Source organism: Furipterus horrens, unplaced genomic scaffold, assembly GCF_987537825.1.
Source record: "Furipterus horrens unplaced genomic scaffold, mFurHor1.1.pri manual_scaffold_2, whole genome shotgun sequence".
Lineage (NCBI taxonomy): Eukaryota > Metazoa > Chordata > Mammalia > Chiroptera > Furipteridae > Furipterus > Furipterus horrens.
This window is the reverse complement of record NW_028327172.1, coordinates 497,714-769,967: the sequence shown is the minus strand read 5'-3', so window position 1 is coordinate 769,967 and position 272,254 is coordinate 497,714. Positions and strand designations below refer to the sequence as shown.

Here is a 272,254-nt window from a genome sequence, read left to right as displayed (position 1 = left end):
GGAGATTGGCAAGCTGATTCCAAAATATAAAAGAAGCGTCGAGGACAAAGGACATCCCCACCAAAGAGGAAGGAGGACGGAGCTGGACGAGGCACGGGACCCGGTGCTGTCTTACTCGGAAGCCGCAGCCGTGGGGACAGGATGCTGGTGGCTTGAGGAGAGAAACACCAGCCAAGGATGACCTTGGAGTCCAGAGATCCGCCCTGATGCTGGTGGCCATGGGCTCTCAATGAAGGAGCAAAGGTCAGAGGTTATCGATGGAGAAGAGGGATCATTTGAACAAAAGGTGCTGAAATAATTAGACGCGTCCACAAAGAACCTCAGACCTGACCTCACACCATCTGCTAAGTGAGAGAGCTGGAACTATAGAAGTTCTAGAAAAAAATCGCAGGGGAAAGTCCTTGTGTCCTTGGGCTAAGCGAAACTATTTTAGGGAAGAGGCTAAAAAGCACAAACCATAAAATAAAATAAGCAGAACACCATCAGAACGGAAGACTTTTGTACTTCGAATCACCACTGTAAAGAAAACGGAAAGCCACAGATAGTGTTTGCAAAACGGATTTCGGATGAAAAGATTTGTATCTGAAACAAGTAAGGAGCTCTTAACAACTCCGTAAGGAAACATTTAAAAGTTGGGTTGCGCTGGTTTTGGTGGTTTGTGTCTGTCCAGGAATCCGTGCGCCTCCCCTGAATTCTCTAACTTGTCAGAGCCCCTGCAGATCTGTGCTGACTGTCCCTCGGCCCCTCACGGGGTCACTGCACACACAAGGGGCCCTCTCAGGAGGGCCAGCCCCACCCACCCTCAGCTCACCCCATCCCGGTCCCGTTGCTCTCAGGGAAAGAGTCTGAGTGGCTCCCTTCGCCCCATCCCCACCCTCATCTCTGCCGGCTGCGGTACCTGGCCCCTCCTCAGGGTCCCGCTGCGCCAGTCACCCGCCTGCCCATGGCCCTGCACTGCTGTCTCCCCAGGCTGGGGGGGCCTTCCTCAAATACACAGCGGGCTCCCCCTCAGGGCTGGTGGGCCCCCATCAAATGTCAGGGGGTCCATGGGCCAGGGCGGCCATACTGAAGTCCCACAGGCTAGCAGCTTAGAGCCCGGGCACTCGCGGTCCCCGTCCTGGAGGCTGGAGTCCAAGACCCAGGTGTCCCAGGGCTGGTCCCCCCGAGACCTCACTCCTGGGCGTGCAGACGGCCGTCCTCTCCCTGGGTCCCCACACGGCCATCTCCTCTTCCTCTAAGGACACCAGTCGCACTGGATGAGGACTGACCCCAGTGACCTCCTTTTACCTTCATCACCTGTTTGAAGACCTGTCTCCACGTGCGGTCCCATGCCGAGGGGCTGAGAAGATTGAACAGGTAAATTGGTGGGGGCACAACTCAGCCCATGGCAGTCATCTTCTCTAGGAGGCCACCACGGCCCCCCTTCCCGAGAGTGGCCGCCTGCCCCGCCCCGCTCACCTGGCTCTGCCTTTCCTTTCATCTGCAGCAGGCACCTCCTGATGTGTGTTTGATGTCCGCCCGGAAGTCAGCCCCCGGGGCGGGCGCTGTGCTGGGGGTGGGGGGCACCCCCAGGGCCGGGCCGCCTGCCACCCAGCAGGTGCCCCAGCGACCGTCTCTGCTGGCCCTCGGTGCGCTCACGGTACCGTCTTCCAGGCCGGGGCGGGGGCAGGCTTCCGGGACCATGCACGTAACCAGGCTTCTCCGGAGAAACAACCCTTCCGATACACAGAAAGAGAAGAAAGAGAGAGGCACTTACTAGAAGGAACTGGATCACGCGACTGTGGGGCTGGCAGCCCCAGGGTGTGCGGTCAGCAGGCTGGGACCCGGAGCGGCCGGGGCGGAACCCGCCTGACGGCAGGACAGGACCACGTCCCAGCTCAGCGGCCAGGCCCGGGCGCTCCCTGGGGCTCAGGAGACACCTGCCTGCGCGTCCACCCAGGCCCTTGGCTGATCAGACGAGGCCCATCCGCACGCTGGCTTCGCTCAGCCCTACCCCCTCCCCCCCACTCACCCAGAACCGCACTGCACACCCAGGGTGACGTCTGACCAAGGGTCTGGGCCCCCGTGGCCACTCAGGCCGACCCCTACACTGACCCTCACACTGTGTAAGGCAGCGTAATGCCCCGCCCCCCACGAGCAGGGCGCTTGCTTCTGTCTGTCTGGACTCGCACATTCTCGCGCCTCTGTGATCACTGTCCTGCGGTCAAGTTCCCCACGCAGGGCCCTGGAGGGCATGGGGCACCTGGCTTCACGGGCCCTCTGTCCCGCGCCGCCACGCGCTCTCTGACAGTCCTGTGACCTGACAGCTCGTCTGGTCCTGCTCCACCATCACTCCTGTGACCGGACCGCCATGAGCGCCCCCGCGGCGCTGGCTCATGGTCGGCACGTGGCGACTCTCATACACAGGACGCTGCTTTCGGGCGCCGCCCGCGGATGGTGCGGCTGAGCGCCTGTGTGTCACGGGTGTGCCCACCGTCTCATTTCTCTTTCTCGAGTCACTCCCCCGAGTCCTCCGCCTGCTTCTCTTTGGCGGCAGCGGGTTTCCCGTGGTTCGCAGCAGCACTGTCGCTGGCCTGGCTGGCATGTGGCAGAGTGCCCTGCTGAGCCCGGAGCACAGAACCCCCGGCGCGGGGCCGCCCCATCTGAGGACGACGGGCAGCAGCAGGAAGGACGCCAGGCCCGTGCGCTGGGGCTGCACTGGCCCCGTGGCTCCGTGCGCTGCCTTTGTGCTGACTCGTCTGTGACATATGGCCCCTGAGACCCTGAGAGCCGGCGCAGGCACGGCCGCCCTGCCACCCCTCCCGCCTCGTAATGAGACCGTTTATTTATGTTTTCAATTTGGTTTTTATTATCACTGCTATTTGTGTTTGGGAGCTAGGAGAAGCACATCAAACATCCCCACGTGCCCAGAACCGGGACACATGTCCCCGCGGAGCAGGATGCGAGCTGTGCTCACGTGAGCGGGAGAAACAGTCTAATCATGGCGCTGAGCGTTAATAATTAAAGGTAATGTGGCTCAGCGGCTTGAGCCCGTAGCTCCGGAATTTGCCACACGTGGGTAGCTGGTAGGCTGGCGCTTCTGCAGTGTTAGTGTTCCCCCTGATATTTGAGTTTACTAAGGGGTTTGAGGGGATCCCTTCCACATTGTGACCGACCGCTTGGCCTGGAAATGACGGGTTTCCCGAGCCCCGTGTGAGTGTGGGAGGCTGTGCGTGGTGATCCCTGCTACCTGGTGCGCCTCGTGTGGGCTCCACCTATCATGTCCTCACACGTGCACATGCCTGATCACACATGCTCATAGCATGTTCACGTGCTTACCTGTGCTCACACACGCTCACAGCGCTTACAGCACTCCCACGTGTTCACACACACATGCACCCACACACGCTCACTTGCACTCTCACGTACTCACTGCACTCACACACCGCTATGCGTACACACGCTCACACATGTACACACACACTCACATGCTCACACGTGCTCACATGCACTCGCACATGTTTGTGCACATTACCACGTGGTCACATGCACCCACCTGCTTGCAGTACTCTCATGCACGCTCACACGTGCACACAAGGCACCACACACACATGCTCACACATGCACTCACATGCACATGCTCACACACATGCACTCACATGCTCGCGTGTGCTGGCATGCATGCTCACGTGCTCACACGCATGCTCACTGGAAGTACTTCAGTGCTGTGCCGCCTGAGGGTCCTGTGCCCCCTGGGTCCCCAGCCCCTCTGGGAAGGAGCCACACCGCGGGGCCCTGCTCACTCCCCGAGCCCCAGCAGAGGCCTGAGCACCAGGCCCGGCACTTTCTGGAAGCAGCTCAGCAGCGAGAGCCCCTGGCGGAGTCAGGCCGGGGTTGGGCCGGGGCCTTCTCGCCACTCACCTGACAGTGAGGCCGGAGTGGCTGGCTGCCACCGTGGGAGACTGTGTGAAAGCCGAACACCGCTTTCTCGGGTGCACGCATCTCTGCAGACAGAGGCCTCGGGGCGTGGCTGTAGGGGTGGGGGCCCTGGTCCAGGGGGCTGGGCTGCCAGCGGCTGATCCCAGGACAGAGGGCAACCCGGGACAGCAGTCGCAGGCACACCGGGGCAGCGGAGGTGGCCTCGCTGGGCCCCAGGGGGGCTCCGGGGGCTACCTGTCCTCCCTCCCGCGACGGCTGCTCCTCAGCTCTCCGTGCCCCATTCAGGAGTGGTGGCCACGGGATGGTAGCTGAAGACCCCTCAGCCCTGTGGTCTTCCTCCCGCCCTGTGCCCCGCTGGGCAGCGTGGACACCACGCAGCAGTCATCATGCTCTGCGCCCCTGGCTCTGTGGCCCCGTGGCTCCCGCCGCTGGGAGGGCACAGGGGCCCTGAGCGGGGCTGTGGGCAGCGTGGGAACCAGCCTGCTCCATCTCTGCTTCCCAACCTCATTTCATGTTTCAGTTTCCTGCTGTGGCCTGTAACCGAACTCACTGTCCCTGGTGGATGACAGTGTTCCTTCAAGTGTCGCCGTAACTATTTTTGTTACAACAGCCAGAATGGCACCACCATGCAGGAAACTATCAAAGTGGTGGCAGCATCGATGGCTGGCAACCACCTGCCACAAGACCACCAGGCGAAGAGTCACAGCGACAACCAGAGGGTGTCGTTAGTCAGGCAGGACTGCATGAGGGTCTTGGCAGTGCCCCCTTCCTGGGCCTGCTCTGTGGACGGACCCGGTGATCAGGCACACCTGAGAGGCAGGGGCGCCCCAATTGCAGAGAGTGAGGCCAGCACAGCTTGTATGGGGTTCCTTGGGCTACACCCCACCTCACCCCTCCATGGCAGAGCTGCCCAGCTGGGCACTGGGCAGACCCGATCCCCTGGTGGGCACAGGGCCTGCTGGGCAGGAATGGCTGCCCATCACAGCTTGAGGAGAGACCCATGGAGGCGAGGCTGTGAGGCTCACCTGTGACACTCACCTGCAAGGCTCATGTGGGAACACCTGAGGCTGGGCTGGCGGGAGGGGGCGGTCACTGGGTGGCTGGGTGGCTGGGTGGCAGGGAGACACAGAATGCAGGCCTGCCATGGAGGGGTGCGGGATGGGGGTTCCCGCAGGCTGTTGAGCAAGGACCCCACGCAGTCCGAAGGTAAGGCAGGTGGGTATGGGCCGACCCCATCTCAGGCCCCAGGACCACATGCATTTCCTGAGTTCCCAACCCCTGGGGGCTGCCAGGCTACTTTCTAAAAGACACACCTGTGTGATGCCCACCCTTTTTAATGTGCGTTGCTGCTCGGACCCAACCCGGTGTTTCTCGGAACGTCGTATGGACATGGGGAAAGGGGGGGTGCTCCGGTGGCATCGTATCGGGGAACTAGTCTATGTATCACGGGATTTGAATCTCTATAGCTATTCATTTGTTCTTGTTTTACTGGTTAAGACTCCCAATGACAAGTAGCAGTTAGTCTGCATCTCCATTTAGATCATCTCCCTTCCTTAGACGGCGAAAATATTCCCAAACCGTGGTGCGCAAAGATTTTTCAGGGAAGGTGCTTTTGTGAATGTGGTGACCTCACGCCCCTCACCGCGGTGGAGGGGGGCCCCGTGCCCACCTACTCCTGAGCCGCACGTGAAGGAGCTCCAACGGCGTGGCTGATCCCTTTACAAGCAACAAGGCCCTCAGCGTTTTCATCGGTTTTACCTCCCGGAGGTCTGGCTGAAACACCATCGGCGGGCACAGAATCACGGCCACGGCGAGCGTTCGGTCCCGGTGAATGTACCTTAAACCTCGCGGCAAACTGTACACAGCATGGAGTTGACCGCCTCTGGTATTTTGGGCGCACAGCTCAGTGGCACTGAGGGGTCCCCACCTGTGTGACCTCCGGTCTGCGGGTTCCGAACCGCTCAGTTTCCGGCGTGATTCCGCACTTCTGTGAGCGTGACGAGGCTCAGCTGTGCGGCCGCCCCCTCCTCGCATGCCCGGGAGGGCGGGAACGTCCTTTGCGTCACGCTCAGCGTGGCGGGCACCCCAGCGCTTGGCTGGCATCCCCGCCTTCCTTGTTTTCCTTCAGCCGAACCCAGACCAGCGTGAGCACCAGAGGGAGGAAAGGGGGACCCTGGCGGCGGGAGAGTGTAAGCGAGGGCGGGCAGCCAGGACAGGGGTGTGACGGGTGTGGCCGGGGGACATTTGCACCAACCAGCGGGGCAAGGCCTCAGTCAGGCTCCGCTCGGGGAGGGAAGCAAATCTGTGCATCAGGCATCCCAGGACGGCCGTGGGTGGAGGGCCCGGGGGTTGGGGCAGGCGAGGGACAGCCAAGAGGACCCTGGGCGAAGGGCCGAGGTGGTGGTGGTGGGGGCAGCGCCACCAGAAGGCTCTAGAAGGCCAGTGGGACACAGGCAGACTCGCCCCAGGGGCAGTGGTCCCAAAGCCCCACCCCCAGACGGCAGCCACGGGGCTCCACCTGAGAGGCCACCCAGCCGGCGTCCAGTCAGTTCCCACGGTCACTGCCAGGCCCCAGCCGCCCCACAGGCCTGCGTGTGTGTGCACGTGTGCGCGTGTGCGTGTGTTTGGGGGGAGCCCATAGCCCTGGCCTCAGAGGCACAGAAGCCGGGGCACTCAGCCTGTCCCCATGGTGGCCGCTGGTCAGTCTCCGCGAGCGTCAGGCCTGATGGAGCAGGTGGGGCCTCAAGGACTCGGGGCCTTTGTGTGCTGCCTGGGGACAGTCACAGATCACCCATCAAACGGAAGGTCCTGCATCTGAGTTCCAATAGGAAGGGGGAGGAGGCTGGGTGGCCCTGGGGCGGCCCAGGGACTGGGAGCTGTCCCCACCAGGAAGGGCTCTGCCCAGACCCTCAGGGCCTGTGCTTTGGGGGGCCGCCTGTCACAGGAAGACCGGCAAACGGCCCGACCCGCGCCTTTCATCCCTGCAGGCGTGGCAAGGACGCAGACTTGTTCCAGAGGCTCACCCACCTCACCGACAGCCAGGAGCCCCTAACTCAGACCAGGTGGCCCTTCTGCTGGGCCCGTCACCGATTCAAACCAGGGCTGAAGGGGACAGAAAAGTCATGGCCCAGTCCTAGCTTTCTTTCTGCCTATTCAGAGTGGGGTGGCTGTGCCCCGGGGGGCGGCGGGGCCAGGACCGCCGCTTGGATGTCGATGGCACGCAGTCCCAACTGTGACGACCTTGGTAGCAGCTCACACCTGAGGGGAGCAACGTGGAGGCCCTCCCCTCACATCAACACGTGCCTGTGACAAGTCCCGGCGGGAGCCTCTGCCAAAGCCGCTCCCGTCCGCACTGCAGAGACGACAGGAAGCTGGTTCCAAACGGCCCACAGGGGCTGGTGGACGTCGGCTCATCTGACTCGTGAAACGGTGTCCCCAGGTCTTGATGGTGGTTACATTGCACTTATGAGCTAATTCCGGAAGACGTGACCTCTGTGCAGGGTGGGCCCCTGGGTCCCAGGCTGGGACATCGTCCCCCCTCTCACGTCCCTTCCTGACACGGGTTTCCACACGGCATTGCTCAGGACGGGGGCCCATGTCACCTTCGAAGCTGCTGGTCAGCTCTGCACATGCTGATGCCGCTCGTAGGAAAATCTCCCAGGAAAGTGACAAGCAGGGGCTCGGACCCCCGCCAGGACTCGCGTTCCTTCTCCGGACGGTCCGTCCTGGCTCTGTGCGGGACAGGTGCGGAGGGGCCGCGGCTGTCCAGCACACCCACGGAGGAACCGCCAGGACTTCTGTGTGCGGGCAGGAACCACGTGTCCCCGGGACGCGGTGGCCGCCTTGGGGATGGGCTATGCGGCAGCCCTCGCTGTAACGGGGACCCTGACTTTCGAAATGGTAACAGGTGGGAAACGGAGTTTACAAAACATAGCACGTCCTCGCTGCCTCACAGGTGCGGCGACTTTGCAGGCTCAACAAGGACCTCCTGGGGTCAGCTCAGCAGACACGTGGAAGCTTTTCCAAAACCCGACACACACTCAGGACAAAGGGAACGGGCAAGCCAGGACCGGGAGGGACTCCCTGACCCCAACCTGCAAGCACGGCACCGAAAGCGACCCTCACAGGCCTGTGCTCCACACTGCGGATCAAGGGAGAGCGAAGTAAAGAAAAAAACCCAAAATGGCGTCATGGCGTGATGTAAGCGGCCGCACAGAGAACCCCGGAAAGCCAGGGTGGTGGCTGAGCGGTGTCCCCAAAGTTCACAGGTTGGAGTCTGACCCCTGTACCTCAGAATGTGACTCTATGTGGAAACAGGTCTTTAAAGAGGTGAGGAAGGTAAACTGAGGCCACCAGGGTGGGTCCTCACCCAGCGTGACTGATGTCCTTGTAAGAAGAAGAGGTCAGGACACAGATACACACAGAGGGACGGCCGTGTGGGGACACAGGGAGAGGACAGCCATCTGCACGCCCAGGAGCAAAGCCTCGGGGGACCAGCCCTGTGACATCTGGGTCTCCCCGACCTCTAGCCTCCAGGATGGGGACCATGAGTGTCTGCGGTTTAAGCTGCCCCATCTGTGGTGCTTTGTCACAGCAGCTCTGGAGGCGAATTCCACGTTGATTGATGGATAATCAATATGCAGGGGGCAGAGTGTCCATTTGGGGAGACGAGAAAGTCCCGAGGAGGACGGTGGGGATGGCCCCGCCACAGCGCGAATGTGCCGGAAGGCATGGAGCTGGGCCCCTCCGTCTTATGTACATTTCACCCCCGTAAAGGAAATTATTCACAGAAGTCAACTGTTCGCACGTCCGCGGACTAACTGCTGGAAGTAGAATTTGGAAACTGAGGTATAAAGGCATCAGAGCCGTCGCTGCAGGCTCCTGCTTCCTGGGACAGAGGACGTCCTCTGCGCCCGACTCCCGTCGGCTCCACCTGCCAGGCCTCACGCGCTGCGTGGCCCTCGCAGACCTGCTCGCCCGCCGGGACCTGCCTGGCTGCCGACCACGAGGGGCTGCTATTTCCACCCCGCGCCGCGGCCTGTTTGACCGTGTTTCACCTTTGCAAATGCAGGACCTTCACCCTCTGCTTCCACAGGTAGGTGGGTGACAGAATTCCAGCCGCGGACACGTGCGCAGCTCGGGGCGGGAAACACGGCAGCCCCGTTGTCGGCCGTGCAGGGGGCTGCCTGTGCGACTCAAGTAAGCCCCGTCTGCGTTCTGCGCGATGCTGTCCTGTGCCCGTCTCCTCCCGTTTGCCGGATGCCTCTGTGCGTGTCTGTCTCTCTGTGCGTCTGTGTGTCCGGCTGTGCGTCTGCGTTTGTGAGTTCTGGCTGTGTGTCTGTCTGTGAGCATGTGTGACCGTGTGTGGCTCCATGGGCTGCAGTGGGCTGGCGCGCACCCGGCCCTGCTCCCAGGCCGTGGACGGCTGTCTATCTGTCTTGGGACGCAGAGAGCAAGCATGCAGGGAGGCACCGCGTGTCGCTTGGTGACCCACAGAGTCTGCTCTGTGGGCCTCCACTGTGACCTTGGCAGGTGGACAGCTGCCCCTCATGTTTTCCTGGTCATCGTTCTGGTTTCTGCCACTCATGAGTCCTGTTAGAAAATCAGTAACCCCGGGGCAGGGTCCCTGTGTCTCTGTCTGTCTGTCTGCCCCAGCTGTAACACCAGCACCTACATCAGAGCCTGGCTCGTAGGAAGTGCCCCCAGAATATCTGGGGAAGAGTCAGTCCATTGGTCCCATATTGCCTTGGAAACGTAATTTCATTTTGGTCAGAGAACACAGTGTGTGTGGTCTGTACACTGAAGACTGTCCTCTGGCCTAGAATATGGTCCCCTCGGTAAGTGTTCAGTGCACACTCAAACAGTGCGCGCTGCTGCGTTGGGACGGAGGTTTCTGTGAGCGTCGGGCAGGTGCCGTTATTCCCAGTCTTGTTCCAGCGTCGCCTGCCCGCATGTCGGGAGAAGGGCGCCAAAGCCTCCGACGGCACCTGCGGTCCTCTCGGCTGAGGGTCTGTATCTGCTGCACAGGCTTTTAGGACCTTCGTGTCCCCTGGGCCATTTTCAAATGCCTCACTTCATCCCTAGCAACGGGAAGCCAGTCCCTTTTGAGTACCGGTGTCCTGCTGGTGATGTGACGTTTTCCTCCAACACTGGGAGCAGGGACGGCTCCTGGCCTCGTGTGTGGAAACGGGCTTGTTTCCAGAACCCTTCCGAGCCCAGGCCGCTTTGTCCCAGGGCTCACTGGCGGCGCTCACCTGAGACCCCAGGGGAGCCTCTGCAGAGGCCGGTGCTGCCTGTGTGGCTCTGTCCTGTCCTGCAGCCCGCCTGCCGCACGAGCCCAGAGGCCTCCGGCGCTCCCCACCGGGTCTCCTCACGCAGGCAGACCCTGCCCCTGGCCCCGCGACGCACCCTGCACGCGGCCTGGATGCCACTGGTCAGTGAGCTGATCGCTTGGCCTCCCTTCGGGGCCGGCCGGCCTCTGTCCTCACCGGCTGATCACCTTTCTGTCCCGTTTGGCGCACGAGTGGCTCCCGTCCTCAGACCGGTTCTCATCTCCTGCTCAGACCTTCCCGAGGGGTCGGAGGAGGGGGGTCAGCGCTGGCTGATTCTGTCCGTTCCCCAGATGACCCAGATACTGGATTCATCAACGATTACTGGGTCAGTTCCATCGGGGATTGCTTTCTGCTTGGCAGAAGGCAGGGGTCCAATTTAAGTTCTCCTATAAGGCTAGCCGATTGAGTCAGCCCATCAGCTGAGAAACCGGTCCCCTTCCCGCGGCTCAGCAGCGCCCGCCCGCTCCCGTCACTACAGGGGCCTCACTCAGCAGCTCCCGTCCCCTCCCACCTCCTCCCACTTCGGCCATGTTCGAGCTGTCACTCAGCATTGCTCTTTTGTGTTCCTTTTAGAATCAGCTTGTTGAGCTTCTTAAAAGAAAAAACAACAACAAACCTTTGGCATTTTAATGAAAATTTCTTTTGTAGGACAATTTCCGTAGGACTGGTTTCTGCTACCGAGCCTTCCTATCCATGAATATGGTATCTACTCCTCAATTTATGCAGCCTTTTTTTTAAAGGTTTTATTTATTTATGTATTTTTAGAGAGAGGGGAAGGGAGGAAGAAAGAGAGGGAGAGAGACATCCGTGTGTGGTTGGCTGTCACACGCCCCAACCAGGGACCTGGCCCGCAACCCGGGCCTGTGCTGATCACCTTTGTGCCCGGACTGGGAATCGAACTGGTGGCCTTTCTTGGTTCACAGGCCGGCGCTCAGTCCCCTGAGCCGCACCAGCCAGGGCTACTCGGGTCTTCTTGCACATCTTCCAGTGACATTTAAAACGCTTCCTTAACACTTTGGCTCACTTCTGGAAAAGTGTGATTTGTCCCTCGTACCCTTTGCTGCTCTTTTGCATGGCACTGTACAACACTGTGTCCCCTGCTCGTGGCTGGCATTTAGCTGCACAGGGGGTGGGGGCACAGTCCCCGTTTGCCCTCCCATACCCACCCTCCACCTTCCTCTGTGGTCCACAGACTGTGTCACCTGGCTGGGCCGAGGGTGACCCTGTGGAGTCCGGGGTGGGGCCCTCTGTGCATGCCTGTGCTTGGCAGGGGCCCCTCAGCGCTCTGCAGGGGCCATTCTTTCTTGGCCACCGATGTCACTCCTTGTCCTTTCAAGGAGAGGGAGCAGCTTCCCGGAGCTGCGGTTCCCCCGTGTCACCTGCTTGTTCGTTCGTCCCTTAACTCTTCCCTTCGTCCAATTATCTTCCGGAGCGCGCCATCTGCTTCTGGCTGGGACCCTGACTGGTACAGTAATTGCCACCAGAAGTGTCCCCAGAAAACAGGCCCTCCGTGCAGATGGGCTTCTCGGCTCTGGCTGCTCATACAGTTGATGAGCAGGTGAATGAAGTCCTTGCCGGAGGGAGCCGAGCCCTGGGGGTCTGTGTCACGCAGCGCACGGGGAGGGCAGTGGCTGAGCCATGGAGCGGCTGTGGCAGACGGTGATTGCACAGAGCATGCTGTGGACGGCTCTGGAAACTGTGCGCAAAGGAGGACAGTTCAAGCCTGGGTGTGTCCGTGCCCCGCCATCAGCCCACCAGGAACACACCTGCACCTCACCGGTGGGGTTATTACTGTGGCAGCTCAGGAGAGCACACCGTGGGGACACAGGTGGCTCTGTCAGAGGGGACTGGAAAAGGCTCACAGTAGGGTGTGGGCTGCCGGTGACTGTGGGGACGGGAGAAGGCGGCGGCTTCTCCTCTGGGTCGGACGTCAGAAGCAGGAAGCAGGGTAGTGCTCCGATTAGGCATCTTAATAATTCTGACCCAGAAGGAGGGGAGACCAGGGGCAGGCTCGGGCTGTGACCGGCAAGCGGCGGCAGTCATGCAGCCAGGAAGCGAGGTGCTGGCCACTCGGCACGGACGGGGTCGCATTTTGTCTGTGTCCACACGCGACGTAGAGCGGTCACGGCGTTACACAGGTGTGTTGTGTGTGGTCAGAGGCCTTGTCTGACCCCGGTGTTCGGTGAAACGCTTACGTGCCACAGGAGGGCAGCGGGTCCAGCTGATGGGAGGCCGCGTCCCTCCTTCTGTGATGGAGACTTTGAAGGGTCCCCTCCTGCCCAGCAGCTCTGCGGTGTGGCAGAGAATAAGGGGGCGTGAGACGTGGCGGAAGGGGAAGTGCGGACGTTGCCTCGGGCCTCGGCGCAGACACAGGGGCGGAGAAGCCTCAGCCGCACGTTGCGCTGATGCTGATCCCCCAGGTGCCCTCAGCAGACACGCTTCAGCCGCGGCTGCAGGTGGCAGTCGGCTTAGGCGACATCAGCCGTGGAGGGGAGGGGGCGACGGGCTGTCCCTCCTGCACTGGAACCCCACCTTCCTGGGGCCTGCTCAAGTGCTCAGCCCATGCACACGTCTCCTTTAGCTTGATTCCTAGTTTAAAAAATTTAAATATAAGTGCTCCTCTTCCCAGATGACAAGGGGGGTAAATGAAGGGCCAAATGGGGCCTTCTGTTTCGTTCTCCAGCCCGTCAACCACCCCCCTTCCCGCAGGCTCGTACCGCTGCAGTACACTGTCCCCCGGTGGCTGAGAGCAGGACCCTCTACGCGGCTTGTGCGTGACTCCAAGGGGAAGAGTTCCCTCCTCGAGACACTGAGGACCGTGGTTGCCTAACAGGGCTCCCTGCCTGGAGCGCACAGATGATGCCACGACACCGGCTTTTTTGGAAAGACAGGAGGCACAGCTTAGATCCGCGCCCTGACCCGGGTTCAAGGCAGGCTCACAGGTTGGGGAAGCGGGTGTGTGGAGGCTTGGCGGGCGTGTTTTACCTAGAGGGCCTCGGCTCTTGGCCATTTACAGCCAGGGGCTTCAGTACAGGGTCCTCCAGGACAGCAGATCCCTTCTGAAGGGGTTTGGGGTTCAAGGTGTAGGAAACAAGGTCATAGTGACTCCCAAACCAGTAGCAAAGTCATTGGTAACAAAGGACAAATGTAATTAAAGGGTCTCTGAGAAGGAAGTTGACAGCATTAGCATATTCACTAATCACAATAGGGGCATTTAGATAAACGCGTTAGATTGTAACTCTGGAGTATCCAGTCATGGAGAAACGGGGAAGGAGGAGAGGGGAGGGGGAGCTAATTGCTCTCACTTTAGGGTGGCAATTTTAGGGTGGAAAAGATAATCGCTTTAGGGTGGCAATTTTAGGGTGGAGAAGATAATCACTTTAGGGCGGCAATTTCAGGGTGGGGAAGCTAAGACTATAAAACCAGGTTCCTTTGTCTACTTGGGGCGCACATGCTCCTGGCTGTGAGGGTGCGCCCGGCTCTGCAGACTCGTGAATAAAGGCCTCGCTTTACTGCTCAAGTCCTGTGTCCCGGTTTTTATTGTGAGCGTTTCTCACAAAGGTCCCCTCATGTCAGGTATTGTGGTTCTGTGGGAGGGACGGGGGCCACTTTGGTCCTGGGCACAGCTAGAGGTCAAAGTTCTCTCCCGGGTGCTGCTTCCAGTGCATGGCGTGAGGTTTCGGTTCTTGTCTCTGAAAAGCAACTCAGCGTCTTCTCACAAACAGCACAGGGCCCTTGTGAGCTGGTTCTGGAGCCGGAAAGGTCAGCCTCGCACTGCCTGGCACCAGCAGAACCAATAAGTAGAGACAAGGGTTGAGTCCTTATGGGCACTCTATTCCCATGCCGGCGATCCGAGATTGTCACAGAGCGAAAGGGGGTCCTTTCCCGTGGCGCCCTGGTGTAAAACCCAACAACGGGTGTTGAGGAAAACAGGTCTCTATTTACACCCTTCCCACCTGCGGAGGGCAGTGAGCACTTCAGCTCAGAGCCCTGTTCTCCCACGGGACCCAGCGCTTCCCTTGCTCCCCAAAAGGCTAGAAGCCAAAAACATGCCCAGAAGTTCCCCAGCCCTTATCTGTCAGCTCTCCGTCAGGACCTGGGGTACGATGTCATCAGCCTCCGTGTAACGGTCCAGGAAAACACGTGCCATGTTGCACTGGATCACGCACGGCACGCCCTTCCAAAGCAGCATGGAGTTCTCTCCTTGCAAACCGCATGGATCTCCTCTCTTCTCAAAACCACATGGGGATCCTCGCTAAAATGTCTGCCGCCTCTTTTTAAACCCCTGCCTGCGTCCTCTGACCATTCACAGACCCTCACACAGGCTGTGAGTGCTCTCTCCGCTCCATTCCATGGTCAAAACCCCTCCCACCTTCTTGGGGCCTTGGAAGAACCGAAGCCATTTGCATGATCAAGACACTAAGCTCCCAGCCACAGGCATGCAAAGGCGTCTTAAAAGCTGTTCCCTTTTCTCCACCCCCCAACCCGCAGGCTCTGGGGGTTTCTGGAGACCCCCCCCCCCCACTCCGTAAAAAGAGACAGCGGGTCATGGACCCCAGAAACTGTCCCAACATCTCATCTCAGGCCGACCTCGAAGAGCGCAGGAAACCGGCTCGGGAAAAGGCCCATCAGGTAGGAGCTGCGGTCAGGCGGCGGCTCTCCTAGGGTTTATCTGTCGATCAACAACCCCTTCTCTGCCGCAGCCGTGCTGTGCCGGGGACACGGGGCTCAGACACCATCTCGCGGGCTTGCGGACCTCCCGGGCCGCGGCTGAGCCGCACCTCCCGGGGTCGCGCAGGGCTGCACGCCAGCGCCCGGAACAACAGCGTCCGCGGGCACGACCGGCCCTGAGAGATCAACCGGAACTACAGCTGAGCTCGCGAGCTCGTGAGTGCCCTGTCCGTTCCGCAGAGGCCGCGGGGCGCGGAGGGGCGCCGGGCGTCCGCGCCCCCGCAGCAGCAGCTCCGCGCTCCCGCGGCCAGGTGACCCGCTCCGGGCGAGCCCACGCTGGGGAGCACGGCGGCGGGGCGCGGCCGGGGCCACTGCGCAGGCGCCCGCGGGAGCGCGCGTCAGTGCGTGCGCAGCGCCGGAAGGGGCGGGGCCGCGCGCGCCTGCGCAGTGGAGGGCGCCGGGGCGGAGCGGCCGTCAGCTGACTGGCGGCGGCGGCCTCGCTGGGAGAGACGTTGGTCGTCGGTCGTGTCGCAGGCTCCGGAGGGAGGGTTGCGGGCTCGTCCGTTCTCGGTGCGGGACCGTCCGGCGGAGCTCCATGGCGACCACCGTCAGCACGCAGCGCGGCCCGGTGAGGCTCCGGCGGGGCGGGGGTCGGCGGGGGTCGCGGGCGGGCTCTTGGCTCCGGGCGGGCGGGCGGGCGAGCGGGCCGCGGGCGGGGGCGGCCCCCAGATGCCGAGGGTCCCGGATGGAGGAAGCGCGTCTCGCGGTCGGTCCCCGGGAGGAGGAAGCTCCTGCGCCCCGGCGGGTCCCCGGGTCCACGAGTATCCGGAACTCCGCGCCCGTCCTCCGGGTGGGAGAGGCCTCCGAGCCCCGCGGGTGCCCGGACGAGGAAGACCCCGCGCGGGCCGCCGCCGTCCGTCCCTCCCCGGGCAGAGGGAGGCTCGCGGGCGCGGCCGTGTTCCCGAGGGGGCGCGAGGGAGGGGGCCGGGGCCCGGGCACCGCGCCCTCGAAATGCAGGGGCGTCTCGTGCCCGGAGAGGGAGCCTGTGCTCGGCGTTCGCTCTCTGCGCTGGACATGAGCCCCCCGGGCGCAGGCGCCTCCCGGGACCGCGCGGCCGGCGGTTCGGGCTCCCGGACGCTGCCTTTCCACGCTCCCGCTGCCTCCTGTCCGTCGCGGCGAGGCACGTCCCGCAGACTCGTCTGCGCCCGGGGAGGAGGGCGGCCGCCGGGCAGCGCTCCGGGGCCTGTGTCCGGGAGCGGAGGCCGCGCGCGGGTCGGGCGGCGCATCCCCGGCGGCCCCGGTCCCAGCGCCCCTGCGGCGGCGGGAAGCCCCTGGCCCCGCGCAGGGCACGGGGCGTCGGCTTTCCGACGGCGGGAGCGGCTCTGTCCGAGCTGCCGGGGTTCCCGGCGGGGTCTCGTGGCCGCTCCGCCCCGGGAGCGAGCAGGACGCGGCCGCACAGACCGTGGGTCGGAGCCCCGGGGCGGGGGTGCGGCCTGGCCGCCAGCCTCTGCGGTTCCCCCCGCCCCTGGCGGTCCCGCGTCCTCCGGAGGAGCGAGCGCTGGCAGGGCCCGTGGAGGAGCCCGCCCTTGGCCGGGGCGCGCGAGGCCGCGGCTGGCCCGTCCCCAGAAGGAAGCTGCGCGCCTGCTCCCTGCGCGGCGTCCTGGCCCTTCCCGGCCCCGGCAGGGGGTTCCGCGGGGCCAGGCTCCCGCTCACGGGGGACCGACTCTGAAGCCGGACAGGCAGGGCCCGCGCCGTGGGCGGCTCCGGGGGGCCTCCTCGGTGGCCGCGGGCCTGTCGAGAGTCAGTGTGGCGCCGTCCTGGGCTTCCGCCGCGGCCCCTGGCCCCGTCTCGGGAGACGCGTGTTTACGTCTCCAGGCCTGTCTGCCCCGCGGGAGCCCCGGCCGTGCTGGTTGCCCCAGCGCTAAGGAAGCACAACCCCCGATGGGGCCCCTGCCGTCCACGCGGGGACTCGCGGGAGGTGCGCACGCCCCGCTGCTGCCAGCGCGGCGCGGCCGGGCTCCCGCGGGCACTCGGGCCAGGCCGCCGGCCAGGTTCAGCCGTTACATACACACACGTTCCTTTTTTTCTTAGAAAAGTCAGTGCAGCTGAACGAAGGCTTTTTTAAAAGACTTTATTCACTTGTAGAGCGGAAGGGAGAGGAGGGGCGAATTAACTGGCTGCCTCTCGCGCACCCCACTGGGGACCTGACCCTAAACGCAGGCCTGTGCCCGGCCTGGGAATCGGCCCGTGACCCGCTGGTTCCCCGGCGGGCGCTCAGCCGGGGCTACGCACACGTTTCTAAAAAACATTTTGTATTTTTATTTTTCCAACTTTTTTGTTTCTTTTCCTCTCCTTTTCAGTTGATCAAATGCAGTTTTTTTTAAAAAGTCCATCTTTTATTCTTTGCCGGTTTGGAAAATACGCAGTGTCATATCTCTGTTCTGTCACGGTTGTCCAGAAATGTCGACACTCAGCCTAGGACCCAGGGTGAGCCGTGCCGCCCCCCCCCCCCCCCCCCCCCCGTGCGGGCCTGTTGTGGGTGGCCGCCCCCTGCGGGCCGGACCGGGTCAGCCGGCGCGTGGCGCCACCCCCTGCTTCCCGCCCCCACGGCGGACCGCTGGCCCGACTCCAGCTCGTCCTTCGAAACGCCCTGCGGGGCAGCCTCTCGGTTCTCCTGCGTGGTCAGCGCGGGCTCCCGAGAGGCTCCCGCCGTGTTCCGCCGCCTTCTTGCCGCGCCCTCTCTGCTGGGCCCCCTCCGGTCGCCGCCGCATCTGACTCCCGCTTCTGGGCGCCACCGCCCCGCTCGGTGTCTGCCTGCGTGACTGCAGCTCCGGCTGTGCGCGGGTGCCCTGCGGTGCAGCCCTTCCTCACGCCTGTGGGCGGGCCCTGCGGGGGGGCGGGGGACAGCCTGGGCGCGTGTCACTCCTCGGGAGGCTGGGCTGCCTGGCCGTGCTCCGCCCCCCACCATTTGGTGGCAGCTGTATCCTGTCCAGCGCTCAGGCCCAAACTTGGGATGACCGTGTCCCCTCTGGACCCCTCAGGTCCTGCAGGCTCTGCCCCACCGGTCTGGCGCCTGCTGTCACGCCCTGCCGTCAGGCCGGCTCCTCGCCTGTCTCAGGGCCACCATTCCTGCTGTCCCGAGCTGCCAGACAGGCTCCAGGAGCTGCCGCCTCGGATGGGAGGGCACGTCCCGCACCAGCGCTGTGCCCGGCCTGGGTGACAACTCAGCCCGCCGGTTGGCTGCTTTTCTTTCTTGTGGCTTAAAACAAAATTCTCGCCCCAATTATGTTTAAAATGCGGTCCGTTGTTTGTCAGTTGTCAAGATTGATTGCCCTTTTCTTCCCCAGGCCTTTGGGCCCGGAAAGCACGTATTTTGATGGGACCGTTCAAACATTCCCTTCATCATAACGCGGCAAAAGTGGGTTTTCGGGTGAGCGCTGAAATGTTAACGCGCGGAAAGAACACGCGTTTATCGGTGACCGTTTCCAGCCTGGTCGCTAGGGTGACAGGATTCCCGCTGGCACCTGGGCGTGTCTGTGGCGTGCGACACGCTGGCTGGTTTTCTGAGGCATCGGCACCGGCTCCCACGCGCCCCTCCGCCTGGACCGAGGCCCCCGGGGCGGGCGGGCCTGGCTCCCCGGCCCCATGCCCGCTGGTCTGCTAGTCCTCAGGCTGAAGCGCTGTTGCCTTTTCCTTCCCTTTTAAGGTAAGATGAAGGTTTTTCCAATGGACTTCGTGTTCTGGAGTAATTTCAGGCTCGTGGCACAGTGAGTTGTACGAAGAGCCTCCATGCCCTCAGCTGGGTCCCCGCCATCCGCGTCCCATCCCCGGGTGCGTCCGTCACGGGGATGCCCCGGTGTGCTGGTGGCTGCTGACTCTGGCGCTTGTCCAGACGGCCCTGTTTCTCCGCTGCCGCCTGCACTGGCCGCTGTTCCCCCCCAGGCCCCGCGTGGCGTCATCTCTGTCGTCGCCGGCTCAGCCTGCCCTGGAGTTCGGGGACCCCGGCAGCTGGAGGGCCGGGGGCCAGGGCTTTGTGGACCATCCCCTAGTTGGGAAGGTGACCTGTCAGTGCTGCTGTGGGCCCGGAGTCTCCGCCTTCCCCCCCCTCCCGCGTCTGTTTGCACTTCAACTGATGTCGAAACCCTCATTCCGTGTGCGGGACCCTGCAGTTAAACCCTTGTTGAAACACGGTCTGGGTGTGAGCGCCCCGGGAGGCGGGCGGGCAGAGCAGCTGCTGCCTTACTGCCGGTGTCCTGCTCCCTTCAGGGCTGGCGATGGACACCTATCCCGAGCTGGGACGCCCTGGGCACACAACCCTCCTGGAGGGCGTGGGGGTCCTCGTTTCAGGGCAGGCCCTGGGACCTGCTGGTAACTGCGCTATGTCCCTGGGGAAGTGTGGCTGCCAGGCCAGTCTTCTGACAACCCCGGTCCCCAGGTGCTTGCTGCCCAGTGGGGCCTCTGAGTGCTGTGACCCCGCCACCCAGGGCAGGAGGCTCTGGGCCAAGTGGTGAGGTGGTCTCGGTGCGGCATCTCTGACAGCGCGTCCCTGGCTGAGAGGGTCTGTGCGGGGCGGCCAGCTCAGTGTGCCCCTGCTCTCCGGGGGACATGATTGGAGCACCAGGCTGGCTGGCTGGGTGCAGAGCGTCAGGACAGCCACTGGGCCAGGCCTGTTCTCAACACCCGGCCCCCAGTCTGATCCAGAGCCAGTGAGCCTCCTTGGGCCGCGTCCCTGGGAAGCGCAGAACCCAGCAGGCGTCTGGCCATCTGAGGCTGCCACTCCGGGGTTTTCCACCAGGCATTTCCTGAACAGACAGTCCTTCCAGCCCTCGGCTGGGAGTCCCTCGGTGATACCCCCTCCGGGCATCCGAGGGGCACCAGGACACGGCAGGCAGCGCCTGGGCCCTGCTGTCTGGCTCCAGCGTGTCCACCAGCAGCCAGGCCTCTGGTCTCAGTCCTGCGGCTCCTCCCTTTCCGGGGCGATTATCAGCCTGGCGGGCTTCCCCAGCCGCTCCTTCCCCGTACATCTCTTACCCTGCGACCCCCAGCCCTGCATGCCCTGCCCGGGAGAGAGCAGAGTCGCGGGCATCTGTGCGTCCTCGGGCCCCCGTTGGCCAGTCTGCTGTGTTGCACAGTTCCTGGCTCTGGCTCAGGGACGCGGCTGTCCGTCCCTTGCTCCCCTCTGTCCCTGGGCCTTTGCCACTGGCTCTGGTGCTCGTCGTCCCCCCTGGTGCAGGGAGCACTGCTCTCTGGGAGCCTCTGGGCTCGTCCCCCTGGCATGTCCCTGGAACGTGCCGTTCAGCCCAGGAGCCTGGCCCTCCCGGGCTCCTTCCTTCTCCCCAGCCAGGAGTCTGGTGGCGAGCGTGCAGTGACGGGCAAGGGCTCCACAGGGTCTTGTTCGCCTGCTGTCTCCTGTCTGCTGGGCGTCTCTGATCTTGAGCTGTGGGCGCAGCATGTGGGGAGGGTTCCCCCAGTCACCCGAGGTCCGGGCTCAGGTCCTGCCTCGTCGCCCATGTGACCCAGGCCTGCCTGTAGCTGAGCGGCCCTGTGAGAATGGGTCACGGTTATGCAGACAGTGTGTGTGACACCCGGCAGTGACCCGGGACACCCCCAGAAGCCTATCTGAGTGTGTCCCTCTTTTGGGGCAGCAGCATTACCTTCTTAGAGCTAGTGAGTGTCCCCGCGCCTGCTGAGGGGCAGGGCTCCCTCTCCAGAGCCTCAGGCTGGGCGGTGGTCAGGGGCCCCCGCTGGACGCCAGGCCCAGGGCAGCCCGGGCGTCTGGATCCTGGGAAGGCCGGGGCACCAGTCCTGTGCTGCCTGGCCCGGCTTCGCTGACACGTGTCCTCTGGCCGCAGGTGTACATCGGCGAGCTCCCGCAGGACTTCCTGCGCATCGCGCCCACGCAGCAGCAGCGGCAGGTCCAGCTGGATGCGCAGGCGGCCCAGCAGCTGCAGTACGGAGGGGCGCTGGGCACGGTGGAGCGCCTCAACATCACCGTGGTGCAGGTGGGCTCTTCCTGTTTCCAGTTCTTCCTACAACACGTGCCTGGTGAGAAAGGACAGAGTGAGGAACGCTGATGTACGCCCGGGCTCTGCCCTGAGGACTTCAGCAGCGGGCGGAGGGCCTGCAGGGCTTGGGCTTCCCCCGGAGTGCTGGGAAGCGCCCATCCTGAGCCGAGTTCCCGAGTTGTCCTCTGCCCTTGGTACCCCTCGGGAGCGCCAGTGGACCTGCGCTGCCAGCCCCTGGAGGGCAGAGGAGGGAGGGACCCCAGCAGGGAGCACAGGAGTGGCTGGTGGGGAGCGATGCCCCCGTTCAGTGTCAGCCCTGGTGGGGACAATCCCGGAGGGCGAGGGCCGCGTCCTCAGCTGGCGCTCTGGTGCAGTGGGGTCCCGTGTGGAAGGACGTGGGGGCAGGGGAGGCTTCTGCGGGGTCGCCTCAGAAGGGGACAGGAAACGGGCAGGGCGGACAGCAGGCATTTTGTGTTTCGGCTGCTTTTTAAAAAAGCGACCCTATAAGTGTGACTCGTGTCTGTTAACAGGCTTGCAGTGGATTGTGAGCCCGTGTCACCGAGTCATTTGATGAGTTTATCCTGTCACAAGACAGTCTCCCAGCACCTCAAAGAGCCCCTCTGTCCTCTCTGCCCTGCTCTGTCGGCCCCTCCCGCAGGCTGCTGTGGGTGGGCCGCCCTCTCCTGGGGTGGAGTCACCGCGGGCCCCGCGGCTCTGCCCCCCACGCCCGGTGCTCTGACGGCACGCAGGACAACCTGCGATCACCCATTGTTTTTGACCTTGGCCGAGCACCTGGGAGTGGGTCCCCATCTCACAGTAGTTGTGGACTAGCTGTCCTTGGCTGTTCTGGGTGCCCCGGTGGCCTGGGCTGGCTGATAGCACCCGCTCTGCTCATGAGGGTGGGGTGCATCCGGCCATACCAGCGGGTTCTGGCTGGTCTCCACGGGGGTGTGAGTGGCCCTCTCTGGGGACTGATGGTGGGGAGTGTCTCCATGTGATGTCTGCGGGTCCTTTCTCCCGAGGGGCTGGTCTCCTCTGTCCTTCCGAGAGCAGGCCCCTTAGCAGCGCCGAGGCCCACGGCAGCATGCGTTCTCTCGGGAACTGTGGTTTTGCCTCGACCTGGACCCCAGTGGAAGCGCATGGTGTTCGGGGGTTTTTTGTTTGTTTTTCTTTAAAGATTTTTTTTTTTTTTTTTTAGAGAAAGGAGGAGGGAGAGAAACATCCATGTGTGTTTGCCTCTCATGTGCCCCCAACCGTGGACCAGGCCCACAACCCAGGCCTGTGCCCTGACTGGGAATTGAACTGGTGACCCTTTGGTTAGCAGGCCAGCGCTCAGTCCACTGAGGCACGCCAGCCAGGGCGCCAAGTGTTCGGTTTTTTACTTTTGTCCCAATAACCCACCTGGAATGCATACTTGTGCACAGTGGCCTGATCTACCAAAGCCTCCGACTGACTCTTCAAGACTCATGACGAGTGCGCCCCTCTCCCCAGTCCCAAGCAGCAGGCTGGCTGCAGGCTGGGCTCGTGGGAACTCCCCTCGGGCAGCAAGGAAGGGGCTGGGAGGCGCTGGGTCCAGGGTGCCCGGCCCCACCCTGGGCACAGGGAAGGGCCCCGTAGACGCCACGTGTCCAGGCCCCAGGCCCCTGTGGCTCCCGGCTCTGTCCCTGGCAGCCTGCCTTTCCCCCTCCACCATGGCCTCTCCCGAGGGGAGGCTGGAGCACTGCTCCGCCCAGCAGTGTCATTGCCACACCTGCAGGGCATGGTACTGTGTGCTTTGTCACAGACGTGCAGACTCAGGTAGGGCCCCCGGGGGCACACGTGTAAACCATCTTGCACAGACGTGAACACGCCAGGACCACTGCTGAGGGGCGGAAGCTCAGGGGAGCCTGCGCTCTCACTGGGGATGGCTGCCCTGTTCTCCTGACATCCGCTGTGTTTCAGGCCAAGTTGGCAAAGAACTACGGCATGACCCGCATGGACCCGTACTGCCGGCTGCGTGTGGGCTACGCGGTGTATGAGACGCCCACGGCCCACAATGGTGCCAAGAACCCGCGCTGGAACAAAGTCATCCACTGCACGGTGCCGCCTGGCGTGGACTCCTTCTACCTGGAGATCTTCGACGAGGTGAGCGGTGGTCCCTGCCCGGAGCCCCAGCGCTCCGGCCGTGCGCAGCCATCGGGGCAGGAGACACCATTGCCCTGGCCTCTGAGCAGCTCCAGGGCCTTGGAGCTGCCTGGCGACCAGGGGTTTGGTGCTTTGTGATGAGGCCCTGGGTGTCCCCAACAGTTACATGAGGTGTGTGTGCTGTGTAGGCTCTCTCACCGCTGCATTCAGAATGTCACAGCCACCAGTGACCGCAGGCAGCGCTCCCGTGTCACTCACATGCCAGGCACACGTGTCATTGCAGTGACAGCACACGTGGAGTGCAGCATGTGCCCCTCCTGGGACCAGGCACCCGGAGGCCACTGGCTGTGTGAACAGGACGGGTGTAAGGGGTCCCCCTGTGCTGAGTGGGACGGGGGCTGTTGGTGGCACGAGTTGCATGCAGGTGCCCCCTGAGCATCCCTGGGGTTGACGGGTGGGGGCAGTGGGGCTGTTCCTTAGCCCGGTTCTCTGGACACCTGGCTGGGAGCCTCTGTACTTCCCAAGGCCCAGCCAGGTACCCCAGCAGGTAAGAGCCCCAGGGGTGAGGGTGGCAGCAAGGCAGGGAGGTGGCTCCTGGGTCCCATGCCCGCTGCCCCTCCGCTCCCTCTGGAAGGACGTGCTTAGCCCGGAGAGTACCTCATGTCCTCCCGTAGTCACCCCCCAGCCCCGGGCTTGTGCGGGGCCCTCAAAGCCAGGGAGCAGTGGCCTTGAGTCTCCAGGCAGCGGAACCCATTGACGCACTGCCGAGGGGTTGAGGACGGGTCCATGCAGACAGGCCTGATCCCAGGGAGGGGGTCTTGGGAGGGGGCGGGGCTTCAGGAGGTGCTTGTGGGCAGGGGCAGCCCTTGGGGAGGGTCCTCAGTGCTTGTTCTCCTGTCCCTCAGAGAGCCTTCTCCATGGACGACCGCATCGCCTGGACACACATCACGATCTCCGAGGCCCTGCGGCAGGGCGAGGTGGAGGACAAGTGGCACTGCCTGAGCGGGCGGCAGGGCGACGACAAGGAGGGCATGATCAACCTGGTCATGTCCTGCTCGGTGAGCACGCCGGCGGCCACGTGGCGGGGTCCTCATGCCTGGGGACCTGGGGTCGGTGCGAAGCCCGCGGGTCACGGGCAGGAGCCGTGTCATGTGGCCGAGGTGCGTGGCCACGGCCCATCTCTTGAGGGGCGGCTTCCCTTGCAGCCTGACAACCCTCCTGTGCAGGCGTGAGGTGTCTTGGGGCCCTGCTGTCCCTCCTGGGACGCTCGGGTGGGACTGGGCATGAGGAGGTTCCGTGTGTGCCCTGTTCCCGTGACCCCCTGATGGTCTTGGTTGTGTTTCAGTCGGTGCCGGCCACCATGGTGATGCCGCCCCAGCCCGTGGTCCTGATGCCCACCGTGTACCAGCAGGGCGTCGGCTACGTGCCCCTCACAGGTGAGCGCTCACTGCCTTCCTGGGCATTTCTGGGGTGGCGAACGTGAGGGTGTTACAGGGATTGGGTGTGTGGCCTAAAGGCTTCGTCTGGTCCTCACAGGACGCGTGAGGACCCTTCTAGAAGCAGGGGTCACATGTTACATTTGAATTTTTATGCATGTGTGGGAAGTAGAATTTGCTTTTTCCCAAAAAATTGACGCAAATTAGGTGAGTTGGAGTTTGTGGAGGTACAGAAACGTGATGTTTAAACCGTTTAGTTTACGAGTTACCGTAACAGATGGCCATGTTCCTATTGGGCAAAGTGAACCACGTGTCCTAACGAGACTGTTTCATCACGTTTACTTGTCTTTGTAAATCGTTTATCTTTATAAATGAGCAATTTGGGGCAGGACAGCAAAATCAAGTTCCATTGTAGCTTTTATGTCTGGGTTTTTGAATCTTAGTTTTAGCCTGTTAGCGTTCACTCTGGCTGTGATAGTGCCGACACTCAGCGGGCCTCCTGCCACCAGCAGCCGTAAAACTGGGCAAAGTGGGCAAGGCAGCTGCTGTTCCCTGGCATCGGCGCAGGCAGTGGGAGACCCTGACCCCCGAAGGAAGGGCAGGGAGGGGGCCCAGGGCCTCCGCCCTGGTGCAGAAGCTGGGGGCCAAGCAGCGCGTGGCCACGGCCAGAGCCCAGGCGGCGGCAGTGGTCAGCGGCATGTGGGCAGGCGTTGGAGAGGAGGAGGTGTGCTGCCTCAGGTGGGGGCAGCGTGGGTGGTGGGCCTGTTAGGACCACCCTCACCCTAACTGGCCTGAGCCAGCCCTGGCAAGGGAGAGAGGCAGGGAGACAGAGCTGGGGCACAGAACCCCAAGTTAGAGGTCCCCACATGGGTCAGGGCATTCTGCGTGGGATCAGACGGCCCTAGGACAAGGACCAGCCATTTTCTGAGGGCACCATCTGCCAAAGAGACTGGATAGTGCGGCCAGAGTCAGACACGGTTGGTCCATAGGCAGTGACCAAGGCGACTGGAACCTTGGGAGCAGCTGTGACGTGTTTTGGGAATTAAAGGGGAACGTCCTAAGTGGCCAGGGAGGGGCCTCAGCAGGGAAACGGAGACTCCTCAGAGAGCCAAGCAGAACCCACGGTGGCCACCGCGGAGCTCCGTCCCACCTCAGCAACACCTGCGCCATTCAGTGTCGGTGAGAGGCAGCGTCTCGCCGTGCTGAGCTGGGGGTCTGGGGGAGCCTGTGGCTGTGGCGGAGCCCCATAGGCCAGGCTTGCTGTCCATTCTGGAGGCCAGAGGCCACAGTCATGGTAGGGAGGGTCCTTCCTGCCCCATCCAGCTTCGGGGGCGCCCGGGGCTGCCGGGCTGGTGGCTGCGTCTCTGCTCCGTCCTCATGTGGCCCCTCCGTGTGGGTCTGTGTCTGCCAGTTTGTTGGGGCACCAGTTGTTAGTGAGAGCCCCCCACCCCGTGGGACCTCATCTTCCTGGTCACACCTGCAAAGACCCCATTCCCACAAGCCTGGGGCAGGGCGGGCGCAGTCCCCCCCACACGGGCGCCAGCACCAGCGGGCGTGGTTACGAGAAGCCAGCTTCCCGAGGAAGGGAGAGAACGTGTGCCGTGCCTGTGGCCTCTGTCCTCAGCTTTCTGTAAGCGCCTCTCGTCTTGGGAAAGAGGAGGTTTCTGTGTAAACGGAGGCTCTCTGACACGCTTTGTGAGTGTTGGGACAGTCACACGCGAACAGAAAAGGCACAGAAGGGAGGAGAGAGTTTTGCCTGGACCTTGGTGACCGGTCGCCCACGCAGTGCCCAGTGCCCCACCCCCACTTCAGCGGCAGCCGTCACGGGCGGGAGCCATGTTGAGCACGGTGCCCTCTGATGTCCTTAGCTGCCCCTCGCTGTCCCTCTGAGCAGCAGCGTCCGACCCGAGTCCCGCGGTTCCCTCCAGGGCTGGGCGTCCCTCAGCCTGCAGCTGACGTGGGCCACCCCGGGCGCTCAGACGGCGCGGGCCGTGGTCCTGCGGACTGGCCGCCGCTCTGGGCACGGCTCTGTGGCCGGAGTCCAGGTGTCTGCAGAAGTGGCGATGCTGATGCTCTGGACAGAGCCGAGCTGCCACGTGTCCGCCCGCCCGGGTGCTGGGCCCGGCTCGGGTCTGACGGGGTCTGGAGAGTGGCCGTCGGGCTCCATGGCGTGACCTGCCAGCATCGGGACCACGCTTGAAGGCGAGGTCAAGTCCAGCCAGTGCCACCCGTCACCGTTCCCTCAAGAGGAATTCACAGCAGACGGGTCATTGGAGCTACAGGCCGCTCCGTGTACAGTGGTCCCGAGGGTGTCTCCGTGAGGGTGAGGTTTTCACTCCCCGGGCTCGCTTAGAGCGCCTTCTGTCGCTTCTCCTTTGTCCCGGGCCCTTCTGGAGGGACTCGGGTGCCCCTCCCCCGCCCCGCCCCGCCTCCCTGCAAGGCGGCAGGCTGCGCTGGGCCAGCCGAGGGGGCTGGCGCCCGTGTAGTCAGTGCCGTCTGGCCCAGGCTGTTCCAGCGTTGGGGCGGCGTCTCTGCTCACGAGCTGAGGAGTCCCTCTGCTGGAGTCTTGCGCCGCGGGCACAGCATGCGTGGTCTTGCGGGGGTCCCGCTGTGGAAGCGCACCTGCTCCAGCGGGCCGGTCCATGTCTCCCGTGGGAGCGCAGGCACTCCACGGGCCTGGTCCCATCCGTGGGCAGGCAGTTGGCCACGGCCACCCCCTGCGAGTCTCCCTGCCCGGCCGGCGGAGGCCGTCTTCTCGGTCTCAGTGCAGCTGTCCTTGCCACTGACTGAGTGACCGTCCCCGCCCTCCCCTCCCCTCTCGCTGGCCCACAGGGGAGAGAGCAGGTCTGGGGGGCTTCCGGGAGGTAGCTGGAGCCATAGTGCTGCTGGGTGCCTGCCTGGTGGCCTCGGAACCCTGGCAGAGGTCACTCCCATTGAGGGCACACGCCTCAGTGACGGGACAGAGCCCCCCTATCCTGAGTCCTCTGTCCAACGAGCAAGGAGGGATCACGGTGCACCTGCAGTGCCCTGAACGTGGCCGTCCCTCCCCACCTGCCAAGGCCGGGTCCCTGCTGCTCATGGTACCGGCTGGCTGGCCCTGCTCCTGCCAAACGCCCCAGTGAGGAAGCGTGAGGACTCACCTCCCTGGACAGCCAGCCCTGAAGGTGGGGGGGTCAGCTGTGGAGGCAGGAGCCCCATGAGGTCTGGCCCAGCTGCGCTGGGGGCCGGCCCCTCCGGCCCAGGACCCGGCTCGAGGGCTGAGTGTGTTGGCCACAGTCCGCTCTGCAGCTGACTCCCCGCCCACTTCCCCGCACGGGGTCCTGGCCCACGGTGACGGGGGCTGCTGTTAGTTCCCTCTGAACTCCGAAGGGGACCAGAAGAGTCCTCGCTCAGCCCGATGACCCCGGGCCTGGCTGGAGTGCGGGGCTGACGCTGCGGGACCAGCGATTTCACTCCCAGGGACGTTGCAGGGAGGCCCTAGGGTGGGGGCCCTGCGCTGCTGGCTGTTCGTGAGACCCGCGCTGCCCCGTGTGCGTGCGCGCGCCTCTTCTGAGACACGCCTGGGACTGGGGTTGTCACCGCACTCCTAACAGAGGGGGCGAGGGCCCCCTGCCCTCGTCCGCACGTCGGCCTGCACTCCGCATCGTCGTGGCCATGTGTGGGCTGCGTTCTGGACGTGAGCGTGTGCCCCCCAACACCTGGGGCTGCCTTGTTAGGGCCCAGCTGTGCTCCCTGTGAGCAGCGGGGGCCGTTCCTCCGGGGGTGAGAAAAGGGAGGGACTGCAGACCCCCAGGCGTTCGGGTGGACGAGCCGGAGGTTTCGCGACCGCACTTTCTCAAGAGGAGGGCTTGTGCGGCCTGCGGTGGTGACAGTGGAGCCCTGTGGTTTCAGTCCGGGAGTTCTTAGGGGCCAGGAAGTGTGAGCCCCCGTGTCCCCCACTGTGAAACAAGGCGGCGTTCTGCTGTGGGCGGGCTGCACAGGAGGCCCACGCCCGCGCTCCTCTCCGTGTGTCCTGGGGGCTCGGGGCCACGCTGCGTGGGCCCTTGTGGTCGGTGCCCAGGGACCTGAGACCTGCCCCTGCGGGTGCCCTCCCGGGGGCGGCGCACCGTGGCACGCCTGCCACCTCACCCGTCTTGTGCTTGCAGGCGTGCCCGCCGTGTGCAGTCCCGGCGTGGTGCCCGTGGCCCTGCCCCCAGCCGCCGTGACCGCCCAGCCCCGCTGCAGTGAGGAGGACCTGAGAGCCATCCAGGACATGTTCCCCAACATGGACCGGGAGGTGATCCGCTCCGTACTGGAAGCTCAGAGAGGGAACAAGGACGCAGCCGTCAACTCTCTGCTCCAGATGGGCGAAGAGTCCTAGACCACACCCCTCGCCGCCACACCGCCGCCGGCCCTCTGGCCTTGCCCTCCCAGGGTTCCCCACGAGATTCCTGTAAAGAGCCCCGTGTCGCCCCAGCCCACACCGTGTTGGAGACGCATGTTCGGGGGGTGGCTCCTGGTGGCTGCTCTGGACTGTCCGCCGGGGTGTGGCTATGGGTGGCTTCCCTCTCCTCTGCGGGGAGATGAGCAGACCTCTAGGCCGTGCCCTGTGTCCCCTCACTCGCCTTCCCGGCTGGGGACGTGCGTGTTCAAGTGCCACGAGCTTGCCACCCCTCCCCCCGCCCCCGCGGTCCCCGAGTGTATCTGTTGGAGCACCCTGCCTCAGCCAGGGCCTGAGCGGGGCACAGCGTCCTTCTGGTTTGGTTAACACCACATGGGCCTGTGACTCGGTTGGGACAGACCTGTCCGCTCGCCCCCCACCTGCAGGCTGAGGCTGGTGTCCCCCTCACTGTCTCTGAACCCCTGGCTGCTCGGCCACAGCTGCCCCCTGAGTGCAGACAGCCAGCTGCTGGCTCTGTCCTGGTCCTCGGCGGTGCCCGCCAGGGCTGTCCTGGGCTCAGAGGGCCCCCCTCCCGGCTTCCGCTCTGGGGCTCCGTGCGGCTGTGCGGAATGTTGTTCCGTGGGGTTGCGTCTCCTCCCCGTGTTTGCCTTGTGCCCAGCAGCTGAAATGGGGTAAAAAGCAGTAGGTGGAGGACTCCTGTCAATTAAAGGGTGGAGGGCTCCTGCCCGCTGAGGACTGACTCTGACTTCAGCAAGCTCCGCCCCCCGCGGGCTCGCCATGGGGCTGCCCGATGCCTGCCTGCCAGGCGGGCGGAGCGCGTGCGCATGGGGGGCTGCGCCCTGGCCCTGCCCCAGCCGTGTGCGTGGCGTGGGGACAGTTTGGGTGACACCTAGTGAAATTTGAGAAGTTTCTCAGAAGTCACGCCCTCTCAGTCACACCCGTGCATTGACCACGTGCGTCTGCGCGCGCATCTGTGGGTCCCTTTTGTGTAAAGCCATAGTCACCTCTCTCTCCCGGGAGCCGTAGTGCCAGCCTTCGGACGGGCGGCCTTCCCACGGGGGCTCCGGGACAGGCCCTGACCGCGTGGCCGTCTGCAGGGTTAGCAGGAGGCTGGTGGCGCTGGGCCCCAGTCTCCTCTCCCCGCACGGGCAGCTGGTCTCTGAGGAGGCCCCGGGTCGGGGCTGTGTCCTCGGACGCACGGAGGGTGACGCGTCTCCGTGAGCCCGGAGAGGGCGTGGAGTTGGGTGTGAGGGCGCCAGCGACGGGGTCTCAGCACAGGCCAGGGGTCCCGACCGCTGGCTTGAGCTCAGTGAGCGCTGCCTCCTCATGATGCCGCCGGCACAGGCCAGCAGCTCGGTGACCTGAGCAGGCTGGGCAGGGGACAAGACAGGTGCCGGTGGCCCCAGGGAGCCTGCGCTCACGCGGGACTGCAGCGCGCTCGTCCCCAGCCCCACGGTGGGCACGCGGTCGTTTAGGGGGATCTGCTTGCCACACTCTGCTTTTCTTCCTCATGGACACGCAGCTGACCCTAGACCCTGCGCCACAAGGCCTTTGTTAGGGGAAGCCACCCGCCCTCCACGTCACGCTGTTCCACGTCTGAGCCGCCCCTTACCCAGCGGCCTCGGGCGCAGCATCTCCTTGGGGCCTCGGCCCTGCCGGTGTGTAGGCGGTGGTGCTTCCCACCTTCCCTGCGGGTCTCCTGAAGCCCTTCCCGTCCCCTGCCCCCTGTCCCCCATCCCTGGCTCCCTCCGTGTCAGTGCAGGTGAGGCTCAGAGCCTCGTGGGTCTGGCCATTCTCGTGGGTCCAGTGTCCAGAGTTTTCTTTGATTGTAAACTATATTTTTACTTTCCAGCCTTTAATTTAATAAATGATCTATATAAAAATAGAGAATTAAAGTCCTTCAGGGAAGTTTACCATTTGTGCTTCTGAGTGTTTTTTCTTTCGACTCCGACCAGCAGGGCTGAGGAGGGAACCCAAACGGGCTCGCGGAAACGAGCCGGCAGCCAGCCTGGGCCTGGGCCCATCCCCTGCCATGGCCCAGAGCGGGCGCCGGCCCTGGGGGCGGGAGCATGCTGCTCCTGTCGTCCTGAAGTCGGGGTGCATGCAGACCCTGCACCCCTGGGCCGTGGTCCCAGCCTGCAGAAGACAGCCAGTTTGTCGTCTTGATCTCTGATTTTTATTTTCAAAACTAAGTGCAAAGTATCCTTTTGAACTTAAACTGCTGGAAAGCAGTCTTTGTGGAAGCAAAGGTCTGCAGCCAGGCTTTATTTGAAATTTGAAGTTTGTAAACTGGGAACCCAGAAAGGACTCCCTATCCCAGCGCAAGGCAAAGCCCCTGGTTTAATTAGAATTTTAAGGTGCCGGCTGCCAGCGGAGATGGGAAGAGCCAGCAGACGGACGAGGGTGTGGCTGTCCCGGCGGAGACCTGAGGGCCGGGCCTTCTGCAGGGAGGGTTCCGTCACAGGACCCGTCGGCACCATGCGGCAGCCGTCGTCGGAGCCTTGCTTGCCCTGCCGGCCGCAGGCGCCGTGGTGGGAAACGTGAAAACCCACGGAACCCAGAACGGCCGCTGAGACAATGGCCTTCACCGCCAGCATCGAAGCCATAACCCTCATTTCAAGAAAAGAGAAAACAGAGAGATTGTGAGAGTTGCGGTGTGGGCGTCCTCGACGCGGCAGGAAACCCAGCCGCGCCGCCCCTGCGGTCCCTGTGACGCCCGTCGGGTTCGCTGGTGCTGGCGGCGCGCGTGCGGACGCCTGCTGTGAGCCAGGCCAGCCGGCACACGGCCTCGGGGAGAGGGGCGACTGGCAGGACCACAGCCGGGAGGCCTGGTCCCCCCGGAGGGGCCGCCGCCCCCCAGGAGCACAGGGCCCTAGGTGTGCGAGGAACTTTGAGTTGAAAACGGCCCCAGGGCTGGACCACTTAGGTTTAAAAAATGTTCCTGGAAAAACTTTAAAGATGACGAGAGAAAGTGGGACACGGGGAGGGGCTTCCAGCAACCTTGTGCGCTCGGCCCGGCGGCGGCGTGGCGGGGCGTGGATGTGGCCCACGGGAGGGCACGCCGCGCGTTCATGGACTGCTGGGCCCGCTATGTGAGCGTGTCGTTCTCAGTAGATTTCGGTCAGTGTGGTGCCCGTCCCCACAAGCCCTGCTTTCTGCGCGGTGGTTCTGTGGTCGCCCGAAGGCGAGGATGGTCAGGACACCGCTATAAGGGAAGCGCCACATGTGAGGACTGACTCGGGCAGAAACCGGGACCTGAGGACACTTGTCTGTGTTAAGGTGATGGGCTGGGAGCCCAGTGAGTCTGAATGTAGCCCGGGCGCTGGTGCGTGGGGCACAGGCGGGCTGTCGTGCGCGGCGCAGGGACAGTCGAGGTACGTGTGGTCCGACCTGCTGGGCCACTGTCCCACATCCATTCTGGGTGGGCTGAAAGTGTAAGAGCAGGAGGCACGTGGGAGGGGGCAAGGGAGAGTCGGCCGAGGCCTCCCCGCCTGGGCAGGGTCGCTGGCAGCATCTCTGGTGGAGCGCGGGTCTGCTGGATGAAGACGCCGCTTCAGGGAGACTTGGATGGGAAAGGCAGGTCGCTGGCAGCTCTCAGCCCCGTGGCCGCCGCCTGTGCCCCACCCCGGCCCCTGTGCCCGGCGGGCCGCTGCAGCCTCAGTGCTGGGAGCCAGTGTGGGAAAAGGGCCCGTCCTCCAGACACTGTGCTCCTGATCACAGGGGTGCAGACAGAGGGGGTGTGCCGCTGCTTCCCCCGATACTGCAAGGTCCTCCCCATCACCTGAAGTCACTTCCAGCAGACCTGCAGGACCGGGCCCTTTCTCCTTAGTTTTCCTCATTTCCCCCTTCGGGAGACAGACATTACAGTCTAGGACATTCAGAGAACCCCAGGAATTAAGACGGTGAGATGCGGGGTGAGCTTACAGACGTCAACCCCAGGGTGACCCAGGGGGCAGCTGGCCATACCTGCAGCATACCTGTAACTCGTCAGTCTGCCAGACATCCCCCAGGTGGCCTGTGCCCACCAGATTTCCGTGGGAGGGTAAGGAGGGCCATTGCCGAGAGCCCAGGCCCCACCCCAGGGAGCTGTGGGAGTCACTGTCACTGCCACGTCTGCATGGGTCACGTGACGCGGGGAAGCTACAAGAGCCCCCACCCGCCAGCATTGCCTTTGCCTCTGCCTCCCTGGTGGCCGGCGGCCCGTAACTGTCTGGTCCACTTGGAGGCCATTTCTTTTCCTTCCTGTGAGGGTCAAACCCTCTGCATCCCAGGGGGGGCACATCTGGGCCTGGTGGGCACGGTCACGGCCTGCCACCCCACAACACGTGCAGGCAGCGGTCACCGCTCTGGACAGAATGGCAGGAAAGAAGCAGAAAACCGTGCCCTTGGAAGAAAGTTACAAATAGACATGGTGACATGTGACTAGTGCCCTGAAGAAGCTGCACCGCAGGAGGGAGGGCGGCAGCAGGGCAGCGGCTCCCTTGGGGTCTCAGCAGCTTTGCGCACCCCTGACTACCCGGCCCACGGGGCAGCTGCTTCCCACATGGCCTAGCCCAACCTCGCCGCTTCGGCAGCCGGTTTCCTAAGGACCCTCGCGCCCCCGTGTGCTCGAAATGATGGTGAGGATGTTTCTGAGCCCCTGGCTAACCCTGGCTCCTGCCAGGGACCCGCAGCCTGCTTGAGACTGACCTGGGCCTGCGTGTCCCCTGCCTTCCCGTCCCTCCCAGTGCGTCCAGCACAAGCCTCGGGGCTGCCCTACAGCTTGGGGGGCTCTGCGCAGCCCCGTCTGCAGGTGAGGGGAGAGCGCAGGGGGACACAGTCGGCGGGAAGAGATGCCAGGACCAGCATGTGTACAGGATGCTCAGTATTTATTGGCAAGGTGGGGGCTGGGTGAGTGGCGGTAGCGCCTCAGGGCACAGACTGCTGCCTGGCCACCCCTTGTCCATCAACTCCTCAGCCCTGGGTCCAGATGTGGGCAGGCAGCCGCTCCGCCTGACGCCGCTCCCGGGGGGCAGCAGGGCCCGGCTGGGCAGGTGTCAGTGCACAGCGGCTGTGGGAGGCGGCCGGCAGGAATCCACGCCCCGCGGGGCTCCAGGAGGCCCACGGGGAAGAGCAGCACAGCCGGGTCCCCGTGACCCCAGGAGGGGCGCATCTGGGCGGAGCAGGTGCTTGTTTAGACGAGGGCTGGCCTCTGATGGCAGGGCAGGTGGCCAGGACAGGCAGGAGGAGCTCAGGCAGACCCCCGCTGCACTGTCCTCCACCAGGGCGTGGACTTCACCCAGGGCAGGCGGGAGGCGAGCGGGGGCAGAAGGGCATCAGACAAGGGAGTCCCCCTCTGACAGCAGGACAGGGGTGTCCTGCTCGGACAGCAGGACAGAGGCACTGCCCTCGGGGACCGTGGGCGAGGGCAGGCAGGCTGGTGCACAGCTACACTGGTCCACGTGGGTGTAAGTGTGCTGGATGGTCGTCCCGTCGGGACAGCGCATGGCCACCACCTGCTCGTGGACCCTGCTCTCCTGGCAGCAGGTGCACCGCCGCCGCGTGGCGTGGGCCTCGGGGGAGTACCTGCAGACAGGCGGCCCTGAGGCGTGGCCTCACCTCTGCCCGCGCGGCCCAGTGCTCGTCTGAGCCCGCGGCTTTGCTGCCTTGGCCCAGGGTGCTCCCTTGGGTATTCAAGGCCACCTTGAACCCTTACCTCCCCTGGCGAGGCACCCTCTCCCCCCAAGGCAGCTCCTCAAACCTGCGGACCCCAGAGAGCCCTCCTCCAGGTGCCTGCCCTGGGCCCATCCACCCGCCTCTTCTGGCCGAGGGCTCACAGCGGGCCACGGCCCCATCGGGGAGCCCAGCCTGGGGCCGGCCCAAGTCTGCCCTGGAGCGGCCACGAGCCATCTCCGCCCTGGCATCGGGGCGGCCCTTGGGCCGTCTGCTGATGGACAGATGGACGGACAGACCCGGAGAGAGGCAGCACCTCTGTGGCCACCCCTCCCCTTCCTGGACCGTCCTGAGCCGGCACTCGGGTGGGGATCTGCATGGCCTGGGGGCCTTCCGCTGGCCCGTAGGAGGCCCCCAGCACGGGGTAGAGCGGGGGCGGGGGGGGGGGGGGCACTCACTCGGACACTCCTGGGCAGGAGCCCTCACAGAAGGTGATGTTGACGGGGGCCTCGCAGCCCCGGTGCTGCAGGACCGTCCTGCTGACGCGGACCCGGCAGGAGTCTGGACAGGGGAGAGGCGGTGGAGCTGGGGGTTCCCCAAGGACCCCGACCTCGGGGGCTGGCCGCTCAGGGCGGGGTTGTGAAGGCAGGGCCGGAGCCGGCGGGCGGGCGGGGGAATGCGGCAAGAGGGCCGGGGCGGGAAGGCGGCCGCGACTTACCCTCTTCCTCACAGGAGTAGCAGCAGCCGGTCTTCCTGAGGATGCCCTGCAGCGGGGGACAGAGGCGGGGCTGCGGCGGGGCTCGGCGCCAGGGGGCGGGGCCTTGTGGGCGGGGATCCCGGGGAGGGGCGTGGCCTCCAGGGCAGGACGGGCATGGGTGTTAATTCCAGGGCGGGACGGGGCGTGGCCTCTGGGGCGGGGCGTGGAGGACAGGGTGGGCGGGGCTTCCATGGCGTGGGCAGGGCCTCCTGGGCAAGGCCGCTTGGCGAAGCTGGTTAGGTGCACCTGGCACACACCCTGCAACTGGACAGGTCCGGGCAGGCCGCAGGCCTCGGGATCAGCACGTGGACCCCGTTCTGGACCTGGCAGTGGTACTCGGTGCAGGTGTCCACGACGCTGTTGACCCAGGTCTCGTTAGGCTGAAATGCACGGGGAGGGGGGGGCGTGGAGGCTGGGTGAGGATCACCCTGTGGTCTGAGATGGGCTGGAGGGGAGGGTCTCCTGGATGGAGGGCTGAGACCAGGCGCCACTTTACCTGGAGCAGCCGGCCGTCGGGCGTGAGGCAGGCTGTCTGCACGCACTCCCCACAGCACCGCCCGGCCACCGCAGAAAACTCGGAACCCTGGGGGTCAGACAGAAACTTGTCCAGGCCTGGCTTCAGGGAGAGGCGGATGCCCCATCGTCCTGCCCTAGCCTCACCCCTGCTTCCAGTTCCCTCTCCACTTACTTCTGCCTTCCTGGGACCTGATCCCGGTCCCCAGCCTGCAAGCCCTGCCCGCCCCCGCCTCCCCCAACACACACACACCGTCCTCCTGCGTCATGATCTCCTTTTGGGGGAACACAAGCCTCTAGCAAAGGTTGACCTAAAGAATCTGCCCTGAGGTCTGGGTACCAGTGACTTGAAGACGCAACCAGGTGGGCACGCCAGGGGTCTGTTCTGCCCGAGTGGACAGGCTCACCTGGGGACAGGTGGTGTTGCAGGGGTCCTCCTCGCACTGCACAGCCGGCTCCTGGCTGTCCACAGACAGGCAGGTGCACGTGTGGCAGGGAACAGCTGCTGGGAAGGTTGCACCGACCTGCAGGGTGGGTGGGGTGCGTGGGGGAGTGACCGCGGGGGCACTGTGCAGGGCCAGGGCCTCTGCGTGCGGCTGGGTGGGCTGGGAGAAGGTGAGGCCCACAGAGGGTGTCCTTTCTTCTTCAGATGGAATTACGGCTGTGTCCCCTGGCCGGGCACAGACCAGGGGAGAAGCAGGACCCCAGGCAGAGGCGGGACTCCAGTGGCAGGGATCCCGGGAAGACAGGAGGGGACCCAGAGGGTGTGGTCTCGCCCTGTGACCTTCCCAAGGGGAAGCTGCTGGGAGGCCATGAAGCTAAACTTCCCGGGGAAGCAGGTGTGGGACCACAGCCCCGCCGAGCTCTGGGCGGAGGCGCCGCTCCCACGTGCCCCTGTGTCCCCACCCAGCTCCAAGGGGCCCAGAGCCCCTCCACTTCTCTGCTCTCATGGCAGGAGGTGCCGAGGGGCTCAGGCACCCCAGGCCGTGAACCCCTTACCCCGTAGACGGTGCCGTTGTAGGTGCACAGCTTGGGCCCTGGAAGGAGAAGGAGGGCAGGGAGGAGGTGCTCAGACACCCCGTGCCCCAGACACCGCCCCTGAGACACCCAGCCCCCACCCCCATGCCCCAGACCCCCCCCCCCCACTGTGCCCCAGACACCGCCCCAAAGAAACTCAGCCCCAACCCCACTCACGGCAGCTGAAGGTGGGGCAGCAGCCGCCCTCCTGGGTGCGGGCCAGCTCCTCTCCAGGCCCACATTCTGGGGGGCTCTCGGGGCAGGTGGTCGTGTTGCAGACTGCGGGAGGAGCAGGGTGCTGTCGGGATGACCCTGCCCTGCCCACTGCACCCGTCCCCAGTGCAACAGGCTTTCCCCACGTTGGAGCCAAAGAAGTATTTTTCCTGGGTGGCCCTTCTGGGTTCCCTTCAGGTCCCCTCACTGGCACCTCCCTGGTCTGCCCAAGTCCCTGAGAACACCGGCCTCATTTTTAGGTGGGAAAATGACCCCACTGCAGGGGTCTGGCTGTGGCCAAACCAAGACTCGGTGGCCCTCCTCTGCCCTGCAGGCCCCGCCCACAGGGAGCGGCGCTCACCACACAGCGTCTCTGTGCAGCAGGGGCTGTCGGCCAGGGGCCTGGTCACAGCCACGAAGCCAGCCTGGCCGCACTCCGGGACGCGGCCCTGGGCTTCGCACCGCACCGGGGTGCAGCGCACTGACACGGCGCTCTCGTCACACACGCAGTCCTGGCAGTTGCTGACCCACCGCTCCCCAGGCTGGAACGGACCAGGCCGGGACGGTGCCCCAACCTCTCAGGCAGCAGGCCAGGTCCGCCCTGGGCCGCCCCCTCTAGCTGCCGTCCCTGGAGCAGCCCCCCACCGGCCCCACCCCAGCATGAGGGCTTCCCTCCCTCCGTCCCTCCTGCTTGAGCCAGGGGGGCCGGGGGCGGGGCAGAAGTACTCACAAATTTGGGAAACCCATCTGGTCCCACACAGGCTGGAAGGAAAGGAAAAGGGTCACTGGAGGTCCCGGGGGTGTGGCCCTGTGGCAGAGGCCACAGGCCACAGGGACATGTCCTGTCAGGCCTGGCCACTCCCCCAGCCAAGGCCCCTGGAACAGAAACCCCCAGAGAACCCAAAGGGGGGTCCCACTATCACTGGCACAACCAGTTGGAGCTGGGGCCGGGACTGTGGGCGGCCTGACCCCTTGGCCAGAGGGGCGCAGGAGGGATGACGTGCCCTCTGCCTCCCCCACCTACCATCACCTCCACCCGCTCTGCAGGGCTTGGTCAGAAGCCCGGGTCACAGGCGCCACTTACGGCACTTGGGCACGCAGATGTCCGTGTGTGAGTTGAAGAGCGTGTGGCCGTCGGGGCAGAAACAGCCCTCAGCCAGCCCCTTGTCCCCTGGGCTGTGGTTCCTGCAAGGCCAGGAGGGCAGTCCTAGGACCCTCTGTTCGTGTGCATGGGGTGTGGGGGGAAGGGCAGTGGGCACCAGTGGGGTGCTGGGTGCTAGAGGTGGGGTCGGCTGCCCTGGAGGTCCCGTGGGGTCAAGGTTGGAGGTCTGGGTGGGGGAAGAGCACCCCAGAGATCCCAGCCCCTCCTTCCATCCCCTCCTGGCTGCTCCCAGTCCTTGAGGCGCTGTCCCTACCATTCCCACTTCCGGCTGGTGCTCACCTGGAGTCACAGGATGCGGGCTGCATAGGGCCACATGGTTTATACACCTTTTCAGGTGGGCAGGTGAAGTCTGGGGACAGAAAAGGGTGTCAGGTGTGCCAAGGAGGCCGGAGCCCCCGGGGACAGCCCCCGACTCACCACACAGCCCGCCAGTGGCATTTCGCCAGTTGCTGCACACGCCCCGGGCACGGCAGAGCGCGGCGTAGGCCTCCAGGCTCTGGCAGGGCCCCGCGGGGCGGCCGGCCTGGCAGGCGTCGCTAACGCAGGTGCCGAAGAACAGGCCAGGCGGGATGAGGCCGTGGCACTCCGCGAAGATGCTGTGGGCAGGGGAGGGCAGAGGGTGGAGCAGAGCGCTGGGTCCTGGGCCCCGACACAGCTCCCTGCCCCAGGACGGCTGAGCCCCCAGGGATGGACTCACGGGCTCAGGATCAGCTCGCAGAGGGGCGCTGGGGGGCACGGGGAGGCAGAAGGTGTGGTGGGCACCGGGGATGGGGAGCTGGTGGTCATGGGGGGGACTGTTGGTGCCCGGCAGCCCTCTTTGCTGCTCTCGGGGACCAGCCATTCACTGGCCATGTCCTGACAGGTAGGGGCCAAGGTGCCATCTGGCCGGCGGCAGTCATCCATCTTGTTGTTGGTGCAAGTGCCTGGGGAGGGGGGCCAGGGTCACCCTGGGTGCCGGGCTGGACGCCCAGCCACCCTGTTCTGCAGCCTGGCTCCCCCCCCCACCTCACTGTGGTTCCTGAGGCCGAGAGGCGGCTCTGGCCTGGAGCCGGTGGCAGGGGGCGTGGGGCAAATCTGGGGGCTGGGAACGTGGGCGGCAGCTGATGGTGGGGCCACCCCATGGGCCATGGGCGGGGGAGGGGGCGGAGCAGGCGGGAGACGCGCCGCCACTCACCGCACTGGCCCTCGGTGTTGTTGCTGAAGTGGCTGTAGGACAGCCGGACCTGGAAGACGTGCCCGTCCAGGGCGACTCTGGCACGGACGGCAGGGATGTCGACATGCGCGGCGCCGCTCCCCGTCATGGACACGCTCACGCCGTTCTTGCTGAAGCCCTGGTTCACCCGCACGTGGTCGAACAGGACCTGGGGGCAGAGTCGGGGGGGCGCGTCACCAGGGGCGGTGGGCCCCTCCTCTGCAGCACACCCCACGGTGCGCCTGCTGTGCCTGGCACCTCCCTCTGCCCGCACCCACCAGGTTCTCCTCCCGCCTGTCGGCGGCGGGTGGCGGTGGTGAGGACGATCTCCATGGCCTTGTAGCGGACCGTGAGGGCGCGGGGACAGGTGGCCCCGGCCACGGCCGCCCCACAGTAGTAGTTGTCGAGGAGGACGGAGAGGTTCCCGTGGCGCGGGTGGACCTCCCTCATGAGCACGTACGTGCAGTTGTCCCGGAAGGAGTAGGACGTGCCGTCGAAGGTGACGTAGTTGGAGCCCCCCCAGCTGCTGCAGGAGCCTGCGGATGAAGACGGTCCCTCACCCAGGGCCACCCAGCACGGTCCCCCTGGGAGTCCCTCCAGCCCCCTGGGCCCAGCTGCCTCATTTATAAAAGTGATGTGTGTGTTGATTCTCGACCCCACGGCCATGTCCACTGAGACCCTATGGACAGGACCTCATTAGGAAGGGTCCTCACAGCTGTCATTACGTGAAGGATCGTGAGATGAGGTCACCCTGCATGACCAACCAGGTGGCCCTAAATTCAGTGACAAGTGTCCTTAGAGAGAGGAGGGGCCCCCTGAAGAGCGGGGCAGACAGGGCCGATGCAACCAACGGCCTGGCGCACCTGGACGAGGCAGGAAAGGCCGTTCCCTGGAGCTCCGGGGGAGGGCAGCCCGGTGACACCCTCATCTCGGGCTCCGGCCTCCAGGACGCAGCCCGTCCAGCACGCGGAGGCCCAGCACGCAAAGCCCGCCCCGTTTGTGGTGGCCAGTCAGCGGTCGGCTCCCAGAAGCCCGCCCGGTCCCCACCGCCTCTCACACTCGCACTCGTAGTGGTACTGGCAGGGGTCCTGCAGGCTCCGCACTGTGACTGGCTGGTGCCCGTTCACGCAGGTGACCTCGTCCACAGGACTCGGCTCCAGCAGGATGATGTGGTTGTGGCCCTCGCACCGGGCCACCGTGCAGTCCTCCAATGTCCAGGACTCGTTCACCTGGCCGACAGCGGGCCCAGCACTCAGCAGGTGAGCTCGGGAGGACTGACCCCGCCATCCGCCGCAGCCTAGGGTCCCCATGGCCTGGGGCGGGGCTGTCTGCGGGTCCCGCATGGCCCCGGGTGCTGACCTGACCCAGACCCCACGCCTCCCTCCCGCCAGAGCTCCCCAAAAAGGGCTCACCTGAGGGGCTGCCCGGACCCCATGCACACAAGGACAAGCTACGCAGGGAGGGAGGAGGGGCACGCACCTGTCGGGGCGGGTCGGTGAGGTTGCAGCCAGGAGCCGGGGAGGTCAAGGGTGCTGAGGTTGTGATCTTTTGGGGGGAGGAGGTGGGGCAGGCACCCTGGAAGCGGCTGAGCTCGCAGTACTGGTTGCAGATGGCATAGAAGTGGCAGCCAGCTTTGTCGGTCCTGTTGTAGACTGTGTCCCCTGTGGGAGAGAAAGTCACAAAGACAAGACACCCTGGTCAGCCAGGCAGAGGTCCGCAGAAGCCCCTGGCCCAGGGCAGGGCACCTAGACAAGGAATGGAGAATCCAGGGTGGACTGCCTGGAGGCGGGGACAGGCTGCTCACTCACCTGGTGAGAAGAGCTGTCCAAACGCCCGGCACAGGCAGGCTGTGGTGGAGACAGGCGGGCTGGGAGTGGCTGTGGGCCTGAGGCTGGTGGGGATAGAGGGGGACGAGGTGCTCTCCGGGGATGGGGTAGGGGCGCAGTGGTCACAGCATAGCAGACGCACGTGGAAGTTGTGGCAGTAGGGCACAGGCCCCTGCTGGTCGCGGTTGCGGCACAGCAGCCCCTCCGCCAGGCTGCACTGCACCGCCTGCCCCACCTCCTCCAGGCTCAGGCTCGGGGCCCTCTCTGAGCGGCACTCGATGTCCTGGGGCTGCTCGCAGAAGACGTGGCCAGCGGAGCGGAGGACCGAGAGGGTCTCAAAGTCCCCACCGTGGGGGCCTGGCTTGGGGTAGTCCTCGTCGAACCAGTCTGTCCACGTGCACCGTGGCCTGCAGACCCCAGAGGACGTGGAGGTCGGGGTGGACGAGAGGGAGGTGGGCGTCACAGGGCTGGGGAGCAGGGTGGTCCCAAAGGTGGGACCGCTGGAAGGGAGGCCGGAGGTGGTCAGGACGGGGGAGGTCACCAGGGGGGCTGTGTGGGGGCCACTGGGCGTGGCTGGCTGGGTGGCAGCCGTGGTTTCTGGAGTCGGCTCGCGGGTGCTGGTGCTGGTGCTGGTAGGGGGGGCCCTGGACGTGGCTGCGGTGCTGGGGCAGTGGCGGACGTCGTCGCAGCACAGCACGCGGATGTGGTAGTTGAGGCACATGGGGAACCGGCCGGCCTGGTCGCGGTTACGGCACAGCAGCCCCTCCTCCAGGCTGCACTGCACCACCTGCCCCAGCTGCTGCAGGGGAACGTGGGGCTGGGAGGCGGCCCGGCACTCCAGGCCGGCCGGCCGCTCGCACAGGGGCCTGCCGGCCGCCCGGATGTTGTCGTAGGTCTCGAAGTCGCCGCCGGAGGCGCCGGGCATGGGGTAGCTCTGGTCCAGCCAGTCAGTCCAGGCGCAGCGAGGCTGACAGGCAGAGGGCCCGGCCGCGGAGGTCGGCTTGGGCGAGGGCTGAGATGTACCCGGGGGCGGCGTCGCTGTGGGGGCGGCTGAGGAGGGGCCCGGGGTAGTCGGGGTGGTGCCCAGCAGGGGGCTGGTGGTCTCGGGAATGGGGGACGATGGGGAGGCCCAGGTGCTGGCCTCTGTGCTGGAGGTGGCCTCGGTTGAGCCGGCCGCGGTGCTGGAGCGTCCAGGCCCGGCGGTGGGCTTTGTGACCTCGGAGGTGCCCCTGGAGGCCGTGGAGCGCACGGTCAGGGTGGTGGCTGCAGTGGAGGACGCCCCGGGGGAGTGGGTGCTCTCTGAGGGCGAGGAAGGGGCGGGGGAGGAAGGGCAGTGGCGGACGTCGTCGCAGCACAGCACGCGGATGCGGTAGTTGAGGCACATGGGGAACCGGCCGGCCTGGTCGCGGTTGCGGCACAGCAGCCCCTCCGCCAGGCTGCACTGCACTGCCTGGCCCACCTCCTCCAGGCTCAGGCTCGGGGCCCTCTCTGAGCGGCACTCGATGTCCTGGGGCTGCTCGCAGAAGACGTGGCCAGCGGAGCGGAGGACCGAGAGGGTCTCAAAGTCCCCACCGTCGGGGCCTGGCGTGGGGTAGTCCTCGTCGAACCAGTCTGTCCACGTGCACCGTGGCCTGCAGACCCCAGAGGACGTGGAGGGCGGGGTGGACGAGAGGGAGGAGGGCGTCACAGGGCTGGGGAGCAGGGTGGTCCCAAAGGTGGGACCGCTGGAAGGGAGGCCGGAGGTGGTCAGGACGGGGGAGGTCACCAGGGGGGCTGTGTGGGGGCCACTGGGCGTGGCTGGCTGGGTGGCAGCCGTGGTTTCTGGAGTCGGCTCGCGGGTGCTGGTGCTGGTGCTGGTAGTGGGGGCCCTGGACGTGGCTGCGGTGCTGGGGCAGTGGCGGACGTCGTCGCAGCAGAGCACGCGGATGCGGTAGTTGAGGCACGGGGCGGGCCCCCGCTGCCGGCCGTTCCTGCAGATGAGCCCGAAGTCCACGCTGCATTGCACCACCTGGCCCAGCTCCGCGAGGGGCACGCCCGGGAAGAGCACGGCCTCGCACTCAATGTCCACCGGCTCCGCGCAGACCTGGCCACCGGCCTCCCTGATGTGGTAGTAGGTCTCAATGTCACCCCCATAGCGACCGGGCTGGGGCTGGTCACTGTCCAGCCAGTCAGTCCAGGCGCAGCGAGGCTGACAGGCAGAGGGCCCGGCCGCGGAGGTCGTGGCGTGGGAGGTCGGCATGGGCGAGGGCCGAGTTGTACCCGGGGGCGGCGTCGCTGTGGGGGCGGCTGAGGAGGGGCCCGGGGTGGTTGGGGTGGTGCCCAGCAGGGGGCTGGTGGTCTCGGGAATGGGGGACGATGGGGAGGCCCAGGTGCTGGCCTCTGTGCTGGAGGTGGCCTCGGTTGTGCCGGCCGCGGTGCTGGAGCGTCCAGGCCCGGCGGTGGGCTTTGTGACCTCGGAGGTGCCCCTGGAGGCCGTGGAGCGCACGGTCAGGGTGGTGGCTGCAGTGGAGGACGCCCCGGGGGAGTGGGTGCTCTCTGAGGGCGAGGAAGGGGCGGGGGAGGAGGGGCAGTGGCGGACGTCGTCGCAGCACAGCACGCGGATGCGGTAGTTGAGGCACGGGGCGGGCCCCCGCTGCCGGCCGTTCCTGCAGATGAGCCCGAAGTCCACGCTGCATTGCACCACCTGGCGCAGCTCCGCGAGGGGCACGCCCGGGAAGAGCACGGCCTCGCACTCAATGTCCACCGGCTCCGCGCAGACCTGGCCGCCGGCCTCCCTGATGTGGTAGTAGGTCTCAATGTCACCCCCATAGCGACCGGGCCGGGGCTGGTCACTGTCCAGCCAGTCAGTCCAGGCGCAGCGAGGCTGACAGGCAGAGGGCCCGGCCGCGGAGGTCGTGGCGCGGGAGGTCGGCCTAGGCGAGGGCTGAGATGTACCCGGGGGCGGCGTCGCTGTGGGGGCGGCTGAGGAGGGGCCCGGGGTGGTGGCCCTGGAGCGCCCGGTCAGGGTGGTGGCTGCAGTGGAGGGTGCCCCGGGGGAGTGGGTTTGTACGGTAGTGGTCACCAGAGGGGCGATGTGGGGTGCACTTGAGGAGGCAGGCCAGGTGGCGGTGGGCGGGGTCCGGAAGGAGGTGGTGGGCGGGGCCCGCGGGGTCGTGGAGGTGGGGCAGAGGCGGGCGTGGTCACAGCAGAGCACGCGCACGTTGTAGTTGAAGCACATGGTGAAGGGCCCCTTCTGGTCCTGGTTCCTGCAGACCAGCCCGGCTTGCAGGCTGCAGCTGACCGCCTGCCCGATCTGGTCCAGGCTCACCTCGGGGTAGTTCTCCGCCCGGCACTCGATCTGCTGCGGCTCCTGGCACATCCTGCCGCCAGCCGCTCTGATGTTGTCGTAGGTCTCCATGTCGCCCCCCGTGACCCCTGAGGTGGGGAAGTCCACATCAAACCACTCTGTCCACTCGCACTTGGGCTCACAGCCGGTCACCGCCCGGCTGGTGGTGGCGGCGGTGGTGGTCATCGGCCCCCGAGTGTCTCTTCCCTGTGTGCTTGTCCCTGTGTGTGATGGAGGCGGTGCGGAGACTGTGCCAGAACTGCCCACCGGTGTCCTCGTGCTTGGGTGGCCTGTGGAGGTTCGTGTCGTCTCTAACTCCGGGGTGGGTCCCTGTGGGGTGCCCCTTGTGGTTCTCAGCAGGGTTGTGGACTTTGTGGAGGGTGGAGGAGTTGTGGGGCTCCTTGTGGCAGATGTCACGAGTGTTTCTGTGTGGCTGAAGTGTGGGGATGTTGCTGGGAGCACTGGTCCCGTCGAGAGGAAAGGGACTACTGGGGTGCTGTGCAGGGGCCCCCGTGTCCTCCCTGGGCTACTCCGTGGCCAGGGCCATGTCTTTGTGGCTGGTGGTTTCATGGCGGTGGTGGTGGTAATGGAGGAGGTGGCAGCGGTGGTGGTGGCTGCAGTGGTGGTGGCTGCAGTGGTGGTGGCTGCAGTGGTGGTGGCTGCAGTGGTAGTGGCTGCAGTGGTGGTGGCTGCAGTGGTAGTGGCTGCAGTGGTGGTGGCTGCAGTGGTGGTGGCTGCAGTGGTAGTGGCTGCAGTGGTGGTGGCTGCAGTGGCAGTGGCTGCAGTGGTGGCAGTGGCGGTGGCTGCAGTGGTGGTAGCTACAGTGGTAGTGGCTGCAGTGGTGGTGGCTGCAGTGGTGGTAGCTACAGTGGTAGTGGCTGCAGTGGTGGTGGCTACAGTGGTGGTGGCTGCAGTGGCGGTGGCTGCAGTGGTGGCAAGGGCAGTGCTCTGCTCCCCGCAGTGGTGGTGGCTGCAGCACAGCAGGCGGATCCTGTAGTTGTAACACATCTTGAAGAGGCCCACCTGTTCGTCGTTCCTGCAGACCAGGCCGAAGCCGGGGTCACACAGCACACGCTGCCCCAGCTCCTCGGGCCTCCTGTCGGGGAAGTTCTCTGCCCGGCACTCGATGAACTGAGGCTGCTCACACACAGCGCCCCCCGCGCTCCTGATCCTGTCCAAGGACTCGATGTCTCCCCCCGCCTCCTCGGACTTGGGGTAGTCCTCGTCGAACCACTGCGTCCACTGACATGTGGGCTGGCAGGAGGTGCTGGGGGCCTCTGTCGACTGCAAGGTGAAGGTCGTTGCTGCCTGGGTGGTGGGGGTGGGCGGGGGGGTGGGGGTCGGCTTCTGGCTGGTGGTGGGGCCCGGGGGCGTGCTACAAGGCATGTAGTCACAGCAGAGGACCCGCAGCTCGTAGTTGTGGCAGAGCGGGGGGCTCTGCTCGCTGTTGAGGCAGGTGAGTCCCCGTGCCGGGTCGCACTCCACCTTCTGGCCCAGCTGCTCCAGGGGCGTGCTGGGAAGCAGCTGCGCCCTGCACTCGATGCGGGTTGGCGCTGCGCAGACCTGGTGGCCCCTCTGTCTCAGGTTTGTAAACGTCTCGAAGTCTCCACCTCCCATGCCGGGCTCTGGACGGCTGCTGTCCAACCAGGCTGACCAGCGGCACAGCTCGCGCACGCACACAGTGGAGAGGGCGGGGGCCGGGACTGTAGGGTGGGGGCAGGAGAGCCCGTTATCCTCTTTTGCATTCCTGTCAGCCGTGCCCAGGAGGTGGGGCGGTGCACGTCCCCTTGAGCCAAGGTCAGCTTACCTGTCGTGGAGGGCGGAGCCACGGTGGAGGTGAAGGTGAAGGGCGTGGTGGAGGGGATTCCGGGACACGCCGTGGCCTTCCGCGTGATAGTTCCGTTGTTTCCGCAGACGGCGATCAAGCAGGCGCCGAGCCCGTCGGTCGTGTTGTAGATGACGTCCCCGTTGCCGTAGGTCCTGCCCTCGTAGGTGCACTTGCAGGCTGGGAGACGCGGCAGGTACAGCGCTCAGAGGAGCCCCAGCCCACCAGCCTCCTAACCACCCAGGTCCCTCCTTACCCTCAAGACTGTGGGTGCACCGGAGGCCGCCGGGGGCGCAGGCACTGGGAGGAGAGAAAGGAGCTGAGGGCCAACCGGCTCCGCCCAACCCAACCCCATCCCTCCAGGCCCCGCCCTAGCTCTGGCCCTGCCCACCGCAGTCCACGCACCAGCTCTGGCCCCGCCCATCCCCTCGGCCCTGCCCAACCCAGTCTCCTCACCAGCTCCGGCCCCGCCCTTCCCAGGTCCCTTACCAGCTCTGGCCCCGCCCATCCCCTCAGCCCCGCCCATCCCTCGGCCCTGCCCAATCGGGCCCCGCCCTGCCCCTCGGCCCCGCCCTGCCCAGGCCCCTCACCAGCTCTGGCAGTTCTCCGCTGTGGGGACACTGGTACCAACTTCGTAGTAGTTCCCGTCGTCATCGTAGCAGCCACACTGGGCCACACACTCCATCTGGTCCTCATTGAAGAACGGCTTGTTGGGCGGACACTTTGGGTAGCAGCCTGGGGAGGACACACGGGCGGAAGACTCACCCTCTCCGGCCGGGCGGGGCGCTGGTGGCAGGAGCCCCCCCAGCCCGGACGCCCGCGCAGGTCCCGGGACGACGCGGTGCGGCTCCCCGGGCAGCCTGCCCCTCACCTTCCTGGCCTGGCAGGTCCACCAGGCAGCGTCCGCCGGGGTTGCGGCAGGTGCGCAGGCAGGGCGCCCCGCAGGGCTGGTAGTGCCACTCGCACTCGCCGCGGGGGTTGTAGTAGTCGCAGAACAGGGCTGCGCGCGGAGGGCAGAGGCTCAGGCCCGGAGCGGAGGCCTCCCGGTTTCCTGTCTCAGCGCTGGGCTCGGGGGCCGGTCCCCGCCCCCCAGCCCCTCCTTTTTGGGGCGAACTGTCTGCCTGGTTTTCATAGACACGCGTGTATGCAGGGCCGCCCGCCCCCCAGCCCCGCGGACAGAGCCCGACTCACGGCAGACGTCGGGGCTGCGCCAGGACACGCACACGCCCGCCTCGCGGCAGGCCTGGGCGTAGGCGGCCACGGCCGTGCAGAAGCACTCGCAGTCGCCCCCCGAGTCGCAGGCGCACGCGTCGCTCACGCAGGCCTCGTAGTACTTGGTGGAGTCGACCTGGGGGCCGAGGCCAGAGGGGCGGCCGCTTAGCAGGAGGAGCAACAGCCCACCTGCCACCTGAGACCTGCGACCGCTCCCGCCCACCTGGCGCCTCCCCTCCGGCCCCTGGTCCCCTCGGAGGTCACCCCGCCCACGTTTGTGGCATCTCACTCAAGTGCAGGCCGGCCCTCCTGTGACTCGGGGAGGAGGGGAGGCCCTCTGTCCTGACTAATGGGAGGCTGCTGTCTCTTTGGGGTGGGGGGTGTCCCACCCCACCACCCAAGGCGGGGGTCGCACGTCAGACTCAGAGGTCTTTCTGAACCGAGGGACGGGGTGGGTGATGCGCAGACGCAGACCAGCGTGGTGCCCTCCTCCTCACAGGGGTCCCCAGTCAAGAAACGGAGTGAGCAGGTACGGGAGTCCCTGCCACAGGCTCTGAGGCTGGTCCTGGCCCCCTGCACCATGTGGCCCAGCTGGGGGTTTGGGCGGAAATGTGGGGAGGACGAGGGCGGGCTAAGGGTCGCATCAGGGTCTGTAGGACTGGCAGCCCCGTTTCCGGGGAAGGAGGGAAGCCGTGAGGCCCCTCTGTGCTGGGACTGAGCTCACAAGCACCTGCCCGCTAGGTGGGAGGTCCGGACCATGCGCCCAGCGTGCTCCTGCTCCGTGGGCGGTGGGGGGGGGGCGGGGGGGGGGGAGAAGGCCTTCACCGAGGCCCCGCCCAGGCCCGACCCAGCTCCCACCAGGAGGGAAGGAGGTGGCTCCACCCTGCCAGCCCTCAGCCCCTGCTCCACGCCCCCAAGCCCCATACCACTGCCCGTCAGCCCACCTGAGAATGGCAGGCCGCGAAGGTGGCGCTGTTGATGAGGCTGCACTGCTTCTGCGCCCAGGACTTGCGGTAGGGGTTGGCGGTGCAGGGGTCCCTGGGGACCAGGGCGTCCGGGCAGGACGGGGAGAATTTCCAGCTGTTGCCGAACTCCAGAGCATCGCCCACCACGGCCTGGCTCCGCGTGGTGAAGTCGTTGGCGGCGTTGTCATCGAAGTTACCGCAGAGCCCGCAGACCCTCCCCTGCAGGTGCAGAGACAGACGGGCAGGTGGGGCTGGGCTGCAGCGAGCCGCCCGGCTTGGGAGGCATGCGTGCGGGGCACCCAGTCCCCGCAGGCAGCGCCCAGTGAATTTGTAAGAAGGATGGGGTGCAGTGGGTCCTGAGGCAGACAGGTGGATAGGAAGCCAGGCAGGTGAGCAGATATACAGAAAAGGCAGATGGGTAGGTGGACTTGTGAGCAGGTGGACAGGTGAGCAGGTGGACAGGTTAACAGGTAGACAGGTGAACAGATAGGTGAATAGTGGGCAGAACAGGCAGGACAGGTGGACAGGTGGGCAGGTGGACAGGTGGGCATGTAGGTGCCTCCTGTAGGACCTCAGCCCAGTGAGCATGCAATCACTGAGTGGAGAGACCAGGCAGCGGAGGGGCTGTCCAGCAGGACTGTGACACACACATTGGTCAGTTTGGTCTCCACGCACCCCTTTTCAGGACCCCAGCCTTCAGCAGACCGTCAGCTGCCAGAGGGTGCAGCGGGGCCAGGCCCGTGGGTGGGCCTCTGTCCCTGCCCGAGGGGTCCCGCAGCCCGCCTGTCCTCACCTTGTAATCCTGGTGCAGCCGGATGAACACACTGGTCTTCCGGTCCCAGGACACGACCAGGCCGCTGCGGGTCTCGATGGCCAGGTGGGTGCCCATGTACCGGATCCTGTAGGGCAGGTCTCCGCCCAGCCCCCTCTGCACCACCTTGTAGGTGCCCTCGTGGAGGACCACCTCATAGCTCTGCAGAGGGACACAGGGAGCTGAGGGGCCAGAGCCCGTGCTGTGGCCCATGGCGGGGTCCCACGGGTGTGCCAGGGCCCAAGGCACTGGGCTCCGGACGTGTCAGGGAACTCGCAGCAGAGGCTGGGCAGGGTGTGCTGGGGGCCAGGATGCCACGTGGGAAGTCGGGGCCTTGGGCAAGCAGAGGGGCTTCAGGCACAGTGGAGGCGTGGACGGCCAGGCAGCTCTTTGCCCCCCACCACTCCCACCCCACCCCAGCCTGCCGCCTTCCTGGTGCCCACTCCTGCCCTTTGGGGAGCAACCCCAGCCAGCAGCTCTGCTCCCTGCCCTGCAAGCTCTGCAGAGCGCTGACCTCCCTCTCCTGGAAGTGGGTGTCTGAGGTGTGACTGGGTGGAACAGAGGCCCCCAAAAGACAGGTCCCATCCTAACCCCAGAGACCTGTGCATGTGACCTTGTCTGGAGCAAGGGTCTTTGCAAATGTGATTAGGGAACGGGTCGCCAGATACCCTGGATTTGGGGGTGCTGAGCCCAATGGCGGGTGTCCCTACAAGAGAGGCGTGGGACACAGGAGCAGAGACCGGAGGGACGCGGCCCCGATCCAGGAGTGACGCCTGGTGCCCCGAGGAGCCAGGGGCAGCAGACAGGACCCTCCCCAGGAGCCCCAGCCCGGGCACAGCCCTGCCACAGCTGGGCGTCGGAGTCCCGGCCTCAGAACTACGGGAGAATGTTTCCCCAATTTTAAGTGGCCGTGGCCATTGTTACAGCCACCCCAGGTCATGATACAGCTGCAGGGCCAGGGCCCCGGGGCTGGGGACCCTGACAGCGTGAGCCAGTCGGCTGCTGAGGGAGGGAGCAGCTTCCTGGCCACCCCTCACCTCCAGGAAGAGCTTGATGGCCTTGGAGCAGGTGACGCCTGTGGTCCCACAGGGGATGTTCTCGGTGACAATGCGGAAGGTGCCATTGGTGGTGCCGTCACCTCCGCAGTGGTCCTGGGTGGGGAGAGGTGACATGCAGGTCAGGGCCACAGCCTGGCGACCGGTGGGGCGGGGCGGGGCTGGCGGCCGGAGGGGCTGGCGTACCTGGGCCAGGGTGTACTCGCAGCTGCCCTCGAAGCTGTACCGCTCGCCGTCGAAGGTGATGAAGTGGCCGTCCCCATAGGCCACGCAGGTGCCCAGGCAGGGCCGGTGGCTGCACTCCCACCTGCGGTTCCGGCAGGTGCTGCAAGGGGCAGAGAGGGACGTCCTGCTCAGTGGGACAAGGCAGGGACAACAATGGGGACCTGGCTGCTGCCCGGTCTGAGAGCTGAAGGAAGCAGCTTCTGCAGCTCTTGGCCCTGGCAGCCCTGCCGGGCAGAGGTGGCCGGGCCCCTGGGGCACCTTCCAGAGGAGGAATGGGACCAAATGGGGCTTTCTGGGGGCAGGGGCAGCACCGGGCCTCCGCTCCTCTCTGCCTCCCGCCAAGGACCGCCAGGCCCCTGTCCCTGGGTCCCCTCAGCCACCACTCACTGCCCACAGCCCACCTCTGAGAGACCTTGCACCCACCAAGTGTTGCAGTCAACCCTGATGGTGTCCCCAGGCCGGTAGGCAGCCTCGTTGTGCAGACAGGGGCAGTCCTCCTCGGCCACGCAGCCCCCGCTGCCGTCGGCCACCAGCCCTGGGGGGCAGACGCAGCCAGACACGCAGTGGGTGCTGAACTGTGGACAGGGGGTGCCCGTCAGCGGCGCGTCCCCTGCTGTGGGCCAGGGACAGCCGGGGTGGGGGGCGCGCCTGCCCTGCCCACTCACACAGTCCACGTCCAGCATGTGGCAGCTCCGGAGGCACTCGGCGCCGGGCGTGCCCGCCGGTGCGTTGCGGCAGTCCAGGTGCACCATGGGCGCGGGGCAGCCTGCGAAGGGACGGCTCACTGCGGGCGCGGCCGCGCGGCCAGGACCCACCCCAGGCTGGCAGAGCTCCCTCCGCCCCCGCCCGGGGGGGGGCCCTTGGCTGGCAGCTGGCGGGAGGGGGCTGTACCCGCGCTGGTCTTCTCCGAGGCGCCCAGGCAGCTGAGCTTCCCGCCGGCGCACGAGCTGCAGGAGAGACAGGCGGACGGCTGATCGGGCTGCGGGGAGGGCTCATGCACCTGAGGCCCGGCCCCGGCTGGAGAAGGCGCTGCCTCCTGCTAGGCCGGGTGTTGCATGCGGTGCAGGGGGTACCGCAAGCTGGCCCAGAGTGCGCATCACCCGCCCAGCACCCTCCGGGGCCAGAAGAGAGATCCCCCGTTACCAAAGGGCTGCGGGGTGGGCGGGGCCTTCCCTCCCGGGGAGTCCCTTCATGCTTCCCCTCCCCCTAAGTGCAGGGCAGGCGGGCGGCGCGGCAGGGAGGGGCTGCTGGGGGGGCCGGGCGGCGGCCCTTACCACACCACGCCGTGGTCATGCACCACCTCCCCGGGGGCCACCACCGAGCCACGGAAGTAGCAGGGACAGGCCTCGGCGGACACACAGCTGCCGGCGTCGTCCAGGAAGGTGCCCTGGGGGCAGGTGCAGCCGTCCACGGGCACAAAGGTGACACCGCAGGTGACATCAGTCTGGCTCAGGGCTCGGCAGGTGGGCTGGCAGCTGTCCACCGTGTAGGCGTAGCTCTGGGACTTGGGGCAGGTGCTCATGTACTTGGCTGGGGGTGGGGTTGAGGGGATACTCAGGTCAGTGGCTGGGCTGGGGTTTAAGTGGCCCGAGACTCAGTTTCCCCTCTGGAAGCGGGACCGGTAAGGGCAGTAGGTTCTTGGTCAGGCAGGGGGAGGGAGCGCCAAGCTCCAGCTGAGGATGCTGGGTGGGGGCAGCTGCCCTGGGGCGCCCAGCACCCTGCCCTGCCTGGGGAAGCTGGAGCGGCCCCGCACTCACTGCAGACGCCGGCCCTCCAGCCGCGGAGCAGCACACCCCGGGCAGCGCAGGCGTGGACGTAGGAGGACAGGGCCGCGCACAGGCAGTCCTCGCTCTTCTCGCAGTTGCACGTGTCGAACAGGCAGTTCTGGGGACGGGCGCCGGCGTCAGGGGCCCCAGCCCGCCAGAGCCCCTCTTCTCCGTGTCCAGCCTCCTGGGACCCCCGGCAGCCTGGGCCTCCGCCCCCAAGGAGGGCCCACCGCACAGACCGTGGGCGGCAGGGCCTGCTGTCACCAGGAGAGACGCTGCCCGCTCAGGGGTGGGACGGGCCAGCCGTTGGGGGTGACGCTGGGCTGCATGGGGGTCTGCGGGAGGGGCCTCTGCAGGACCAGGACAGGGTGCCGTGAGCGCTCTAGATGCAGCACTGGCTGTGCTGCCTGTGAGGGGCCAGACAGGGCGGGGGGGCCGGGGGGAGTCCACCACTCCCGAGAGGGGATGCGGGGAGCCCGTCTTCCTTGCAGGGGGAGTCCTGTGCATTCTGGAGCTCTGAGCTTCTGGAAGTGTGTCCTGGGAGCTCACAGTTGTGGTTGAATTGCGTGTCCCCCAAAGGGAACCCCTGGGGCCTGTAAAGATGACCTTGCCGCACGTAGGGTCTTTGCAGATGTGGCTCCGCAAAGACGAGGTCAGTTGGGTGGCCCCTTGTCCAACAGACACAGGGGACGGAGGCCAAGACTGGGGTGCCCACAAATGCCTGTGGCCTCAGAAGCAGGGGGGGGGCAGGAAGTACCCCCCTCACCGAGCCTTCTCTGGGAGCTCAGCCCTTGGCAGAGGAGCCCAGAAAGGGTGGCCGGGGACAGCACAGGTCCCGCCGCAGCCCCCGCCCAGCCTGAGTGCAGGGTCCCCGGGGGCCGGGTCTCACCGAGTGGAAGGGCGCGGGGCTGACGATGGAGTGGCAGGGCGCGAAGGGGCCGGTAGCGTCGGTCAGCAGGGAGCACCAGTGCTGGGCATAGTTCTCTGGGCGAGGGGAGGCGAGGGGACTGTCACCAGGCGCAGCTGGCCACACACCCTAGCCCTTGCACCCCAGCCTCTGCTCCACACACGCAGGCCCTGACTCGGCTTTGGGGCTCGCTCACCCACCACGTGGGCACTGCTGGCAGGGCAGCAAGAGACTCTTCCTGGAGATGGGGTCACAGCACCTCACCCTGCTCACCCCAGACCCCGTTGCCTGCACACACACCTAGACATCGGGGTCCCCCGGCACCCCCACCCCGGAGCCCGGGTGGGACGAGAGGCTTCCCGTGGAGATGGGCAGAAAGCTGAAGGCCCCCCAGGGGTGGGGCTACCGTTCTCCACGCTGAGGGAGCAGGGGTCCTCGAAGCTGTTCTTGACGTTGGGGCAGGCGGCCTGGGTCTTCCAGGTGTTGGCGAAGGCGGCGGCCGTGCCCTCCACCACGCCGCCGAGGGTCCGGAAGTCGTCGGCCTGGTTCTGGTTGAAGTTCCCGCAGAGGCCTGGGGCCAGGAAGGGCATCAGCAGGCGCCCTGGCCCGGCCCCTGCCCCCTGCCCTGCGGTTTCTCCCACCCCGAGATTCTGGTTCTAGCTCCAGTGGGGGTCAGCGCCTGGGCGAAGCCCCCTGAGTGAAGGCGGCCTGGCTCACGCTCCATTCTCCCAGGCACCCCGACACGGGTCAGACCTATCACCCGGTGCCCCGAGGGCTGCTGCCTCCCCGGCCCCGGCCCTGTCTCCCGCTCCCCTCCGCCCCACCCCTGCCCCGGGCCCACTCCCCCAACCCGCGCCCAGCCTCACCACACATCTGGCCTTGGTAGGCGGGGTCCAGCCGGAGGAACACCTGCATGAGGGGCACCAGCTGCACCTCCAGCTGTAGCCCGAGGCCCGTGTGCACCAGGATGAAGAAGGTGGAGGGCCTGAATATGGTGATGTTGGCTGTGGGGGAGAGGGCGCGGTCGGAGGCGGCACGAGGCTGGGCGGCCACACTGCCACCAGTGCCCGCGCGTCCCGGGGTGGCCGGCGGGTGGGGCGGGCTCTGACCCGCGTCTGCTGGACTCTGGGAGCTGGGCAGGAGCTCACACACCAGCATGGGTCGTGATCATGACCACCGACACTCACCCCTGCCATGACAAACCACCCCTGGGCTGTCCCAGAACTGCCCACGGCCACAGAGGGCCCGGGAGGGGCCCAGCAGGCTTCCTCCGACGGGGCCCCGCTGTCCCCGTGGCTCGCACCTGCCGACACGGGCAGCTGGGTGTAGATGGAGTTCACGAACACGCCGCCGTTGGCCTGGATCCGGATGGTCTAGGAGGGGAGGGGGGGCCACAGTCAGGGTGGGGTGCAGCCAGGGAGTCTGGGGGGGTTGGAGGCTGCTTCCTGCCCACGTGTCCTCATCCCGGTCGCAGGCGACGGAGGCGGGACCCTCACCGTGTCCCCGCTGGCCATGCTCAGGGTCACAGTTTTGAGGCAGTTCTCAGTGTCCGTCAGGCCGCATTTCCGCAGCTCGGCCAGCACCGTGAAGTCGCTGTCTGCACATTTCTACGGGCAAGCAAGGGAGGGGCCGAGTGTGCGCGTGTGCGTGCGTGTGTGTGCACAGGTGCACGTGTGTCTGCCCCTGCGCCCGGGCTACCCACGCAGGCTGGAGGGTCTCGGTGGCCTCTGGCATCTGTAGTCGCCCCCAGGCAGCTTAGGGGTGAGGCAAAAGGCCCGGAAGCCCCTCACTCCCCTGTGAGTGTGAACTGGGGGCTTCCCTCTTGGGATGGGGCCCAGGAGGGGCGGTGGGGCTTCACCCACTCCGACGGCATCACAGACGCTCCCGGGGCAGAGGGGGGCTGAGGGCCCCAGACCCGTGCCCCACCTTCGACAGGACGTAGCCGCAGTCCCCATGCATGTTGTAGAGCTTCTCGTCGTAGGTGGAGATGTGGGAGCCGCCCTGGACGGAGCAGGCGCCCGGGCACGGGAGGTCCTGGCACTGCCACCGTCCCCCGGAGCAGGTGCTGGGGACCACAAGCAGAGTGGCCGGGTGAGGGGGCGGTGGGTCTGCCCCACGCAGCACACCCAGGGCGGGACAGGGTGGGGGGCTCCTACCAGGAGCTGCAGCTGGTGGCGAAGGAGGCCCCCGGGGCGTAGGTGCGGCCACCGTGCGTGCAGTGGCAGCGGTCCAGAGGCAGGCAGCCCGTGTCCGTGACGTCATCCAGCACCGTGCCTGGGGGTGAGGGGGCAGCTCAGCCGACGCCAGGGTGGGGCGCCGGGAGCCCGGTGACCAGAGGCAGCCACGGGGGGGGGGGGGGCGGGGGGGGGGGCAAAGTGCCTGGGTGGGGGACAGTCCCCGAGGGCCAGGAGGACCTGCCTGGGGGGCAGAAGCAGCCGTCGACACAGTGGTCCTCGCAGAGCTGGGAGCGCCGGGGGTTGGAGCAGGTGTCGGTGCAGGGTGACCCGCACTCCTGGTGCTGCAGGTTGAGGGGGCACGTCCGGGCTGCAGGGAGGGGAAAGCATTTGGCCCCCAGGAAGCCACTCCCACCTTCCGTGTGCCACCAAAGTTCCCCCAAATCCACAGCGGGGCCCAGGAGCCCCTGAAGCCTTGGCCCTGCTTGTCCAGGCCCCCAGCCGTGTCCTGAGCCCGGGCCAGGCTCCCTCCGGGTGCCCAAGCCCCGAGGCCTGGCATGTTCTCCGCCCCCGAGTGAGTGGCTTCATCTGCCCTGTGTCCCCAGATGCCAGCTGTCCCCCCAGGGGTCTCCTCCATCCCCTGACCCAGGCCCTGGTGACAGGCACTCACGGCAGAGGTCAGGGCCCCTCCAGCGCTGCGGCCGGCCCCCCGCGTGGGCGCACTGTCGGGAGTACTCAGCGAAGGTGGCGCACGGGCAGCTGGGGCAGCGGCACAGGTCCTGGGTGCAGGCGGCCACGTACGCCTCGGGGTCCACCAGCCCATTGCACTGCGCGAAGCCCGGGCCCAGCAGGGTGCGGCGGCAGACGCCCTCCTGGGGAGCACAGAGGCTGCCTGAGCCCCCACCCCGCGGCGCTCCCCAAGCCAGCAGCCCCTTCTTCCCTCGTGGCTCCTTCTGTCCAGCCGGCTGCCTGTCTCCATTCCACCCCCCGCCCCCCGACCATCCTGCTCAGCTGCTGGACGTGCCAGCACTGGCTCTGCAGAGGGACCCACACCCTGTGCACCCCGCCATCCGGAGCTCCAGAACACAGCGGGGCTCCCAGGAGGGGGGCGGGCCCCGGCCCTGGAGGGGGCTCCTACAAGAGGAAGAGGAGGTGTTGCCCACCCCCACCCCCACAGCCTGTCTGGGACCACCCTCCTTCCCCGCCCTGACCAGCAAGGTCAGAGTGGGCCACGACTCCAAGTCCTGATTTCAGGTTCGGGGTTTCTGCTGGTTTGGGGGGCCCCAGAGCTTCCGGGCCACTTCCAACGGTGGGGTCACTCAGCTCATTGGAAGGTCTCCCTGAGAACCCACTCTTGGCAGGACCGGGGGGATGTATTTACACATGCACATGGGCCCGTGCCCTCACATGGGGTCGCCCACACACTTAGATGTGGGCAGTGGGGGGTGAGGCACGGAGGGCGCACCTCGAGAGTGGAGGCCAAGCCTTCGGCTGCCCCTCGGCCTAGGAGACCCTCCCTGACCTGGACACCCTGCATGCCCCCCACCAGGAGGCCCGAGTCTGCCCTCCGGCTGTGCCCACGCCCTGGGAAGCAGGGGTTGCAGGCAGGCGGGGTCCCCAGAGCAGCGCTCACCTCGTCTGTGCAGTTGTCAGCTGGGAGGATCTGGGGGTCCTGGCACTGCTCCGTGGGCCCGTCCAGCTTCTGCAGGTTCCCGAACTGCAGAGGGGTCAGCCTGGCATCTGCGGGAAGGGGCGCTCTGTGTGCAGGGCAGTGCCAAGGGGCCGTTGTGCCCAGGACCCTCACGGCCGGCCCCCTGCCCCCGCTCCCCCGGGTGGCCCAGGCCTCGGTCAGCCCCTGCCACTCCCCGGCCCCGGCGGCACTTACTGTGGCTGTAGAACTCGCCGACAGCGGGGATCCCGTTGAAGTCTCCGCAGAGGCCGCACGTCTGGTTGGCGTACTTGGGGTCCAGCTCCAGCTGCGGCCAAGGGGGGGGCAGCTGCAGCCTCCGTGGGCCCGACGGGGCCCCATGCCCACCCCCAGCCCCCGCAGCCCAGGCGGAGGGGTGCGGCCCGGCCTCTCACCAGAGCGCTGTCCTCTCCGTTCCACATGAAGGTCAGTACCAGCCTGACGCTGATCTGGATGTAGCTGCTGCTCTGCGCCACCAGGAGGCCGGCCCGGCTGTAGGGCAGCTCCGCCCTGGGGCAGAAAGTTCTGGTCCTCCCACAGCCCTGGCTGCGGGCACGGTCCAGTGCTCTACCCGTAGTTCTGCCCCCTGCCCCCAACCCTGCCCCCACTGGGCTCACCGCTGCCCGTCGATGAGGATGGAGCCATTGGACACCTCCAGCACCAGCCCCTGGGCCTTGAGGACGACATGGGTGATGGTAGGCCTGGCATCAGCCAGGCCGCGGCGGAGCTGAATGTTGAAGTCCTCGTAGGCGGCCCCGCAGTGTGCGGAGAAGACGTAGTTGCAGCGGCCGGGGAAGCGGAAGATGTCGCCGTCGAAGGTCTTGTAGTGGAAGTCGCCCCAGGTGCTGCACACCCGCCCGTTGTGCGGCGGGTTCAGGGCTGTGGGGAGAGCGCGGGGGGGCCCCCGCCGAATGGCACCGCCTGCACCCAGCCCCCACAGGAGGAGGCACGCGATTGCGGGGTGGGAAGCCAGGAGGGTGGCCGCCCTCCAGCCACTGCGCCTGCCTCACCCGCCTCAGCACCTCTGACCCCCCCGCCCTGCCTGGAGAGCTGGCCACAGGGAAGGCTCCCAGCTGGGCCAGGCCTGTCCAGCTGCCCCGCTGCCCCTCACTGTCCCAGCTTTACCCCGGGTCTGCGGCCCCCAGGGCTGGCCAACACCCCCCGCCCCGTCAGCAGCGGGTGGTGTCCACTTACGGCTCATGGGGGGTAAGACGGTGATGGGTGGGTGGAAGATCAGGCCTTGGGCTACAGAGTGAGCACAGATCACAGAGGGGACACGTCCAGCAGTCACACCCCTGCCTGGGGTCCTACCCTCCTCACGGCCCCCCTGGGGTAGTAGGAGCCTCAGGCCAACCTTGGGAGACCAGGACTAGTGTCTGTCCCCTGCTGGACCTTCCCTGTCCACCCAGTATATGCTCCTGCCCTGGGCTTTTCTGTGTGTGCATTGCCCTGAGTGTGTGTGAGTGCACGTATAATGTGTATATGAACATATGCATGAACCATGTATGTGAGCGCATGTGTGTGAGAACTGTGGGCATGCGTGCACTGTGCAAGTACGTGCATGTGTGGACATGTGTGTGAGCTCTGCACAAGTGCTGGGCGTGTGCACACTCAAACATGTGGACATGCATCAATCACGTGGGAGTACACACGTGCAGACATGTATGTGCATGCCTCGAGTGTGCATGTGAGTGCATGCATGCGAGAGCATATGGGCATGTGTGCGCCTGTGTGATGGTCTGTGACCACGCACACATTGAGCATGTGCATACTGTGTGAGAGTTTGCGATCACACACATGTGCCGCATGTGAGCGTCCGAGCACATGCATGCATGCACATGTAGGCATGCGTGGATACATACACATGTGTCTGGACATGTGTTTCAGTGCATGTGTGTGCGTGCACGCATGTGCGTGCATCTGGACATGTGTGTCCCTGTGTGAGTGTGTGAGTGCATGCATGTGCGCACACCTGGACATGTGTGTGCACGCTGTGTGTGTGAGCATTTGAGCATCGGCTTTGCATCTTCCTTTTCTTCTCATTCAGCCCCCTCTGCTGTCTCCTCCCCTGGGCAGATGGGTTCTGGGGAGGGTCTCTGCGGGTCGTGCAGTTGATGTGGGAAGGGGTCTGACCCCACCCCACCCGGCCCCCCCACCTGCTCAGGCCGCGTACCAGTGTCTATCCTCTGACGGCTCTTCACAGCCTCTGTGTTCACCCAGCTCGGCTCCCCGCTGCTTTGGGTCTCTGCAGAGCAGGGAGCGGGGGTCAGCGAGAAACCGGACGCATCAGCACCCCCCGGGCCTGTTCGGGGGCCCCAGTGGCAGGTCTCCGAGGGCTGCAGAGTGGCAGTCGCAGGAGCAGGCTCTGGCCTCCAGGTCCGTCAGTGGGACAGAGAGCAGGGTCTCCACCAGGGTGGCGTTTCTGGCAGGGCCTTGTGCTGACCCCCCTCCTGGCACCGCACCCCTCATCTCGCTGCGGCGGGCAGGAGAGTGGAACCAGGAAAAGGCGTAGGTCCCGCTGACCCTGGCCACCTCAGGGAGAGGGCTCAGCCCCAGCCCCCACCCCCCAGGGAAGGACAAAGATCGGCTTTGTTGGGGAGAAGGACACACACGGCTGGGGAGGCTTCCGGGCGTGACTTAGCAGAAACCCAAGACCAGAACAGCTCCAGGCTGGAGCCACCAGGGATGGTGGGTGGGAGCCCGGAGCCCAGTGCTGGGCCCCTGAGGTCACCTGTGTCCCCCACTGCCTCGAGGCAGGACCTGACCAGGGCCGAGCCCCACAACATCTTGCTGCCTCAGTGGGTAGGACTGAGGCCCCAGGCCCCTCAGTGGCAGGCTTGGGGGGGTGCACCCCTTTATGTGGCCCAGGACTCCTTCTTCACGTCTGCCAAGGGCCTTTCACTCAACCCCACCCTGTGCCCTGTGGGGAGGGCCAGGTGGGGCCCTGGTGTCCCGTGTCCCTGTGGCAGCCATCCCAGCGGGGGCCGCTTCCTGCTGGACGTTGGTGGCCAGATCCCGGACACCTGGAGCCTGCAGCCCCGGCCCTGCGTTCACCTGTCTTCATTGAGGGGCGCGGCCACTCCCTTTGGCAATCCCTCCGCCTGCCCCAGGCCTGCAGCCCCTCCCGCCTGCCTCTGGCTCCTGGCAGCAGCGGGCCCCGGCCCCATCGAGAGCGCCCTGGCCACGTGGCGCCCCCTCCTCTGGGATCCTGGCTAAGTTTCCAGGAGAATCAGCTTCATGCAGGGCTCCGCTTGGGTGGGGGACCAGCACAGTGAGCCTGGGCCACCATCACCCACAAGAGAAGTGACCCCCACTGACCCCATCCCGTGGCAGTCTGGGCGCACACCCCCCTGGCTGGAAGGCCCTGCACTCAGGGACCCCCGTGCCTAACAGAGGCTCCAGCCCACAGGGACCCCACCTGCCACAGTGCATTCCCCCTCCCGAGGGACTTGCCCCCTAGAAGAGGGAAGTGGGGGGTGCTCACCGCAGGCCCCACTCAGGTGCAGCGCCGGGCCCAGGGTCGGCAGCGCTCCGAGGAGCCTGGGGGAACCGCCCCTAGCAGGAGCCTGGCTGTGCAGACCGGCCCCCCAAGCCAGCAGCAGGCCAGGGTGTGTGGCAGCCGGGCTGGGTCCCGGGACCCCCACCAGGAACTGCTACAAGGAAGCCCCTCTCACCTCCAGCCCGCTCTCCCCAAGAAAGGGGGGCCAAGAGCAGGGGCTCGGGGACAGACACTCCCCTTCACCACCCCCCTTTGACCCGCCCAGGCCTTCAGCTCGGGAGGAGGCACTGTGGGGACCGCTCGCAGGAGCCGAGGACAGTTGGGGACAGTGGGACCAGCTGTCACCCAGACAGCCCTGAGGCTGCAAATTCTTTGTTGACTCTAAGTATCAGAGCTCTCACTGTGCTCCCAGACGCTGGGTCCCGTGGGCCGCAGGGCAGAGGGATGACAGACAGACAGACAGACAGACAGAGGTGACTGAGAAAGGCTGAGCAGCAGGTGTGTGTGTCGGGGTTCGGAGGTGGCTCCTGCTGCTGGGTCACCTGCTTACCCCGTGGCAGCCCTGTTCTGGGCGGTGTGTCGGAGCCTCTGTGGGGGCCGCCCTGGTGGCTGGCCATGGGGCAGAATGAAGGGGCACCCCATCTGGGCAGGGACCTGCGCCCACTCTGATTGGGCCTCATGGGGAGCAGAGAGACCCCCGGACTCAGACCCTTCTCCAGCGCTCACCCCACCCTCTTGGTGGTTTCCCCGGGGAGCCAGCACCTCCTGGCCGCCCAGGTGGGGTCCTGCCTGTCCCCTCTCAGCAGGAGAAGCCCCGGGCCAGTGGCCCGCGGGGGTTGCCCTGGCCGCGCAGACGGACGAGGGTCCCACCTTACCTGCCTGCGGCACCCAGAGCAGGGCCAGGACGGCCCACGCCAGCGCCCCGCACCAGCTGGGGGTGCCCATCCTGGGGACCGGAGGGCGGAGGAGTGGCGGAGAGAGTGGGGCAAGGTGTGCTCGCTGTCCTGGGGGCCCCGGGGCTTATGTAGCCGGAAGCCTTGGCCCCGGGCCCAGCTCCTGGCCATGGGGCCACCGTCCTGGCCACCGTGCCGGCCACGTGTGTTTGCTCTTGGGGAGGGCCCGGCAGGAAGGTGGCAGGAGGAAGAAGGGTTTTCGGCTCTGGGTCCCGAAGCCGCAGGACCCCCGCCCCCAGCAGGGACGGGGACACCTGTCCACCGACGTCACGCCAGGACAGTGGTGCTGGCGGCCCCTCCGGCCGGCAAAGCCCCTGCAGGCAGGTTGCCCAGGAGGGTCCTGCCTGCTGCAGCCCCTCCGCCCCGACTCAGAGGGGAAGGGTGGTCAGCACGCGGCCTCAGCCCCACGTCGGCCCCTCCCGGGAGTCTGGCGGAGGCTGAGGGGGGCCAAGGGGAGCAGGAGTGGGGACTGGTCACGGCTCACTCAGCCTGCAAGTGGCCTGGATTCTGCTGCTCAGCTGGGGGTGTGGCTGATCAGATTAGGGGTGGGATTCCTGCTCGGTGTGGCTTGTGGGGGTCCCTGGAGGCGGCTCATGCCTGGGCAGCCCCCGTGCTGACCTGTGCCCCTTGCAGGTCTCTGGGCTCCTGTTGGTCCCCAAGCTCAAGTTCAAGGGGAAACAAGGCCTTGAGAGCGAACATCCTGGTCACGCTTCTGAGAACCAGCCGGCACCTGTCCAGCACCCCCTGCTCCCAGCCGGGGGTCCTGAGGTCAACCCCCCTGGGGCCCTTGCCCACAGCAGGCCATGCAGGGACCACCGTGTGACAGTGGTGTGCCCCTTAAGGCCCGGGGGCCACACCTCAGGGGTGCAGGGGTCTCCCCACCAGTACCTGCCCCAAGTCAGAGCCACAACAGTCCAGCGCCCCAGCTGGCTGCTCAGGTTTCGTCACGTGGTGACCAGCACCCCAGCCTTCTCACTCCGGCTCTTGCAGCATCCTCACCCCAAACCCCACCACACGCCTCAGCCCTCGGAAGGGAAGGGTGGGCGATGCACCAGAGGGGGCCGCTCGCAGCCCCACCCCCAGCCTGGGGTCAGTCTCACGGGGGCGAGTCTGTCGCATGAGCGACTGGGCCCGAGGCCCTCACACCCGGGCCCCGGGCTGGGGCAGGAGCCCCGGACTCCAGCAAGATCCGCGCCCCGCAGCCCAGGGAGCCCGGCAGCGCTCCTGCCGCCTGCGGTCCTTGCCGAGGTGGAAGGTGCCAGGCTGGGTGTTTGGGGTCTCCAAAGCTCTGTCACACCCAGCCCAGCTGCCCCGCACGGACGGAAGGATGCAGCCGGAGGGCAGACCTCGCAGGACGGCCCCGAGGCTGTGCCCAGGCCCCGGCTCACCCTGCCCCACTCCCCGGGCAAGCATGTGGTGCTCAGTGATGGGTGGGCCCCGTCTCTGAGGGGGTGGGGGGTGCACCTTCACCGGAAGGGAGGGAGCTGGGATCTTTGAACCCGCAGCCACGCCTCCCGCCTGCTTTCCTGGGGGCCCCAGCCCTCCATTGTGACCCCAGGAACGGCCACCGCTGAGCGGCCAGCCCAGGGGCCCGCCAGTCCGACTCAGGGCCGCCCCTTGCCCCAGCCGAGTGGCGCCGTCTGGGCCCACGAGGGCACGTTGCCCCCCTCCCCCACCTAAGCGGGGCGCTGCCTGCGGACAGGACCTCGCTGTGTCCACCGCTGGCACCCAGCTCGCACTCCCATGAGCACCTCATGGCCGAGACGAGACGTGCGTGCCTCAGGGTCCCGGGTGTTGAGACATCCCGGATGCGCCCCGGCCCAGCCTGTTTGCTCAGCGCGTTTACCCCTTCACAGTTGAGGGAGCCCAGAACAGAGGCCAGAGCAGCCGGCTGCCGGGAAGGAGGGCGCGGGCCAGTGGCCTCCCGCAGCCCCGAGAGGCTCCGCCGGGGTGTGCCAGGAAGCGGCCCGCCTGGGCACGCCCTGCCCCAGGACGGGGAGCCCAGAGGTGACATGACCCCAGCTGTGAATGGAGACCTGCTCCGCACCACCAGCTCGGGGGCAGACTTCCCCAGCCCACCCTCAGCCCTGGCGGACACGGGCCTCTCAGCACCCTCCACCCCACCCAAACACACGCCCTCCCCGCCGCCCCCCTCAGCGCAGGTTCCAGGACAGGGGCCCGGGGTGCCTCTGGCTTTAGGCGTTTATCGAGCGCTGGCTGCCTGCCCACATGTCCCGTGGGCACCACGGAGGGCCCGGGAGGGGTGGGCACAGCCCTGGGAGGCACGGGAACCCACCTGGGCGGGTCTGGCCGTGGGTGTCACACACCTGCTGCCTCCTGCTCCCCAGACGGCTACATGGACGGGGCGGCGCTGGGGGCCCGGAAGCCCTGGTCTCCATGCCGTGGGGCCGCCCTCTCGGTGAGCTGAGGGACCCAGTGGCATGACCAGTGGGCTGGGAGCCAGGCAAGAGCAGGGCTGGGTGGTCCAGGCAGGGAGGGTGGTTCAGGATGGAGAAATACCTCCGGACCTGGGCCTTGGGGTGGCCCAGTGGATCGCTGCCCCAAACTCACTCAGGGTGTTTCTGGGGAGTCTCGGGGCACCAACCTGGTTCAGAAGAAACGGACAGAGGGCACGCTGGGCCCCCATGGCCCCCAGACCCTCTGACATTACTGAGCACCTCCACCCTGTGCTGGGCGGTCAGGCTGTGGGGGGCATGGGCAGGTCGCACTCCATGGGGGCTTCTGTCCTATTACCCTCCCCAATCCTGTTCTTCCTTCTAGCAAATCGGGATGTGCCCCGGATGGCCCTGCCGTGGGCCCTGGGGTCCTGTGGGCAAGGAGAGCAGAGGCCGCGCCTGGAGCTTACACTACGCACGACCCCCAGGGCGGCAGGAGTCCCAGGGGACCCGGGGAGCCCACAGCTGTGGGAGTGAGGTGCCAGATGACAGCTGCACTGAGGGAAGGGGAGCAACTCCCCGGAGCGGGGGGCAGCAGGTGCAGAGGCCCTGGGCCAGGACGCAGGTGGCCCGCTGGCAGGTCTGAAGGCACCTGGTGTGGCCGTGCCTGTGCCTGGGGGGAGCGGGAGCCCGAGACGCGGGTGGGTTCGGTCTGATGAGGGAGGACTGGGGCTCTGCTCAGAGTTGGGGGGGTGGGGGGGCGCTTAAAGCAGAGAAACCACAGGGGACGACTTTTGGTAGTAAAATGTACATAACAAAATCCAGCACTTCAACACCCTCCCGCGCACGGTGAGTGGTGCTGAGTCCTTTCACGGGGGTGTCCAGCCTTCGCCACCACCCACCCCAGGACATTTTTATCTTCCAAGCAGAGAGAATGCGTCCCACACGACCCAGCCCTGCACCCCCAGCCTGCTCTGTGTGCAGGATCTGTCCCTCTGTGCCTGGCTCGTCTGCTCAGCACCTTGTCCTTAAGGTCCCTCCGTGTGCAGATGGACTGTGTCCTGCGTGTCCCACCTCCGTCCCTGGGCACCGGGCTGCCCTGCCCTTTGCGTTTGTATCGTAACTAACGCTGCTGTGAGTGTGGGCGTGCGAGGGGCCTCTGCTTTCGTCTGTGCCCAGGCAGGGACTCGCTGGGCCGCATCCCAGCCCCACTGAACTTTCTGAGGACCAAGCGCCACAGCGGTGCCCAGGCCGGGCCTGTGGCCGCACAGACACCACCCGGCTCGCGTCCTGACGGGCAGGAGGCAGGAAGCAGCACCTCACTGCGGCCTTGGGTTGCAGTCTCTAAGGGCAGTTGACGAGAGTCCTTCCCCGTGCGTGTCAGCCACCGGCATCGCTTCTCAGGGGACACGTCTGCGCGGGTCCTCGGGCCCTTTGTGAGTTGGGTCATTTGGGGCTCTCTTGGTGTTGTTAAGTCTTAGGAGTTATTAATATTGTGAATATTCATATCGACGTTTGCAGATATTTTCTCCATTCTGGAGCCGCCTTTGAACTCTGATAGCAGCCTCTGCTGCATAAAAGATTTTCGTTCGGATGTCGTTCAATGTACCTATTTTGCCCATACTTTTGGGGTCGTAACTAAGAAATCGTTGCCAAATGAATACATCAGAGGTTTCCCTCTATTTTTTCTGAGAGTCTCATGATTTTAGCTCTTCCGTGAGGCCTCAGATCTTTGTTGAATTCCCTTTCACACGGGTCCCCATCACTCTTTCACACGTGCACGTCCAGTGCCCCACGCCATTGGCTGAAGGGACGGTCCTTGCCCCACTGAGTGGCCTTCACCCTGGCGGGAAACCCTGACCCCACGAGCCAGGGCTTGTTTCTGCGCTGCCTTGCCCACTCCGGTGGCCTGCACGTCTGGCCTGAGGCCCAGACTGGGGTGTCCCGAAGGATGCAGCCAGGGACTGGGTTTTGAAATCAGGAAGCACAAGTCCTCCAGCTTTGCTCTCCTTTTTGAGGAACACTTTGGCTGTTCAAGGTCCCTTGAGATTCCATATGAATTTCAGGATGGATTTTTTTACTCCTGCAAAGAAACAAACAAACCAACCAAACCCACCATTGGAATTTTGATAGGGATTATATTAGTTCTGTAGACCCTTTGAATAAGACTACCCTCTCATCAGCGTCAGGTCTTCCAACCCAGGAATATGGGACGTATTTGCACTTGTGTCTGTTCTTCGGGTTGCTTTTCGCCGCCATTTTTGTTTGTTTGTTGTCTCTTGGGTTAAATTTATTCCTAATGTTTTGTCATTTTTTATGCTGCTGTAAATGGAACTGTTTTCTTAATTTCCTCTTAGATTATTCATTGCTAGTACACAGCAGCTCGGTGAATCCACTCGCCAGCTCAGCCCGAGATGGTCCAGGCTGCCCCTCACAGAAGCCCGGCCTCGGGAGCTCATAAGGAACAGAAATGTGCTTCTCACGGCTCTGGAGCCTGTGCGTCCAAGGTCGGGGGCCAGCGTGGTCGGGGCTGCAGGGCCTGGGGGTCACTCTGGAGCCCCTGCTATGAGGCATCACCCCCCTCAAGACTTAAGCACCTCCCAGAGACCCCCCCCCCCTTATACCATCAGCTCTGGGGTTAGGGTTGTAACCTATGGATTTACGGCAAACACACTCAGACCATAACAAACTCGAGCAGGGTTTGTCTTTTTTGGTAGAACTTTTCAAGTTTTCTACATATACGATCATGTCCGCTGGGACCAGGGGCAGCTTTAGCTCTTCACTTCCAACCCAGGCACCATTCATTTCTCCTTCCTGCCCAGCTGTCCTGGCCGGACCGTCCGGGACGGGGCTGAGCAGGACGGGCCAGCGCGGGCTTGCCCGCCCCTGGTCTCGGAGGGAACACGTGCGCCGTCCACCACCGATGGGACACTTGAGGTGGGTTTTTGTTATATGGCTTTTATTTTGTTGAGATGGTTTCCTTGGATTCCTAGTTCATTGAGTGCTTTTTTTTTTTTAATCATGAAAGGGTGTTGGATTTTGGCACATGCTTTTTCTGTGTCAGTGTGAGGTTCCTCCCCTTCATTCTATTAATGTGGTGATTGGTTGATTTTTGTATGTTGAACCATCCTTGCATTCCAGGAATAAAACCCACTTGGTTTTGGTGTATAAATAATCTTTGTACTAAGCACCTGAATTGGTTTGCTAGTATTTTGTTGAGGATTTTTGTATCACTGTTCATAAGGGATACTGGCCCACAGTTTTCTTGAGTGTCTTTTCCTCCCTTTGGTTTTAGGGTAAAACGGTCTCACAGAATGAGTTAGTAAGTGCTCCTTCCTTTAGTTTTTTTGGAAAAGTTTGAAAAGTATCTGTATTAATTTTTCTTTAAATGTTTGATAGATTTTTTCCAAGGAAGCCCTCATCTAGGGGCTTTTATTTGTTGGGAGGGTTTTGGATCCTGATTCAGTCCCCTTACCAGTTTGTTGTAGGTCTATTCAATTTGTCTATTTCTTCATGAGTCGGTTTTGTTAGGGTGTGTGTGTTTTGACTTCTTCTGGGTTACCAAATCTGTTTAAACTATTCTTTTACAATAACAGTTTTTTCTGTAATCAATAGTAATGTCCCTTTCCTTTCCGATTTTAGAAACTTGAGTATTCTTTTCCTCTGGTCAGTCTAGTCAAAGGTTTGTCGATTCTGTGGACCTTTCCGAGAACCAGCTTTTGGTTCTTTGATCTTCTCTGCTCACCTCCACTCTAATCTAATCCTCCCCTTCCCTTTAGCTTTAGGTTTCCTTTTTGCCTCTTTCCTAGCTTCTTTCTTTCTTTCTTTTTAAAAAAATCTACCCATATTTATTGGGATGGCCATAATACAGGGTGAGGGCTTTAAGGAAAACTATATCTTTAAAAAATATGCTACATTGGGGGTGGGGGTCAGAGGACTACAGTGCTTCTCTGCGCCTTTCGAAGTGCGCAATGGTGGAGCCACCTTAGAACGGCCCCCCGGAGCTTTCGGGTTGGGAATACTTCAGCTTGTCATCGTTACCAAGGGGTGCCTGGGTAACAGAAAGTAGACTAAACAAGGGGAGCTTTGTACTGTGACCCGAAGAGGACAGACAGACACCAGCAACCTTAAGGAATCCCAGCTGCCCCGTATTCCAATGCTTCTCTCTATCAGACTTTTCTTTTTGAGAAGCTCTGAGTGTGGGATCCCCAAACGAGGACCAGCTGTGCTGTGAGGGGCTCCGGAGGGTGGCAGCAGGGACTTGTGGGAGGTGGGGTTCTGGAGAATAGTCCTGGGTGCAGTGATGTTGGGGTCTGTAGGAATTTGAGGGCACCCACCAGCTTACATCACAGGACAGCCACCGCCTGATAGGGTGGCTCAGGTGGGACACATAACGGATGTCACTGCCTTAAGTGCCCGAAACAGCTGGGGTCAGGACCTCACCACGATGGTGAAACAGATCCCGACCTACCTCTAAGTTTTCATGAGTCCTCCGACAGACACATAGCTGAAGAAACCCAGCCCTCACCCACACATGTTCTTGCACATTCTAACCCCACCCCAGAGCGTGCATCCACACATAAGAAGGGATGAACCAGACTTCCGGCCAAGAAGGAGGCCTAGACAGACACGCTGTGTCTCCCTCCACAACTAAGGAGGAACACAACTACCTCAAATTAGAGACAACCAGAAGTTCCAGAAAATCAAACTGCATGGAAGCCCACCAAACAAAGATATAAAGAAGAAATACTCGTCTAGACAGGTAGGAGGGGCGGAGAGGACGTGGTGTGGTGGTGGCAGCAGTGGCAGCGGCAGGCTGGTGGAAAATGCAGTCACACATTTTAAAAAGTCATGAGGGACACCTGGGGAGCACTCCCAGCTCCTCACCGGACCTTGCAGCTCACAGTCCCAGCTCCAGGGAAAATCAAGCCCCATTGCTTCTGACTGTGCAGACCAGTGGGGGTTGGGGCAGAGGCAGAAACTGCCGGTCTCTCAGCAGAGTCTGCTTGTTTAAAGGGCCCCCACGGTCCTAGAATGTCCGAAGACCCACCCACGCTGGGAATGACGGCCAGGGCAACAGCTAGAGGAGTGCCAGTCCGGTGCGGAGTGGGAGAGGTGCCTGGGAAAGGGGCGAGTGCTGGACAGGCGGCATTGTTCCCTCTCGGACCCCTCCCCCCCACACACACAGCGCCACTACGTGGTGAAACGGGTAGCCTGTTACTGAGGAATCCCTAAGGCTCCACCCCTTACAACATAAGAGGAGCAACAGCTCTACCTGGGATGCAGAGGCAAACACACACAGGAGCCTGTCAAGATGAGGAGACAGAGAAGTATGGCCCAAAAGAGGGAATGGATCAAGGTTCCAGTGGGAGAACTAAGTGATGAGGAGATAGCCAACCTAACAGACGCAGAATTCCAAACACTGGTAATAAAGATGCTCACAGGCTTGACAGATATGCTTGAGTATGGCAAATGCATAAGAGAAGTGAAGGCTATGCTAAGTGAAATGAAGGAAAATCCACACAAAACCAATGGTGAAGGGAAGGAAACCAAGGTTCAAATCAATGATTTGGAACATAAGGAAGAAAAAAAAAAAAACAGTCAACCAGTGCAGAATGAGGAAGCAAGAATTGAAAAATATGAGAAAAACTTACCAAATTTTGTGAAGGAGATGGACATACAGGTCTGGGAAGCACGGATGGTCCTGGGCAAGCCGGACCCAGAGGGGATCACACCAGGATGCATTATGATTGAGATGCCAAAGGTGAAAGATAAAGAGAGAATCTTAAAAGCAGCAAGAGAAAAGCAGAGAGGTACCTACAAAGGGGTATCTATAAGACTGTCAGCTGATTTCTCAGAGGACACTTTGCAGGCAGGAGGGGACTGGCAGGCAATATTCAAGGTGATGAAAGGCAAGGACCTACAACCAGGATTACTCTATCCAGCAAAGCTATCAGTTAGAACGGAAGGGCAGATGAAGTGCTTCCCAGACAAGATAAAGCTAAAGGAGCTCATCATCATCAAGCCATTATTATATGAAATGTCAAAGGGACTTACTTAAGAAAAAGAAGATCAAAATTACGAACACTAAGGTGACAACAAACTCACAACTATCAACAACTGAATCTAAAAAAATAAAAACAAAAACCACCTAAGCAAACCAGAACAGGAACAGAATCATAGGTATGGGGATCATTTGGAGGGTTATCAGCTGGGAGGAGGAGGGGGAGAAATGGGAAAATGGTGCAGGGACTAAGAAGCATAATCGGTTGGTACAAAATAGACAGGGGGAAGGTAAGAATAACATAGGAAAGGGTGAAGCCAAAGAACTTATATGCTCAACCCATGGACATGAACTAAGGGAGGTGGGATTGCTGGAGGGAGGGGGGTACTGGGCGGAGGGGAGTAAAGGGGAAAATAACTGAAACTATTGTAATAACATAATCAATAAAATATACTTTTAAAAAAAAGGGGATGAACCAAGAGCTGGAAATTACCCAAGCACAGACTCCCCAAATCAGGGTCCCCAGAGCCCAGCAGAGACAGGACGCACCGGGACAAAGGGACGTGGACAAAAGAGTTTTAAAATAGATTCCCTCCGAACAAACCTGGTTGCTCCAGCTCTAAATTTTAGCAGCCCAGGACTTTCCCTGTTTGCACCACTAAGCAGAGACTTCACACACTGTCCCCGCCCCCACCTCCCTACCTTGCCACAGCGTCAGGTGGGGAGGTCTCCGCGGCTGGGGAGGGAGCGACCTACGCCACCGCCCACAGAGGGGTCTTCTCTAGTTTCTTAGTGTGTACAGTTAGGTTATTAAGGACTTCCCTATTTTCTAATGTAGGTGTTTACAGTTATACGTTTTCCTCTTAGCACTTCCTTTGGTTAATCTCATAAGGTTTGGTATGCGGGTTTTTTTAATTCATCTCTAAGTATTTCCTAATTTCTTCTTTGAATTATTGTTTTTTAAGAGTGTGCTGTTTAATTTCTATACATCTGTACATTTTACATTTTTACTCCTATTACTGATTGGTAGCTTCATTCCTTTGTGGTTGGTAAATAATACTTTATTGTACTTGGTTTTAATCTTTTAAACTTTATTAAAACTTGTTTTGGAGCATAACATACCATTTACCATAAAGAACGTGTCGTGCACCCTTGAGGAAAATGTGTACTCTGCTGTAATTAGGTGGCGTGTTCTGTACATACGTGTTGGGTATAATTGGTCTCTACTGTTGATCACGTCCTCCGTTTCCTTATTGATCTTCCGTCTGGTTGTTCTGTCCATTATTGAAAGTGTGGTATTGAACTTCTCCTTCAGAACAATTTATCCCTCACTTTAGTTCTCTCCGTGTTTTCCCCAAATATTTTGGGGCTATATTGTTTGGTGCGTTTATGTTTAAAATCGCTATATTTTCCTGTTCAATTGACTCCGTCAATAAATAATCTTCTTTGCCTCTTGTAACCTTTTTAAATTTAAAGTTTACTTTGTCTGGTAGTAATGTAGCCATCCCAGCTCTCTTTTGGTTGCTGTTTTGTAGAAATGTCTTTTCCCAACGTTTCACCTGTGAGAGTCTTTAGTTCTAAAGTCCGTCTCCTGTAGACAGCACACCGTTAGAGTGTGTTTTCCAATTCAGCTTTGCCAGTCTCTGACTTTTGAATGGAGAGTCTAAATCCGTTTATATTCAAGAACCTGCTGATGGAGCTGGACTTGCCTCTGCCACGCTCCTGCTCGGCTCTGTATGTCCCCGGCTTCTCTGTCCCTGTTGACTCCGTCGCTGCCTTCTTCTGTGTTTGGTTGATTTCTCATAGTAACAGATTTTTATTTTCTTCTCATTTCTTCACGTGTTTACTTTACAGATATTTTCTTTGTGGTTATCATGAGATTTCATGCAACACCCTAAAGTCGTAACAGTGTAATTTGAATTGATACCAACTTAACTTCAGTTGCATAAAAAACTAATCGTGTATCGCTCCGTTCCCTCCTTATGTAACTGTAACAAATTACTATTTATACTTGTGTTCCCAATAACAGACTTATAATTATTTTATGCATTTGTTTCTAAATCATGTAGAAAATGAAAAGTAGAGTTACCACCCAATATTACGAGAATAGTGGCTTTTATATTTACTCACATACTTAGCTTTACTGGAAATTTATTTCTTCATACAGCGTTAATGCACTGCCTAAGGTATGTTTGTTTGTTTTCATTTCAACCTGAAGTACTTTTTCTTCTTTAGCAGTTCCTGTAGAGCAGATCTAGTAGTGATGACCTCCCTCGGCTTGGGTTTACCTGGAGGTCTTAATTTCTCTCATTTTTCTACGTTGTCCTCCAGCTCGCTGACCCGATCTTCTGTTTCCTCTAGCCTGCTTTTGATTCCTTCTACTGCGTTCTTCAATTCAGAAATTATACTTCATTTCCTCCTGGCTCTTACTGATAGCTTCTGTGTCCTTTTTCATGCTGGTGTGGTTCTCAGTAAGTTCCTGGTAGATTCCATGGAGTTCCTTGTAGTTTCCCTGGAGTTCTTTGTAGTTTCCTTTGAGCTCACTGAGCTCATTGGGCTTCCCTATAATCCCAGTTTTGAATTCCATGTCTGGTAGTTTGCTCCCCTCTATTTCATTTAGCACTCTTTCTGGGGATTCCTCTTTTCCTTTTCATGGGGGGTTGCTTCTCTGTCTCCCCATTTTTGTGACTCTTCTTGCTTGTTGCCGCTTCTTAGACTGATCTGGACTTCCTGGATCTGCCCCTGGTGGCGTCAGATCCTGTACCAGTCTGGGCCCAGGCAGCCTGTTGGAGACTTCCAGGGATCTACTGCCTTTGTCTGACTCCTTTAGTTGTTAATCTATTAAGCCTGTGATCAGCCATCAGGCTTAAGGACCGTGGGTGTGGCAGCTTAATTCCTGTAGGCGGGGCTTTGCTTGCCCTCATGCCGACGCCACTCAGAGGGGAGCGGTCTGCCTGCAGCACGGGGATGAGTCAGCGCTGGGACCCGGCCGGCTGCTCCGCCAGTTCTCCCCTCAAAGCCACCGCCCCAAATTCTCTCCGAGCGTCTCCAGTCCTCTCTGCCCTCCCTCTGCTGGAGCCCAGGTTAAGTGGGGGCCAAAATATGTTTGTACGTGGTCCCTTTAAGAGTCTTTGTCTCCAGCTGTTTCTTTTGGGCCAGCAAGAAACCCTGTGGCCTTTCGCTTTTCCCAGCTGGGTGCTATGTTACTTTCCGCTCTGTTGCTGTAGCCTGGGAAGCCCAGCTGGGGGATTAGACCCTGCCCTTCTCCGGGGAACCCCTGGCTGCTGAGCTATTCTTCCTTCAGCTGCCACCCGTGGGAGCCCCGCCAGCCCTCTCGCGTCTCCGCACTCCCTACCAGTCACATTGTGATGTAGAGGCCTCTCCTGTCTCTCCATGGTTATGAGGCTTCTCTCCAGCTAGTTAGTGTTCAGTGGGTTATTCCAGGTGATTTCCCCACAATTAAGTTGTAAGTCCAGACTGGTCCTGGGAGGGAGTTAGCGTAGCTTCCGCTGCTCCTCCGCCATCTTGATCTCCTCTCTCTCCGTTTTGAAGGAACGTTCTGCCAGACACAGGATCCCTTGTCACCTGTGTCTCCTTTCAGTGCACACTTCAGATCTGGCACCCACCTCCCCTCTGCAGCCCAAGGACGCTGATGATAAATCGGCTCATAGTCTTACCGAGAATGTCCTGTAAGTGACAAGTTGCTTCTCTCTTGGCGCTGTTAAGATTTTCTCTCTTTCTTTCAACAGTGTGGTGACAGTGTATGTCGGGGGGCATTGCTTTGTGGTTGTAGGGCTTCTTGGAAGTTTTCAGCATTATTTCCTCAAATAATATTTCTGTCTCTTCTCTGCTGGGACGTTGACCATGGTGACCTGCCTGGCGGTGTCCCTCCCACAAGTTCCTTCAGCTCTCCTCACTTTTATTTATTTTCTTCTGCTCCTCGAACTTAATAATTTTAATTGTTCTGTCTTCAAGTTCATTAAACCTTTCTTCTGCTTGCTCATGTCTGCGGTCGAACACCTCGAGCGACTTCCATCTCAGTTGTACTTTTCAGCTGTAGCTCTGCCTTTTTCATCTTGTTGCTGATGCCTCGTTTTGTACATACACGTGTTTCCTGGTTTCCTTCGGTTCCTTGCCTATGTCTCCCTCACCTCTTTGAACACAGGTAAGACAGCTGTTTTAAAGTCTTTTTCTAGTAAGACTGATATCTGGACTCCCTCGGGAATGGCTTTTGTAAATTTATTTTGCTCCTTTGAATGGGCCATATTTTTTGTTTCTTTGTAAATCTTGTGATTTTTTTTTGTTGGAAACTGGGAAGTTCACTATTATAATACGGTAACTCCGGAAATCAGAATTTTTCTTCCTCCTGTGTTGGCTGTCTTTTCTTTCTTTCTTTCTCTCTTTCTTCTTCTTCTTCTTCTTCTTTTTTTTTTTTTTTTTTTGTTGTTGTTGTTATTGAAGGCTATATTGGCCCATTTGTTTTGAGACTTTTCCAAACAATTTTTACAAAGATGGCTCCTTGTGTGTGGTCACCGAAGTCTCTGCTCCTTTAGTTCATGTTTCGCTAATGTTTTGACCATTTATGTGACTACCAGGGGCTTCCTCGGTCTTTACAGCCCGGCTCTGCTGAGGCAGCCCTTCCGCATGGAGGGAGGCCTGCTCCGAGCCTGAAGGCCAGCCCAGGGTGGTTCGGGATGGGCGTCGCTTTCTAACTTCCTGTGTATATATGGCTGCATTGGGGTGCTCCAGGTGTCCCCAGGCCGGACTGCAGCTTCTCCAGGTGTTAGATGGCCTATTGTATTCGCCCACCTGTTGTCTCCTGCCCCAGGAGTCCGTGGGTCCGTGGGTCTGTGGCCACTGAGTAGCTTTCCTGAGCAGTGCCTGCTGCTTTTGCCACCTAGATTTCAAGCAAAGCAAAGCAGAGGTGAGAACCTTGCATTAGGTCTTCAGATGTCCCCCGAGCAGTTTAGAACAGAGGTGCACAGTAATTTGCAAATACGGTATCCTCTGCTCCTGCATGTGTGTGTGGTGGGGGTGGGATGGGAACTGGCCTGGCGATTCAAGACCCCAACGGCCACTGCTTGCGGGGGGCGGGGGGGGTGGCGGTGCAAGGATGAGCACAGATGAAAACCCCTCCTACCATTTGGAATATGGCTTCTTCTAGACGGGACATGGGCTCAGCTGTGTCAACCTTTGACCGTCTCCTGGAGTTCTGGGAAAGTTGGTTCAGACAGTTCCTCTCTCTCCTTTTTCTAAATGTTTCTGGGGAAATGAGAGCTCGGAGTTTCCCAGTCCACCATGTTGCTCATTGGTTTATATTTTTAAGGACATTTATTCTGAAGAGTAGATGTTCATGAGACCATACTGATGTAAATGAATAAAGAAACGTAAAGAAATGGGAGAGAAGAGAAAGCTCTTCCTACAGCCGAATGACAACGAAGAGGGTGGAGCGGCTAGAAAAGGCTCGGGGGTCCTGACGAGCAGTGGGACACTCCACTCACGGGGTCCCCAGGCATCTCCCCCAAACCCATATTCATCTCAAGGAGGAAATGGTTACTCTCTCGGGGGGGAACCTGGCAGACAGGTGACGCAGGTGAGCATCCCTGAGAGGGGTCCCCCGGACATCACGGGCCTCGGGCACGGCGCCCCGAGAAGGACACAGGGTCACGGCGCGGTTCCTGCTCAGCGCCCACGCCACCCGGGGCCGGAGGAAACTGCCGACAGACCCAGACTGGAGGTGCTGCGCAGTGTGACCGCCGGCACCCCCGCAGGGGCCGCAGTCCAGACACAGAGAAAGGCTGAGGACCGATTCCAGGTCAGAGGAGACGAGCAGGGCACATGGGACATGCGGGCCCGGTCAGTCCTGGCCTGGGAGACGTGAACACCGTTAGGACAATGGAGGATGAGTGTGACCGTTGTCTTGCTCCTAGGAGACTCCCCCATTTCGGGGTGAAGGGTCATGCTTCTTAAACACAAGAGGTTCAGAAAAAGACAGGTAACTACAGAGAGGAGGGGCTGGGAGGGAAGTGTGTGCGCGTGCACCTGAGCAAACGGGAGGGCGGAGGAGCAGACGAACACGCGTGCCCGGCGCGGGGCGGAGGCAGCCCCTCTGCTAGATCCGCAGGTTCTCCCTGACCAGGAAACCCCGGGGAGTCCCATGCTGGCTGGGGTCTGAGTGGACGAGGGGAGTCTCGATGCAGCGGCCACAGCAGGACCTGGATGTGGACACTGTGGTGAGGAGCGGGCAAGGGGAAGGGAGGGACATGGGAAGGGGGAGATGGGAGGGGAAGCAAGGAGAGAAGACCTTTGGGGGGCAGGGAGGGGCGCCCCTGCCGCTTCTGGGCAGGCTCAGCCGATGAGTATGAGGGGCAGCTCCTGGGCAGCTGCCGTGGGCGCCTCCCCTCCCCTCCCCCGTCACCCAGCCCTGCTGAAGCCCTGGAGAAGCCGCCCTCCCCGGTAAGGCTGGGTTTGCCGAGTGTCCTCCCACGGGGAGCAGAGCCAGGTTGGCGGGGACAGGCCTGGCCCAGTGCGGCCCAGAATGACCGCAGCGGGGCAGGGCGGGTGTGGTCGGCGCAGGGGTCGGGCAGCCCCCGGGCGGCGTTTGCTCAGGATTAAGGCCGCACAGGGCAGAGCAAACAGCAGCAGGGCCCCTGCGCCCGGGGTCAGTGGCAGAGATTAACCAAGCGCCAGCGGGCAAACAGGCCCTCCCTTCGCTCCAGGAACCCCAGTGTGGACTCAGCACCCACAGAGTTGGCAGAGGGGACCAGACATGGCCCCTCACAGCCCCGGCCACCTCCCTCCCCATGGTGCTGAGGCCGGCGGCGGAGCATTCACACCCAGCCTGCCAACTGCCCTGGCCCATCCCACCGCCTCTGGGGGCCAGCAAGGACCAGGGACCCGAGAGGGGGCTGCGGGCGCCCCACCATCCTGGGCCACACCAGCCCGGTCCCGGCTTGGCCCCAGGGGGCGGTGCAGGGTGGAGCAGCAGCGCACCCCTGTAGGACCCGTCCCTTGGGAGGGGCCCAGGCCCAGGCGTGATCTCCAGCTCCCCCTACTTCACCCTGTTGCATTTTGGGGGGAAGGCTGACGGGTTTCCTCGCACCCAGATACCTAGTCTGTGTCTGCCAGGGCCCTGGCCGTGCCCCCACGTCAGGGATGTGGTCCGTGCTCCGTAATCTCTGGATGCTGAGCAAACGAGCAGAGAGGCCAGGAGGGGACTCCCCAGGGCCTGGGCCGTGGAACCCCAGGCCGGCTCGAAGGGGCCCCAGACCCCATGTACCAGCACGCGGGCATGGCACTCGCTTCTTCAGAAACAGAGCTGCAAGCCAGCCGAGCGGGTTCTGGGGAGACTTGGTTTCCCTGATGCCCGTTGGGAGGGGTGGGCAGTGGCAGCCATCTGCGCTGTCCCGCGGAGGAGAGGCAGGGTCCTGTGGGAGCTCAGTGGCCCGCGTGCCACTCCACCGTGGGCTCCAGTCCTTGTGCGGGTCCTGCCTCCACATGTGACCTGGGGACAGTCGGTGGGGTGGGGTGGAGTGGGGGGCAGCAGGGCTGCTCTCTCGGACCCACAGGTCTTGGTTTGCACGGAACGTTCACTGCCCTCTCGAGGAGCAGACGGAGCTCCCGACCCTCAGCCGAGGACGGAGCGCGGCTGCCGGACAGAAGGAAACCTGTCCCGGGCGGCCTGGGCGGGGCCTGCGGGGAATCCAGGCCCCCACTTCTGCTGAGACCCACTGGGCAGCAGTGGCCCCCCGGCTGGGGGTCGGTGCAGGAAGGGGCCTGAATCTGAGACTGGGCCGGAAGTCCCCCACCCTGGGGCTCAGTTGAGGTGGGGTGCAGGAACCTGAGTCTAGAGGACGTGAGGCCCACGCCACCGCTCTTGCCTGGGGACCGTCTCTGGATGTCCAGCTGCCCCACGCCGCCTGGCGCCATGCAGAGTCGTGGGGCTCCTGAGCCGGGTCCCTGGTGGGCAGGGTCCCCTTGCTTAGACAGGACTCTTCAAGGTGGGCTGCACCCACTGACTAGCTGGGACCCCCAGGATCCCCCGCTGCCCCTTCCCTGCATGGCAGGGGAGGGCTGTGCTGTTTAGGGGAGGACGGGGCTGCCCTGAACTTAGCGCAGGGGGCAGGGGCGGGTCGGCAGACCCCTTGGGGCCTGGTGACAGGAAGAGGGCCTGGCCACCCACCCTGTGCTCATGGTACCAAGTTCCCTGAGCGCCGCACTGGATGTGGGTGGGTTTGTGTCTGGCTGCTTCAGCGCTGGCCTGTCCTGAGGGCCCTCACTAACCCCCCTGCCAGCCCCACCCACCCAGGTGGCCCCTGGTCAGCCCCTGAGGTCCCAGGGGGGCCGTTCCAGGCAAGGTGGGATCCGGAATCCCCGGCTAATCCCCACAGCCTAATGGTCCTTTGGCCACGTGTCAGGTGGCATTGCTTTGCGGCTCCAGGCACGTCCGGTCACGTCCATGTTCTCTGCAACTTCAGCCGCAAACACATCTTCCTCTGGGACACAAGGACCCACGGGCTTTGTAACAGTAACACTGGACGTTTTATTTTTGTTTTTATTCCACTTTGTAAAGGATGGAGGTGCGAGGAGAGGGTGGCCGGGAGGGGCGGGCCAGGAGCAGGTCCCTCTGGGGCGGTCAGTGCCACGTGGTCCGGTGTCAGCCCGCTGGAAGGGCCTCTTCACCTCCTGGCCGGGGCAGCCTCCGTCCCCCACACGACATCCAGGTCTCCTGCCCGTGGTCCCAAGTTGTCCCGCATCCGGAGCCAGAGGAGGCCCACTCCCTGATCACCCTCCCCTGAGGGTGTCCCCAGCCGAGGGCTGCGGGAGCCACGTGGCTCCACCCGCCTGGCTGACACTGATGGCCGCGCTGACCCCTGCCAAGCCCCTCCCGCAGCCCTGGCTCCTCCCCCGGGGCGTGGCCTGTCCCTTCCCCACGCCTGCATGTGGGCCAGAGCTCCCTGTGGCCTGCACTCCGACCCCTGCTCACCCTCCTGCCCAGCACCCCCCGCCCCTTTGCTGCTCTCTCCCGGGGCAGGAACACGTCCGCTTGCGAGGTGAGCACCCAGCACCCAGAGCCCCGAGGGCAGCGAGCATGGGCTTTCCCTCGGCGCGGCCAACCTCTGGGGTCCCCCAGGCACCACGATGCACCCCGCCCCAGCCCCAAGGTCACCGTCCCCTCCCGCTGGCAGGCCACGCCCTCTCTGCCTCCCTCGTCACAGTTGACCAGATATTTGAGGACTCTGACGTCCGTGCAGCGAGTTTGCCAACTTCCACCCAGGACTGCGCCCGCCGCCCTGTCGGAACCTCGCCCACTCACAGAGCAGCACCCCCTCTGGGCGCCCTCCCGCTCCGTGGCCCCTCAGCGTGCGGCCATCCCGCTGGGTCCCCGGGTGGCGGGCGGCTCTGACGCTGCTGCAGACGTGGCTGCGTTCCGCTGACATCGCCCTCGGTGCCCAGGGCGTGGGGAACCTGCTGGTCCCTCTGTTCACCCCCCCGGGCTTCGTCTGCAGGTGGTTGCTTCTCACAGCGTCCCTTGTTTTCCTGCCCACGTGGAAGGCCGTCTGGCACTTGGGTGAGCAGCCGGCACCTGCCAGCTGCCCTCCTGCCCGTTCCCCAGGTCCAGGAGTCCTCACCTGTCCCCAGAATCATTCTTGGGTCCTGCCTCCCAGAGCTCTCTGCTGTCCCGAGGTCCCAGTGCCCGGCGCTCTTCCGTGGGGCCAGGCCTGTGCTGGGACCCCTGGTCTGTCTGAGAAGCCACCCCACTGCCCGGAACTCGGCAGCTGCTGGGACCCCAGCTCTGACCTCAGACTTGGGGCCAGGATGGGAGTCCCCAGTTTCAAGTGCCTTGGAGGGGTGGGGCATGCTGGGGGCAAAGGTCAGGAATTGGCTTTGACCTGACCTACACACCACAGTCACAGGCTTCTCTGGGAGCCCCTGCATGTGCCCCCAACCTGAACTCCCCAAGCCTGAGGGAGGGACCCCCTTCACTGTCAGACTGGAGCAGCACCCAGAACCATGAGTGGCTCACCCAGCCCCCCAAGGGACCCCCCAGGCCAGGCTCCAGGGCACCATGGAAAGTGGGCTCTTGCGGTGCTCAGGCCTGCGCTGGGGCCCTGGAGCCTTTTCTGGCCACATGCCGCGCCCCAGGGGTGACAGGTCAACCCTCGCCCCTCCTGGTGTCCGGGACAGCATGGGGGCCCCAGCCTCAGCCTGGAGGAGCTGCCCCTGTGGGCTGAGCAGTGGGGTGGCCTCCATGGGCTACTCCCCGCCTTGTAGCGCTTTCCGGAATGGGAGGGAGGCCTTGCATAACCTGGCCGGGGGCTGTGGGCGCGGCGGGCGGGCGGGCTCTCTGGTTACTTCCTGCCACCAGCCTGGGTTCCAGGCAGGGGCTGTGCGCTCTGCAGGGGGTGGGGATTAGTCACCCGTGGGTGGCGGCCCTCCACCCAGGAGGAAGGGGCGGTTCCCTCAGACGCCGATCCCCTCTCGGGGGCAGTGACACTGACGAGTGTGCCCCCGGGCTGCTGTGTCACAGGGCACTCGGGCAGCGGCCCCCCTGGAGCCTGAAGGCCCTGATCATCCTGCTCCTGGGAGGGGTGCCCTGCTCCCCTGGGCCCTGGAGGCTTCGTGGCCCCTCACAGCTGACCCGCCAGCTCCGGGTCTGCTCCTGCCTGGCCAGGGCCATGGAGACCTGAGCCCCCGATCCAGTCACTGACAGGAGGGTCATGCTTGCCTCAGGCGCTGCTGCGCGCGGCCAGGTCAGAGGGATTGTCGGGGGCTGGGCAGGGACGCCCACTTGGAGGGTGGGGTGGATGAGTGGGGGGCCCAGCCTCACGCAGGGGCCGCTCAGCCCTGAGACCTGGGGGTGGGCTGCCCTGGAGGGACGCCCAGGACTCCCAGGACCCCTGACTCAGCATCCCAAACTAGAGGGGCCTGGGCCTGGGTGCTGCCCCCTGAGGGGGCTGGGCCTGGTTTCTGCCACGGATTCAGCGCGAGTTTGGGCACAGAGCCTGGGCATCTAACTCCAGGCCTTGGGGCTGGGAAACCTTCCCCCCAGCACAGGGATGGGGACCAGCATCCTGCCCCAGGCTCCGCCCCCAGCCGGCCGGGCCTGCACCTCAGGTTCCCCCCTGCCGTTGGGGAGGACGTGGACTCAGACACCGCCCTCCACCCTGAGTCCACTCCTGGCTCCTCAGCCCCTTGCCCGGTGCCCACAGGACCCTGCGCCCCAGGACGGCCCCCTCAACCTGCCAGCCTCCAGCCCAGGTGGCAGCCCAGCAATGCTCGGGGTCAGCTGGCTGGGTCTGGACCTGTGGGCTGGCCTGCTCCGGGTGCCCCCACTCAGGACTGCACCCCTTGGCCGTCCGTGCGCAGGACCAGCATGTGTCGGGGGCTGACCTCGGGTTTCCCTGTCCCCGTCCCTCAGCACCCTGTGTCTGAGAAATGGGCTCCCTCCACACCCCACCTCCCAGTGCAGCCTTTGGAAAGCATGTGGATGGGGGTGTCTGGGGCTCCCCTGGGGCCTCCAAGACAGAGGGGACAGTCTCAGGGCGAGGCTGGGTGAGGGGAGCGACGGGACCCCTGGGGCCACAGACACCCCTCCGCGGGGCATGGTCTCAGAGTGCTGGCGTGTGCACACAGGTACGTGCACGCACACACACACGTTCATACGCGCACACACATGCACTCAGCGGGGCATCCGTGCTGCAGGGGAGTCTGGGAGGCTGGGTGGACTCCCTCCCTCCCACGTTCCCTCCCTGCGTCCTAGGGACCAACGCCTGCCCCTCCCACTCCTGGGTTTCAGGGATGAGTTTAGAAATCACACGGAGTCGGGGACTTGCAAAATGCTCCAAGTGTATTTCTGGAATGGCTGGTCTCTCCTGAGGCCCAGGCGGGGGCGGGGGAGGCTCTGTCTCCTGGCAGCCAGCTGAGCAGTCAATCGCATGACCAGGGGGCCATCACGGAGGGGACCCGCTGCAACGCCCAAGTCTCCCGCCCCCCTGCCCACCGGGCCGGGCCTCGGACAGGGAAGGGGTGGGGGACAGTGCGTTGGGGCTCAGCCCCCCAGCCCAGGGCTCAGGCTACTGCATCGGAAGCCGGATCGCAGGGAATAAAGGGGGTTCTGTGGGGAGCGACCGCCCATCAGGCTGCGGGTGGGGCCTGAGCCCTGCGGCTCCAGCGTCCGCCCCCAGCGTGCTGGCTCTGCAGGGGCTCTTCCCCGTGGCTGCGGCCGAGGGGGTCGCAGCGCAGGCCCACACAGCCGCACTCCTCCACCTGCGTGTAGCGGAAGGCCCGGCGGGAGCCGTCGGCGCAGCGCAGCGTCACGTTCCGGGGCGAGGCCCGCAGCTCCTGGCAGCAGTGGCACCTGTGCTCCAGCGCGCTGGCCGCCAGGGAGAACCTGCAGGCAGGGCCGCTCAGCATGGTGCGAGGGCGCCCTCCCTCCCAGCACCCTGCCCCCAGAGGCCCCAGGGCTGGGGGGACGCCCAGCGGGCCCAGCCGGTCACCAAGGGGCACAGCAGGTCCAGGTCCCAGTGAAGAGAGGCGGTGATTGCAAACAGGACAAGGGCCTCAGTTTCAGCTTGAGCCCAACCTCGCAGCCTGGAGACCCCTGTGGGCCCCTCCCCTTGGGGCACTTGGGGTCTTAGTTACTGCTCCCCACACCCCCTTGTCCTGTCCCGCCCCTTGTCTGCAAACAGGGCAGCCCGCGCTCAGCAGGAGCCTGTGGCAGGCGGGCGCGGGGGGGCTGTGGGGGCTCACGTACACGGAGGTGGTGTCCCCGCAGTTGCCCTGGCAGTAGGCCAGGCGCACGGGCCCCGCGGAGCTGCAGCCCTGCACGCGGATGACCTCCAGCTTGTGGTAGACGGCGCAGGTCGAGCCTGGGGAGGAACACGGAGGCGTGTGGAGGGTCAGGGCCAGCCGGGCACTCCAGAGCCCCTGTACCTCGAGATACAGACATGCCCACTTACTGTTCTGGGTTTGGGGTTCGGGACAGGAGAGGCAGCAGCCGTCCTCGCTCGGCCGGGCCTGGGCCTGGGGCAACATGGGGTGCCGTTAGCGCTGGAGCAGCCCACGCAGAGAGGGGGCCGGGGGTGCGGGGCGGCTCCCACCCCATCCACGCCGGGCGGGGCTGGGCGGGGCTCCCGGGACTCACCGCAGAGCAGCTGAGCGGGGGGCACGTCCTCTTCGTGGTCACCACCACAAGCCCGTCCCGGTACTTCTCACACTCATGGGTCACACAGCGGTCCCCGGCGTCTGACCAGGACTCACCAGGCTGCGGGGAGCCCAGGCCAGCGGGGTGAGCGCCCTCCCCAGGGACTTCCCTCCAGCAGGAGAGGCGCTGCATCTGCCTGCCTGCCTGCCTGTCTGTCTGTCCCCAGCCTGCGGCTCCCAGAGGCCCCCTAGCCTCTGCCAGGAACATGTGCAGCAGGGACCTCTGCCCGGGAGCCCTCACGTACCAGGACCCTGCCCGCTCAGCACCGTCACTGTCCTCACAGGGTCGTCCCCGCTGGCGGCAGAGGCCTGGCCACATGGGGCTCCTGGGCTTGGCTTTGCCCCCAGCCTGGTGGCCGCGGTGCCCTGCCCAGACCCCCCCACAGCCCCGGGGCCCCAGCAGGCCCTGCTGCCCCCACTCACGAGGAAGAGGCGGGCAGCGCTCTTGCTGGTGTTCATGACGCAGGCCACCTGCACACACGACCCGCAGCAGTGCCCGCTCTGCACCTGGTACTCGAAGCCCTGAGTGGAAGGAAGGATGGGCATGTGCCTGAGCCCCGGCAGGAGTTGCCCGGGGGTGGGGGGCGGCGGGCACTCACCAGGGGGCACTGGGTGTTGCAAGTCTGGGTCTCACAGCTGATCCTGAAGGTGTCCGACTGGGGGCCACCGGGCACCTCGCACCGGCATGTCTCACACAGACTCGAGGAGACCACAGCACCGGGCTGGGGGGTCAGGGTCGCCGGCGTCAGCGAGCGGGCACCCTGCCCCCAGATGTGCCCTCCACGCCTGGGGGACCTTCCCCCCTGGGTGACCCTCTGGGGCTCCGCCTCAGGGCTAGTGTCCCCAGGCTGCACCTCCATGGAGGTCACATCCCTGGGGGCCCAGCTGGCGCACACTGAGGCTGGGGGGCCTCATTGTGTTCAGAACAGAGCGGGGGCCGTGACCTTCAGCCGGTGCTCACCTGGTACAAGGTGCCGTTCACACTGCAGACGGTCCAGACTGTCGGGGAGGAGACGGAGGCCTGAAGACCGGCCCTCAGCACCCCACGCCCCACCACGTCCCCGCCCTCACCCCTCCCGCCTGCCCGCACACTCCAGCCTTGCCGTCCGGCCTCCTGAGCACGGTGCCCACGCTCATAGGGGCCCCTCCTAGCTGCATCCGAGCGAGGCGGGGACCCCAGCTGGCAGCACCTGCACAGGAGCGTCAGGGACCGGCCTGGCAGAGTCCGGGCCACTGGGCGGGACACTCACTGCATCTCTGGCTGGGGCAGCAGGCACCCTCCTCATAGGTCAGGATCTGGCGGGAGCCCTCGGGGCAGTCCGCAGGTGTGGGGCAGTAGCTGGTGTTGCACGCTGTGGGGGGCCAGGGGGCAGAGAGAGGCACTCAGACCTGAGTGTTGTCCCCAAGGGTCCCCAAGAGTGCTGGGCTCTCCAAGGGGCACCGGCTGCCCCCAGGGGTGGGGTTGCAGCCTGCCCGGGCGGTGGGGGGGAGCCCAGGCCCTCCCAGAACACCCACTGGGGTCATTCAAAGCGGCTACTCTGGGGCGGACGGAGCTGCCAGCCCTGGGCCAGCGTGTGTGGGGCCCTCGGCAGACGCGAGGGCAATGACCCATGCCCCAGCCCAGGGCTCACCGCAGGTGTACTGGGGACAGCACTGGCCGGCCTGCAGGGCCGTAGGCACAGGTACGAGCCCGGGCCCGGGGCAGGCGGGGGGCAGGGCACAGGGCTGCGGCCGGCAGCTCATGGTCCACGTGCCGCCCTCACAGGTGCACTCCTGGCAGTCGAAGGTGACCGTGTGGCCCAGCTGCAGGGAGGCAAACAGAGCCCCACCCCTCCATCACCTGCCTGTCCCGGAGGCAGCTCCAGAGGTGGGGGCGCAGGGGACCCGAGGGGAGGGGCCTGAGATGGGCGGGCGGGCAGCCCTGTGGGTGACCAGCCTCTGCCTTCACTGATACAGCGGAGCAGGGGGTCCCCGTGGAGGATGGGTGCCCACGCATGGAAGCCTCCCCAGTCTGCAGGGACAGCTGTGTCCCCCTCCCTGGCCTGCTTCTGAGTGTCTGGTACTGAGAGGAGGCCCTGCCCGCCCCCCGCCTCCCCATGGTGTCCCACACTCACCTCCACCGGCTCCCCTTGGGGCCCCAGGCACCCTGGAGGGACAGAAATCAAGGTCACAGCTGGGCAACCATGGCCCACCAGCCTGCAGGGTGGGACCCGTGGACCCAGCAGCCACTGACAGTCCATTCAGGTGGAAGGCGCCCCCAGCCCCCCTGGGGACGCACTGGGGCAGCCTGTGGGCACGCAGACGTCCATGCTCGTGCTGAAAAGGGTCATATCCTCTGGACAGAAGCAGCCTTCTGTGACGGGGCTGATGTCTTCAAGGGCCCTGAGGGGAGTAGAGGGTTGGCCTGGTCCCTGTGACTTTCAGGGCAGGGAGAGGCCACCCTGGGGGTTCTGGTCGGTGTGGGAGGGAGGGGCGGGCACATACACGAGGCTGGCGTTGTCACCCCCGTAGCAGTAGGAGGGGTTGGAGGGGCCGCAGGGCCGGTACTCCTTGCCAGCAGGGCAGGTGAAGGCTGTTTGGAAGGAGAAGCCACCCCTGAGACCAGGGCTCCAGCCAGGAGCACCTCTCCGGCTGTGCTCCGGACCCTGGGCACCCGCCGAGTGCCAGGCACCTGCTGGGGGCCTGCAGCCAGGAAGCCCCTCCTTTCTGTGCAGGAGCCAGTGTGACCTGCCCTGGGGTCAGCCCTCCTCCTCCTCCTCCAGGAAGCCCGCCCATCGCCGCCACCCAGTGGGCCGGCACTCACGGCACGTGCGGTTGGTCTGGCCCCTCCAGTCAATGCACAGGCCGTGGGCTGCGCACAGCGAGGCATACAACTCCAGGGCGGAGCACACCACGTCTGCATTGGTCATGTGGCACTGGTCGAACACACAGCCTTGGAAGTAAGGCTTCGGGGGAATCACGGCATGGCATGGCTGGAAGACGCTGCGGCACAGGGACACACGTCGCAGGGCGGCCCAGCCCCCAGCGGAGGCCCAGGCGTCCCCTGGAGAGGCCCCCAGGGAGGGAGCCAGCCACGGAGCCCGCCTGAGGGCCGGGGGCCCAGGGCTGCCTGGCTGTGGCTCAGTCCCTCCTCTCTGCAGACGCCCCCTGGGCTCCCCTGCACCCTGCCAGCCTGGGTGATGAGGACTCAGGCCCAGGCCCCCAAGGTGCTGGTGGCAGAGCCTCAGAGGCTGCCCCGCCCACCAGACCCGCCAAGCCCTGAGCCTGGCGTTCCTGGCAGCAACGGCTGTGCTTGGAGCCTGCGGGCAGCCACAAGCAAGCCCCAGCGCACGGTGGCCTCCTCCCTCGGCAGCCACTTCTTCCCAGCGGCGTCTGCAGAGCACTCTCCCGCCCCGCTACCCCCACCGCTCCCAGAATCTCACTCGCTCAGAATCAGCTGGCAGATTGGAGAGGGCGGGCAGGGGGCAGGCGAGGTGGTGGGCCCGACGGCAGGGGGCGTCGGAGGAGGCCCGTGGCAGGATGGCTGGTCGGGGTTTGTCACCTTCCAGTGCCCGGACATGTCAGAGCAGGAGGCCACCACCGCCCCCCCGGGGAGGCGGCACTCATCCTTCGGGTCATTGGTGCAGGTGCCTGGGATGGGGGCAGGAGTCAGGTGGCTGGGATGGCCAGTGTCTCCAGGCTGCGCGATGGGTCCCGACCTCCCTGCGCGTCCCTCTCCCAGAGGCGGGACCCTGGGGCGGTTCCCATGAGGATGGACAGGTGTCGCTGCCAGGCACGAGGCCCCGGGGACTGGCCAAGGCCCATCCTTCTCACACTGGACACTCGCAGCGACATTCAAAGGCCCGGGGACAGCGCCCCGACAGCCGGGCAGGGGCCTGGGCGGGGCTCACCGCACTGCCCCTCCGTGTTGTTGGCGAACTTGCTGAAGGGCACCTCCACCGAGAAGATGAGGCCGCTGAACATGACCTGGACGCCGATCTCGGGGATGCTCACGTACATCCTGATGCCGACCTGGGAGGTGACGAGGCCGCCCTTCGCGAAGCCGGGCCGGACCACCTTGTTGTTGAAGATGATCTAGACGCGGAGACAAGCGGGGAGCAAGCCGGAGGGCGCGCCGTCAGCCGTGCCCCGCCCCTGCCCGCTCCGCCCCGCCCCACCCAGCGGGGGCGGGGCGCGCCGCACCTCGTTGGTCATCACCCCGCCCTCGGGCTTGCGGGTCAGCGTGACGCGGTCCTGCCGGTACTCCACGGTGATGGCCTGCGGGCAGGACAGCCCGTCCTCGGAGCCGCAGAAGTAGTTGTCGATGAGCACGCGGAAGTGGCCGAACACGGGCACGATCTGCTGCACCAGCACGTACGTGCAGTTGTCCAGGAAGGTGTAGTAGGTGCCGTCGAAGGTGATGTAGTGCGGGTCGCCCCAGCCGCTGCACACGCCTGCGGGCGGGCCGAGCGGGTCAGCGGGGCCGCCCGTCGTCAGCCCCCGCACAGAACGGGCCAGCGAGCGCGGCCGGAGCACTCGGCCCCCTCCCGGCGGGCTCCGTGCTGGACGGTGGGCCGCCTGCTGTGGGGAAGCCCTTCCCCGTGTCCCACCCGAGTCCCGTCTGCCGGGCCGGGCCCCCGCACTCACACTGGCACTGGTAGTGGTGGCAGCAGCCGCCCTCGTCAGCCACCTTCAGGGCGGGGTAGCCGTTGGCGCAGGTGGGCTCCCGCACTGGCGGGCACAGGCGCGGCCGCACGCGGATGACGTTGTTGCCCTCGCAGGTGGCCTGAGAACAGTTGGGCATGGGCCAGGTCTCCCCTCTCTGTGGGGACAAACGCAGCTGAAGGCACCGCCCCACCAGCTTGGGGTGCTCTGACCCCACGTGCCCTCCCCAGCTGCCCAGCCGTGTCCGGAGCATCAACCACGCGCTCTGGTCCCCTGCCACCCGCAACCAGGGGAGTCTCCACTCGGGGCCCACACTCCCAGCTCCCAGGCCACGTCCCAGTGGTCACCCTGCAAAGCCCAGTAGTCGCCCACTGAAGCCACAGCCTAATTGGAAGGAAATTGGGGTCCCCGACTAGCCCTGAGCTCCCGAGAAAGGCGGGAAGGGAAAGTTACCATTCTTGGGGGGACAGCGCTGGGGCACCCCGGTGTCGTGACAGGCGTGGGGGCCAAAGGGGAGGACCCGGGTGGGGAGGTAGCTGGGGCAGGAGGCGGAGAGGTGGTGGGGCAGGCGTGGCCTGTCTGCCTCACCACGTGGCAGTCCAGGCTGCACACGGCGTAGTAGCAGTGGCCGGCGAGGTCGGCCTGCTGGTATATGACAGACCCTGCACGACATGAGACAGGGCGTTAGCGCCGAGGCCTTCCACCAGGTGTCCACGGGACAAATCCTCGAAGAACAGATCCGCTCTGATCAGAGATGAGACCCACCGCCCCGTCACCCCGTGGCCCTCTGTGGAAGGGCAGCACCCGCCACAGGACATAGGCGTTACCCACCTGCGGGGTAGAGCTTGTCGGACACACTGCAGTAGCATGTCGGGGCGGATGGCACTGGCGAGCTGCGGGAGGTGCTGGCAGGCACCACGGAGGTGGGCACCGTGCTGGGTGGGGACTTAGCAGGTGAAGTCATATACGGGGTCACAGAGGTCGGAGGGCAGCCTTCGCGGGGCTCACAGCAGAGCACGCGCACCTCGTAGTTGAGGCACATCTTGAACCTGCCCGCCTGGTCGCGGTTGCGGCACACCAGGCCCACGTCGGGCCGACACTGCACCACCTGGCCCAGCCTGTCGATGCTGACCTCGGGGTGGCTCTCGGCGCGGCACTCCAGGTGGGTGATGTACTCGGGCCGGCGGCAAATCTTCTCTCCGCCTCTGACGATGTTGCTGTAGGTTTCCAGGTCTCCTCCGTGGGGCCCGGGGGAAGGGAAGTCCACGTCAAACCACTTGGTCCACGCACACTGTGGCTGGCAGGTGCTGGTGGTTCCGGGTGTGGGGTGGGTCGTAGCAGATGCAGGAACGGAAGTGGTGCTTGTCTCTGGCACGGAGGTGGTGCTGGTTGTTGGCACGGAGGTGGTGCTGGTTGTTGGCACGGAGGTGGTGCTGGTTGTTGGCACGGAGGTGGTGCTGGTTGTTGGCACGGAGGTGGTGCTGGTCTCTGGCACGGAGGTGGTGCTGGTTGTTGGCACGGAGGTGGTGCTGGTTGTTGGCACGGAGGTGGTGCTGGTTGTTGGCACGGAGGTGGTGCTGGTTTCTGGTGCAGGTGTTGGGTGAGTTTTGTGCACGGAGGTGGTGCTGGTCTCTGGCACGGAGGTGGTGCTGGTTGTTGGCGCGGAGGTGGTGCTGGTTGTTGGCGCGGAGGTGGTGCTGGTTGTTGGCGCGGAGGTGGTGCTGGTTGTTGGCACGGAGGTTGTGCTGGTTGTTGGCACGGAGGTGGTGCTGGTTGTTGGCACGGAGGTGGTGCTGGTTGTTGGCACGGAGGTGGTGCTGGTTTCTGGTGCAGGTGTTGGGTGAGTTTTGTGCACAGAGGTGGTGCTCGTTTCCGGCGTGGAGGTTGTGCTGGATGTGGCCACGTGGGAGGTAGTCTCAGCAGGACTAGTGGTGCTCACACTTGGGATGCTGGGCACTGTGACCTTTCCGGGGGTAGGGCAGCCTTCGCGGGGCTCACAGCAGAGCACGCGCACCTCGTAGTTGAGGCACATCTTGAACCTGCCCGCCTGGTCGCGGTTGCGGCACACCAGGCCCACGTCGGGCCGACACTGCACCACCTGGCCCAGCCTGTCGATGCTGACCTCGGGGTGGCTCTCGGCGCGGCACTCCAGGTGGGTGATGTACTCGGGCCGGCGGCAAATCTTCTCTCCGCCTCTGACGATGTTGCTGTAGGTTTCCAGGTCTCCTCCGTGGGGCCCGGGGGAAGGGAAGTCCACGTCAAACCACTTGGTCCACGCGCACTGTGGCTGGCAGGTGCTGGTGGTTCCGGGTGTGGGGTGGGTCGTAGCAGGTGCAGGAACGGAAGTGGTGCTTGTCTCTGGCACGGAGGTGGTGCTGGTTGTTGGCACGGAGGTGGTGCTGGTTGTTGGCGCGGAGGTGGTGCTGGTTGTTGGCACGGAGGTGGTGCTGGTTGTTGGCACGGAGGTGGTGCTGGTTGTTGGCACGGAGGTGGTGCTGGTTTCTGGTGCAGGTGTTGGGTGAGTTTTGTGCACGGAGGTGGTGCTGGTCTCTGGCACGGAGGTGGTGCTGGTTGTTGGCACGGAGGTGGTGCTGGTTGTTGGCACGGAGGTGGTGCTGGTTGTTGGCACGGAGGTGGTGCTGGTTGTTGGCGCGGAGGTGGTGCTGGTTGTTGGCGCGGAGGTGGTGCTGGTTGTTGGCGCGGAGGTGGTGCTGGTTGTTGGCGCGGAGGTTGTGCTGGTTGTTGGCGCGGAGGTGGTGCTGGTTGTTGGCGCGGAGGTGGTGCTGGTTGTTGGCGCGGAGGTGGTGCTGGTTGTTGGCGCGGAGGTGGTGCTGGTTGTTGGCGCGGAGGTTGTGCTGGTTGTTGGCACGGAGGTGGTGCTGGTTGTTGGCGCGGAGGTGGTGCTGGTTGTTGGCATGGAGGTGGTGCTGGTCTCTGGCACGGAGGTGGTGCTGGTCTCTGGGACGGAGGTGGTGCTGGTTGTTGGCGCGGAGGTGGTGCTGGTTGTTGGCGCGGAGGTGGTGCTGGTTGTTGGCACGGAGGTGGTGCTGGTCTCTGGCACGGAGGTGGTGCTGGTCTCTGGGACGGAGGTGGTGCTGGTTGTTGGCACGGAGGTTGTGCTGGTTGTTGGCACGGAGGTGGTGCTGGTTGTTGGCACGGAGGTGGTGCTGGTTGTTGGCACGGAGGTGGTGCTGGTTTCTGGTGCAGGTGTTGGGTGAGTTTTGTGCACAGAGGTGGTGCTCGTTTCCGGCGTGGAGGTTGTGCTGGATGTGGCCACGTGGGAGGTAGTCTCAGCAGGACTAGTGGTGCTCACACTTGGGATGCTGGGCACTGTGACCTTTCCGGGGGTAGGGCAGCCTTCGCGGGGCTCACAGCAGAGCACGCGCACCTCGTAGTTGAGGCACATCTTGAACCTGCCCGCCTGGTCGCGGTTGCGGCACACCAGGCCCACGTCGGGCCGACACTGCACCACCTGGCCCAGCCTGTCGATGCTGACCTCGGGGTGGCTCTCGGCGCGGCACTCCAGGTGGGTGATGTACTCGGGCCGGCGGCAAATCTTCTCTCCGCCTCTGACGATGTTGCTGTAGGTTTCCAGGTCTCCTCCGTGGGGCCCGGGGGAAGGGAAGTCCACGTCAAACCACTTGGTCCACGCGCACTGTGGCTGGCAGGTGCTGGTGGTCCCGGCTGGAGAGGCATGTGTGCTGGCTATGGTTTTGGTTGCTGGAGGCACAGGGACTGAGCTGGCCCGTGCGTGTTGTGTGGAGGCCACAGGGGTCCCCGTGGTCCACGTGGCCTGTGTCTGGGTGCCAGCTTCGCGTGAAGTGGGGTGTTTGGCCTCCGGTGTGACCGATGGGACTGTCCTGTCCCTGCACACGTCCACCCACTCGCAGCACTGGATCCGGATCTCGTAATTGTAGCAGATGGGGGGCAGCTGGTCCCTGTTCAGGCAGAGCAGGCCCACGCTCCTGCTGCAGACCACGCTCTGCCCCAGCTCCGCCAGCGGGGTGTGCGGGAAGCGGGCCGCCCTGCACTCCACCTGGCTGGGCCTCTCGCAGAATGCATACCCTTTGGACCTCAAATTCTGAAAGGTGTCGAAATCTCCGCTGTTGATACCGGCCTTGGGGTAGCTGCCATCGATCCAGTCTGTCCAGTGGCAGTACTCTTGTAGACAGGAGACCTGGCTGGGCGCCGGCGGGGTGGTCTCCCCTGGGGCCTGGGAGGGCCGGGGGGCTGCGGTAGACTCAGAGGCTGCCGTGGAAGCTGTCGCTGAGGCTGGCCCTGGCCCGGGGGTGGTGGGGGTGGTTGTCACGGGCACAGGGGTGCTGGCGACGGTGGTCTGGGCTGGACCCCGGGAGGTAGGGCAGGCCCGGGCCGTGCAGCACAGGACTCTGATCTGGTAGTTGTCACAGAAGCCTGAGACCTGGTCCCTGTTGTAGCATGTCAGCCCTGCCGTGGGGCTGCACTCCACGCGCGACCCCAAGTCCCGCAGCGGCACCTCGGGGGCGTTCTCCGCGCGGCACTCCGCCGCCCGCGGCGCTCGGCAGACCGGGTACCCGTGGGCACGGAGGTTGTCCAGTGTGTCGAAGTCCCCGCTGTCGATGCCCCGGCCTGGGCGGCTGACGTCCAGCCATGGTGACCACAGGCAATCCTCCCCACAGCTTGCGTGGGGGGAGGCGGGCGCTGCCGAAGGCGTGGGCCTGGGGGACGTGCCCGCCGCGGTGGACGGGGCCCCAGTGGGAGCACCCGTGTGCGCCGAGCTCGAGGCCGGGCCAGGGCGTGTGCCGGGCTGCCCAGTGGAGCTCACAGCTGAGGGCAGGAAGAAGGCAGAGGGGCCAGCGGTCACATGGGGACCTTGGCCACCCCACGTTCACCCTGTCCCTGCTCCCCATCTGTCAGCTGCCTGTGGGTTTCACCACGTCCGTCTGTGTCTCCGTGACAGACACCCAGTCCCCGGAGGGGCCCCACACACGGCAGGTGGCACGCACAGCCATGAATAAATAGGCAAATTGATCTCACTGAAGGGAAGCCTGCTCCCCAGCCGTGCCCAGAGTCGACTCTGGACATGTGGCCCCAAAAGCCAGAGTTCCGGGGATGCTTCCCTCTTGGGGGAACCTCTGATAAGTTCCCAAGACACCCCCAGGATGGGGTGAGGGCCGCAGCGAGGACGCCAGCTGTGCCCTCCCAGGCCCCGGGGGAACCTTTGCTGGCAGCCGCTGTCCTGGGGACACCCGTCCTGCCTGGGAGGCCCAGGGAGGCTGACTCTCCTCTCCCCGCCTGCGGGTGACGGCCTCTGCTCACTCCCAGACCCCTCCTGCTCAATCCTCAGGGCAAGGCACAGCCCTGCAGGGCCCCAGCGCACCTGTCTTACCGATCGGCGGCGTGGAGAAGGCGAAGGTGGTCGGGGGGGCGGGGGTGCTGGGGCCACAGGCGTGGACCCTCCTCTCGATGGTGCCGTTGGCCCCGCAGCGGGCGGAGATGCAGCCCCCGGTGCCGTCTGTCGTGTGGTAGATGATGTCCCCTGGTCGGAAGTGCCGCCCATCATAGGTGCAGACACAGGCTGTAGGGAACGGAGCAGCGGGCACGTCAGGGCCCGGGGTGCAGGAGGGGACCCCGAGACCCCGGACCCGAGGAAGGCGCCACTGCTCACCATCAGCATCGTAGGTGCACTGCACGCCGCTCTCGGTACAGACGCTGAGGGCAGGGGATGAAGGTAAGTCTGGGGTGCAGGGAGTCCCTGCCGGAGCCACCCCCAGGGGTGCCCTGGGGAGCCTGAGGTCACACCCTCCCTATCCGTGACCAACAAGCCTTCCGGAAGGACAGCTCCAGCTCTGGGACAGCTGTCCAGGGTCCTGGAAGCTCAGGCTCAGCCTCCAGATGCACCCACCCCCTCCAGGCCCCCACCTCATCCTGCAACCGGAGGCCCTGCAGGAAACCCAGGCCTCAGGGACCCCTCCTGGCTCCACTGGGAGGTGACAGTTGGGGCTTATCCCACGGGCGGTGGCCCAGGCGAATGCCCCCGACCCCCCAGCTCCCCGCCCGGAGTCCCTCACCAGGAGTGGCAGTTCTTGTCCGAGGGCACCACTGTGCCCGGCCGATACGACTTGCCCTGGACTTGGCAGGGCAGCGGTGGGGGAGGGGACGGGCACGTGGCCACACACTGCATGTTGTCCTCATCGAAGATGGGGGCCTCTGCCGGGCACTTGGGGTAGCAGCCTGCGGGCCGGAGAGGCCTGAGTCCCAGCCAGATGGACAGCCAGCCGCCCCACTGCCAAGGCCTCGCCCACCGTGCCACGGGCAGTGCCAGGGTGCAGCCACACAGGCCCCCCGAGGGGTCAGGAGAGCCCGGCCCACTGAGGGTCCCGGGGTCCCTAGGACAGCCCACCTTCCAGGCCGTGCGTGTCGTGCAGGCAGCGTCCGTCGGGGTTGTGGCAGGTGCGCAGGCAGGGCGCCCCGCAGGGCTGGTAGTGCCACTCGCACTCGCCGCGGGGGTTGTAGTAGTCGCAGAACAGGGCTGCAGGGACAGGGACATGCTCAGCAGCAGTTCGCAGTCAGGAGCCCGCCTCCCAGCAGCCCCGGGGCACAGCGCCCGGGGAGGGCAGCCCGGGCTCTGAGCCAGCCCAGCAGGCTCCTGCGCACCCCGCTCTTTGACCAAGTCTCGGAAGTTTTCCCCCCACCCCTACCCCCATGACTCCAGAGGTGACCTCGAAGGGCCTGGAGACAGGATTCTGTGGCTCAGGCGGGCGGTGGGACAGGTGACTGACTCATGGTCCAGCCGCAGCAGCTCCCCCGCCATGCCTCGCTCTGGCCAAATCACATGTGCTGGACGGCGGTCAGGGTGGGAGCTCTGCTGACCCCTCAGTTCCAGAAAGTTCTACCACACCTGCCAGCTCTCCATCAGCAACACCCCTTCATTTTCCTTTTAAACCCATCCTGCCCGTCCCACGGGGGAGTGAGCGAACTCACGGCAGACGTCGGGGCTGCGCCAGGACACGCACACGCCCGCCTCGCGGCAGGCCTGGGCGTAGGCGGCCACGGCCGTGCAGAAGCACTCGCAGTCGCCCCCCGAGTCGCAGGCGCACGCGTCGCTCACGCAGGCCTCGTAGTACTGGGCCGGCTCCACCTGTTGGGGGGACAGGCCTCAGGTCCTGGGGACCCCCCCTGTGGGCCGCTGGGGGGTCAGGCCTGCGTTGCGGAGCTTAGGAGCAGCAAAGGCACCGTCATGCAGGGCGGGTCCCGAAGGGGGGCCCCCCCGAGGCCCTCCCCAGGCGCCCGGAGGGAAGCCTGCGTACATGGGCGTGGCAGGCCGCGAAGACCGCGCTGTTGATGAGGCTGCACTGCTTCTGCGCCCAGGACTTGCGGTAGGGGTTGGCGGTGCAGGGGTCCCTGGGGGCCGGGGCGTCCGGGCAGGACGGGGAGCATTTCCAGCTGTTGCCGAACTCCAGAGCATCGCCCACCACGGCCTGGCTCCGCGTGGTGAAGTCGTTGGCGGCGTTGTCATCGAAGTTCCCGCAGAGCCCGCAGACCCTCCCCTGCAGGCGCAGATGCGCAGGGGCTCAGGGCAAGCACAGGGGGGCCAGAGCCCCTTTCCCTGGCCCCGTCCCCCCAGGAGGAGGAGGGGCTGCCTGGGCTGAGGGCGGCCATCGGCCACCCGGTGCACAGCCCGGCTCCACGCAGAGGCCCGCGGTGCTGTGCCCAGGCCGCTCCTGGAGGAGAGGGGTGTGGGCTAGATGGTGTCCCCCAAAGATGGGCTGGGGGCCTGACCCCGGGGCTCGTGAGCATGGCCTCATGTGGGAATAGGGTCTCTGCGGACGAGATGACGCCGGGGGTGTCCTGGGTCGGGGTGGGCAGGTCTGGTGGCTGGTGTCCTCAGATGGGGATGTGACCACCAGACACACATGGTGACAAGCTATGTGGTCACAGAGGCACAGGTCGGGGTGACGCGGCCATGAGCCCAGGAGCACCAGTGGCCCCCAGAAGCTGGACGAGGCAGGAAGGAGCCTCTCCAGGTGTCTCTGGAGGAGCCAGTCCTGTGACACCTGGAGGGGACTTCTGGAGTCCAGACCCCACATGTCATGACTGTCCTGGCAGCCACACTGACCCCACAGCACAGCTTCGGGGGCTGCCCCTTCCCTGGAGGCCAGTGGGCCAGTCCCTGCTCTCTGTCCCTGTCTGTCCCTCTCTGTCTTCATCGCTCTGACTCGCTCCGTCCCTGTCCCTGCCCCTGTGCTCTGTCTCTGACGGTCTCCCTGTCTCTCTCCCCAGCCCTGCACGCCCTGCTGCCCCGTGGCCTGGGCAAGGGCTGTGATGGGCGGGGCAGAGCCTCACCTTGAACTCAGGGCTGAGTCTGAGGAAGATGCTGGTCTTCTTGTCCCACAGCAGCACCAGGCCGACCTCGGTGTCCACCACCAGGTAGATGCCCACCTGGCGAATGGAGTAGGGCGCCTCCTGCCCTGCCCCTCTCTCGGTCACCTCCACTTTCCCGTCACTCAGCTTCAGCTCGTAGCCCTGCGCAGGGAGGGGCCGCTCAGAGCCTGGGAGGACCCCAGGCCACCCCCCGCGGTGCCCCCTGGCTCAGACATGGGGATGGAGCCTTCCCCAGGGGTGCCTGACCCCCGCCCGGACCCCCGCTCACCCCCAGGAAGAGCTTGATGGCCTTGGAGCAGGTGGTGCCTGTGGTGCCACAGGGGACGTTCTCGGTGACCACACGGAAGGCGTCCTGGGCTCTGCCGTTCCCGCCACAGCGGTCCTGCGGGGACAGGGAGGGCCGGCTCACCTTTCCGAGAGGGCCGGCAGCGCTGCGGGACCTCGGGGGGTGCGGGCCGGGGCGCGGCGACCGTACCTGGACCAGCGTGTACTCGCAGTCCCCGCTGAAGCTGTAGCGCTGCCCGTCGAAGGTGAGGTAGTGGCCGTCCCCATACACAGTGCAGGTGGCCAGGCAGGGTTCCTCCGTGCACCGCCACTTCCTGCTCTTACAGGTGCTGGAGGGAGGGGAGCCGGTCAGGCCAAAGCGGGGGCAGGCGAGGGCGGGCGACCCCCCCCCCCCCGAGGCTCCATGGGGGCCTCGCAGACGCTGACCGGGCTGCGGTCCCTGCGCCCACTCAGGAGCCCCCCGGGACAGGGCCAAGGCCGCACGTACCAGGAGTTGCAGCCCACCCGGATGGTCTGGCCGGCCTGGTAGCTGGCCCCGTTGTGCACACAGGGGCAGTCGGCTGCCGCGATGCAGCCCCCTTCGCCGTCGGCCACCAGCCCATCGGGACACACGCAGCCGGGCACACACTGGGGGCTGTACTGGGGGCGGGACAGACACCTCAGTGGACGGGGATGAGACAGAGAGCTCGCAGTGGGGGGCAGAGGGCCCCCCGAGGCCAGCAGCGGGCTGAGGGGCCTCCGGAGGCCACAGGGACAGCTCAGCCTGGTGAATGTCCCCAGAGCAGCCCAGCAGGGCCGAGGAGGTGTGGGGGTCCCTGTGGCCCCTGGGGACATGGCGTCAGGGGTACTCACACAGTCCATGTCCAGGGTGTGGCAGCTCTTCTGGCAGCCGGCCCCCACAGCTCCGGCCGAGGCGTTGCGGCAGTCGGAGTAGACCATGGGCGGGGCGCACGCTAGGGGAGGGGGGCCGTTCAGGGGGCCCGCCCACTCCCAGGCCTGCTCGGCAGTGTGTTTCCCTCTGACCCAGTCTGTGTGCTGTGTGCATATGTGCGTGTGCTCTTGTGCACGTGCGTTCAGCATGCGTATGTGTGGTGGTGTGTGTATAGCATGTGTTTGTGCACATGTGCGTGTGCCATGTGTGCTGCATGTGTGTGCCATGTGCCACGCAAGCGCCCCTCCACTACCTCACTGAGCTCCAGGGCAGTCTGCCTGACAGAGATGCTGACCTGAGGGGTGTTTCACTCTGAAACTTCCTGGGAAGAAACCTGAGGGCCCCCCGCCCCGCAGCCCTCCGGCCTCCTGACTCACCTGGGTCAGGGCTGTGGCCTCCGATGCAGGTCAGTGTGCCCTTGGTGCAGGTGCTGTGAGGGGAGGGAGCTCAGAGGGTCCGTCCAGCCCAGCCCTGCCGCCCTCACGCCTCCTGCCCCGGCCCCTCCCGCCTGCAGGGGCTCTTACCAGACGGCCCCATGCTCATGCACGGACTCCCCGTTGGGGACCACGGAGCCTCTATGGTAGCAGGGACAGCTGGCGGCTGGCACACACTTGCCCGTGTCATCCAAGAAGGTGCCGCTGGGGCAGGTGCAGCCGTCCACGGGCACGAAGCTTATGCCGCAGGTGAGGTCCTCGTTGCTCAGGGCCTGGCAGGTGGGCTGGCAGGTGCTGATGTGGTAGTGGTAGGTCATCGACTTGGGGCAGGTCTCCATGGGCTTTGCTGGGGAACAACGTCGGGGAAGGGGTGGCACTCAGGACACAGCGGCTCCCTATCCCTGCCAGGCCCACCCTGCTGGGTAGTGTCCCGGGGCTCCCTGGCCTCTGAGCCCCATGCAGGGGACAGGGCCGCTGGGAACCACCTCGCCCCGCACTCACTGCAGACGCCGGCCCTCCAGCCGCGGAGCAGCACACCCCGGGCAGCGCAGGCGCGGACGTAGGAGGACAGGGCCGCGCACAGGCAGTCCTCGCTCTTCTCGCAGTTGCACGTGTCGAACAGGCAGTTCTGGGGACAGGCGCCGGCGTCAGGGGCCCCAGCCCACACTGCCGTCCTGGCCTCCTCCAGGGCCCTCCCTCCACAGCACAGGAGCGGATGACCTTGGGCCCTGGTCTCTGTGACCTAACACGTCCGGCCCTGCCCATGGAGGTCAGGAGACGGGCCGGCCCCAGACCCCACGGCCATGCCCTGGGACCACACTGGGCCCTCCCAGACCCCCTGCTGGAAGCTGTGTGAATAAGGCGAGAGGCAGGCGGGCAGCGTTACCGAGTAGTAGGAGCCAGGGCTCACGGCGGTGTGGCACTGGGCGAAGGGACCTTGCGGATCCGTCAGCCGTGAACACCAGTGCTGAGCATACTTCTCTGTGGACAGGGGGGCCAGGGGTCAGGGGGTGGCCAGGACACCTTCCTTTTGTCCCGGATTCCTGACCAGCCGGGCGCCCCCAGCATCCCACTCCTTTTCTCCCAGAACTCACTGCGGCTGGCACAAACACACATGCAGGCGTGTTGCCGGTTTACCACCTGCTGTCCCCCTCAGGACCGGGAAGGCTGCTGGCACCCAGGCCTAGCCCTTCCAGCTGGGAAGGGGCGGGTAGGCCCACGTACCGTTCTCCACGCTGAGGGAGCAGGGGTCCTCGAAGCTGTTCTTGACGTTGGGGCAGGCGGCCTGGGTCTTCCAGGTGTTGGCGAAGGCGGCAGCCGTGCCCTCCACCACGCCACCGAGGGTCCGGAAGTCGTCGGCCTGGTTCTGGTTGAAGTTCCCGCAGAGGCCTGGGGACGTGGGGCAGGGAAGGCACATGAGACCCGCGAGGCCCGGCCGCCAAGGGCAGGCTCGGGCACCCGGGGGCGGCCCCCTTACCGCAGGTCTGCCCCCGGAGCTCAGGTGCCAGCCTCAGAAACACCTGCATGGTGGGGACCAGCTGCACGTCCACCTGCAGGCCCAGGTGGGTCTGCACGATGATGAAGAAGGTCGAGGGTCTGAAGAGTGTGACGTTGGCTGCGGACAAGGGGACGAGGGTCTCAGTGGCGCCCTGGGGCTGAGGTGCCCGGGGGCGGGGCCGGCCCCCTCACCTGCTGAGACGGGCAGCTGGGTGTAGATCTGGTTCACGAACACCTCACCGCTGGCCTTGACCACGACGACCTGGGGCAGCAGGGGTGTGTTTGCAGCAGGCGGGGGGTGCACCCAGCCCCCCCCAGAAGGAGACCCCAGGAGGAGCCGAGGACTGAGGAGGGCGGATTTTCTTTTAATCATGTAAACACCAAAGTGATTTTATGGAACAGAGAAGCTACTCCGCCCTCTGCTTCATGGCCGGTGGGAGCAGGTGAGGAGGCCCTGGGGCCCCTCGAGCTGTTCTTTTGGGACGGTCGGTCGAGACGCACAGGGGTGGGAGTGGGGACTGAGCGGGAGGGTCCTGGGCCAAGGGCTTGGGCAGCGTCCCCGGCCCGGGCTGCGCACTCACCGTCCGCCCCCCGCCCAGGCTCAGCGTCAGGCTCCTCAGGCAGGTCTCGCTGTCGGTCAGCCCGCAGCGCCGCAGCTCCGCCAGCACGGTGAAGGCGCCGCTGTCACAGGGCTGCAGACACGGCCTCAGGCCCCGCCACCCCGCCCCCCCGCGCTCCGCCCCGCCCCCGCCCCGCCCCCTGCGCCCCGCCCCGCCCCGTCCCGCCCGCCCGCTGCGCTCCGCCCCGCCCCCTGCGCCCCGCCCCGCCCCCCGCGCCCCGCCCCGCCCCCTGCGCCCCGCCCCGCCCCGCCCCCTGCGCCCCTCCTCCCTGTCCTCCCGCCCACCCGGCGCCCCGGGGAGGCCCCACGGCGCCGCACCTTGGCCAGCACGTAGCTGCAGTCCCCATGCACCGTGTACGGCCTCGCGTCAAACGTGGAGAAGTGGGCGCCTCCGAGCACCGAGCACGTGCCCGGGCACGGGACCTCCTGGCAGCTCCACCGGCCTCCAGAGCAGGTGCTGCGGGCAGGGGGAGACCATGCGAGCACCCAGCCCCCGCCTCCACGGTCTCCCCCAGGCCTGCCCGTCATCGCGCCACCTGAGGCCCATTCGCATCTTCCGGGGGCTGAGAGGGGGAGGGTGACCCCCAGAGGGACCACCCGGGGAACACGCTGGGGGAGAAGAGGGTGGGGCCTGGGGTCCTACCAGTTGGCGCAGTCCGTGGAGTAGACAGCCCCCGGAGCGTAGGTGGCCCCGCTGTACACACAGGGACACTGAGACGCAGGAACGCAGCCGGCCTGGCCGATGTCATCGAGCACCATCCCTGCAGAAGCAGGCAGGCTGTGTGGCCGGTGCTGGGCGGGCTGTGTCCACCGCGCGAGCACGTGGGGGGAGCTGGCCTTCTCCCCTGGGGGTCCTGCCCCTCAGGGGCTCCTCAGACCCTGGGGCCCAGGGTCACCATGGGCCAGGTCAGGGGTGGCAGCACCAGCGGTGGGCGGGAGGGGGGCTCACCCTCGGGGCAGAAGCAGCCGGCCACGCAGTGGTCCTCGCAGGCCTGGGAGTGCTCCAGGTTGGAGCAGGTGTCCGCGCAGGGGGAGCCGCACTCTCGGTACTGCATGTTCAGGGGGCACGTCTGGGCTGCCGGGGGAGGACAGGGCTCACGTCACACCCTGTCCCTGCGTCAGGGCCCAGGGCAGGACCGCGGGATGGGCTGGGCTGTGGAGACACTCACGGCAGAGGCCCGGGCCCCGCCAGTCCGGGGGCAGCCCCCCGGCGTGGGCGCACTGGCGGGAGTACTCAGCGAGCGTGGGGCAGGCGCAGCTGCGCAGGTCGGCGTGCGTGCAGAGGCAGAGGTCCTGCAGGCAGGCCTGCACGTAGCTGCTGGCGTCCACCCGGGGGCCGCAGCCCAGGAACAGCGGGCTGTGCAGCAGCTCCTTGCAGAGGCCCTGGGGCGGAGCGCAGCGCTGAGTCCCAGCCCTGCGGGTCCCTGGGTACCCCCCCCCCCCACAGCGCCCACAGCCCGCTGCCCGGGGCCCCGCCCCTGCCCGTCCACGCTGGGCTTACCAAGCCTGAGGAGCAGTTCGTTGGGGGCGCAGGGATGGGGTCCTGGCACTGCTCTGTGGGGCCGTCCATCTTCTGCAGGTTCCCGAACTCAATGGGGCTCAGCTGGGTGTCTGCGGGAAGCACAGGCTGGGCTGTGCAGGGCCCGCTGTCCCCTCACCACCACCCTGCCCAACCCCCACGCCTGAGGTGTCCCAGCTACGCCCGCCTCCCCCTCCCACGCTGCCGGGTTAAGCAGCAGCTACACGGGACATTTGAGGGGTCTGAGATGAAGTGAGAAGCCACAGGGCACAGGAGCGAGGGCAGGAGGGGGGCCCGGAGCTCCTGCTGGCCTTCAGGACCTGGCTGAGCCCGCACTGGGCCTCCCTGGCCAGGGCCACTGGTCTCTTGGGCAGACTCGGTCCCACATGGCTGGAGGCCCCTCTGGGTGGGACTCATGGGCCTGGCGGAGGGACCTGGGATAGTGCAGGTCGTGCAAAAGGCCACCGCTTGGTGGCAGAGACTCGAGGACAAAGAGCAGCAACAGGGTCTACTTTCCGGTGAGGCTGTGTGCTCGGCAGCTGCCTGCAGCCCAGGGTCACCTCGTCGAGACAAGGGGCCTGCAGCCACCCTGCCAAGAGTGGGCATGCACGTGTGTGCATGTGTGCATGCTGGAACTGTGTGAATGTCCATGTGTGTGCACACATGTGTGCTAGAATCACCTGGGTGTACATGCATGCACTGGAACTGTGTGGGCATGCGTGTGCGTGCATGCCAGAATCATGTGGGTGCACACATGAGTGCATTGTGTGCTGGGGCTGTGTGGGCATGTGTGTGCACATGTGTGCATATTAGAATCATGCCATGTGCATGTGCACTGCGACCATGTGGTGCATGTGTGTTCATACATGTGTGTGTGCATGCTGGAATCACATTGTTGTGCATCTGTGTGCTCATGGGCATGCTGGAATCATGTGGGTATATCTGTTCACATGTATGTAGCTGTGTGCAGGTCTACATGCATGTGTGCATGTGTGTGTGGGGTCAGGTTGTGCGTAGGTGCGGGTGTGCCCAAGCTGGAGACATCCGACTTAGAGCCTGTCTTCACGGGGGTGTGGGGGCTGGGCAGAGCAGGCAGGAGGGGAGCGTGGGGGCCGTGCCCGGGACTCACTGTGGGAGAAGAACTCGTTGAAGACGGGGACACCATTGAAGTCTCCGCAGAGCCCGCAGGTCTGGTTGGCATATTTGGTGTCCAGCTCGAGCTGGAACAAGAGGCCACGTCAGGCGCCTGGCCCAGTGCGGACACCAAGGATAGAAAGACCAGAGGCGTGGACGCAGGTGTCCCCAAGGGGGGGCTATCCCGAGGGAGATGCAGTACAAAGCAGGGTCTGACCCCCCCTTCCCCCCCCCATACCCTGTCCCTCAGGGAGGCTGTGGCTGCAGGTGCCCCTGACGTGCTGGGCTCACCAGGAGGCTGTCATCCTGGTTCCACATGAAGACCAGGCCCAGCTTGGCCGACACCTTCAGGTAGCTGGCGCTGCGCTCCACAAGGACCCCGGACTGGCTGAAGGGCAGCTGGGTCCTGAGGAGAGGGGGCCCACGGAGGCGTGGGGTTATGTGAGGGCAGAGCAGCAGGGGGTCTCTACAGTCACGGACGGAGCAAGTCCACCCTGCCAGGGACGGTGCAAGTGGGTACGACAGGGACGGGGGCCCTGGAGCTCTGGAAGGAGGAAGCCCGGGGTAGCCCTGGTGGCCAATGCAGAGCTCGGGGAGCGCCCCATCTGGCTCCACACTCAGGTGTGACCCTCTGTCCCTCCCACGACCACCCAAAATGCCCTCGGCCACCCAGCGCCCCAGACTCACGGGCGGCCGTTGACCAGGACGGAGCCCTTGGTCAGCTCGAGGACCATGCCACTGAGCTTCATGGTGACCCTGCTCGGGGTGGCGGCATTGGACTCCTGGCCGCGGCGGAGCTGAATGTTGAAGTCCTCGTAGGCGGCCCCGCAGTGCGCAGAGAAGACATAGTTGCAGCGGCCGGGGAAGCGGAAGATGTCGCCGTCGAAGGTCTTGTAGTGGAAGTCGCCCCAGGTGCTGCACACCCGCCCGTTGTGCGCCGGGTTCGGGTCTGTGGGGGAGCGCAGCCGTGCTCAGGGCACCTTGCCTCGCGCCCCACCTGCCTGAGCCTGGACGGCTGCCGCCCAAGGGCCGGTGCCTGGGGACGTCCTGTCGGGACCCAACTCATCCCTTGTCCACCCAGACAGGGGCCCCAGTCTGAGGGAGGAGGGCCCTCAACGCAAGCCCCTCAGCCCAGCCTCATGGAGTCTCACTCACCTCGTACCACATGGGCGGTCTTCAGAGGCGGGTGGGTGGTTACCCCGAGGAGTGGGTCGCCTGTGGGAACAGGGATGTCGGCGCACAGCCCCCGTTCCTGCCCTGCGGCGCCTCTGTGCCCCGGGAGCTGCTGGTCTCGGCCGGGGCTGGCCTCCCTGCCGTCCGGCACGCCCTCGGGCTGCAGAGGCCCCGGCCCTCCGAGCTTCACTTCCCCCCGCTGTCAGCACGCTCACCCACACGGCCCCGAAGGCCGTTTGCGCCCAGGACCTCAGCGATGCCCGAGCCAGCACCAGTGGCTGGAGACAGTCCCAGGGGTGCTGAGGTCAGGGCGAGAAGCCGGTCTGGGGGTGTGCCCCTCGCCGCCACCCCTCCCAGAGCCATGAGGATCGCACTGCAGCGTGGGTACGGAAACGCAGAGGGGCTGGCAGGCAGCAGCCTTGGGGACACACATGCAGCTCAATGGCAGGAGTGGGGACAGAAGACACATGCGCCCAGTGGGCCTTCTCACCTGCCCCCCCCTCCCCTGCAGCACAATGGGGACACAACGCACGGCCTGCGGGTGGCCAACCATATGTGTAGGTGGGCACATTCCCCTGCCCCCAAGCCCAGGGTGAGGGGCTCCTTGGGGACTCCAGCTGGAGCACGTGGGACAGACTCACCGCCAGGCCCCCAGGGGACAGGAGGCAGCTGCAGGTGTTCATTGCCGGGCTGCGATGCACTGTGCCGGGCCCCGCCTGCGGGAAGAGGACCTGCCAGCCTGAGCGGGGGCAGGGCTGGCATGGAGCCCTGGGGGGCATGGACTCTTCTCTCTGCGTGGAGCCAGGGTGCTGGGAGTGCTCCTCGAGCACCCCCTCTGCTTGGCCCCCAGTATTTGGGGGTCCTGGCCCTGACCTAGTGTCTCCAGGGCCGACCACCCACTCACAGTGAGGGCCCACCATGGGCCAGGTACTGCTGTCCTAGCTCCGGTCGAGGGACAGAAGGGGCGGCAGCCGCCCAGTGGTGTGGCCTCTGAGGGGAGGGGAGGGGCTTATGCTACACAGGGCACGAAGGGCCACTGGGCAGGGGTCAGGCAGAGAAGGCCAGGTCAGGGCCGATGGGCGGCAGTGTGGGCCCCAAGGATGCCCAAGAACCCCGAGGCTGATCTCCAAGGTCCTCAGAGGCAGGCCAGCAGGGCAGGAGAGACCCCAGGCCCACCCCCAGGACCCTGAGGGCAAGGATGGGGTCAGGGGCCAGGGGGCCACAGGCTGCCCACTGACAGGGAGGGTGGGCAAGGCCAGGAGACCTGGGCTCCTGTTCCCCCACCCTCAGGGCTCTGCAGCCCCTGCAGCCCACCCACGCCCCAAGAGCTGGAGCCTGTGGATGGCCAGAGCTGTGCACGGACACCTCAGCTTGTCTGGGCCCCAGACTAGGGCCACCCCCGACACAGAGTGGCAGGGGACCTGTGGGAGAAGCCATCCAATGAGCCTCACCTGGGTGCTGGGCGCAGGCCAGGGCGAGGACCAGGGCGCAGAGAGGAGCCAGCTCCCTGCAGCCGACACCCATGGTGGGGGGAGCAATGGGAGAAGCCCAGCGGCCGCCTCTGAGGAGGGACCTGCCTCGGCAGGAGGCTTTTGTAGCCCCAGAGCTGGCTGCTGCCCCGTGACTTCACGTGGGTGGGTGGGGCAGGCCCGCGGTTCCCCTCATCCAGGTAAACAGTGGGCGCTGGCTTTGAGCTGGCCAGCGGCCGGAGCCAAGCAGAGACAAGGCTGTATGCCCAGGGGTGGGGGGGCTGGCTTCCTGAGGGCGCCCAAGTTCTGGCACCAGCCACGACCCCCCCCCCGAGAATTTCTCTGGGCACCCGTCTGTGCCTCCGGGCCCGAATCTCTGGTGCCCAGAGAGGCCACAGGTCCCCTCACAAGGGCCAGCATCACACTCGCCACAGATGGGCTTGGGGGCAGCCCCCCGGTGACAGGACCCTTCCCCATCGGAAAGCCCCAGCTGAGGCTCCCGACACCACGTGGGCAGCAGGCAGTGGGCAGCTCGAGCCCCCTGCGGGCCTGTGGCTGTGAGGGGCAGGAGCGTCTGCGCCCACCCAGAGGGGAGATGCCCACAGCCCATCTCCAGCCGAGAAGGCACCATGTCCTGTGCGACCCGGCCCCAAACCCTTTGTGTGAGCACCAGACCCTGCCGGGGGGCCCACATGAGACTAGGCCCAGGATCTCCCTCCCGGGTAGCCACACAGCATGGCAAGTAGGGCTGCTCTACTGCCCACAGGTGGGCCTGACCAAGAGGTGCCCCCTGGGGAGGGGAGGCAGGTAAGGGAGTGGGGTCTGGGGTCCCAGGGGCCTTAAAGCTGTTCTGGGACTCTGCTTCCTGCTCTCTAAGGGCCTGTCCCAAGGTTCCCTGGGTCAGAGCCATCCCCTCCCCAAGCCCTGATTTGCTCACGGTACCTGGGAGAGAGAACTGCTCACATGTCGTGGGAGTGACTGACTGAATGAATAAATGAGTGAGTGAGTGAATGAGTGAGTGAGTGAGTGAGTGAGTGAATGAGTGAGTGAGCGAGTGAGCGAGCGAGTGAGTGAGTGAGTGAGTGAATGAGCGAGTGAGTGAGTGAATGAATGAGTGAACGAGCGAGTGAATGAGCGAGTGAGTGAGTGAATGAGCGAGTGAATGAGTGAGTGACTGAATGAGTGAGCGAGTGAGTGAATGAACGAGTGAACGAGTGAGTGACTGAGTGAGCGAGTGAGCGAGTGAATGAGTGAACGAGTGAGTGAGTGAGCGAGTGAGAGTGAGCAAGTGAATGAGCGAGTGAGTGAGCGAGTGAATGAGTGAGCGAGTGAACGAGTGAGTGAGCGAGTGATTGAGTGAGCGAGTGATTGAGTGAGTGAGTGAACGAGTGAGTGAGTGAGTGAACGAGTGAGTGAGTGAATGAGTGAGTGAGTGAACGAGTGAGTGAGCGAGTGAGCGAGTGAGTGAGTGAGCGAGTGAATGAGTGACTGAGTGAGTGAACGAGTGAGTGAGTGAACGAGTGAGTGAGCGAGTGATTGAGTGAGTGAGTGAATGAGTGAGTGAGTGAACGAGTGAGTGAGTGAGTGAGCGAGTGAGTGAGTGAATGAGTGAGTGAGTGAACGAGTGAGTGAGTGAGCGAGCGAGTGAGTGAGTGAGTGAGTGAATGAGTGAGTGAGCGAGCGAGTGAGTGAGTGAGTGAGTAAGTGAATGAGTGAGTGAGTGAGTGAGCGAGTGAGTGAGTGAGTGAGTGAATGAGTGAGTGAGTGAACGAGTGAGTGAGTGAGTGAGTGAACGAGTGAGTGAACGAGTGAGTGACTGTGCAGGAGGAGGGCACACCAGGTTGGGGGAGTGAGCCGGGAGTCTGCCCGGCCTCAGAGCTGGACACCAGGTCACCTGGTGCTGAGCAGGGCAGAGGCGCGTCCCCAGGGGCTGGCAGGGTGACCAGGTTCAGCTGGTCCTTAGACCCAGAGACGCTGGGAACCAGGGCCTGGGGGGAGGCTCAAGGGCCTGCAGGTGGGACCAGGATGCAGGCCGCGGGGAGTGGGGTGACACAGGCCTGTCCCCCTCGCATCCCAGAAAAGCGGGGATGTGACAGGTCAGCCAGTGTCCACGCTCCCAGCACCGTGTCCATGCCACAACCCTGACCCATCTGAGTCCCCACCTGGCCCCCAGAGGGGTCGCACCCTGCGTGCCCACGGCTGAGCTGGGCCCCGGGCAGCGGGCGTCCCGGCCCATCCGGCCACGGCTCGCTCACAGGACGCTGCCCCGGCCCCGCTGTGCCCCAGGGCGGCTGTGACAGCCCATGCCGGCGTCTGAGCTGGCCTGGCTGCGCGGGGCGTGCTCCCAGGGCCCCACTGGGACCACCTGACACAGGCCACCAGGCCACCGCCCTCACCCTGAAAATCCAGCCCAGACTGCGTCCCTCGGGAGGCCCGGGCCCGGCGCCTGCTCACACCTGAGGGTTCCCAGCTCTCGGGGGGCCCATGGACAGGCGTCCGGACTCAGTGCAGGTGTGGGGCCAGGGACCGGCCTCGAACATCAGGGTCCTTCCTCGTGGCCTCCTGAGCCCAGTGGGGGCTGTAGCGGGGGGGCAGGGGTCCCTTGAAGCGGCCTTGTGGTGACCCTGCCCTCACCTCACAGGGCGGGGGGCTTCACACTCAGGGGAGGGTGACACGGGAGAGAGAGCGAGGCAGGGACAAGACGCCACCTCTCCGAGCCTCAGTTTCCTCATCTGGAAGGGGGGTCGCACAGGCAGGGGCCTCACAGCAGGGGGCCGTGTGCAGGGAGCCCCCGTGGGCATGCCCTGGCCAAGAAGGCTTTTGTTCCCTGCGGTCCCCGGGGCCACCAGTCCCCCACTCTGATCTGACAAGCTCGGGGTTCAGGGAGAGAGAAGGGCTGGGGTCCTGCCCTCCAGGATCTCCCAGGCGTTGCCACGGAGACGGGAGGCCACAGAGGGATGTGGGAACAGGGCGGCGGCCTTGGCTGCATCCCAGGGTGTCACTCCTGCTGTCACACTATCGCTGACTCACTCGGGCGCTGTGATTTGGGATGGGCGGTGGCACCAGGTAGCCCTGTGTGTGTGGGTGATTGGACCAGCGCCAGCCTGTGTGAGGAGAGGCTCCCGCCAGCCCAGATCCGGATCCGAACAAGGACAGGGGCCCTGCAGGGGGTGCGGCCGCTCCTCCAGGGGCCTCAGCGCCCAGGCCTCAGAAAAGCCTCGTGCGCGCGATGCGTGGGAGCCGCAGCCGGCCTCCCTGCGTGCAGCCGCTGTGACCTGGCGGCTTGGGGAGGGGTCCCGCGTCTCCCGTGTGCGGGGGAATGGGCTCACGGCCCGGGGGGACCCAGCCCTCAGGCCTGCGGGGGCTGCCGCTCTCCCTGAGCCGGGGGCTTGCCCCGGGGAGGAGGCACCTAGGTCCCTTCTGCTGCGCCCTGGGGCCGAGGGAGAGCCGTCGGGGAGCCCGCGGGTGGGGTCCGCTCCAGCCCGCGTCTCCGAGCCGTGGAGAAAGGGGGCGGAGGTCAGTTTGGTTTCGTGGTGGGGCGCGCTGATCGGCACCTGCGTGCGTGTGTTCGCCTGAGTCACTGGGCAAACAGAAGGTCTCCCCGGGGCGGCTTGGTGGCCAGGCCCTGGCCCAGACCCACGGTTCTGCCCCCACGGCTCCGGCCCCTGGGGCCACAGGGGCTCGGCTGGCCTCCCCGGGGAGGGCCTGGGAGGGCCGCGCTGGGCTGGCGGTCCCCTCCCCTCCCTGGGCTCCCAGAGCCCCTCCCATCACTCCCTCCTTCTCCCTTCCCCCTCGCACGCCCCCACCCAGGAAACACAAAGGCCCCTGACCCCTACCCCCATCACTTCACCAGTGTTACCCCCACCTGCCAGGCCCCTGGGGGGGCCACAGCCCCTCCAACAGGGGCTCCTAATCTGCCATTGGCTTTGGAGTGGGGGGCTCTTCACAGCCCTAGGTCCCCTCCCAGGCTGCGGCAGTGTGCTCTCAGCGCTGACCCCATGACTCCACGCTCTGTGATGGGGGCACTGTCTGTGGGCTCGTTCCCGCAAACTGAACACGTGTGTCCCTCGCGCCTCCCCCACCGGCAGGGCACTGAGGGGTCAGGGAGCGGCTCTCATGCCATGCAGAATGCCCCGTCCCTGTCCCCGAGCACCGCCGTCCTTGTCCCATCTGCCTGGGGGCCCGCCAGGTGCCCGCCGCCCCCCAGTCAGCCTCAGCAGAGGGGGGCTCCCTGTCTAAGCACCCCTCCTGTCCTGCAGGGGTCCCCAGGGCACACGGGCCTGGCAGGCGGCGGCACTGTCTGTCCCCTGTCCAATTTATCGGCTCGTGGGAAACAAATCTTCCTCAGCACAGACTCGTGCTGTGGACGCTGAAGCACTGACCCTGGGCACGTCCCCAGAAGACCCGGAAGCCAGGGTCTGAGGACGCCCATTCGCACCCACGTCCCGGCAGCAGGTCCACAGGGGGCAAGACGTGGGAGCAGCTGCGTGTCCACAGACACACGGAACGCGGTCCCCCACTCAGCAGACTGTTCCTCCGCCTTAAGGGGGAAGGACGTTCTGACGTCTGCTCCAGCGCGGAGGGGCCTTGAGGACAAGGTGCTGAGTGGATGAGCCACACAGAGAGGGACAGACCCCGTGTGGTCCGCCCCCGGGGCTCCTGGAGGCTCAGAGCCAGAGAGACAGAGAGGAGGTGGTGGAGCCCGGGGCTAGGGGAGGGGCGGGCGTGAGTGTCCAACGGGGAGAGCGTCGTTGGGAGACGGAAAGTTCTGGAGGTGACGGTGGGGATGGCTGTACAGCACTGCGGATGTGTTTTCATGCCACGGAGCTGCGCCCCTAAAATGGTCAAAATGGGAAATTTTATTGCTTGCATTTTACCACAATTGCTTTTCATTGGAAAAAAAATTAAAGCAAAACTTTTTGCCCCCAACTAGGGAAAGCAGCCACAAATGATGGGGCGCCGTCCTGGCGGCCGGAGGAGGCGGCTCTCTGCCCTCTCCTGAGCCCCCGTCCGCGTCCCTCCCACGGCCCAGCCCAGGGCCTCTTCCGTCCAAGTTCCTGGTTTAGCCAAAGCACAAATAAACCGACCACATCTGCAAGGATGTTCACAGGAGTCGCAGCTCAGCGTGGACCTGAGTCACGGCGCCGCGGGGCCTTCCCGGGCCGGGCGCGGCCCCGCTCAGAGAGCCCCTGCGCCCGGGGCCCACGCTGGGGGCTAGAGGCCCAGAGTGCCGGCACCGCCCCGTCCGCGCTCCCACTTGGCAAACACGGGGGTGATGAGCTCACTCTTACGCCTGGGACCTCAGAGGAAGGTGCAGGTGAACGGCCCCAGGCACTCGTGCGTCCGGCTCTGGATCCCTGCTCCCCAGTCCTCTTGGGGTGGCCTCAGCCCCCCCGGCTGCTCAGGGGGCCTGGGAGCATCCGTAGGACCAAGGCCACAACATGCTGACCCAGAGCGGGGCAAGGACAATGCTGGGTCCCCCCAGAAGCCCAGGAAGCTGGGCAGGGACCCTGGGAGGGAAATGCTCTCCAGACAAGGACTCCGTGTCCCTGCAGCGTGTGCTCCTGGCCCGTGGTCCCTGCACCGTGGTCCCTGATGTGGTCCCCAAGTCCATGGCAGCTCTTTGGCTGAAAAGCTGTCCCTCCCGTTCTCATACAGCGGGGTGTGCAGAGGGGCCCCTGACACCCTCACGAGATAGACTCGGGGTCTCCAGCCGGGAAGCTGAATGGGGAGCTCTCAGGGTATCCTGCGGGCAGAGAGGCCCCTGGCATGTCCAGGCCCGCTCCTGAGGCCAGACAGCCCCTCTGAGCGCTGGGCTGGAGGAGGAGGCGGCCCCGACGCAGGGGCCCCAGCCAGGCCGGCAGCACTGTCCCCGTGGCCAAGAGCACAGCCGGCGCCGGGGATCACACGCACAGACATGGGCCACTTAGACCCTCTGGTCCCTTTGCGTCCGACCTCAGTCCCTTCCCAGACCACTGGCCACCAGTCTGATTTATGGTCCTCCCCGCTCAGCCCCTGGGCTGGGCCCCTCTCCTGGGCCACGTCCCGCAGCCCTGCCGCTGGCGGGTCGGGTCAGGGTCAGAAATGTTTCTCAGGGTCTGAGGATTCTTGGTTCACTTCCTGTTACTGGTTTCCCACCCGGTTCCCTGGTGGGCAGAGAACAGACTTCCCGGTCTCAGTTACGTCAGGTCTGCATAACTGCGCTGCGAGGCCAGGCTCCGGCCCGCTTCGGCCCGTCCCGGGCGGCACGTCCTGTGCACATCGGTCACATTCTGCTGACGTACCAGGTTCTCCCACGTCCGTGGCGATTTCTTGTCGCTGCGGAGAGCGGGGTGCCGGGGCCACAGGTGCAACCGTGAGTGTGGGTCTATACGTTTTCCCCGTGGCTCTCAGGGCGCGCCTTCGGTGCCCGGCGCCTCCCCCCGCGCCCGTCCTCTGCAGCCCCGCAGGACACCGGCGCCGGGCACGTGTGGTCCCCATGAGGAACCTGCTGTCGTCAGCCTGCTCGTCCGCAGAGGCGACGCGTTTCTCTCTTGCTGCGTCCACGTTGGTTTCTTTAACTGTATTTCTCTTGTTGACATTATGACAGACGTCCCTATGTGTCCCCTTCGCTCACCTCACCCAGCAGCCCCGTCCGTCAGCACCCTGCTGTGCGTGTCCACGGGTCACACGCGTTTGTCCTCTCGCCGGTCTTTCCCCCTCCTTCCTCCCGTCCCCCCGCCTCCCTCCCCTCTGACAGCCGTCGGTCTGTCATGTGTCCGTGACTCTGCTTCTATTTTGTTCGTCAGGTTATTTTGTTCATTACGTCCCACGTACAAGTGGGGCCACGTGGTGTCTCTCTTGAGTGCTCAGGGTTGGACTCCGATGTGCCCCGGGGGGTTTTCTGTGGGTCTGCCCTGTTGGGGTTCAGCGGAGTCTCTTGGGACGCGGTGGAGATTATTCCTCAGGGCACCGCCGCCCTCTCCCCTGCTTTCCCGGGTCTCCGGGGCGTGCGCGCTGCGCTCTCCAGCCACCCCGCAGGTCGCTAAGGCCGCTCACTCTTCTCAGTCCGTCTCCTGTCCGTCGTCGGGCTGGACGGCCCCCGCTGGCCCTGGTTCCTAGTTCGCGTCTGCTTTAGCGAGAGCGCCTGCTCTGAGGGCCTCGGGTCCGAGGAGGCGGCGCTGTCCGGCCCGGCCCTGTCCCCTCGGCGCCCAGGCAGCCTTCCAGGACGTCGGCCGTTTGCTTTATGGGTCACCGAGGGGAAAACATGTTAAAAACCTCCAAACCGTGCCTCGGTTCTCTCTTAAGTCTTGTCGGTTTTCGCCTTGTGTATTTTGATGCTTTCTTATCGGGTGCATGTATGTTCAACATTATTCAGCTTCCTTCATGAACTGGCACCTCCTTGTGATACAATGTCCCTTCTGATCTCGGGTGACCCTTCTCGTCCTGAAGTCTGCTTCGTCTGACACTGGGACACCTGCTCCAGCGGCGCAGTGACGCTGCCCCCCCCCCGCCCCACGCATTTCCTACCTTCCACTCTGACCCTTCAGGTCACTTCATGCTCACAGTGTGTCTCCCGTGAGCAGCAGAGAATCCCATTGTTCTCTTTTTGGGTCCAATCTGAACACCTCTGTCCTTAATTAGAGTGTGTAGTCCACTTACATTTAATACAATTTTATATAATTGCAGTTCTATCTGCCAGTCTATTATCTGTTTCCTTTGTGTAGATAACATGTTTTTCCCTGACTGCCTCCAAGATTTTCTTTTATACTTCCTTTTTATTCTTTTTATTGATTGATTTTGAGAGGGAAAGAGAGAGAGAGACAGAGATCTTTGCTGCCCCACTTATTTTCTTAAAAATTTTGTTTATTTACTTTCAGAGAGAGGGAAAGGGAGAGAGACTGGGGACCTGGCCCGTAACCCAGGCCTGTGCCCTGATTGGGAATCAAACCGGCGACCTCTAGGTTCATAGGCCAGCACTCAGTCCACGGAGCACACCAGCCATGGTTGCTGTCCCACTCATTTAAGCATTTGTTAGTTGACTCTTGTATGTGCCCTGGCCAGGTATCGAACCCACAACCTTGGAGTACTGGGACAGTGCTCCAACCATCATGCCTAGGGCTATAGTGTTGTCTTTAGCAGTTTGAGTTTGTGTATAGGTATAAGTTTCCTTGTATTTATTCTGCTTGAACTTTGTTTCTGGGAATTAAGAGTTGATGTTTTGACTTCCGGCCAAGATGGAGACCTAGACAGACATGCTGCATCTCCCTCCACAACTAAGAAGGAACACAACTACCTCAGAACTAGAGACAACTAGAAGTTCCAGAAAATCGAGCTGCATGGAAGTCCAACAAACAAAGATATAGAGAAGAAATAAATATTCATCCAGACGGGTAGGAGGGGCGGAGCCAGGGCGGAGAGGACGCGGTGTGGTGGTGGCAGCAGCGGCAGCGGCAGGCCAGCGGAAAACACAGCCACACATTTTAAAAGGTCAGAGGGACACCTGAGGAACATTCCCAGCACGAGATCAGATAGCACAGCTCCCGGTCCCAGCTCCAGGGAAAATCAAGCCTCATTGCTTCTGACTGTGCAGACTGGTGGGGGTTGGGGCAGAGGAAGAAACTGCCGGTCTCTGCAGAGTTTGCTTGTTTAAAGGGCCCCCACGGCCCTAGAACATCCGCAGACCCACCCGCTCTGGGAATGACAGCCAGGACAACAGCTAGAGAGGTGCCAGTCCTATATGGAAGTGGGAGAGGTGCCTGTATAAGGGGTGAATGCTGAGCGGGTGGCATTGTTTCCTCTCAGACCTCTCCCACACACACAGCGCCACAACGAGGTGAAACAGATTGCCTGTACTGACAAACCCCTAAGGCTCCACCCCTTATAAAGTAACAGGTGAGACAGCTCTGCCTAAGACACAGAGGCAAACAAACACAGGAGCCTGTCAGGATGAGGAGACAGAGAAGTATGGCCCAAAATGGGGAACGGATCAAGATTCCAGTGGGAGAACTAAGTGACGAGGAGATAGCCAACCTAACAGACGAGGAGACAAGCAACCTAACAGGTGCAGAGTTCAAGACACTGGTGATAAAGATGCTCACAGGCTTGACAGACATGCTTAAGTATGACAGACGCATACGGGAAGAAGTGAAGGCTATGCTAAGTGAAACAAAGAAAAATCCACACAAAACCAATGGTGAAGGGAAGGAAACTGGGGTTTGAATCAATGATTTGGAACATAAGGAAGAAAAAAGCAGTCACCCAGTACAGAATGAGAAAAACAAGAATTGAAAAAAATGAGGAAAGGCTTAGGAACCTCTGGGACAACTTTAAATGTGCCAACATCCAAATCATAGGCATGCCAGAAGGAGAAGAGGAAGAGCAAGAAATTGAAAACTTATGTGAGAAAATAATGAAGGAAAACTTCTCAAATTTGGAGAAGGAAATAGACATACAAGTTCAGGAAGCACAGAGAGTCCCAAACAAGCTAGACCCAAAGAGGACCACACCAAGACACATCATCATTAAAATGCCAAAGGTGAAAGATAAAGAGTGAATCTTAAAAGCAGCAAGAGAAAAGCAGAGAGGTACCTACAAAAGGGTATCTATAAGACTGTCAGCTGATTTCTCAGAGGACACTTTGCAGGCAGGAAGGGACTGGCAGGCAATATTCAAGGTGATGAAAGGCAAGGACCTACAACCAGAATTACTCTATCCAGCAAAGCTATCAGTTAGAACGGAAGGGCAGATGAAGTGCTTCCCAGACAAGGTGAAGCTAAAGGAACTCATCATCACCAAGTTGTTATTATATGAGATGTCAAAGGGACTTACTTAAGAAAAAGATCAAAATTATGAACATTCAAATGACAACAAACTCACAACTGTCAACAACTGAATCTAAAAAATAAAAACAAAATCCAACAAAACAAACCAGAACAGGAACAGAATCATAGGTATGGGGATCATTTGGAGGGTTATCAGCTGGGAGGGGAAGGGGGAGAAATGGGGAAATGGCTCAGGGACTAAGAAGCATGATCGGTTGGTACAAAACAGACAGGGGGAAGTTAAGAATAACATAGGAAAGGGTGAAGCCAAAGAACTTATATGCACGACCCATGGACATGAACTAAGGGGGGTGGGATTGCTGGAGGGAAGAGGGGTACTGGGTGGAGGGGAGCAAAGGGGATAAAATTGGGACAGCTGTAACAGCATAACCAATAAAATATACTTTTAAAAAAAGAGTTGATGTTTTTAGTCAAATTTGAAAATGGTGGCCCTTTTTTTTCTTCAAATATTTTCTCTACCCCCTCTGTTCTTCTCCTCAGACACTTGGCATTTGATACTGTCTCACAGGTCACTGAAGCTTTTGGAAACAACTATTTCTCATCGGTCTGGGCGAACATCATTCGTATGGGCCTGTCTTCGAGCTCAGTGACCCTCCCGCGCGGCACCCGGCTCTCTGGCCACGGCCGCTCTATTTCAGACGTTGTTTTGTTCAAGTTTTCTGTTCACCTCTTTTCAGACTTCCCACAGCTTCCTAGGGTTTCCCCACTGCTTTTCCGTGACATCCATTCCCGCTGTGAGTTATTTAACATGTTTTTCATGACTCCTTCGCACCGTTTATGTACTAACTCCTACATGCATGGTCCGTGGGGCAGGTCTGTTGACTGTTCGTCCTCTTGATTGCCGGTCATGTGGTCACTGACTTACCATACATGATACATGATACACAGCAAAGACTTAGATTCTGTCATCTCCCTGGCAGGTAGTTAAATTATCGGTGGGTCAACTTGACCCAGTTTTAGGCCTTGTTATCTGGGTCTCTCAGTTCCGAAGATGTGTAGCCAGGATGCTCCGTGCAGGTGCACCCAGAATGCAGTGCAGGTGCACCCGGTACACAGCACAGGTGTGCCCGGTACTCAACGCCACTGAGCATTCCCATCAGGTGTGGGCACACCTGGGCATGGAAAGCGTGGAGGGTGTGGAGCGTGTGGAGAGGATGGGGGCTGGCGACAAGCTGCTGGGTGGGCTGGGACGCAGACGGGAAATGAATGACAGGCGGCGAGGAGAGGCGCACGGGGGTCCCTGCAGGCCCAGAACGTCTGAATTTCATGGGTTGGACGCCAGGCCACCCCGGGCCAGGAGGCTGGAGGACGGCAGCCAGACAGCAACCCGGTTCCCACTGGAGGTTCTCAGAGGCTAGTCGGGGGACAGGCCACCACAGGGCTGTAACTGAAGGTAGGTGTGCCAGAGTGGGTCCCCCAGGGCCCTCGGGGAGAGGTCAGCCCCAGCTGGCTTCCTGGAGGAGGGTCAGTGAAGGAGAAAGGAGGTCTCTGAGGGAACTTGGCCCCGCTCAGGCCGAGGCTTTGGAGTCTCACTGAAGGACGACCCCCGTCCCGGGCCAGGACTGTGGCCTCAGCTGTCCCTCCTCTGGCCCCTTAGCAGGCTCCTGGGGGCCCAGGGACATGGGGCGCAGCCCTGACAGCCTGTGTACCCCGGTCCAGGTACCCCGCCTGCAGGTGTGGTTGTCTAGACTGCAGGCGGCTCAGCCCACCCGCATTTTGTCCCATGTGCCCCCCAGCAGACGCCAAGGCTGAAGACAAAGAGGTGTTTGCTTTCCTCTCCCAGCGGCTCTGCCTGGCCCTGCACCGGCCTCGGGGCCCCAGGCCCAGCGCCCCTGGGCGCAAACGCACAGCAGGCAGTTTGGGGCTCGGCTGAGGGCCCCCCGGGAGCTGGGCCTCAGGAGCTCATTGCCCCACCTGTGGACACAGCCTCAAGCGGAGGGGGCTCCCCTGCCCGTGGGGGGCAAACAGGGCTCCGCGGAAGGGGCACCGGCTGGGGCTGAGCCGGGGTGGTCAGGCTGTCCTGGGGTGGAGACTGGGAGCGGGGAGGCTCTGGGCCCTGGGGGCGGGTGGAAGGACACCTGGGCAGAGACCCACTTGGCCCCAGCCCCCAAGCTCCCGCTGCTCCCAGCTCTCACTGCCTCCGTCCCCACCCCAGTTCCCCACCCCCAGCCCTGGCCCCGTCACCCTTCTCCATGGTCCCCAACAGCAGAAACACTGTCCTCCTCCCCCCGCCCATGACCTGCAGGCCAGCGAGGAACCCTGGCCCAGCCTTCCCAACCCCCGCCAGGGCCTTGGGTGGGAACTGGCTGTGAGGCCCTTTGTGGCCCGGGAACGCCTGCCCCGCCTGGGACAACATCCTGTCCTCGATAAAGCCGATTTCACGCTGGAGGGCACACAGCGCTAATCTGCTTTCTCCAGGGCAGCCAGGCCACGCCCGAGGGGAGCCCCTGCCGCGCAGATAGAGGAGGGGTGGGGGCCTCCCCCCTCCTCTCCACACCTGCAGGGGTCGAAGGGTGGCCATGCCCACCTGCAGGACAGCTGGGCAAGAAGTGGCCTCTGTCCATGGTAGTGGGCAAGCTCTGCCCCGTCCAGGGGAGAGCCCGTCTGTAGGAGGGAAGGTTCTGGAAGCCCTAATGCCCCTGCGGGACAGCCGAACAACATCCACGCACTCCAGGCTCGCAACCGCTCCGTCTCTCCCAATCGGGCAGCTCCAGCAGGAGCTGAGTGACTCCGGTCCTTGGTCCCCAGCCCCATATTTGGGAGCGTGGGGGCAGGTGTGGGGCTAGGCACCAGCTGGTGTGAGTTCCGGGACCCGTGGGAGAGCAATGAGCCCCTTGCCTGCCGGCCGGGGGAGCTGGGCTGCAGGGGAGGGCATGGGACCGGGCCGCGGACAGCGCAGGTTGGACAGCAGCGCACACCAGCCCCCGTGCGTGGACAGAGGGCGCTGACAGCGTGGCTGCGGGCAGGCCTGTGTGACGGGCACGGTGGGTGCCACCCGGGCCGCCGGCCCCGAGGCCCGACCCAGCCTTGGCAGCCCTTCACACACCCAGGCTCCAGCAGCCAAGGGGTGCAGCAGCCCAGGTGTCCATCAGCAGACAAACGGGTCAACACAACTCGGTCTGTCCACGCAGTGAAATGCCCCCCAGCCTCAACATGGAGGGCGGGCTGCCACCGGCCACGGGACGGCCTCGGGGACGTGGTGCGGAGGGAAATGAGACGGTCACAGAGAGACAGGTCCTGAGTGGTCCCTCCCACTCAGGAGGTCCCTGGAGGGTCAGATTCAGAGAGAGGAGAGGAGACAGCTGTGCCAGGCTGCCAGCCGCGGGCTGGCAAGCGCACTTGATGGAGGACAGGCACGGGGAGGCCCCCAAGCCTCTGATGTGGGGGTAGATACGCAGGTGCTGTTTCCCCTGCATGGAATTTGAGAACATGCCTACAGGTGACAAAGGTCGTGTGCCTTCCCCCCAGGCTAACCCGGGAGGTTCTGGGCTCCCCCGGGAGCCTGAGTCACGGGCCATGAGGCCTGGGGCGGCAAAGTCCCTTCTACCCACAGAAAAGGAAGGTGTCCTCTCCCGACCCTCCTCCCTGGGAAAACAAAGGCCCGGAGTATCCGTGCTCTTAACCATGGGAGCATGACCTGGAGAGAGGTCAGGCTTTGGGTGACGAGGGAGTGTGACTCAGAACCACGACCCAGCCCCAGGCCACGTGCTCGTGCCCCCGCCCCCAGGGGCTGGGGGTCCCAGCCAGGTCAGGGGTCACCAGACACCTCCTCAGGAAGACCCTCTGGCCCCTCCCGGTAATCCAGGCCCCTCAGGCCTCAGCGTCCAGTTCCGAGCGGTGGCCAGGCCCCCAGGACAGCGGGGTGCTGCTCGGACACCACCTCTGGGTGCTGGGTGGCCCCAGGCAGTGCGTTCATCATATTTTAAGGCCACCTCTGGGCCCCACCAGTGAGCAATGCTGGCCAAGGCACAGAAGGGCACAGCGACGGTTCCCTGCGGGCTGGGGCTGTGGCCGCCCTGAAGCCATCCTGAGTCCCACCGCTTCTGAAGGCCCTGGGACCCGGTGCCCAGCCGGCTGTCCCATGGGGACATCCCATGTGACACCTTCCCTGACGCCCCACGGACGCGTTTGAGAGGAAGGTGCTCGGGCGTGTAAGAGAGTGACCAGCAGGTGGGGACCACACCGGCAGAGAACAGGACCCCGGGGCCAGCCCGACGGGAGTGGGGGCCTGCGGGGTGGCCCCGGCCTGGCCTCCTCTCTCTCCGGTGCTCAAAGCAGAACTCGCCCGTGAGGCAAGAGGGCAACATCGGCCACCCTGCAGGCCTCAGGCCGCCTCTGCTGGGTCCCCTGTGACCAGGCCACGTCTATCGTCCCCAAGGACAGGGCGCGCGTTGGTGAGACCGGGAGGCAGGGGCCTGGTGGCCATGTGGGCGGCGAGGGGAAAGCTTGGTGTGCGTGGCCACTCTGCGCGGAGCCCCAGCTCAGCCTAGAACCCGGGGTTGTGCTGTGGGAACCCACGGAGGTCTTGGGTGGGGGTCCCAGCAGTCCTGAGCCAGCCAGGCTGGCTGACACAGGGAGGACCTCTGGAAGGCGTGGCCCCCTGTCTGCACCCCTCCCCACCCTGCAGCCACGTGGGGCAGTGTGGAGGGGCTGACCCCCATAACCCAGCCCTTCCTGGCCAGCCAGGGGGCCAAGGCACCCCAGAATGGGGCTCCCGTCACCAGCTAGGGAGGGCACACAGTTTCCAATTCCTGCCCAACTGTGCAAGGGCAGAGCAGGGTCATGTGATGGACGGATGGCCATGTCAATGGGAGGCCCACCCAGTGGGCATGGCGGCTCAGTGACCAGAACACCGGAAGCTCAAGACACGGATGCGGAAGGCTCATCAAGCCCCCAACGGCTGTCCCCTCTGCCCGCGGAGACCCTGGCTCCTAGCCCCAGCACGGACTCAGGTATCAGCGTTAACGCCGTGGACGGTGATTCCGTGGGCCGGACCCCCTCGTCTGTCTTCTGTGACCCCTGAGGCTGCCACGCAAGGACCCAGCTAAAGTGACCGCCGGTGTCCCCAGCAGGCGCTGCACCCCCGCCCCACCCTGGGGAGGAGCGGAGCTGCAGGGTTGCTCAGAAAGATTCAGAATCCAGGAGGGGACCCCAGACTCTATCCCTGAGCATTCTGCCCTCGGCAGGGAACCCAAGCAACTCCCGAGACTGGCTTCCCTGTGGGATCCCCAAGACCCCGAGGCCTGTCCCCTTCCACAGCCCTGTGGTCCTCCTGTGAGTCACCATGTGGGCGGGCCTGGGCAAGGCTGCAGGGTCCCTGGCCCAGGGGGTGGCCTCAGACCCAGCCAAGCTGACCTCTGTCCCCTTCCTCTTCGAAGGGACCCTGAGGGAGGAGGTGCTGGTGTGGCCTGGGAGCACGCTGGAGGACCGTCCCCTCTCGCAGCCCCACAGCCTGGTCCCCGAATTCCCCAGTGGGTGGAGGCCACACAGATGCTTGTTTGCACACAGGGCAGGCCCCTGTTAGTTCTGAGATTTATAGGGTTTTAATTATGCCCTATCTAATGACGCAGTTGCTGGTTAACAGCCGGGGGAGGGAGGAGAGACAGAGAGACAGACACAGAGAGACAGGGAGACAGAAACAGAGAGACAGACACACAGAGACACACAGACACACAGAGACACACAGACAGAGGCAGAGAGACGGGGCTGCTGAGAGACCTGAGGCTGACTCTCAGGGTGGGGGGTCAGAGGGTGAGGGCCGTGGCTGCCGCTGGGCAGGGGGACAGTCACAGGACACAGAAGACAGAGGCAGGAGGAGGGCCTTGCAGCCTCTCTGGTCTCCACCCACATTAGGCTCGAACTGGAGATCAGAGGTCAGTGGTAAGAGGTTGGCATCAGGGTGCAGACACACATGCGTGACTGGGCTGGAGGGTCACACCTGGAGGCCCCTTCCGCTGCGGCTCAGGGGAGGGTCTGACCAGGAGGGCACTGGCCAAGGGGGGCCTGAGGGCCTGGGCCCCCCGCTCCTTCCTCCACAGGAGCCGTGGGGGCGTCCCCAGCAGGCAGGGGCGGAGGCGCCCCGTGTCTGTCACTGACAGAAAAACAGGCACACGGAACGTGGTCCACCCGCATGGCAGAATGTCACTCGGCCTTAAAAAGGAGGACACGGTGCTGAGTGAGTGGCCAGACACGCAAGGACACGCCTGTGACTCCACCCACAAGGGGTCCCGGGGGTCAGAGTCAGGGACAGAGAGCAGGTGCTGGAGCCTGGGGCCCGGGGGGCGGGTGTGTGAGTGTTTCCTGGGGACAGAGTGTCATTTGGGAAAGACGGGACTTTCTGGAGATGACGGAGGTGACGGTCACACAGCAGTGGGAACGTGCCTGATGCCATTGAGCTGTGCCCCTAAAATGGCTACAGTGGAGAATTTATGTTAGGTGGGGTTTTTTTCTGTAATTTAAAATTTTCTAAAACTTTCAACGGAGAGGAAAACTATTAAAACGACAATGGAGACAGTTTCCCCAAAGTAACAGACAAAGGCCTCAGAAGGAGGGGACTCGGGGAGTTCTGTGAGCGCTCCGGCCAGAGCAGCCGGCCCACGGGGCAGGCGGTGCCCCCAGCAGAGCGGGTGGGGGGCTCCTGGGCGGGCTGGCAGCCACGGGCACCGCGGAGAGCTGTGTGCCCGGTGGGGCCAGCGATTGCACGCCTGCCTCTCACCCAAGAGAAACGACGCTCACGCCACCGAGCGCAGGTGCGTGGATGCTCATGGCAAGTCTATTTACGATGTCCGGGAGCTGGCACACTGGTGGCCTTGGACGGCTGTCACAAAGTGCCGTGACCGGGGGTACTTAATGGAAGTTCCGTGTCCCCCAGTTCTGGAGGACAAAGTCCACAGTCCGGGTGTCAGGAGGCCGGGTCCTTCTGAGGCCGCCAGGGAGCCCTCAGTCTGCTGAGGATCTGTGGGCTTCCTCAGCCCCAGGAGGCGTCACCTCCACATGCCGCCCTCTGGGTGTCTGTCTGTCCCCAAACCTACCTGTCACGTGGGACCTGGGCCCACCCAAGAGCCTCGTTCTAACTTGGCCGCCTCTGTGAATACCCTGGCTGCACATATGGCCACCTTCTGAGGTACTGGGATCTGGACTCCGACACGGGAAAGCAGGGGACACACTGGGAGGCACCAGATCCTCCGTGATAGTAGGCCGAGCAAACCATCGTGGTCAAGGACCCGGTGCTCTCTGCTCCATGACAAACAGGTGGATTTCTGAGGCTCACAACACACCCCTCAGACAGAGGGCTCCACTCATGGCTCTGCTGACATGAACCTAACAGGGAAAGGAACCCGTGGGGACAGGTCCAGAAGGAACCGTCTGGTGCAGGGGGCACACTGGGTCCTGACCCGGGTGTCTACCTGGCGTGCACCTGTGTGGACACTCTGTGGCCAAAGGCAGTTACGCCACAATTATGTGGGGGGCGGGGGGGCACCTGAGTCCCAGGGAAACATGGGGACAACCTCAGGCTTCTCCACCCACTATTCACAGGACCCCCAAGTGCTGGAAGAAAGACCTGGAATTTTATCTTACACCCAGGCAAACTGTCACTCAGACATGAAGACAAAAGCCCGTCCTCCAGCCGTTGAGGACACAGAGGGCTTGCCGGGAGCCCGTGATGATGACACATTCAGAGAGGCCTCTGGTGCCAGAAACAGGTCCCGAGAGGCTACCAACCTCTGGCAGGAAGGGTGCACAGCACCCAGGGAAGTTCGCCATTGACCTAAAAAGTTCAGGCCACGTGAATGAGGCAGGCACACGGGCACCTGGAGTTAGGCGCCCAGACTCACGGACCTGGGGTAGGCGGGAGAGCCCGGTGGGCAGGGCGTCCGCTCGGGGCACATCGCCCATGTGGCTGCACTCAACTGCCCTCAGGGCCCCGCCCACCACTGCCAGCCCCAACTGTGGCCCTCGTGCATCAGCAGGCTCCCGACAGGCTCCCCAGGAGGCCACCTTGGGGGACACGATGGAAGGGACGGCAGCCCCCACCCCACCCGCAGCTGGCCGGGTGGTGGGATGGGCACCCTCACTCTGCCGGCGAGGCTTAGCCTGCTTATCAATAAGCCGTGCCAGTGCTCCACCAGTGGGAGTGGGGACAGGAGGGCAACTTCCACGGCCTGGAGTGAGGCCCATCTCCCAAAGGCTCGGAGGCGCCTGCGGCCTGGCCGGGTGCCGCTGTTTGGGGTCTGGTTTTATCTGGGCACTGACTTCACAGACAAGAGGCCGCTGGGAACGCCGGCGTCCTGGTTCAGGGTGCACCCGCACCCCAGGGCCCTGTCTGGATGTCCTTCATGGAGAGGGTCTTGGAGGCCGAACTGAGCTGGGGACTGAGCAGGGGACTGGGCTGGGGACGGAGCTGGGACCCTGAGCTGCGGACACTCGGCCCGCATGGCCGGGCTGCCCTGCACGTTCCCAGCGTGGGTCCAGACCCCGAAGGTGGGTGGCTCTGCAGACCACAGTGGGGCAGCGTGGGCAGTGCAGGGGACAGGCACCGGGGCCCGGGCTGCAGGAAGGGCCACACCCAGACTTCCCCAGGGAGGCGTCTAGCCGGAACTCGGGGGTCACAGAGGAACATGGGGTTCCCTGAAGACCTGCTGCCAAACCCATTTGTGCCCCCCAACCTGTGCAGAAAACAGGAGGACGGCCGGACCGCTCGCTGACCCTGGACACGCTGACCGGCAGTTAGCGCCCTTTCCTGGCTCTCGGGACGGCCCCGTAACGAACAGCCCAAGATAAGAGCATGGTGGTGGCCCCGGGCCACCGGGAGGGGCCCTGCTTGCCGGCCAGCACTGCCCTGCAATCGCTCTGGGGCCTGGTTACACAAGCCTGCTGTCAGGCCAGGAGATTGGCATGAAAAATGGCCCAACGGTCCCTGATAGAGCGGGGAGGGTGGCCCGGCGGAGAGGGCCCACAGCCGTTTCTCTTGGCCACTTGGCCGCGTGGCAACCGGGAGACCATGTGAGGCAGGCAGTTTGGGTTCCGAGGGCAGTGGGCTTCCCAAGCTGGGAGAATGGGAAAGCAGAGCACGGGAAGCGAGTGGGTGCTGCGGGGGGCAGCCCCTGCCTTGTCCCCAGGCCCCACCCCTCACCCTGGGCCAGCATCCCCCACGGGCCCCCAGGGTGATGGTCGTCCCCCTCAACCTCTGTCACTTGTGGGTATCATCCTAAACTGGGTGGCAAAAACCACAGACGCTCCCTGTCCCGTCCTGGAGGCTGGAGGCTGAGACCCGGGAGTCCCAGGGCCGGCTCCTCCGGAGGCCTCGCTCCTGGGCGTGCAGACAGCCGCCCTCTCCCTGAGTCCCCACATGGTCCCCTTGTGTGTGTGTGTGTGTCTCCATCTCTTCTTGCAAGGTCCCCAGGCACCTTGGATGAGCACCCACCCCTGTGGCAGTCTGCACCTTGCCCGGAGCGTGGGGGAGGGGAGGGTTCAGGGCCAGCCAGCTCAGCGACCTGCCTGCCCAGGCCCTGGCCCGCCCTGAGGCCGCGCTGGTGCGGGACGCTGAGGTCTCTGGACTCCGATCCTGCTCAGCCACATGCCTGGAAACTGCCCTCTTGGCTGACCTGTATCGCTACTTTGTTGCGAGTCTTTTTTACATTTTTTTCAGGTGTCATCAGTCAGAGGGATCCGCCTGGGCTTTCGCCGTGGCTGTATTTAGCGACATGGGGAAGACGTCCTCCCCGACCCCGAGGCCACGGTTATTGTGCCTTTACTTTCCCCCGAACGTTACAAGGTTTGCTTTTCGCATCTAGCACCTCACTTTCCCTTGGGCTTTGAGGCGGAGACCCAGCTTCAATGCGTCCACAGAGAGAAGCAGCCGCAGCGGCGCTCCCTGCCGGTCCCCTCCCCCGGGCGTCGCAGCCACTGTCCTGGCCTGGGGGGCTGTTCCGTCTGCGCCAGGCCACGCTCCCCCGCGGGGGTCCGAGGTTCTGGGGTCCTCCTCACCCTGCGCCTTCCCGCGCACTCCCCCTGCTGGTGCCCCGCAGCATTGCAACCGGCCCCAGAGCCAGGTGACAACCGTTGGCTCTGAGGGCGCAGACTCAGGGCAGGGACAGGTGGTGATCTTTGCGGCGGCAGGTGCTCCCCGCCGCAGCCTGGAGCGAGAGGACTGCCAGGCGGTAATGAGCACACAGCGTGAGTGAGACAGAAGCCTTTGCCGTTGTAAGCCACCAAGACGCGGGGACCCAGCGGAGCCATCCTGCCTGGCACATAGTGACATTTCTGTTGCTGACCCACCCTGGAATGCCTGGGAGTAGCCACCTGTTCCCACCTGAGGCCCAAGCCTAATTTTAGAAAAGATGGCTTCTAGGCGGGAGGCCACGGACCACGCTTGTGGGTGCGTGGGCTTCCTCCTGTGACCCCAGAGTCGGAGGGCGCCCCACCCCCGGCGGCAGCTCCGACGCACGCAGTGCACATGGCCGGCACAGGCGGCAGAGGCGAGCTGGTCCCGTCTCAGAGCCGGCTGAGCCTTGCGGTCAGGGTCTGCGCCCGGGCGGTGGGAGGCAGGAGGGGCCCGGCCCCACCCGGACACTGGCACCGGCAGCCGAGGACCGTGCGCCCGCCGCAGCCTCGCGCCCGGCCCTGGAGGCACTGCGCCTTCCCCAGGGGCCAAGTCTGTTCACAAGGGGCGCACGGCCCACCTTCCACCGCGCGGCCCAAAGGCTCGGAGGCGCCTGCGGCCTGGCCGGGTGCCGCTGTTTGGGGTCTGGTTTTATCTGGGCACTGACTTCACAGACAAGAGGCCGCTGGGAACGCCAGTGTCCTGGTTCAGGGTGCACCCACACCCCAGGGCCCTGTCTGAACGTCCTTCTCAGGGAGGGTCTTGGAGGCCGAACTGAGCTGGGGACTGAGCAGGGGACTGGGCTGGGGACGGAGCTGGGACCCTGAACTGCGGTCACTCGGCCCGCATGGCCGGGCTGCCCTGCATGTTCCCAGCGTGGGTCCAGACCCCGAAGGTGGATGGCTCTGCAGACCACAGTGGGGCAGCGTGGGCAGTGCAGGGGACAGGCACCGGGGCCCGGGCTGCAGCAGGGGCCACACCCAGACTTCCCCGGGGAGGCATCTAGCCGGAACTCGGGGCCCACGGAGGGACATGGGGTTTCCTGAAGACCTGCTGCCAAACCCATTTGTGCCCCTCAACCTGTGCAGGAAACAGGAGGACGGCCGGACCACTCGGTGACCCTGGACACGCTGACCGGCAGTTAGCGCCCTTTCCTGGCTCTCGGGACGGCCCCTTAACGAACAGCCCGAGATAAGAGCGTGGTGGTGGCCCCGGGCCACCAGGAGGGGCCCTGCTCGCAGCCAGCGCTGCCCCACAATCGCTCTGGGGTCTGGTTACACAAGCCTGCTGTCAGGCCAGGAGATTGGCGTGAAAAATGGCCCAACGGTCCCTGATAGAGCGGGGAGGGCGGCCCGGCAGTGAGGGCCCACGGCCGTTTCTCTCAGCCACCCGGCCGCGTGGCAGCCGGGAGACCACGTGAGGCAGGCAGCTCGGGTTCCGAGGGCGGTGGGCTTATATATTCTGACTAGAAACCCCTTTTCAGTTACATATTTTGCATAATTTTCTTTCAGACTGCAGCTTGTCATTTTGGTAACTGTCTTTCAAAGAGCAGAAGTTTTTAATTGCAATGAGGTCTGTTTTATTGTGCATACTCACAGGCGAGTCACAGACGCACATGTGCACACACGCACACACAAGTGTCTGTGTGCAGTCACACATGCACACACGGGTGCTCACACACACTCACATGCACACACACACTCCCGCCTACTGTGACGGGGCAGACAGGAGCCTCCCCAGGCGGAAAGCCCTGGAAACGGCTGTGAGCGGCTTCTGAGAGCTTGTCTCATAGCTGTGGTTGGAGGGCTTCCTGGAAGGGGGCCGCCAGCCTCTTGGGGACCCAAAGAGGGCGTTGCACATGCAGGAGCCAGACGGGGTGGGACAGGGCTCTCTGGGGCAGCCCTGGAGAAGGTGGCCATTGGGAGTCACATTTTGCACGTGAAGTTTGCCAAAGCCAGGCCAGCCATATGTGCACAGTGTCCTCTGTGTCCTGTGTGCGGGGCCTGGTGACCAGCCCCATGGGCAGGGGGTCCCCCCTGGGCACACAGACCCCTGCAGAGAGCGGCCCGCCCAGATGCCCGCACCTACTGAAGCACACGCACACAACGTCTCTGCCTAAGTTTATTTTGAACAACAACGTCAGAAAAAAGACTCAGAAAATAAATACCCCCCAAGAGGCGCCAGCTGAGGAGGGGAGGGGAGCTCAGAGGGCCAGCGGTGGGGGTGGGGCCTGGGGGGCACGCCGCTCAGCCCCTCCTGGAGCGCCGGGTGCGGCCGAGGACCCCGCGCTGGCCCGGCAGGGGCTCGCACGCCGTGTCCTGGCACAGGCAGCTCTCGATGTGGGTGTAGACGTGTGTCCGCGAGCTGCCATTGGGGCAGTGCAACTGCACCGCCCGCCGGCTGGTGCGCTCCTCCTTGCAGCAGGAGCACTTGTGGTCCAGGGCCTGCGCCTCAGCCGAGTACCTGGGGGGGCACGCAGTGAGGGCTGCTCCCGGACGCCCCTCCCCTCTGCCGCCCCCACCCCACCCCCCACCCCGGCCTGAAACTCACATGGCGAAGGTCCCACAGGACCCAGAGCAGTAGTTCATGGTGACCGTCCCAGTGCAGCCCTCATCCGAAACCTCCCGGGTGACAGGGATGGTGGAACAGGGGATCCTGGTCTCATTGCGAGGGATGCCTGGGGACAGCGAGGCGGAGGCTCGGGGGTGCTCCACAGCTCCCAGGAGACCCGCCTCCCACCAGCAGCTGAGACTGGACCCCGGGCACCATCCCCTGAGCCTCCCGCCCTGGAGGGGCCTGGAGAGCCTGCCCGCCAGGCCTGTACTCACATTTCTTGCAGCAGCCGTTGGGCATGAGGGAGATGGAGCCCTGCAGGGAAGGAGAGTGAGTCTTGGGCCCCAGACGTCCCCCAACAGGGAGTGCCCCCCAGGGACCAGCCCCCTGGAAATGTGGGGACCCCCACCCGCAGCAGAATACACACAGCCAGCGCCCCAGACAGGCCAGCTCACCGGGAGGCAGATGCTGGGGTCAAAGTCGGGGCAGGTGATGTTGGAGACGGACGAGATGAGCTGGTTGTGGATTTTCACGCAGCTGAAGAAGGTGCAGTTGTTCTCGGGGTCGCTCTTCATGTCTCCGGGCTGGGGAGCAGAGCACAGCCCGGTGAGGGCCGGCAGGAGGCCCCCCGGAAAGACAGCGGGAACTCCGGGCCCCACCCAGCCAAGCACAGCTCTCGGGCAGAAGGTCCAGCCTGCAGGCCCGGGGCCGCCGGGCAGCTGACCCGCAGTAGGGGCCCAGGGACAGCCACCAGCCTGTAGCTGACAGACACGCCCATGACCGAACATCCAGAACCTACGCATGTGACCTTATTTAGAGAAAGGGTCACCCTGGATTACCAGGTGGGCCTAAGTCCAATGACAAGTGTCCTTTAATAGAAAACAAACAGAGAGAAGAGGGACCGTGTGACCACGGGGACAGAGACTGGGGTGTGCGGCCACACACGCCAGGAAAACCTGGAGCCCAGAGGCTGGAAGAGGCAGGAGGAATGTCCCTGGAGCTTTTGGACGGAGCGCGGCCCTGCGGCCCCTTGGTCTCAGACTCCGGCCTCCAGGACGGGGGCGGATGGCCCCTGCTGCCCTCAGCCCTGCACCCATCTGTGGTCACTAGTGACGGCCCCCCAGGGCGCTTATACAGTGGGGCCCCGAGGCACTCGTGCAGCCGACAGGCCTTGGGAGAAGCAGGCCTGGCCCCGGCGTCCCCCAAGTCGTCCCCGCCCTGTTAGGGGTGCCCCGCCCCCCACGCACCTTCAGGACCAGGTGCTGGCCGCCCGGCCGGTTGATGATGCAGTGGGTCTGCTCGCATTTGGGGCAGCACTCGCCTGGGATGCTCGCCAGCCCGAAGCCCTAGGAGATGCAGCGGCACAGCGGCTCAGGCAGGGGTGCAGGGAGGAGGGGCGGGGCGGGGCGGGGCGCTCCGGGGGCGGGACTCACGCGGCTGCAGGTGGTGTTGCAGGGCACGTGGCTGCAGGACACGATGTTGAGCTGGGTGGCGCTGTTTGTGATGTTGGTGCAGACGCACACCTGGCACTTGGAGGAGTACACTGGGGAGCCGGGCTGGGGCGCAGGGAGGGGTGCGTGAGGCGCGCGGACCCCCGCAGCCTGCCCAGGAGCCCATCCTCCAGCCCTGCCCCCTCCCCACAGTGCAGCCCCGGACTCACCTGGTACTCAGCGTTCTCAAGGACGCACACACCCTTGGGCGCTTGGGAGGAAGAGAACAGGACCATGGGTCAGATGCGCGGCCCATGGACGGCACCGGCCCTTGGGCCTGGGGTGGGTGGAGCCTCCAGAAGGGAGCCACTGCACCCACGGGCCCCTCAGGCTGCGGCCCAGCTCCAGAAGCTGCCCCCGGTCCTCGTCAGAGAGCCCTGGGCTGGCCCGGAACCCCTCCCTGTTGCCGCCTTGGGCCTCTTACCGCAGGAGTAGAAGGGGCAGCACCTCCCAGGCAGCATCTCGCTCTTTACTTCGAAGCCCAGGGGACACAGTGGGGGCTTCTCCTTGCACAGGCTGACATTGCACTCTGAGGACAGAGGGAGGAAACCCGAGCGTCACGCATGCACCTTGGGAGCAGGGCCCCCACCCCACCCCACCCCCATGCCAGGCAGCAGGCAGTGTCTGGCCCTGAGCCTAGGTGTGTCTGAGGTCCTGCCTCCAGCGGCTCTGGGGTTGGTGGCTCCCTAACTCAAAGAAGAGGTGACAACAGGCCTGGGGAGCTTGCTCGGTGACCCCAGGGACCCGAGGGGAAGAGGCCCAGGGAACCAGGCACAGCCCCTGTCCCCAGTGGCCTTACTGCAGGAAGTGATGTTGCAGCAGGTGTCCAACGGGTCGATCTCAGTGACCAGGTAGGTGCCGTCCTCAGAGCACTGGGGGAGGGGCTTCTGGCTGCACTTCTTAGGCTGACAGACGATGCCGCTCCCGCCCTCCAGGCAGACGCAGTCTTTGCAGTCGAACTCGAAGTGCTCCCCGAACTGCAGAGAGGGGGGGGTGAGCAGGGCGGGAGCGGGGCCCCCACAGGCAGCCCTGTGGGAAAGCCCGTGCCCCCCCACGTCTCAGCCCATGGGGATGTTCTGGTCCAGCACAGGGACCACCCCTCAGGGCCAGGCCACTAATGGCACGGTTGTGACCTGCACAGGCCAGGCACAGGGCAGATGCACCTCTCGCATCCACCGGGTGCGTGCAGAAGGGAGCAGAGGACTCGGCCGCGTGTAGGCCGAGGACCGGCCAAGACTCAGCTCTATTCAGACAGATCACTGCACGGCCAACGGGCCAGTGGTGTGAGGGATGGACGGACAGGCAGAAGGGCATGTGAACAGTGGACAGGCGGACGGGTGAATGGTAGATGAATGGGTGATGGTGGGTGGATAGATGGATGGGTGGATGGATGGATGGACAGACGAACGGATGGGTGGACAAAAGGATGGATGAAAGAGGTACAGAGGGCTGCAAGGATGGAAGGACGGAGGGGTGGACAGAGGGAGGAAGGGACTGTTGGAGGCGTGCATGGGTGGACATCCCTGCCAGCTCAGCTTCACGGCACTTGAATGACTCATTACTCTCTGCGGGAGAAGACAACCCCAACCACCGAGGGGCAGGGCCTACCTCTCTGGGCACATTGTCGGGTCCCACACAACCTAGGAGAGAGGAGACATATCCAGTCAGCAGAGCCCTGGAGAGCAGCACCGGGCTCGGCCTCATGGAGGCCAAAGAGGGGGCCATGAGCGGGAGGCGTACCACACACGTCCACACAGACATCAAAGCCGGGGGCGTAGCTCGTGGTGCCCTCGGGACAGAAGCAGCCTTCCACCAGCAGGGTGCCGTTCTGCGGGCAGCTGGAAATCAGGAAGGCATTGTGAACAGGGCATGCGGGGGCCACCCCAACCGGCCGGGGATGCCTGCCGTCCAGGGGCACCCTCCCACTTCTGACCTGGACTTGCAGGTGGGCTCTTGCGCAGGACCACAGGCCCGGTACTCCCTGTGTGGTGGGCACGTCAGCGCTGTGGGAAGGGGGCAGCCGTCAGACGGGCCAGGGTTAGGAGAGAGGAGCCTGTGCCCCCAAAAGTGACGGTCCTGCCCAGCCCCCCCAGCACCAGCTGAGGGTGGCTAGCTGCCTGGCACTGCCCGGCTCAGTGCCCCATGCTGTACCGAGCTGGGCAGCAGGTGCTCAGTTGTGCTGAGCAAGGCGGACAGCGCCCCCAGCCAGCCCAGCGCCTGCAGCCCCCCTGCTTTCCCCACCCCAAGCCCCAGCCTGCTCTCCACGTGAGCCTGGCCACCCCTCTGAGGCCTGGCCTCAGGCTGGGCACAGCACCTGGCAGAGCCCTGCGGGATGCCCGCCTGGGGTCAGGGGCCGCGAGCACTTACTGCAGGCCCCGTGGGTGTGGTTCCGCCAGTCAATGCAGACACCCTCGTGGGCACAGAGGGCCGCGTAGGTCTGCAGGCTGGCACACTCCATGCCTGAGTCAGGCACAAAGCAGGTGTCGAACACGCAGGCATCGTAGTAGTGCTGGGGGGCCACCAGGCCGTGGCACGGGGCAAACAGGCTGCAGGGGAACGTGGGTCACACTCCGGCCAGGGGCGCCCCCGACCTCTCTCACCCGCCCACCACCCAGCATCTGCCTCTGAGCTGCCCACCTAGACCTCCTGGGTGCGGGAGGGCCCGGGAGAGGGGTCGCACTGCACACTGAGGACGAGGTGGCGGCATTCCCCCTCCGGCATGCCTGGCATGGGCCACCCGGCCTCGGCAGGCGCACATCTAGGGATGAGGCCCTCACTGCCCCCGGCTTCGGGAGAGCCCTCTCTGGCTAAGCCCAGCTCTGCCCCTGATATCAGCCCTGAGCGGGCCTCTGTCTTGGTCAACTGGTCTACCCCAGGCTTCATGCTCAGTCTGCCTGGCACCATTCAGGGTCAGGAACAGTCTGGGAGGTCAGAAAAGGCACAGGGACCTCTGACCGGGTAGCCCCACGGAAAGCAGGAGCCCGATTCTGCGCCCTTTGAGACGAGCACCTGCCTCCCAGCCCCGTGTTCAGTGCCCTGCCTCCCCTCCTTGCGGACAAGGTCGGGGCACAGAGAAGGGGGCCTGCTTCCGGAGACCCTGCGGCTCACAGGGGACCCAGGCAGCAGGCAGGCCCGGGGGCACGCTTACCTGTCCTTGATGAGCTTGCAGAGGGGAGATGAACAGTTCTCGCGGCTGGGGGTGCTGCTGCCCCCCGAGGGCGTGATGGCCGGGCGCCTGGTGGTGAAGCTGCCGTGGGGACAGTGTGGCTTGGTCGGGTCGTCCACCACCCACTGGTCAGCGGCGACCTCGCAGTCAGAGACGACCTGCCCGCTGGGCAGCATGCAGTCGTCCTGCGTGTTGTTGTTGCACGTGCCTGTGTCGGCGAGAAGGCCCGCGCTGAGCCCGCCGTGGGCCTGGCCGTCCAGCAGACTGGGAGCACCCGGGACCCCTCCGCCCCTCCAGCGCAGCCCCAGGGCCGAGGGCAGACACCACTAGACTCCGATCGGCTTCCCACAGGGACCGAAGCCAGGCAGGTGGGCAGGGGCGCCACGCTGGGCTGGCGGGGGCTCACACGCAGACGTGCCCGCCCCCCTCCGCAGGGCAGAGCGCCAAGGCCGCCGGGCGGTGGGCGGGGCAGGGCCGGCGGGCAGGGGCGGGGCCGGAACGCGGGGCGGGGCCAGAGGGCGGGGACCAGAGGGCGGGGCCGGAACGCGGGGCGGGGCCAGAGGGCGGGGCGGGGCGGGGCCTGCGGACAGGGGCGGGGCCGGAACGCGGGGTGGGGCGGGCTCACCGCACTGGCCCTTGGTGTTGTTGCCGAACAGGCGGTAGGGCAGCCGGATGGAGAAGGAGAGGCCGTTGTAGGAGATGATGGCCCCCAGCTCGGGGATGTCCACCACGTAGTTGATGCCCGACTGGGACACCTGCAGCCCGAACTTCTTGTAGGGCAGGGCCACAGCCTGCTTGTTGACCTGCACCTGCAGCCGACACGCCAGGCTCAGGGACGGCCACGCCCCTGCGTCTCCTCACACCGGGGCACCGTCTCTGCCCACCGCCTCCCCGTCCTGTTCCCTGTGCTTCTTCTCTGTCCCCCTGGTCCCTGGGAAAGGTGGCAGCAAGGTGCTGCTGCCCATGGAACTCCCTGGGGACTCTGGGGCCCAACAACTCCATGTGGGTGTACGCCCAGCCCCTGCCGCTGAGACCTGTGCCCAGAGGGGTGGCAGGAGCCTGAGACGGAGTAGCCAAGGGGCCCCTGAATGCTCCCATAGGGCCTGGGACAGGGGCCAGGTGTGTCCCCCAGCACTGTCCGCCCTCTGCCAGCCGGGCCTGCGGGGTGCGGCGGGACTGAGCACGGCCTCCCAGCGAGCGGGCCGGCGTGGGCGCACAGCGCGGGCGTCCCCGGCCCCCCCGCGTACCTGCACCTCCATGGGCGCCATCCGCACGGTCTTGATCAGCACCTCCTGGGTCTCGTGGCGCACGATGAGCGTGCGGGGGCAGGACACCTGGTCGCGGACGTCGCAGTGGTAGTTGTCGATGTAGACCCCGAAGTTGTCCACGGTGCGGGTGACCTCCTCCACCAGCACGTACGTGCAGTTGCCCTGGTAGCTGTAGTAGAGGCCGTCGAAGGTGACGTAGTGCGGGTCTCCCCAGCCCGTGCAGTAGCCTGCGGGGGAAGCCGGGGGGAGTGACACGGAGCCCTGCGCCGGGGCTCGGCGGTGGGGGCAGGGAAGAGCCTGTGGCCCCCAGGGTCAGAAAAGTCTCCTTCCCAGAGAACACGGGCATCCAAGCTGGGCATCTCCCCATTCGGCCCACTGTGGCCTGTTCCTTCCCCAGGACGCAGCCTGGCCTTGGAGCCAGAGGTCTGCGTTGCATCTCCAGCTCTGCCCCTCTAGCCCCAGCAGCAGCCTCATCCCACGGAGGGGGTCAAGCACACAGGGAAAGCCCCTCCTCCTGTCCAGACCCCGGCCTGAGATGGGAACGGGGCGAGGCAGGGAGAAGTCCCTCAGGACACGTGCCTGGAGACCCAGGCCCCGCAGTGTCCACCCCCAGAAGGGAGGGCAGGGGGCCCAGGGCTTACAGTCACACTCCCAGTGCCAGCAGCAGCCGTCGGGGTCCATGACGCGCACGGGCGTGAGATTGTTGGAGCAGGTGGGCATGGGCGGGGGCTTGCACTCCACCTGCACCAGCTCCACGGTGTTGTCATGCTTGCAGACGGCCATGGTGCAGTTGCAGAGCCACCACGTCTCGTTCTCCTGCAGGCGGGAGGGCGCGGGGTCAGCGGGCCGCCCAGGAGGGGGCGGGCTGTGCTCTGAGGCCCTGGGGGCCGTCTAGGTGCCCTCCCCAGAGGCTGGAGGCCAGGGGCGCTCCGTTCAAGAGGCAGCTTCGTCAGCCTCCCTGCAGCCAGCCGTCCCTCCTGACAGCGAGGTGGGTGTGGGCGAGAGGACGGGGCAGCGCTGGTGGGCCCTGCACCCGAAGGGCACAGCTCAGGACACAGGTGAAGGGGCCACACCTCAGATGACCAGCTCCTGGGTCTTTAGACCGGGGCAGCGTGTTCGGTGCAGAGGGGACAGGAGCTGTGCCCGCAGCCCACTGACCTGTCTGGGAGGATTGAAGTCTGGGCACCCGGGGGGCTTGGTGGTGATCGGCGTGCGCGGCGTTGTTGTGGTCGTGGGCAGTCTGGGTGTGGAAGAGGGTGTCGGCTTTGAGGTGACGGGCGTGGGGGACGGTGTGGACGGGCACGACTGGTTGAAGAACTCGAAGGTGCAGTTGTCCGAGCAGTACACGTAATAGCAGGTGTCCCCATGAGTGCCGTTGTACACCAGGTCACCTGCGAGGGGACAGACCCGGCCCCTGTGCCTTCCAGACGGTGGCCGCCAGCACGCACAGGCAGTTCCCCACAGAGGCCGCCGGAGGGAAGCCCCCGCCCCTACGGGCCCCTGACTCATGGCCCCACGGCCACCCACCCGCACTCCACACAGAGCTTCCTGGGCAGCCCCCAGTTTCAGCCTTAGACCTGACTCCCACCCACCAGTAAAAGTAGACCTCAGTCCCACCGACCTCTGACGCTTGAGAGGAGAAAAAACCCTGGGTACCTGGGACGTAAAACGTGTCGTTCAAAACGCAGCACCAGATCTGGGTTGCAGTGACGACCGAGCCCGTGGAGATCGTTGGGGTGGAGATCGGGGTTGGCGTGGGGGTGGACACACCAACTGAAGTGCTGGTGGGGGTGGGGGTCTCTGTTGAAGCAATGGTGGGTGTAGTGGTTGGAGTCACTGTGGAGGCGGGTGTCGAGGTTGGGGCCACTGTGGTGGTGAGGGTAGGGGTTGGTGTCGGGGTCTCGGTGGTGGTGGGTGTTGTGGTTGGTGTTTCTGTGGTGGTGGAATGCGGAGTTGGTGTCTCTGTTGAGGTGGTGGTGTGTGTTGGGGTTGGGGTCTCGGTGGTGGTGGTGATAGTAGGTGTTGGGGTTGGTGTCGGGGTCTCGGTGGTGGTGGTTGTGGTGATAGTAGGTGTTGGGGTTGGTGTCGGGGTCTCGGTGGTGGTGGTTGTGGTGATAGTAGGTGTTGGGGTTGGTGTCGGGGTCTCGGTGGTGGTGGTTGTGGTGATAGTAGGTGTTGGGGTTGGTGTCGGGGTCTCGGTGGTGGCGGTTGTGGTGATAGTAGGTGTTGGGGTTGGTGTCGGGGTCTCGGTGGTGGTGGTTGTGGTGGTGGTGATGGGTGTCTCTGTGGTGGTGGAATGCGGAGTTGGTGTCTCTGTTGTGGTGGTGGGTGTTGGGGTTGGGGTCTCGGTGGTGGTGGTGATAGTAGGTGTTGGGGTTGGTGTCGGGGTCTCGGTGGTGGTGGTTGTGGTGATAGTAGGTGTTGGGGTTGGTGTCGGGGTCTCAGTGGTGGTGATTGTGGTGGTGGTGATGGGTGTCTCTGTGGTGGTGGAATGCGGAGTTGGTGTCCCTGTTGAGGTGGTGGTGGGTGTTGGGGTTGGGGTCTCGGTGGTGGTGGTGGTGGTGGTGATAGTAGGTGTTGGGGTTGGTGTCGGGGTCTCGGTGGTGGTGGTTGTGGTGATAGTAGGTGTTGGGGTTGGTGTCGGGGTCTCGGTGGTGGTGGTTGTGGTGGTGGTGATGGGTGTCTCTGTGGTGGTGGAATGCGGAGTTGGTGTCTCTGTTGAGGTGGTGGTGGGTGTTGGGGTTGGGGTCTCGGTGGTGGTGGTGATAGTAGGTGTTGGGGTTGGTGTCGGGGTCTCGGTGGTGGTGGTTGTGGTGATAGTAGGTGTTGGGGTTGGTGTCGGGGTCTCGGTGGTGGTGGTGGTGGTGGTGATAGTAGGTGTTGGGGTTGGTGTCGGGGTCTCGGTGGTGGTGGTGGTGGTGGTGATAGTAGGTGTTGGGGTTGGCGTTGGGGTCTCGGTGGTGGTGGTGGTGGGTGTTGGAGTTGGTGTCTCTGTTGAGGTGATGGTGGGTGTTGGGGTTGGGGTCTCGGTGGTGGTGGTGGGTGTTGGGGTTGTGGTCTCAGTGGTGGTGGTGGTGGGTGTTGGAGTTGGGGTCTCGGTGGTGGTGGTGGTGGTGATAGTAGGTGTTGGGGTTGGCGTTGGGGTCTCGGTGGTGGTGGTTGTGGTGGTCATTGTGGTTGGTGTCTCTGTGGTGGTGGAATGCGGAGTTGGTGTCTCTGTTGAGGTGGTGGTGGGCGTTGTGGTTGGTGTCTCGGTGGTGGTGGTGGGTGTTGGGGTTGTGGTCTCAGTGGTGGTGGTGGTGGGTGTTGGAGTTGGGGTCTCGGTGGTGGTGGTGGTGGTGATAGTAGGTGTTGGGGTTGGCGTTGGGGTCTCGGTGGTGGTGGTTGTGGTGGTCATTGTGGTTGGTGTCTCTGTGGTGGTGGAATGCGGAGTTGGTGTCTCTGTTGAGGTGGTGGTGGGTGTTGTGGTTGGTGTCTCGGTGGTGGTGGTGGGTGTTGGGGTTGTGGTCTCAGTGGTGGTGGTGGTGGGTGTTGGGGTTGGTGTCTCTGTGGTGGTGGTGGTGGGTGTTGGAGTTGGGGTCTCGGTGGTGGTGGTGGTGGTGGTGATAGTAGGTGTTGGGGTTGGGGTTGGGGTCTCGGTGGTGGTGGAATGCGGAGTTGGTGTCTCTGTTGAGGTGGTGGTGGGCGTTGTGGTTGGGGTCTCGGTGGTGGTGGAATGCGGAGTTGGTGTCTCTGTTGAGGTGGTGGTGGGTGTTGTGGTTGTGGTCTCAGTGGTGGTGGTGGTGGGTGTTGGTGTTGGAGACTCAGTGGTGGTGGTGGTGGGTGTTGGGGTTGGGGTCTCGGTGGTGGTGGTGGTGGGTGTTGGTGTTGGGGACTCAATGGTGGTGGTGGTTGGGGTCACCGTGGGCGTGGGTGTTGGGGTTGGGGTCTCGGTGGTGGTGGTGGTGGTAGGTGTTGGGGTTGGGGTCTCCGTGGTGGTGGTGGTGATAGTAGGTGTTGAGGTTGGGGTCTCGGTGGTGGTGGGGGTCGGTGTGAGGATACAGGGCTTGCAGCAGTAGACGTTGATCTCATAGTTCAGGCAGTAGGGCTGTGGGACCATGCCCCCTGGCTTCTGGTCTTCGTTTTTGCACTCCAGCCCCACTGAGAGGTCGCACACCACACTCTGTCCCAGCTGTTCAAGGGGGACAGTGGGAAACATAGCTGCTCTGCAGGAGATGTTGGTTGGGAGGCCCGATGGGCAGACACCCCCAATGGCTTCGAAGTCTCCGCCTGGTGTGCCGAAGTTTGGTTTCCCAGAGTCCAGCCAGCCCGTCCACTGACAGTTGTCCACACATGGCGTAGTTGTGGGTGGTGTCGTAGTTGTGGGCGTCACCGTGGTCGTCGTTTCGGGGGTCTGTGTGGATGTCACCGTGGTCGTCGTTTCTGGGGTCGGGGTGGCTGTCACCGTGGTCGTCGTTTCTGGGGTCGGGGTGGCTGTCACCGTGGTCGTCGTTTCTGGGGTCGGGGTGGCTGTCACCGTGGTCGTCGTTTCTGGGGTCGGGGTGGCTGTCACCGTGGTCGTCGTTTCTGGGGTCGGGGTGGCTGTCACCGTGGTCGTCGTTTCTGGGGTCGGGGTGGCTGTCACCGTGGTCGTCGTTTCTGGGGTCGGGGTGGCTGTCACCGTGGTCGTCGTTTCTGGGGTCGGGGTGGCTGTCACCGTGGTTGTCGTTTCTGGGGTCTGTGTGGTTGTCACCGTGGTTGTCGTTTCTGGGGTTGGGGTGGCTGTCACCGTGGTCGTCGTTTCTGGGGTCGGGGTGGCTGTCACCGTGGTTGTCGTTTCTGGGGTGGCTGTCACTGTGGTTGTTGTTTCTGGGGTCTGTGTGGTTGTCACCGTGGTTGTCGTTTCTGGGGTCGGGGTGGCTGTCACCGTGGTCGTCGTTTCTGGGGTCGGGGTGGCTGTCACCGTGGTCGTCGTTTCTGGGGTCGGGGTGGTTGTCGTTTCTGGGGTGGGGGTGGTTGGTGAGACAGTGGGGGTGGTCGTCCCCAATGAGGTGGTAGGGGTTGGTGTTAGTGTCTCTCTGGTGGTGCTGGTGATGGTGGAAGTTGGAGTTGGTGTTGGAGTTGTGGTCTCTGTGGTTGTGCTGGTGGTGACGGTCGGGGTTGTCGTTGGAGTCTCTGTTGAGGTAGTGGTGGGTGTTGGGGTTGGGGTCTCGGTGGTGGTGGTGGTAGGTGTTGATGTTGGGGACTCAGTGGTGGTGGTGGTGGGTGTTGGTGTTGGGGACTCAGTGGTGGTGGTGGTAGGTGTTGGGGTTGGGGTCTCCGTGGTGGTGGTGGTGATAGTAGGTGTTGGGGTTGGGGTCTCCACGGTGGTGGTGGTGGTGGTGATAGGTGTTGAGGTTGGGGTCTCGGTGGTGGTGGGGGTCGGTGTGAGGATACAGGGCTTGCAGCAGTAGACGTTGATCTCATAGTTCAGGCAGTAGGGCTGTGGGACCATGCCCCCTGGCTTCTGGTCTTCGTTTTTGCACTCCAGCCCCACTGAGAGGTCGCACACCACACTCTGTCCCAGCTGTTCAAGGGGGACAGTGGGAAACATAGCTGCTCTGCAGGAGATGTTGGTTGGGAGGCCCGACGGGCAGACACCCCCAATGGCTTCGAAGTCTCCGCCTGGTGTGCCGAAGTTTGGTTTCCCAGAGTCCAGCCAGCCCGTCCACTGACAGTTGTCCACACATGGCGTAGTTGTGGGTGGTGTCGTAGTTGTGGGCGTCACCGTGGTCGTCGTTTCGGGGGTCTGTGTGGATGTCACCGTGGTCGTCGTTTCTGGGGTGGGGGTGGCTGTCACCATGGTTGTTGTTTCTGGAGTTGGGGTGGCTGTCACCGTGGTCGTCGTTTCTGGGGTCGGGGTGGCTGTCACCGTGGTCGTCGTTTCTGGGGTCGGGGTGGCTGTCACCGTGGTTGTTGTTTCTGGGGTCTGTGTGGTTGTCACCGTGGTCGTCGTTTCTGGGGTCGGGGTGGTCGGTGAGGTGGTGGACGTGGTAGTCACCGTGGCCGTGGTGGGTGTCGGAGTGGAGGGTGGCGGTGAGGACCCCGGACACTCATTCATCGGCAGACAGCAGTTGACCCGTATCTCATAGTCGTAACAGACAGCAAACGGCCCGTTTCCAAACTGGTCTGCGTTCTGGCAGCTGAACCCGGAAGAGAGGCTGCACTGGACCTTCTGGCCTAGCTCCTCCCAGCTGAGGTGGGGCTCCGTGGCTGCCCTGCACTGAATGTCCTCGGGGGCCTGGCAGACGCCCTGAAATGTCTCCTTGTCGCCGCTTTCAGGGCTGAGGCTCGGATGGTTCTCGTTGATCCAGTCAGACCAGAAGCAGCACAGCTCTAGGGAAGCAAGACGCAGCGTCGGTCACCTACGCCCAGGAGTGGCACCTTCCAGGGAGACCACTGGGACCCAGGGAGCTCAGGCAGTCCGTGACCACAGACCCGTCACTGCCAGAGGCCCAGACTGCAGGCTCGGGAGTCCGGGGCTGGCGCCGCACCCGCCCCCCTTTTGCAGCTGACACCTGAGCCCCAGCGAGCGAGCAACACCCAATGCTCCAGCCCAGGGCCCCTCCTCAGCTCCGGTCACATCCTGGTGCCAAAAATATAACAAGTGGGTCACCCATTCTGGTGAGAAAGCACACTGGCAGGGACTTGGTCTCGACCCGTGACCCACGATGCTGTCACTCAGAGCTGGGCAAGACCCCTGCGTGAGTCCCTGGACTCAGCAAATCAGGACTCAGTCACCAAAGGCACTCTGTGTGGTCCCTAAGCAGATGGCTGGGCAGCCGGCCCCGCGGCTGGTGTCGGGGCAGCTCTTTGGGGACTCTGCTGGGGCTTGGTCTCCTCGCCCGCCCGTCAGTGGGAGTGACGTCCGCACACTTACTCGGAGTGGTCGAAGAGGGAGATGATGCTGCAGGGAAACGGGGAGAAGAGCAAGTCACTGCCTGGTCTCGGGCCTATAAATGGCCCCCTCCCATAAGTGTCCTGTTCGTGCACCTGTCTTATCCCTGAGGCTTGTTCAGTGGTGGCTGCGATAGCAACCAGAACCAACACAGAGGGACTGAAGGATGTGTCCCCGCCTCCTCTAACCCAGAGCAGTATTCTCTTGCTGGCTTTGGGAAATGCCCCACACCACTGTCCCCGGGGTCTGGGCTCAAGGATGTGGGCATGACACTGGGGCCCAGAAGACAGTCACTGCCTGAGAAGAGGGGCGTGTAAGTGCCACCTCCCACCTGGGAGCCGAGGTGGGACCCTGCTGCACCAGCCAGGCTCCTGCCCTTGGGAGGGTCGTTTCTGCTGGATCGGGGGGCAGGGGCGGGCAGGGGCCCCAAGGCAAGGGGTGTGTGGCCCTGGGCCTCACTTGTGCTGGGTGTCGGGGTGGTGATGGTGGTGGTCGTCGTGGTGGGGGGCACAGGCTTCGTGCTGGTGGGTGTCGGGGACGACACGGGCGTTGGGGTGGACACACAGATGTTAAAGTGCTTCTCCACCGTCCCGTTGGGGCCGCAGACCTCCCAGTAGCAGAAGGCGCCATCCTGGGTAAAATTGAGGATCTTCCCTGGGGGACAGAAGAGGGGCCGACATCAACCCATTGGGATCAACATTCCAATAAGGGCAAGGCAGGGCATCCCCCAGCTCCGACCAATGGCAGACCAATGCTCCATCAGAACCCCATCCCCCAAACCCTAAGGGGCCCCCTCAGAACGCAGAAGCTGTGTTACAGGAGGGTCCCAGGCTTCCCATCCAGGGAAATGCAGCGTGTCATGGGAGCCGCTCAGGGATGCTGCAGACCAGAGGGGCTCTGGGCAGAAGGACACCCCCAAAGGAGACCACCCACCCACCCAGGGCCCAGCCCCAGGAGTCCGGGGAAGGGCAGCCTGCAGGCTTCCCAGGCCGGTTGTCTTAAGGGCAGCTGCAGAGGACAGCTTACCTTCCTCAGGCTTGCAGACAACCTGCGAGGAGTTGGTACACACGCTGCAAAGCAAGGGCAAGGGCTGCAGGTTCGGGGACTCTGGCCTGTCCCGTGCCCGGTGTGGCCCAGAGTCCCCGGGCACAGCTCCAAAGGAACCGCCCAGAGGCAGTCACGGCTGGCGGGGGGGGGGGGGGGGGGGGGAGGGGGGAGGCAGGCAAACACCAGAGGGTTCCCACGAGCACGAGTGTGCGTGCGTGTGCCTGTGCACCTGGGTGTGCACGGGCGCTTGTGTGTGTGCAGACCTCCCCCAGACCCCCGTGATGTGAGCTTAGGTACCAAGACAGGCATTCGTGCTTGGGGGGCACGGACACCCCAGGTGGGTAGTGGGTGTCCTCCACATAGCAGCCACATTTGTCTTCCGTGACGCACTTCTTCAGGTCCTCGTCATAGATGGGCCTGTCCGCAGGGCACCGGGGGTAGCAGCCTAGTGGACGCAGGGCACTGGGCTTGAACCATGTCCATTGGACCCCACCATGGCAGGTCCTTCTCTCGGGGATGTGCCACTGGGAAGGCCAGGGTTGGAAAGGCGGAAGCCTAAGTCCATCCCCCAGCAGAGCGTGGAATACTGTCACATGACCAAACGGACAGCCAGGTCCCACCCCCTTATGATGGGCAGCCAGGCCCCGCCCATCAGCTGGTGGACAGCTAGGCCCCGCCCACCTGCTGCACCCCTCTGTCCCCTAACCTGGCCTGAACTATCTCACTCCTTCATGTCTGCTAATTCTCAGCTCCTGATTTCCCCTTAAGGGCAGGTCTTAGCTCAGGTTGCAAGCCCCCCTCTACCCCGCACCCCGTTTAACGAGCAGATTCTGCAGCAAGGTGAGAGGGCCCACCCTGGAGCTCAGGGACCCCAGCCCCACAGGGCCTCTGTCGGAGGCGCGCGGCGCTTCAGGCTCACCCTCCAGGTAGGACATGGAGATGTTGGAATGGATGCCGTTGATGGTCCTGCATGTCTCGAAGCTGCGGTTCCCACAGGGCTCATAGTGCCACTCGCACTCGTCCGGAGGGTTGTAGTAGTCGCAGAATATGGCTGGGGGGCGGGGCGGCGGGTCAGAGTCGGGGAGGGAGGCCCAGGCCGCTCGGGCGTGGGGCGGGGGGGACAGGGCGCATGGTGGGGGGGCACTCACGGCACAGGTCGGGCGTCCTCCAGAACACGCAGGCGCCCTCCTTGGTGCAGGCCTGGGCGTAGGTGGCCACCGCGGAGCAGAAGCACTCGCAGTCCCCGCCGGTGTCACAGGAGCAGGAGTCTTGGACGCAGGCCTCGTAGAAGGGCTTGGGGTCCACCTGCAGGAGAAGCACGTGTGCCTGGGTCCGCACGGCCTCAGGGCGCAGGCCTCCCCCCCGCAGGCCCGAGCAGCTCCGGAGCTTGCAGCCAGCCCGGTGCTGAGACAAGGAGCCGCCAGCAGAGCCTCCCGGGGGGCGCTGACGGGGAGGTCCCGAGACCGTGGGGTAACCCTGGCCGTGCAGACCTGCCGCTCAGCCCCTGCCGCTGCCTGGCCTGAGGACTGTCTGGATGTTAAGGATTACGCGTCCTTTCTCCAGCCCCGGAAGGTACAGGAGGCTGGGGGTCCAGCCAGGGGTCTCAGAAGGAAGGTTTAACATCTGGTTATGTGTTCAAAGGACACAGAGGATGGACATGAAGCTGGAGGACAAGTGTCTCAAGGTGAGATTCCAGGCGAACTACACGCAGGGCGCACACACCTGGCGGAAGAGGCTGCCTGGCCCCGCCCATGGCCACGCCCTTCTCTGAGCTCATCGCTCACGACCACGCCCACCGAGCCTGCGCCAAGCTGCGGAGCCCGTGGCCACACCCACCACGCGCAGGGCCACGCCCACCTTGCTGTGGCAGACCCGGAAGACCGGGCCCTTGATGATGCTGCACTGCTTCTCGGCCCAGGCGCGGCGGTGTGGGTTCTTGTCGCAGGGCTCGGGGATGGTGGTCACGTCCGGGCAGGTGGGAGCCTCCTTCCAGCTGTTCCCGAAGTCCAGCTCGCTCTCCACCACCATGTGGTCCCGCGTGGTGAAGTCGTTGTTGGAGCGCTCGTCGAAGTTCCCGCACAGGCCACACACGGTGCCCTGCAGAGACAGGCGGGTGTGCAAAGGCTTCCGGAGGGGCTCGCAGCGGGGGCGCTGGGGGGGCCTACGGGCAGGGGCGGCCGCGCACCTTGTAGGAGGGCGCCAGCTTGATGAAGATGGTGGTCCTCTTGTCCCAGATGATGATGATGCCGGTGCTGGTCTCCACCACCAGGTACTGGCCCACCTCCCGTGTGGTGTAGGCCACGTGGTCGCCCACGTCGCGGTGGATCACCGTGCGTTGCTTGTCCTCCAGCTTCAGCTCTGTCCTCTGTGCCCAGGGGAGACACCGGTCACTGGCCGGGCCCACAGTCTCTGAGAACCCACACGTCCCCAGTGTGAGCAGCACTCACCCCCATGAAGATCTTGATGGCCTTGGAGCAGGTGACACCCGTTGTGCCGCAGGGGACGTTCTCGGTGATGATACTGAAGGAGCCCAGGGAGGAGTCCTGGCCACAGTAGTCCTGGGGGCCCACAGGGGACGTGAGCGAGCCAGCCGGGCACCCCGCCCTGCCCCGCCGAGCCCCAGCCCCTCCTCTGTTGAGAGGGGATCACCATGTTGCATGAGGGCCCTGACCACCCCCCATGTGCCCCTCGTTCCCTGTGCACCAAGGGAAGGACACGGAATGGGAGGGAGAAGAAGTGCTGGCCAGCCCCACCCAGACCCTTCACTGGGCTGATGGAGCCCTCACAGCTGTCACCAGAGCCAGCGGCGTGGGGACAGGGAGCAGGGCAGGTCCTGAAGGCGCCCTCGGCCTCACCTGAGCGGCCACGTAGGAGCAGTGTCCATCGAAGTCGTAGTGCTTCCCGTCGAAGGTGATGTAGTGGCCGCTCCCGTAGATGGAGCAGGTGCCGTGGCACCGGGTCTGGGTGCAGGACCAACGCCCTCGCTGGCAGGTGCTGAGGAGAGTAGGAGAAGGGCCTCAAGTGTCTGCAGGAGCCCAGGTTCCCCCCCGACCAGGGGTTGTGTGGACAGCTCCCCAGGCATGACACCTACAAGCCCTCACCAAGCCAGTGCGGGGGGGGGGGGGTGCACGGAGCCCTACAGACCCCAGGTGGGCCCCCCCACCAGGCCTCTTCTCCAGGACACACTCCCCCTGTATCCCTTGGGGCTGGGTCAGCCAGGCCGGGCCCTTACCAGGTGTTGCAGTCCACCTTGATCTTGTTCCCAGGGTCATACAGGTCCCGGTTGTGCACACAGGGGCACTCCTCCTCCTTCACACAGCCACCACGGCCGTCGTCCATCAGCCCTTCAGGGCACACGCAGCCACTAATGCACTCTGTCTGGTACTGGGGACAGCCAGGCAGCGGGGGTCAGGGACTCGATGCCAGGCCAGCCCTGCGCTGGGCTACTCATCGGACACTGTGGCCACCCCTCGTGTCCTCATCCCACAGCTGACCTCTCCCCGGCCCCACCACTGGGAAGGGAGACAGGTGAGGGCTTCCTGCCAGGGGCCCCTACATGGGCCCCTGCTCCCTGTCGAGGGCTGGGCAGGTACCCCCCGACCACCACCTCCCTCCAGGGACAGGGAGGAGCACCAAGGACCCTGTGTCAGCACGGAGCCTGCCCCCTCACACAGCCCTGCCCAGTACTCACGGAGCCAGCAGCCAGCGTCTGGCAGCTGATGGGGCGGGGGTTCCGCGTGGCCAGTGCGGTCAGGTTGTTGCAGTCAACGTGAATCTTCGGGGCCGTGCAGCCTATGGGACAGGGGGGGCTCCCTTAGCTCAGCTGCAGCTGGAGGTGGGGCGAGCAGACCAAGGGGGGGGGCACACAGGGCAGGGCCCACTTACTCTGGCCGAGCAGCCTGACCCGCGTGCAGTGCAGCCTCGCGTTCCGGCAGACGCTGCGAGGGACAGGGAGAGGCGGGACTGAGCCCTCTGCTGGCTGGACAGGGGCACGGGCTCCCCGGGTGCAGCCACGCGCCCGCCCAGCCCCGGGGCACCCACCATCGCTCCTCCTGCCTCAGGACCACTTCGCCTGCCTCCAGGTAGAGGCCATGGTGGTAACAGGAGCACTTGGCCAGGGGCACGCAGCGGCCCTTCTCGTCCAGGAAAGTGTGGTCAGGACAGCCGCAGCCGTCCACAGGGGCAAAGCCCTTGAGGCAGTGGGCGTCACCTTCAGAGAGCGAGCGGCAGGTCTGCTGGCAGGTGGTCAGGTTGTAGAGGAAGATCTGTGACTTGGGACAGGAGCCCACGTCCTTGTCTGTAGAGCGGGGGGCTTTGTAAGGGCAGGAGGGATGCCCAGCCCCCCGCCCCCGCCCCACGGGCTGCCTCTGAGCCCCACCGCACCCGGAACCAGGACACCTGCCCAGCCAAGTGGCCATCCAGGGCAGCCCCTGGGCCCCTGGGCTGCACGAGCACGCCCGCCCTCCGCCTCCCTGCTGGGCATGCGACGGGCTGTGGCCTCTGGACCCTCCCCCGGACCCGGACACATGGGATGGTGGGCGAACTGAGGGTCAACTCCCATGGGACACCAGAACCCCGAGCCCCAGAGCGCCAGCAGGGGGCACACTCACTGCAGACCAGCTCCCGCCAGCCCCACAGCATGACGCCCTTGGCAGCGCAGGCGCGGGCGTAGGAGGACAGGGCGGCACACATGCAGTCTTCGTTGTTCTGGCAGTTGCACGTGTCGTATCTGCACCTCTGGTGGAGAGAGGGGAAGGGGCTGGCGGCCGGCACACTGGTGCAGGCACTCCCGACATGCGTAAGCACCACACAACATGTACATGCACTCTCACATGCTGCACACATGTCCATGCCCCCACAAATCCTGCACATGTGCACATGCTGCACACATATGCACATGTGCTGCAGACATGCATTGCTATGCGTGCCCACATGCTGTGCGCATGTGCAGTGCTCACAATGCCATGTCACACGCATGCACTCATGTATGCAAGCTCTACGTGTATGTGCACAGACATGCACATGCGCACACTCGTGTGTACATATGTGTGCCCGTGTGCACACTCAGTGACTCCCAGCAGGAGCCTCAGGCTCGGCCCAGGGCACACCAGCCTGGGCCGAACCGAGCAGGCAGGGGATGCTTGTGAGGGTCCCACCCACCTTGTAATACTCAGCCGGGTCCACAGCGGAGTGGCACCTGCCGAAGGGGGTCTCCGCCTTCTTCAGCAGGGAGCACCAGTGCTCCGCGTAGTTGGCTAGAAAGGCATCAGCACCTCAGTGGGGGTCGCCCGAGCTTGAGTAAACACCACCCCCTTTGTGGCCCAAACCCAGTCCCCTCCCTCCAGGTCAGGTCAACCCAGAACAAGCCAGGGCTGCTCACCCCCCAACCTCCCAGACACAGTGGGGCACCGTGGGGGTGGGGGACGTGCTGGTACGGGCCTGCCCCTGGACGAAGGCTACCACCCCACGATCAGCGGCCCGGCCCCTCTGCCCTGTCGCTCGGCAGGCCGCCACCGTGGGCCACCATAAACCAGCCGCAAGGCAGAAAGTAGCAGGCGAGTGGGTGGCCCTGAGCAGGGCGAGCCGCTGCTCCTCCCACACCCACACCCCAGTCCTCCGGGGGCCCCAGCCATCCCGGGCGGGGCCGAGCCTCACCACTCTCGATGTTCAGGGAGCAAGGGTCGTCCAGCCAGTCCAGTCTGTCGTGGCAGCTTGACTGGGCCTTCCAGGTGTTGGCGAAGCCGGCCCCCGTGGCCTCCACCAGCCCGCCCGCCGTCTGGAAGTCATCGCCTTCCTGGCCGTTGAAGTTCCCGCAGAGGCCTGAGGGGCCAGCACAGGGTTGGCGGGGGGCGCGGGGCGCGGGGCGCGGGGCGCGGGCCTGCGTGCGGCCTCCGTGGGGCAGCCTGGCGGGGCCACTCACCGTGCACGCGGCCCTGGGCGTCCCGGTCCAGCGTCAGGAACAGCTGCATCACCGGCACGAGCTGCAGCTGCAGCCTGAGGCCGAAGGCTGTGCTCACCACCAGGTGGTAGGAGGACGGTCGGAAGATGGAGAAGCTCGCTGCGGGGCGGGGGGTGAGGGCGTGAGGGCGCCTGGCCGCCCGGGCCGGCCGCCCCCCCGCCCCCCAGGGCTCCCGGGGTGGGGCTCACCTGTCACGTGGGGCAGGTTCACCTGCAACTCGTTCAGCAGGACGCTGCCGTCTGACTTGAAGGTCACCACCTGCGGGGAAGGCCGAGGGGGTGAGAAGGGCCTCCAGGAGCCCGGAGGGGGGAGCGGAGGGGCGGGGGAGGGCACCCACGTTCTTCTTCCTGTCGGCCAGCAGCACCACTGTCTTCAGGCAGGTCTGTTTGTCGGTGGAGCCGCACGGGGCCAGCTCCCCCAGGAGGGCAAACGAGTCTTCCTGGTCGCCCTGCGGGGGGACCGGGCTGCAGTGAGGACACGGGCCAGACCCCCGCTCCGCCGCACCCTCCCATGGGTGGCGGCCCACCTTGGTCAGCACGTAGTAGCAGTCCCCGTGGAAGGTGTACTTCTTCCCGTCGAAGGTGGTGATGTGGGAGCCACCCTCCAGGGCGCAGGTGCCGGGACACGGCAGGTCCTTGCACTCCCAGCGGCCGCCTTGGCAGACGCTGTCAGGCAGCGGGCACAGGGTCAGGCCCGGCTCCGGCCCCTGCCCGCCCGCCCGCCCGCCCCGGCCCTGGCGCAGACTCACCATTGTTCACAGTCATTGCTGACCCGCTGGCCGGGTGCATACGTGTGCCCGTGCAGCCTGCAGTGACACTGGCTCACGGGGACGCAGCCGTGGCCTCTGATGTCATCGTACACAGTGCCTGGGAGAGCGCAGGGAGGTGTTACACTCCCCTGGGGCCCCCGAGGCGGGGATCCCAGCCAGGCTCCCCACCCACAGGCACCTCTGGTCTGTTGAGTGACACTGTGTCCCCACACGGCGTCCACTCAGGAACCTTCCTGCACCTGAGAGCCTGCCCCCTTCCCAGAGACTTCCAGGTACCCTGGGCAAGGCAGAGGGAGGTCTGTCCACAGGGTGATGACCAGGACGGGCCCCGCACCTGAGCCTCCCAGAAGCCACCACCATGCACGGACGGGGGGCCTTTGGCGTTTGCATCCCCCCAACTGCCCCGGTCTCAGGAAAGGCAGGCCGCAAGGCTCACTCCCTGTGCCGCTGTGCCCCACATGTCCCCTCGTTGCCGCAGGGAGCCAAGCCCAAGGCAGCGAGGCCCCCGGCCCCACGGTGAACAGGCCCGTGGCTGCTGCAGCGCGGAGCCCCTCCCGCCCACCGGCCGCTGCAGGGCGCACCTTCGGGGCAGAAGCAGCCGTCCATGTGGTGCTCCTCGCACAGGTGGCTGACCTCCAGGTGCGAGCAGGTGTCCATGCAGGGCGAGCCGCTCTCCAGGTAGACCATGTTCCCGGGGCAGGTCTTGGCTGCAAGGGCAAGGGTGGGCCCCTGAGCCGGACGTGCCCACGTGGTGGGGTGTGGCAGGCGGGGCGGGGGGCTGCCCGTGAAGGAAGGGCCCTGGGCTCCCTCCCCACGGACCACCCCCCTGTGCCCCATGTCCCCATCCTCCCGCCACCCTGGGTGCTTACGGCAGAACGAGGCCGTCCTCCAGTTCCCGGGCCGCCCGCCGGCGTGGGAGCACTGGCGGGAGAACTCGGCAACGGTGCTGCACACGCAGGAGGCGCCCGGCGGGCACTGGCAGCGGTCCTGGACGCAGGCCTGCACGTACGGCTCCAGCGGCACCAGGCCCAGGCACCCCGCGAAGGCCTCGGCCCTCAGCAGCCGCTCGCACTCGGCGCGCTGCGGGCAGACACGGCGGTGGGCGGCGGGCCAGGGCTGCACGCGCCCTCCTCCCATCCGCGCTGCCCGGGCCCCTGGCAGAGGCCGGCTCGGGGGACCCCCCACCCTGGGAACAGCTCCTGCCCCGGGCGGGGGTCCTGGTGACTCACGTGCTCAGAGCAGGACTTGGGGACCGGCACCTCCTCAGGGTCGTCACAGGTGACCTCAGGCTTGTTGATCTTCTGCATGTTCCCAAACTCGATGGCACTGAAAAGCACACCTGGCGGAGGGGGCAGAGCCCGTCACGGGGGTGCTGGCAGCGTGCACCCCCCCCGCCCACACGCCCCACGGCCCTCACCTTCAGAGAGGAACTCGGAGTAGGTCTGCAGGCCGTTGTAGTCGCCGCAGAGGCCGCAGGTGTGGTTCTGGAACTTGCCCTCCAGCTCCAGCTGCCGGAGGCGGGGGGGTGAGCGGGGGCCGCCACAGGCCAGGGCCGCTGGGGTGGCCGGATGAGCCCCCCCACAGCCAGGCCACCTCACAGCGTCAGGGTCGGCAGGAGAGCTGGGTCAGCCGGGGGTCCCCACCCTTGGGGTGTTCTGCGGCCTCCCCTCTGCGCATCACTAGCCCGCCAGCCTCTCCTCCAACACAGAGGCCACGGGGAGCCCCCAGCCCACACGGGCCCATGCTGCGCCCCCGGGTCCCGGCACCCACCATGAGCGAGTCCTCGCGGTTCCACAGGAGGGCCAGGCCGGCGCGGGAGAACACCTTCGTGTAGGCGTCATTCCTCTCGATGAGCAGCCCGGGGCCGTAGTGCGGGGTGCTGACCCTGGGGGCACCGTGGGCGCCAGTTACCGCCTGGCCCTGCCCGTCCCGCCCCCCAGAGCAAGGGAGGCCGTGTGGCTGGCTCTCGCCGTTGCCGTCAGGGGCTGCTGGGGCCCAAGCGTCCAGGTCCACCTGGGCTGCTTGGCTCCTTGGGGTGGAGCCGAGCCCAGCCTGCCCACCCCACTCTCCACACCCGCTCCTGTCTGGCCAGGGTCCCCCAGGGGTCCCAAGAAGAAGGAGGGTGCCCCCAAAGGCCGAGGCACCTGGGCCGCAGCCAGAGCCTGCAGGTGGGAACCCGCTGGGCAGGACTGCGCTTGGCACCCATTGCTCCTGAGACAATGCCGGACAACAGCTGGGGTGGTGGGGGTCTCCCACAGCACCTCCTGCCTGTGTCACTCGTCTGGGGTCACAGGGCGCAGGGCCAGCAGCCAGGACCCCGGGCAGGGAGGCCTGCACTGTCCCCCCACCCAGAGCCTGCTGGGCCCCGTGTAGGGCCGCTGTGGGGGACACATACGCCAGATACAGCCCTGAGCCCCACCCTCCAGCCCGTGGGGGCTCCTGGTCAGGGCTCCTCCAAGTTTGCTGAGTGAGTCAGTGGCCAGAACCCAAACCCACAGTCTCCGGCCAGGAGCAGGGGGCCCATGGGGGCTCCCAGGGGCCGCCGGAGGGGGTGCCACCTGACCCCACTCACATGGCTCCGTTCACCACCACCAGCTGGTGGGTGAGGTAGATGGTGTCATCCTTGATGGTCAGCAGAATGTACTCGATCTGCGGGTGCCCGCCGCTGCGGCCGGGGCTGCGCCTCAGGTGCACGGCGAACTCCTTGTAAGAGTCGCGGCAGTCAGAGGCCAGGTTGTAGTCACAGAGGCCGGGGAAGCGGAAGACGTCGCCGTCGAAGGTCTTGTAGTGGAAGTCGCCCCAGGTGCTGCAGACGTTGTGGCCGTGGTTGCGGGCTCTGCTCTCTGGGGGCCAGCAGGGCTGTGGGTGAGCGGCCCAGGCGGACCCCGGCCCCTGGCTGGCAGCCACCCTCTGGGGCCCCCCCACTGCAGCCCGGCCGTGGCTCGGAGCCCTGGGGTCTCTGCCCAGGGCCTGGGGGTGGTTGCCCCAGCCGGACACAGATGTCCTGTCCTAGGGACCCAGTCTTCTCTGACTGAAGCGACCCCTTCTGCAGGTGTCTGAACTCCTGGTCTTCCCTGTCCCAGGGTCCCCAGTACCTGGGACCAGGCCCCCGGCTGGCTCCTCCCGGCCAGCCCTGCCTCCCCCACACGCCCAGACATCGGCCCGGCTTGGGTGTTTCCACCTGGTACGACACCCAGCACAGACTCTGGCCAGGTGATAGCCCTTCCGAGGGATGGTGGGAACTCGAGAACACCTGTCCTTCCTTCCTTCCTTCCTTCCTTCCACCCAAGGTCAGCTGGGTGGGGGCTGCAGGAGGCCCCACCAGACCGTCCACCCCAAAGTCTGGGCAGAAGAGGACCACGGAGATCGGCTCTTGCTGCCCGGCCTTCCTGCCTTCCAGGACGCGGCCCCACCCCCTCACCTCTCCGCAGCTCCATGCCCCTGGCCGAGGTCAGGGCCAGGCACAGGGCCACCAGGCAGCCTAGTGGCAGCCCCATGCTGGCTGGGCAGGTCGGTGTGGGAGAGCGACCAAGGCAGGGGTCCGGGCCTTATATGGCCCAGCGGGCTGTGAGGGGGCGGGGCGGGGGAGGAGCAGGGTGGGCGGAGCCTTAGCCCAGCGATCCAGAAAACAGCTGTGGGGGCCCCTGTGAGCCACCGTGGGGAAATATTGATTCAGATTATCTGAGGTTTATCTTTTTATTTATTTATCTTCCTGGGTAAAGCTCCCCCTCCTCCTCGATTACCCCGACCCAGCACACGCCCAGCGGACCTCTGTCCCTCCCAGCTACACGCAGGACCAGGCGGGCACGAGGTCCTGCCGGAAGCATGTCCTGCAGGTCCCCCACAGCCCCACCCACCCCAAGTTCACTCCTGGGGGGCCAGGACTCAGCCCCTCCAGGCAGCAAGTGTGCGGGGGTGCTGTCCACAGATGGGGCCACCCATCTCTCGTCCCAGGCCGATCCCATCTCTGGAGTTACATGTAGTTGGGACTCATGGAGCCCTGCCAGGGGACCGTCAAAGGGGCACGTTCCCTGGGGCCCTGGGGACCTGGCCAGGAGCTGCCGTCCCCACGGGGAGTGGGGCTGAGCCCCTGACCCCAGCACAGGTGTGACCCGGGGCCCCCTGGGCCGGAGCCCGGTGGCTGTGCGGGGTCTCCCGGGCCCCACCCCTGGCCCCAGAGGGATGAACTGTGGCCTCCCGTGAGCCGGCCCAGCGCTGGTCTGGAGACGCGTCAAGGACCGTGTGGTGTCGCTTCAGCTGTGCCAGCCCCGCCCAGTCCTCACCCCGGGGGGCACCGGGCGCCCAGCACAGCGCTGGTCAGAGCCGCCCCCGATGCCACACTTTCCTCCCCTGGAACACAGACCGGGCCAGGGAGAGAGGGGACAGCCAGCTCAGACCGCAGCAGGACCCCAAGCTCCAGGGGTCACTGGGGCGGGACCCACCCCAACAGTTACTGAGACCGTGGAGGGGGCTGCCCCGTGGAGGGGGCGTGGGACACAAGCCGCCTGGCCCAGGCGCCCTCAGAGGCAGCGACCAGGAGCCAGGCCTGGGGCCCCTGGGCCGGTCCTGCTGTGCCCCCAGCGCGGGCCCAGGGACCATCCTCCCTGCAGGGGCGGGACCCCACCTTGGCATGTGGGGCACTCAGTGTGGCCAGAGCCAGGAGGAGCAGGGATTAGAAATGGGAGCCAGGGGCGGCGGCCATGGTGCCGCTTCCCTGTGGGGCCCTGGGCCCCCCTCCGCCTGGGCGGGGACTTTCCGTGCCTCCAGTGACACAGGACACACGGCACAGCCCCTCCGTCCCCACGTCCAGAGGGAGCACCCTGGGACTCAGAAGGGGCTGCTCCGGGCCCTGAGGTCATCCCTGCGGCCCCTCTGGGTGGGGTCCAGCCCTGGCACCCTCCGGGCCCTGTCGCAGGATCTCGGGGGGCCCAGGGCACAGAGACGGGGGCCAGGCGGCCAGCAGGGGTGGGCACAACAGCAGGTGCGGCAGTGAGGGTCCCGCCCCACCCCCCGCAGAGTCCGGGACCCGCCTCCGGACTCAGCCCTACCCTCAGACCCCGGGTCAGTGCTCACAGCCGCTGGGCCTCGGCCTGCCCAAGAGTCATCACGGTGCCCCCCACGCGTGAGGTGCTGGGGTGCAGGCTCCGTGACACACAGGGCGGAAGGAACTAGGAAGCGTCCACACAGGGCGCCAGACCCACGGGGCCCTTGGTCACTGTGAACATGGGGACGGGGGGCTAGGGACTGGGCACGCTGCAACGCCGCCCTCCTTTCAGCTGGAGCCTCCCTCTCCCCGAGCCCCACCACCACCAAACGGGGCCCGGCCTGTCCTCGTGCAGGGACACCGTCAAGGAAGTGGCCCGTGAGGCCCCTCTCTGGGCACGATGTGATGCCCGGGGCCCCCAGGACGCTGACGCAGCCACAGCTGAGCCTCTGAGGGGCTCCCCAGGAGCAGAACCCCACACACACACCCCGCCCCCCGCCGAGCCCCCACCCAGCAGTATTTGCTCTGACCAGTGTGGCTCCCAAGGATCGTGGGACTTTACAACCTTGACTCCAGGGAGGAGCCCGCAAAGACGTCACAAAACACGGACTCAAATGATGGTCCCACCACTTTCTGTCCACAAACGCTGACTCATCAGGAAGTGGGGTGTGGGGGTGAGCCGCAGAGGGCAGGGGAGGGGACAGAGAGTGGGGGAGGGGAAAAAGAAGGGAAGGTTGGGGAGGGGGGTAAGGGGGGCCCACAGCTGCCCCAGGGCCCCCCCGGGGGTATGCAGGCCGGGCCCCTGCCTGCCCCTGCCCGCCAGGCTCACAGGCAGCCGTGCGCACAGGGTCCGCAGGACGACGGTGACAGTGGGCACAGCCCAGGCAGCGGCTGAACGCCTTGGCCCGGGCCCCTCACTGCGGGTCAGAAGACCAGCTGCCCCCTGGCCGTCACCTCCCCTCAGAGCAGGCCCAGGTGCCAGGCCCTTGCCCTGACCACTGTCCTCACCGCCCCATCCACCCTGGGTCACCACTGCTGGCCTTGCCGCTGGCGGCACCACGAAGGCAGCGGCCCGTGTGGGCTTCTCCATGGGCCCCTTCGCCGCGCTGCACCCAGTAACTTGGCTTCTGGGTGGCAGGCGGGTGGGTGGATGAGTGAGTGGGTGGGTGGATAGGGTGACGGGGAAACAGGTGTGTGGGTGGGCGTGCAGACAAACAAAGCTTCTGGGCTGGAGGGTGTTCCGTCCCGCGTCACGAGAGCTCCCTGTGGGTGCGGCCTGGCTGAGCACTCAGTGTCCCTACTTCATCGTGGCCCTCCCAGCCCTGGGAGGCAGGTGCTGACGTCGATCCATTCTGGAGGGGAGGGACCACACGTCAGAGAGGGCCCAGAGCTCCCTGAGCTCACCCACTCCGAGAAGGCCGAGTGGACAGAGGCCCAGGGAGCCCTCCCTGCCCACAGCAGGCGGCAGTTCTCACAGAGGGTTGACTGTCATTCGTTGGAGAAGCCCAGGTTGAGGGACAGCACACCAGGGGGTCCTGGGTGGTGCTACAGCCCAGGCAGGGACTTGTGTCCCCTTCCTTGTGGGGTGGTGGCCCCGGGACACGGTCCTGCATCTCCCTACACCTGCGGCGCGGGTGTTGCACACATTTGGTGACACGGTCGGTGGCCCTCTCACATTTCTGCCTCCATCCTGGGATCCCCCAACCTAATTCACTGGGTTTCACGTATATTGGGGTCCGCTCTGTGCCACAAAGTCCTGTGGGTTTTGAAAGATGCAGAGTCAGGTGCCTGCCATTGGAGCATCACACAGATCTCCCAGCCCTAAAATCACCCGCATTCAGCACCCCCCAAACCTCTGCCATGGCCAGGCTCTCTCACCGTCGCTGGAGTTGGGCTTAATTATATTTTTATGATTAATTTTTAATCTGTAATTGCTAAAATAATTCTAAAATATAATCCAGCCATTATAAATTCTGGCTCTGACTTTATGTCGCAACAAGAGAAACACGATTTACGGACCTGAAAAGTACAGGACCAAGTTCTGTGGAAAAGCGTCAGTTCTGAATAATTTTAAAGTTCCCCTGAGGCGGGACTGACGCACCGTCCGCTGCGCTTAAGTGCGGGTTTGCACAGTTCGGACACGAGCGTGCACCCGACCGGCGGCCGCTCAGGACCGGGGGCCCGGCACAGCCTGCTCCTGCCCCTTCCTACTCAGGAGGCCACAGTGACCCGTCTCCTGTCCCTGGAGAGCGACACTGCTGCGCATCCCAGTATCTCCTTCCTCTTTGCTACTGAGCGGCTTTGCTTTATGTGGGACTGAAACGGTGTGTCCGTTCCAGCCGCTGCCGGAGGGCGCAGGGCGGGTCTGCGTGGGCCCCACTCTCCCGGGGGTGGGGGTCTGCGCCCGTGGTTGTGCGCTCAGCTTTCTCAGAAACAGGCGGGCTGTTTCCCCGAGTTCCGTGGGAGCGGGGTGCGTGGGGCTCCCCTCAGCTGCGGGAGGCGCCCCGCTCACAGCCTCGCCCGCGCTCACCGCGGTCGGGCTCCGGAGCTCGGGCCGCACCGGCAGACGCATGCAGGCACCTCGCCGTGGCCCAGGCCCCTCTGCCCGCTGCCCAGGGGCGCCAAGCCTCGTTTGTGCGCCGCCTGCCGCCTAGGCGTCCTCTTCGGGGAGGTGTCCACTGAAGTCTTCCCCCACTCTTTGCTGGGTGCTTTGGGTGGGGCTTTCTGACTGAGCCCTGAGTTGTTTGCATACTCCGGAGAGCGGCCCTTGGCCCGCGAGAGCCTTTGCCGACAGCGCTCCTCTCCTGCCCTGCGGCGGCCCTTCCCATGGCCTTCCCCGAACGCCATCTTTTGAAGAGCTAACGTCTTTCACTTTGATGAAGGCCAACTGATCACTGACCTCTTTGCTGGGTTGTGTCTCTGGCACAAGATACTTGTAACAAATCTTCCCTCTGACTTTTTCCTCTAGAAATGTTATACTTTAAGGTTTTACACGATCCACTTTGAGCTATTCCGGCATGTGGTGTGAGGTGTGACCTGAAGTCCATTGCACGGCACGTGGGTGGCCGTGGCGGCACCTCCCATGGACAAGGCTGTCCTTTCCTCCCTGCACTCATGGCTTTGCTACTTTGTAAAAAGAAAAAAAGAAATCAGTGGTTCACATACACGCGTGTTCATTTCTGGACTCCATCCTGTTACCTCGGTCTTTATACTGATACCACACTGTTCTGAGTTCTGTGCCTTCATAGTGATTCCAATATCAGCCAACGTTCACGCCCCAACTTCGTTCTTTCTCGGGATTGTTCTGCTCGTTCTCTGCTCTTTGCATTCCCGTCTGAACTGTAGAATCACGTCGTCAGTTCTACAGAACAGCCTGGAAGGACGTGGCTGAGACCGACGGCATGGATGCAGCAGTCGGGGGAGGAGTAGCTGTCGGACGCGCCGAGACTCCCGACCCGCAGGCAGGGCACCTCTCCCCTAGCTGGCGCGGTTTTCAGCGTACAGACCTTTCCCAGCTTTTACCAGGCTTTTCTCTAAGCGTTGCGTGATTTTTGTGCTACTGTACGTGGCATTTCTTATTTCAATTTCTGGTCATTGCTGACACACAGACCTACGGCCGGTCTTGCACATGGATCCTGTGGTCACTGCAGCCTTGATCAACTCACCCGTTAACTTCAGAAGCTTCCTTGTAGATTCCAGGTCTCCCGCAGAGAGGGTGGCCCCTGCGTCTGGAGACAGCTCTGCTCCTTCCTTCTGGTTTCATTCACTTCTCTCCCACCTGCATGGGCAGTGACTGCAGCCTAGCGCTGTAGCAGGCATGCCCCCTGGTGCCCGACTTCAGGGAGGAGCCCCGCCTTCACGTGTGTCGTGGGACACCAGCAGCAGACCTGGCACACGTGCGCTTTCTCTGTGGAGGAGGCCTCGTCTGCTGGGGTGTGTGCTGAGTGTGGGCATCGGGGATGAATGCCTGGCCTTGTTCAGTGCCCCCCTCTGCGTCTGCTGGGATGGTGGCGTGGCTTCCTCCTTCGGGCTGGCGGGGCTGCGCCGGCCTTGGCTTTGACCGTGGACCAACTCTGCAGCCCTGGAATGAGCCCCACTTCCTCTGACTTTCCTATGTTCTGCGTTCAAGTCACTAGAACTCTATTTAGAAAGTTTGCCCCTGCTTTCATGAGGGATGCCGGCCCATCATTGTCTTTGTGTGGCTTTGACCCCAAGGTGAAACTGGCCTCGGAGAAGGTGTTGAGCCCTGGCTGGGTGGCTCGTTGGCTGGAGCATCTTCCGTGCACCAAAAGGTTGCAGGTTCAACTCCTGATCAGGGCACATACCAAGGTTTTGGTTTCGATTCCCCAGTCGGGGTGCATACAGCAGGCAACCAATTGATCCCCCCCCCCCATGAATGAATAAAACATATCCTCTAGTGAAAATTTGAGAGTTTTAAAATATTCCTTCCCTTTCAATTTTCTGGGAGCATCAGTGCAGAATTGTTGTTTTCTTCCTTAAATGTGTGATCAGCCCCACCAGGGAAGCTGTCTAGGCCTGGAGTGTTCTTCGGGGGACGCTTTTCCCCCATTTCTTTAATATGTAAGGCTATTCAGTTGCTGCTTCTTGCATGAGCTTTAGAAAATCATGTCTTTCGGTGAGTCTGTCCATCGCACCTAAGTTGCTAAATTAATTGGCAGGAAGTTCCTCATATTCCCTTGTCATTTTTTGAATCTCTGTGGTCTGCAGTGACGTCACCTCTCCTGTCTCCCATCAGTCTGGCCAGAGGTTTGCCAGTGGCCTTGACCTTCACAAAGGCCCGGCTTTGGGGTCTGCTGACCTGCCTCTGGTTTCTCTGGTGTTTTATTTTCTCTTCCATTCCACCTCCTCGGGCCCGGCCACGCCTGCCGGCTGCGGGTTTCATTTTCCTCATCGCCCCTGATTCCTCGGGTGGGGGCCAGGCCACTGTCAGGAGATCTTTCTTCTTTCCTATTGCAGCTGCCCAGGGCGCCACGTGCCCCCTCGTCCTGCGGACCCCTGGGCCCTGAAGTTCTGCCTCTGGGGACCCCAAACACCTGCACTCGCCCTCACTCCTGCTCTCCAGCCTCTTTTCAGTTTTTGGACCCTGGGCTGACTGGGGACACCCAACCTGTACCTCAGACAGAGGGGACTCGGGGCAGGAGCTGGGGCATCACAGATCCACAGGGCTTCCGGAAGCCACCAGCATGACTTCCCAGCTTCTGCAGAGAAGAGACCAGGGCACATGTGGACGGGGACATGGGACAGGGGGAGGGCATGTGGGCTGGGCTCGAGCCGGGTGGCGGGGGGTGGACGTCCGGGCGGGCAGACGGGCTAGCTGGACACAGACCCAAGGCAACCACATGGAGTACAGCCCAAGTGCCACCGCCGCCTTGGTTTCTAGGGGGTCCACATGGCGGCGGCGGGGAAGACATCAGGATGGGCTTGTTGCATGAGACCTGCCCACCCCGCCCAGCAGGTGCCACTGGCACCACCCTGGGAGGGACAAACATCGGGGCCTGGCTCTCAGTGGTCACCCTGCTCTGCGGCCAGACCTCCCCATGGAACCCTCAGTGCAATGGGAATGACAGGAGCTGGGACAGCAGGGCCACCTGGGGCACCCGCCACCAACCGCAAGGTGTCACCGTCCCAGCTCAGCAGCAGAGTCCGTGGCGCTCCTAGGAGAGGACCAGGGAGCAGAGGGGGAGCCTCCAAACTCTCCCATCATCCGTGTGAGACAGAAGTGCGGGGCCTGCGGAGCGAAGGTCTCGCCTGAGTCACAACACCACAGAGTCAGGCCCCTCGGTCACTCAGGCCACCACAGCCAGGCCCCAGACCCGGGCCCTGGACGTGGGGCAGCTGGGCCTCTCCTTGCCCCCCCTGGCTGCACCATGAGCCTCCTGCACACGCCTGTGCCTCGCGCCTCTCTCTCCACACGGACCCTTCAGGCTCAGGGACCTTCACGTTATCCGATCAGGTCGGGCAGGCACCGATTGCCCCCAAGGTGTGCGTGACAGAAACAGCACCAGAGCTGCTCAGGAGGTGAGGGCAGACGCAGGCCACGGGGGCCGGCCGCCTCTCTCGTCTCGGCAGGGCCTGGCGGGGCTGCCCAGGAAGCAGCCCGTTCAGGTTTCCTGCCACGTGAACTGGCGGCTCCCTGTCACTCGGCGGCGCGGCTGACGTGGGCACACTCACAAAGTAAAGGTGGAAAGGAGCAGGCCTCGCGCCGGGCTCAGCCGGGGCCATAAATCGCTGCTTCCTGCACCTCAGGGGCATCGCAGCACAATTACCCAGCGCCATAAAGCACAGCAAACGCAGCGCCATAAAGCGGCCCGCGGCCGGCCCGGACCCCATCTGCCGTCCACCCGCCGAGCTGCGGTCTGGGGCTGTCCGGTTCCGGCGGGACGGGGGCCCACAGGACACGCCGGTCCCAGCGGGGCCCCTCCAGCCTCTGACTGGACAGGAGCAGGGACAGGGGCTCCCTGGGAAGAGGAGGCAGCAGTGAGGGACACAGGAGCCAGCGGCTCTGATGGGGCAGCAGAGGAGCCTGGTCGGAAAACCCACCTCAGGCCCCACAGCCTCCAGGCCAAGGCCCTGGGTCCCCCCCGCAGGGGCCTCAGCCCCCGAGGTCGGCCCTTGGCAGCGACAGTGCTGGTGAGGCTGTGGGGACAGGGGACCCCATGCACTGCTGCTGGGAGTGGGAGCCGCTGCAGGGACGGGGAGCAGGGCCCTGGAAGGGTCAACACAGAGTGGCCACGTGACCCAGCAGCCCCGCCTCAGGGAGTAGGCCTCAAAGAAGTGAAAGCGGGTTTTAGAGAAATATTTGTACCCCCCTGTGCACAGCAGCGTCAGTCACCGTGGCCAGAAGGTGGGAGCAGCCTGAGTGTCCGTGATGGAGGCTGGACACACGGAATGCGGTCCGTCCGCACGGCAGAGCATCATGCACCAGCCGGACACAGGAGGACACGTCCCGTGTGGTCCCGTTCACAGGGGGTCCCTGGAGGAGCCAGATTCATAGAGGGAAAGCAGGACGGTGGGGGCCCGGGGCCGGGGAAGGGGCAGAGGAGTGAGTGTTCAGTGGGGACGGAGTGTCAGCTGGGGAAGATGGCACGTTCTGGAGATGACGGAGGTGACGGCTGCACAGCAGTGGGAACGTGCCTGATGCCACTGAGCTGCGTCTCTGAAACGGTTACAGTGGGAAAGTTTATGTTCTGTGTATTTGGCCACAATAAAAAATAAAGATTTTTCAAAGACAGCCCTGGCCGGGCAGCTCAGCTGGTCAGAGTCATCCCGCAACACCAAGGCCGTGGGTTCGGTCCCCGGGCAGAATCCCCGGGGACACGTCAGTAAGTGGAACAGCACATCGATGTCTCTCTCTCTCCCATCTCCTTCCACTCTCTCTCAAAAACCAGTGTTTTTAAAAGAGAGACGACATTCAAGTAACAGGTAAGTGCAGGTCACCGGGACCCCAGGGGAGCTGACCGAGGGGCAGCGCTGTGGAGTGGGGGATCTGAGCAGGTCGGCACCTGTGCATGGGGGTGACCTGGCCACTCCCCAGGGTCAGGGCCTCCCCTGAAGTGTCAGGGGGCCGAACCCCACACTGTCCCTGAGGATGGGCGGCCGGCCCCTCCCGCTCTGGGCCCTGTGCCCCCCGATGAGCCCGGGCCCCCCGAGCTTTGCTTTAGCTGGGTGGTACCTACTCCACAGGCGCCGTGTGAGGCATTCAGACCGAGAACGGTCAAAAATAGCCATAAGCACACTGCAGTGCAAACATAAGTAACCTTTTTACCAAAAAGCACTATTTTCTCAAACAGAAATCACAGTGAGAGGAGCGGCGTGAGCGCTGTCCTGCAGGACCCCCACCCAGCGTGGACAAGGGCAAGGACATGGACGTCCAGCTTCATGCCGGCTTCTAGCTGGAAAAGGCAAGACGGTCGCGGACTCGCCCCTTGGACACCACACCCACCCCGACCAGCGGCAGTTCCTTGAGGGCGGAGGGCGGGCTGGACGGCAGACCCAGCAGCGCGCATCCCGTGGGCATACCAGGGTCTGGGCCCTCTTGCTCTGGGGGTGGTCTCTGGTCCGTGGTGACTTCAGAGCAGCCCGCACTGGTCCCAGAGAGACGTCCCGCTCACAGATACACCCCTTTCCCATGAGGACCTCTGGCCACATTTGCTCACGCCGCCACGTGCCCATCACAACGGTCTGGACATCGGGAAGCGTCCCGCTCAGACGGCAGGTTCCAAAATTCTCACTTCCACTTGAAAGCTTGACTTGGCCATAGCCACTAGGCCCGTCTATTGTTATTTTTGAAATGACAAGGTCCCTCGTCCACTCCGGAGGAAGCGTCTGCCAAGGACCCAGGTGTGAGGGACCTCGGCCATCACACGAGTGAACTTCCTGGGGCAGCACCCGCGTCCGGGCACAGCTGGGTGGGCCGAGACTGGGTGACGGGAAGTGAGGAGCTAGGGAGGACATGAGCCACCGGCCCTGGCCGAGCTCCAGGCTACCTGGGGGCCAAGTGCACTTCATGGGAGCCCTGCCCTTCCTGGGACTCAGTTTCCCCACCTGGTCACCGGTCACCTCTGAAGCTTGTGTGCCACTGTCGGGTAGGGTGGGTGCTGTGTCTGCGGCCCCCAGGGCCCGGGTTCAGGGTGGCGGCCGCAGAGCCCCTGGGGGCCTGGCCTCCCGCCTGCCTGCCCAGCTCCCCGGCCTGCGGAGGAACCTGCCAGGGTTTGGCGGGCGATGCCCCAGCTCCTTCAAGGAACAAACAAAGCGGCCAGCTCCTGGGCAGGGCTGACAGCTGCGGACCAGGGTGGGAGGAAAGTCCGCCAGGGAGGGTCAGCCGTCCACACCGCGGCCCCACCCCACCCGGTTTATGGCCAGGTCCTGTTGCGGGCGCAGATCCGGCACCGCCGCCCTTCCAGCGCCTTCCAGGAACTGGCCAGGCTGCGGGCGCCAGCGTCTCGGGGGCCACGGAGCAGGGCAGTGGGGGCGGCATTGGCTTCTCGCCGCCCGGGCACGGGGCGTGAGGCAGGGGCTTCGACGGTCCCCTGGGCCAGGCCGCAGCACTGTGGAGCAGCCCACGAGCAGGGCGGGAGGAGGCACCCCCCACAGCATCCCAGAGTCCAGGCTGCCCTCTGGCCCAGTGAGGACGTGCCCAGGAGACACCCCGGATGTGGCCACCGGGGGCGGGGTCTGTGCCTGTGTGTCCGATGGCCGCACACTTCGGGGGGGCGGTCCCATGGGGACCTACCGGCCTCCTATGAGCTCCACGCATTTAGTCAGATGGGGTGGGGAGGGGAAATTGGGGGATCAGCCTGGCCGGGTCCAGCCTCACAGGGGCCTGCAGGGAGAGGGGTTAGGGTGTGGGGGGCAGGGTCGGGCTCGAGGGCTGTCGGGCAGGGCCAAGGGGTCTGAGCCGGGACTTGGGGCAGAGATGGAGGGCGGGGCCCGTGGGGTGAGGGCAGGGCGTTGCCATCAGGATCTCAGGGCACCTTGTCAGCCACCAAGTGGGACGGGACCCGCTGCCTTGGGAGGCCACTTTCCGCAAGGTCTCCTGGTCAGCTGGGGGCCCCCCTTGTCCCTACATCCTTCCTTTCGGCACCCTCAGCAGCCTGATGCTCGGCTCAGAGCCCAGGCGGCCCCAGGGTACCAGCTGTCCTCAGGCCTGGAGCCCCTGCAGGGGGGCCGCAGGCATCTCCCCAAAGGCTGGGCGGGTCCTGAGGGGGGGGAGTGGGAGATGCAGAGGTGAGCGAACTGCCCGCTGTCCTCTGCTAGAGCCCGGGTCTGCAGCTGCAGCTGGAAAGCCACTTCCTTCAGGCCCGGCTCTGGGTGTTCTGGCCACGGCCACACCCCCCCAAGCCATGCGGCAGCTCACCAGGCACCCTGGGGGGACCAAACAAACAGCCGGAGGAGCTCAGCCGGCATCCCCAGCCAGGGGTGTTTGTCTCTGGGGGTCTGGAACCGCAGGTCCCCACCCTCGGAGGGTCCCATACAGCTGGCGCTCAGCAGAAGTTGATGGAGGCGGGTCCCTGCACTCTCTGTGCCCCGTGGGGACCACTTCCTGTCCCACCTGTGCCCTCTGCCGGGGGCAGGGGAGCTTCCAGGAGGTTCATGAGGAAACGGGCAGTGACTCAAGGGAGCCCCGCCAGGGGGTGCCTGGGAGGTGGGTGCATGGCCGGCTGAGGGTGTGGGTGCCCCAGGCCAGGCATGACCCCTCCGCTGCCCCAATGACAGCACCAACTGCAATGACCACCAGGATGGCCTGGGCCTGAGGGACCGCACGCACCAGGCACTCTAGGAGTGACCCCCTTCCCTCTGGTGGCTTGTCCCCATCTGCGGGGAGCTGGACTGACAGGCGGGGAGTCTCCAGCCCAACCCTGGCCTAAGGGGCCCTGTTGGGAGGAGCCTGCCTCCGGGGGTGAACCCAGCACAGGGACGGTGCCCAGGGGTGTGTTTGGAGGTGGCCGGCAGCCCCCAGGTGTTCAGCGCAAAGACCCTTGAGAAGCTGGGAGGGCTGGCTGGGGGCGGGGCCAGCCTCCACCACAGGGACCACACCCGCCCTACTGACCTGCCCCTCAGGGACCCCAGACTTGCCAGGCGCTCAGTAAATATGCAGAGTCCTGGACCAGGCCCCTGAATGGGAACCAGCACCCCCAAAGCATCATCGGCAGAAGCCCTGATCCCCGAGAGGCGGGCCTGGGGGCCCAGCATGCACAGCAGCTCCCAAGCCCTCGCTCTCCCGTGGGGGTGCAGGGCGGTGGATGTAGGGGCAGCGACACTTGTGGATAGCCTCCCCCCCCTGAGTCATGACCAGGTCATGACAGGGCCCCAAGAGAGGGGGTGTCAGGGTAAGAAAAGCAAATTTGGGTTGAGACGGTGTTGGATGGGGGAGAGGTGAGCTGGGGCTGCCCTTCTAAACATTCACAGGAAAGGGGGGCTTGGTACATCCACAGAGAACTCGGGGGCCCCCGAGGCCTTTGGGTCAGGCCGACGCCAGGGCCACCTCCCCGCCCCGAGCCCCACGCAGGCCCGGCCAGACCCCCTGTGGCACCTCAGTGTTTTCTCTGGGACCGGGCCGGTTGTCCAGGGGCCTCGCCCCACCCCTCCCTGCACGGGCAGGGTGTCTGCGCCGCTCCCCCGGCCCCGCCCCAGGCCCGGACAGCGGACCCGCCCACGGCCGGTTTCAGGGGCGCACGCCAATGCCGACTCCTACCAGCAGGGGGCGCCCGGAGCCCACACTCGTCCCACGTGCGTGTGAGCAGGTGTGCGGACACAGGGACACGGGGACCCGGCCGCTGAGGATGAGCAGCCCCACCACCCTGGCACCGACCCTCCGTGGCCAGAGGACGCCTCATGGTCACCTGATCCCACCGGTGTCTGTGGGCGGGCCCAGCCACCTGCCCACCCAGGCGCTCCCTGAGCCCCCGCCACGGACACACGGTCTCTCGGCACGTGGGGCAGGCGCACAGCTGGGCCTTGAGCGAGTCCACCCTCCACGTCTTCCCTGCACTGCCCGGCCAGGGTGGGCCACGCCTCTCTGTGCCTCAGTGTCCCCATCTGGACATGGGCACAGGCTCTGCCTCTCCCTGTGGCGAACACTAGCCGGACCCTTGGCACAGTGATGGCCAGGGACATCCACACACGGGGACACTTCTGCCCTAAGGGGCATGCTCAGTGGGGACTCAGTCCCCAGCTGCTCAGCCACCCCCCACTGTCATGACCCTGGGCCCACCCTGCCCGGCCCTGCCCCCAAGGGCTGCCGCCTCAGACCCAGCGCAGGGAGCTGTGCTGGGGGACGGTCCTGGGTCGCAGCCAGACCACAGGCCAACCTGAGCCCTGACGGGGCCCCCGGCAGGGAGTCAGGCTCTGTGGCCTCGGCCCCCACCCCAGTTCCTCCCCAGGCTGTGCCCAGCCTACCCGGGGCCCACCCAGCTTGGGAAGGGCCTGTGCCGGGACTGGCCCCTGGGGGAGTGAGTGTGAGCGTGAGGACACGAGGGCCACGGGGGCTGGGAAGAGGCCAGAATCACCCCCTCCCGCTGGGGAGGGCCCACGGTGGGGCCCTGCCTGAGTGGGCCATAGGCCCTGAGCAGGGATGCTGGGCCCCTGGGGTCCCTGCCTCCATCGTCCCGGCGGAGACCTCTCCCCTTCCCTCCTCAGACTGTCTGGCTCATCAAATATTTCAAACAACATTCAACAGGCGGATCGAAGGGAACCAGGCCTTACTTACTACGTGGGTGCGAGGAAGCCGCGTGAGCGTGACAGTGCCTCAGGCCAGGGAGCACAGGCGGGCCACTCACAGGGCGGTGGGGACAGCACGCACGGGGCCGACCAGTTCCTCGGGGCGGGACCCCAGAAAGGACGGGCTGCAGCGTGGAGTCCAGCACACGGGCTTGCTGGGGTCCCCGGCTGTTGTGACGGGGCCTCCCTGCCCAGAGCAGGTTTTTCTATCTGAATTTCTTCAGGCAGGTAAGAGAAGCTAAACATCTCCTCTCGAGTTTGTTGGGCTTCACTTGTTTTCAGCTCTAAATTATCTGCATGTCAGGGGAGCACATTCTGGGGGGGTCTTGTCTGGACCCTGCAGTAGCGCCCATGGGCTGGACAGACGTGGCTCCCCCACCCCGGGAGCTCCCAATGTCCTGTTTGCTGCAGAAGGAGGGATGCAGCCAATGCACAGTGACACCCGGGAGATGCCAGGGCCCATAAGGCAGAACCCCAGAGCAGGACCTGGGGTCAGGGTGGGTGATGCTGCTGGAGCAGGACAGCGTCCACCTGCGGCCACGTGCGCAGCCTCAAGGCACCGGGCGTGGCCTTCACACCAGCAGACTGTGGAGCTGGCGGAGCAGCACTGACCGCAGGGCGACAGCTGGTGGCCACCGGCCCGCGGGCAGCCCTGCCCAGGGTCCTCACCGTGGGGTCGAGCTCAGCGGGCAGGCCGCCCTCCAGGCGCAGACCAGCAAGGAGAGCCCACCCAGGTCCCATAGGCTGCAAGCCGGCGTGCGGGGCCCACTGAGGGCCAGCCCTGTCTGCTTACTCTCCTACCCATTCCACCTGCAATCAGCATGGACCCAGCGGGGGGCCAGTGAGGGTCCGCTCAGTGGGGGTGGGGGTAGTTCTCAGGGCTGGGAGGGGCAGAGCCAGGGTTAAGTGCTCAGCGGTCCCACAAGACACATGGACAGGGAGCCGGTGAGCATCACGGGGGCAGCCCAGGGTCCCAGGACAGGGCTGGAGGGTGTGTGAGGAGGAGGCAGCTGGTCGCGGGGAGCCCACGTTAGCCACAGTGGGGTCAAAGGTGCCCTGAGGGGGCGTGGAATCAAGGGGTCAAGCACGGTGGCCAAGCCAAGGGGCTCTGCCGGACATGCAGGGGTGCGGGGGGCCTCCTGGACGCGGCCTGGAGCTTCCGGCCGCCCCCCCCCCCCCCCCCGCGGAGCATCCCTCCCAGCAGGCAGGGTGGGTTGGCTCTCAGCACCCCCGGCGCAGGCAGCCCTGACACGAGCTCCTGCCTCTGTGGCCCCCTCGGGGCCCAGCCCAGGACCAGCACCTGAAACGGACCAAAGGCCCGCAGGCCTGGCCTGGAGAGAGCGGGTAGGGAGCACCCGCCGGTCCCACAACTCGGTTCCACAGGTCTGTGGCGGCCAGATGCAGGGCAGCGGTGGCCCCCGCTGGGAGCCGGCTGCCACCGGGACCCCTCTGCAGCCCCAGGGGTGATGTGCTCTTCACCCGACAGGCACACAGTGGAGGGGTGGGCAGCGGTCAACACTGAGGCTGCCCTGCAGGACCCCAAGCCCAGAAGGAAGGGCAGGGGCCAAGATGGGGGACCATGCGCACCCCAAATCTAGGCCCAGGGGCAGAGGCTGCAAGTGCAGGCAGTGGGGGTCAGGCGCTAGCAGCGTCAGCTGGAGGAGGGACTCAGTGAGGACGGGAGGGTCTGCAGGGTGGGGGCCCTGCCTGTGGTCCAAGCCCCCAGCCTGGGTTGCTGGCTCAGGGAGGGGTCTGGACTGGAGGATCTGGGGTCCCGGTGGGCCTGCAGCGCTGGGGTGAAGCGGGATTAGAGGGAGAGGGGGCTGTAGGCCACTGGGCAGAAGTCTGGACATGCTCTAGCGGTGAGTCTCTCGGGCATCCCCATGCCCCCAGGCAGCAAGCACCTGAGGGCCCAGGACCCAGGCTGGGCAAAGGGTCAGGCTGGCCGAGCCCTCAGGGGTCCAGGGTGGCCCCAGCTTTGCACCGAGGCAGCGGGAGCAGCCTGTGGAGCAGCCCAGTGCTGGTCAGCCATTACAGCCTCCTGCCTGCCGTCCAGGCCCGGTGCAGAGAGGGGCGGGCAGCTGGCCAGGCTCAGGCGCCGCCACACAAAGGCCAATGCCACTGCCGTGTCAAAGTCATTCCCAGCTCGCCCGAAAGCCATGGCTGCTGGTCCTTTGATGTGACTGGTGGTCAGTGCAGCCACACAGGGGGCAGGGAAGCCCCCCCCCCAGGGAGCGTCCCACTTGATGGGGGGTCTGGAGGGTGGCCAACCAGTGTGTGCTCTGGCACCTCATAAACCAGAGTCCAGCAAAGCCGGGTCATCAGCTTCCTGCCTGTGATGGGAGCCAGGGAGGCCGTTCTGGAGCCTTCTAGAAGCACCTGCTAGGGGCGAGTGCCATGTCGTCACCAGGCTCAGTCCCCAGTGAAGGGCAGGTCAGAGTAGCCCGGCAGCCATGGCTGAGGGCACAGCGCCAACCTCCCCATCAAGTCAGGAAGCAGCAAGCAGTGTGGGGGCCCTTCCCCTGGTCACTGGGTCCGAGGCTGGGCCAGGCCTCGGGGCCCAAAGGGCTCCCCGCCTCACAGCCAGCCTGCCCAGGTGACGGTGCTGCTCCAGGCAGCCACGCCCACAGAGGGCCCGGCAGGGGTCTGAGCGGGGGGGGGGGGGGGGGGGGGGGGCGGGGCGTGAGGGCGCACAATCGCCCCTTGTCCGGCCGCAGGTTCCGCTTCCCAAGGCCGGCGGCGGGACGTGCTCTTATCGCTGAGACCACGATGAACAATGGTTGCACACATTCTTATCTCCCCACTGTTTGCTCGGCGCGTTGGAGTGCTCCCAGGTCAGCCGCAGACACGCCATTCTCCGTGGTTTCCCGTGATGCCCCTCCCCTGCCCCCTGCAGCCCCGGAGCCCCCACCCTGCTAAGCCGTCTGCCAGCCACAGCGCCCGAGGCCCCGCGGCCCTGCGGTCACGGATCCTGGAACACACAGTGCAGTTTTTCCAGGAAACTCAAACCACATCTCACACTCGCACACAGATGCCACACACGTGCACAGGCATGCCTACATGTGTCTGCCTGCTGCACACACAGAGGTATGTGTGCACATGCATGGCACACACAGCTCACAGCGCTACATGTGCACTGTTCACACATGGTGTGTTCACACAGCACAGAGGGGCACATGCGCACATGCTCCCACATGGCACAGAGGTACACACAGGCACATGCACAGCACACACAGATATACAGGCACATGCAGATGCACATGCACACACGCACACAGAGCACAGATACATGCGCACATGCATGTGTGGCACATGCATGGCGCACATGGCAGATACACATGCAGCACACACATGGGCACAGGTATACACATGTGCATGCGCACTCAGCACAGAGGTGTGCACACACATGTGCACACACAGTGCATGTGCAACACAGGTACACATGTGCTCACAATTGCACACCTGGCATACACGTCACACCGGGCGCACACAGCACAGATACACATGCACGTACACATGGCGCATAACAGTGCATACACACACATGTTCATACACACACCTACACACACACAAGCTCTGTGGGCAGTGAATCCCGGTGGCATTCGAACCTCTGCCAGGGTCACACCTGTGTCCCTCAAGCTGCAGGAGGTGGCGCTGGAGACCCCACCACAGGGACCCCTGCCAGCCACAAGCCCACGCCCCCTCCCCAGGCCCTGCAGTCAGTGACCCAGGAGTGTCCTGGGCCCACAGTTCGCTCCCTCCTCACCTACTCCTGCTGTGCCCTCCAGGGGCTGAGCACCCACAGACCAGGCAGATGCACCCCCACGGCGGGAAGGCACTGCTGGGAGACCCTGTGGCCCTCGATCCAGGGCGCTGAGTAAAGAACGGACAGAGGGCGACAGTGGGAGAGAGGAGCCATGCCAGGGCTTTGGGGTGGGTTCCTGAGGGTGGACACAGGCAGGCCCATGGTTGGGCGGCGGGTGAAGCTGCTGGGGACCCGCACCGTGGGCCACCAGAGCACAGGCCCAGCCCAGGCACAGGGACCCCAGGGGACAGCCTTGCCCGCCACCTCAGGCTGCACCCAGGCCCTGTGGCTCCATGTGCCGGGCTGCACCCCAGGCAGCCTCAGAGCACAGGCCCAGTACCCATAGGCGGCCCCACCAGGGTTCTGCTCCCCTGGACGCCCTGCCTGTCCCGAAGCCTGGCATGTCACCTCCCCACAGCCCCACACACGAGCGCCCACCCTTTCCTGTGGGACCCGGCCCGGCCGCTGCCTCTGGAGCTTTGGGAGCCCCAATGGCCACGGGAGCTCTCCAAGAGACAGGGGGCCCCCAGGAAGCCCCCGGCACCACCCCTGGCTGCAGCGAGCCCAGGAGGGCGCCCGGGACCCCAGTTCTGCAATGGCTCCAGCCTCTCGTCCCGCCTGGGTGGGGGGGCCGCTCAAGCTCGAGGAGGAAGGACCTGGCAGCACTGAGGGGCCCCCCCTGAGGGCCAGCAGCTCACTAAGAGCAGCTTCTGTGAGGACAGTTTTCTACCAAAACTACAGTTTACTTCAGGTAAACAGGGGGCATCTCCTGCATTTATGTGGCTGGGCCCCTGGGTGGGGGTAGGGGCAGCCAGAGCCAGACCACTGGACCCGGGGTGCAGCCCCACACAGGAGCCCAGGCCTGGGCTCGGCCGGCAACCCAGACATCTCCCACGATGTCTCTGTGGGGCCAGAGCCACCCTTGAAAAGGGGGATCCCCTGAGCCAGGCCCCGAGTTCCTGTGTGGAGAGAAGCCAGACCCACCCTGTTCCCCAGCTGAGAGAGGGACCCACCGAGGACCCAAATACCCATGACCCTTGTCCTACCCACAGACACCCTGCCCCCAGCGGCCACAGTGTCCTTTCTGGGGGCTGGGGGGCCTGCACCCTGAGCCTGCACAGCCCCATGGGGGTGCCCCCAGATGGGCGGCCCCCCAAGGCCACCTGATGCTGCTCCTGTGCGTCAAGGAGCTCAGAGCTGTGGGGCCAGAAGCTGGAAGTGGTGGCCCCTGGGGTGTGGCATGACCACCCCCCAGGACCCAAAGTCCCAGGAGACTGGCTGGGGAGGGGCCTCCCTGAAGGGCCCCTGCACCCGGCACGTGGTGTTGCCCTCCAGGCTGTTGTGGCCTGAGCCCCATGGCCGGCTGCCAGGCCGTGATGGCCTTGCTCCTGGGACCCCAACCCGAAGGGCAGGCTGAGACCTTCTCCTCTGAGTGGCCTTTCTTCCTAGGCTGGGGGTGGGGCCCGGCATGCTGGTGCCATTTGGGGGTCCCGAGGTCTGGGGGTTAGAACCCCAGGAGCTGTGCTAGCACTTTGAGGCAGTGGGGCACCCTGGACAAGTCCCCTCCTGGCTCCCAAGCTGTGGTTGGCAGTGCCCCTGCTGAGCCCCAGAACTGCCCCCCGGAAGCATCTCCCAGAGTGGCCCCCGTGCTCTCAGCAAACAGGGGAGGTGTTTGCAGGCCCCGGATGGCGGGCACCAGCCCCCCTGCTCGGAAGCGAGCGATAATGGGAAAACTTTTCCCAAGACGTCCAAGTCCTGATAAAGCAGCGCCCGAGATCCTGTTTGGCCACCGCTGTGCCTGGCTGGCGGAGGCTGTTGCAGGGCTGGAGCGCGGGGCGTGGGTGGGCACGCAGGGGCGGGGCCCGCGGCCCCTATATGAGACGTCTGGGGCCGTCCACTCAGCTGCACAGGTGCAGCAAGCTCGCCCGGGGTCGCGCGCTGGGAGGGGCCGGGTCCGGCAGTGACCTTCCTTCTCCAGGCACCATGCTGGGGCCTCGGCTGCTGCTGCTCCTGTGCTGCGGGGGGGCCCTGCTCTGCGCTGGTGAGTGGGGGCCTGCGGGCCTTGCCCACAGGGATGGCCAGGTGCCCTGGAGGCCCCTGGGCACGGGAAAGCCTGCCCAGCTGCCCGGCTCTCCGACTTGGCTGGAGGCGGACTGGCCACGAGGATGTGGATGGATGGGCGGCCCTCCCCTCTCTGGCCGCTGGGCACTGGCCAAGGCCCGGGGCAGCCAGCTAGTGAGGGTCAGAGGGTGCAGAGACCACGTGCCCGGGGGAACGGACTCGGGGCTGCGGCAGGCAGGGGTCCCAGGGGAACGCAGTCTCCTCCACAATAGCCAGTGTCAGAGTTCATGCTGAGTGGACGAGGCTGGGGCTCAGCTGGAGCGGGCACTCCCATCTCCCACTGGGCCATGGGTCCTGAGAGGTCGCCAGGGGTCCCCGGGGCGGCCACAGTGATGTGGGGCATTGGGGCCACAAAACCCTGGTGGAGTCCTGGTTCCATGGGTCCCGGCTGTGAAGGGTGATGGCTCGGTAGGCGCTGGGCCTCAGTTTACTCACCCCTGGAAGTGGGGGCAACATCCCTCAGTGGCCACCACGAGCCTACCCAGTCTCACCCATGGGTCCCCTTCCTTCTCCCTGCCACCCTTGTCCCCGTTCCTTCTGCTCAACACCTGGCACCGCCAATGCCATAGGGCCCGACCCTGGGAAGGGTAACTGAGGGGTGAGGGGGCCTGGGGGAAGACCCTCCTCACTGGCCGCAGGCCCCAGGCCCCGTGTCCTCTCTGCCTGCCGAGAGCCCGGAGGGACTCACCCCTCCGCTCCCCTTAGTCCTTGGCCTACTGTCCCCTCCCTGGTGGCCGCGTATCCCCACCAACCTCCCCGGGGAGCCCAGGAGCGGGCCCAGGTGCAGGGCGCGCTGCAGACACCAGCCAGCCGGTCTCCCCGGGGCCCACTCGGCTCCCCCGTCCCCCAGACACACCGTTACCGCCGGGGGCAGGTCTGTGCACTCAGGACCCCGGCCCAGCTGAGGCCACCTCCCTGACCTGAACCCAGAAGAGGGGGGGCAGTGGGCAGGAGGCGTGCCCGCAGCTCTGGGGAGCCGAGAGGGTCCAGGCTGTCGTCCGCAGATCTCTCGGCGCCGCCTCTGCTGGCCCAGGACGGAGGGAGCAGGGCGCCCTGCCCCCCAGGACCAGAGGCATGAGGTGTGATGCCAGGGTCTTGGGGGCCAGCGGCTGTGCGGCCGGGAAGGGGGCCCCTGCCGGGCCAGAGTTAAGCTGGAACATGCAGGGGCGGGTGAGGCCGCCAAGCGTGCGGGAGGAACAGCGAGTGCTCTGGCCGCCGCATGGCTGCGCGGGGCCTGGGGGCTGCCGGGCCGGCGCCTGCTCCGACCTCGGGGGGAAGCACAGCCGGGTCCTCATCCAAGGAGCCCTCGCTGCCAAGGCGTGGGGGGTGGGGGCAGGTCACAGTTCAGACAGAGCCGGAGGCCTCTGGCCAGGGTGGGACGGAGCAGAGGGGAGGGCAGGGGGCTGCCGGGGTTCTGTGAGGCCTTGGCTGGGAGCTGAGGCGCCGCCCTGCCTGGTCAGTGCCCTGTGGGGCCGGCGGGGCCGGGGTCACCGCCCGCGGGAAGCTGGGTCCTGGCCCTGCACCACTGGGACCACGTGGCCTGGGCGTTTCTGTGGCAACGGTCACCACGGCCCAGGGTTCTCTGAGGGGCTGGCGGGTGGGGGAAGAAAAGCAGGGTCTCAGAGGGAGACCGGTGGGCCGCGCTGGGAACACAGTGCAGCCAGAGGGGTCCCGCCCCACAGGGCTCCTCCCCTGCTTCCCCGCTTCCCACCTGCCCACAGACACGGCCCTGCGGAGCTCAGGGCGCCCCCTCACCTCCCCACAGCCGCCTACCGCCCCCCCACCCAAGATCCATGCAGGAGCCAGCCCACAGCCAGCCGGGCAGACAGCCCATTTACCCCACGGCTGCGTCTGCCCTGCCCTCGGGGCTCCCGGGAACCCGAGGGCCTGGCGCGTCCGAGAGTGCACCACGGGCGCCCGGCGGGCAGGCCAGCAGAGGCCCTGAGGCCAGAGGGCACCAGGGGAGGCTGGCGTTGTGTTGGCGACCCATCGGCCCTGGCCCCCTGTCCTCCCGGCGAGACCTGGGCTGCCATCCAACCCCTCAGGCCGTGCACACTGCCCAGGGCCTGCGTGCGGGCATGTGCGCCTCACCTTCCTTGGGGCCTCTCGGGGGCCGTGTCCCCGGCCCCACTGTGTCTCCCGTATCCAGCGGGTGACAGGCACGCGATGGGTGCTCACTCCACGCAGACGTGCGGAACTAGGGAGGGAAAGGGTGGACGAGCGGGCGAACGGGAGAAGTCGGAGGTGTGAAGAGCGCACCAGGGGCTGGGCTCTGCGGCCAGCGTGGGGCCCTGCCCAGCCCTGGGTCCTGCTCACAGCTCAGCTCTGCACGCCTGGGGGTGGGCCGTGCCCTGCAGCAGAGGTGGCCGGTCCCAGCACTGACCATGGGCCCTGTCCACGCAGGTCTGAACGACACCTCCTTTGCCCACCCGGGCCTCCAGAGGCTGAAGGACTCATCACAGACAGGTAGGGCCACCGCCCTGCCACAGGAGGCTGTGGCCTGGGCTTTCCACAAGGGGCACCAGCCACGGGAGGGCCTCCGCCAGCTGCTCCCCCGGGGAGACCAGCTTGTGTTGCCGGGGGGGGGGGGGGTGCTCCCATGGGGCGGGGGCTGGGCTGTAGCGTGGAGTTCTACAGCCCCCAGGGCTGGTAACACACTGACCCCCACCGGGGGTCGCAGGAGGCAGACCCCAGCTCTGGGCATGGGGGTGGGGCCTCACTCCCCCCACCCAGGAGGGCCTGGAAGGTGGATGGCACTTGTCGCTGAGTACGGGCTCCCCAGGGGCCCGGCTCATGCGGCCAGGCCACCCCAAACCCGCCGCGCCAGTGGGGGGACAGAGCCCCGCGACACCACCGACTCCCCGCAGCTCCGGGCAGGGGCTGGTGCTCCACATGGGGGGCCGGCCACTTCTCCACCTTCGACGGCCACGTGTATGACTTCGAGGGGACCTGCAACTACGTCTTTGCGGCTGTCTGCAAGGACACCGTGGCCCCCTTCAGCGTCCAGCTACGGCGAGAAGCCAGCGGCAGCGTCTCCCGGGTCATTGTGGAGCTCGCGACCTCTGTGGTCACCATGCAGCACGGGGCTGTCTCCATCAAAGATGTGGGGTAGGCTGTGTGGCGGCCGCCTGGGGGTGCCGAGGGAGCGGCCAGCGGGCCGCCACTGACCGCTGTCACCCTACAGCGTCGTCAGCCTGCCCTACACCAGCAGCGGGCTCCACATCAGCCCCTTCGGCCAGAGCGTGCAGCTGGTGGCCAAGCAGCTGGAGCTGGAGCTGGTGGTCATCTGGGGCCCGGGCGCCCACCTCCTGGTGAGGGCACCCCTGGGGGCCGGCAGGCTGGCGGGCCGAGCTGGGGCCACCCTCTGTGGGGTGGACATCTCTCCAGCCCCCCAGCCAGCGCCTGCAGTGTGGCGCTGACCCCGGCCGGGGGCCGGATGGGCCTGGGCTTTGCTGGCGGCTCTTTCCCCTCTTGAAGATGAGGACCGTCCCGCGCGAAAAGGGTCCCCAGGGAAGGGCAAGGGGGGCAGTCACAGCCCACACGGGGGGCGTCCTGGGACCCTGGAGCAGGCACGAGCGGCCTCCGCCTTGGGGCGAGGGCCCTGGGTGCCCCGGCCGTGCCGCTCACGCCCCGCGTGCCACCCGCCCCCCAGGTCCTGGTGGAGGACAAGCACATGGGCCGGCTGTGCGGGCTCTGCGGGAACTACGACGGCGAGGAGACCAACGAGTTCCTGAGCGAGAACGGTAGGTGCGGGCGGGCCCGGGCCCCTGGGCGGCCGGCCCCACGGCGCTGACCCGGGCCGCCCCTCCGCAGGCAAGCTCCTGGAGCCCCACAGGTACGCGGCCCTGCAGAAGCTGGACGACCCCAACGAGGTCTGCGCCCACGAGGCCGTGCCCAGCCCCCGGGTCCTGCGGGCTGAGCATGTACGTGAAGCGCCCCTCAGCCACGGTGGGGCCAGCTGCGGCCTCCTGGGTCCCAACCCGGGGTGTGGGGCGTGGCCTGCCCGCCGTGACCGAGCGGCCCTCTGCCCAGGCCCAGACCTGCGTCCAGCTGCTGACCCAGGTGGCCCCCAAGTGCAACGTGCCCAAGGAGCCGTTCCTGCGGAGCTGCCAGGCGGACCTGGCCGCGTGTGCCCGGCCGGGCCAGCAGAGCTGCAGCTGCGCCACCCTGTCTGAGTACTCGCGCCAGTGCAGCCTGGCTGGCCAGCCTGTCAGCCAGTGGCGGCGCCCGGGCCTCTGCTGTGAGTCCCGGGCAGGGCTGCGGCGGGGGCTGGCGCAGGGCACTGAAGGCCGCCTCCTCCACGGGACGGGAGACCTGGGGGGGGTTGCTGCAGGGCAGGCCGCGGCTCCCGCCTTCTCACCAGGGCCCGTGTACCCGCAGTCCTGGGCCCGTGCCCGGCCAACCAGGTGTACCAGGAGTGTGGCGAGCCCTGCGTCAGGACCTGCTCCAACCCACGGCACAGCTGCACCAGCTTCTGCACCTTCGGCTGCTTCTGCCCGGAAGGTGAGGTGCCGCTCCCCGCGAGTCCCCTCCCGATGAGCCTAAGGCCGGGCATCAGCCCCCACCCGCCAGAACGGTGCCCCGCCTGGAACACGGGGACCAGGACCGCCTGCCACCCCCAAAGTGTGCTCACGGTCGCATGTGCAAATTCACGGGGCAGTGAGGCGGTGTCCGCGGGGCAGCCGGGAGGAGGTGGGCCCTGAGCCAGACCAGAGCTAGGCCTGTGCTCGTGGGGAGCAGCCCCGGGCCTGCGCACGCAGGTGTGAGGACGGAGATGAGACGGGGACGGCAGGACACACAGCCCAGAGAGCCCCTCTCGGCAGGTACGGTTCTGGATGATGTTTCCAAAAGCCTCACCTGCGTGCCCATCGCCCAGTGCCCCTGCACACTGGGCGGCGTGACCTACGCTCCCGGGGAGGTCACCACGGATGCCTGCCGCACCTGGTGAGTGTCGCGGGGATCAGGGGGCAGCCTCAGCCCTGGAGGCAGCCAGCTATGCTGGCCCAAGCACCCTAGGGTGCCATTTGGCCCCACCACTCTGAGTCACCCTCCCCACCCACAGCCAGTGCACCATGGGACGCTGGAAATGTGAGGAGCGGCCCTGCCCTCAGCGCTGCGCCCTGGAAGGTGGCTCCTTTGTGACCACGTTCGACGCCAGGCCCTACCGCTTCCACGGGACGTGCACCTACATCCTCCTCCAGGTGGGAGAGGCCCACCCCAGGGACTCGCCCAGGGGTCCTGCCAGGAGGGGCCCAACCAGCCCAGCCCTCTGAACTCCCTGACCCCTCCGCCCCAGAGCCCGCAGCTCCCCGACGGGGGTTCCCTCATGGCCGTGTACGACAAGTCTGGGTACTCGCACTCGGAGACCTCCCTGGTGGCGCTCATCTACACGTCCAGCCAGGTGAGGCCACCCGCCTGCAGCTCCGCGCCCACCCTGGCCCCCGGCAGACGTGCGTCCCCGCTGCGTCCCCTCCTGCTGCTCCCCCCGCGCCTGGCCCACGGTCAGGGGACCCCTCCCTACCCTCCTGGCACCCCAGTGACTCGGCCCACCTCCCTCCAGGACAAAATCGTGATTTCCCAGGATGAGGTGATCACCAACAACGGAGACACCAAGTGGCTGCCGTACAAGACTGGTGCGTGGGCAGCCGCCACCCGGGCCCCAGGGCCGGCCCCAGAACAGGCTGCCCGCTGAGCCCCTGTCCCCCCCAGGCAACATCACGATCTTCAGGCAGACGTCCACCCACCTCCAGATGGCCACCACCTTCGGGCTGGAGCTCGTCGTCCAGCTGCAGCCCGTGTTCCAGGCGTACGTCACAGTCGGGCCCCAGTTCAGAGGCCAGACCCGAGGTGAGTCCCGCCCCCGCTGGCCCAGGGCCAGACTGGCAGCCACAGCCCCGCCTGGCTTGACTGCGCCAGGAGCAAAGGGACGCGGCAGGTCCAGCGGCGCCCAGGGGCCGGCCCTCCCGAGGGTGCTGGCCCCTCGCCCGGGGCACGGTTAGGGGGGTGCAGGGCAGGGCGGGACGCAGGCCGGCCCACGCTCACAGCCCGGCCGGCTCAGGGCTCTGCGGCAACTTCAACGGGGACACAACAGACGACCTCACGAGCAGCATGGGGGTCGCTGAGGGCACCGCCTCGCTCTTCGCGGACTCCTGGCGGGCCGGGAACTGCCCGGCCGCCCTGGAGCGCGAGACCGACCCCTGCTCCATGAGCCAGCTCAACAGTGAGTGTCCAGCCCCTGGGGGCCGTGGAGTGGGCGGGAGGCCCACGCCGGGCGGGCAGGGGACCCACGGGAGCCTGTCCCCACAGAGGTGTGCGCGGAGACCCACTGCGCGGTGCTGGTGAACAAGGGCACTGTGTTTGAGAAGTGCCACGCCGCGGTGAACCCCAGGCCGTTCTACAAGGTGGGCGGGGCCTGTGGGCGAGGAGGGCTGCGGCGGGGCTCCTCGGGGCGGGGCAGCGGGAGGGCGGGCACCCACGCCACTGTCTGCCCGCAGAGGTGTGTGTACCAGGCCTGCAACTACGAGGAGACCTTCCCGCACATCTGTGCCGCGCTTGGGGACTACGCCCACATGTGCGCCGCACGGGGCGTCATGCTCTGGGGCTGGAGGAGCAGCGTGGACAACTGCAGTGCGTGAAGCCGGAGGGGGCGCAGCGGGGGTCCCGTGGCCTGGCGGAGGGCAGGGTCGCCACGGGGGCCGGCCGTTCTCGGGGACCTGACGCCCGGGTGCCCCACAGCCACCCCCTGCAGGGGCAACCAGACGTTCAGCTACGACAGCCGGGCCTGCGGCCGCACGTGCCTCTCCCTGTCCGACCGCGCTGCCGAGTGCCACCCCAGCGCGGTCCCCGTGGAAGGCTGCAACTGCCCGGAGGGCACCTACCTCAACCACAAGGCCGAGTGTGTGCGCAAGGCCCAGTGCCCCTGCCTCCTGGACGGCCACAGGCTCGTCCTGGCCGGCCAGTCCACCGCGGTGAACGGTGTCATCTGGTGTGTGAGGGGCCCGGGGCGGGGGTGGGGGCTGCGGCTGGCCCTGCCCCAGGGCCGCCCCTCACACGGCCTCTCTTGCAGCTACTGCATGAACGGGCGGCTGAGCTGCCCCGGGCAGCCACAGATGCTCCTGGGTACGTGCGCGGCTGAGGCGGTGGGCCTGGACCGCGAGGAGCCCCGGCCTCCGCCAATCCCGCCTCACCCTGCCCCTCCTCCCCCAGCATCCTGCGCGGCCCCCAAGATGTTCCAGTCCTGCAGCCAGTCCTCGGAGAACAAGTTTGGGGCAGCCTGTGCCCCCACGTGCCAGATGCTGGCCACAGACACCCCTTGCGTAAGGCCGGGGGCGCGCGGGGCAGGGCACCCCCACTCCTGCAGTCGCTGCTGCAGGGCCTCTCTCTGGCCAGGGACTCCCAGGGGAGTCAGGGCCCAGCCGTCAGCCATCCCTGTCCTCCCACGGGAAGTGCAGCCAGTGGGGCCGGGAGGCCGGGCGTCTGGAGGGCTGTGTGCTCCTCCTGCGGGCTGGAGCCCCCAACGTGAGGAGGGGAGGAGGGGATCCAACAGCTCAGCCGTGAGGCCCAGAGGTGCCAGAACCTTCCCTGAGGGGGCGGCTCCGCTGAGAGAGGGGCCCAGGGCAGGGTGGGCGCAGGCGGAGGCCTGGAAGGAACATGGGGGTGTCGCCAAGGGCCCACAGCGGGGCCCCGCGCCCAGGGCCGCTGACCCTCCTCCCGGCAGGTGCCCACCAAGTGCGAGCCCGGCTGCGTCTGCGCGGCGGGTCTCTACGAGAACACCAGCGGGCAGTGCGTGCCCCCTGAGGAGTGCCCGTGCGAGTTTGCGGGGGCCGCCTACCCCCGGGGCGCTGAGCTCCACACTGACTGTAAGACCTGGTAAGCACCGCACCCCCCGCAGCCCCAGGGGCCCCGGCCGGGAACCAGCACCCTGTGGGGGCGTGTGGCCCGGGCCTCTCAGAGCCCAAGCACTGGCCCCTCCGCAGCACCTGCTCGAGGGGGCGGTGGACGTGCCAGCAGAGCGCCCGCTGCTCGTCCACCTGCACCCTCTACGGCGAGGGCCACGTGATCACCTTCGACGGGCAGCGCTTCGTGTTCGAGGGCGACTGCGAGTACATCCTGGCCACGGTGAGGCTGTGGGGGCAGGGACGCCGGGGGGCCACGGGGGACCCTGGGGGTGCAGGAAGCTCCTGGCGGCCTCTACCCGGGCGCTCCCTCCCCCCAGGACGGCTGCGGCCCCAGTGACTCCCAGCCCAGCTTCAAGATCCTGACAGAGAACGTCGTGTGCGGGAAGTCGGGCCTCACCTGCTCCCGGGCCATCAGAGTCTCCCTCGGGGTGAGCGGGCCGGGTGGGGGTCCCTGCGTCGCAGCCTCTCTGGGCCGCTGGCTGCTCGCAACGGGCAGCAGCGTCTCTCAGAGCTGAACAGCCGGTGGGGAGGAGGGGGAGTTCTCCCAGAAGCATGACTCAGCACGGGACCCATGATGTTCTGGAACCTTCTGCGCAGGGCAGGCCCCAGCCCAGCGCTGGCCCTCAGCAGGCGTGGGCCCGCACGTGTCCTTAACGGACGCGGGCACCCTGCCCGGAGAGCAGGGTGGGGAGGCAGAGCTGGCGGCTTTGGGCAGCCCAGCCTGGGGCAGGCGGGCAGCAGGTGACGTCGCGCCCACAGGGCCTGTCCATCCTGCTGGCGGGCAGGAACTACACGGTCAGCGGGGCCGAGCCCCGCGTGCACTTCCGGGTCAAGGCGGGCTCCCTGCACCTGCTGCTGGACGTCACCGTGGGCAGCAGATACAACCTGACCCTCGTCTGGAACAAGCACATGACTGTCACCATCAAGATCTCGCGGGCCGCACAGGTACCGCGCGCCTGGCCCGCGTGGGGGAGGGGCAGCGCTGCCCACCCGGTACCGCGCCTGGGCCCAGCCGTGGGGGAGAGGCAGCGCCCACCGCCTGACACCGGCCCCCGCAGGACGCCCTGTGCGGCTTGTGTGGCAACTACAACGGGAACGCGAAGGACGACTTCGAGACGCGCAGCAGCTACGTGGCGTCCAGCGAGCTGGACTTCGTGAACTCGTGGAAGGAGAGCCCGCTGTGCGGGGACGCCAGGCTGGTGCGGGAGCCCTGCAGCGTCAACGCCTTCCGCCGCGCCTGGGCTGAGCGCAAGTGCGGCATCATCAACAGCCAGACCTTCGCCGCCTGCCACGGCCAGGTGGGCGGCGCCGCGGGCCGCGGGCTCGGGCCTGACGGGGCGGGCGGGCCACGGCACTGAGCGCTGGCTCCCGCAGGTGTACCGCCTGCCCTACTACGAGGCCTGCGTGCACGACACGTGCGGGTGCGACACCAGCGGGGACTGTGAGTGCATGTGTGACGCCGTGGCCGCCTACGCCCAGGCCTGCCTGGACAAGGGCGTGTGCGTGGACTGGAGGACCCCCGACTTCTGCCGTGAGTGTCCCCCCACACCCCGGCCGGCAGCCCTGGCGGCAGCACCTCTCCCCGGGCGGGCAGCAGGCTCTGCCCCGCCCGCCACCCCGAGAGGGACCCCACAGGGGGACCCCGAGCCTCCCAGGCTTCTGCGCAGGCTCAAGGCCCCTGACAGGCCCCCGTCCCCCCAGCCATCTACTGCGGTTTCTACAACACCCACGTGCGGGTGGGCGCCAGCCAGTTCCGGTACACGCAGGAGGCCAACTGCACGTGGCACTACCAGCCGTGCCTCTGCCCCCAGCAGCTGCAGAGCCTCCCGGACACCAACGTCGAAGGTGCAGGGCCCAGAGGACTGACGGCTTCCCAGGCCGGGGGCAGGGGGGCGGGAAGGTCAGGGAAAGACAGGGGGCGGGGAAGTGAGAGGCCGCGTGGGGTGGCTGGCGATGGGGGACGTGGGGGCACCTGCCTCTTGTGATCCAGGGCGCAGGCCAGGGCTGGCTGCGCACAGAGGGCGGGGACCGAGGCCTGAGGCCCCGGGCACTGAGGCCCGGCCGCTCCCCGCACCGCCCCCCAGGCTGCTACAGCTGCTCCCAGGACGAGTACTTCGACCACGACAAGGGGACGTGCGTGCCGTGCGGTGAGTGCGGTCGGCAACCCCACGCCCACCCAGCCCTGTGCAAGCCTCGGGTCAGCTCTCCAGCACCCCCGGCCCAGACTGAGACCCCCCATGCCCCACACAGCAGACCCAGGGAAAGCGATCGGGCCCGCCCTCCCCAGGTGCTGAGCCACCCACCCCCAGCCCCCAGCCGTAGGGCAGACGCAGGCCCAGGCTCCGCCCGCCTGCGGGATGTGTGGGTGCAGAGCAGGAACCTCCTGGGGTCCACAGACCGCTGGCCTGGAGAGCGCCCGTAAGGGGGGGCGCCGGGCAGCGTCCGTCCGCCAGGCCAGCGCCCTGGTCAGTGGGTGGTGCTGGGAGGGAGAGGAGATGGGGGTAAAAGGGTGGAGAAGCAGGGAGGGGCTCCTCTGTCTCTGGCGAGCCCTTGACTCAGGCTTTGGGGACACCCCGAGGGCTGGGCCGCGTGGGCCCAGGGAGACAGTGCCGCCCACCCTTCCTCCCGCAGCGCTGCCGCCCACGCCGCCGCCGCCACCCCCCACAGGTGATTGCGCGAACACCAGGTGCCAAGGTGAAGCAGGCACTCCCCCCAGGCTCTTCCCTGGACACCGTCTGCCCAGCCTGTACCCGTCCCAGGGCCACTGGCTGGCACGAGGGACAGGGCGCAGGGCACCGGGGCTGTGCTGGGAGGGGTCGTGCCGACCAGGACAGCAGCGGGGGGCCCAGTAAAGCTTAGTCCCTGGTCAGCCAACAGCAGCTCCTGTGACCCCACTGCATGGCCACTGTCACAGCACGGCCAACGGGAACCCACTTTGCCCCAGAGGCCACCAGCTCGCCCCTGTGCCTTCGGCTCAGTCCGCCTGGGGGCGGGGGGTGCTGCCGGGCTCAGAGGCTCAGGTGGCAAGGGGTGGGGGGCGCTCCCTGCAGACTGTACCACAGTCATGGCCCATCTGCCCTCCACAGATGCCAAGCCCACCACAGCCACCCCCAGGACCACTGGCCTCCTCAGCTCCACAGCACCCTCTACAAGCTCACCGCCCACACCTGGGACCCCCAGAATCAGCTCTACAGCCACAGCGACGGCCACGGCCTCAGCGCCCCCCTCCACACAGGCAGGGACAGGCGCTGCTGGAGGTAAGGCCCGACAATGGCGGCGGCAGCAGGTGCAGGATCACAGACACTCTCCGTGGGGGCGTGGGGCAGGCGCACCCACTTCTCTACAGAGCAGATGGTCAGGCACAGCAGCTGCGTTTGAAGGATGAGCTGGTCACAGGATGTGGCCATTCCGTGCCGTCTGACCCTGTCCCTACAAAGCATTTGGGATGTGCCGTGTGCGGGGAGGACACGCCAGCCCTCCGTGACCCACCCCACCCCACACAGCAGCACCCCCTTCCAGGTGCACAGGGACCATGAGGGGACGGGACGCGGGTCCTGCTAGCAAGGGTGAAGGGACAGCCAGTGGCCCAAGGAGCCCGTGGTCACTGGAAAAGGCACCAAGGCCCCCCACGTCCAGGCCAGCAGAGAGAGGACATGAGTGTGACGGGAGGAAGGCGCGTGCCCCTTCCGAGGGGCCTGCGTGCGCCCAGCTGGCTGGGCTCCTGTGGCGCAGGTGGGGCACGGCTGCGGACTCAGGAGGGAAAGGGGGCAACAGCAGATGGTCCGGGGGTGTTCTGCGCCCTGTTCCTTACAGAGTCACCTGGAACGACCGCCGCCATCACCACACGAGCCACGTCACCACGGGCCCCCACAGCCACGCCCAGGTCCACAGGCACGGCACCAACTGAGACGCGGGCCACGACGCAGCCCACGGCGCCGCCCCTCAGCACAGCCACGCGGTCCACCGCTCGGTCCACAGCGCGCACGACAGCGGCAAGGCCACCCCCAACGTCAGCAGAGGTCTCCCCTGGGCCACCCAAAAGTAAGCCTATCCCACCTGGGGGTCCCCACAGAGGGGACAAAGCACAGCTGCTCCACGCCCAGCCCAGCCCCGGTGAGGCGGCGTGTAAGAGCTCAGCCTCAGAGCAGCGGGCAGGGACGCCACCGGCCCGACAGAGGGGACAGCCTGCCGAGCCGACCAGCTAACCACGCTCTCTCGTCCTTCTCCCTGGCCACAGCGCCCACACGCCCCTCCACCACGGCCACGGTCATGCCCACCCCAGGTGAGGCCCGCGCCCAGTGACAATGGGCTTCCAACGTCACTGGTTCTGAATGCAGGGCTCAGGTCTGCCATCAGCGTCCCATGTCCAAAACCCTAAGGACATGGGAAGGACAAAAGGGGTCACCACACTGAGCATAGCAACGGTGGGAGCCGAGCAGGCCTCCATGGGAAGCACACAAACTCAGCATCCCATGGTGAGGCGGGAGTCCAACAGAGAGGAGCCGCTGAGGCCACTGAGGTCACACTCGGCGCTGAGGACGCCACAGGCAGAGAGGCCAACGCGGCCGGAGGTGGGGAGAGAAGACAGGCCATCGGACATGGTGAAAATGAGAAAGTAAGAGCAGACTTATGCATTATAATCCCACAGAGCATTCGACCCACCACCGAACTGCAGGGACACCACCAGGCCAGGACTCACGACACACGCGGACACCGAGCTCAGCAGAGAGCACGACAGCCCAGAGCACCGTGCACACGAGCCCACGCACACGGACCCCCTCGGCCACACCCAGCACCCCACACACGCCCTTCACCACCCACTCCGCCCCCACGGGTCCCATGTCCACCACCGCCCGCTCGACACGGCCGCCCACGGGGACATCATTCCGGACCACCACTACCTACCCAACTGCATCTCCGTCCATGACCACTCACTCCACCCGGGTCCCTAACTCGGCCACCTCCTCTGTCACCCCTACTTCTCACCGAGTGATCACACCAACCCAACCGCAGACCCACTCCCCTAACGCCTCTACCGCAAGGCCAACGGGCACATCCACACACGTCCCTGTCACAGGCACAAGGCCTTCGCCATCAACACCACCAGGGACACTGGCCTCCACTGGAAGCACCCAAGCCCCCAACACCGTCAGCACAGCCAAAACCTCCACCTCACGTGTGTCTCACCCTTCAGCACCGGCCCACTCTGGGACCACGTCACCGTCACGCACGACCACCAGCACTGGGACCGGTTCACCTGTCACTCACTCCGCCATGCTCACACCCAGCACCCCACACACGCCCTTCACCACCCACTCCGCCCCCACGGGTCCCATGTCCACCACCGCCCGCTCGACACGGCCGCCCACGGGGACATCATTCCGGACCACCACTACCTACCCAACTGCATCTCCGTCCATGACCACTCACTCCACCCGGGTCCCTAACTCGGCCACCTCCTCTGTCACCCCTACTTCTCACCGAGTGATCACACCAACCCAACCGCAGACCCACTCCCCTAACGCCTCTACCGCAAGGCCAACGGGCACATCCACACACGTCCCTGTCACAGGCACAAGGCCTTCGCCATCAACACCACCAGGGACACTGGCCTCCACTGGAAGCACCCAAGCCCCCAACACCGTCAGCACAGCCAAAACCTCCACCTCACGTGTGTCTCACCCTTCAGCACCGGCCCACTCTGGGACCACGTCACCGTCACGCACGACCACCAGCACTGGGACCGGTTCACCTGTCACTCACTCCGCCATGCTCACACCCAGCACCCCACACACGCCCTTCACCACCCACTCCGCCCCCACGGGTCCCATGTCCACCACCGCCCGCTCGACACGGCCGCCCACAGGGACATCATTCCGGACCACCACTACCTACCCAACTGCATCTCCGTCCATGACCACTCAATCCACCCGGGTCCCTAACTCGGCCACCTCCTCTGTCACCCCTACTTCTCACCGAGTGATCACACCAACCCAACCGCAGACCCACTCCCCTAACGCCTCTACCGCAAGGCCAACGGGCACATCCACACACGTCCCTGTCACAGGCACAAGGCCTTCGCCATCAACACCACCAGGGACACTGGCCTCCACTGGAAGCACCCAAGCCCCCAACACCGTCAGCACAGCCAAAACCTCCACCTCACGTGTGTCTCACCCTTCAGCACCGGCCCACTCTGGGACCACGTCACCGTCACGCACGACCACCAGCACTGGGACCGGTTCACCTGTCACTCACTCCGCCATGCCCACGCCCAGCATCCCACACACGCCCTTCACCACCCACTCCGCCCCCACGGGTCCCATGTCCACCACCGCCCGCTCGACACGGCCGCCCACAGGGACATCATTCCGGACCACCACTACCTACCCAACTGCATCTCCGTCCATGACCACTCAATCCACCCGGGTCCCTAACTCGGCCACCTCCTCTGTCACCCCTACTTCTCACCGAGTGATCACACCAACCCAACCGCAGACCCACTCCCCTAACGCCTCTACCGCAAGGCCAACGGGCACATCCACACACGTCCCTGTCACAGGCACAAGGCCTTCGCCATCAACACCACCAGGGACACTGGCCTCCACTGGAAGCACCCAAGCCCCCAACACCGTCAGCACAGCCAAAACCTCCACCTCACGTGTGTCTCACCCTTCAGCACCGGCCCACTCTGGGACCACGTCACCGTCACGCACGACCACCAGCACTGGGACCGGTTCACCTGTCACTCACTCCGCCATGCTCACACCCAGCACCCCACACACGCCCTTCACCACCCACTCCGCCCCCACGGGTCCCATGTCCACCACCGCCCGCTCGACACGGCCGCCCACAGGGACATCATTCCGGACCACCACTACCTACCCAACTGCATCTCCGTCCATGACCACTCACTCCACCCGGGTCCCTAACTCGGCCACCTCCTCTGTCACCCCTACTTCTCACCGAGTGATCACACCAACCCAACCGCAGACCCACTCCCCTAACGCCTCTACCGCAAGGCCAACGGGCACATCCACACACGTCCCTGTCACAGGCACAAGGCCTTCGCCATCAACACCACCAGGGACACTGGCCTCCACTGGAAGCACCCAAGCCCCCAACACCGTCAGCACAGCCAAAACCTCCACCTCACGTGTGTCTCACCCTTCAGCACCGGCCCACTCTGGGACCACGTCACCGTCACGCACGACCACCAGCACTGGGACCGGTTCACCTGTCACTCACTCCGCCATGCTCACACCCAGCACCCCACACACGCCCTTCACCACCCACTCCGCCCCCACGGGTCCCATGTCCACCACCGCCCGCTCGACACGGCCGCCCACAGGGACATCATTCCGGACCACCACTACCTACCCAACTGCATCTCCGTCCATGACCACTCACTCCACCCGGGTCCCTAACTCGGCCACCTCCTCTGTCACCCCTACTTCTCACCGAGTGATCACACCAACCCAACCGCAGACCCACTCCCCTAACGCCTCTACCGCAAGGCCAACGGGCACATCCACACACGTCCCTGTCACAGGCACAAGGCCTTCGCCATCAACACCACCAGGGACACTGGCCTCCACTGGAAGCACCCAAGCCCCCAACACCGTCAGCACAGCCAAAACCTCCACCTCACGTGTGTCTCACCCTTCAGCACCGGCCCACTCTGGGACCACGTCACCGTCACGCACGACCACCAGCACTGGGACCGGTTCACCTGTCACTCACTCCGCCATGCCCACGCCCAGCATCCCACACACGCCCTTCACCACCCACTCCGCCCCCACGGGTCCCATGTCCACCACCGCCCGCTCGACACGGCCGCCCACAGGGACATCATTCCGGACCACCACTACCTACCCAACTGCATCTCCGTCCATGACCACTCAATCCACCCGGGTCCCTAACTCGGCCACCTCCTCTGTCACCCCTACTTCTCACCGAGTGATCACACCAACCCAACCGCAGACCCACTCCCCTAACGCCTCTACCGCAAGGCCAACGGGCACATCCACACACGTCCCTGTCACAGGCACAAGGCCTTCGCCATCAACACCACCAGGGACACTGGCCTCCACTGGAAGCACCCAAGCCCCCAACACCGTCAGCACAGCCAAAACCTCCACCTCACGTGTGTCTCACCCTTCAGCACCGGCCCACTCTGGGACCACGTCACCGTCACGCACGACCACCAGCACGGGGACCGGTTCACCTGTCACTCACTCCGCCATGCCCACACGCAGCACCCCACACACGCCCTTCACCACCCACTCCGCCCCCACGGGTCCCATGTCCACCACCGCCCGCTCGACACGGCCGCCCACAGGGACATCATTCCGGACCACCACTACCTACCCAACTGCATCTCCGTCCATGACCACTCAATCCACCCGGGTCCCTAACTCGGCCACCTCCTCTGTCACCCCTACTTCTCACCGAGTGATCACACCAACCCAACCGCTGACCCACTCCCCTAACGCCTCTACCGCAAGGCCAACGGGCACATCCACACACGTCCCTGTCACAGGCACAAGGCCTTCGCCATCTACACCACCAGGGACACTGGCCTCCACTGGAAGCACCCAAGCCCCCAACACCGTCAGCACAGCCAAAACCTCCACCTCACGTGTGTCTCACCCTTCAGCACCGGCCCACTCTGGGACCACGTCACCGTCACGCACGACCACCAGCACGGGGACCGGTTCACCTGTCACTCACTCCGCCATGCCCACACGCAGCACCCCACACACGCCCTTCACCACCCACTCCGCCCCCACGGGTCCCATGTCCACCACCGCCCGCTCGACACGGCCGCCCACAGGGACATCATTCCGGACCACCACTACCTACCCAACTGCATCTCCGTCCATGACCACTCAATCCACCCGGGTCCCTAACTCGGCCACCTCCTCTGTCACCCCTACTTCTCACCGAGTGATCACACCAACCCAACCGCAGACCCACTCCCCTAACGCCTCTACCGCAAGGCCAACGGGCACATCCACACACGTCCCTGTCACAGGCACAAGGCCTTCGCCATCAACACCACCAGGGACACTGGCCTCCACTGGAAGCACCCAAGCCCCCAACACCGTCAGCACAGCCAAAACCTCCACCTCACGTGTGTCTCACCCTTCAGCACCGGCCCACTCTGGGACCACGTCACCGTCACGCACGACCACCAGCACGGGGACCGGTTCACCTGTCACTCATTCCGCCATGGCCACACCCAGCACCCCACACACGCCCTTCACCACCCACTCCGCCCCCACGGGTCCCATGTCCACCACCGCCCGCTCGACACGGCCGCCCACAGGGACATCATTCCGGACCACCACTACCTACCCAACTGCATCTCCGTCCATGACCACTCAATCCACCCGGGTCCCTAACTCGGCCACCTCCTCTGTCACCCCTACTTCTCACCGAGTCATCACACCAACCCAACCGCAGACCCACTCCCCTAACGCCTCTACCGCAAGGCCAACGGGCACATCCACACACGTCCCTGTCACAGGCACAAGGCCTTCGCCATCAACACCACCAGGGACACTGGCCTCCACTGGAAGCACCCAAGCCCCCAACACCGTCAGCACAGCCAAAACCTCCACCTCACGTGTGTCTCACCCTTCAGCACCGGCCCACTCTGGGACCACGTCACCGTCACGCACGACCACCAGCACGGGGACCGGTTCACCTGTCACTCACTCCGCCATGCCCACACGCAGCACCCCACACACGCCCTTCACCACCCACTCCGCCCCCACGGGTCCCATGTCCACCACCGCCCGCTCGACACGGCCGCCCACAGGGACATCATTCCGGACCACCACTACCTACCCAACTGCATCTCCGTCCATGACCACTCACTCCACCCGGGTCCCTAACTCGGCCACCTCCTCTGTCACCCCTACTTCTCACCGAGTGATCACACCAACCCAACCGCAGACCCACTCCCCTAACGCCTCTACCGCAAGGCCAACGGGCACATCCACACACGTCCCTGTCACAGGCACAAGGCCTTCGCCATCAACACCACCAGGGACACTGGCCTCCACTGGAAGCACCCAAGCCCCCAACACCGTCAGCACAGCCAAAACCTCCACCTCACGTGTGTCTCACCCTTCAGCACCGGCCCACTCTGGGACCACGTCACCGTCACGCACGACCACCAGCACGGGGACCGGTTCACCTGTCACTCACTCCGCCATGCCCACACGCAGCACCCCACACACGCCCTTCACCACCCACTCCGCCCCCACGGGTCCCATGTCCACCACCGCCCGCTCGACACGGCCGCCCACAGGGACATCATTCCGGACCACCACTACCTACCCAACTGCATCTCCGTCCATGACCACTCAATCCACCCGGGTCCCTAACTCGGCCACCTCCTCTGTCACCCCTACTTCTCACCGAGTGATCACACCAACCCAACGGCAGACCCACTCCCCTAACGCCTCTACCGCAAGGCCAACGGGCACATCCACACACGTCCCTGTCACAGGCACAAGGCCTTCGCCATCAACACCACCAGGGACACTGGCCTCCACTGGAAGCACCCAAGCCCCCAACACCGTCAGCACAGCCAAAACCTCCACCTCACGTGTGTCTCACCCTTCAGCACCGGCCCACTCTGGGACCACGTCAGCGTCACGCACGACCACCAGCACTGGGACCGGTTCACCTGTCACTCACTCCGCCATGGCCACACCCAGCACCCCACACACGCCCTTCACCACCCACTCCGCCCCCACGGGTCCCATGTCCACCACCGCCCGCTCGACACGGCCGCCCACAGGGACATCATTCCGGACCACCACTACCTACCCAACTGCATCTCCGTCCATGACCACTCAATCCACCCGGGTCCCTAACTCGGCCACCTCCTCTGTCACCCCTACTTCTCACCGAGTCATCACACCAACCCAACGGCAGACCCACTCCCCTAACGCCTCTACCGCAAGGCCAACGGGCACATCCACACACGTCCCTGTCACAGGCACAAGGCCTTCGCCATCAACACCACCAGGGACACTGGCCTCCACTGGAAGCACCCAAGCCCCCAACACCGTCAGCACAGCCAAAACCTCCACCTCACGTGTGTCTCACCCTTCAGCACCGGCCCACTCTGGGACCACGTCACCGTCACGCACGACCACCAGCACGGGGACCGGTTCACCTGTCACTCACTCCGCCATGCCCACACGCAGCACCCCACACACGCCCTTCACCACCCACTCCGCCCCCACGGGTCCCATGTCCACCACCGCCCGCTCGACACGGCCGCCCACAGGGACATCATTCCGGACCACCACTACCTACCCAACTGCATCTCCGTCCATGACCACTCAATCCACCCGGGTCCCTAACTCGGCCACCTCCTCTGTCACCCCTACTTCTCACCGAGTGATCACACCAACCCAACCGCAGACCCACTCCCCTAACGCCTCTACCGCAAGGCCAACGGGCACATCCACACACGTCCCTGTCACAGGCACAAGGCCTTCGCCATCAACACCACCAGGGACACTGGCCTCCACTGGAAGCACCCAAGCCCCCAACACCGTCAGCACAGCCAAAACCTCCACCTCACGTGTGTCTCACCCTTCAGCACCGGCCCACTCTGGGACCACGTCACCGTCACGCACGACCACCAGCACGGGGACCGGTTCACCTGTCACTCACTCCGCCATGGCCACACGCAGCACCCCACACACGCCCTTCACCACCCACTCCGCCCCCACGGGTCCCATGTCCACCACCGCCCGCTCGACACGGCCGCCCACAGGGACATCATTCCGGACCACCACTACCTACCCAACTGCATCTCCGTCCATGACCACTCAATCCACCCGGGTCCCTAACTCGGCCACCTCCTCTGTCACCCCTACTTCTCACCGAGTGATCACACCAACCCAACCGCAGACCCACTCCCCTAACGCCTCTACCGCAAGGCCAACGGGCACATCCACACACGTCCCTGTCACAGGCACAAGGCCTTCGCCATCAACACCACCAGGGACACTGGCCTCCACTGGAAGCACCCAAGCCCCCAACACCGTCAGCACAGCCAAAACCTCCACCTCACGTGTGTCTCACCCTTCAGCACCGGCCCACTCTGGGACCACGTCACCGTCACGCACGACCACCAGCACGGGGACCGGTTCACCTGTCACTCACTCCGCCATGCCCACACGCAGCACCCCACACACGCCCTTCACCACCCACTCCGCCCCCACGGGTCCCATGTCCACCACCGCCCGCTCGACACGGCCGCCCACAGGGACATCATTCCGGACCACCACTACCTACCCAACTGCATCTCCGTCCATGACCACTCAATCCACCCGGGTCCCTAACTCGGCCACCTCCTCTGTCACCCCTACTTCTCACCGAGTGATCACACCAACCCAACCGCAGACCCACTCCCCTAACGCCTCTACCGCAAGGCCAACGGGCACATCCACACACGTCCCTGTCACAGGCACAAGGCCTTCGCCATCAACACCACCAGGGACACTGGCCTCCACTGGAAGCACCCAAGCCCCCAACACCGTCAGCACAGCCAAAACCTCCACCTCACGTGTGTCTCACCCTTCAGCACCGGCCCACTCTGGGACCACGTCAGCGTCACGCACGACCACCAGCACTGGGACCGGTTCACCTGTCACTCACTCCGCCATGGCCACACCCAGCACCCCACACACGCCCTTCACCACCCACTCCGCCCCCACGGGTCCCATGTCCACCACCGCCCGCTCGACACGGCCGCCCACAGGGACATCATTCCGGACCACCACTACCTACCCAACTGCATCTCCGTCCATGACCACTCACTCCACCCGGGTCCCTAACTCGGCCACCTCCTCTGTCACCCCTACTTCTCACCGAGTGATCACACCAACCCAACCGCTGACCCACTCCCCTAACGCCTCTACCGCAAGGCCAACGGGCACATCCACACACGTCCCTGTCACAGGCACAAGGCCTTCGCCATCAACACCACCAGGGACACTGGCCTCCACTGGAAGCACAGTGTCCTCTCCCATGACCCTGTCTGGCGCAATGATCACGAGTGGAACCACCCATGTTCATAGTCCCCTCAGCACTGTCCCCGCCTCTTCCTCTCTCGCTAGCCCTTCCCCTCCGCATGTCCAAGGCTCCAGCGTCAGCCCTCCTGCATCTGCTCCTGCCCCCCTGACCCCGAGCCCACACCCCCCAGCCTCCACCACGGTCATGCCGCCGCACCCACATCTCTCCACCTCTTCTCTCAGCAGCTCTGCTCTCCCCTCCTCCCCAACAGGCCCGCCCCACTCCCCTCCCCCCTCTCAGGTGCCCCCCCACACGTCTGCTCCCACAAAACCACCTTTCCCCTCATCTCCACTGTCTTCGGTAGCTTCCACCCCACAGCGGCCCCCGACCTGGAGCTCGGTCACCGTCACGGCTTCCTCCTCTGGACATGTTAGCGTCTCTCACACCGCCTCCCCGTCCACACCTCCTTCGTCCACAGCCTTTTCCACCCCCCTTCCGTCCTCCCTCTCTCCTCCACTCAGCCCCACTCGGCCCCCTTCAGCCCTGCCCACCACACCACCTCTGCATGTCTCCCCCATCCCCTCGCATGCTCCTGCCTCTAGCCCCACCGCCCGTCCTTCCACACCACGGACCACAGCCAGCACGGCAGCCTCCTCCACGCTGGCTTCCCAGTCCACCACGTCACAGTCCACTTCTCTCACCACCCGAGTGCCCATGCCCAGCCTCATGTCATCCACTCTGGGGGTGACAGCCATCCCCAGTGCCCCGGCCACGAACCTCACCACCAGGCCTCCTAGCACCACAGGACTGCTGACCACCGCCTTCCTGACCAGCTCCATCACTGCGCACGGAAGCTCCACCTCCCCCACTGCGGGGTCCTCCGCGTCCTCGCTCCTCCCGTCTGCACCCAGCTCCTCCAGTAAGTGCCGTCTCTCCCGCCCCCGCGACACGGGCACGCAGCTGCCTCCCAGCCTGGCCTCTGTCCTCAGCGGCTCTGGGTCACTCCCACGCAGCCCCTGCCTCTGTCCCCCACGCTGCGATGCTCACAGCGCACTGGCACACTGCTGCCGTCATGGTGGGCATGTGTCCTTACCTCCCTGTAAAGCCTGCCCTTCTCCTGGGGACAGCCCGGCAGCGCAGGGCTCCGAGCAGAGACCGGCTGCAGGCGCTGCGGTGTCCCCAGCTATACCCGAGGGTGTCTGGGTCACACCTCCCCCACCGTGCTTCCCCACCCCTCGGCTCCCTCCGGCCTGCCCTCTGCCACATGTCACCCTCATCTCAGCCTTCCCTGATGGGGCTCCAGCTGCTTGCTCCCCTCCTCTCCAGGAACGCCAGTCTGGCTGGAGTGGGCACCTGGCCTCCTCCAGTTGGTCCGCCTTCCCACCCTCCCATGTGCCCTGCTGCAACCCTGGCCTCCCTTTGAGGGGAGCGCCTCCCCTCAGCATCCCCCATCAGAGCTCAGAGGTTAGGGCTGGCAGGGATATGGAGGGCAACTAAGCCCCGCTCCCCCCCCCCCCCCCCCCCCCGGCTACAGAAAGGGCAGCACCGCCTGGGCAGCCATGCCTCGCCCCTGGGGGCCGCTGGGGGCCAGGCTGGGAGGGCAGCAGGGCCCCAGATCCCACCGTCCTCCAGCTCCGACTCTGCCCTCCTGCCCCGAGGCCTGCCTGCCCCTCCCTGTCCCCTGTCCTCCAGGGATGCCACTCCCCTCCCTTCTGGGAGTTCCCTCCACAGCATCCGTTTCCCGGATAGGGCTCCCCTCATAAGCTCCAGGCAGGACTGTTCACAGTGACACATTTCTCCTAGGGGACAAGGACTAGGGAGGAGACCCCAGGAAGTGGGGTGAGGGAGCCAGAGAGAGAGAGGAGAGAAGGGCAGCAAGGGGCACCCACGAGGACACTGTCCCTGCCAGTGGACAGAGCAGGCAGGGGTGAGGCCGGGGCAGGGTGGGGAAAGCAGGGTGGGCCCCCCGGCCTTTGCTCAGGACCCTCCTTTAGTTTTCTCATCCGGTGCCACAGTGGCGGTTCCCATCGGCAACGCTGCTCTGCCGGCTGCCAGGGCGCCCACGGTGGTGCGCCTACGCCTGTCCACTGGGGTGGACGCAGGCCAGAGCTGACAGGTCCCCACGGAGACCACAGGCCCCTATGGGGAGCGCCCCTCTGGGCACACCGACACCCTCCTCTCATCCCTCCCGCAGGCTCTGGGACCGCCATTACAGTGCCAATCATGCCCACAGGTAGGTATCAGCTGGGGGGAGAGGGGCTGCGGAGGCTGGGGACCCGCGTGAGAATCTGCCTTGTCCGCTGAGAAGGCCCTCGACCCGCCGGCGCTGTCCCCTGTGTGAGGTCTGAGATCGGTGCGGCTCAGACGGAGAAGGCACAGTGCTGACAGGGTCACCCAAGGGGCCGTGCCGCGCGTGTCCCGCCCCCTCCTGGCCCCCCTGGGCCAGCAGTGCTCCCCACCACAGAGAAAGCACTGGGGGGACGCCGTCCTGCCCCCAAGGGTCCGGTGCAGGGTCCCGCCCACCCCCCCCCAGGCTGTGCCGGCCCGTGGCCACGCCTGGGGTCGGGCCTCACCGCCTGCCTCTCCCTCCGGCTCTCAGAGGTCTGCAGTGTGAGGGAGTTTGAGGAGGAGATCACTTACCAGGGCTGCACCGCCAACGTGACAGTGACCCGCTGCGAGGGCGTCTGTGCGTCCTCGGCCAGGTGAGCCGTCGGGCTCCGAGCTCGGAGCCGGCCTTGCCCAACAGAGGCTCCCAGTGTTCTGCTGCGACTCTGCCGGTGGCTGCCCACCCGACAGCCAGCAGAGCCCAGGCCCTGAGGACCCCCACTGGGTCTGCCCTTCTCCCAACGGGCTGGGGAGGAGTGGGCTGCCCAAGGCTGCGACCCTGACCCACGCTCCCTCTCGTGGGTTCTTCACAGCTTCAACATGGGCACCGGTCAAGTGGACGCCCAGTGCAGCTGCTGCCACCCCCTCAGCTCCTACGAGAAGCAGCTGGTCCTGCCCTGCCCAGACCCTGGGGCGCCGGGGCAGCAGCTGGTGCTCATGCTGCAGGTGTTCCGTCGCTGCGTGTGTGGCCCCGGGCGCTGCAGAGACTAGGGCGCAGCCCCCCCGGACGGAAAGACGAAGCAGCGCCCTCAGCCCCCAGCCCCCCGCTCTCAGCCCCCAGCAGCCCCTTTCCTGGTATGGCCTCGAAGAGCCCAGGGTGCAGCTCGCCCAGGCACCTACAGGGGGGGGCTGCCGGGCAGGGCCCCACAGGCTGCAGCAAACTAGGAGAGAGGCACCGAGAAGAACGGGAAGAGGCAGCAGGAGAGGGGCCGAGCAGTCAGGGCAGGGCAGGGCAGGAGGGGGGCGGTGCAGACACCAGCCAGCAGGGGGCCTGCGCACCGGAAGGGCTCGCCCTGGGCAGGGCGCCAAGGCCCCCTGCCCGACACAGACCCCCATGGACAGACGGCAAATAAACTGGCACTGGCCAAGGCACAGACACCGCCGGACCTCTCGTTGTCTCCTTGTCCCCGGGGTGTCCGTGACCCCAGCCACGCCAGCCCCACGAGGGCCTCCCCTCCCCCGCAGGCCCTTCTGCCTCCTCAGGCCCACCTCCAGGGTTCCTCCCAGCTCAGCATGCTCTGGAAGCCCACCGCCCCATGGGCCCAGCTCCAGGCTGGGGTTGGGCTCATGCTCCCCTGTGAGCTCTGCGGGCTCGCTCCCCAGGCGGGAGCCCCCGGTCCCACAGGTCATGTAAACCCACTGCCTCTGAGAGGCAGACCACCCCACACGCCCTGTACAGTCGGGAGCAAGGCCGGCAAGAGGTCCCACACTCCGAACCAACGTGCAGAGCAAAACGCATGTCCTCTCCAGCGCACCTCCGCTTACCTGAGGCCCGTCCAGGGCAGCTGCCTTGGTCATCGGGGTAGATGGCCGGTATGGCCTAAGCACGGGACCGCAAGCGGCATGAGGGGTGCTCTCCCTCCAAGGGTGACCGCCACATCCCTGTCACCGTCCTGTCCCTGCGGGGACGACCCACACGTCCCCGTCACTGTCCTGTCCCTGTGGGGACGACCCACACGTCCCCATCACCATCCTGTCCCTGTGGGGACGACCCACACGTCCCCGTCACCGTCCTGTCCCTGTGGGGACGACCCACACGTCCCCATCACCATCCTGTCCCTGTGGGGACGACCCACACGTCCCCGTCACCATCCTGTCCCTGTGGGGACGACCCACACGTCCCCATCACCATCCTGTCCCTGTGGGGATGACCCACGTGTCCCCGTCACCATCCTGTCCCTACAGCGATGACCCGCACGTCCCCGTCACCATCCTGTCCCTGTGGGGACGACCCACACGTCCCCATCACCATCCTGTCCCTGTGGGGACGACCCACACATCCCCATCACCATCCTGTCCCTACAGGGATGACCCACATGTCCCCGTCACCATCCTGTCCCTACAGGGATGACCCACATGTCCCCGTCACCATCCTGTCCCTACAGCGATGACCCGCACGTCCCTGTCACTGTCCCAGTATTGACTTGTCCTTGGAGAGGAACACACTTTGTGGTGGTCTGCACCTAGAACAGCACCCTAACAAGGGCCTCATGCCAGGGAGGGTACACACTGTCACCCACCCCGCAGGCAGCTCACGCGAGAGTCCCCGAGCAGCACGCGCTGCCCAGATGCCTGAAAGAACAAGGAGCATCACTCCTGCGGCTCGGCTATGCCAGCGACGTTCTCTGCAAACCCAGGGCTGCCAGACACGCAGGCGCTGGGTCCTCGGGTCAGTGAGGGTCACAGAGAACGCCCTGCAGGGGCCACACGGACGGTGGGTGTGGAAACCTGGGGTGGGGTGTCTGTAGTGTGGCACCTCCGACGGCCTCGTGATTCTGCCTCCCCAGGGCCCGCACAGCAGCACAGGCCTCACGCGGGCCTGAGGCATATCTCTTGGGCACCCAGGGCCTGCTGGGAAACTGGGGGGGGGGGGGGGGGGGGGCGAATAGAGCCCCAGCTCCTCCAAGGCCCTTGGGTGCCCACAACAGACCCACCCACCAGCCTGAGCCACTGCCCTCCACGCGCCAGCCCACTAGCTGAACAGAGGCCCTGGCATGGCCCTCCTCCTGGGCCGGCCGCCTCGGGGTGCAGACCTGCAGCCTGGAGGCCAGCACGGGGCAGCAGCTACGGTGAGAGCCACGTGCGGAGGATGAGCTCCAGCTTCGCCCCGGTAGGCTCTCCCCTTCCTGACCTCCCCCTCCCCCATGCCAGCGGAGGTCAGGGAAAAGTGCACAGACAGCTCAAGGCCACCCACAGGGAGGAGCGAAGCTCGCCTTCCAGAATCTTCTCTGCTGCTCCTGTTTAACCCTCCAGTCCTAGGTGGGAGCCATTCCCCAGCCACTCAGGTGCGGCCTGCCGAGGAGCGAGGTCAGCGCCACGCCCTTGGGGGCCACAGAAGCCCCCACCCTGCACAGTCACGTAGCCCTGCACCCCGCCCGTGAGGACACCGTGCTGGACGGGGGATGCCTGGCACCAGCCGAGACGCGTGGCTTGTGGGCGCAGAGCACCAGGGAGTCCAGTGTCCAGACGCAGGACACCACCATGGGCAGCCTGCAGCCGCGTGCTCTATGCCACCCGCCAGCGCCCTGAGCACAGGCCAGGCCACGCAGGCACCTTGTCACACCTCTCCTGCACCTCGTGTCAGCCCTCAAACAGCCACGTGGCCTCGTTAAGATGGAGCCCCTACCCCAAAATGCTGCCACGTGTCTCTGAAACAGAGATGAGCCGGCAGCAACAAAGCAGTGGCATTCTGATAAAGTTTCAAAAACTGTCCATTTTCATTCCAACTTCTAATTTCCCTTTAATTTGTAGATTTAACCACAGAAAGGTCTTGATTTCTATAAAAACTGATCCCAGGATCCACGCTCCCTCCTGACCAGGCAGGCCGGCTGCAGTCCAGGCTTAGCCTTTCTGCGTACACTGGGCACCGCGCCCCCAGCCACACCGGAGGGCGAGGCAGAGCAGGCAGGGAGCGGCCTGCCCTCGGCACGCACGCGCAGTGCCTGTGTGCCGCACGGAACGCAGACCGCGGCAGAGGTAAGGTGACGCAGGCACGCGGCCCGACCTCCGACCTCAGGGACTAAAACTGCTCCGACAGCAAAGCGCACAGTCTCTGGGAGACGGTCTCCTTGCTCGTCCGCAGTGTGAGCCGGTACATCTGAAACAAGAAGGGCCGGTCAGTGGCCTCTGGGGCCCTCACACCGCACTTGGGGCAGCAGCCACGTGCACCCCCTTCTCTGAGGCGCCCGCCGTTTCACAGACTCAAGCATCAAACAGGCTCCAGCAGATGAAATGAAATGCCAGCATGCACGTGAGCTGCTGGAACCTCAGATGCTGCTGGTGGCATGCGGGTGCTGGTCTCCCTGGAGAGCCGGGGGCAGCCTCTCGCACAGCTGCCATGCATGGACCCCGTGAGTCCGCAGTTGCACATCGGGCCCCTCCCGGTGGGAGGAAAACAGATGTCTGCACAAAGGCCCGTGCAAGAGCCTCTGCAGTGGCCCTGCTCAGGACGAGCCCCCAGGACAGCCGAGCAGCCTGGCAGCATGGGGACACATGGGGCAGAGGCGTGACCCACAGCCATCCAAGGGGTGCGGGGCTGATGCAGAGCAGCCTCGAGGGGGAGCCGGAGCAGATAGCGAGGGCACCAGGCGCTTCCTGGGGCAATGGGAACATCCCGTGCCCGTGAGCTGGTGGGGGTTACATAGGCACACACCTATCAGAACTCACCGAGCCCCACACTAGGCTCTGCATCTCTGTGTGTAACCGCACCACGATAAAAACTTAAGTGTATTTAGCCATTTCCTCAAGAGGCCTGACCTGGGCCTGTAGATTCGGCTCCAAACGCAGTAAGCAGCCAATCTGGGTGGTTCTGGTGTGGATGATACCGGCTCCCACAAAATTGGCAGGATTAGGGTCGACTTCTTCGAGGAGTGCAGAACCAAACCCAATAATCTGTATGAAAGAAACAGGAGAGTTGGGAGGCTCTGGCGGCTGAGGGTGGGACACAGGCCCCCCGCGGGAACACCACGAACAAGGCTGTCACCTTGGCTTTGGTGATCTCTGTGTCCATTGGATGCTTCGCCTTGAAAATGTTCTGCACTTCTTGCTGGGGACTGAGACACAAAGGCCAGCATCAGCACCCGCCGCCGAGTCCGAGGCCCCAGCCCGGCCTCCCCGCGCCCCGACACACGGGACAGCGGCTCACTTGCTCAGCTGCTTCCAGCGCTGGAAGAAGTCCTGAGAAGCCATTTCTGTGGGCTGGAAAAACTTGTTGAGCGTGATGGGCAGCTTGACGGACACATTCTGGAAGGTTCCCCCATACCTGCGAGCAACAGAGACATGCTGGGCTCCGCGGACAGTAGGGGACAGGACCCAGTGAGGGAGCCGCTGTGCACGGGTCTCCGGGCAAGGGGGGCGGTCGTGCAGGCAAGGGCGGGCAGGGGGTCAGAGAGTCCACCCCATCCCAGCGTGCCGTGACAAACAGCAGGGCCCGCACGCGGACCGCGCACCACTCCTGGGCCCGTCAGGGGACACACTCCTCTGGCTAAGTGCTGTGTGCCTGGTCGCACCCCAGGACCAGCCTTGGGCAGGACGCCCCAACCTCAGGACATCACCTTCCCCGCCAGTCCATGTCCTTCAACTGCAAGTTAGTTGAAATTGCGGCAGGTTTTTATCTTTTTCTCATGAAAAGACTGAAGAAAAGACATCTACAGAATGCAACAAAATCTTGCTTATTGCCCCAACTTCTACAAAGTATACGATCTTCACTTCTTTGTTCACTTAATGTTTGAAAACACACACTTTTCCAAAAGTTTAACCTTACAAACACCCAACAGGGAACTGGCTGGCCATGTACACTCTATTGTAGTCACTGGAAAATAACAGTAATAAGTCAGTAGCAACACCTAAAACAATAGTTTCTCTTTTAAATAATCAAAACAGTGTGTATGCTCCAAGTACAACTGCAAAAACACACTCAGCGATGAGGGTCTAGAGGGACGCCCCCCCTGCAGCTGACTTGGAGCGGGAGGCTGAGCAGCAAGCGGCACATGGGACCTGCTGGCCCCCAGCCCCCGGGGCAGGCCCATCAGTCAGCTCGAAAGCCTGGGCCTCAGACATGATGCGCCAGCAGGAACCACGGGTTGGACGGGGCTGGCCTCACGGAGCCTGGGCTCGCTGTCTGTCCCCATCCCCACACGGTAGCTGGTGCCACGGTGGGCGTGGCCATGTGCCCACCCACTGGGTCTCCCACCCCCATCCTCAGCCTCTGAAGGAGGGACACTGAGGCTGAGCAAGGACAAACGGCTCCCAGGGACACAGCTGTATGCAGGCCCTGCCCCAGCCCCCAGAGCTCCAGGCCAGAGCTGGGACTTGGGGAGCCCTGCCGGGCAGCGGGCGCCACCACGGGTCTCACCTGAACTGCACGTTGAGGACCGGCGCCTCGCGGAAGTCAGACACGCACTCGATGTTGACAACCTGCTGCACCTGGGCGCCCCCGTCCACCGTCGGGTCCACAGGCTTGGTCTGCAGGCTCAGATGTGCACGTGTCAAGGAGGCCACTTCCAGGCAGGGTCGTGGGTCTGAGCCAAGCCTGCCCGGTGGTCCCCAGGCCCGGGGAGCCCAGAGGTAAGAGACATTCTGGAAGGGGCTTGGAAGGGGCTAATGCAACTGATCTCAGAGGAAACCTTTCACACAGCTGATCCTACGTTCAAGAAATTTTAATGACTATCAGAAACACTTGACTTTAAACGTGCTCCTCTCAAGACACAAGCGGCCGTGGCCTGTGGTGAGGAGGCTTCTGCGCTGGGAGAGCGCAGGCCTCCCCCCGCCCCCCGGCAGCGTGTTGGCCGGGCCGGGCCGGCCCAGGGAGAAGTTCGGAAGCCACTGCGACACCGGCCGGCAGGGCTCCCTCCACTGCCGCTGCGAGGGCGTCACTGCAGGTGGGCACCAGCTGCTCCCGGCAGCAGCAGCCTCTGCGAGGACCCCAGAGATAGACAGCAGTGCTCACAGGGACTCAGGGCCACCAGGGGCAAAGTGCAGGAGGAGGGCTGCAAGGAGGCCCAGGAACCCGGCGCGGATGCCTGCAGGTTTTGGGAAAGTCACCTCAGGTGACTGCTGCACCTAGAAATATCTTGCTATTCTGATTTTTTTAAAAAAACCTTCCTCCAAGCCCTCCTCTGAACCCCAGTGGCTGCTGTCAGGGGCGTGGGGCCCACGGAACCAAGGATATTGGCCTGAAGATCATCAGAGCAGATGAGCATTGGAGTGAAGTTTAAGAACTGCGTGGAGGTTTTATTCCCGTAAAATACAAACATGCGACCTAGAAGGGAAGAGCCGGTCTCACCCACGGGCCACACACCCAGAGGGCCCCACCCCCAGCTGAGCCTTGGCCGGGCATGCCCAGTGGGTGCCCTCGGACGCGCACGTCACCATTCAGGTCAGGACGGAGACCACACAGACCTCCGAGTTCGGAGGGGAGTGACCCTCGAACAGCCAGAGGAGACAGCAGGTCAGCATCGCCCCTCCCCCAGCACCCAGGTCAGCAGCCCACACCTCACCCAACCAAAGCACCTCCAGGGCCTCACAGCACCCCGGGGCTGGGGGGGCGGTGCGCTTCTCTCCCTTTTCCACACGTTCACTTGCTTTTCCCCCTGACCATTTTAGGGGCGCAGCTCCGTGGCATGAAAACACATCCGCAGTGCTGTACGGCCATCCCCACCGTCACCTCCAGAACTTTCCGTCTCTCAACGACGCTCTCCCCGTTGGACACTCACGCCCGCCCCTCCCCCAGCCCCAGGCTCCACCACCTCCTCTCTGTCTCTCTGGCTCTGAGCCTCCAGGAGCCCCGGGGGCGGACCACATGGGGTCTGTCCCTCTCTGTGTGGCTCATCCACTCAGCACCTTGTCCTCAAGGCCCCTCCGCGCTGGAGCAGGCGTCAGAACGTCCTTCCCCCTTAAGGCGGAGGAACAGTCTGCTGAGTGGGGGACCGCAATCCGTGTGTCTGTCACCCATCGAGGGACACTCGGGCTGCTTCCATGTTTTAGGGACTGTGAACGATGCTGCCATGGCATAGGGGTGCAAGTATCTTTTCAAGACCCTGCTTTCAAATCTTTTGGGGATGTACCCAGAAGTGAGATGGCTGGGTCCCATAATAATTCTGTTTACTATTCGGTTGGCCAAAAAGTGCGTTTGGTTTTTTTCTGTACAAAGGCTCTAGTAGCACTTAGTTGTCTTTAACTTCACGCAAAACAATTGTTAGATTGTATGTGACAGCTGTTCTAGCAGCGTGCATGTAAAAATATGAAAAAAAAAAGGTAGTTATCAAAACTGGTGAAGTTTTGCCCTGGCTGGTGTGGCTCAGTGGCCTGATTGCTGACCTGCAAACCGAGTCCCAGCCAGGCCCAGGCCTGGGCTGTAGGCCAGGTCCCCAGAGGGGGCTGAGAGAGGCGGCTGGTCTATGTCTCTCTCGCTTACTTCTTCCTCCCTTTTCATCTCTAAAAATAAGTAAATAAAATCTTTTTTTTTAATGGTGACTTTTTGTGTAGCCATTTTAATACTGAAGATGCAAGACAATACTCAACGTTTTCAGCAAATGATGCTTGATCATTTCAAGAGCAGTAACGCAACTGAAGTGCAAAGTGAGACCTGCACCGCGCACGGAGGAGGGGCTGCGGCTGGTCGAACGCGCCTGGGGCAGTTTGCGCGGCTTCCCACTGGAGCTTCCTTGCTGGACTGGGATGCCCCACAGTCGGGGAGACCAGCTGAAGTTGACAGCGATCAAATCAAGACAGTTGAGAACAGTCAACATCATATACCCCGCAGGGTACAGCCGACATACTCAAAATATCCAGATCAATAAAGGTGTTGGTGAGAATGAGAACTGTGTCTTTTATTTTACGGAAAAAAGCCCACGGACTTTTTGGCCAGCCCAATGTTCCCGGGCCCTGCACCCTGGCCCCACAGCAGCCCCAGCGTCCCGCGCCCCCCCATGGCAGCACACGGGACCCCCTCTCCCCACAGCCCCTGCTATTTTGCTCTTTTGACAGCAGCCACTCTGAAAGGCATGAGATGGTATCTCACTGTAGTTTTGGTCTGCATTTTTCATTAAGTAAAACACATACCTAAATTCTGCCGAAATTCAGACTTCAGTCCAATTTGAAGCAGCTGGTTTTCAAACAACACACCGTTGTTCTTGCAGACGAACCTAGGGAAAGGGGGCGGTCACTCAGACCACGGAGCCGGTCCCAGGAGGAGGAGGGAGCCCTGGACGCACACGTTCCGGGAAGGGCGGCAGTTACGCACTGAAGGGCGCTGGTTCAGAAAAGGCTGCGTGCCCGAAAGGCGGGTGCAGGCGGGGCCCCGCCCAAGAGGAAGGCGGGCAGGGAGCGAGCGCCGCGCCAGGACAGAGCAGGGCTGCCACACTGCATGAGCGTGAGACTGAGCAGAGCCCCGCAGCCTCTCCCCCCGAGCCCCCCCAGCTCCTGAAGGGGCGCTTTCCTCAGTGCAGACCGACAGCCCGCCAAGGACAGGCGGTTACAGGGTCCCCGCCGGGCACCGCAGGCCCAGCACTGGCCGCCTCTGCCCGCTCCCTGCTGCTGACCAGGGCCCCAGGGCGGGCGGCGGGGGGCGGGCAGGGTCCCCGTCTTCAGGGAGCAGGAGGCGGACTACCTGGCAAAGTTGTCCTCGGAGCCGGGGGCAAGGGGCGCGGCCGCGGAGGGCGGGTCCGAGAGCACGTCCACGAGCAGCCCACCCGGGGGCAGCGCGGCCCCCAGTCCCAGGAGGTCTGCCGACGGAGACGGTGTGGACTGGAAGACAGGGCAAGGAGGGTCAGCACAGAGCCCTGCGCAGACACCCGGGGGGCACGGGCTGCGTGGTGCCGGGGCAGGGGCGGGGCCTCGGCCACTCTGAGGAGCCACTGCACCCAGTCAGGCCTCAAGGCCAGCACAAGCGAAGGGGAGTCACAGCCTCCCACGACTGGAAAAATGAACCCCCCTTTTTCACGAAGGTTATTTGAATGAAAACAACTTCTGAAAAAATGATGTCATGAATGACAACAAACTCACAACCATCAACAACTGAATCTAAAGAGTAAAAACAAAATCCAGCTAAGCAAACCAGAATAGGAACAGACTCACAGGTATGGGGAGCATCTGGAGGGTTATCAGCTGGGAGGGGGAGGGGGAGGGGGAGAAATGGGGAAACGGTGCAGGGACTAAGAAGCATAATCGGTTGGTACAAAATAGACAGGGGATGTTAAGAATAATATAGGAAAGGGTGAAGCCAAAGAACTTACATGCACGACCCATGGACATGAACTAAGGGGGGTGCAACTGCTGGAGGGAAGGGGGTGCTGGGCAGAGGGGAGCAAAGGGGTAAAATTGGGACAGCATAATCAATAAAATATACTTAAAAATGAAAATAAAGCAGGAAAACAAATTTTGCCGTGAAGAAGACCCAAACGCAACATGCGGTGGGAGCACTGAGACCGTGTGTTATACTGTCGGCTGAGGAGATGAGAAGCAGGCTGTCACTGCTCGGTCCCCCCGGGGCAGCCCCCGTCACCGGGCACCATCCTCCAGAGGAAACGTGAACTGAAAGCCTACACAACAAATGTGGCAAAGAGGGAGGCAGAGCCGCCCTGAGGTCGCTCCCACGCTGGCACCAGGGACGCAGCTGCCGGGCTATCCCACGCCCTCCCTGCTTGAAGCCCTGGCCCCACAGCCGCAGCTCGCCCCTGACCCTGCACCTCTGGGGTGTCCGCCCACCAAACATGTGGGGACTTGGTGGTCACTAGGATTACGTCACAGGCACAAGGGTTATGCCCTGAAAACGCATCCTGAAGGGCGTGAACGTGCCACGACACACACAACGTGAAAGTCCGTCTCTAACTCTCAGGCCACGTCCTGACGCCACTTCCCGTTCCTGCTACTAACGTCTCACCCCCAGGAACACGCCTGCCCCACGCGCTGGAGGACAGAGCCCTCTGTTCTGCAGGTGCGCACGCACCGCGGGCCCTGGCCTCGTCGGCACAGCCCGGCTCAGCACTGACATGTGGATTTCCGTGACCGTGTAAAGAACTGCTCGATTCTCTTTCAGGTGAAGTTAGAGCCGTGCACGGAACTGCTACAGAGTTACCTGTGTAGGCAGCTGATGCTGCGTGTGAATTCTACTGGGAGCCGCAGGAAGCAATCCCAAAATGCACACCCAGCAGAGAGCGTGCGGGTCTGTGTGGGCAGGAGCCCCGCCGGGCGCCGGGGCATCGCGGGCTCATGGAAGGGGGCGGCCTCGGAGGAGCCCTCGGGAGAAGGAGCAGGAGACACTTCTGTGGTGCAGGGGGGTCTGCACAGGGTTGGGGGGTGCTCCCCTCACTGCTACCACGGGGAGCTGATCCTGGGCGGCCGGGCACCGTGCTGCCAGATGCGCCTGCAGCTGAATGGGGTCACCTCCCTCTGCCAGCTGTCACCACTGGTTCCCCCAAACAGTGCAGCACTTCTCAAAGTAGGAAACCTCTTCCGTCCAATTAAGTCAAATATATGTCCCCAAACCCTCCACAGACATAAGCAAGGCTGATGCTGGAGGACCCACCAGGAGGCCCTGCAGCGTGCTGGGGCCCCCTTTCGGGACTGGGGAGACCTCCTGGCACTCAGTCTGCACGAGTCACCCCTCCTCATTCTGACAGCAAAGAATTACAACCCTGGAAAGCAGCCCTAGACCAGGCGCGGAAGGACAGCCAGCCCCGGGTGCCTCCAGCCTCCCCCGAGGTGGCCGGGCAGCAGAGACTGAGCTGCTCGCGGGGCCACGAGTGCGGGGCGCAGACAGCTGCAAAGCCAACTGCAGCATCCAGGACCCCCGCCTGGTTTCCACATCAAACTCAGGCGGCTCAGTGACATTTGGGGGGGGCCTCCCCTGGGGAGGAGAGTTCCAGCCAGGAGGTCCCCGCCCCTGCTCTCCTGCTTCCCCAGCCTCTGCACATCGTCCCCTTAGGAGGGGTCTCTGATGGAGGCCCGGCCACCTGAGCTGCAGGTTCTCAACTCAGACACAAGCATCTACCTATGAAGCGCACCCTGGCCAGGCACCCCATAGTCAAGGCAAGAACACACAGCCTGGAGGGAGGAAATGCACTGGCCCGCCCAGGAGGAGGGCCTCCCTCCCCACCCCCACCCCAGGGAGCCTCACGGGACAGGAGTCCCGGTTTCAGCACCATTTTTAAAGCACAGCTCAGTGCTACCACCATGGGATTCACGCTGAGCATGCAGCCAAGCTCTGCAGCCTGGGCATTACGGTGTGGCCAAAGGCTGGTGCACACGTGTGCCCATCTCAGAACAAAGCAAGTAAGAAGGACCCATGGCAGCTGTCAAAAGCCTCGGCACGCTCAGCACGCAGTCAGAGCTGCTGGGGGTTAAGCAGGCACCGGGGCTGCCCCGCATGCAGAGAGCCTTCACAGTCCTTCTGGATGGCAGCAGGACGGTCTCCCACGCTTGACCCCCGCACACTCCCCACCCCACATGTGAGTCTTCCTCCTTAGGACGCAGCACCTCTGGGTGTAATGAAAACACCAGCTCATGAACAACCCGCATGGGAACTACGTCCCGAGACTGGACCACTTCAGAACCCAGCCTACGCGCACCTCTGGCAGCAGGAAGGCCATCGTGGCCTCTTCACAAGCAGCGTCAGCAGCCTGGGAGGGGACAGCCCCACCCTGCCTTCAGGCTCAGGTCCACTATGTGCCCAGAGGGCGCGGTCGAAAGCAGGGGTTGGGAAGGAAAGCCCCATGGAAGGGAGGATGGTTGCTGGGAGACACAGCATCCAGTTACCGTTCACTCCAAAACCAACAGGGCCTCAAACTCAAACTGCGCAGGCCATGGAGCAGCCTCAGCAGCAGACACGCCAAGGGCTGGCCTGAAGCGGGAGCCGAGAGAGAGAGAGAGAGAGAGAGAGCGCCGCAGGCCCAGGGGAGGGGCCTGGCAGCAAGGTCTGAACACTGGCTCCCTCGTCCTTGGCCCGGGGGACACACAGGCGCAATGGGGCCACACCGCAGGGCCCTGCCCAAGAGCACGGGCCGGAGGTAAGCTCTCTCAACAGCAAACCCCACGTGATCTCTGAAGCTCGCCCTCACCGAGGCCACCTGATTTCAAGACGCGGCATTATTCCCATCCCTGCACCGGCGTCCTGGAGAAGAAACCAAGCCTCCCAGGCTTCCTGTGCCCTGGGTGAGCAGAGAGCCCGCAGTCCTGGGGGCTGGTCGCCTCACTGAAGGCACTGCCGCGGGTCAGCTGGTGGGCCCGCTCTCAGGAGCTCCAGTGCAGTCGCGGACAGCAAGCAAGCAAGCCACTCTCAACAGGACATCGCCACCGCCAACACCAAAGGGCACGCTGGTGTGGACGTGCGAAAACCCCTCTGTCACCTGCAGTGGGGGCGCATGCCTAGCACAGTCCACGCCTGCAAGCCTCTCGGAGTGGCCTGAGGCGGACCCACCGCAGGCAGCACAGAGCAGGGAAGGCCCCCACAGGAGGCGCGTGACCATGTTTTCCAAAACGCAGGGCAGACGGAGGACTGGGGGCTGAACGGGACCCCAGATAACAGCCGGGTGAAGGGCCTGGAAGACAGACGCAAGGCTCCCAGGGGCAGGGCAGGGGGCGGCCTCAGGCTTGGGGCCACCACCAGGCTCTCGGCACGCGCCTTTCTACTTGACAAAAGCTTCTCCCCAACAGACCAGTGCTCTGCTGGCCCCATATCTGAGGGGCTGGGTGGCACAGGAGCTCGGGCACCAGGGCGGGACCCACCGCGCTGCTGGCCGGGGCCGGCTCGGGGCCCCCGTTGACGTCGGCGCCCCGCTCGCGCTTGCCTTCCTCCAGGCCCGCCGCCGTGCCTGGGCCCTTCTTCTTCTTCAGCTTGGCCAGGATGGACGACTCGCGCTCCGGGAACGGGGGCATCTCCTCCAGGACAGTGGCCTGTGGGGAGGGAGCGGGTCAGCACCGCGGCGCGGCCACGAGCGGGGCCGGCGTGCCGAGGCGTACCAGGATGTCGGTGCTGGCGACCGTGCTCAGCCGCAGGTACTCGACGGCGCGCTGCTGCAGCTCCACGTCGGCGTTCTTCAGCTGGCCGTCACTGCGCAGCACGTCCTGGATGGTGGGCTTCACCTCCGGGAAGAGGTTCACGAACTTGATGTAGGTGGACAGCAGCAGGGCCCTGGTGGGGACGCTGCACAGGTGGAACTTGGAGTGCAGCAGGCTGAACTGGACCAGCGGGCTGCGGCGGGAAGGAGAGCAGGCCCTTCACCTTCTCCCCTGGGCAGGCAGCCTGAGCCCCGGGGGTTCCCCAGCAGGGACAGAGCCGCTCCGTCCCAGGACAAAGGGACCCCACACCCACGTCTGCACTTTCCACTAGGACCCCTGCTTTTTGCTCAGCTTGCAGGGAAATGGAGCCGTCAGTGCCCAGTGGAGGTGGCCTTGCCCTGGGCTGTCCCGGTGGCCACGTCAGACCACCGGCAGGAGAAGCAGCTGGTGCAGCCCAGCCTCAGCAGAGAGGCTCCCTGACACCGTAGGGGCACCTTACCTGGACCGCGGGTCCCCAGCGATCAGGTTCCCGAACTCGCCCAGGATGTAGCCGCCCACTTTGACCAGGTTCTCGTGGCACGCTGGGGCCTGCAGCGCCTGCACGACAGCAAGCAGCTGTGGGGGCGCGTCCGAGCCGCGCCTCCTGGCCTCCTGCCATGCAGCCGAGGTGCAGCAGGGCAGCCCCAGAGGCAGAGGCATAGCCGATCCCACCCTGTCACGAGAGCTGCGCCCCCAGAGCTAACATGCAGGCCCCAGGCAGGGGGCAGGAGCCCCTCAGGGTCTTCCCGGGGCCCCCATGGGCTCTCACGCATGGGGAGGCAAGCCCGAGGTGCCAGCCCTGGGCACTGCGCTCAGGTGGCCTGAGCTGAGCGTCCCAGCTGTGGTCGGTAACACGGGTGGGTTAGGGTGAGAAGCAGCTGACAGTCCAGCAGGGGGTCAGCAGGACAAGAGCGGGACCCTCCAAGGGTGGCCAACAGCAGATGGAAGGGGAGCAGCTGCATCCCAGGACCATAGCCCGAAGGGCGAGCCCGGGCACCTCGAACACGGTCTTGGCGGCGTAGCCCTGCACGTCGTCCCGGTTGATGACGATCTGAATGACGCGGTACCACACCTCTTCACTCACGTAGTCGCCGGCAACCCGGATCAGGTTCAGGATGGTGTCCACATACCATGTGTAGTCCACGGCGTACTTCTCTGCCAAGATGGCGACCTTCAGCACCTGCAAGGGCAGCCGCTCAGGGCAGGTGCCTGCGGCCCCGCAACAGCTGGGCACCCATGTGGGCTTCAGGCCTGAACCCAGGCAGCCCACCTGGGTGGTGGGCACTCCCGCCGGGTCCTCAAAGGAGCCTGGACAGTTTAAGATCCACAGATTTAGCTGAGGGACGTCAGACCACCCTCCAGCCACAGACACGACAGGACACCTGTAGGACCACACGGGGGAGACAGGTCCTGGCAACAGGAGCCCGCAGGGCCGCCCTCCTGCCCCCGGTGTGTGTAGTGGCCGCGCTCTCTGGGTCCCCCGCTCCAGCCCGCCTTTCTCGTCAGCCTCCCTTCCACTCTCCATGGAACCCACCACTCAGTGACCCCCCACGCACCTCAGAGGGCTGCACGGCCACACCACAGCCCCAGGACAACTGCACCGGGCTGGGCGACACCGGCCCCCGGCCTCCCATGTCAGCCTCTCCACGCACGGAGCGGCTGCCCTGAATAGTGTCGGCCGCCCCCCACCAGACCACGTGGGCACCACCCCCTCCACGCCACCTCGCCCTTCTTCGCCTTCCCCGCTGCGCCGTCCATCTGCTCTGCCCTCCACACGACTCTCCACAGGACCCAGAGAGTCATTCCGGAGCTCGCCTCGTCCCCTCCCTCAGCCGCAGCCGGGCTCCTGGCCCACATCCGCCGTCTCCGCCCGCGGCGCTCAGCCCTTGGGCCTCAGCGGCCTCTTGCTCTCACCCTCTCCTGCAGGCTGGCCGCCCCGTCCCACAGCAGCCCCCAGGCCCCGGCCCCGCCTCCGTCCGCCCTCAGCCACATCACAGCAGGTGCTGTCCCGCCTACACTGCGTCCTCCTGGTGAACAGAAAGGCTCCCTGGAGGCGGGGCAGGGGGGCAGGGGGTGCGTGAGCCCCAGGCTGGACGGACGCCCAGCAGCTAGCACAGCCGCTTGCGCACACCTGCCCGGCCAGAGGGACAAAGTACCTGCCGGGGACCAGGAGTGCCTGCCTCACTCCTCACAGGATCAAAACGAAGGGTTGTCCCTCATCATCTAAAAGGACCTGAGAGCCAGCACAGAGCTGACGGATGCTCCAGGGCTGGAGAAACCATCACACGCGGCCCTGCCGTCCCTGCTCAAGCAGCCAGAGAGCCACGAGGAAGACACCCCAGCGAACAGCCGAAGTGCCCGAGTCGGTCCCACCCACCAGGCGTCCAGACCAGACTCACAGCCCAGCCCTCCCCTACGCCCCACCTTCCCACCATGCCCTGGCCCTTCTGCCTCTACAGCTGGTTGACAGTTCAGCTCAACGGTTGCCACCTCTGGGAAGCCTGCTTGACCTTCTGTTCACGGGCAGCCCAAGCGCCTCCCTGAAGCACGGCCACTCGGCGCTGAGGGTGAGCACCTGGCGCCGGCCTGCCCAGGGTGGCCGTGGCCTGCACCAAATGACCCCTACAGAGCTGAAGTGTGGCCTGGCACAGCGACACACACTCCAAAGCACCAGCCCAGGACCCCATCACTCAGAGCCAGTTCTGACGCTAGGCGCTCTCTCCACAAAGCTCCCACGGAGGCCTCGGCCGCGCTTTGCTCCCAGAAAGACAGTAAGAAATGCCTTTCCACCCTGGCCAGGTAGCTCAGTTAGTCAGAGCGTTGTCTTGATATACCAAGGTTACAGGTTCGATCCCCGGTCAGGGCATATATAAGAATCAACCAATGATGCACCAATAAGTGGAACAGCAAATCCATGCTTCTTTCTCCCCCTCCCACCCCAGAATGGAGAGGCTATGGGGCCCCTCGTCTTGCTAGCTCCTCTCTGCAGCCGGACGCTGAGCCTGAGACCCTGGGGAGACCAGCACCAGACCTGCATGGGTCACACACAGCATAGGTCCTCCTCTCTGGGGCCACAGGCCACCAGGACTCCGGGCCTCAGACTCTGTATGACAACTCATCTCTCACACACTGGTGTTTGCTGAGCTCGGACAGTGTGCTGGGTGAGTGCACCCCCTTTGCAGATGACAAAACAACACTGGAAACTAAGACGGCCGAGCAGTGGCCAGGGCTCAGGCTCGCTCTTTCCTGGCTATGCCACGGAGACATTGGGAAGCACTCCATGCATAGGAGGGTTAACTCAAAGGTCTGAACTTGGTCCTGCCCATGGGACACCCCCAGCCGGACCTTAACCACCCCCCTCGGAAGCCTCCCACGGAGCCTGAGCTGCAGGGCTTTGGGGTGGTGCCACAGCAGCCCACCACAGTGGACTGGCAAGACTGAAAGCATTACTGAAGGACAGGGTTAAAAAGCTAAAGCAAAGTGAACTTCCATCCAGGATCCAGCAGATTCTCAGCGAAGTCTATGGAACAGAACCAGGGCCACCAAGGAGACACTGAAGCCGATTTACCAGCGTCTGTGGCCGGTGACAGCGAAGGGGCCAGAACTCACAATCTCTTCTCGAATGGAGTAGTCAGCTGTCTCCAGGTAGCTCAGCATCTCAGCCACGATCTGCTGGGCGTTGCTGCGGTCACACATGGCGTAGAGGAGGTCCACGGCCCGCTGCCGCACACTCACGTCCCGCTCCGTCTGGGGACGAGGTACGGAGTGAGCGCCCAGGACACCCCTGGGCTGGGTGGACGGGCCCCCACTGGGGTCCTGACACTCACCCGGGGCCCTCCTCACTCACCATCCGAGTGCAGGGGCCCCATGGGCTCCGGTCAGGCAGAGCCCCTCACATGCCAGCTCACTACCCCTCGCCCTGCACTGCTCGGAATCAAGCCCCGTCTCCTAGGGGACGGGGTCAGAGGCCAGTCTACTGTGTGGTCACAGACTGGCACCTTCTGGGGCGCCTGTGCGCTTGTCAGGGGGCCTGCGCATCCGTTTCTCAGCACAGCATGGCCTGAGGAGTGCCGGTGCAGGGCCAAGCAGCATGCAAAAGCGAGGGCAAGCCTGCCAGCCCGCGCACGAGCAGCCCCCGCACCCGGGGCTGGAGGCACCCAGCACACCCCAAACCCTGTGGGCCTCCCATTCAGACCAGCACCCAAGTGTCTGTTAAATTCGCGTGACCACGAAGCGGCAGAGTCAGGCCTCTTCTGACTCGGATAAGCCTGGCGCAGGGCAGCCCCCCGTCGGCCTGCAGACCCCTGCGCACACACTAACAGCTGGAAGCGCGTGGACGCGGGTGTGTCTGACAAAAGGACGGGTGGCCTCCACCCGCTCCTCCAAGCCTGGAACTTTGATTCCCTGAAACCTGAGTTTCCTTCTGCAAAGGGCGAGCCGTCTTGGAGACAAAGGCAGGAGCTCCCGCCTCTCCCACCAGCGCCTCTGGCGACACAGCCCTTCGCTGCGGCCCCGGCACGTGCGGGGCAGAGCGCTTCAGGCCAGGCCGCAGCGCAGCGGCGCCCAGGGGAGTCGTGCGCCCAGAGCCGCCGCGTGGCCTGGCCTAGCGGCGCGACCCCAGTGGCCACGTCCCCGCACACAGGACACCTGCCTTCAGGGCGTTGATGACCGTCTCGATGTGCGTCTTCACGGCCTCGTGGGAGAACTCGGAGCTGGCCAGCGCGCACATGCTCTCCAGCGCCAGGTAGCGCAGGTTGGTCTCCCGGTGCTGCAGGAACTGGCCCAGCTGGTTGCAGGCCCGGACCAGCAGGCTGGGCTCGCTGCAGGGACGGGAGAAGCGGGGGCTGGGGGCTGCGCGCACGTGGGCACGGCCGGCAGCAGCGCCGTGTCACGCTCGGTGACCGCACAGGGTCCTCCCAGGACGAGCCCACAGTGGGAGACCCCTGCAGCACTGCCCGGCTCCGAGCGCTGCTGACCACAGGGGCACCTTGCGTGCCCTCAGCCCGTCCCGCGTGCACGGCGGTCCCGCAGGGTCCCCGTCAGACTGGGCCGGAGGTCCCAGCCCGGAGAGACGCTGGACAAGAGCCCTGACAACAAGAGGCCTCTAGAGGGTAGTGTGGAAACACGGTGTAAAAGCAGCTGGGCCGGCTCTCGGTTCCCTCCCCACTCGGCCCTCATGAGGCTACTGCCCTCTAAGTGCCCTTGCTCCAGATGTCAAGGCCGCCTCTGACGGGGACAGCTCCGTGGGAAGTGTGACTCGGGCTGTGACCTGTCCCAGGCAAGAGTGTGTGAGGAGCGGTGCAGTGGCAGACAGCTGGGAACAGGCATGCCCGGCCCATAGGGCTCCCGGCGCCACCTCAGAGCCCACGCAGGGCCACACTGCTGCTCTCACGGGATTTCTAGGACGCAGTGCCGTGCGCAAGGCACAGGAACCGCACAAGACGGCAAGGCAGCACCTGCCCCTGCCCCAGGGCACTGCCCACCCCCACCCACTGTGCTGCACCGACACGCACGGTCATCTCCACACTCCCCGATGACCTGCCACCGCCACTGAGTGCTGCTGTGCACCACAGGGACACACATAAGACACACGCAACGGGCGTCCCGCCCTTCCCGTCGGTGATGGGACACTCAGGAGAAACAGCAGAGGCCCTCGCAGGGAGGTGCGGTGGTTCTCAGGGTCGGAGGACGGACAGGAGCGGCCACGCAGGGGCAGGCGCTGCTGGGGAGGAGGGTGAGGCCACACGCCAGCGCCTGCATGTGTGTGGAGGCCAGGTCGCCCGCTAGGCCTGCCGTCAAGGAGGAAGAGCACCCGTGCCTGTGCTGGAGAGCACTGCGCGCTCAGCCTGCGGCAGGGAGCGCAGCGGCAGGAGGCGCCTGCCGGCTCACCTGTCATGGTGGATGATGAGGCTGATGGCCTCGAAGAGCACAGCATTCTTGGCGTTGGAGTGCTGCACCTTCTTGGACTTGGGCGGCTCCTGGGCCTTGTTGAGAATCGTCTCCAGGCACTCGGTGAGGCGGCCTCGCACAGCAGGGTCTTCTGGGCAGGACAGAAAGCCATCGGGCCAGCGCCCCTGCCAGCCCGCCCTGCCCTCCCAGGTGCCTGCCTCGGGTCCTGAGTACCCAGTCATCTCACACCAGGGAGAAATGGTGGTTATTCAAATCATGCAGCCATTTAAAATAAGACAAGTTAGCCCTGGCTGGTGGGGCCCAGTGGACTGAGCACCGGCCTGCAAACCAAAGGGTCGCCAGTTTGATCCCCAGGCAGGACACAGGCCTGGGTTGCGGGCTGGGTCCCTGGTTGGGGGCACGTGAGAGGCAGCCAATCAATGTTTCCCTCCCTCTCTTCCTCCCTCCTTCCTCCTATCTCTAAAAATTAATAAAGTATTAAAAAAATGATAATAATAAGGCAATTCAATTGCCAGGGAACTATGCGTACATTTTAATGAAATAACATACACAACGTTTTTCCTGAGATATAGATTCCGTAAATCAAGAGAAAATAAAGCCTCAGGCACGTGGACAAACACATGACATGAAAGCCCTAGGGAAAAGCGGCACATCAGGCTCCGCAGCGCGCCAGAGCCTCCACCTGGGAGGGGGGGTGGGGGGGGAGTCTCGGGAAGAGGAGACAGCGCCAGCCCCAGGGAGCGATCTCCTGGGCAGAGGGCATGGGCACCGCCAAGGCGGTGTGGTTCATCCCAATAAAGAAGATACTTAGTGTGGAGGTTACCTGAAAGCAACTAGTACCCTGTATAAAAACAAATTAGGTTCAAATGTAAAGGTTCCAGCAACAAATCAATCTTTGTAGAAGGAACTGGGTGTATCCAACAAAATTTTCATGTTCATTCTTCAACCAAGAAATTCTGTTTCTAGATACCTAGGTACTAATCAAATCAGTAACATTTCAGAATGAAACATGAGCGCAAAACTTCCTTGGTGGGTATGTTAAGGTTAGATGGGTGATTAACAATGTGGGATACAAAGTTTCCAATGGTTTCAAGTTTTATTGCAAGATTGTTTCCAAAACCTGCAGGGATCTGAAACTATCTAAAAGCAGAGCTAATTCCAGGTTGTAACGACATTGCAGGTTCTCCCACGGGACAAGAACCAGCACCAGTAAAGGACTTCAAAAGAGAGCAAGCAGAAGACCTAACCCTGAGGGGCCGAGGCGACCCCGTACCTGGGGGTGGGTAGCACTGGAGCAGCCGCAGAAGTTTGACTGACAGCCAGGGAGCCGGGACGAAGTAGTAAGTGTAGTCCTGCAGGTCTGTGGACGCAGACGTCACAATCTGTGAAACAGCACAGGTGTGAGACGCTGCGGGCAGGTGTCCCCGGGAGAACCCCCACTGCAGGGACCCCCACGGAGCCACACCGGCTCTGGTTCCGCAGGTCACGCATCGCCTGAAACCCGGCTCATTGGATGGCACCGAGGACCTTCAGGCCCTCCCCTGTGCGCCCTAGAGGCGAAGGCGCAGCTGCTCCGGGCCCACCCTGCAGCGGCCGCTCTCGCTCGGGGCAGTGGCGTGCTGGGGCAGTCCCGTCCGCAGGACATAAACCTGCGACGCTGCCGACTCTCAGCCCAGAACTATGGCGCCCATGGGACTCAGTCTTTCCTCTGTGGACCGGAAAGTGAGTGACACGCACAGGGAGACCTCTGGTCCCTCAGAAGGAAGCTAGTGTCTTTGAACATCATTATTCACAGAGCGCACATTTTAAATTTCATTATATCCACATCAGTTTTTTTCTTTTATGGATTATGCTTTCTGTGTCATATATGAAGACTAATTTTTAAACTACATTTCAAGTAGATTTTTCTCCCAGGATGTCTTGTATTGTCAAAACTATAAAATGTTTAAGTATTTTAATTTTGTGTTCTCTAGCGCCCCCTCTTCCTTGGGGTGGAAAGGGTGGTTGTTTGCACCCTGGGGGGGCAGAAGGATTCCTGCAGAGCAGAGGAGCACGTTCTGCCTTGGAGGCTCCCAGAGGTGTTGCTGCGGGGGGCAACTCCCGGTGGTCCTGCAGGAGGAGCACGGCCTGGATCTGGGACGCACACTTTGTCTGGGCCACGCTCTGGGTTTGGACCTCTCGGTGGGTGTGTACCTGTCCCTGAGCGGCCAGCACACTTCCTTGCTGTTTCCCTGCACAGAGAAGAAGCTTGGACAGAAGCTTCTAGGTGTTTTCCCTCATTTGTACAGGCCACCAAGAGCTCCATCCCTTTTTACTCTGCACAGGTGGCCCCTGGGCTGTGTCTTCTTCCTGCATTGGTTGCACCCCAGCCCCGGGGCCACTCCCTGGTGTTGCCAGTGCTTTTCATCCCCTTTACTTTTGGCACTGAGGGTGTTCCCACCTCCTTTTCTTCTAGCATATCTGTGTCTAAATTATCTCATTCTCAGCATCCTTATAGTTTCTGGCAATGAAAGGAAGACCTTTTCCTTCGGTTGCCCCTGGAAAGGGAGCACTCAGTTTCACTCTCATTTCCTCACCCCTCAGTAATAGGGACCGCACAAACCCCACAACCCCTTGGCCGCCATGCGCTGAGGCTGGAGGGCACGCTTCCTTCACTCACGGCTCCAACACGGCTCCCAGCAGCAGACACGGTGCCCCAGACATTACATGTCCACTACCACACATCCCAGCGCCCCCCATCTCCTGCATCTGCACCCCACAAAGCTCCCAGATGTGCCACTTTCAGTCACAAGTGAGCCTGTTCACGAAGGTGGATGTGGCACATTCAAATTCTACACGGCATCAAAGACGAATGAAAAGCACGCAAAACAAACACGACAACTTCACAACTTTGACCAAAACAAGTCGAACAAAGGAACACGTGCCATGTGACCTGCTGACATGAAACAAAACGCACAGTGCCCACGAAGGGCAGGCTCAGAGAGCCCAGGCGGCGAGGGGCGGGCAGTGAGGACAGGGCCCCCGCCACAGGGAGGAAGCCGGCCCCCACCCCCCAGGGCCCCGCACGCCTGCCCTGCCCGGGGGAGCCCGCAGCTGGGCTGCTCCACTCTGGGCCCCTTCCCACGCAGGCGGGGCAGTTCCCAGCGGACTCGGAGTGGGAAGGAAGGCTGACCAGATGCCCGCACTCTGGAAAGCAACTGCTACACCAGCTGCATGGAAGGACTGCGGCCAGCGCCCCCCCAGAGCCGCACCCCCGCACAGACTCACTCTGCTCAGCCTGGAGACGGCCAGGGAGACGGAGGTCTTGAACTCCTCCGGGCTCTTCTGCGCTAGGGTGGTGATGAGGCTCGTGGCAGCGGTCACCACGCCCTGAAAGACAGACACGCCATGAGATGCGTCTCCACTCCAGTCAAAGGACCCAACCCTGGCCTCTCATTTTAAGCCCATTTTTCCAGTCAAACTTTCAGAGCAACAACCTGGCAGCCCACAGGCCGCCTGAGGCAGAGAGAAGACGGTGCCCGCAGGCGGCTCTCTCTCCGGCTTCCGCTGTCCACCCCAGTCCCTGCCCGCCTCGTCGCCCCGCCCGCCCAGCCGACCGGCCCCTGGGCAGCTGCGCCCGCTGCCCCGTTACCCTCAGCCTGCGTGGACTGCGGGGAGAGGCGCTACCTTTACTCACTGAGTCTTTACAGACCCAAAGTGAGCTGTGGAAGAGCAGCTGCAAAGCCCGTTCTGCCCCTTTCTTTTCTAACCCTCACCTGGGGGCATGTTCTCATTTATTTTAGAGAAGCATCCGTTGGTTGCCCCCCGCACGCGCCCCGACTGGGGATCAAACCCGCAACCTGGGTTCGAGCCCTGACCAGGAAAGGAGCCCACAGCCCTCTGGTGCACAGGACGACGCTCCAACCAACCGAGCCGCCCGGCCAGGGCGGGCCCCTTTCTGAAAGCGGCCTGGGCCATGCCTCTGCCACCAGGTGGACCCCAGATGTGGCATCTCCCTCGCTGCTGGGGCCTCTGCTGCTGTCCCAGCATAAGCCATGGCTGTTCTGGTAACCTGCGACTCTTACAGGAAGATTCTAGCTAAGTAGAGACGTAGTCTCACAAACATAGAAAAGACAAGGCAGACTGAACAATCCCAGCTCGCAGTGAAGATGCAAGCCAGGTCAGCTCAGAAAGCTGCCCTGGGACCAGGGGCTGCCCCTACCCCCCCCTGACTCCGGGAGCAGAGCGGTGGGAGCGGTCCGTGCCGCGCGACCTCAGAGCCCCGCCAGGCTACCCCTGGCTGCCAGCGGGATGTGAGGCTGCACCAACGAGCCGCTGACTGGCCCGGCTGGCTATCCACAGTGGCTGAAGGAAGCGCCAAAGACTCCCGGGGCCAGACAGAGAGACAGAAGGCTCCAACAAACCCCGGGCCTAACACGCAGGCCCCGCCAGGGCAGAGAGCTGCCCACCACGGCTCCTAAGTGTCTGGGGCCCAGCCTGGCTCACCAAGTCTCTACGGGACGAAAGGAGCCATCCACCAACAGGAGTGGGCTGGAGCTCAGGGGCCCCTGAGCGTCGGTCCTGGCTGCCCCTGCGTCCCTGTGGCGTCTTTGTAGGGCAGGGGCTGGGGCCCAGGCACCAGGCAGCCATGTCGCGTTGTAGGAGCTCCCCTGACGAGGCGGCAGGGCAGCCTGCGCCAGAAACCCACACGCTTGAGCAGCAGCGTCTGCAGAGCGCTGTGCCCAGAGGAAGGGGGATGCCGGCCCCGGGCCCCCGTCCTCTGCCTCCCTCGTGCCACACCCGGGCTCTGGGAGAGCAAAGGCCCCGGCCCCAGCTTGGAGCCTTCATCAGATCCTGGCCCAAGCCTGGGTCTGTGTGGAGCTACTCAATCCCTCTGAGCCTCTCTTCCCTCATTAGCAAAACTGGGAAAAGCCCACTGACCCATGGGGCCCTGCAGCCTCCAGCACTGCTCCCTAGTCCACAGGTGGAGACTGACCCGGTGCAGCCCAGTGAGCAAGGCCAGCACGTGAAGCCACGTGCCCAGGCCCCTGCCCAACCCCCACTCGGGAGGGCTGCCCTGTCCAGGCACAAACCTTCCCCGTGGGCGTGAGGAGTGGCATGGGGACAGCTCCCGGGCTGTCATGCCACAGCAAGCTCTCACCTCTGAATCTCCAGGTAACGACCACTTATTTTCAATTTGATTTTTAAGAGAGATTTCTCTTCTGGGAAAAACTGTACTAAGCAGCTAACACACTCATACATACCCTCTATTCACCAGGAAAGTCATCTTGTTTATCTTCAAGTTTGATTCTCTCATTTATTCACAGAGTTCAGGCGGGACAAGGCCCCTCTGCCCAACACCTGCTCCTGCAGGGCCTTGTCTCCCAGTGTCACATCCCCACGCGCCCCCTCAGTGGGGACGTCTGACCACGGCTGCCCCCGCCCTCACGGCCCACAGTGCTTCCAGAAGACATGGCCTCTGCCCTGCTCACCCGTGCCGCCCAGCCTGCAGGGGGTCCCCAACACCAAGTCACGGGGGGGCCAGGGACCACATGGACTCACCGCCCCGGAAGAGGGCGCCCCACGGCTCGCGGGGCTGCCCACAGGGGGACCCCGGCCAGGGGCACTCACCAGGTGCTGGTCATTGAGCAGGTGCACCACCCGGGACGCCCAGTCGCCCGCGGGGACCAGGTGGGGGGACGTCCGGTACAGGCGCAGCAGACACAGGGCGGCGCTCTGCTTTGCACTGTCCATGGTGTCTCTGAAAGAGCGGCGCAGCGGTCACTCGGCAGCCAGCCCGCAGGGCCCGGAGCCCCAGGGAGCACCTGCCCGGAGGGCCTGGGGCGTGGAGGCGCGGCCGTGGGCAGGCTGCAGGACGCGCAGGGTGAAGGCGCTCAGCCCCCAGGGCACCGCGCCCACGCCCCTGTGCCAGAGCCCTCCAGGGACTGCGCACCCAGCACGCACACAGGCGTCCTGTCCCGGCCGGCGCCCCCCCCCCCCCCCAGGGCCAGCTCCAGTGCCGCCCCAGCCGCGGCAGGCGACCAGCTGCGCAGCCATGCCCGAGCAGCGCTCCTCTGTCACTGTCTACCTGGAGGTCACCTCCCACCCCCAAAGCCTGCCCCTCCTCTGGCCCCTTCCTGCCTCACAGGCTGCACACGCAGCACCCCCTCGTTTCCAGGAAATGTTCCTGCGTCTCCCCTGAATGCTCCTCGGAGATTACCTCTGTCTGCTTTCCATTCCACTTGGACAACAGGTACCTATCAAGCACTTACTACGTACCAGGCACGGTTCAGATGCTGGAAATAAGGCCACAGCCACTGCAAACAGAAACCTCAGACCCTCAGTGCTTGCCACCGGAGGGCGGGCCTGGGCCGGGGTCGGGACGGGAGGGCAGAGGGTCAGGGAAGGCCTGGCTAGACCTGGGCAGCCCTAACGGGTGGGAGGGTCCAGGGCGCCGTGCAGCCCTCAGTGGGGAGCAGCTCTCTGCCCGAATCCTCTCCAGCGTCCGCCGGTGCACAGCCCGCACCCCGCAGCTTGCTCCGACCATGCCCAGTCCTTCCCCATGTCCATGCTGCGCTCTCAGGGCCCCTCTGAGCACCCACCAAGGCTGCGAGGCCTGGGTGGGACAGTGCCCTGGGCTCCCCTCCAGTGTCCTCAGCTGGGGAAGGCCCCTTCCTGTGCTTGCCCGTCTCTGAGCTGTGCGCTCCTCCATCTGCCCGCCCCTGCTGTGACCCTTCTATGACACCCCTCCAGGGCCAGAGTCCTAAGGAAGTGCTCTGGGCGTGGCCCGTGGCCCGGCTCTCAGGCAGTCTCCAAGCTCAGCAGAGTGTCTGGAACATGAGGGGCACCCTGCCTCCCACACCCCGGGGCCCAGGGTGACCCAGCACTGCTCTGAACTCTCCCAGAGCTGCCTGCTCGGCCCTACACAGCGTCTCCCCAAGCTCAGGATGGCGGGGTGGTTTACACAGAATTCTGGAGACTTTGGGGGTGTGGCCTTTTCCTCAGCGTGCTGGGGGAGAGGATAAGAGGCTGTACATCACAGGACGACTGTCCCACCTTCTGTGGCCTGAGTGAGGCTAAAGCTGCTTCTTGGTTTGGTTGCACTTGGCAGCGGGGGAGGGGAGGCGATGCTGGACTTCACCTGACGTCTAAACTATATCTCATCTCCTGCTACGTAAAATGCGGAGATTAACTCATTCTAGAAGTCTTTTAAGTAGTTACATAACGTAAGAGAGACATTTTTCAACAATCATAAGACATGTACCCAGCTACGAGGATTTTGGGGATCTCCCCAGCGAAGGCCTCAGCCATCTCGCGGCTGCCCACGTTGGCAACACAGTGCAGGGCCAGGCCCATGAAAGTGGGGTTCCGGCTGGCCAGGTCATTCTTGATGGCGTTGTTGATCAAGCGGATCAGCTCGCTGTTGGAGTTCACCAGCACAGAGATGAACAGGTAACCCTGGGTCCAAAAGACAAGGGAGCGGAAAGTTCAGTACCCGCCAGGCCCATGGGGCGCCACGCAGACACGAGCAGCCTCCGGCACAACCGCGCCCTGCCCACTGGGCTGCTGTGAGCACCACGCCGGGAGGCCCTCGGCACTGTGTGTGTGTGTGTGTGTGTGTGTGTGTGTGTGTGAAACACTGCTCCTATCACAGCAGCTAGGTCTCTGCCTCCAGTTCTGCCATGAGAAGTCCTGCGGGGGTGTGTGTGTGTGTGTGTGTGTGTGTGTGTGTGTGTGTGTGTGAAACACTGCTCCTATCACAGCAGCTAGGTCTCTGCCTCCAGTTCTGCCATGAGAAGTCCTGCGGGTGTGTGTGTGTGTGTGTGTGTGTGTGTGTGCGTGTGTGTGTGTGTGTGTGAAACACTGCTCCTATCACAGCAGCTAGGTCTCTGCCTCCAGTTCTGCCATGAGAAGTCCTGCGGGTGTGTGTGTGTGTGTGTGTGTGTGTGTGAGAAACACTGCTCCTATCACAGCAGCTAGGTCTCTGCCTCCAGTTCTGCCATGAGAAGTCCTGCAGGGTGAACCTAAGAGGCAGTGAGATTTCCCCACAGGAACCTGACATCTTGGCCCTCTCCCCAGGCCCCGCTCATTTATCCACTGACGTGTGTAAGGGACCGGGACTTGCCACTATCCTGAGCAGGAGGGGACAGGGCGTGCTATAACTGTAACTAAAAACACTATGGTGATTTCCAGAATCCCAGCTGACTGCTGTCTCTCTGGACTCTGTCTCTGTGCCCCCAGCTTCCCCTCTCGACCAGCCCATGTCACCCCACAGTCCCCCGCTCCCCACATAGGGCTCAGAGATTTCTCAAGACTCGTCTGGTCTCAGGAGGAAGGCCTGTGCTTCCTGCTCCGCCCACATTACCCCCAATCAACCGGTCCCCCTCAGTCTCAGCTGAGGGTCTCCCCAGGGCATGCTCCGTCGCAGCCGACCCCCTCTCAGGTCCCCTCGAGGGGCACAGGCCAGGGCTGTAATGCTCTATCCACGGGTGTCCGATGCCACCTCCCCATGAGGTCCACACCTGCTTTTGGTCACTGTGTCTCCAGGGGTCCCCCTGGCACACAGCTCAGTCCGTGGCAAACTCGGTAAATCCTTGTTGAGTAAATACTCATACTGAAGAGAATCCCTGGCACCCGGGGTGATTTAACTTCCCGTAAGTTAAGTCTTTGGACAAACCGAGGGAAGCGCCACTCTGTAGCCCTGGGGCGGCACGAGGAACGGCGCTGCTCTGCCATGGCCAGGGCTACCAGGAAAGGGCCGGGGAGCAGGAGCGGGCCCGCACGGGTGCCGCGCCCACTCCAGAAACAGAAAGTGGCGCACGGGGCCACCCGGTGCCCTGTGGGGAGAAGACACCCTTCCCTTCCCTCTGAGGCAGCACCAGTCTGAGCCCACAGGGATGCCCCAGACTACGTGGAAATTGTAAGGAAACGGCCACCGCATCAGAAGGCCCTCGCCCACAGCACCCCTGGCGCCTGGAAGGCCGCACCAGTCAGGAGGTGCTGGCACCTGGAGCCCCTCTCCCGTGCCATCCCGCCCAGCCCCGTCCCACGGTGACACTCACGATCTGCTTCTCCGTGTATCTGTTGGAGCTCAGCAGGTTCACGGCCTCCATGTGCCCAAAGTCGATGTCGTGGCCCAGGAGGAAGATGAACAGCAACTTGCAGACATACTTCTTTTTACTGTAGCCATCGAGGGCCTTGTCACCTGGAAGGGGAGCTGGGAGCTCAGCAGCAGGAACCAGGCAGCGCAGGAGCCGGCCCCCCGCGGGGACAGCAGCCGGCCGGACGCATGCTGACCCTGTGCCAGGCATGGATGCATCTCCACACAGGGTGGGGCACCCCCAAATCCAGAAACAGAGACCTGAAGCAGGAGCTTCAGGACAGGGCAGCCCGGGCAGGCACTGTCGGGGCTACACGCCAACTTGCCACAGTCCCCCGGGGTCCCAGGAGCCCGCGCTGCCTCAAACCAGGGCATCAGCCTCCTAAGTAAGGCGTGTTCACCGGGCAGGTGAGCCCTACATACCCTCTGTCTTCCATCAGCTTTAGGACAGACCACCCCCCACAAACCCGCACAGAAGGACCGGAAGGGCTCCACGTCCCCACGCCCCACCCATGCTGCTTGCGGGACACGCAACACCCCTCGGAGAACCTCCCAGCGTGGCCACTGCAGACACTAGCTCTCCAGTCATTGAAAAAGTGTAAAATATTCCTTAGAGCCACCCGTGAGCACATGAGGTGACAACCAGGAAGGCCGGTGGCCTTATGGTGACTTGGCTGCCACGGTAGGAAGGCTTTCCTCTCAGTCCACGGCACCCAAGCAGGGCCCCAGCCCTAGACCTGCCTCTGGTCGGTTGGGGGCGGCAGCGGCTTTGGCACTGGGGCCTGCAGGGCGGCTCCGCGCGCGGTCCGGACCTGCGCTGGGGGGAGCCGGGGCCGCAGAGCCTAGGCTTGGTCTGCTGCGCGCCGGCTGTGGGCTGCCCTTCCTGGGCTGTGTTCATGGGGACCCAGGGCTTCCCCAGCAAGTTGTGAACCATCAGCCTCCCGGACCTGGTCCCCAGCAGCAGCCGCTCCAAGGGCTGTGGACCGAGGAGCAGGGTCACCTCTGAGCTCAAGAGCGACACGAAGGCATCCTGCCTCGGGACCGCTCGCATGTTCTGACAGGCTGAGGTCTCTGCCCTATGGCTCCCAGTGGCCACCTGAGGCTCAATGACAGGCCTGGGAACTGAGGCCCTGCTCAGTGCACACAGCCTGGACAGCTGTCCCCATCAAGAGCGTGCACACTGGCCCCACCAGTCCCCTCGCCCCCTGCTCCCAGCCCGTCCCCAGCCCCTCAGGAGCAAGGCCCGGGCCACAGTGTGCGTGAGGAGCCGGGTCCCGGCAGCCACCACAGGTTACCACCGAGACCCATTCTTCATTCCACATGAGCCAAGGCCACCCCCAACTGCAAGATTCATCGTCAGGACACCGGGTCCGAGCGCCACCGGTCAGCTCCAAACGCGCTGGGTGTGCGGGCCTGGGTAGAGTCCCTGCGCACCTGTCCTTCACTGTCCCGAGAGAGGGCCCCGGAGAGGCCTGGCTGAGGAAGAAGCCCTGCTGCAGCCAGCGGCAAGGATGAACTCTGCGGCCCCACAGCAGCCCCGACCCCGCCCTGGACAGAGCCTTCCCACGGCCCTCTCAGCACGACCTGACGGGCTGCTGCCCACACCAGCAACTTGACTGCCCACGGGAGGGCCACCGCCCTCTGCCCGCCCTGCAGCCAGTGCCTGGCCTGGCCAAACCGGCCGCCTCCGCTGCTCTCCAGCGGGCTGGGCTGCCCCCTCGCTCCGAGGAGGGGCCTCCACATCTGTCCTCCTGGGGGCTCTCCTGTGCCTTATTAGAGCTCGGCGTTCTTGATGACAAGCGTCCCTGTAGCCCACGGTGCGGCTTCTCTCCTGACTGTAGCAGCCTGAGACAGTCCTCACATTCAGTCTCAGTATTGGCCTGGATTGCTTTTTAACTCCAGCCATTTGAAACTCATATCGAGGCTTTTCCGAGCTGTAACTGGGGATGTCGACAGTGACAGCCATGCCCCTGGCCTGCCATGTGGATGAAAGGAGAGGACAGGACGGACAGCGGGCCACCAACCCCAAAGGGATCCCGCCTGTGTCCCGGGCTATCAGCTCCTCTATGGCTCTTACAGAAGCAGGACCCTGCGCCAGGCTGAGCAGCGCGGGGACAAAGCGAGGCCACAGAACAGGCAAAAGAGAACAAGGACGGAAAGCAGGAGGGGGTTGAGGAGAGGCCCTTCCCTGCCCGTCTCAGAGATCAGATCTCTCTCCAGCTGAGTCTGTCATCACACCCCCCCACCATGAGTTCCCCACACGCTACTGCAGGTCTAGCTCTAGATTCCCATATGTTCTTATTTCAAAATCTGCTCTGTCACCTTTGACCCTTTCCAAGTTTCCTGCTGAAATCTGGGGGTTTGTCGGCCATGACTTTAACATGGTCAGCCTTGTTCTCGATCATAACCTGCATCTGGTCCCGGGTCTTCGGGACTGTCCACTGTCTCTGCTATTGGCCTGACAGCCCGTGACGCCAGGCTGGGCCACGTACAGGGAACGCCCGCGGACAGCATCTCCCCCAGACAGGACTATCCTCGCACCTTCATCTCCGTGCCAGACGTGAGGGTCCGCGAGCGTCCAGGTATCTGAAGCCCCACTGGCCATAACAGGGCGAGCCTGCTTCCCGTCACTCCTGCCCTGAGGGCACGCCTCTCGGGGTCTCAGGGGACAGTGGAAGGAAGGGGGTCTCCACTTCGGTGGGCTCTGGGCCACTTTCTCTCCCTCTGAGCAGGACTGCTCACGCTTGGGGGCCGTCCTGTGCACTGGGAGGTGTTGTAAAGCCGCCCTGGCCTCCCCCCAGCAGATGGCAGGAGCACCTCCTGCCCCAGCGGTGACGACCAAACCTGTCTCTACATCTCACCAAATGCCACAGCAGGGCGCAGTCACTGGGCTGACAACTACCCTTGAGACTTTCAAGCTCAGCAAAAACAGGGCTCTGCTTCCTGGCTGTGTCTCTGGGGGTCAGGAAATGCCCCCACGGGGCAAACAGCCAAGGGCAGTACTTGCATGCACTGCATGGACCTCCTCTCGGATAAGGCCCAGGGACTTCGTTCTTGCTACTCGATGATGCTTTCAAGATTTTTCATATTTTTTTTTTTATTCTAACCTGAGGGTACGTTTTTTTATTGATTTTTATAGAGAGAGGAAGACGGGGGGTGGGGGACACTGCTGTGGGAGGGAAGAATCAACTGGCTGCCTCCTGTGTGCACCCTGACTGGGGATCAAACCTGCAACCTTTTGCTGTATGGGACGAAGCTCCAAGCAACTGAGCGCCCAGGCCAGGGCCGTACTGTGTCTCTTTTTAAGTTTGTCAGTGAAAGGGGTTGGCCTGAGTCTGCACAGCATCAGCCCACGGTGCCTGAGCACGGGAACCGTGGCTGGTGCAGAGCGGGTGGGCTCCCAGTGCAAGACACACACCAGGCACAGAGACTCTGTATGAAATGTGTTACCTTTCTCTCCTGATTGCATGTTGTAGTGACACTTCAGGTACGCTGGGTTCAATAAAATGCATTGAAATTCACTTTTACTTTATCAATGTGAGTCCCAGAGATTTCAGAATGGAGTGGGTCTAACATCCACTCCACCGTAAGGGGGTGCAAGTCCCCCGGAGCAGAGCACACACCTCTGCAGACAAGGGTGGGTTTCTCGGACCTGCTACTATTGCTCAGTCAGCGCCAAGCGGTTAACAGCCAGGAGGGAGCCCCCCCCACACAGGGCGGCTCAGCGTGGACAGGGGTGACGGCGGGGGACACAACACGGCCTTGCTTGTCCCGGGGCATTTACACACACGGCTGTGAGGGTCACTCTCTGAACAGCCGCAAACATCTCACAACGACAACACGATTAACAGGGATTAGGGCTCCCATCGTACCCGGGAACTCAGGCATTTCCACGCCTGGACACAGTCGGGGCAGCAGACACGCACCTCCCTGCAGCACAGGCCAGGGCCCGCTGCCGGCTCTGCCTTCCTGGGCTCTCCAGCCACGGCGAGGCGATGGCGTAGTCAAGGGCCCTGCTGTCCCCACCCAACACCAGACCCCGTGAGCAGGCGGTGCACGCTCCAAAGCCCCCTGCCGGCGGGCACTGACCCGGGCAGAGGGTCACCTGCCGCCTCCCTGCACTTTTCACCGCTGTGACTCTCCTGACCCTTGTCCTCCGGCCCTGTCCCAGGTCAGAGCCCTGCCTGAGAGCAACAGCTCAGAAGAGGCTCAGGAGGCTGAAGTGACTTGACCAGGTAACACAGCTCCTAAGCATCAGATCAGGTATCTTCACCATCACGGATGCCCCTCCCTCCCCAAAGCAGTAGAAGTCACAGACCCCTCAGCAGAGAAGACACAGACGGCAGGTGAGCACACACACAGATGCACAGATGCTCCCCAGGTCGGCCGCATGGGAAGTGCAATCAAACACGGAGACGCCACTGCACACCCACGGGAATGACTGACGTCCAGAGCCCGGGCACCGCCAGGTGCTGGGGGACACGGGGCAGCCACGGAGTCTCACCCACGGCTGCTGGGAGTGCGGCCAGGGCAGCAACTTCGGAAGACAGCTCAGTGGTTTCTTAGAAAACCGAGCACCCTCCTGCCGTAGGACCGGCCATTGGGCTCCGAGGTATTTACCCAGAGGAGCTGGAAACTTACGCCCACACCCACTCAAAACCCTGCACGCAGATGTTTACAGTAGCTTCTTCGTATGTTACACCTGGAAGGAACCAAGACGTCCTTCAGGAGGTGATGGACGGATCAGCCGCGGTCCATCCAGACTGGGGACTCCCCATGCGGAGCTAAAACGAAACGAGCTGCCAGGTCATGAAAAGCGTGGAGGAAACGTCGGGGCCTGATCCCGAGGGAGGGAAGCCGATCTGAAAGGCCCCGGTGGGCACGACACCACCTCCACGACACTGGAAGAGGCAGAATGTGGGGACAGTAACACGCTCTGTGGTTGCTAAGGGCAGGAGTGAACACAGGACTTTTAGGGCAGTGATACTATCATGGTGGATACCTGTCACTACATGTTTGTCCACATCCAGAGAACACGTGACACCAAGATGACTCCGACGCCAACTGTGGGCTCTGGGTGAGGACAGGCCAGTGCAGCCTCTCTGACTGGGACAAAGGCACCGTCCGCTGGGCACGTCCTTCACGGGGAGGCTGTGCATGGGGCAGGCAGGGCATATGTGGGAAATTTCTGTACCTTCCCTTAATTTTGCTGTGAACATAAAACTGCTTTGAAAAAAATAAAGTCTTAATAAGAAAAGGTAAGTAAAAAAACTTTAAAGCAATGAAAGTTATAGACGTCACCATCAAAAGTATACAGATAAGCAAACTATTTCACAAACCATTTCAGGTGTTCCCCAGACCTTCGGGAGCATCCTCGGGCCTGGCTGAAAGTATCGCAACACGGCACTTCCCCTGGGGTCAGCAGGGGCACACCCCAGCCACTAACTCCGTGAACCCCACTGGCTTTTCCGTCACCTGGCAACACAGGAGCGCCTCCACCAAGCAATCCTGTCCTCCTGCCTCACGACCCCTCGGGGCTGGTCCCAGCCCTCTCCTCCCCCCGTGACTCCCGGGAAACGTCAGCCAGTCTCTAACGTAAGCTCAGGGACCTGAACAAGGCCTCAGACCTGCAAAACTGAAAACTAAGGCCTAAAGGGCTAACCGGTCCTTCACAAATGCGCCCTAGCGACTGCAGTGGACACCTGAGCAGTCTCCTAAAGGCGTACTTACTCCCCGCAAAAGGAGTGGGTCAGGTAATGTAACCCACAAACCCTCGTGGTCTCAGGCAGAGCATGTCTCTCTCGGGGGTCCTGCTTGGAGCCTCACGTGGGGCTCTGGTAGCTCCAAGGCCTTCGCAGGGGTCGCCGGTCTAGAGCGGGAAGAGCCCGGGCCCGGGAAGGGGCCGCACGAGCTCATCTCTCTGAGCAAACATCAGGCGACTGGAGAATAACCAACGGCTTGACTTGGACACCTTCCATTCCAACAGCCATGAGAGTGACTGTGCTAAGAACTTAACTTCCATGTGACGTGAAGAAGAGGACAACATGGAGACCAAGCCGCTCCCGCACGGCACCGACAACAGAGCATCTCATGGAAAAGGCCGCACACACCTACCTTTGAATTTTGATCGAATGTTCGCCAGCTCCTTGTTTATTCTCTTTATTTCTGCTTCTTTGCTTTTGCCTAAAAAAAAAAAAAAAAAAAAAACACACATGTGTTAACTGATTCCTACCCACGCAGCCGTCCCCTGACAAGACCGACACGGAGTGTTAAAGGCAGAATCACTGCCTCAGAGGCCAGAGGAACACAGCAAGCTGCCTCCAACCAGAGCCCGGCGGGCGGCGGGGCCTCGGTGCACGCGGGCAAGTCCCCGTCCACGACGACATCTTCAATTCACCCTTTCACCCAGGTCTGGAGCAAGAGCCCTCCAATACCTGCTGGGCGTTTTCCAGCTAACAGTTTACTCCTGTAAGTGACTTCGACTGCGACAGGTCATTCCTGAAAGCGTACACCTCACCTGCCACAGGCTTCCCGTTCCCCTTCCTTGTGCAGCCCGCCGGCCTACGAACCCCACTCACCTCCCTCCACGATGCTCAGCGGGCATGGGAGCCCTCCCTGACAGTGACAGTCTGCCGTCAGCTGGCCTTAACTCCCCACGCGTGCGTGCCCAGAATGCATCGGCGTGGCACGGAGACTGGACCACGCTCCCCCTCCCCTGTGACTCGGGTGGAAACCGAGGCCAAGGGAGCACAGGCGGCCTCCAGGGCTACCCAAGCCCTGCGGAAGCACGGGAACTCACTCGACCACGTGGGAGCAGCCTGTGACTCTCCCCACTCTGAAAGCAGGACCCGGTTTGCTGTTCAAGACCCTCTCCAGGTGCATCCTGGGCCCAGCGGCTGCACTTCTGGGGGAGGTGAGGTCTGAGCTGCCACCCCCAGAGGCGCGGGCTCACCAGCACCCTCCTCCAGACGCACCACTGGCCTGCCCACTGGGGCTCATCACTGCCCCTTCTGGGACCCATCCTGGGATCCCCAGCAAGGCAGCCCCCTCTCCAGGGCCCTCCCAGACACCATCCTCTTTCACTACTAACTTGCTGATCAACAGGGCTTAAAATCTGCTGAATTACAGCAACGCTCCTACCCAGAAGGCCCCGGCAGAGCGGAGGTCAGGACAGGGCTGTGTGGCAGGCACATCGGCAGCCAGGCTGAGGGACCGGGATGTGGGTTAGACCCACCCCCACCTGGCGGAGCTGCCGGCCACTGTGGGTGCACGTGGGGCTGCAGAGCTTTCACAGAAAAGCACGACAGTTGCTCTGGGGAAGGAGCGTGCAGCCTGCGAGGGGAGCAGGGTCCCCAACCTCCTCGGCCAGACGCTCACTCTCTCACCGGCGCTCCTGCCAGTTGCTCCTGGGGACAGGTCAAGACCAACGTGGTCTTAAATTTTTCTTAAAAAGTGGTATCTTGCTGAAGTAGGCTTTCGGGCCCGGCAGAAAGGCCCGTGAGCGACAGTCAGGGAGCCTTCTGCCACCTGCACACGAAGACTGAAGGTGGCCCCACACGGCCTGGGCAGAGTGCGGAGGAGGCACAGTGCACAGGAGCACATGTCTGTGTCAGTGTGTGTGCCTGTGCCTTACATGTCTGTGTGCACACGTGTGCCAGTGCATGTCCGTCAGTGTGCGCACCTGTGTGTGCCTGTGCGTGCCTGTGTGTGTCTATGTCAGTGTGCACCTGTGTGTGAGCATGTCTATGTCAGTGTGCATGCCTGTGTCTATGTCAGTGTGCACACCTGTGTGCCTGCACTTGTCTATGTCAATGTGTGTGCCTATGTGTGTCTATGTCAGTGTGCACCTGTGTGTGTGTGTCTGTCTGTCAGTGTGCATGCCTGTGTCTGTGTCAGTGTGCGCGCCTGTGTGCGCCTGTGCACGGCTGTGTCAGTGTGTGTGCCTATGTGTGGGCTTCCCGCAGGTGTACAGGAGTCTGTCTCTGCTCCCACCTCCGGTATGCACACTAACGGAGCTGTCGCCTCGGCACCGTCACCTCACGGTGGCAATACCAGCATGAGGACCAGGAGTACAGCCCACACACACTAGCCTGGAACTGGATGGTAGCTTTGCTTTTACTGCATGTGAAAACTACCCCAAGTGTCAAACCCTGCACACACCCCCAGGGAGTTCCATCGGATCCAAGTGCTGCACTGGGTTACAGGTGCCCATCCAGGGGAAGGTCGCGAAGGAAGTCCCGCGTGCTAACCCACACAGTGACTCACGTCAGGAGGCCTCCCCCACCGCGTACCACCAAGCCGTTGTCCCCGCGCAGTGAGGACAGCCCACGCACTGGGATGGCGGGGCTTCCTGGGGACGCCAGCTCCCGTTCTTCCCAGACAGAGGGCCTGGCCCAGAGCCCCACCACCCCACACTGCTGGGAGCAGGTCCCGCAGAAAATCTTATCTTTGTAGGTAAGCACTGGTGTCGGGTCAGGGGGCGGGGTTTCCTGCCCTACAACCTGCGCTGACTCAGAAGCCAAGCTTAACTGGGTCAAGTGTCAGCAGGAGTCACTGAGTGCAGAGACACGCCTCGCCGTGCCTGCAGTCTGACCTCCGTCCCATACTGCACTGGCTCCGTCCCAAATGTGACAGGTCTGTGGGCCACTGAAGACACCAAGCCCGTAACAGGCGTCCCCACAGTGGACTTAGAAGCCCTGCTGGCTAATGAGTAACCTGGACTAGTCCGCAACCTCTGCCCCAAAACCAGCGACCTGTGCGCCCGGTCAGCAGCAAAGAATGCGGCCCGGGGCACAAGCTCTGCTGAAAGCTCCTGGACTTTCAGAGTTACCATCCCTCCCTCTCCCTTGTCTGCGAGCCGAACTGACCAGCAGACAGTCCGTGTCCTGGGAAGCAGAGTGCAGGAGGCTGTCACAGCTCATTACAGAACACCAAGGCACCCAAAGGTGGAGGCAGGAAGACTCGTCCGTACACAAAATGAGTTCACTAAGTCAAAAGCCCAAAACTGACCAAAAAGCCTGTTTTGGAAGGAAGATACTTGCTAAAACTACACCGGAGACGGGCAGCACAGTGGGCCGCAGTGCGAACTCGAAGCGAGGCCAGGCCAGCTGCCGGCGCAGGTCTCAGGAGCCGCGCTGACCCCGCGCCTCCGTCTCCCGTGGACGGGCTGTGAGGAGGACCGCAGCGGAACACAAGCGGAAGCACACCCGAAGCTGCCTGAGCATCGCCAGGGACATTCCCCCCTGCCCCCCTTAGAGCAGCACAAGGCGCCCGGGCCTCAGCACGGACCCAGCAAGCACTGGAATAAAAGACCCCAACAGAGAGCAGAAGCCGCCACGCCACAGAAGGCCAAGCCCCGTCCGACGCCAACCGCTGCCCACTAGGGTGCTTTCATCAGCTCTGTTGAGATATAATTCACTCATTGAGAGCCCGTAACTCACAGGCTCTGGTGTGTTCAGGGCTGTGCATCCGCCAGCACAAGGCAGTTCTGTAAAACCTCCATCCCCCCAGAAGGAAACCCGGCCCCGTCAGCGGTCGCTCAGCGGCCCTCTACTCCCTCTTCCACACACGTCACGGAAGCAGGATCCTCACGCAGGCTCTTCGGACAGGCCCTGTCGCTTCGTGACGCTTTCACAGCAACCAGGACCAGCATGCCACCCCTTCCGCTGCTGACTAGCGTCGCACTTGGTTACCCTGCCGTCACTCGGCGGACTGGGTCGCTTCCGCTTCTTGGCTGTTACACGACCTGTGGTTGTGGCCCTTCCAGCACCAGTTTTTGTCTGAACACATTCACTTTCTCTTGGGTGGACGCCTGGGAGCGTCACCCTGTGTTTAACCCGTTGAGGAGTGACACGCGGCTCTGCCACAGGCCACACCACTCTGCATCCCAGGCAGAAGAGAAAGCGCCTCCAAACGGCTCCGCAGCTCGGCCAGCGCTGCCTCCTGCGCCGTTTCACCGCGGCTGCGCCGGGGGCGCACAGTGGTGCCGCCTCGTGGTTGTCACGTGCGTCTGCCTGCCGGCTCCCTGTGTGCTCACTGAGCATTTGTACACCCACTTTCAAGAAACAAATTCAAACACGTTGTCCATTTTTTAGTTTAATATTCTGGATATAGCCTTTTCATCAGATACACAGTTTTCAAATATTTTCTCTCATTCTTGGGTTGTCTTTTTATTTTCTTGATAGCATTTTGCAGCACCGAAATTTTTAGCTTTTATGAAGTCCAGTTTACCTCTTTATCACTTGTACTTTGTTGTCTCTAAGGAGCCATTTCCCAAGGTCACGAGAAGGTACCCGCGGTTTCCTGTTTCACAGCGTTAGCGACTGCACTTCGGCTTGTGACCGTTCTGAGCTACCATGGTGCGTGGAGCGTGGCAGGGCCCGGTCCCATCCTTCCGTGTGTGGATTACGCGGTTAACCCCGGCACCACTGGTTTAAAAGACCATCCTTTTCCCCACCGAGTGGTTTTGGCACCCCTGTCCAAAGTCAACGGGCCGCAAACTTCTGCACGCCCTGGCCAGCCCGCTGACCTGCGTGTGTCCTCACGCAGACGAGCACGGCCTGGCAGCTTGCTGACACGGGCCCTGGCCCGCATGGAGTCATCAGGCCTGCGGCGCCCTTGTATGACTGGGCTGTCAGGGCTCCCTCCTCTACTTTTTCAGTTTGTCAAGATCAGTACTGACTAGTTAAGTATGTGGTAGGATTCACAAGTGAAGCTGCTGGGCCAGGCTGTGTTCCTATGGAAAGTTCTGAGTGACTGATTCAGTCTCTTCCTTTGTTACGAGTCCGTTCCGATTTCTTTTCCTTCTGGAGTTGGTTCCCGTTATCTGCGTCTTTCTAAGAGTTTCTCCACCTTATCTAAGTTAGCTAACGTTTGGTGTACAACGATCATTCAGGACACTCCATTCTAGTCCTTTCTAGTCCTGCAAATTCAGTAATCAAGGCCCTTCACTCATTCCTGATTTCAGGAACTTGCATCTTCTCTCTTTTTTCTCGGGCAGTCCAGCTGAAGGTCTGTCAGTTTTGGTGACCTTCTCAAAGTACCAACCTCTGAGCTAACCCGTACTTTCTTCAGCTTGCTCGGGCCTTGTTTGCTCTTCTCTTCCCGGTCTATAAGGTGGGACATCGGGTTAATGGTTTGAGACCTTCTTTATTCAGTGCTGGAAAAATTCCCCCAAGCGCTGCTCTCACTGCACCCCTAAGCCCTGGTAGGTTGAGTTTTTATTTTGATTTATCTCAAACTGTTTGTTTAATCTCACTTGCTTTCCTCTCTGACCCATCGGTAACACAGGAGGGCACCTAATCGCCACGTCCGTGGGTCTCCTCCTGGCACTGGTCTCTACCTTCGGTCTGCAGTGGCTGCAGAACACGCTTTGTGTGCGTTCAGTCCCGTCACGGCACTGAAACTCTGGCTCTGGCCTCACGTACGATCCGTCCCGCAAGGCAGCCCGGCCCTGGAGAAGCGTGTGCGCCTCCGCTCTCCCGGTGGAGCAGCCTCTGGGCGCCTGCCAGGCCCCGAGCTGGCTCGGTGTCGGAGTCTTCCGCTCACTGCTCACCTGTGCGGCTGCTGCATCTATTTCTGAAAACGGGGTATTCAAGTCCCCAACCGTTACTGCTGGACTGTCTGCTTCTCCCATCTTCACGTATTTTGAGGCTCTGTTATCAGGCATAGATATGCTTATAATGGTCCGTCTCATAAATATGCTTATAAAAGGGTCAATCTCCTCGAGGGACTGACACTTACCATTATAAAATGTTCTTCTATGTCCCTAAAAATGCCTTTTGTCTTAAAGTTTCTTTTGTCTGATACTAATATAGCCACTCCAGCTCTCTTCTGGTTGCTATTTGCAAAGCATATCATTTTTCTTCCTTTCACTTGTATCTTTTATTTATATCTTTCAATTTATAGTGTCTCTTAAACACAGTATATAGTTTCTCTAAATCTATTCTTCCAATCTCTGCTTTTTAATTCAAGTGTTTAATCCATTTACATTTGAGATAATGACTAATAAGATTTACACCTGCCATTTTACTGTATTTTCTTCATGTCCTGTGTCTTTGTTCCTGCATTTCCCATCACTGTCTGCTTCTGTGTTAAACAGATATTCTCAGCACACCAATTAATCCCCTTGTTTCTTTTACTACATTTTTTTAGTCGTTTTCTTAAAAGTTACCTGGGGCCTTGGCTGGTGTGGCTCAGTGGACTGAGTGCCAGCCTGTGAACTGGAAGGTCACAGGTTCGATTCCCAGTCAGGCCACAGGCCTGGGTTGTGGGCCAGTCCCCAGCTGGGGGCCCGTGAGAGGCAGCCACACATGGATGTTTCTCTCCCTCTCTTTCTCCCTCCCTCCCCTCTCTAAAAATAAATAAATAAAATCTCCCCCTTTTTTTTAAGTTACCTGGGGATGATAATTAACAACTTAAAACAATCTAGTTTGGGTTAATATAAACTTAATTTTAATAAGATAAATTTGGATCCAACGTAGCTCTGTTCCCTCCCCCCTCCCCCGTGCTATTATTGTCACACGAGTTACATCTTTAGGTGTTATAAGCCTATCAGTATAGTTTTATTTAAACGCTATTAAAAGTAATTAAAATTATTTTATGCAGTTGTCTTTTAAATCAAATAGGAGACAAAAAGTTACAAAAAGACACTTACACCGTCCTTTACACTCACCCCCACCCTCCGGCAATCACCACACTGCTGTCTGGGTCCACGCGTCACGCATATATGTGTTCTGCTCAGTCCCTTCACCTCCTTTCATCCCCCCAACCTCCCTCCCCTCTGACAGCCGTCGGTCTGTCCATGTGTCCATGACTCTGTTTCTATTTTGTTTGTCAGTTTATTTTGTTCATCAGATTCCACACAGAAGTGGGATCGTATGGTTTTGTCTTTCTCTGACTGGCTTATGTCACTGAGCATAATTCTCTCCAGGTCCATCCACACTGTCGTGAAGGGCAGGGGCTCCTTCTTTCTTTCTGCTGCGTGGGTTTCCACTGTGGAAATGTATCACAGTTTTTTTATCCACTCGTCTACTGATGGGCACGTGGGCTATTTCCAGCACTTGGCTCTTGACTTCAGTTTTCTAATCTGTATGACTTCCACGAAGGGTATTTGTCTGTAAGTGTGCACATTTTTAAAACTTCTTTTCAAATGAAGTAAATGTATGAAAAAGGTTGTAGCTCTAAGTAAGCTGCACTAGGCAAGGGCAAATGCTATAAAAAGGTGGAAGTGTACACAAAAAAAATAATGTTTGAGGGCTTTGGGCCAAGACGGAGGCCCAGACAGACACGCTGCGTCTCCCTCCACAGCTAAGGAGGAACACGACTGCCTCAAACCGGGAGACAACCAGAAGTTCCAGAACATCGAGCTGCATGGAAGTCCAACAAACAAAGACATAAAGAAGAAACACTCACCCAGGCAGAACACAACAAGGATGCCAGCCTGTTAAACCGAGCACGCCATTGCCTGGGGACAGCCAACTGACCTGGAGTCTGCACAATCCTTCCCCATGTGGGAAGCCACCCTCACCTCCACGCCCCACTCTTATTAGGGATTTCCGGACCCAAGGGTAGGTAGGACAACGACCATGTCCAACTTGAAGCAGCTAGAGGAGCACGAGACCTTCGCCCGTTGTCCTTTTTAAGATTATAAAGGGTCTTAAGTCTGAGAGGGGGGAACTGTTACAGAGCGGGGTCCACGTCCTCCCTGCACAGGGACCAGGGTGAGCCTGAGGTGGCAGGCAGGGCCCTCCTGAGTCCTCCCGAGACACACACAGTCCTGCTCATGTGCAGCCTTCTAGGTCCACATGGACCTGTCGAAACTTTCCAGAGCCCCCTGATGGCATGTTATTCCTGACGTCTGCCTTTTCAGATGCTGGCCAGACCCCCCTTAACCCCCAGCGGTGACGGTAAGCAGTTGCCACTCCCTGCCTTCCCCACACACGCCAAGAATAGGGCTCCTCCCACTGAGGGAGGTCAAACGATGCTCAGCACACCAACGGGTGTCTGCAGCGAGACCACAGAGATCGCGACGGTGCTCTGAGGGCTACCTCTGGCCATGCCCACACTGGCCACGAGGCTGCCGGTTTTCACGGCCTGCTCCACTGTCACCTTCAGAGCAAGCCCGGCTCTGGCCTCTGCCCAGCAGCCCGACTCTGCCCCCGTGGAGCTCCCTCGCGCCCTGTGCGCCAACCACACGGGCTCCCGATTCCGAAACAGCCAGCTCTGTCCCCCTCGAGGCCTCTCCCCTCATAAGGCCGGTCTCAGGCAGCTTCAGGACCCAGCTTACCTGTCACTCCTTCAGGAGGCCTCTGTGAACGCACTACCTAAGGTAAGCTCCCTTTGATCCCCCACCAGGATGAAGTATATTCTAAAAAATTTTAATTTTTTTTATCCTCACCCAAGGACATTTTGAGAGACAGAGAGAGGAAGGGTGAGACAGAAACACCGAAGCAAGAGCAGCATCGATGGTTGCCTCCCAGATGTACCTGAACTGGGAACTGAGCCCTCAGCCTTTCGGTTACAAGACAACACTCCAACCAACCGAGCCACGCTGGCCAGGGCTAGTTCTGCTTTTAGAGGTTGGAGTTCAGGGTTGAAAGTACCTCTCTGGGGCCTTGGCCAAGGAGCTCAGTAGACAGAGCATCGTCCCGATCAGCCAAGACTGCGGAGTCGGTCCCCTGTCAGAGCACACACAGGAGTCACATAAGCAGGTGGAACAACAAATGGACGTTCCTCTCTCTCTCTCCCTGCCCCTTCCCCTCTCGCGCGCGCTCTGAAACCAATTACGTAAATAAAGTAGCTCTTCGGGAACGCGGGTACCCAGACCCCTCTGCTCTGACACATCACCAGTGACGGTGGCTGATCAGCAGCAGCTTAAGCACAAAGAGAAGCTCCCACTCACGTGCCCCCACCAGCAGGGGCCGCTCACCCACGCAGACGGAGGCCGGGAGATGTGCTGCCAGGCGCCTGGCCCCCCACCGTGATTTCTGAGTCCCCAAGCACTGCAGGCGAGACCCGTGAGAAACACACGTGCAGAAATACATGCCGTACCAGTGTGCTTGCTCCAGGCAAGAACCAGAACACAGTCGCCCCTCTCTACAGCACGGTTCACTGATCGCGGCCTCACTGTATCACGGGGTTTTTAAAAATATTGTATTTAATTATTTATCGCGGGTTTTTTGCTATATCACAGGATTTTGCGGTACTGTACATGTATGTTGTTAAAGTTACATAGGTTTAAGAGTGTAGAATATGTTTAATAACATAAGTAGTGTTTATAAAAGTGAGGGAAAGGTTAATAAGGGACTGGGAACGGTTTATAAGTGTGTGGACAGGGTTTATAAAGCCTTAAATATATATAAATACTAAAGTAAATGTAAGGTTCCTACTTCGCAGATTTTCACCAATCGCGGGGGGTCCAGGATGTAATACCCACAATAAGCAAGGGAATCCTGTAAACGCCACAGAATCACATGTTCCCTTTAAAACTCTACTGAGAAACACATGAAAAACAAGCTGTACAGTGAGTACTCCCTGCCCAGGTTAGACTTAATAATAAAAGATGTTATTACTTCATTGAAAAATGAAGAAATAAAAGTACCAAAAGTTAAATTATTCTCTCCCAAGGCCTTTTTTCAAGCCGTGATTAATCCAAAGTATAAATAATGGTCAGGAAGGCTCATATGTGTGTGTGTGTGTGTGTGTGTGTGTGTGTGTGTGTGTGTGTGTGTGTCAAAAGCTTATTTAAAAGGAGACGCTGAACAGAGATGTCACAGATAACTATCTGCAGGAGGGGAGATCCATAAAGAGAAAAGCTTCTGGGACAGAGAGCTGAAAAAGCTCAGAAAGTGGAGGTTCAGGTGCCTGAGGCAGCCTGCCCCCCAGTCCCGGCAGAAGACCCGAGGGCTCCCCTCTGGAAGAGCAGGGGCACTGTCCTTGCAGGCCAGGTGACATGCTGAGAAAAGCCCCAAGTGACGGACTCGGGGGGTGGGGAGACCCCCTCCAGAGTAGCAACAGCCAGGCTCACAGCACCCACCCCACTGGCCGAGAGAGGAACTAAGTACTATCCTGAGGGAGACAGAAAAGATGGCCAACATGTCGCCCCCATGAAACAGACACCCCCCCACCCCCAACCCTGTGCAGCAAGGCCTCCGCCGGAGCCCTGCCTGTGTGGGCGATGCTAGCTCGTTGTCAGCGGACAGACACCGACCACCAGGTGTGCAGAAAGGCCCAAAGCACACGCCAGAGACCCAAACACACCTGCAGAAAAGGAATACAGAGCACACAGGCTGTGCAGAGAGAGAGACTCCAAAACAACGGAGTTCTTACACTTTAAATAAGAGCAAATACACCTTTCAGAACCATATGCTACCAAAGAAGGAGCACAAAGACGGTAAGAAAGCCCTCAAACTGTACAAGTGGGACCAGAAATTCGAAGTTCCAAAGAAGGGCCGGAGGGTCAAGCCGGGCGTCACGGGAAGGAGAGCAGCACAGAGACAAGGCCACGGGGCGTGTGATCCAAAAACCTAAGGACACGGACGGCAAGGCGTCCGCATTCCAGCTCGCAGAGGGTCCTGAGAAAGAGAAGGTGAGAGGAGGTTACCCAAAGAACAAGACGCGTCTCCAAAGCCCAGGACGGGAGCTTCCGGACCAAGGCCACCCGCCCCCTGCCCCCCAGCTCCTGGCGTCTGCCCCTCCCCCGTGGCTCTGCGGATGCTTGGGGAGACTCGCAGGGCCCCTGCTGAGCCAGGCTGTCCATGAGGCAGGAGCCCCCTGAGACCCACACCTCCGCCCTAGCAGTCATCAGCCCTTTCTTTCCTCTTTACAACAAAGCTCAGAGAAGAGTCTCCCGTTCCCCAATCTTTCTCCCTTAACCCACCGCACTGCACTCACCCGCTCAGCCTCTCCCTGACCCACCTGCTGGTCCCCTCCTCCCCTTCCCGGCAGAGCTGGCCCAGCACTGGGGTTCAGAGAGACTGGGCGCCAGCAGCCGGGGCCTCCATGGGCCCTACCACTCCCTAGGCGGTCACGTGGCCTTGGAGTCCTGAGCCTCGGTCTCCCCGTCTGTAAAGAGGAGACTCACAGTACTAACTGATGTCAAGTGTTCCCATGCAGATGAAGGTCTCGTGCCAGGAGCACGCACACCCACGCACAGGGAACCTATGGAAGCGAGACCACCTTTTGATGACCTGCCCTCATGCCCGCAGCGACCTCCTGTCTCCTAGGGTTAAACACCAGCTACACACAACGCCCACATTCTCACCTCAAGTCCGACCTCTCCTCTGAATGCCAGTCTTGCACGTCTAACTGCAGGGTTTACCCTCCCACCTTAGGCAGGTGGGCAACCTAGATGACACAGGACAACTGACCATGAAAGACAGCGGTCACTGAGAGGCATCAGACAAACCAGGTGAGCCTCGCGCCTGGGGCGGAGAACCCCAACAGCCCAAAGGTGTCCCGGACACGAGGACGCAGGCCCAGGAGGCTCACGTGCATGGGGCAGAGCAGGGAACGGAGCCTGCTGCCGGGCCGGGGTGCGCCAGGAGGCTGCGGACAGGCCCCAGCGTCCGTCTGGTTGCCAGCCTGCCCGGGCGCACACCCTAGAAGGGCTCCATCAGCAAGGAGGGGAGGAAACCAGGAGCCGGGGCCAGCAGGCCTGAGGGAAGCCTCATGCCGCAGGGCGTCACACAGCTCCGAGGAGCGGAGCTCGCCCTCGGGATGGGGCAGAGTGCGCCTCAGACCACAGGCTGACCTGGGCCCTCCTTGTAAGGATCAGACTGTTCCATCCCAGAACATTTAAAGAAATACAAAGACACTCGGGACTGACAACGTGATAAAAAATGAGCAGACGTGTGAAGAAACAGGAAAGCCCAACCCATAGCGAGCAGGAAAGTCAGCCTAGAGACAGGCACAGAAAGGACAGGGAGAGCAGAACCAGGCGCGAAGGACGACAAGCAGCACTATGACTCCGTTCCACACGCTCCCGAGGGCGCAGGAGACGACCAGCAGGTCAGACCCAGCCACAGAAGACGGTGACGCAGGGGTGAGGCTCCCCGGGGCTCTAAGGTGGAAACGCGTGGCGGGAACCAGCAGGAGCCCGGGCACGGCAGACGCAGCTCAGACGCTGTCCAGGGTGGACACAGCACAAAACCGACTGGCCGGGACGGAGCAGCGGGAGCCGTGGGCCTGGGCCCCCCCGCAGACATGCGATTGGAGCCCCACAGTGGGGAAGAGACAGGAAAATATCTGAAAAAATAGCTCAAGAAATAATGGCCACATTTTTCAGATTTGATGAAAACTATAAACCCACTGATCTCAGAAGCTCAAACCCCAAACAGAAAAATCCTTTAGACAGTTACAAGGACCATCATAAATAAAACTGACTAATGCCAAGCCCTGGCTGGTGTGCTCAGTGGAGTGGGTGCCGGGCTGTGAACCAAAGGGTCGCTGGTTCGATTCCCGGTGAGGGCACAGGCCTGGGCTGCGGGCCGGGTCCCTGGTTGGGGGCGCGTGAGAGACAACCGCATACTGATGTTTCTCTCCCTCTCTCTCTCCCTCCCTTCTATTCTCTCTAAAAGTAAATAAATAAAATGTTTTTTTAAAAACTGACTAATGCCAATGAGAAGGAAAGACGTTAAGAGCAGCCACGGGAAGGAGCCGCCCCACACGCCGGCAGAGGCGATGGTGAGCACAGCAGCAGCCTGTCCGCAGGGACGCGAGCCTGGGCCCTGGCACAGTGCCCTTCTCATCCTGGGACCGAGCGTGGAGAAGGCGGCCCCTCACGTCCCTGGGCGCGGTACAAAGCGCACCCACGCTGCCTCGCTGCTCCAGCCTGGCCCTGCTGCTACGTCAGTGCAGCAGCCCGATGACCGCTCCTGCGCTGAAGGCCTCCGGGCATCGCGAGGGCCCGGCCTCCCCCTGCAGACGGTCTCCTGAGACTCCCAGTGTCACTGTCACAGCTGCTTCCACCTTCTGGAAAAGAAACCTCCTCCAGGCTGCCCACCTGACCCCTTCTGCAGCACTGAGGGCCCTCTCTCTCTCTTCCCTGCTGTACCTTCTGCACAACAGATGGAGAAGTGGGTAGAGCTACAGAGATTTGTTTCTCCCGCTTACTTTATCTGTTCCCATAAGAGTTTGGTTCCACTTGGGGTGGTGAACACACTATACAATATACTGATGATGTAGTATAAAACTGTACACCTGAAACCCATGTTATTTTATTAATGAATGTCGCCCCAGTAAACTCAGTAAAAAAGAAAAAGAAGGATTTAGTCCTGAAAGCACTAAATTCTGAAACCACTAAAACTCCAGAGCCTGGAATAATCCTGGCTCACAGCAGGCACACAACAGATTTCTCAAATGGATGAACAGATTATGTCAGATATCACCGAACAGATATGTCAGAAAAACAAAAATAAATTTTAAAATACACGCACACCTTCAAAACACTGTTCCCTCTTGGGATTGCATCAAAACTACAGCAAAACATGAAGCCCGTCACAGGAAGAACTTTTCTGGACAGTTCAGTAAAACCCAATTCCAAGCAGAGCCACAGACACGCTGCCTCCAAGGAGCTGCGTCACACAGACGTCAGCACCTCCAGAAGAGCAGCTCTGGTCCCTCCACAGCCAGCGCCCACGCCGGGGACCCACAGCCCCACCCACGGACCATGATCTAGAAAGGCCAGGGCTCAGCGATGGCATGACTGCGATGCGTGCTGGGCGCCTGGGGAGGCTGGCGGTGCGGCTCCATCCGGGCACAGCCCAGACGGTAGAGACGGAAGGATGCAACCAAGTCTGGACAGCTGAGGACAGGCGCTGCCAGCCAGCAGAGGGCGTGCCTGCGACAGAGGCAGCTGCCGCCCTCCGTCCACACCGCCCAGCAGGACTCGGCCACGGAGCGCTGGTGCTCGCCGGCTCGATGAGGTTGAAAGCCAGGTTCTGACTGGCTATCCTGCACATGGCAAAAAAGTAAATAAATAAAAGCTACAGAACTGTACCTTCCACAGCAATAAATGCAACCCAAAGTGCTCCAGAGTACTCATTTTTTGCTATGGTTTTTTTCTATTGGCTGTTTTAAAAGAAATTCAACATCAGTTTGGTGCCATTTTAACTTTTTAATGACTTTATTTATTTATTTTTAGACAGCGGGGGAGGGAGGGAGGAAGAGAGAGAAACATCAATGTGTGGTTGCCTGTCACACGTCCCCAGCCGGGGACCTGGCCTGCAACCCAGGCCTGAGCCCGGGCTGGGAATGAACCAGCGACTCTTCCCCCAGGAGACGACCTGGCCACCCGGAAGCCTTTAGGACCCCACTGCCCGCACTCATTGCTGGGTGACGGTGGCCCCGCTCTTCTCGGCCACGGCGGCTGAAGGAAAACACAGGCAGAGCGGGCCGGGAGCGACGTGTGACAGCAGGCAGGGACCCGTGTCAGCCGTGCCTTGCCGGCCCCAGCAGCACCCTGGGCAAGGCTGGGCGCCCGGCCTTCCAGCACGGGCATCGCACCGTCCCGGCTGCCGTCCAGGCGGAGAAGAGGCCGCCGCGGCTCGCATGCTCCCACCCCCTGCCGCGCTCCGGGCCAGAGCAGGAGAGCTGGCTCTAACTCAGCCTCGGCCCCCACCCCCTGGGAGCCCCGAGCTGAACCCCCGTGCCCAGAGAGTCCTCCTTCCCCCCGCAGCGGCACACGCTGCCTCCCCACCACCGCAGCTTCCACCCCAGGGTCGGAAGGACGTGCGCGAAGGCAGACACCAGAATCAGCAAATACGTGCAGACTTCTGTCATCGAACTCCGAGCGTTCACGTGACCCGTTTCCCGTGAGCAGCCCCGGGAAGGTGGTGCGCTCCCGCAGGCTCCGCCCACCGGAAGTGACAGCAGCACGTGGGGTTCCGCTCCAGCCTCCGTCCAGCTGTGCTGACCCGGCAGGCGCAGGACGCCGGGGCCACGCCTGCGTCGCCTACATTCACATCATCACACTGGGTGGGGTCGGGACCAGACACACTTCCACCAAAAAGAACACACAGCAAGGCCACAGGCCAAAGCCTGACCTGGAACCCCCGTCTCCAGAGGTCGCTGCCCCGTGTGGCTCTCTCGTTCCCTCCGCCCTCCCTCCAGCACCCACCCACCTCCAAGTCAGAGCCCTCCAGGACACGGGCCCACCCCATCCACCCGTGTGTCCGCAGGTGTCCTGAACACAGGAGGCGCTCCATCATGGGGAACGTGTGTCTGAGCTCCTCAGGAGCCATTCCTCTGACCCCCACACACACAGTAGGTTACGTAGCAGGCCCAGATGCACCCCAGATCCAGAACCTAGGGCCCGATTTGTCCCAGAGTGCAGATACGCGCAGACTTGAGAAAGAAGCACAGTGCACTGCCCGCACCCATCTGCCTGCACCCGAGGGTGTGCTGCATCCTAAGAGCACCCTCGGGACACCACCCGCCAGGGAGGCCACACAGAGCTTCAGGGCCAGCAGGTAGAGAAACAAGTTCACCAGAGACTTACGAAAAAAGATGCCCAGTTCCTAGAAAGCCTTGCAAGTTTCGAAATTGGAGCTATGGGAGGACAGCCTCATCCCAGGACCCCACAAACATGAGCGGGTGAAATCCCAAGGCCCTCAGGCCCGTCCCACTTGGGGGCTGATGGCGGCCCCACCTCCCACCCCAACCCCCACCCCCGTCCATTCACATCAGTGCAACCCCGCAAGTCTTCCCCTCCGGCCTGACTCTACCTGATATTTCAGAAGCCAAGGAAATGCCGTTTCCTCCCACACGACTATAAGACCTGACACACCCTGCTGCCCAAAAAGCCAGAGTGAAAACCATCTTACAAGGACAGGAAAGCAAGTCTAGGTATCCGGCACGAGGGCACACTTATCACCAGGACACGTCAACTTGTCACAAAACACTGGCGCCCTTCCCAGGAGCCGGAGCAACACGGGAAGGTGCAGAGACAGCTCCTAGAAGCAGCAGCCACCAGCCTTGGCAGGAAAACCCAACCTGGACCGAGCCCTTCCTTCCCCCTCCGCCCGGTGGCCCGTCACCCCCCTTGCCCTCCGGCACACACTTCCTTAATTGGTCTCTAAGAAGTGCAGACTGTGCACGAGTGTGCACACGCAAGTGTGCCAGAAGAGCACTCTTTTTCAAAGAGTCAGCATTTTCCAGCTGCACAGTCAAGACTAAAATGAACCCTACGTGTTTTTCAAACTTTAGAAGTTACAAAGTACACTGATAAACTCGGACTCTGATCTTACTACTGTGCAGGAAAGTGAAGGACCAACTTTAATTCTTACACTGAAGTGTAGCTGAATTTTAATTTTTATGTTCAGTTTCTCCATGCCCAATTTCTGACTCATAAGAAATGGGCTTTTGCCCTGGCCAAGGGGCTCAGGTGGTTGGAGCGTCGTCCTGGAACAGAAAGGTTGCAGGTTCGATCCCCGGTCCGGGTGCATATGATCCCTGGCATGTACGGGAGGCAACCAGTCAATGTCTCTCTCTCTCTCTCCTTTCCTCTCTCTCTACAGCAATAGAAAAAACATCCTTGGGTAAGGATAAAAACAAAAAGAAACGGATCTTATGAACAAATGACATTTTTTAAACTTCCGCCATGCTAAAGGGTAATGCAAAGCGTTGCCAGATCCCAGCGGAGCGGACAGACACAAAGGGGACCGAGTTCCGAGGAACACAGGGCAGGGTGCCCCTCCACAAAGCGGCGTGCCCGTCCCGAGGACTGGGAAGGTCAGGTCTTTGCCGAACGGCTCACTGCACCCCCCGCGTCCCACCCCCCCATTTCCCCCCGTCTGCCTGACTGCTGGAGGGACACGTCCATAAAACGGGCCCCAGCGCCAGGCGGCGGCAGCACCTACGCAGCCCCGCCCCGCCCCGCAGCCCCGAGCAGTGGAGGGCAGCTTCCAGCCCGCGGGCCGCGCCTGGTCTCACGAGAACACAGACCCCTCACGCCCACTGCGGTCCTCACGGTCACGCAGGCAATCCTGAGCGTGAGGACGCCCTTGTGTCCACAAGGCTCCAGGGCCAGCAGGCCCATCGAAGGCGACGCATCAGGACAGGCTTAGGGACGTCGTGCCGCCGCCCCTTGAACACGGGTGTCAGCTGCACCTGTCCTCTCACTCGCGGGTTTTCTCCAGCACGGGTACCGTCCGCCCTCCGGGTCCCCAGGCCCCGCGTCCGCAGTGGGGAACGCTCAGACGCGGGGGGCCGACCGCGCACTGACCGCGCCCGGCTACATAAGGGACTTGCGCCCCGGGGACTTCGGCCTCCACAGGGTCCTGGGACCAATCCCCCCGGATGCTGGGGGACAACTGTAGCTCGGTTTCTGGGGAATCAAAGGCTAGGTGCAGGTTTTCAGCTCCATGGGGGTCGGTGTCCCGGACCCACACGCGGTCCGAGGGTCAGCTGTGTGTGACTCTCCTCCAACATACCACATGTGTGACAACAAAGTCCCAAAATGACTGAATGGATACCAAATAACTATTATCTTCCCAGCGCCGGCAGCTCTTCCCTTTTCTCTGAGACTGCTTGAATAGAACGTCACTCGGTGTAGCCGGGAAGGACCCCAAGGGCACGGAGCCGGGTGGGAAGAGCCCCCCTCAACAGGACAGGTGCTGCACACCCACGCCCACCGTCTCCCGGAGGTAGGGTGTAGGGACGGAGGGCGGAGGACTGGCGGGGGGACGCTTGGCCCCACAGGGTAGCAGGGAACAGCTCTGTGTCTTGGTGGCCTGGGTGTCCCTCGAAGCCGCCCGTGATGAAACCAGCATGTGGCCTCCACACGCCCGCGCAGTTGCCCGGGGTAAGCAGGAGATGCCCAGGGGCTGCCCCAGTGTCAGGTTCCCCACGTCGCGCCGCGCTGTTACGTGAGATGCTACCTCAGAGGAGGCGGAGTGCAGGGACCTCCCTGTCCGCTTCTTTGCAACATCCTGTGGATCTGTATTTGTTTCCAAATAAAGAATCATTTAAAGCCCCGACTGGCGTGGCTCTCAGTGGATTGAGCGAGATCCGGTGAATGAAAGGCCGCGGGTTCGATTCCCCGCAGGGCACAGGCCAGGGTTGGGAGCCAAATCCCTGGCTGGGGGCGCGTGAGAGGCACCTGATCGGTGTGCCTCCCCTTCTCTGTGTCCCTGTCTCCACTTCTCTAAAATAAACAAACAATTTTTAAAAAATCATTACTTAAAACCTGGGACTGTATGAAATGAGCCTCGTTTTTTAACGCGGATTGAAAGAGAGACAGCAACGGCCCCCGGGCTCCCACGCTGGACTCGCACGAGCCGAGCTCAGGGCCCCGGGCTGACGTCCACGGGACAGGGCACAGCGGCTCCCCAGGCGCCGGGCGGCCGGCGGAAGCCACCAGCACGCGGCTCGGAGGCCGGGGCAGCGGGAGGAGCCGGGCCTCGGCGCTGAAACAGGCCTGTGGTGCCCGCCCCCCGGAGCCAGGCCGGGGTCCCCGCTCGGGGGGCCGGAGCGCAGTCAGACGGGCGGGAGGGAGGCCGCGACCCTCGCCCGCACCGCGTCGGCCCGCAGTCACGCCCCCGCTCCCTCGGCCGTCCGCCTGCTCGGCACCGTCTCTGCCAGACGCAGCGTGACCGGCCTGCGCGCCCAAACCGCGTGGGGCTCCGCGGGGCGGGGGCGTCGGGTCGGGACGGAGGCGGGTCGGCCCCCCGCTGCTCCGGGGCACAAGCGGGTCCGCACGCGCCGGGAGCGTGGCAGGTGGCAGCGAGCGGGGAGCAGGGAGGCCCCCCAGGCCGACGCAGGCCCGCGGGGGGCAGACGGGCCTCAGCCCGGGGTCCCCTGAAGCCTCGCACGCGCCGCTTCAGCAGGCGCAGCGGGACCAAGGGACTGTCGTCTCGGACCCGCGGCCGAGGAGGAGGAGGCGGTGGAGGAGACGCGGCCCTGCTTGGGGACGCCCCGCAGCCCCTTCGGCGGCGCGCGCGGCTGGGGGATCCGGTACGCACCCCGGCCCAGGAGCTGGGGCTCCAAACGCTCAGCCCACGCCCCGGCCCAACGCGGCCGACACCACGCCCAGCGCCCCAGGCCGCGCACCGCTGCGCTCGCCCGTCCAGCCAAACACGAGAGGCGCCCCCGAAAGCCACAGGGGCTCTGCACCCCAAAACCAGGTTCCCGGGTGCAGGCCGGGCCCCTGCCCCCGCCTGTCTCTGCTTCCACCCAGGGGACCCCACGGCCGGCGCTGACCAGCCTGAGCGCGGCAGCAGGCGGGCCGGCCTCCCACAGCCGCCCCCGCGCCCCCCGGGCTCCGGGGAGCCGCCCCCCGCGGACCCCGCGGCTCCCACAGCGCGCGCCGCGCCGGCGAGAGAGGGCTCCGCGGTGACATCACGCGGGGGGCGCCGCTGCCAGGGCCCCGCTGGCTCCCGGCCCGCACCCCCGCACCCCCGCACCCCAGTCCCAGCCCCGACTGCCCGCCCCGCTCCCCGGGCCGCACCCCCACCGCCGCCCTCTGCGTCCGCACCCCGGACCCCAGACCTGCGCCCCCCGGACCCCGCCCTCTGGGCCCGAACCCCGAACCCCAGACCAGCGCCCCGCGGACCCCGCCCTCTGGGCTCGCACCCCGGACCCCCGCGCCCCGCAGGCCTCCGCCGCCGCCGCCACTCACAGTTGCGGATGTCGGAGATGAAGACCGCCAGGCCCCGCATCCCGTCCCCCTTGGACACGGCCGGCATCTTCGGGCCCCGGGGAGCGGCCTGAGCTGACAAGCCCGGAGGAGCAGCGGGGAGCGGGGAGCGCGCCGCCCGAGGAGCCGCCTCAGCCCGAGCCACCTCAGGCTCCCAGAGCCGCTCTCGGGGCGCCGCCGCCGCGCGCGCGCACGCACGCACGCTCGCCGCCGCACGCACGCGCACGCTCGCTCGCGCGGCCGCGGCGCGGGGGCGAGCACGTTGAGGGCGGGCGTGTCATGATAGGCGCGGGGGCGCCCCCTGCAGGCCGGCGCCGCGGGCCGGGCCGCGCTGGCAGCCACCGACGTGCGATCCCGGGAGCCCACGGCCTGCTCGGCCCGCCTCGGGGGTCGGTCCGCACGCAGAGCTCTGAGACCCTGATGCACTTCGCCCCAGCCGTCCAGAGTCAGCCCCTGCCCGGAGCGAAAGGACCGCTCGCCGCCACCCCGCGACAGCGCCCGGTGGCCCCAGGGCCCGATCTCCAATCCGGTCCCTCAGCGCCCAATCAGTGCACTTTCCCACGGCAGCCACCACTGGCCCCTGCACCCCAGGGAGGCAGAGGCAGAGGACGGCCCCTGCGGGCCCTCACTGCAGGGGCCTTGGCAGCACGGACACCCCGTGATCTGTTTGGACCGCAGGTGGCCCTGCCCAGCTCCCCTTTGTGAAGCTCCCTCCTCATCAGGCGTTATCTGGGCCCTGCACCTGGAAGTGGCCCCGACCCTCCAGCGAGTCCTCTGTCCCACCCTGGCTCACTTCCTCAGTTTCTGCTGAGAGGTCAGGCCTGGTGGACCCTCGCCAGAAGGAGGAAGGGGCAGGCCCCCCCCCAAGCAAGGCACCCCACCCAGGCTCCGGGACTCCAGGACCCCTGCGGGAAATCGGAACCTGTGGAAGGAGACCCAAATCCTTCTAAGACAATTTCACCACCCTCAAGACCTCCCAAAGAGCTGGGCCAGTGGAGGGCTTCCCTAAGGAGGGGAGATGCCCAGGCCCTGCATTCCCACCGTAGGGATAGCACGGCCAGGCCAGGGGCCTCACCCCCAGCAGCCAGGCGCCCACGAGGAGCACAAACAGTGCGAGCCCCACCGGACGTGGAGGGCTTCTTGGAGCGGGGGCTGGGGCTGAGCGGGCGCCCACCTTCTCTCCGCAGTGACTCTGCGCTTCCCAAGCCTCCTGGGAACTGTGTGCATGTGTGTCTCGGGGGCTGGGGGCCTCAAGACCTGAGGGGGGACACAGGACACCTGCGGGCGCAGGCAAGCCCTTCAGATTGCTTGTTACCATCCAGCTTCAGGCCTGAGTCCGCGTGTCGCCGCCCCAGACCACAGTCCCTGCTCAGCCAGGCGCCGGCCACCTTGAGTACTGCGCAGCGCAGCGCTTGGAAACAGTTTCATCTCTTAAATTGTGTGAACTGGACATCTGTTACATTGTAGCCACTTGGAGTCACAGCACGATTCCCAAGGGCAGGAGTGGAGCCCAAATCTCCCTCCACTGGAAGGTGAGGGCCCCACAGAGGGATGCCCAACACTTGGACCAAGAAGGAGGAAATGAAGGCAGACAGCCAGGAGCCTGTGGTGCGGCCCAGGGCTGCAGGACGTCCTGCAGTGTGAGCTGGGCGCATCCCAGCTCCTACCACGACCTGAGCCTGCTCGGGCCTTCTGTGGGTCTATGAGTGACCCAGCTTCCATAATGGGTTTCAGACTGTGACTCTTACAGAAAATTGGGGTCGATGGCCTGGTCTGGGCATGGCTGGAGGCCCTGAGCACCCATGACTATTCAATGACAGGGAGGTGGCACTCCTTGGCACCTGATGGCTAACTGTGGTCACCAGGAGTGACATGCTTGGGGAAGGCCAGTCTCTGGGGACCAAGTGCGTCCTGGCCACGGAGCCTGTGCAGCAGGAGGAAATCAGGGATTCAGGGGGTGGGGGTTGGGGTGCAAGTGCTTCCAGCAAAGCTGGACCTGAAGGAGAGGAGCTCAGGTCTCTAACTGCTCATGGGACGACAGCAGGAGCAGCCTGTGACTGCAGATGGCACCTCATAGCCCCAGAACTGAGCCCAAAGCTGCACACACAGATTCAGGTCACTGCGAAATAGCTACAGAAATTGAACCTGAGGCCTCACCGCATCTTACAGAGATAGATGCTGGTGTGCCAGTGAGGCGTGTGTGGGGCCCAGGGAACTTCAATGCCATAAATGGGGTAACCTGGGGGGTCCCCGGGGGAAGACCCCAACCTCTGCTTCCCAAGAGCCCCCAGCCAGCCTCTCCTCATTGGGTGAAGTTGTCCCTGTAGTTTAAGGCCCCATAATTACATCCAATTAAGAAGTTACTGTGTAAGAGAAAACTCAGTTGCCCTCCAAACCCCCAGGCCAGCTTCGTCCTTTGAGACCTGGGAGAGGCAGGTCCCAGCACAAAGTGGCACCCAGATGGGGAGTGCTGAGCTGCCATGACTGCAGGAAGTGGCGTTCGAGTCCTGCAGAGCATGTGTGGGACAAATTCCCAGGAAGCAGGCCCCAGACATGAGCACCTGGGTCAGCTGAGTCCACTTGGGCAGCAAACTGTCTGGAGGCTGGAGGCAGGGTGGCCCGGGCTAAAACAGGGTGGGTGCCAGAGAGTCCTGGACACAATGCAGAGAAAGGTGCTCAGGGTTTCGTGCCTCCCACTAAAGGTGCCCAGGGGAGTGGAAGGGCCAGCCGCTCCGAGCTGTGAACGAGGGCCTGGCCAGCCTCTCCTTGGCTCGCAGGCAGCCATCTTCCTTCTGTGCTCATTCTTCTGTGCCCAGCTCCCCCTTTTCTAAGGCCCAGAGTGACATCAGATGAGGGGCCCACACTATCCACTGGGAGTACATTTTATTGCAACCTACAATCACCCTATTTCCAAATAGGGTCATGTTCTGAGATGCTGGGAACCAGGACTTCAGACGTGACCTTTCAGGGGATGCAATTCAACCCCTAACAGGTGATGTGAGCCCATTTGGGGACATGGGTTTGAGTGCCTGCCCCCTTTCCATCCAGCCTCCTTGGGACAGGGTTCCATTTCCAACCATGAGGGCGTGCACCACACCCTTTACCACTCGAGCCCTCAAGCCACCCATGTTTCTGCCACAGTGGCTGGGGGCCACTCTGCCCCGCTAGGGGCCTGGGGCATGTCAGGATGGCCCCCATCCTGTCCTGTGGTCATCATCAAGAGCACTTCATATCCACCAGCCCGGGGGGCCAAACAGGCTTAGCAAGCACTGTCACCCACCAGTAAACCACCACAGGAGCAGGCAACTGGCGACACCAACCCGGGGTCGGTGCAGGGGACAGCTACGGAAGTCCTGCTGCCCCCGGAATGCGGCCAGCTCAGGTGTCCTGTTCACCTGCAGAGCAGGGATCTGGACCTGTGGTGTCCCTCAGTTACCTGTTGAAAAATACATCCTAGACCTTAAAGGCCAGACCAGCCATGCTGGCAACCGGCCAGAAGGCCATCACCAAATGGGCCAGGTGGTCCGGGGCGTTTTCTGGCTAAGGCCTCTACTGCAGGCCCACAGCCACCCTCCGTGGCTCCTCCCTCCAAGGGCCCGCCAGGGTGGGCTGATGGAACGTAAACCAATTGAAATTAGCCTGAGAAGAACTGCTTTAGGAGAGAGAACTTACCCAAAAACGTCGGCTTACTAGGGCCACCTTAACAATGACCACAAACCAGTGGATTAAAAACAACAGAAATCAATTCCCTCCCCGATCCAGAGGCCAGAAGTTCAAGATCAAGGTGTTCGCCCGCCAGTTCCCCAGAGGCGCTGCGGAAAACGGTTCCTGGCCTCTATTCTGTAATACTTTTTGTGGCTTCATGACCCCTGTTCTGCCCCCAGCAGCTCAGGTCCTCACCCCCATGTCTGCCTGCCAATGTTCTCCACCTCTTTTCTGAGGAGTCCATTCACTGGGGTCAGGGTTCACCCTAAATGCAGGATGATCTCATCCCGGATCCCTGATGACAACTGCAGAGACCCTATTGTCAGATAAGGTGGCCTTCACAGGTGCCGTAGTTTTGGGACATGCTCAACCTTTCCGGGTCCACTATGCACCCCACTACAACCACCAAGAAACACTGCCTATTTGACCACAGTGGCACACACACGGTCCTTCCCCTTTGTGACGGGGGATGTTAGGGCTGGTTAAGGAACGAGAAGTGTAAACCCATGACTGATGCCACAGAGCACAGCCCTGAGCAGGGCCACTGCCCGTGCAGACGCCCGCCTTAGGGCCTGCACCTGCCTGGCTGCTGACTGGGCAACTACACGCTGGACGGCACACAAGGCCCAAGGCCCAGCCGTCCCTGGCTAAGGCCGGATAGGCTGGTGGGGCCCACACGTTGGACACACAGAGAATCTGCTGTGCTGGCCCTGGAGCTGTATCCAGAAGCTTCCGCTGCATGGCCATGCCCGCTGCCTCCCCTTTCTTGCTCTGGACTTTGCTTATCCCAGCACCTAGGGAGGATGTCTCCATTCATGGGGGGGTGGGGGCTCAGTAGCAGGAAACCCTGATGTGTGCGTTTCTCTTCCTGGGCTTCCGGCCTCAAAACCGGACTGTTTCGGAGCCCAGAAGTGACAGGGCTTGGCTAGTGGTAGTGGTCTGGGCCCTGCCCTTGGGCAGCTCCCAGCCAAGGCTTCCCTGTTAAAACAGGACAAGTCATGGTTGCCCCTGCAGGGCTTTACCTTAGGCCGCTCTTGGCAAATGAGGAGAGGCCCAGAGCAGCCTGTGAGGCTCCCCACGCCAGGAACACGGCCCTCTGGGGGAAGACACAGGTCCAGCCCACAGGAGCCCCACAGCCACGAGGTGTGGCATGCTCTTGCAGGATCAGCCATGTAGTAGGCTCCCCACAGTAACTCACGGACACCACAGAGGCCACCCTGGTGAGGCAACATCAGGCTGGGGACCCTCGGCTTGCCAAGTGCACCTGGGGTGCTGCACTCCAGCCCTGCTGGTGTTCCCAGACCATGGAGGGCTCAGCTGGTAGCAGGAAGAGGTTTTCTCTGGAGGTCCCCTGGCTCCATGGGCCTGTCCCTGCCCTTGTCTGTCCTCTAGTGCCCACTGTGGACAGGCAGGGACAGGAGTACACGTTAGGGTGGGCCAGACCGGGTCTTGCAGCTCGGAGCCTGGGCCTCTGCTTCCTTCTTAAGTACTTTAACTCATGTGAATTGATGATGAAATCTCAGTGCTTGAAGAACTCACATTCAACAGATTGATTTTAAGTGTGGTGAACCCCATGTTGTCTTAACTCCTCCAGAAACATGGAACACCAACGTGTTCAGGCTTCACTTAATACGTAAACGCTAACGCTTTGCTTCTGGTTCTCTTCAACCTTCCCGGGCTTCATGCTAAGTCTTCCTGCAGCTGAGAGATGTGTACCCACTTAAGCCAGCTTTCAAGCTGGGGCCCCTTGGCACCAGCCCTGGCAGCTGGGAGGCTGGCAGCTTTGTCGGGACCCCAGAATTCTGCCCAGTGGGGGCTCTGCAGAGGGGGCCCGTGTCAGGCTCCCTGCCCCGCCTTCCCACCTGCTCCAGAGCTCTGCAGTGCTGGCCCAGAGTGACCTGAGTGGATTTTACAGTTCTTAGTTCCAAAGACCCCTGAGGTCAATGGGACCCTAAGGTGACTGACGCCTTTCTGACTGCGAGACCTGTGATTTGCTGGGGTCTCCCTGGCACTCCTAGGACTGCACACCCGGCAGGGCATCTGGCACAGCTTATTGGAACCCTCTCCAGAGTTCTGCCTGACTCGGGATCACAACCCCAAAGGTCAGACCTCAGAGTTGAGCTGGGTGCCAGGCATACAGAGCTCCCTGTCGACGCGTGACAGGTTGTCCCTGACATGCAGCAGCACACACACCAGCCCCAACCACACTCTAGGAAGACTGGCCGGAAATATGGGGAAGGGAAAGAAGACATGATTTGGAGGAAAGAGAACAAAGTTCAGTTCAGGGAGAAGCCTGCCCAGTAGCAGAAAAGGGGAAACAGCCAGGCACTGGTGGGGCAGGGCCTGGGTGGGGACCAACTGTGTGGTTTTCAGCAAGGAACCGCTGGAAACAACACGGGATGGGTGGGGGATCTGCCTGCTTGTATCAAGAGATTAAAACTGCTGGCCACGTGTGCCCTCAGACCATCCCAGAGGCCCCCGACTGCTGCTGCTGGGGGCTGAGATGGAGGGGTTCTCTTGGTTTCTGCTAAGTGGTGCCATTGTTCCTGGAGGCCAGCACACGATCACAGAGACAGCGCTGGGTCTTGGGTATTTGGGGTTTTCGTGTCTTGCTCCAGACAGCGTGTGGGCACCACTAGCCCATGCATGGTGATCCAAGCTGAGGGCTGAGACGCACTCACCCAGGGAGATGTGGGGGAGGGCGGCCACCAGAGGGGTAAGAGGAAAGCCTGGAGAGGCGATTCCGAAAGGAAACAAATGTGGAAGCCGGTGAAGTCGGTCCTGCACGGTCCCCTCGGCCACGCACCCACGCCAGGCTGAGGATTTGGAGCCTCAGGCGCTCCCTGGTGGTCACACGTGGCTGCGGCGGGGACGTCGCACAAGGCGCCCAGGCTTCCAAGGAGCGCGTGCGCTGGAGAGGCAAGAGGAACCCCTCCCGCACACGCCGCGATGCCCACGAGGGGAGCGGGACACCCCCCGGAACCCTGACACTGCTTGGCAAGGCTGTCGGGCTCCCCGGAGAGCCTGAGATCCGCGGAACGCGCGGCACAGGGGCGCTCCCCGCCCCACAGAGGGCGCAAGGTCCACGCGCCGCCCAACTTTTCGGTCCTCCCTCCCCCGGGCCCCAGCCACCTCCGGTTCCAGTCCCCGCGGGGCTTTCGATTCGCCTGGGCCACGGAGGTCCTTGGCCGCAGCCCAGCCCGTCGCCAGGCCCCACCCCAGTTCAGGCTCCTCCCCTCACCCCTAGGCCCCGCCCATCGTGCTATGCGTGTCGGCGGCGGCGCGGAACTGGCGTGCGTGGCACGGCAACGACGCACGCTGGCGTCTTGGGGCGGGACTTCCGTTGGCGCTGGCGAACGTCTTCCGGCCGTGAGCTACAGTAGTCCGGCCGGCCTCCGGGACATGAAGGTGAGCCCCGCGGCGGCCGGCCGGGGTGTGTCCGCGCCCCGCGTGCCGATCTGCACCTTCTCCTGGCACGGCCTCACTCCGCTCCCGCGCAGAGGGCGCGCGGGCGGCGCGAGGCAGGGCGGTGCGAGGGCAGGCGTGGACAGAGGGCTATTTGTGCCGGGGGACGTGGGCGCCGGGCGGCTTGCGGGTGCGTACGCGAGCCGGGGCGCAGAGAGCGAGCCCCGGCGGGAGCGAGCGTGGACCCGTGCGGGCGAGGGCGTGCGAGTAAGCCCCTAGTGCAACAGGTGGCAGTGATGTGAGCAGGCGGTGCGCCCGCGGTGGCCGCCCTGTCCCCAGGGGCAAGTGTCCCCACGCCGCTTGGGGTGCACCGGGCTGGACCCCACGCTCAACCCCCAGCCTTGAAAGGGAAGACACCCGAGGATGACTCTCCGCCCCTTGCTTCCCAGGTCACCAGAGCTGAGCCCAGAGAGGTCAGGGGACGGTGGTTGGTGGCACAGCCGGACTCGTGCTTCCGTCGCCCCGTCGTTAGTGCAGCGTAGGGGCCACATTTCCTCCGTCCGCCGCCCCATCCTCAGGGCGGGAGGACTCCTGGGGAGCTCAGCCTGATGCAGCACGTGGTCAATAAACGCCACCGGGGGCTGCGGTCCTGCGTCCACGTGCCTTCACGCCTCCCTGCAGGAGCTGGGGGCGGCTCCAGAATTCGCGCTCCAAGGCGTGAGCTGTGACGATGGACCATCACAACTTGCCCCTCGGTTAACGACAAAGCTGGCTCAGGTTCAGCCCAGTGTCAGTGACAGACACTCAGGGAGGGCACATCACTGAAGAGTGAGGCCAATTTGACAGGTAAAAGTGTCGGAGTCACGTGGGAAGGGGGCTCTGGTCAGCACCTCCCTTGTACATACACAACGCACGTGTACAGACGAACCGGCCGCAGCCAACACTCTTACTGTGGTTTTCAGTGAAAAACACTTGAACGTCACCATGGGGACTTCCTGTCCTTTGGCCCCTCGGCTGAAACACTCCTCCCAGGAGCTTGGCTTCGCAGGTGGCGGGCTCCTGGCCGCCGCCCTCACAGTGGGGCTGAGGCCCGCCTGCAGCAGCCGTCTAGTTTGGGCTCGTAACAACTCCAGGTGACCGCAGCGTACAGCGGTCACTACACACTGCACTCCCTTGCCGGGGCTGTTCCACACAAAGGAGGTCATTGCAGGGTGGGAGGGCGCCGGGGACACATTCTGACATAAAACTGGGCGCGTGAGCCCAGCAGTCAGCTCTGGCAGGAACGTGGCGCCTTGGGCAGCGAGGCCAGGTGGACATCTCCCCATGGTGCGCAGTGGGGAGCTGTGGGGGGTGCCCGAATAGGGCCTTGCCCAGCAGGAGCACTCACACACCAGGTCCCCGCCTCCGAGTGCCAGGCAGGAGGTCTGGAGAGGCCCTTGCTGGTCAGGGAGCAGCCCCACTCTCCAAGTGCTGCTCCCCCCAACTCCGGGCGCTGGTGCAGGCGGTCAGCGTCAGTGTCTGCTGAGGCGTCGCACTGAGTCTGGTCCTTCTGTTGTCCCTCCTTTGGGCACAGAAGCCAGCAGGGCCTGTCTTCCTCCAGATTGGCCCCGTCTCCACCCTTTCCTCTTCCTTCCCCATGGGGTGAAGTCACAGGTCAAGGGTCAGGCAGAGGGGCCTCTGTTCCCACTTTTGAGGACAGCAGGTAGAGTGGCAGGCTGTAGCCAGAGGGTGGGAAGCGTACCATCGAGCCCCCCGGTCCCTGCTGTGTGAGCATCTTCAGTTTTGTTTCTCATTCCTTCCCATCCTCAATGACCCAAACCTGCACCCCAGAGCCAGGAGACGCCTGCGGTCATGGAGGGGGCCTCAGGGGCCAGAGAGAGTGCCTGGCAGGGTGGGCCCCCCTCCCACTGCTTCGTGTGGCTCCTGCTGGCAGGTCCCTCCGCTCTGCCACATGTGGAAGCACTTGGCTCAGCTCGCTGCCTCATGGTGGCTGGGCCGCCCACAGCCGGCCCCTCACCACCGGGCAGCTGCAGTTCCAGTCTGAGCAGGGAGGCGATGCATGAGCTGGGGCAGCCTGCCCCGGCCGTGGCCAGCGTCCCCCACCCTCAGGGCCCTTCCCAGACCTGGGGCTGGCCCAAGAAGTCCACTCTCTCAGCTGTGGCAGCTAGATGCTGGGGTGGCAGAGGCTGCAGTCCTTGATTCTGATGCTGGAAAGTCACTCAGGGTGGAGAAGAGGGTGGCGATCTGAGCATTGACCTTCCTGCCCCCCTGAGCCCCGCGGAGCTGCCCTGCAGCCCCATGCAGGTATGCTGTGGGCGTACTGGGTGCCACAGCAGGGAGACTGCCCAGAGCACCCCTCTCACCCAGGGAAGGGACAGCCCAAAAGACGGCTATCTGCGCGGCTCTGGGAAGGGAAGCAGGTCCAAAGGGGCGTTTCAGACCCCCGGCCTGGCCAGGAGTGTGCACACCCACCCTCTGCTCAGGGGGCTGGTCTGGAGGGGGTGCGTGCCAGGGCTGGCGGGCCCCGTGCCCTTTACACCTGCACGCCAAGTCACCCGGGACGACAGCCGGGCTGCGTTGCTCGTTGCTCAGCTGCCCTGAGTGAAAGGCGTGGGGGCGGGGGCGGGCGTGGGGGTTCTAAAACAAGCTGCCGACACGGAAAAGCCGGGGCGGGAAGGCAGGAACTGCAGATGAGGCTGAGGAGGGCCCGGCGTGACCTGCAGGTCAGACAGCTGCTTTGGTGGTGGTCGGCGTCCCCGCATTCCGTGCTGGCCCTGTGGGTGAACTCGCGCGTCGGCTGCAGCGAAGCCCTCTGGCCGGGACCCTGCTGCCTGAGCGCTGCTCCCAACGCCTGTGCGGCCGGTGTGTCCTGCGCGGCCCGGCACCCGTCCCGCCCGCGCGGGAGGAGGCGCCGGCTGTTCTCTGCCACAGGCGTCTTCCTGTGTTTCCCGCGTCGGTGGGAGGTTTCCGAAGGTGGCATTTGTGAAAGGAAGGCAGCGTGCCGGGAAGGGTAATGTCCAGGGGCAGGCTGTCTCCCAGAAAGGTTTCTGCAGCTTGAACCCCAGAAACAGCTTGGCTTGCGACTGCATCGGGCAGGGGGGGGTGGGGGCTGTCCCCTCGGCGTGTGCCCCTCTGTTGCTGGGGCTCAGGGTCCGTGTCTGGCTCCTCTTCACACTGCCAGCGTCGTTTGCAGTGAGGCCTTTGTATTGCGGTGCCTTTTCTCGTCTGTGAGCGCTCTTGGCGTGTCACGCGTAGACAGCGCGTGGACGTCCACCGCCACACGTGTTCCGAGTCCGTTTCTCTGGTTCCCGTGTTACCACTTTGTGCCTGCTCTGTGTCCTACGTGGAAGCTCCACGGCCCCGCGCAGTGAGCCCTGTGGGCGCCGTCCTCCGTCGCCTCAGCCGGCGGCCGTGGTTGGAGAAGCCTCTGGCCCCGGGTCGGCGTGGGCCGGCGCCCGTCCTACCCGTTCCCGCGGCTGTCGGCTGCAGTGAGGCCCTGTGGCCGGGCCTCTTTGGGTCCGGCGGGGAGGAAGAGCCCGCGTCGGCCCAGAGCTGGCAGCGGCCAGGATGGCCGCGGGGCCGTGGGGCTGGTCAGCGCAGGGCTGCGTCCTGGGGCCCGTAACCAGGGCCCCCGTCGGCGGAGGGGCGCCCCAGGCTGCCGGGGGCCCCCACACGCTCTGCTCTCTGCAGCCCCCGGGCCCCGCGGCGGGACCCCCGTGACGCGCCCGCCATGGAGGCGCTGCGCCTGCTCTGCCTGGCTCTGGCCTGCGGCTCCGTTCACAGCACCCTGTCAAAGTCGGACGCCAAAAAGGCCGCCTCCCGGACCCTGCCGGAGAAGGTAAGCGCGGCCCTCGGCCCGCCCCGCGGAGGCAGGGCGCGTCCTCAGGGGCGGCGGGCCTTCGGGGCGGCCCCTCCCCGCCGCCTCTGGTCAGCGGCCCCGGGCGGGGCGGCGCGGCGCCCTCTGCCCAGCCTCTGCCTCCCGCCGCAGACCCAGCTCTCGGAGAAGCCCGCGCAGGACCGGGGCCTGGTGGTCACGGACCCCCGCGCCGAGGACGTGGTGCTTGAACATCGCAGCTACTGCTCAGCGAAGGCCCGGGAGCGGCACTTTGCTGGGGACGTCCTGGGCTACGTCACCCCGGTGAGCTGGGCCCTGGGGGGCAGGGGGGTCCCAAGGGCTCGGTGGCACCCGAGGGTGCAGGGGAGACGCGCAGGGGTCCTCGGGGGCTGCCCGTGGGCTCACCCGCCTCCATCCTGTGCCAGTGGAACAGCCACGGCTACGATGTCGCCAAGGTCTTCGGGGGCAAGTTCACGCAGATCTCGCCCGTGTGGTTGCAGCTGAGGCGGCGAGGCCGCGAGATGTTCGAGGTCACGGGCCTCCACGACGTGGACCAAGGTTCTCGCCTTGCTGCCCCCTGCGCGTCCCGGGCCCAGGGGTGTGAGAGGGTGAGCGTGCGTGAGGGCGACGTGAGCGTGCGTGAGGGGCGTGAGCGCGCCTCCGTGTGAGGGGCGTGAGCGCGCCTCCGTGTGAGCGTGCGTGAGGGGGCGTGAGCGTGTGTGGGGGCGTGAGTGCGCCTCCGTGTGAGCGTGCGTGAGGGGCGTGAGCGCGCCTCCGTGTGAGCGTGCGTGAGGGGCGTGAGCGCGCCTCCGTGTGAGCGTGCGTGAGGGGGCGTGAGCGTGTGTGGGGGCGTGAGCGCGCCTCCGTGTGAGCGTGCGTGAGGGGCGTGAGCGCGCCTCCGTGTGAGCGTGCGTGAGGGGCGTGAGCGCGCCTCCGTGTGAGCGTGCGTGAGGGGGCGTGAGCGTGTGTGGGGGCGTGAGCGCGCCTCCGTGTGAGCGTGCGTGAGGGGCGTGAGCGCGCCTCCGTGTGAGGGGCGTGAGCGCGCCTCCGTGTGAGCGTGCGTGAGGGGGCGTGAGCGTGTGTGGGGGCGTGAGCGCGCCTCCGTGTGAGCGTGCGTGAGGGGCGTGAGCGCGCCTCCGTGTGAGCGTGCGTGAGGGGGCGTGAGCGTGTGTGGGGGCGTGAGCGCGCCTCCGTGTGAGCGTGCGTGAGGGGCGTGAGCGCGCCTCCGTGTGAGGGGGCGTGAGCGCGCCTCCGTGTGAGCGTGCGTGAGGGGGCGTGAGCGCGCCTCCGTGTGAGGGGGCGTGAGCGCGCCTCCGTGTGAGGGGGCGTGAGCGCGCCTCCGTGTGAACGTGCGTGAGGGGCGTGAGCGCGCCTCCGTGTGAGCGTGCGTGAGGGGGCGTGAGCGTGTGTGAGGGGCGTGAGTGCGCCTCCGTGTGAGCGTGCGTGAGGGGGCGTGAGCGCGCCTCCATGTGAGCGTGTGTGGGGGCGTGAGCGCGCCTCCGTGTGAGCGTGTGTGGGGGCGTGAGCGCGCCTCCGTGTGAGAGCGAATGCCTGAGCGCGCCCGCTCCGCCCTGCGTCCCGTCCCCCTTGGCAGCCCCGCGAGGTGGCCCGGATGGGTGTCGGGAGGCTGGTCGGCTCCTCTGAGAGCTGAGCCTGAGGCCGCGGGCACAGGGGCAGCCGCCAGGGTGCGCGTCCCCGGCAGAGGGCGCCGCTCCGCCCCGCCACCCCTGAGGACGCGCTCTGCCTTTCCGGGTGCACACCCGGCCCGCGCGCGGCCGTGGCCGCCACGGAGACGGACGAGGCAGGTCCCGGGAGGAGCGAGAGCCTCCCCACCGGCCTCCCCTCTGCCCGCCTGTGTGCGGCCACCGTGCTCCTCCCTGGGGCGGCCGAGGGGCTGTGCCGCGAACTGACCAGCGCCTCCGTGTCCCGCAGGGTGGATGCGCGTGGTCAGGAAGCAGGCCAAGGGCCTGCGCATCGGTGAGTCCGGGGCGTCTGCGTGAGCAGGGCGGGCAGCCCTTAGGCCGCGCACCGGGAGACAGGGGCCCTGGCCGGCGCGGCCCCCGGCGGGAGGGTGAGGGGGCCTCCAGGAGCTCTCCATGCCAGGGGGGTTGCTCCCCAGCCCGGCGTTCGTGGCCCCTGGTCCCCCTGCGGTCCTGTGGCCCGGCCCACGCAGGCCAGCCCCCCCTGCGCCCGTGTCGTCTTCTTTCACCCAGCGAGCTTCCAGCGAGGGCCCAGGGGCCAAGAGCTCCTAGAGCCCCAAGCTGGGGGGGGGGGGGGGGCAGTGTCCCAAAGTGCGGTGGGCTCAGGGGGGCTGCGGGGCGGGGGTGGGCGCGCAGGCGGAGCCACGGGGGGCCTGGGGCGTTGGCGCGGAGCCGTGGGGCCAGGTCCGGGGAAGGTGGCCCGGCAGGGGCCAGGCCGCGAAGAGCCGGGAGAGCGGCGCGGCCCCTCGTGCTTCCCCGACCGCCGGGGCGCCCCCCTCACCAGGCCGGGGGACCACAGCGGCAGCCTGGCTGTGCGGTCACTGTGCTCCGGAGGCCGACAGCCACGCCGTGGCCAGAGCCGAGCACAGGAGGTCACAGCGCCTGCGTGGCCTGTCCCCCCAGTGCCCCGGCTCCTGTTTGAGGACTGGACTCACGAGGACTTCCGGAGCGTCTGGGACAGCGAGGACGAGATAGAAGAGCTCGGCAAGACCATGGTCCAGGTCGCCAAGGTGAGACCTGGCGCTCCATGGGCGACACCTGCTGACCGGGGCTGCCCTTGGCCACAGGTGTCGCCAGGTGACACCCAGCTGTCCAGCGTGGGGCCCCGGGGGTTGCGGCTGGGGAGGCACCTGAGTGCACAGCACAGACGAGAGCCCTGGTCACTCTGCCTTTGGCTTCTACGGGGACCCCCGCTGCCCCCGTGCCTGTGGCGTGACCCTCGGGCTGGGCCCTCCTGGGAGACGCAGCCCCTGCAGCCGTGTCGCCTGCCCCGGCCCTTTCAGAGCCAGCACTTCGACGGCTTTGTGGTGGAGGTCTGGAGCCAGCTGCTGGGCCAGAAGAACGCGTGAGTGGGCTCGACGGGGCCGCAGCCCTGGCCCCAGGGGACCCTCTGGCCCAGGTGGAGGCTGGAGGAGGGACGTGCAGGAGCCCCTCGGGAGGGGGCCTCTGTCCCAGGGTCGGGTTTCGCTGGCCCTGCTGGGTGGTGAGGCGCCAGGAGAGGCCTCCCTGGAGAACACGCAGCGCCCAGGCTCTGGGCCCACCCTTCCTCGTGGCTCTGGTCCACGCTGCCCTGGGCCAGAGTGGTGGCGGGTCACCGGCAGCAGCCACCACCCCTGGCCTCTCAGTGACGTGGGGTCAGCCCCACAGAAGACGTGGGCAGGATGAGCCCTGCCCAGGCATCGCGGACGCAGCACCATGAGGGGTGGCTCAGCCCGCAGATGCGCACCACGCAGCAGGGGCCTCGGCCAGAGGCAGCGGGTGCGGGAACTGCTGTCCTTCCCTGCCTGCCTGCGGGGGTCCCCGCTCCGCCCGGAGCTGAGCCCTGTTCCCGCACTGGCTGGGCTCCGCGCATCCCCCTCGGAGCCACACTGCCCCCTGCCGTTTCGAAGCTGCAGGCCAGCCTCTGCCCACTCGGAAGCAGCGTCCCCAGGAGGACCTCTGTTTCCCGGGGCAGGCAGAAGGCGTACTGTCGAGGGGGGATGAGGGGAACGAGCCCCCCGCCTGAGGCCCAGAGGCAGATGTGCCAGGGGCCCCGCACCCCAGGTGGGGGGGGCACAGGCCCCTGCTTCCTGCTGCTCAGACCCCTGAGCCTGCAGGTGCTTCGGAAAGGCTCTCCCGTCCGCTCCTGCCCTGGCAGGGCCCTGAGGCCCAGTTTCGGGGGGGTGGGGTGAGAGCCCAGAGCCGGGCGGCTGCCCAGCCGGGTTCCAGGCAGCCAGTGCCCCTGCGACTGTGTGGGAGGTCCTGGGACGCTACAGGGCGCTGGGGGCAGCGTGTAGGCCACTGAGTGGCTGGTGCCGCGGGGCCAAAAGTGCCATGCGGGGTGCCTGCCTGACGGTCTCGGCCAAGCCCCCACACCTGACCTTGCAGTACTTCGCAGGGGCCTCGTGCACACGCTCACCCACGTGGCTGAGGCGCTGCACCAGGCGCAGCTGCGGATCATCCTGGCCATCCCGCCAGCTGTCACCCCTGGGTAAGTGCTGCGCTCACTCAGGGCGGGGGACACGAGCCAGCGGTCAAAGGCTGCATCCCTGCACCCACATGTGGAGACGTGTTGAGAGCCCCCACTTGGGAGGTAGAGTCTTTGAGACGCACTTCTGCTCGCTCTCAGGCGTGGCCCCAGAGCTCCGCAGCCACATCTGCACCTGCTGGGCCCTCGGGCACTTGGGGCTCCTGCCCCCACCCCCACCCCCGCCCCAAGTGCTCTTCAGGAACCCGTGGGGCAGGGAGGTGGCGGGTCCAGGCAGCTTGGCTACTGTGTCCACCCTGTTCAGGGTAGGCCTGGCGCCAAGGGGCAGGGCAGTGAGAGGCAGAGGCCACAGAGGCCCAGGCAGGCTGGCTGGGGCTCCGCCCGGTCCGCAGCCCCTGAGGGGACCGGGGCAGCTGCACCGTGGGCGGGCGATACGTGTTGGGGACGTTCACTGGTTGGTAGACTCACGCAGCAGACCCAGCTGATGCTCACGGGGAGCTGCCCGACTTCCCTCCCCGTCTGGGCAGGTGGTCTGCAGCGAGGCCGGGCGCTCTGCAGGCCAGATTTCTGACCTGTGCCGGCACCCCCGCCTGGAGGAGGGCAGCTGGTGCTAACCAGGGGCCAGCCCAGGCCGAGTCCCCATGCACTGCCTGCCACATGTGTACATATGTGTTTACATACGCGACACATGTGTGTGATGGGTCTGGCAGCAGCAGAGCCCGATGCCGCTCCTAGACTGAGGGGCTCCTGTGGGTTCTGGGGGGCGGAGCCAGGCCCAGAAGGGAAGAGGAGCCGCTGCTGGGGAGGCCATTGCGGATACTCTCCAGGCCCCCAGGGTGGGCTGGGCTGCAGACACAGTGCCCATTGCCGGGGTCTCCTGGTTCCTTGGGGGGGTTCAGGGCCCGCTCCTGGGGCTGGGGGTCTGCCTGCCGCCCCTTCCTGGCGCAGGTGGGCCCCTCCCACAGAGTCTCGAGGCTTCTGGCAGGTGCAGAGGACAGACTCACTGCGAGTGTGTTGGGGGGCGGGGGTGGACAGCCCTGGAGGGACCGGCCTCTGGGCCCTTCCCAGCTGGCACCCTGTCTGCCCAGGAGCCTTCATGCCCAGTCCTGGCACCTGGGCAGGAGGTGGGTGTGTGAGCCAGGGTTGGCCCCTCACCCCACAGCCACCCAAGCAGGAAGCTTCCTCCGCATGGGGGCCTGTAGATGCCAGGAGCCGGGGGCAGTGGGGGACGGCGGGGGGGCCATGGCCGCTGGGGCCGGGGCTGCAGTCAGGGTCACCTGGGCCGGGGCTGCAGTCAGGGTCACCTGGGCCGGCCGCTCCTGGCAGCCAGGCGGAGAGCCCGCGGTGTGTGCTCGGGGCTGGCCTGGCGGGCAGTGCCCTGGGCGCTGGCTCAGGGTGGGGCCCACGCCACTGCCTGCATCTGGGAGTGGTCTGCCTGCAGACCTGCTGTGTCTGGGGCCCTCCCACAGGGCTGACCTTGAGCCCTGCTTGCAAGGTCACAGCCCAGCCTGTATGCTGCCTCCAGCGCAGGCGGAGGTTTTGTTCCGCCTCACACATGGCTGCAGACAGCAGCACGGGGCACAGGAACGGGTGTGGGGGTGTGCTCAGCGCCCTGGCCTCCCTCGTGGGCCGGCCCCGGTGCATCTCCAGCAGCTGCAGCTCCTCTTGCCCAGCCTCAGCTGTCCTCTCACGGGGGACCTACTGAGCTCAGCTCCCAGTCACCGTCCCAGTGTCCTGGAGGGCAGATGTCCATCTTGATGTGGGCTGCACCCCGCCCATCTCCAGCCACACCTGGGTTTGCCAGGGTTTCCGACAGGCGGTCATTCCCTGTTCAGCACGCCCCTGTGGTGCCCCTCTGCACAGAGGCCCGTGGCTGCTCACCGGGGGGCGCAGGTCACCTGTGGATGTGAGGCATGCATGGAGGTGGTGGTGTGTGGTCCAGGCTGGAGGGTGGAGGGGCCTGCAGGCCTATGGTCCTCTAACCCTTGTGGGGCAGGAGGGCTCACACTGAGTGGAGCACCCAGGGAGGGGCAGGCGACAGCTGGCGGGCAGCCGGGTGATGGTGTGTGGGGAGCAGACGTGGGTCCCCCAGTAGTGGGCGGGCCCTCCTCCCATCACCGGTGAGGTCCCCACTGGGGCGGCTCTGCAGTGGCAACCCCAGGCCAGGTGAGGCCGAGGCCAGCGACCGTGGGTAGAGGAGTCAGCCTGCCGGGGCCGGCATGGGGCAACTCCTGGAGTTCACCACCTGAGGGCAGTGATTCAGCCTCAAGGGAGGCTACGGGGTTGGGGGACAGGTAACGCCGTGTGAATGGGGCCACAGAGGGCTCAGGAGACGGCAGGGGCTTCTCTGGGGGGAGGGCACTCAGCACGAGGCAGCGTGGGGTCCCGGGCAGGTCTGGGCGATGCCACGATGGAGCCCAGGCCCAGGGATGGCATCTGGTTGGGGGGGATGGAGGAAGGCGGTGTCCACCATGTGAGATGAAGCTGAGGGGCAGAGGGTTGGGGGTCTTAGGGTGGATGAGGCCCTAGAGAGGACCCGGTGGACTGCGTGCGACCCCGTCCCTACTCCTGGCGTATGGCGCTGACCAGGCGGCAGGCCGTCATCCCCGTGACCAGAGCGGAGTCATTTTCAGGGTCTGACCTGAGGCCCTCTCCATCCTCGGTTGGGCCCAGGTGTCAGCTGAGGGTCCTGGTGGCTGTGCTTGTCCCCTGCAGGACCGACCAGCTGGGCACGTTCACACACAAGGAGCTGGAGCAGCTGGGCCCCGTGCTGGATGGGTTCAGCCTCATGACGTACGACTACCCCACCGCACAGCAGTGAGTGTGGGCAGGGCCTGCGAGCTCGCGCCTGGTGCACAGCCCGTCGTCCCCGTGGGGCTGGACACCGGACACTCAGGAAGGCGCCGCCTGGCTTCCCACGGGCTGCTCAGGACCGCACTGCGGTCAGCTTTCGGGTCCAGGGCCTGGTCTGTCCTCCCCTGAAGCCCCCGATTGGCCCTGCATAGGCAGCCTTTTCATTTTGGGGACACGTGACAGATGGCAGCGGGCAGCCCCTGTGGGAACACTGCCCTCCAGGGAGTGGTGGCCACAGGCACTGGGCCTGCCTTGTTGCCAAGGAGACAGCGTCATGCAGTGTGCTGCCTCCACCCACCTCGGGCCTGGACCTGAGCTTGGCCGCCCCCGGTGGCGGGCCCAGGTGAAGCAGACGTGGACACGCGTGTCCAGGGGGAGGGCCCCGTGGGAGACCCCAGTCTGCTGCCCCTTCCCTCCCTGCCACTGAAGCCCACTCCCCCTCGCCTGCAGGCCTGGCCCCAATGCGCCGCTGCCCTGGGTGAGGGCCTGTGTCCAGGTCCTGGACCCCAGATCCCAGTGGCGGAGCAAGATCCTCCTGGGACTCAACTTCTATGGAATGGACCACTCGGGCTCCGGGGAGGCCCGCGAGCCCGTCCTCGGGGCCAGGTGAGCGGGGTGCCCTGGCGCGTCAAGGGCCCTCTGTGCTGTTCCGCCCCCAAGACCCTTGTTTGGGGGGGTTTGCGTGTCTCCCGGAGGGATGGGTGGAGCAGGTGGGGAGCCCCGGCACGTCTGGCTGTGGGGCAGGTGCCTGTGGGCGGAGCCTCTCTCGGCCTCGGGGCGGGGGGCCATGCTGGGGCACCCCTAGCACGTCCTTCTCTGTCAGGGGCCAGCAAACTACCTTTACGATGGGAGTGGCCTGTGGGGCTGGCCTGGGCAGGGCCCCCCAAAGCTCTGCCCTGGAGGCTCTTGCCACGTGGACCCAGACATCCTGCTCGAAGGACGGCCTTGCTGGTGTTGGGTTCTGTTCTGCTTTTTAAATGTTCTTTAAGGTTTCATTTACTTTTTGAGAGAAGGAGAGGGAGAGAAACACTGGTGTGAGAGAGGAAGTGATCGGTCGCCTCTCGTCAGGGACCAAACCCACAGCCCAGGCACGTGCCCTGACTGGGGGCTGAGCCCGTGACCTCTCGCTTTTTTGGAGTGATGCCCAGCTGGGTGTAGAGTCCTGGGTGGTCGGCTTTCCCCAGTCCTTTCAGCCTGTCGCTGCCCTCTTCCTGCTGTGTGCGTCCAGCAGGTCACGTGCGCCCGTGCTCTGCGCTCCGTGTCATGTATGCCCGTGCTCTGCCCTCTGTCACGTGTGCTCTGCGTTCCATGTCACATGTGCTCTGAGCTCCATATCGCGTGCGCCGGTGCTCTGCCCTCCGTGTCATGTTTTCCCGTGCTCTGCGGTCCGTGTCACGTGCGCCGGTGCTCTGCCCTCCGTGTCACATGCGCCGGCGCTCTGCCCTCCGTGTCGCGTGTGTCCGTGCTCTGCGGTCCGTGTCGTGTGTGCCCGTGCCCTGCGCTCCATGTGGGCTGCCCGCACCTGCCACAGTGAGGTTGGCGGGGCCCTGCGTGGGGTTTTCTTCCTGTACTTGGTTTGCGTTGATCTTTTTGGATCTGTGGGTTCACAGGTTTTCGCGGATTTGGGAGGGTTTGGCCAGTTTCTCCAACTACTTTCCTGGCCCTGCTGTTCTTGCTGCCCCTCCAAGCCCTCGTGTGCACGCGTGCCAGGTCTGTGGGCTTGTCCCCGGCCTGCTGACATGCATGAGCTCTTCCTGGTTTTGTTCCTGTCCTCACGTTCGGCAGCTGCCTCCTGCCGCGTCCCCGTGGGCCCAGAGGCTGGTGTGGCATCTCCCTCACTCGGTGTCACTCATAAACTCCGCAGTGTCCGTTGGTTCTGGGTCCCTCCGGCGGCGGCTCCCTCCTGGGGTCCAGTCACCGGCCCTCCGCAGGCCTGTGCTCTGGGTCGGGCCCCCTACTGCCACGTTGGGGTTGGTTCCCTGGAGGCCACATGAGCCACCACTTTCCTCCAGACCCAGTCCTGTCAGTGGGGAGTGTGTCCAGGGACCACGCTCTGTTGTCGCTCGCAGGGGACTCTGTGGGCAGAGGCTGTTTCTGTCCATCCTTCCATCTGTCCGTTTGGTTGGCTGCTTTGCACTCCTGTGCTCTGCCCCTCCTCAACTGCAGTCTTGCCTGGAGGGTTCCCTCTCCGCCACCCCTGCTCAGTCCCCACCTTCCTGCCTGCAGCGGGGGGTGGGGGGCATGCTGGCCTTGTGAGACCACCTGTCTTGGCTCAGGCCACAGCACAAACGCCACATATGGCAGCTTGGACCACAGGCATTTACTGTCACGGTCCTGGAGGCTGGAGTCCCAGACGCAGGGTCACAGGGCTGGCTTCTCCCGAGGCCTCTGTCCTGGGCGTGCAGACGGCCGTCTCTTCCCTGTGTCCCCACACGATCCCCCTGTGTCTGTGTCTTCATCTCCTTGTGAGGATCCCAGGAGCACTGGGTGAGGACCCGCCCTGGTGGCCTCAGTTTACCTTTATCACCTCAGTTACATTCTGAAGCCCTGGGGTCAGACCGTGCGAGACAGTTTGGGGACAGTTCACCTCTAGCGCCACCTGAGGGGTGAGGAGTGAGAGCTGCTCGCTGCATGTGGGCCTGGCAGCAGCTCACATGGCGGAGTGGCAGCCCGGGCCCAGCTTGTGGGGCACAGGTGACAAAAGGCCCCCGTGGCCCCCACTGTCCTGAGAGAGGACCAGGGGCCGTGGGGGAGGAATTCTGATGAGGGTATCTGTGCATGTGCGTGCATGTGCACCTGTGTGTGCATGCGTCTTTGCGTGTGCACACGTGTCTGCATGCATGTGCACCTGTGTGCGTGTCAGGAGTGTGCACTGTTCACACGCACCCTGGCTGCCCCGGTGCATTGGGGTCCTGGCTGCGCCTCAGCAGCTGCAGACATGCCAAGTGTCTGCGCCCTGTCTGGCGACCCCCCTCCCTGTTCCCTCCTGTGTGTGTCCCTCTCGCTGGGGAGGGGCCAGTGGGTCTCGGGGCAGGTGGGTGGCGAGCGGTCCCAGGGCCCCGGGGTGGAGCTGGCTGCGGGTTGGGGACGAGCTGCCCCCAGCCCTGCCGTGGCAGGAGCAGGCGCTGCGGCCCTGCAGGCCCCCCACCCCACCCCCACCTCCGGGCCAGAGTCAACCTCAGAGCCAGGGCTGCAGAGTGCTGACGCCGCAGGGCTGTGCCCATGTGCACCTCAAGGGCAGATGGGGGTCGGCACCCACTCTGGGCCTGGGCGGAGAGGACAGGCCTGTGACGTCAGTCAAGGACAACTGGGGACTTGCCCCTGCCTGGCTTAGAGCCCCGGGAGCTCCCCTCCCCTCCGCCCTAGGCTGGGGGCCGTGCCCTCCATGGTGTGGGAGGTCATGCTCCAGGTTTGGCAGGTCCCGTGTCCACTGTCCAGGAGCCCTGGGCCAGGGAGGGGCTCCTCTCTGCATCCGCGGTCCAGGACGAGGTTTGGGGACAGACATGCGCCACAGGCCCTGTGTGGCCAGATTCGCTGACAGGAGCCTTTGCCACCTTCCCTTGAGTCCGTGCAGAATGTGTACAGGGCTGGGGGGCCTGGAGGGACACCCCTTCCCTCAGGTGCACCTGGAAAGGGCACTGCGCCCCCACAGGGCCTTCCCAGGGCCAGGGCCACATGCAGCCAGGGACACCGTGGATCAACAGCGGTCACTGCACAGATCAAGGGCACACGGGGTGGGGTGACGGGCATGGCCATGAACCCGAGGGCACCCCCCCAGGTGGCAAGAGGCCCCCAAGAGCCTGCGGCACATGTCCAACCTTCACTGCACTCTGGGAGGGGCCAGGCCCTTGTCCACATCTCCCTCCAGTGTCCCACCTCCTCCCTCGCCCTCGTCCCTTTGCCTGCGTTCCTTCCTGTGGCGGCCTCGCCCTCCCACGGCAGCCATAGCCAGGTGTCGGCGCTGTCCTCAGCGAGGCACCCGGGGGTGCAGAGCCCGCGGGCGTGGGAGGGCGCCCGCACCCACAGCCCGGCCTCCCCAGGTACATCCAGACGCTGAAGGAGCACAGGCCCCGGATCGTGTGGGACGGCCGGGCAGCGGAGCACTTCTTCGAGTACAAGAAGTAAGTGTGCGGGGCGGGGCCCGGCCTGGGGGCGGCCTGGAGGGGCGGGGGAAGCGGGCGGGGGAGCCAGAGGCTGGAGGCCGATGCCCCCTCTCCTTTGCAGAAGCAGAGGAGGGAGGCACGTCATCTTCTACCCGACTCTGAAGGTGTGTGTGGCCTGGCCAGGGCCCTGTGGCGGGGGCTGGGGAACGGCCCCTCCCCACAGGGACCCCGCCCTCGGGGAGGCTGAGGCGGGCATGGGGGGGCTGCCATGGGGGCCGGAGGCGGAGGCCAGCGCACCCCTGCTCTCGGCCCGCAGTCGGTGCAGCTGCGGCTGGAGCTGGCCCGGGAGCTGGGCGTCGGCGTGGCCATCTGGGAGCTGGGCCAGGGCCTGGACTACTTCTACGACCTGCTGTAGCCCCGGGACGTGCGTGCAAAATACACTGCTCTGTGCACCCGGCTGTGTCTGCTGCAGTTCTTCGGAGGGGACAGACGGGCCCCGGGACCCCCACCTCCTCAGCAGTGGCATGAGGAGAGCCCTGGCTGGGGGACGCCCTGAGAACATAGCCCCCCCCACCCCCCACGTGGCCTGTGGCTTGGCGTGGGCCTGGAGCCTTTGGACCGTCCGGCTCCCCCGCGCCTGGACTCCCGCCACCCGCCAGGTCTTAGTGGCAAGGGCGCGGCCGCTGCAGAGACCCGCCGCTGGGAGCCTGGACCTGCCCTGGGTGCCATGGGCTCTGGAATGACAGCACACTGGCCAGGGCCAGCCCCAGCCCCCCGTGGGTGCAGAACAACAGGAGGCGCTGGAGGACAGCTGGCCGCTTGGCGGGGGGTCTCACCCCACTTCCCAGTCAGTCCCCTTGGTGGGCCTGCTGGCCTCAGGGTCAGGTCCGTCATCGCGCCCATCTGGGGTGCTGGTCTCACTGGCTTCCCTGAAGCACTTGGGGTCTTGGA

General features: G+C 64.1%; 9 protein-coding genes and 1 long non-coding RNA gene across 13 annotated transcripts; 5 read left to right on the top strand and 5 right to left on the bottom strand.

Moving 5' to 3' along the window:
- Nucleotides 1-13,771: 13,771 nt before the first annotated feature.
- LOC150017327 (uncharacterized) lies at nt 13,772-14,547 on the bottom strand. The gene is made up of 2 exons (XR_016509147.1): nt 14,347-14,547; nt 13,772-14,145 (listed from the first exon to the last, which is right to left on the bottom strand). It is a non-coding gene; the product is annotated as an uncharacterized LOC150017327 (long non-coding RNA).
- Nucleotides 14,548-15,369: 822 nt separating this feature from the next.
- On the top strand, nt 15,370-29,221 carry TOLLIP (toll interacting protein). 2 transcript variants are annotated; one of them, XM_090292543.1, is made up of 6 exons: nt 15,374-15,549; nt 20,774-20,923; nt 22,868-23,050; nt 23,956-24,108; nt 24,396-24,486; nt 28,632-29,221. In XM_090292543.1, the coding sequence occupies exons 1-6, from the start codon at nt 15,517-15,519 to the stop codon at nt 28,844-28,846; spliced, it is 825 nt and encodes a 274-aa protein (XP_090148669.1). In that variant the 5' UTR covers nt 15,374-15,516; the 3' UTR covers nt 28,847-29,221. The 2 variants fall into 2 exon arrangements, with proteins under 2 accessions (XP_090148674.1, XP_090148669.1); XM_090292548.1 differs by lacking the exons at nt 22,868-23,050; nt 23,956-24,108; nt 24,396-24,486 and having other exon boundaries at nt 15,370-15,549; nt 28,632-28,752.
- A 4,601-nt stretch (nt 29,222-33,822) lies between these two features.
- Nucleotides 33,823-61,653, bottom strand: MUC5B (mucin 5B, oligomeric mucus/gel-forming). Its single transcript, XM_090292456.1, is given in 50 exon segments — nt 33,823-34,432; nt 34,978-35,080; nt 35,238-35,283; nt 35,534-35,656; nt 35,773-35,859; nt 36,197-36,313; nt 36,789-36,826; nt 36,984-37,085; nt 37,381-37,561; nt 37,750-37,781; nt 38,104-38,204; nt 38,461-38,530; nt 38,599-38,777; nt 38,879-39,104; nt 39,356-39,542; nt 39,652-39,678; nt 39,680-39,909; nt 40,431-40,602; nt 40,853-41,034; nt 41,182-46,227; nt 46,332-46,529; nt 46,606-46,649; nt 46,940-47,084; nt 47,221-47,349; nt 47,541-47,697; nt 48,506-48,745; nt 49,320-49,499; nt 50,375-50,488; nt 50,579-50,717; nt 51,041-51,192; nt 51,283-51,383; nt 51,509-51,564; nt 51,892-52,147; nt 52,375-52,501; nt 53,273-53,367; nt 53,697-53,861; nt 54,157-54,294; nt 54,594-54,663; nt 54,787-54,897; nt 55,217-55,355; nt 55,447-55,564; nt 55,709-55,834; nt 56,135-56,336; nt 57,098-57,204; nt 57,350-57,440; nt 57,547-57,661; nt 57,769-58,030; nt 58,346-58,396; nt 59,325-59,396; nt 61,526-61,653. Coding segments are annotated over 50 exon segments (11,469 nt in total). The 5' UTR covers nt 61,596-61,653; the 3' UTR covers nt 33,823-34,182.
- Nucleotides 61,654-81,836: 20,183 nt separating this feature from the next.
- MUC5AC (mucin 5AC, oligomeric mucus/gel-forming) lies at nt 81,837-105,333 on the bottom strand. The gene is made up of 50 exons (XM_090291664.1): nt 105,261-105,333; nt 104,451-104,525; nt 104,025-104,087; nt 103,792-103,851; nt 103,324-103,585; nt 102,928-103,042; nt 102,632-102,722; nt 101,485-101,594; nt 101,153-101,366; nt 100,933-101,058; nt 100,627-100,744; nt 100,302-100,440; nt 99,946-100,056; nt 99,557-99,626; nt 99,345-99,482; nt 99,092-99,256; nt 98,754-98,848; nt 98,369-98,495; nt 97,958-98,213; nt 97,811-97,863; nt 97,355-97,455; nt 96,990-97,141; nt 96,693-96,831; nt 96,486-96,599; nt 96,179-96,358; nt 95,143-95,382; nt 94,817-94,973; nt 94,236-94,364; nt 93,904-94,066; nt 93,501-93,544; nt 93,222-93,410; nt 88,685-92,659; nt 88,307-88,515; nt 87,836-88,010; nt 87,392-87,642; nt 87,100-87,283; nt 86,632-86,839; nt 86,013-86,191; nt 85,694-85,781; nt 85,488-85,591; nt 85,324-85,355; nt 84,841-85,012; nt 84,460-84,561; nt 84,171-84,208; nt 83,809-83,931; nt 83,633-83,731; nt 83,151-83,270; nt 82,966-83,029; nt 82,761-82,875; nt 81,837-82,397 (listed from the first exon to the last, which is right to left on the bottom strand). The coding sequence occupies exons 1-50, from the start codon at nt 105,331-105,333 to the stop codon at nt 82,142-82,144; spliced, it is 10,563 nt and encodes a 3,520-aa protein (XP_090147790.1). The 3' UTR covers nt 81,837-82,141.
- A 21,979-nt stretch (nt 105,334-127,312) lies between these two features.
- LOC150017323 (mucin-2-like) lies at nt 127,313-151,881 on the bottom strand. The gene is made up of 49 exons (XM_090292463.1): nt 151,794-151,881; nt 150,945-151,215; nt 150,143-150,257; nt 149,790-149,880; nt 149,602-149,711; nt 149,242-149,452; nt 148,954-149,079; nt 148,352-148,469; nt 148,130-148,268; nt 147,941-148,051; nt 147,792-147,861; nt 147,565-147,702; nt 147,300-147,464; nt 146,805-146,899; nt 146,255-146,381; nt 145,686-145,941; nt 145,530-145,582; nt 145,336-145,436; nt 144,877-145,028; nt 144,500-144,638; nt 144,092-144,202; nt 143,830-144,009; nt 143,502-143,741; nt 142,793-142,949; nt 142,564-142,695; nt 141,942-142,089; nt 141,624-141,667; nt 141,057-141,251; nt 140,580-140,606; nt 139,608-140,035; nt 135,338-139,448; nt 134,840-135,072; nt 134,323-134,497; nt 133,661-133,908; nt 133,039-133,222; nt 132,396-132,621; nt 131,615-131,793; nt 131,181-131,250; nt 130,988-131,085; nt 130,856-130,887; nt 130,047-130,224; nt 129,672-129,776; nt 129,418-129,458; nt 129,191-129,313; nt 129,005-129,103; nt 128,213-128,341; nt 128,033-128,072; nt 127,755-127,881; nt 127,313-127,667 (listed from the first exon to the last, which is right to left on the bottom strand). Exons 1-49 carry the CDS (start codon nt 151,867-151,869, stop codon nt 127,451-127,453), a joined length of 10,941 nt encoding a protein of 3,646 aa, XP_090148589.1. The 5' UTR covers nt 151,870-151,881; the 3' UTR covers nt 127,313-127,450.
- Nucleotides 151,882-171,086: 19,205 nt separating this feature from the next.
- LOC150017322 (mucin-6-like) lies at nt 171,087-181,102 on the top strand. The gene is made up of 27 exons (XM_090291654.1): nt 171,087-171,242; nt 171,304-171,442; nt 173,926-173,988; nt 174,390-174,630; nt 174,707-174,833; nt 175,175-175,265; nt 175,336-175,445; nt 175,555-175,762; nt 175,903-176,025; nt 176,346-176,466; nt 176,585-176,723; nt 176,819-176,923; nt 177,083-177,155; nt 177,232-177,369; nt 177,581-177,742; nt 177,829-177,923; nt 178,017-178,149; nt 178,258-178,507; nt 178,589-178,641; nt 178,729-178,838; nt 179,240-179,391; nt 179,499-179,640; nt 179,738-179,848; nt 180,180-180,365; nt 180,479-180,718; nt 180,795-180,951; nt 181,056-181,102. The coding sequence occupies exons 1-27, from the start codon at nt 171,087-171,089 to the stop codon at nt 181,100-181,102; spliced, it is 3,672 nt and encodes a 1,223-aa protein (XP_090147780.1).
- Nucleotides 181,103-184,259: 3,157 nt separating this feature from the next.
- LOC150017321 (uncharacterized) lies at nt 184,260-190,610 on the top strand (the record flags this gene model as incomplete). Its single annotated transcript, XM_090291644.1, has 1 exon — nt 184,260-190,610. A coding segment is annotated over exon 1 (6,351 nt), but the record flags the coding sequence as incomplete, so codon positions are not given.
- A 44-nt stretch (nt 190,611-190,654) lies between these two features.
- On the top strand, nt 190,655-195,615 carry LOC150017320 (uncharacterized). Its single transcript, XM_090292523.1, has 4 exons — nt 190,655-193,389; nt 194,665-194,703; nt 195,070-195,172; nt 195,389-195,615. Exons 1-4 carry the CDS (start codon nt 190,695-190,697, stop codon nt 195,564-195,566), a joined length of 3,015 nt encoding a protein of 1,004 aa, XP_090148649.1. The 5' UTR covers nt 190,655-190,694; the 3' UTR covers nt 195,567-195,615.
- A 2,674-nt stretch (nt 195,616-198,289) lies between these two features.
- On the bottom strand, nt 198,290-249,414 carry AP2A2 (adaptor related protein complex 2 subunit alpha 2). Of its 2 annotated transcripts, none has more exons than XM_090292104.1 (22): nt 249,218-249,414; nt 229,714-229,782; nt 223,562-223,704; nt 221,764-221,957; nt 220,131-220,260; nt 217,788-217,889; nt 215,794-215,902; nt 214,500-214,650; nt 213,262-213,430; nt 212,220-212,357; nt 209,608-209,790; nt 209,071-209,168; nt 208,533-208,764; nt 208,299-208,466; nt 204,184-204,320; nt 203,637-203,719; nt 201,745-201,834; nt 200,929-201,052; nt 199,720-199,836; nt 199,558-199,627; nt 199,332-199,466; nt 198,290-198,672 (listed from the first exon to the last, which is right to left on the bottom strand). In XM_090292104.1, exons 1-22 carry the CDS (start codon nt 249,282-249,284, stop codon nt 198,595-198,597), a joined length of 2,787 nt encoding a protein of 928 aa, XP_090148230.1. In that variant the 5' UTR covers nt 249,285-249,414; the 3' UTR covers nt 198,290-198,594. The 2 variants fall into 2 exon arrangements, with proteins under 2 accessions (XP_090148230.1, XP_090148238.1); XM_090292112.1 differs by having other exon boundaries at nt 214,500-214,647.
- Nucleotides 249,415-256,263: 6,849 nt separating this feature from the next.
- Nucleotides 256,264-271,757, top strand: CHID1 (chitinase domain containing 1). 2 transcript variants are annotated; one of them, XM_090292250.1, is made up of 13 exons: nt 256,264-256,348; nt 260,036-260,183; nt 260,334-260,483; nt 260,606-260,738; nt 262,113-262,157; nt 262,784-262,890; nt 263,164-263,225; nt 264,258-264,350; nt 267,063-267,164; nt 267,651-267,806; nt 271,241-271,321; nt 271,425-271,467; nt 271,620-271,757. In XM_090292250.1, the coding sequence occupies exons 2-13, from the start codon at nt 260,076-260,078 to the stop codon at nt 271,716-271,718; spliced, it is 1,179 nt and encodes a 392-aa protein (XP_090148376.1). In that variant the 5' UTR covers nt 256,264-256,348; nt 260,036-260,075; the 3' UTR covers nt 271,719-271,757. The 2 variants fall into 2 exon arrangements, with proteins under 2 accessions (XP_090148376.1, XP_090148368.1); XM_090292242.1 differs by having other exon boundaries at nt 260,606-260,759.
- Nucleotides 271,758-272,254: the final 497 nt, after the last annotated feature.

Coding starts and splice junctions, on each gene's coding strand:
- TOLLIP (XM_090292543.1), top strand. CDS start 15,517: ATGGCGACCACCGTCAGCACGCAGCGCGGCCCG. Junction 15,550..20,773: donor TCAGCACGCAGCGCGGCCCG/GTGAGGCTCCGG, acceptor CTCTGGCCGCAG/GTGTACATCGGCGAGCTCCC. Junction 24,109..24,395: donor ACCTGGTCATGTCCTGCTCG/GTGAGCACGCCG, acceptor GTTGTGTTTCAG/TCGGTGCCGGCCACCATGGT.
- MUC5AC (XM_090291664.1), bottom strand. CDS start 105,333: ATGGGTGTCGGCTGCAGGGAGCTGGCTCCTCTCTGCGCCCTGGTCCTC. Junction 100,441..100,626: donor TCCACGGACTGCGCCAACTG/GTAGGACCCCAG, acceptor CCCTGCCCGCAG/CACCTGCTCTGGAGGCCGGT. Junction 93,411..93,500: donor GTGCACCTACGATGCTGATG/GTGAGCAGTGGC, acceptor CGTTCCCTACAG/CCTGTGTCTGCACCTATGAT.
- LOC150017323 (XM_090292463.1), bottom strand. CDS start 151,869: ATGGGGCTGCCACTAGGCTGCCTGGTGGCCCTGTGCCTGGCCCTGACC. Junction 130,225..130,855: donor CCGACAATGTGCCCAGAGAG/GTAGGCCCTGCC, acceptor CCCTCTCTGCAG/TTCGGGGAGCACTTCGAGTT. Junction 127,882..128,032: donor CAACGGCTGCTGCAAGAAAT/GTGAGTACAGGC, acceptor CGCTGTCCCCAG/GCATCCCTCGCAATGAGACC.
- LOC150017322 (XM_090291654.1), top strand. CDS start 171,087: ATGGCGGGCACCAGCCCCCCTGCTCGGAAGCGAGCGATAATGGGAAAA. Junction 175,446..175,554: donor GGGTCCTGCGGGCTGAGCAT/GTACGTGAAGCG, acceptor CCCTCTGCCCAG/GCCCAGACCTGCGTCCAGCT. Junction 176,724..176,818: donor GCACCTACATCCTCCTCCAG/GTGGGAGAGGCC, acceptor CCTCCGCCCCAG/AGCCCGCAGCTCCCCGACGG.
- LOC150017320 (XM_090292523.1), top strand. CDS start 190,695: ATGTCCACCACCGCCCGCTCGACACGGCCGCCCACAGGGACATCATTC. Junction 193,390..194,664: donor GTCTGCACCCAGCTCCTCCA/GTAAGTGCCGTC, acceptor TCCCTCCCGCAG/GCTCTGGGACCGCCATTACA. Junction 194,704..195,069: donor AGTGCCAATCATGCCCACAG/GTAGGTATCAGC, acceptor TCCGGCTCTCAG/AGGTCTGCAGTGTGAGGGAG.
- AP2A2 (XM_090292104.1), bottom strand. CDS start 249,284: ATGCCGGCCGTGTCCAAGGGGGACGGGATGCGGGGCCTGGCGGTCTTC. Junction 203,720..204,183: donor TCCGAGGACAACTTTGCCAG/GTAGTCCGCCTC, acceptor CCCTTTCCCTAG/GTTCGTCTGCAAGAACAACG. Junction 201,835..203,636: donor TGAATTTCGGCAGAATTTAG/GTATGTGTTTTA, acceptor CTTCCCTTCTAG/GTCGCATGTTTGTATTTTAC.
- CHID1 (XM_090292242.1), top strand. CDS start 260,076: ATGGAGGCGCTGCGCCTGCTCTGCCTGGCTCTGGCCTGCGGCTCCGTT. Junction 262,891..263,163: donor CCATGGTCCAGGTCGCCAAG/GTGAGACCTGGC, acceptor CGGCCCTTTCAG/AGCCAGCACTTCGACGGCTT. Junction 263,226..264,257: donor CTGCTGGGCCAGAAGAACGC/GTGAGTGGGCTC, acceptor AGTACTTCGCAG/GGGCCTCGTGCACACGCTCA.